The sequence below is a fragment of the Dromiciops gliroides genome, chromosome 1 (assembly GCF_019393635.1).
Source record: "Dromiciops gliroides isolate mDroGli1 chromosome 1, mDroGli1.pri, whole genome shotgun sequence".
In the NCBI taxonomy this organism is placed as follows: Eukaryota; Metazoa; Chordata; class Mammalia; order Microbiotheria; family Microbiotheriidae; genus Dromiciops; species Dromiciops gliroides.
The window spans coordinates 574,672,982-574,961,339 of NC_057861.1; the positions used below are offsets into that span (position 1 = coordinate 574,672,982).

Here is a 288,358-nt window from a genome sequence, read left to right on the forward strand (position 1 = left end):
GGCTGACATATCTCTTATACATGGAAGTACAATGAGAGGCAATTGTCAGGATGCATGCTCAGTAGCTTTCAGATAGCCACTGGGGCAGCTATTCCTATTTACTTTCTAGCATATTTATTAAGAATGGAATTATTTAAAGTATTGTCAGAGCTAAAACTGAATATAATAATTATTAACTGACAAAATTAGTTCTGAAAAAGCCAGAACAATTATATCTATACAGTTTATATATATATATGTGTGTGTGTGTGTGCTTATATGTAACTATATACATGTAACTATATGTAGTTTATATATATACACACACATAGTTATAGCTAGCTATATATCTAGATCTGTGACATTATTCCAATATTATGAGCTACTATATATTTATGTATCTATGTATGCAGTTATAAATGTTTAAATGACATAGCCATATACCATATATGATTATATATATGATAGATATATATGTAACTATATGATATTGCTATATATATGCTATCATATAACTAAATATATGTTGTTATAAATACATATAATAGATATTTATAGGTATATCTATATCTCAAATAGTTATATACCTGACATATATGTGTTTTATATCAATACCTATACATATCATATAGGTATGGTATATATGATGTAGGTGTGTTATATATATAACACACACACACATATATATATATATAACTATGTATGATACATGGTTATGTAGTTACATCTAGATATAACTACATATCTATAGATATATAGTAGTTCAGAATATTGGGGCAGGGTTCCACATTTAGGGGGATCCCTGTATCAGTGGTTTTCTTGGGGTCCCATCTTACTCCGTCCATACATGACTAGTTGTACATTTTGTCTTGTGTTTTTGTGCTGAGATGAACAGTGATTCTAGGGCTTATATGTATTTCTGTCTCAAATTTCCATGGCCTGTGGGAGTAACCTGGATCATGGGTCAGGTTTCTCAGGTCACAGTAAAAACTAGCCTGTATGACATGGAAAGACTTCTCTGCTGAAAAGTATATGACTGAAGTTTTCCCTGATTTTACCATAAGAGGGAGTGCTAAGATGGGAAGACAGTCTGTAGCAGTTTTCTGAAGATATATTAATACTTCCAGAGTACTATAATATCCATCATGGAATGAGATTAACCAATATCTTATTGTTTGATTTTCCCCTGCCCAAAGCTCTCAAATCTATTTGATGACTTTTCCCAATAATTATAACATCTTGTATTTTATGACAAATAAGATTTGCTTCAAGGGGAATTTATTTTACAGCCAATTTGGTTCTCCCACCCAATACAGCATGGGATATTTGTATTTATTTGATGTGAGTGGGGACTTGTAAAAAATGCCATATGGATCTTTGTATGAAGTGATACTGGTGTTTTTGATGCTTCCAAAATAAAATAACCTCTACCAGAAATCTAAAAAATAGTTACTATCATTTATCTAGTATTTCAAGTCTCCAGTAGATTGTGCCAAGTGTTATTTTCATTTTACAGATGAAGAAACCAAGGCACATAGAGGTTAAGTGAATTAAGTCATATATAGTCATATATGTAACCTGCCTTTTGCAATGCCCATAGCAGGCAGTAACTCAAGAGATTAAGGTGTTTGTGGGGATGGGGAGGGGATGGACAAGGACTAACAGGTTGAATGGAATGCTTACCTAGGTTCCCAAATTCTGGAGTCTGCCCTTAAAGGGCTACTGGGGAGAAAAAGGGAGGAAAGCACCACAAGGAGGAGGATGTCATCCTTATGTGTAGTATAGGAGATGTCATGTTATACTTGCTGTGAAATGAAGCAGGTTTCCCTACAGGGATGTTCACAGAGAATCAGTGAAGGGGGTATAACTGACCCATGTGTTGCTGTTCTGAAGACAGCCAGGAGGAAAGACAGTAATGAGATGGCTCTTCCTCTGCTATCCTCTGTTTGTTTTTCCACTCTAGGGAAAAGGCTGTTGCCTTAGGATTGGTCAACGTTTTTTTACCTCCCCATTGTCCTGTTTTGACTATTTGAAAAGAGTGTCTGGGATTTGGGGAGTGTCACTCTGTTCTTGAATGTTTAACATAATATAGTATTCTAACTTCTGATTACTTTGTCATTTTGGGGTGGGGGAGGGGGGAGAATGGGACCTCCGAGCTCTTTATCCAAAGCCTGACCTTTTTTCCTACCTAAAGCTAATCTCACAATGAACACTCAAAGTGAATGGCAAAGAAAATATTTCTCCAAATTGATAGCAAAATAGAAATCAAAGACAGTATACGTAGGAGAATTTATACCAGGTGATACAGAGTAAAGGAACTCTCTCATTGGGAGTAGGGTAACTCACCTCAACCGAGAGACAGTCCTTGATCTCATATCAGGGGAAGTTCCTTAAAGTTTCTAGAGAAGCAAACTAGGGATAGGGGGATGGTGAAGTCTGCTAGCTCCTCTCATGTCATCCCAGAATCTTTTCCTTTAACAACTTGAAATGGTTGTAGGCACCTCAAACTCAACATCTCTAAAATGGAAATCATCAGGTTTTCTTTGTAAGCACACCCTCCCCCAAACCATTTATTGATTGAAACATCACAATCCTTCTATCACTCCGATTTACAACCTTAGAATCAGATGTTGTAGATTGAGAACTGGAAGGAACCCTAAGAAACCCTGGAATCCAAACTCCTCTGCTCTCCCAGTTTATGAATTCAAAAATCCTGAGGAACAAAGAAGTTAAATGACTTGCTGCATGTCAATTGTTTGAGGCAGGCAGTTGAACTCCAGTCGTCATGACTCAATCCAGTGCCCTATCCACCACACCATGTTACTTTTCCCCTTCTTTTACTTGCATATGGATCATTTTCCTTGTGCTGATTTTACCTTTACAACATCTTTATATCTACCCCCTTCTCACCACTTACATAGCCACCATCAATAGTTCAGGTCCTCATTATCTCCTCAAATAAAGATTTAATTGATATAATTTTCTCATATTATCAGAGCCATTTAGATAACAAATGATAATTTTAAGGAAAAAAAGGGAAGAAGGTTGTGTGTGGGGGGCAGCCAAACCAATCCAGTCCAGCAAAAAAGTCAGAAAATACATATATTGTCCCACACCCATTAATCTTCAACCTTTTCAAAGGAGTAGAGTTGGGGGTATCTTCTCATATCTCCTCTGGGGCCATGCTTATTCTTTATAATTTTGCAAGATTCACTTTTGATGTTTTTGGCAGTTATTCTACTTACATTATATATTGTGTATATTATTTTCGTGGCTCTGCTTACTGTATACCAGGATCATGTAAATCTTTTCTTTCTATCATCATATTCATTTCTTATAGCAATATTTCTATTACATTCATATATCACAATTAGTTTAGCCATTCTTCCATCAATGAACATCTACTTTGTTTCCAATCCTTTGCTATTTTCTAATAGATGTGGTCAAAAGACATAAACAAATAATTCTGAAAAGAGAATCTGCAAATTATTAATAATCATATGAATGTTTCAATCACTAATAATAAGAGAAATGCAAATTTAAAATCCTAAAGTTTCACTTCACACTTAGAAAACTGAGAAAGATGAAAAAAGATGGGAATAGTTCATATTAAGGGGTTGTGGGAAGATAGGGAACACAAGTGCATTGTTGATGGAGATGGAATCAGCACAACCATTTTGGAAAGCAATTTAGAATTATGCAAATAAAGTGACTAAAATGTCCATATTCTTTGACCCTGAATTCCATTACTGGGTTGTGCTGATTCACATCTATTAGAAAATAGTTTTTTGTTTTTACACATATTACAATAAATGTATATATATCCATATGTCCATATATTTTACTTGTCTATATATCTTGGATGCCAAACCTTTATCTGAGAAATTTGATATAAAGGTTTTTTCCCATAAGGCCACTTCCTTTCTTATCCTAGATGCATTAATTTTCTTTTTTGAAAAGCTTTTTAGTTTCATGTAATCAAAGTCACCTATTTTTATCTCTTATAATTGTGTCGTGTTCCTTGTTTGGTTAAGGAATAGGCTTCCTATACATAGCTGCAAAAGGTATATTATCTGCTTGGTTTCTAATTTTTAAAAAGTATCATTTTTAATATTAAGGACTATGTTATTGTTTAGTTTTGTTTTCAGTCATGACCCAATTCGGGTTTTTTCTTGGCAAAGATAATGAAGTAGATTGTCATTTCCTTCTTCAGCTCATTTTACAGATGAGGAACCTGAGGGCAAGGGCAGGGTTTAAGTGACTTGCCCAGGATTGCACAGCTAGGATCTATTTAAAAATTATGTGTGGAATATGGTATAAAATGTTTGATTTAAGCCTGCCATATGCCAGACTACTTTCCAATGTTACCAGCCAATTTTTATCAATAAGGAGTTTTTTCCCCTCTAATTTATTTTCTGCTTTGTTGAACACTGGGTTATTGAATCCCATTTTTTGTCTAGTATGTTTCATTGATCTATTTCTCTATCTTCAGCCAATATCAAATGGTTTTTATTATTGCTGCATTATATTTCAAGATTTGGAGGTATGATTTCCCCCTCCATTTCTACCCTTTCCCCAAATATTTATCTTAATATGCTAAATCTTTTGTTTTTCCCAATGAATTTTATTACAAACTTTATTGTAAACTTTAATATTTTGACATAAAGGATAATATCATAAGCAAATTAAGAGAGCATGAAATGACTATACATGTATAACATATTGAATTGCTTGTATTCATAAAGGGGCTTGGGGAGGGTAGGAGGAAGAGAATTTGGAACACAAAGTTTTAAAAATGGATGTTGAAAATTGTTTTAACACGTAATTGGGGAAAAAAATAAAATTCTAAATAAAAAAGAGTGCATGGAATAGTTTATCTTGCTATATTTATGGACAGGAAGAATTTAGAAACCAAAGAAGATATAGAGAGTAAAAGAAAATATAAAATAGATAATTTTGATTACATAAAACTAAAAAGCTTTTGTACAAATAAAACCAATGCAACCAAAATTATAAGGAAAGCAGAAAACTGGGAATTTTTGAAAAGAGTATCTCTGATAAAGAGCCCATTTCTCACATATATAGAGAACTGAGTCAAATTTATAAAAATACAAGTCATTCCACAATGGGTAAAATGGTCAAAGGATATGAACAGGCAGTTTTCAGACAAAGAAATCAAAGCTATCTATAGTCATATGAAAAAAAATGCTCTAAATCACTAATGATCAGAGAATTGCAAATTAAAAGAATTCTGAGGTATCACCTCACACCTATCAGAATGGCAAATATAACAACAACAACAAAAGGATGATATTGGATGTTGGAGGAGGTGTGGGAAAACTGGGACACTAATCCACTGTTGGTGGAGTTGTGAACTGATCCAACTATTCTGGAGAACAATTTGAAACTACCACCTCACACCTATTAATGTGACAAAAATGGCCCTAATGTGACAAAAAAAGAAAATAATAAATGTTGGAGAAGCTGTGGAAAAATTGGAACATTAATGTATTGTTGGTGGACTTGTGAACTGATTCAACCATTCTGGAGAGCAATTTGGAACTATTCCCAAAGGGCAATAAAGTTGTGCATACATTTTGATCTAGCAAACCACTGCTAGGTTTATATCCCAAAGACATCCCCCAAAAGAGAAAAAGACCCACTATACAAAAAATATTTATAGCAACTCCATGGTGGCTAAGAATTGGAAATTAAAGGAATGCCCATCAAGTAGGGAATGGCTAAATAAGCTATGGCATATGATTGTGATGTAATATTATGGTGTTATAAGAAATGAAAACAGGACAGACAATTTCAGAAAGGACTAGAAATACTTATATGAACTAATGTATGGTAAAGTGAGCAGAACCAGGAGAACATTGTGCACAGTGAGAGCAATATTGTTTGATGAAGAGCTGTGACTAGTCATTCACTATTCTCAGCAATACAATAATCCAGGACAATCACAAAGGACTGATGATGAAGCATACTATTCACTTCCAAAGGAAGAACTGATGTTGATTGAACAGACTGAAGCATGCCATTTTTCACTTTCTTTCATTTTTTCTTTTATTCAAGTTTTCTTATACAAAATGACTAATATGGTAATGTTTTAAATAATTGCACATGTATAACCTATATCTGATTGCTTACCACTTGAAGGAGGGGAGGAGGGAGGGAAGGAAGGAGAGATTTTGAAACTCAAAACTTTAAATAAAAATATTTATTATCAGAAAAAATAAAACTATTTTTGGTAGTGTTTTAATTTTTATTACATTGATGCAACCCAGTCACGAGCACTTGAATATTACTTCATCTATTTAAGTTCTTTGTTTTGGTAAGAAGCACTTTGTAATTGAGTCTATCAAAATTTTTCATGTGCTTTGGTAGATTAATTTCCAAATATTTCATGAATTTTCTAGTTATTTTGAATGGGATTTCCCTTTTTATTATTGTCTCTTGGATTTTGTTATTATTATTTAGAAAAGTTGCTGGGTTTACTTTGTAGCCTGAAACTTTGCTGAAGCTATTAATAGGTCATGATTAGTATCTTTGCTTATTCTCTAGGATTTTCTTTTTTTTTTTTCTTTTTTCTTTTTGGTAGGCCAGTGGGGGTTAAGTGACTTGCCCAGTGTCACACAGCTAGTAAGTGTCAAGTGTCCGAGGCTGTATTTGAACTCAGGTCCTCCTGAATCCAGGGCTGGTGCTTTATCCACTGTGCCACCTAGCTGCCCCTAGGATTTTCTAAATGAATCATGATGTGATCAGCAAATAGGGATAGTTATAACTTGTTTGCCTATCTTTACACCTTAAATATCTTCCTTTTTTCTTATTACAATTTCTATAATTTCTAGAACTGTATGAAATAAGTGTGGGGAAAGTGGTCATACTTGCTTTACTTCTGCATTTAATGGAAAAGTTTCTAGTACATTCTCCTAGTGTATGATGCTTGCTTTTGGATTTAGATGGAGACTTTTTTTTTTTTGGTGAGGCAGTTGGGGTTAAGTGACTTGCCCAGGTTCACACAGCTAATAAGTGTTAAGTGTCTGAGGCTGAATTTGAACTCAGGTCCTCCTGAACCCAGGGCCAGTGCTCTATCCACTGCACCACCTAGCTGTCCTAGATGGATACTTTTTATGACATTACAATTCTAATTGGTCTTTCTGCTTCCAGTTTGTTTCCTTTCTAATCTACAACTGCCTAAATAGTCTTCCAAAAACACAGGTCTGATAAGGTCACTTCCCTGTTCAAAAATCTTTATTTGCTCCTTTTTTTTTTTTTTTAAGTGAGGCAATTGGGGTTAAGTGACTTGTCCAGGGTCACACAGCTAGTAAGTGTTAAGTGTCTGAGGCCGGATTTGAACTCAGGTACTCCTGACTCCAGGGCTGGTGCTCTATCCACTGCGCCACCTAGCTGCCCCTGCTCCTTTTTTTTATATGATAAAATACAAACTTCCTAGCCTGACACAATTTAATTCAACCCTACTTTTCCAAACTTATTTTGTGTACTGTACCTGCTCCCTTGTCTCCAGTTCTGATTCTAGCCAAATATACCAACTAGCTGTTCTTTCATGACAATACATTTTCCTTCTCTATGCCTTCTCATAGTCTGTCCTATATACTTACATACAGCCTCTCTACACCCATACCTCTTAGAATTTTTAGCTTTAAAAGAAAAAAACAAAACAAAACTCCCAGGCCAACGCTCTTTCCACACAATACTTTGTGTACTAGTAAGCACATTTATTTACATAAGGAAACCAAAAGGAGATCATTTAAAATTTCTTTTATTAGATATTTGTCTTTCAAAACAGCATGATAGAGTATATAGATGCATAAACTATCTCAGAAGTTCAATAGCCAGTAGTTCTATTTAATTATCTGAAGCCAGCTATCTCAAGACTTGAATATCAAAACATTTGACCCAAACAAAATTATTTAATACATTTATAAAAAGTGGTGGGAGTGTGTACATAAATAGTTTCAGACTTGCATTATAAAAATGTGTGATCTCTATCCACATGCTCACTGAAGACAGGTGACTTCTCTAAAGTACAATTTGAAGGAAAAAAATAAGACAGATAGCACTGTAGCATAATATAGCATTAACTGACCGGTGCTGGAACATTTATGGAGGACTATTTGTCATACATAAGAATGACAAATAGATTCATTATAGTAATTGCTGGGCCAACAAGGAGCAAAATTTATTTTTATAGAACACAAGGTACAATGAGAAAAATACTTTTCTCTAAATAAACTTGTCACCATGAAAAAATGTATTCAATTTGCAGGATATTACTAATATTCAATATGATTTACTTTAATCATTTATTATTCTTGAAATCCAAACCTAACTCCCCTAAGACCAGTGTTTCACCCAATACAAACATTCACTGAATGCAGATTTAAGTGAGCACACGTTGTCTTGGGTTATATCCCAAGGTCATAACCATACCAGGTCATTTGGAGTCCTGGCCCCACCTGGGGGACACCCAGGGCCTACCTGGAAGTCCCCACTCCCTTATGTCTTGCCAAGTTGCATATTTTAATGTGCTAATTACTATTTCTGAGGGCTCATCAGCACACAATTATTACACACAGCCCTGTTGTACCTCTTTTCTTACCTTGATCTGTGAACTTTACAAATGACTTACAATTTATAAAAATATTAAGATACAAGATCTGTGCAAAATAGAAAAGCCTGTACATATAGTAACAGTTGTCACATACCATCCCCTCCCCAAATAAAAATAAAATAAAATAAGAAAGGTCTAAAAAGCCCTGAGTCAGTAATCTTGCAAAAGTGAGGAAGGGAGGCATTCCAAATTCTTTCTACACACTAGTGAAATATTTTAAACTGTTCAGTATTCAATTGCTTTTTTTTTCAAGATGGGAAAGAGGTTGTGCAGTTTTTCAGTTATTTAGTTGGTATGGCATGTCATCCAATTTCAAAAATGTTTCTTAATACTCAATTTCATTCAGATCTTCAGAAAATCCTGATGACTGCTGAGTCATATCTTCTATTTCTGTGAAAGAAAAACAAGTAGAAGTGAATGGTAATTATTTTTTCTATTGACAAAAAGAAACATCTAATAAGCCAGCCTGAGATCACTTTATAAAATAGATTTCAATCAAGCTTGTGTAATTAGGAAAAATAAATAAATTTTACCTGTACAGGGTCCTGCCTGAAACTTAATATCATCAATAGCAATATCACTTCTTATGGAGGCACCTCGAATAGCTTCAAAAACAATCTGAAAAACAATTCACATCAGATTGAAGAGTACTGTGGTTTTTTATAGAGAGAAAATTCACTAGGATTTGATGGAATATATTTAATATGGCCTGCTAATGTTCAATAGAACACAGGATGGATAGCATGCATGTTCCATTGATATCCATATGATGTCAAGAGATCTAGTGGCAGGCAAGCAGGAGCTTAATTGGATCCCTGATGGTAGATTTATGGGAGAACATGGTCTAGAGTGACATAGGATGGGCAGGTATGGATGGGTTGTCCTTTGTCCTGGAGTGAGTATGTATATCAAAGAGATAACAGATTCAAAGGAATATTAAAGAAGATACATACACATGTAAATGGACAGACCAAATAGAATTAAGTTAATTGATCAACTAGGAATGAGTACATCTGTCATGCTGACATCAGAACTGGAGACACCAGAAGAAAGGGGAATCAGTTTCACTACTCTAAAGATTCTAAAACCAAAATTAATCTGATTCCCAGGCTCTAAAAACAGAAGTTGTAAAAGACTGATTTATTTTACCACTAATAGGGCTTCTAAGTCAATGGCTACTGAGCCAATTAATACCTCAGGGAGGCTGATGGTTAGCAAATCCTTCACAGAAAAGACATGTGGTCCACACAGTAATGAGCAACTGTCTCCCATTTGGATTTGTTTATAATTTGAATTAAGTATTTTAAATGAACATAAATTGGGCAATTAATAAGCCTTTGAAGATGACTTGAAATTAATAAGTCAAAGAAGTTTTAATGACAGATCCAGTGTAGAATTACCAAGGGAAAACCAAACCAAATCATAACAAAACCCGTGAAAACAGTCTACTGATCTAGAATAACAGGGAAGGGGAAAGGTCGGGGGAGGTTTTTGTAAACCAAGAAGATAGGATAGTAATGGGAGAAGAGAGAAGGTAAAGGTTTTCCTTGGAAAACAATGAAGAGGATTTTTGATCTGTCAAGTTGTGGTGGCAAAAGTAAATAGCTAAATTGTAAGGCAAAGTTACAGCTCTGTGATTGGGCCAGGAGGATCAAATATCTGTGGTCATGGTAATGTAAAATGGATAATATATAAGGAAATGAAAAATTCTATGAGCTGAGAATTTATTTACTGTCTCCATTGAATAACATTAAAAGAGAAGAGAACGAAGGTCATTAGGAAGGAAATAAGCACAGCTTTGTCAGAGAATGACTTTTGAGTTCCTAATCCACTATGGGCCTCTTTAGTGCCAAAATCAATCTTTGGTTATAAAGTTTGGAATTTAGGGAGATGTGTTACTAAAGTTTTAGTTCTTGTGATAATTAGCTAAAATGGATGCATGGTCAGATAATTAAGAGTCTCCCAGGAGATACTTCCCTGAAATGCCATTCAAAGTGGCAGCAGAGGCCAATGATCTTCTAGTTATATCTATGTCATATTATCATCCTATGGCCAATGTGAACCCCTGAATTCCAGGGCAGCATCTTAAAGTCTCAGGTCTGCTATAGTACTATGAATCCTAACCAAATAAGATTTTAGAAGGTATTCATCCTGGAGAAAGTGACCTGTGTAGGGAATATGGTGGTTTTGTAACTGTACATTTGTTCTGACACATTTCAGGGGATCTTAGGTAACCTGTCTGAACTCCTTAGATTAGTTAGGCAGACCCAAAGCAAGCTCCCTTAGGAACTTCCTGTTTATCCAGGATAGGCCCTGGTTAGAAAAAGATTCCCCATTTCAGCCTGATACCCACCCCAGTCTAAACCAGTATCCCAGAGTAGGACTGGAATCATACCAGTGTAACTCGATACTCTTTGGCCATGAGCTGCCCCACTATCCTATATCCATATGATGTGTCAATTGATCAACAAATATTTACTGAGTACCAATTATAAGCAAGGCTATCATGTACTATGGATGACTCCCACTGGGCTAATATTCAGAAAAAGTGAATGTACTCTCTAAGTAATTACTTAGGCCTGTGTCTCTTGACACATATGAATGTTTATTATTCATTTTGTGTTTGTCAAATATTAGAGTAACCTATTTTGCAACTGTAAATAAACATTGATTCACAACCCAAATCTTGAAGCACTAGGCTGTTTTACCAAAATTGTATACAAGTTTGTCTCTTTTAGGGTAATGGAACATTTGTTAATCTTCTAATTGTTTTGCATTTTAAAACAATTGAACCACATGTATTTTAGCTATTTAATATACCATTTTGGCTTATTGACATTTACTCCCCTTTCCCTAACTTAGGTGATCTAGAAAACCACATAAAAATATGCAGAAATGTAAATGTATTCCTTAGAAATAATTTTAAAGTTTAAAACTCATAACTAAGCTTTTTATCATAAAGATTTATTCTAAAAGTATATCTAACTTAGGTGATCAGGAAAAGTAAAGAAAAATATGCTGAAATACCTATGTTTAGAAAAATGATACAATTGAGACAGTGCAATGGCATATGCAGAAGGTTATACAATCTTCAAATGCTAGTTTTACATCTGGTACTGCCAATATGCCCTGAGGTTGATAGAAGCAGAATTTCAAACAATTGTCTTATTGGCGATATAGCCTAGATGTTTTATAATGGCATTAACTCATATTTGACTCACCTAGAAAGGTTGCTCCCAAGACACCAGGAAATGTATTAAGCATAGGCAAAACACACAAGAGGCCAGGAAAAGAAAAATGCAGACAACTCTCAACTACCTTTTTCATTCCCACAGTCCAGCATATCAGGAGAGACACACAGAATGACAGAAATCTTTAGAGGGTCTCAGACAGTAAAGCCATACCCTTCCCCACGTCCAGACTGTTGTCTGGATCTCAATCTCTCTTCGCAAATAATCAAATTCACCAAAAAAGATTTGTAGTGTCAGGGCATTCTAATTATCCATCAGCACCAGACACCATTATTTTTTCTTTTTAAACCTCTGAACTACATACTAGTATCAATAATGGCAGGCAATGCAATTCAACTATGTTGAGGTTAGCTGCTTCCCTTTTTTTTCCCCCCAGGGCAATGAGGGTTAAGTGACTTACCCAGGGTCACACAGCTAGTAAGTGTCAAGTGTCTGAGGCCATATTTGAAATCAGGTCCTCCTGAATCCAGGGCCAGTGCTTTATCCACTGCACCACCTAGCTGCCTTTGTTGTCTTTGTTATTTTACTTGCATTCTCATTATAATTCCAAATCTCATTCAAGAAGAATTGAATGACTGCCACTGAACAGCTCTACCAACAGGGTATTAGTGTGTCTATCTTTCCATACCCTTAGGAGTTGGTACTAAGCAACTACGGAAAGCCAATAGGCTTGTCAATTGATAGGCTGGTTCAGCAACAGTAGGGCAAAGGTAGAGAAATCTGGTCTTTATTCATAAGTCGAGTTTGATACTTTTCAGTGAAAGGGTTTTAATGTATTAACAACTGTATGAAGGAAGCCTACAAAGCATTTGTAATAACAAAATCAAATTAAAACTACTCTGAGTTTGCCTGAAAATTGCCAAAGATGACGCCAAAAATTGTTTGAGGAATTGTAGGTAGATTTGTTGTTGTTTAATTGTTTTTTAGTCATGTCCAACTGGGGTTTTCTTGGCAAAAATCCTGCCAATCCTGGTTTGCCATTTCCTTCTCCAGACATGTGAGGAAACTGAGGCAAACAGGGGTAAGTGACTTGCCCAGGAGCACACAGCTAGTAAGTATCTGGGGCCAGATTTGAACTCAGGAAGATGAATCTTCCTGATTCCAGATCCAGCACTCTATCAGGTCCACCACAGAGCTGCCCTAACTGCAGGAATATATGTACATATTATTAGTGAAGATGTCCAACCATTTCTGGAAAATAATTTAGAATTATGTGAGAAAGGTAAATAAACTATTCATACCCCTTGACCCAGAGATCTCACCACTGGCCATATGCCCCAAGGAGATAAAAGCAAAGGGGAAAAAAAAGACCAAAAAGAAAAAAGTCCCACATATACCTAAACATTAGTACATCATTTTGGAGGGTAGCAAAGAGATGGAAATAAAATAAGTGCCCATTGATAGGGGCATGGCAGAACAAATTGTGATGTATAAATGTGATGAGATATTACTTGCAACAAAAAATAACAAATATATAAAATTCAGAAGACACGAGAAGTGCAAAAATGGACACAGTGTGACTTAAGCAGGATAATATGCACAATAACTATAACAATATAAATGAAGAATCACTAAAAGAAAGCCAAAGTCTGAGTAAATATTAAGAAAATTAATGATATCTGAGACCTTTCAATTAAATATTCACCTGCCCCTCAGTAGAGAAGCAAAGGACGACAAGAGCAGAATACTGCTCAGAAATTGTCAGATGTGGTCACTGTACTGTTGAACAAACAGGAAATCAACCTTCTTTTTAGAAGGAAAAAGCAAAAAGACCACCTGAGAGATATGAAGTTGTAATTCCCTCAATTTGAGTCTCAGCTTATTTCATTTACCTGGTGCTGCCTTTCACAGCTGTATTCGACCAATGCTCTTAGCCAGGTAATACTCTGCTCCCCTCTTCTTCTCCATAAGAGGGACTCTTCTTTATAACCCTCCTTTTTCAAGTAAACATTTAAGAGTCCAGTTCCTGCTCCATACATGTGATAGAAAAACGTGATGCAGTGCTTTCCAATGACTCCTCTTAGAGATGTTGACACCAGTTGTGCCTTTTGCCCATAAACCATATTAGATGCCTCAATGTACATGTAGTAACCTAAAGAGAGATACAAAAACAAATACGGTCACAATAAATTATATTATGTCCTTCCTCTGCACCATATATTCATATGCAACAAGCTGAGAGAAATGAATGCCTTGACTACAGTATTGAAAAAAGATAGCACATATATGCTGTTTAGGGCTAAAATTCTAGCTAAACTGTCTAAAATATCTAATGAGTGGTCGCCAATAAATTATAACCTTTAGCAAGAGTTAGGTTTTTAAGCATTTATTAAGGAGAATAAGAATTTGGTAAAAAGAGAGAGAAAGGCCTAGATTCCTATCTATTAAAGGGAGAGCACATTTCTAGCTCTGCTCTCCACCAGAGTCCAAAGGAAAAAAAGAGCGAGAGCGAGCGCCAGTCTCTTTCTTCCTCCTCCCACTAGTCCGTGTCACTTCCTGACGCCAAAGAAAAGACTCCTGGTCTTGCCCTCAAAGACCTTCGCTTCATGGGTGGAACTCTTCTACAGTAAGTCTCCAGCAGGTGGCGTCATTCCGATCGTTACAATGCAAAAACATATAAAAAACAGCTCAGAACCCCCTTACCTCAAAAAAAAAATCTACTGGGAAATCTTATTCTCATACTTGAAGCTCAATTGCTTATAATCCAGTTTAATTTGCAGGAGGGTAATTAGTACACCAGGATATCACCCATACATGTGGCAACTAAAACATCAGCTTTGTTCTTCTGATAATTTTTTTTCCTTCAGGTACAAATATGTATGCTATTAAATTTTCTTCTTTGCATTTGCAAAGAGGAAGAATTAGGACACAGGACCTTGCATGTCTTCAATATTGATTTAGGTAAAGAGGCAGTCAGACAGGGGAGACTGTAGGTCTTTGTTTAGGAAAAGGTTCTGAATAATATAGATCATAGAATCATATATTTAATTCTGTTTTTAGAGATCATCTAATCCAACCACCTCATTTATAGCTGAGGAAACTGAAACACAGAGGAGTAAAATAATTTGTCCAAAGTTGCAAGGTTGATAAATGGCAAATTGTGGCTTCAAACCAAGTTCCTAATGGCTTTTCAAACATAGCTAGTTTCCCAAGCCCACCTCCCACTACATGATGGATAGAGCCTTCAAATGACAAAAGAGCTCCTTAGAAGAAATGCCCTCCCTGTAGGGAAGGTAAATGAAAAGTCAGTTAGGACATTCATTTCTTGGCATTGTTTCTGAAAAAATGATGTCCTTTGGTTTTTGAGAAAAAACAATGATCCATCATCAGTGTGATGCAATGGAAAGAGTACTTCATTCAGGGCCAAAAGATGTGGGTTCAAATCTTAGTTCTGCCAATTACTACCTGTGTAGCTTAGAGCAATTACTTGACCTTTCTAGGTCTGTTTTCTTATCTCTAAAATAAGGAGATTGGACTAGATAATCTAAATTCCAGCTCTAAATCCATGATCCTTTGACTTAATGTTACACCCAGAATTTTTTTCCCCAGTGATAGTGTATAATCATGGAGTTTCATATAATCAGTGTAGTTTCATGCTAAGCCATCTCTCTCCTGGTATTTACTGCTTGTGATCAATGGTTGAGATGGGTGAGATAGTTGTCAGGCTATTAGGACCCTTGCCTTAGTCATGGTTTAGTTGTTGAGGGTGGGGTACTTAGGCCTAGAAGAAGAAGACTGTTATGAAGAGAGTCTTGGGGAATTATCCACCCAACCCCCAGAACACTATAGTTCCATGGTTTAGCCCCAAATGTAGTCAGAAATTCTAGCACTGCATCCTACATGAGCAGGAATAACAATAATAATAATGATAGCCAGCATTTATATAGTGCTTTCTGTATATTATCTCATTTGATCCTTTCTTCAACTCTGGGAGGTAGGTGCTATTGTTATCCCTGTCTTACAGATGAGGAGTTTGGGGATTAGAGAGGTCACACAGTACAATAAGTATCTGAGGGGGGCGGCTAGGTGGCGCAGTGGATAAAGCACCGGCCCTGGATTCAGGAGTTCCTGAGTTCAAATCCGGCCTCAGACACTTGACACTTACTAGCTGTGTGACCTTGGGCAAGTCACTTAACCCCCACTGCCCTGCAAAAAAAAAAAAAAAGTATCTGAGGCAGGACTGGAACTCCAGGTTCAATACTCTAGTTATTATGCCACCTAATTGCCCAAGTGCTTCTGGGTAAAGGCTCCTGCTGTTTCCCTGAGATCAGTGTCTGCCTGAATATAGCTGGCATTTTAAAGCCTTAGGAGGTGCCATCTCAGGGGACAGGATTGATTAGAGAGAAGACATGAATTGTCCAAGGCAACAATTGTCCCCAAATTCCTTCTGGAGCAATAATGTCCCCCTGGTTATTCCTTGGGCTTTCTCAATCCATGGACCCTAGAACCTGACTTACTAGTTACTCTAGCCCTGATATGTGGCTGACGACCAACTTCAATCAGCCATCTTCACTGATCTTACCTTGGTTCCTATTTACGATGAATCCTCATGCCTACCTTGGATCCCATGCCTTTACCTTTAGGTCTATACCAGAAATCCTGACCTTTTCAGTTCTTTACCTGTCTGAACATGCCTTGTACCTAACTGCCTCTCCACTTCTATCTCAGCTGATCTATTTATGCTTTTGGTCAAGTTTCCACATATCTCACTCTGCTATGCCTGAAAGAGGGAATGAAAGAAGTGAAAATACTTAGCCCAACTTTATTGTCATTAATACTTTGTTTTGTCAACTGTTCTGGGTTGCTTGTGAAATAATTCCTGGTTATGAAATCCTGAATAAAAATCCGCATACACTGATTGAACAAATGGTATCTATGTACTTGTGAATCCAAAAATTTATCCTATTTTTTGTTTTTGCACCTGTGAGTCTTGGGTATTAGGCTTAAGATGTAGTCTAATGTTAGGGTTTTCAGTTTGTAATGAATACAGTGGAATCCAAAATAATTCTCTTAAGTTGTGCCGGCATTTATGACTAAGTTAATTTTGGAATTGTGTGGTCAGTAAATCCTATGTAAGGATATAGGTGACCTTTGCAGGGAATTGATGCTACTCTTAAATTAATAATTTTCCTTAGATTTCTTCTGAGAAATATGAACTATTTTTTCTAGTCTGAACACATCTGGATTTTCCATAAAGCAACACCAAAATAGATCAGAATTTTACCAAAAATAATTTTAAGGAAAATTATGAATTACCCAGAATATACTCCATGTGGTACAGTGGAAAAGAGTGTTGAACAGTGCTTAACACAGTGACTGGCACATAGTAGGTGCTAAAAAAATTGACTGATTGGAGTTATGGGACTTGGGGGCAAATCCCAGCTCTGCCACTTTACTTTATGTATTACTTTGGTCTAGTTAATATATCTGAATCTCATTTACCAGATCTGTAAAGTTAGGAGGTTGGACTAGATGACTTTGTACGTTCAAAATCTGTGATATTATTAACTTATCAATGAGAGTAGAATGTGGAAATGATTCTTGGTCCCTACAATACTGTTGATGGCAACCCATCCATGCTTACTTATCTTGTGTGATTTTTGTTCATTTGTGCTTCTGAATTTACCATGGGTTCCACTCAGTGTGCTAGGACATTTCTTGATTTCTGCTGGTATCACAGGGTTAACAATGAAATATATGGACCAGACCATTCACTGCTTTGCCCTCCTTGCCTGTTTTTTTTTTCACATATATTTCTTAGGTGACATCTGGAAGCAGAAAGGACACCTACATTGAAAGCAGAACATCTGGTCCAAATCCTGCCTCAGTTATCTATTAGCTATATGGCCCAGGGCAAGTGACTTAACCCTTCTTTACCTCTGTTTCTCACTTGTATTGAAAGAGTTGGATCTATTGGCCTGTCGAGTCTCTTCCACCTCTAAATCTATGATCCTACCATCCTTTACTCCTCTTTATACACAGTCCAAATCTTTGGGGGATAAATGTTACATATCTAGAAATATAATATTTATATATTGTCTCTCCTGTAAAAAGCTAAGGGCTTTGCCGGCATCCATAGCAGTCACCTATATTTTGGAAAACAGACAAAAGTCTTACGTGTTTAATAAAACTTTAATAATGCTGCCACATTAAAGCAGCAAACACTGTGTCTGTCTCAGCAAACAAAAACTGTGGAGCTGGGCCAAGAAATCTGATTGCTGTGATTCACAGTGGAGCGCATATGATCCAGCACACACAGGTTTGAAGAATGGATTATTAACTGGTGAAAACAAATTACTTTTCCTCTGAGGGTGATTGTTTAACACTCAAGTCTGGAACTGTAACAGGTCCATTTGAGATGAGGAAATTATTCCAGGGTCCCATCTGTCCTTTGTGTAGCAATTGTAAAGCACATTGAAGTGCAAAGCATGCTAGGAATTCTGAACTGTGTGGCAGCTGCTCCTGTGTCCTCCTGGCTTCCTTCTGCCCGAGTTGGGGACATAGCCTGTGTGCCTTATGTGACTTTGTTCCCTGTGAGCAATAAAGAGCTTTCCACAGTCACTCTCTGGTGATACAGTGAATCAGTGAAACTTTGGGTTTACTGTTCATGCACCGTAGGAGGAATAACTGCAGAATAATACTCAGAAAATGCTCTTAACTCCGTTTTAAAATGTTCATTGATTCCCATTAGCTAAAAGTCATCCCAATTATGTATCTGTGGTTAAGCAGCATTTGACAAGAACTACCAGGGTAGTTCATGGTGATACCTAGAAAAACTTAGAGGTAATATGAGAAAATGATAGATTTCTAACATAGGAGCTCAAAATATATTAATGGTATTTCATTTAGTGTAGGAGTTTAATTTAGAATCTTAGAGAGTTGCCTGAGGCTCAGCAAGAACCAGTCATGTTCAGTTCAGAGGTTTGGACCATACCCAGCTGGTATCAGAGGTAGGATTTGAACCCAGATCTTCCTGACAGGTCCAAAATTTCTATCTTTTATACCATATTGTCTCTCCTTATGATTAGAGAATAGTGTTAGGATTATACTTATGGGATTAAATTTTTTTTTTTATTCCTTGATCATGTATGAGGGAGAAGACACAACAGTAGGTTGAAAGCAAATGCAGATCAAAATAACCAGAAGGACCTTCCCTTCTATGATATTACAGAATATCTAATAATATAAGGATGAGGCAGAATGATTCTCTGGAATGAGCACAAAACTCAACATCACAAGACATGTATTTAAATCCTGGATCTGCCATATACTACCCGTGTGACCTCAGGCAAGTCACTCAAGAAAGTCACTCTGGGCCTCAATTTTATCAAATGAAAATAAGGAGGTTGTACTAGATGACCTCTGAGATGCCAATATTTATAAAAGGTCAAATCTTGTTAAAAAACAAAATCACACATACCCCGAATCTTTGAAGCTGTTCACTACTGAAATTCAACTAAAAGATTAATCTTTGTTTTTTAAAGAATAAGACTCTTGGCTCAACTTTATAATTTTAAAATAGATTTTATATTAAGCAGGCTTTACTAACACTCTAACATATTAGCAATGGCTCCATTACAATGATTTTCTGATTATAAATATAGAAAGATTGATAGGTAAAGCATTGCCACATTTACTATGTCAGGTGCTATACCAAATGCTGCAAGTACAAATGCAAGCAAGCAAGTCAATTCCTGCCCTCAAGGTGCTTATATTCTAATGGGAGAAGGCAACACATAAAGGGGTGGTGGCAGAAATAGATGAGGGCATGGTGTCAAGATGGCCTGGTACAGGACAAGTTGAGGTGAAAATTCACCAATCAGAACTCAGTTTCCAATGTGTAGAGTCCAGGTTTCTTGCAGGAGAGAGGTGAAGATGATGGCCGAAAGCATCATTGTGGAAAGCATGGTGTGGAGATAGGAAGTGACAATTATTGAGAATTTAAAACACCTCTGACTTTATATGTTATTATTTTGGAGGATAATTTAACTGCTTAAGATCATGAAGACTTCTGAGTCACTGGAAGCACTACTAAATAAAGCTGTGGTTATCTCATATAGAAACTGTTAAAGAAAAGATATACAGCTACCTTCTTGAGATGGAGTGAGGATAGCTTTACCCAGAAGGAAGGGAAACAGATGATTTTTCAAGGTTCATTCATCAATAAATTACCAGGGCTAAAAGATACAACAATTTTGATTCATCAACATTTAAGATACTTTCTCAGGAAGACAGATGACTTTTTTTTGCTATGAAGCATCTCCATAAACATCAAGGACACTACAACAAATAATGGATGATTACAGAGCACTCTGAAAATATGGCAATATATACATGCTAATAGGACAGCACGAGTAATAAAATCTCAAGAACTGAGCTGAGAATGTTCTTCATTGCCTCATTAAACAAGGAGCATCTAGACTGGGAACTTCCTAATTCTGCCAGGGAATGGCTAATAAAGTGGACTGGAAGAGCACATGTAAGAGGAAATTCTGCTGAACTTGCTCACCTGGATATACATTTCAATTGATCTGTAATGATATGATTTGATATGAGTCAAGGCATTTACCATTTAAAAAAAAAAGATACCAGAGAGTAGATTGTTGGTGGTGATAAATCTGGTGATAGTGATGAGGGTGTTCCTTCTTGATGCTTTAGTACCAATCATTCACTGTATTCCTTTGGGTTCCCTTTAAATCATTTATCATAGACCCAAGCCTAGTTTTCCCCTATTGTGTATATGTGACATAAAAGAAAGGACTCTAGGAAAGTGATCCCGAATGAAGTCTGATAGGCATACTCTTTCTTCCATAGATGAAGCAGGTCCTATACTTACCACATGTGGTAATGTTTTTTGTTTTTTTTTCCAGATAGCAAAGTAACAAACTGACACATTTATATTATGAATAGCTGACATATATGTAGTACCTTAAATTATTAAAACTTTTTAAGTATGAAAATTGAAATATTCAAGTTTATGAAGTATGATGAGGTAAATACTACAGGCAAATAATATGGGTCATATTATACACATTTTGTGTGTGTGGGAGGGCAATGGGGGTTAAGTGACTTGCCCAGGGTCACACAGCTAGTAAGTGTCAAGTGTCTAAGGCGGGATTTGAACTCAGGTACTCCTGAATCCAAGGCCCAGTACTTTATCCACTGCGCCACCTAGCTGCCCCATTGCACCACCTAGCTGCCCCCACATTTTACAGATGATAAAGTATGACACAAACCTGGCCTCAGAATCAAGAAGATTTGGGTTCAAGTACACACATGTACTGTTGTTGTTCAATCATTCAGTCATGTCCTTCTTGTTATAACTCTTTGGACCATAGCACTCCAACATTCTCCAACACTGGGTTTTCTGGCCAAGGATACTGGAATGGTTTGCCATTTCTTTCTCCAGTGGATTAAGGCAAACAGAGGGTTAAGCGACTTGCTCAGGGTCACACAGCTAGTGTCTGAGGCCAGATTTGAACTCAGGTCTTCTTGACTCATCACTGAGCCACCAAGCTGCCTCCATATACACATAAACATGCATATACATACATATATATCCATATGCATATATACACAATATATATTTATATATACACACATACATACATACATACATATAGATAACTTTTATATATTGTCATTATTCAGTTGTTTCAGTCATATCCAACTCTTTGTGACCCCACTGGGGATTTTCTTGGCAAAGATACTGGAGTGGTTTGCCATTTCCTTTTTCAGCTCATTTTGCAATAGAAAAAACTGAGGCAAATAGGGTTAAGTGACTTGCTCAGGGTCACACAGCTAGGTAAGTGTCTGAGGCTGGATTTGAACTCAGGTCTTTCTGACTCCAGGCCCAGTGCTCTATCTATTGCCCCACCTAGCTGCCTACATATACACACAGGCACATACACAAATGTATATGCATATGCATATATGTTAATGTTTCATTCATTCTGCACTCAGATTCACTCACTTCTGTCTGGAGGTATATAGTATGTTGGTCATTACATTAATGAGAGTACCTAAGTCTTTCAGATCTGTATGTGTTTATACATGGATAATGGCCATTTGTGTTCTACCCCATTACCTTCCAAGAGCATTCTTGTGCTACACTCAAGGGATAACACTATACAATTCAGAAGGGAAGCAGGGAGGAGCAGTGTCTTATTTGCTACTTTTATAGATCATCATTATAAATGATGCTCATAATAATGATCCTGACTCAAGGAAAGATAGTGAATTTTACAAGCCACTCCCCGCCCCCATACTACATTCTTTAATTTTTGCAATAGGAAAAATCATATTTGCACTGATAAGCTCTCAGGGTTGTTGCGATAAAAGAGCATTGCAGACAAAACACTAGTCTATTATTTATTTAGGATGGCAAAGAATTTAATAGTCCATTTTCGAGAGATTAGAATTCAACATTCAGGCACTTAAAAGGTTAACCTTTTGTTATTTGGAAAACTGAGCTGTCTTGACTTGTGTATGAATTAGATTTAATTGAGGCAGAGTTGCACAAAGTTGTCAGGCTCACTCTCTCTTCCTGAGTCATCAAAGTCTAGTGGCAAGACAAAAAGTCAAGATGACTGGTGATGATCTGGGATGCTGTGGATGACCTTCGTGTCTTTGATGCCTGACGAAGATCTAAACACTCCAGTGCCTGGTTTAGCTGCCTCCATGGCTGTTGGAACAAATTGTTCTAATCCACCCATTCTGCTGAGGAAAGTATTCATATGCTTGGGGTAGACATCTCCTTAACTCACTGACAAGTTAGGGCCCTGTCAGTGCCCCTCAACCTGGTTTAGTGCATCTGGTGAGATGGTTTACTGGAGTGTGGTTAGTGCACATGCTACAGCTTCTTGGAGTCATAGGTAAGAGTTGTCTGAATCAGGTGGACAACAAAGGTGGATGAACAGACCTGAAAAGGGTTTACAAAATCTCATACCAGAGGCACTAGTCTTCCTGAACACTCCATATATTCCCTGATACATGCCAGGGCTCTGAAAAGTGGGTGGACACAGTCTGGCACAAGGGAGGTAGGAAAACATTCCACATAAGAATTTAGAGGTGAGAACAGAAGAGTGACATGTAAACTGGTAAACACTTTGCTTGGCAAGCTCAGAGAATATGATCTTCGGTAAAGCAAGACATGAGGATAATTATATAAGTTGGGTCCAATTGAAGGAGAGTATTGAAACTCAAAATCAGGAGTTTCTGGAGTGAGAAGTGGAACATAAGAATTACTCTGATTTTACCCATAGGGAAACTTGGCTTAAAGTAGATTAGCTCAAGTTCATAGCTGCAGAGCCCAGATTTTCTGATATCAAAACACTGGCTTTTTCTTTAAGACCATGGTGTTTTTCAAGCACAGATAGATAAATATAATCTGTGCATAGTATATAGTTACATATAGACAAAAAGATACATTTGTATAAACTCTGTGCAAAAGTAATTTATTGGACATTGTTGGGGGAGCTGTGAACTGATCCAACCATTCTGGAGATGAATTTAGAACTATGGCCAAAGGGCCTATGGGGCTTTGACCCAGTGGTACCACTGCTAGGTTTCTATCCCAAAGAGACCATAGAAAAGGGAAAAGGACCCACATGTACAAAAATATTTATAGCAGCTCTTTTTGTGGTGGCAAAGAATTGGAAATCAAGGGAATACCATTAATAGGGGAATGGCTAAACAAGTTGTGGTATATGAATGTAATGGAATACGATTGTGCTGTAAGAAACGATGAGCAGGAGGAGTTCAGAGAAACCTGGAAGGACTTACATGAACTAATGCTGACTGAGAGGTGCAGAACCAGGAGAACATTGTACACAGTAACAGCAACACTGTGTGATGAACAATAGGGATAGACTTGGCTCTTCTTAGCAGTGCAAAGATCCAAAACAGTTTCAAAGAACCAGTGATAGAAAATGTTCTCAACATCCAGAAAAAAGAACTGTGAATTATGAAAGCAGATTGAATCATACTGTTTCTATTTTTGGACTGTTTTTTTCCTTCTTGTTTGAGGTTTTCCCCTTGTGCTCTGATTCTTCTTTCACAAGATGACTAATGTAGAAATATATTTAATGTGATTGTACATATACCACCTATATCAAATTGCTTTCCATCTTGGGGAGGAGGGAGGGAAGGGAGGGTAGGAGAAAAATTTGGAACTAAAAATCCTGTGAAAAAAATGTTGAAAACTATTCTTACATGTAACTGGAAAATAATAAAATACTTTAGAATAATTCATTGGAAAATTTTGAGGTTGATACTGGATTTTATGGACTGGTAGACATTTTGATCTGTCTTACTTAGGAGTCAAATAAATTTTGGGATTTAGCAAAGGTAGTCACAGATCAGGTCCCTCGTCCCTGCACTTCTGTATTCTCTTATCAAATGAAGGTTTTGGAGTAAACCACATGGGAAAGATTTGGTCATTTCCAAAAAACTGTTTTAAAAGGTTGTATTGGTACTCATAATCTCAAGCGTCTTCTGAACATTTTAGTCACCATGTGGGTAGATATAAAACAGATCAAACTTGGACACAAAGACATATCTGAGCTATGGTCTTGGCCATTCATAGCATAGTGAATTGCATTTCTTATTTTTGTCTCAACATCAGTAGCACCACACAGCAGATTTTGTTTCTGGTAAATTTAGACTAAGTCTAAACTTCTTTACAGTTGGAGCTGTCTGAAAGTAGAATAAGCTGCATTAGGGGATAGGGAGTGCCTGTCCCTGGAGGTTTTCAACAAAGACTGGATAACCACTTGTCAGCTATGTTGTTTAGGTATGGGTTAGCCTTCAGATATACTTTCCAGCTCTTAAATTCTATGCTTGTGTGAGACCAAGTCTATTTGGATGACAGCTGAGGAAGTCTCTGGATATCAGAAATAGGATACAAAGGAATAAGAAAGGCCCATGGAAAAGAAACCTGGTAAGTAGTTTGCTGTAGTCCTGGCCTTCGGCAGAATTCAGATGGAGGGGGGGGGCATGTTGTGGGAGTAGAAAGGAAAGAACCTGACAAGAATTTGGGAAGAATGGCAGCACTTTCTAATAGGCTAAATGTGGGAGGGGGAGGCAAAAAATGACAAATCCGGGGAACCAAGATGACTGTGGTGCCATTAATTATGTTGGGGAAGTTGTTGAGGTTTTGGAGGATGGTATTGTTGTTGTTCAGTTGTGTCCAACTTCATGATCCCATTTTGGGTTGTGATGTTTAAAAAGTTTAAGAGACATAGTTTCTGGGTAATTTAATAATTTTATTAATAAGGCCAGCAGGTTATTATTAAAAGGATGGTCATTTAGTTTTTATGGGGTTCAGTAATACTAAGGCCCATTGACAAGGAAAGAAGAAAAGGTCATATATTTATTTGTACTTATTCTCTTTATATTTATCCTGTCTTGTATGTCCTTTTCTCCCTCATTAGAATGTAAGTTTCTTTTTCACGTTCAGAAAAAGAACTATGGAGTCTGAATGCAGATTGAAACTTAATATTTTCATTTTTTTTGTTTTTTGTTTTCTCGTGGTTTTCCTCTTTTGTTCTGATTCTTCTTTCATAACATGACTAATGTGGAAATACATTTAACATGATTGTATATATATATAAAATCTGTATCAGATTTTTTGCTGTCCTGGGCAGGGAAGGGAAGGAGGGAGAAAAATTTGAAACTCACAATCTTACAAAAATGAACATTGAAAATTATCTTTACATGTAATTGGGGGAAAAATAAAATACTATTAAGTGGGGAAAAAAGAATGTAAGCTTCTTGCAAGGAGGGATAGTTTTATTCAATTTATTTAGAACAACAGTTCCACTGTAGGTAACAAATTCTTGCCAGTTGTTTGATCTCAGACTTATTAATATGTATATGCTTTTTATTTGATACTTCTCTAGAGTACTACTTCATTAGAGTACTACTACATAGGTAACCAGGCAGAGGACAGAAGACTTGGGCTATAAGTCCAGTCCTCTCTAAAATGGAATAATTCTTCTTGAATTATTGCCAAATGCCCCTCCTTACCTGCAAGGGGCACTTAAAATGAAATTTAAGAGGGAGAATTTTTGGGTTCTGCACTTAAGTGAAAAAAAGTCAAATGAATAAGCACAGGATAAGGCAGATGTGGTTAGAGGGCAGCTCATGTGGAAGAAACTTAGGGGTTCTGGTTGACTGCAAGTTCAACATGAGTCAAAACTGGAATGTGGCTGCCAAAAAAAAAATTAAAGCAACTCTAGGCTATATTGACAGACACAGAGTGTATAGAAGGGAGGGGACCACACTGGGGCATTGTGTTCTTTTCTGGATACTGCATTTTAGGAGGGACCTTAAAAAATTGGAGAATGTCTAGAGGAAAGTGACCAGGATGTTGAGGGGACTTGAGGACTGGTTAAAGGAAATGGAGATGTTTACCCTGGACAACAGGAGATCAAGTTAACAAAAGGAATGGGGAGAGCAAAACTCAACTGGAAGTGTTGCCTCCTCTACCTCTAACTTTGGTGAGAGGGAGGAAGTATCTAGGTGGCACCATTGTTGGAGAACAGTGCCTGTGCCTGACATCAGACCAAGTGACCTTTGTTGACATTTCTCAGGAAGGGAATGGGAAATCAGGAGGATAAATCTCCAAGTAAGCCCACAAAAAACCACACCATGGTTTGGTCATGGTGGTTTAATGTTCTTTTTTGCTTGGTGTGGCAAGTTTCACAGCATCGTAGATGTAGAGTCAGAGACCAGGTCATCTAAGCCGATCCTCTCACTTTACAGATGAAGAAAACAAAGGTTCAAAGAAGTTGTGACTTGCCTAAGGTCACATAGGTTGTAAATGGTAGAACCTGGATTTGAACACAGGTTCTCTGATTTCAAATCCAGCATGCTTTCCACCACTCCACACAAGAGCTCCTATAATACATTTGTGTGCCTGCACTACTCTGGGGCTTAGACACAGATACTTCAAGCAGGGATATGTGAGGATGTATATCAGAGATTCAGCCTAGTGCTGCTTATCTGATCCCAAACTCAACCTCTCAATCCTTAAAGGAGTGTCCAGCAGTGAGCATGAGCATAAGACAATTAGAGAAGACTTTTTTTTCCTCCAGAGTTGTGATTTCATCAGTATAGGGAACTTTCAGCATGGAAGCTATTTTAGCCAATGCAGATTAACAATCTCTAATTTATAGTTTTAGAGAAAAGGTTCTTAACATTTTCTGCACCACGGACTTCTTTGGCTCTCTGGTGAAGCCAATGGAACTCTTCTTAGAAGAATTATTTTAAATGCACAAGATAAAATACATAGGATTGAAAAGGAAGCCATTTATATGGAAATATAATTATCAACATATATATATATATATAAACTTCATATATATATATACAGATATTTATATATAAACTTGGTTGTATGTATGTATATAAATATATATATGTATATATACATACATATACATACACACACACACATATATATAACAAGTTCAAGGATGAAAGGCTAAGAACTCCTACTGTGGAGAGTTGTCTAGTGGCACTGAAAGATTAAGTCGTTTGTTTATGGTGCCATAGCTAGTGTGAGACAGAGAAAGAACTTGAACCCAGGTCTTCTTGGTTCCAAGGCTAGCTCTCTATCTATTCTGCATAAAAACTATTTTTAAAAAGTTATAACATAGAAGAGAGATTAGAATGGGAGAAACCAATGTCAATGAATGGAATTAGATAGAAGGTGACGGTTCAATATAGTAAAGTCCAATTGATGATTGAGAGCTGCTTGTGGATGGAATAGGGGCCTTGTCATCATTCTGGAAGATTATATAACGTCAGAAAGTACTATGTGAGTAGAAACAGAGTCTTAGTGACTACTTGTTATGTTGATGATATAGAAGGGATTTGTGCATTGTACAGAAGTTTAGAATAGATAACCTCTAAGATATCCCCTAATTTTAGGTTCTATGAAAATAAGATTATAACAAAAAAGCAGAGTTCTTAGAACTATATTATAAGAATCTAAGTTGGGACAGCTAGGTGGTGTAGTGGCTAGAGCACCGGCCCTGGATTCAGGAGGACCTCAGTTCAAATCCGGCCTCAGACCCTTGACACTTACTAGTTGTGTGAACCTGGGCAAGTCACTTAACCCCAATTGCCTCACAAAAAAACAAAAACAAACAAAACAAAACAAAAAAAGAATCTAAGTTATTGTGATTTCTCTACTAGATTTTCCCCTTTCCAGTTCTATGGAACATAGTAATATATTGTGTATATCTATAAAAAGATGAAAACTCTCCTACTCTTTTCCCTAATTTTCCATTTGAACTTTGGCTTATGGGTAAATACTGTAGATTTGTAATTAGACATCTTGAACTGAATTTCTACTAGACATTGTAAACTCAATATGTTCAAAGCAGAATTCATTATCTTTTCCCCTTAACCTTCCCTTTCCCAAACTTCCTGTTACTGTCCAGCATAATACCAGTCCTTCAGGCTTGCAACCTAAGTGTCATCCTGGCCTCCTCACTCTCTCTCACGCCCTCTATTCCATCTGTCACCTTTGAAACATCTCTCAAAGATGGCCCTTCTCTCCTTTGACACTGTCACCACTCTGGTACAGGACCTTATCACCTCATGCCTGGATTATTACAATAGCTTGCTGGTGGGTCTTCCTGCTTCCAGTCTCTTTCCACTTCAATCCATTCTCCATTCAGTCACTAACCCTAAACACTAACAGGGTCTGATCAGGTCAACATCCATCAACCCTTCATTCAATAAACTCAAGTACCTCCCTATCACCTCCAAAATCAAATACAAAATGCTCTGTTTGGCATTAAGAGCCCTTTATAACTTACCCCCTCCTACCTGTCCAGTCTTCTTATACCTCACTTTCTACCACTTGCTCTTGTGGCTGTTCTGCAAACAAGATTCTGCATCTTTGGCTCCCAGCATTTTTGGCTATCCCCTATCCCTGGAATGCTCTCCCTCTTCAGCTCAACCCACTGACTTCTTGGCTTCTTTAAAGTTCCAACTAAAACTTTTGCTTTTACTGGAAACCCTCTTGAATCTTTATTCTAATGTCTTCCCTTTGTTAATTCTTTCCTATTTATCCTGGTTTGCTTTGTATTTATTTGTTTGTATGTTGATACCCTTATTAGATTGTAAGCTCCTTGAGGGCAAGGACTGTCTTTTGTCTCTTTTTGTATCTCCAGTGCTTAGCAAAGTGCCTAGCCCATGGTAGGACTAATAAATAAATAAATAAATGGTTATTGATTGATTGATAGTAATAACAGTAAATATTTATGTAACACTTTAAGGTTTGCAAAGTGCTTTACATATCTTCTCTCAACTTATCCTCACAGCAATCCTGAAAGTAGGTGCTATCATTATTACCATTTTACAGGGGGAAGGAAACTTGAAGATAAGAGAGATAAGTAACTTGCTCAGAGTCATATAGCTAATAAGTGACTCAGGCAGAATTTGAATTCAGGTCTTCCTGATTCCATATCCAGTGCTCTGGCTACCACACCACCAATTTCCCATATTGATTGACCAATTCATCAAGATGCTGGCTATACCACTACTAAACACATTTGGAAAGTGAGGCAGAGAGGGGCTGCAACTCAAAGTCTCTGATTTATGTTGAGAACCTATATGAGATAATATTATTTAATGTACTTCCTCCAACATGGTTGGTTCAGCATGTAACGATTGGAATGATGCCACCTGCTGGATACTTACTGTAGAAGAGTTCTGCCCATGAAGCGAAGGTCTTTGAGGGCAAGACCAGGAGCCTTTTCTTTGGCGGGAGGAAGTGACGCGGACTAGTGGGAGGAGGAAGGAAGAGACTGGCGCTGACTCTGGGGCTCTTTCCTCTGGACTCCGGTGGAGAGCGGAGCTAGAAATGTGCTCTCCTTTTAATAGATAGGAATCTAGGCCTTTCTCTCTCTCTTTACCAAATTCTTATTCTCCTTAATAAATGCTTAAAAACCTAACTCTTGCTAAAGCTTATAATTTATTGGTGACCACTCATTAGATATTTTAGACAGACTAGCTAGAATTTTAGCCCTTAACAAGCAGAGAATCTTTCTTAAATTAAGCAAGTGAATTAGTAGCTGATATCATAAATTTGACTTCTCTCTCTATTGAGACTACTAATAAAAGGTGCCAGATGTGGTGATAACTCTTTTTTAATGTAGAGGACATCTGGCCTCAAAGATGAGAAGCCAAGAATATGAATGTGGACTTGTTATCATTATTGCCTTGTTCCCTTTCTGGTTGACTGGCCTAAGAAAATGTAAAGTGTATTTCATAGAATCATGGGAGGCTAGAATTGAAAGGGACCTTTAAGATCACTTAGGCTAACCTCCTCCCTCTTAAAATGGGGACACCATGGTCTAGAACACAAATCTTCTGTTCCCCGAGCCACTCACTTCAGCTGTGGGGAGCCTTTCCATATAAGAAATCAGCAAATGTTACAAATCAAGGCTTGATTTCTTGTTTTGTTGGTTATCTAGGTTGAAGTGATGGAGAGAATGGTAATAATGGAGATTTTTTTTTGAAAGTTAATTGTTAACCATTTACCAACACATCCCTGGGGAAAGAATTCTGGGTGTGGAGTCACAGGCCCTGAGTTTAATTCATAGCTCTGCTACTTAAGCAACCTATGTGACTTGGAGTAAGTCTCTTAATCTTTCTTGGATTCAGTTTCCTCATTTGAAAAATGAGGGAGTCCAATTAGATGGCCTAAATGGTTTCTTATGTGTATTTGCAATTAAGTCTCTCCACAAATTAGGGAATGATAGTACCCAATGCTCACTCTTCTCCCCAATGGGAATCCCAGGAAACTCAGGAGAGGGAGAAAGTGGAAGAAAGAGCCTGTGACAATAGTATGATGTGCCAGGTAAGACTTTGGTCTTTTATATTTTTAAGATTTTGTTAGTCTTATATTTCAATTTTGTAAACTTGGAGCTTTAAATTAGAAGAAAAGCAGCATGGTATAATGGAAGACACTGGTAGTGGTGTCAGGAGCTCTGGTTCAGATCCTGGTTCTTGCAGCTATGAGCTAACCCTAAGCAGATAATTTAACCACTTTGAGTCCCAATTTCCTCATCTCTAAAATGGGGATACTAATTTATAAGTATTACCTGGGGTTTAATTTCTCTCCAGCTTCCATAAAATGGAGATAACAATATTTGTACTACAAGCTTCCTTATAGAATAATTGCAAAGAAAGTACTTTTTAAGCCTTATAGTGATATGTGAATGTGAGCTGTCATTATTAGTATATACAAATTCTTTGAGGAGACATTTATTGATTTTTGGTTTAATTGTTGAATTCTCTTACATCCTCCTCCATATCTGTGGCATTAATACTATTCAAGAAATTGGAGGCGTACAAATGGTGGTGGGATGTTATGTGGGAACTCATCAGTGGAGAATGTGCTTAATAAAAGCAAGGGCCTTTTCTGAAATTTTGATTGGGTTCCCAAATTAACATAGATTCACAAACAAAGAAAACTTCATTGAAATTGACAATACCATTGTCCTCTGCTAAATATATTGCTTGGAATACAAAAATACCATTCACTTGAATTTTCCATTTCCAAGCAAACAATTCAATGCTTGCTTGTGGTACTGAAGGGTGAGAGTGTGCAAATGGACAAATACTATTTGATTCAAATATAGGCAGTAGGAACTGTCCTAGGTTATATATTTGTCAATAGAAGAAAGCTAGTACTTAGTCCAATCAGGCAAGGGAGCAGTAGGGTGACTGTTACTTTGCACAGTAAGAAAACACCAAAAAAAAATGACAATCACCCCCCACCCCCACCCCATGCCTCAATGCTTTGGACATTTTGTTTATGGGTAGCTAGAAGCAGTGTAGTAAATTGCTCATTTTTGATGGTGGAACATGTTTTTTTTTTTTTTTGGAGGGCAGGAGGGAGGTACACAGTGGGTACTAAGTTTAAAGTCATTTTCTTCAGTTGGCATTTCCATTACAATTTTCCATATCCTGGAGTGGAAGTGATCTTGGGTCCACTGGACATGTTTTAAATGCATAAAATAAAATACAGAGTATTACAAAGGCAATCAATTATATTGAAATAGTTATCAAAAGTTTAAAAACTGGAACACTGGCCCAGGGACAGACTGTGAAGCACTGTGTTACAATGGAGAAAGAGCCCTGGCTCTGGAGGTAGAGGACTTGGGTTCCAACCCTGACTCTGACGTTTACTATCTGTGTATCCATCACCCTCAGTCTTCTCATCTGTAAAATAAACAGGTTGGACTGTATGTCCTCTTTGGATCCTATTTACTTGGTGCTCTGAGGATAAACCTGGCTGAGTTTAGATCTATCATCAGAAGCTGGTTGCTCAGATCATGAGTTTTCCTGATTATATGAAGGTTATCTATTATGGTATGCAATCTGCATTAGTGGAGGGGAGTACCCACATTGACGAAAGCACAGATCATTCAAACACTGAAGTACTTAGTTGAGACACAATTCAGGGTGTTTTAAGAACGGTTTGTTGTTTAAAGTTTAATAGGTGAAATAAAAATAGCAAGGGAAAAGAAAAGGGTAGATTTTGGAAACAACTTGCGGAAAAACTGGGATTTTCCATGTTTTGCATCATTCAAAGGTTTCATCTAATGGGTTTTTCTATCCTGAGGCAGTATACCTAGGACTATAATGCTAGCTCCTGGCTATCCAGGGCCCTATCCTGTGATAACACAGGAAGTAAAAGTCATAGCTTTAGGGTTGGAAGGGACCCTGGAAGTCATCAAATCATATTCTTTTATTTTACAGATGAGGAAACTGAGTTCCAACAACATGATGGCCCTATGATATCACTATTAGAACTAAGATAGACCTGGGTCCTCCAGAAGGCTATGCTTGAATTGCTCCTTGAAGGAAGCCAATGACTTTAAAAGGCTAAGGAAAATAACTAGAGCATTCCAGGCAATGGGGACACTAATTTTAAAGTCATTGGATACAAGATGGCATGTCATATGTAATAAATAACAAGGTCATCATACATATAGTGTCAGAGCTGAGATCCAAGCTCAGGTCCTCTGACTCAAGATTAACACCCTAACCATTGCACCATGTTCTTTCCCAAACCTATTCTTGCTTAGTAGTGTCTCGTGTTCTGGAGCTTTCCTTTCTCTTCCTCCTAATCAATATTATTTGATTTTTTTTGTTTGATTATTTTAGAGTCCTATTGAATAACTGGCTAGCTTAATTTGGATAAAGTAATCCCAGTTAAGAGATAGTGTGGCACAGAGGATGTGGTGCCAGATTTGAAATCAAGTCCATGTGGATTCAAATTCTATCTCTGCCACTTACCAGGACAAGTAATTTCATCACTAAGTGCCTCAGGGAACTCCTTAGAATTTATCTACTAAATTATAGAGGGGTTGCAATTTGCATTGGTGGAAGATCTAATACCAGGAGTTTTCCACATTGACAACTTTCAATCACAGTTATGGCATTCACCAATCAGAAACTTCAACCAGGCAACTTTCCATTCACTAAGAGGTGAGAAACATTCCATTTCTCAAGCAGCTTTTTAGATACTAGTTAGTTGGTGTTCGAAATTTAGGTACTCTGGTTCCTTTACCAATTGATGCACTTTGCAGCAAGTTTTGCAGTAGGAGAAATGCTCAAAACAGACATCCAAAGGAGTTTTTACCATTGAACATTACATTCTAACCAATATTTCAAAATATAAATCTTAAGATGTGATTTAAAAAGAAATTAAGAGTAGTTTGACGGCCATATAATTAATACAAAAGCAATATGTTTCTAATAAAACATGAATTCTGGCTAATACTGATTAAATGAGATCTTATATAAGAATAGCTAACACTTACACAGCACTTTAGAGGTTTACAAAGCAGTATAACATTTGATTCTCACAATAATCCGGTGAGGTAGGCCTAGAAGTTATTATTATTCCCATTTTATAGATGAGGACAGTGAGGCTCAGAGACTTTAAATAACTTGCTCAGGGTCCCACAACTCATAAATGTCTGAGCAGGGATTCATAAACCACATTGTGCTATGCTAAACTATACTATTCACGCATTATAAAGTGCTGTATATGAAATAATGTAAATACAATATTGCATAATTTCGGTTGTTAAGGTTAATCTGAGGAGGAAGGCAGAGAGACTATGTGGAGAGGACATTATTGTTTATGTATCTGCTCTGAGCTGCTGATGTTTTGAAAGTGTTGATTTGTTCTTTGGCTATTGTTATGTTTTGTTGGTTATTGATATGTTAGTGAAACTGGGCTCTGGGAGTATTTGTGATGGAGGATGGAACAGTCTCTAAATAAATGAGGTAGAACCTAAGCTTCTAATTATAGTTGCTGGGTGTATTTGGATTGGGGGCAGCTAGGTTGTGCAGTAGGCACTACTAGGCCTACTATCACTGATCACTAGAACTAGAGTCAGGAAGATCTGAGTTCAAATCCAGCTTCAGACACTTACTAGCTGTGGGACCCTGGGCTTTATTGGCACTTAAATCCCATTTGCCTCGGATCCTCCTCACACTGGAGAAGGAAATGGCAAACCACTCCCGTATCTTTGCCAAGAAAACCATATGGTCAAAATCCATGGGCTCATACAGAGCTGGATGTGACCGAACGATTGCACAACAACAGCCTATTTAGATTAGATGTTGAATACTGGAGAATCAATGTAAGCCTGGCTAAGACTTTTAAGATATCCTATATAAAAATACACTGGGCTGCTCTGGGAGGTACTGAGAGCTGAGACTGGATGACCATCCATTAGGTATGCGGTGTAACGATTGGAATGACGCCACCTGCTGGAGACTTACTGTAGAAGAGTTCTGCCCATGAAGCGAAGGTCTTTGAGGGCAAGACCAGGAGTCTTTTCTTTGGCATCAGGAAGTGACGTGGACTAGTGGGAGGAGGAAGGAAGAGACTGACGCTCGGTCGGGGGCTCTCTTTTCCTCTGGACTCTGGTGGAGAGCGGAGCTAGAAATGTGCTCTCTCTTTAATAGATAGGAATCTAGGCTTTTCTCTCTCTTTACCAAATTCTTATTCTCCTTAATAAATGCTTAAAAGTCTAACTCTTGCTAAAGCTTATAATTTATTGGCAACCACTCATTGGATATTTTAGACAGACTAGCTAGAATTTTAGCCCTTAACAGCGGTACATAGTTAAGAGTTAGAATAGATGGCTTCTGAAATCCCTTCCAACTCTAAGACTGTGATTTCCTTCCTTCCTTACCCTCATGAAGACTACCTCTCTCAACTTCTCTTCATTGTTTCTAGTTTTGCCTCCTAGGGTCAGAGAAGAGCAAGTTTGATCCTCCTTTCACTTGAAAATTTTTCAAATTCATAATGACAGCTCTTTCTACTTGCTGTACTCCCAGCCTTGCAAGACTTCTTGTCTGCAGGCTAAACTTATCTGCAAATGGCAACTCAAGACTCTTCACACTCCTCCTCATCCTCTTATAGATCAGTCCATTGGGCCATGTAAAGAAAGCTGGAACTTCTGTGCTGACTCAGGTGAGGTTTCAAGGCCAGGTAGCATCATGCAACCCCTGCCTGTAAGGCTGGTCAGAGAGGATGCAGGCCCTGGGTCTGTCTCAGTCCTTATAAAATGACACCAGCATTTCAGGGATTGTGATGACAAGTCCTGGCAGCTACACACACACACACACACACACACACACACACACACACACACACACACACATCTGACTGGGACAGGTCTGACTCCTTAGGCATCTCCTTATGGGAAACAGAGAAATGCCAGCAGGCTCTGTCTGGATGTGAACATACTCAAGGGCAAGTAAGAAGGGCTCATGAATGTATACACATATGGGTCCCTGTCACCAGATGCTGTAGTGATTGCTAGTAAAATGTGGGAAAGGGAAAGTTTCCTTCCTAGGCTTCTATTTAAAAAAATAACTTTAAAAAATTGCTTTGAATAGACTATTTTTGCAGTCCCATAGTTACAGTTATTATTATTTTAACATTCTGAACTCTTTCCAGACAATTTCAGCATAACTGAAGATGTGATAGAAATGTAACATGCCTGTTTCTTTAAGAGTTCCTGTTTCCAGCTCCACCTTTTTGTTCTATGTAAAACTGAGGCAAGTCCTCTAGGGACTCTCCCTTGCCTCTATTCTGTTTACTCCTCAGTGGAGGTTGATTCCCCACTTTGCAGAGGAAAATACAAAGAAATAAAATCTAGGCAAGTTAATAGAATAACCCAAGGCAAAGAATATGGAAAAGAAAGATTTAGGGTAGAAAGCTCCCCTTCCCTTTATGACCAGTGAGAAGGAAGTTCGCTTAGACATCATAGGAAAAGGCAAGTGCTGTTTTAAGCCTGTTCAGTAAATCACTTAACATAGTATGTTGAATCTCATATATAATGAACAGATTTGTGTTGAATTCCATATATAATTAAACTATGTATGTTGAGTCCCATTAAAAATTAACAGATATATGTTGAATCATATAGAATTAACAGGTATATGTTGAGTTTCATGTAGAATTGACAGATTGAGAGCCATATAGAATTTGTACACAAGTGGATTTGCATGTATTAAATGCACAGTATATAAGTGACCGATGATGAAGTCTAAGTGTTGCTTGGGCAGTTCAGAGAACACAATTTAGGAAGATTTTCTTTAAAGAACACCACATGGCCTCCCTCTGCTTAGAAAATTCAACATGAAGTTTAACTCACCTACCCCAGTAGTGTGATCCCCTTTTGGACCTGTATAGGATGTGGGTGTTTCTCCTCTCCTTCGATGCCAGCTGCTCCGGTTTCTTCTTTCTTGAGTAAATGTACATTCATCTTGCTCAAAAGTACATTCCCCTGGTGGGGGTGGAAGCATCTCTGCAAGGAAACAGCAGGGTTGGTGACTGCTTCAGCCAATTTCCATAAATATGCATTCAAATGCCTATGGTATGAGATCTATTTATAAGTGTAGCAAAATGATATTTCATGCACATGGTTGGGGAGCTATTAGATTTTCTTACCCATTTATACTACTGCCTAGAAAGCAATGTCTTCCTTATATATGTGGTGGAATGCATATATAACTATATCTATTTTTTTAATATACTCATATACACATATATGCATAACATTCACATACCTTCATTTCTATTTCAAAGCACAGATATGACTCAAGAATATTTGACTGGTAAGCTATGCTTACCAAACTATAACAGCACAGTGCCTGGCACATAGTACATGTTATATAAATGTTAGTTGTTGTTGTTGTTACCCACAGGCACTTTTAAGATGATGGCAAAACTTAGTAACAAGTGTACACTATAGCTTGAACTCATCCTGATTATTTTCTTTGATAGGGGATAGGGGATCAAATGTGTAGAATACAGATTGGAAGAGGGTCAGGTAGGGTCCAAAGGGGACAGTAGTACTTGAGGAGTTGGAGTAGATTAAGTGTTTCTCATGATTTGTTCTGGCCCACTTTCCATAGTTAGCTGGATTCTATCTATCCCTTATGTACTTGTCTGGGAATAGCAGCTATCAACGACAGTAACAGGAAAAGCAGCAGCAGCAGCAGCAGCAGCATCTACAGAGCACTTTATAGTTTGCAAAGCACTTGATGAATATTATCTAATTTTATTCTCACAGCAACCCTAGGAAGCAGGTGCTATTATCCACATTTTACAGCTGAGACAAAGGAGGCAAGCACAAATTAAGTGACTTGTCTAGGGTCACACAACTGGGAAGTGTCTGGGATTAAATATGAACTCAGGCCTTCACTTCATAGCTAGGAGATAACTAGGAGAAGAATGCACTGAAAAACATGTTGAGGTTGAGGTTAGGAGAAGGGAGATGGATTGTAAATACAGTTCTGCTTGCTGAAACACAAAGACTATATGCTTTTTCCTCTAACTTCTTAGGATCTCTTTCCTCTTTTTGCTTGTTCCATTTATCTGTAGTCTTCCTTCCTTTCTTTCTTTCTTTCTTTCTTTCTTTCTTTCTTTCTTTCTTTCTTTCTTTCTTTCTTTCTTTCTTTCTTTCTTTCTTTCTTTCTTTCTTTCTTTCTTTCTTTCACTTTCCTTTTTTTTTGGTGGGCAATGAGGGTTAAGTGATTTGCCCAGGGTCACACAGTAAGTGTCAAGTGTCTGGGTTGGATTTGAACTCAGGTTCTCCTGAATCCAGGGCTGGTGCTTTATCCACTGCGCTACCTACCTGCCCCTCCTTCCTCTTTTTGACCATAGTTATGCTTTCCCATAACCAGATTTTGAGTGTTTTATCCAAAACACATTTAGAATCTCTTCAAAATGCTTTGTAAATTTGGCATTCCTATTTGTTTTCCCAAGGTGCACTTTGTCATGAATTGTATTTGGCTGATATAGGCCTTAGTTATATGCATACTATTTTCATCCTCAATAGAAATTCTAATATTCAGTCTGCTAAAATTACCTTTATTTGACCACTCCTAGGAATACTTACATAATAGTTTCAATATCAATTAAATAATTTTGAAAACTGAAATGTTATTATCATAATCCTACGTGACCTTGGACAATAATACTGGGCCTAGCTTCCTCAGTAGTAAAAAAAGGGATTGTACACTTTCCTGCTCTAATTCTCTGACTAAAATCCCCTCAATAGATGTGTGTTATAGATATATAGGTATATTAGCAAATAACACATATATACTTAATTTTAAGTATAAAAGAACTCTGACTCCAAATCCAATGCTTTTTATACTATAGGCGAGGCTCAAGCACCTGGTCTTAATTTTTGTATTTGTACCTTGTGTAACATGGTGCCAGTATATTTTAGTCAGTCAACAAGCATTTATTAAGTGCTTACTATGTTCTAGGCACTGTGCTAAGTGCTGGGGACACAAAGAAAGGCAAATATGATTATTAATTGGGTGAAAGTGGCAAAAAAGGCATTATGACTGGATATGACATAACAGACATCCACAGTATTGAACAAAACAAGTGAAATCTTAAAATACCCAAAGGAAGGGCACCACTAGCATGCTGGGTGGACTCTCAAGGAAGGATTTATGGAAGGGCACAAAGGTGGTCTGTAAAGTGGAAAGGGCACTGAATTTGTAGTCAGAAAGCCTGAGTTTGGATACTATTGTTTATTACCTGTGTGATACTGGGCATGAGATTTAACCTCTCTGGATCCCAGTTTCTTTCTCTGTAGAATGAGCAGATTGGACTAGAAGGTGTCTTGGATTCCTTCTAGCTTCAAATCTATGGTGCTACTTTATGATCCTGTGGGGGCAGGTAGGTTGCAACAGTGGATAGAGCACTGGACTTGGAATCAAGAAGTACAAATCCTGCCTCAGACTCTTATTAGCTGTATGATCCTGGGCAAGCCACTTAACCCTGTTTGCCTCAGTTTCCTCATCTGTAAAATGAGCTGGAGAAGGAAATGACAAACCACTACAGTATTGTTGGCAAGAAAACTCCAAATTAGGTCACGAAGGATCACACACAACTGAAACAACTGAACGATATGATCCTCTGACATGGCCAAGAATTGTATGGGCTGAAAAGCCAAAGATGAATTATTATCTGAACCAGTGAAGGGAACATCCACACCAAATATCAGAGGTCCAACAAAGCATTTTGAATCACTACTATATGTTTCCTTTTATGTTTTAGAAATATGTAGTTGTGATTAAAAATATTTGAATAGTGATATGACCCTGGCTGTATGATTGGAAAAGGCCGGTCGCATGGCAAGAATAGGGAATGATGGTCTATGTACTACACTGGGACCCACAACATATGAGAAAACCTGTAAGAAGGCCTCCAGTGGTGGCATCTAAGTGGAGGATCTATGGAAGAATATGGACAAGAAACTTCTAGCATAAGAAGGCATGAAGGGGCTATAGTCTATAATCAGAGACAGTATTTTCATTGGTGAGATTATGGATCAATCAAAGTGTAACTGTTTTAATAATTTAGTGAATATAACAGTTTAAATGTCTCCTGTCATACAAGTTGGGAAATAGCACCAGCATAGAAATAGTATAATGAGTTTCTGAAAATAAATTAGGTTTCCCAGTCCTATTTGTAATATGGCTAAGACACAAGAAGAGAAATGAAAAGTAGAAGGAGCAGAACAAAGCTGTCTAGAGAATAGAAATGACTGTAAGTCTTACCAGTAGACTGGCAGTTTCCCAGATGTACTGTTATATCGTCCAGAGCTACAAGGCCACAGTCCCAAAAGCTTTTACACCAGCTCATGAAAACAACCTGTAATTTACAAGCACAAGTATCTGTGAATTCTGTTGTCTAAGATGAAGAAATCTGAATAGCTGAGGGTTTTATTACAGTATTAGGAGTGTTTAATGAGTCTGTGATGAACTCTTGACTGTTTTAAATGGCATAGTAATGAGTGGATGTCATTTATCTTTGACCCTGGAAAACATAAGGATTTTTTTCACCTTTCAAACATATTTGCCTTCATAATTAGGCTTTGATTAGGTCTAATAGTTAAACTAGTTTTATCTCCTGTCACACACTGTAGATAAGTCCTAATTAGTGCAAATATGAATCCCAAGAAGTGGTCATATTATTTGATTATAACTTTGATTAGTGCACTATGATTATAACTTTGAATAGTGCAAATGACCACTTCATAGGACTCATAATTAATTTGCATTAGTAGGGACACAACTGTATATGACACTGTGGGGAGTCAGGCAAGAGATGGAGTAGATGGTAGGGAAAAGGTAACTGATAATTTAAAATGTATCACAGAAAATCCACAAAGTAGCCAAGCAAAAGTGAATTTTTCTGTGGGAATTTTTTCCAAGGATTTTTAGACAAATACTATTGATTTTTGAAAAGCATATTCTCATACATGCTTTATTCATCCTGTGCACACCCTCTTCTGGGCTTGCTATCAGGGGACATTATCTGCTTCAAAGATAAAAATCTGTGTCTAGAGATAGAAGCTCTTGATTTAAAGCCCAAATGCACTTATAATTTTGTCAGGATACACATTTTTATTGTAACAGGTGAATACAAGCTTATCTGTGTCACAATTTATTGAATTCATTGTACTGGATGGAGAAGTGCCTTGGATTACCTTCTATTAGGCTGTTTTTAAAGTCAATTTTTCACATGTAGGATGATGGAAGAGCACTCTCCAAGAATGAACATGAAGTGACAGTACATGTTCAACCCTATAAGTCATTCTCTGAATAAAAATCAAACAAAGAGAAAGGAAGAAACAGCAGAATATAAAACCTGATCCCATTACTACTTTTAATCTTAAGCATAGCTTGCATTTTTTGGTGGGTCCTTTCACACATCAATCATTAGGTTCTTTGGGATCTTGATACTTAAAAAACAAAATTCAGTGCTTGAAAAATTAGATAAATATTTGCAACCAAGAGTCAGCTTGTAATTACTAAAAAGAAATACAAAATTCTTAGACCAAGAGCTAAGGGAATCAAGGGTTTCACCCAAGAGTTGCTTTTTCTCCTTAAGACTATGATTAAATTTTCTGCATCCAATAATTTTAGATTATAAGGACAATTTGGGATTCTAATCATACATGATCTTACTTCAATATCTCAAAAAATATCATTCACTGGTTTGGGGACCACCCTTTCCTCACCCCTACACTCCACAGAAGCTGATTGTATCCCTCGAATTCCATGGAATAATAGTTTCACAAACCACTGTGCCCATTAAAGACATTATCAATTGGTATTCACAATTCTGGTCATGCACTTCTCTGATTTTAGCTAATCTGATTCTGAGATGACAGAACAGGCATTCAGTCAACAAGCATTTAACAAAAGGCTACTATGTATCAGACACTGTGCTAAGCATTGGGGATTCAAAAATAAGCACAAAATAATCCTTGCCTTCAAGGAGTTCACAGTCTAATGGTAGATACAACAAGAAAATAAATATATACAAAGAAGCTATACACAGGATAAAAGGCAAATAATCAACAGAGAGAAGACACTAGTACTGAGAGGTTGGGAAAGGCTTCCTAGAGAAGGTGGAATTTTAGTTGGGACTTGAAGGAAGCCAGGGATGTCAAGGGGTCAAGGTGAGGAGGGAATGACCAGAGCAAAGAGATGGAATGTCTTGTTCTTGAGAGAACAGGGAGACGGATGTCACCAAATTGAAAAGAACGAGATGGAAAGGTGGTGGTGGCGGTGGAGGATTGGTTACGAAGGACTTTGAATGCCAAACAGAGGATTTTGTATTTGATACTAGAAGTGGTAGGAAGCCACTGGAATTTATTTGAGTAGGAGTGTGTGTGTATGTGGGCATGTGTGGATGAGTGTTTGTGACATGGTCAGATCTGCAGAAAACTTCACCAGAACCAGTCTCAAAGCCCTTTTCTTTTCTCTTTCTTTCTTTCTTTCTTTCTTTCTTTCTTTCTTTCTTTCTTTCTTTCTTTCTTTCTTTCTTTTTTTTGGTGAGGCAATTGAGATTAAGTGACTTGCCCAGGGTCACATAAAGTGTCTGAGGCTGGATTTGAACTCAGGTCCTCCTGAATCCAGGGCCGGTGCTCTATCCACTGTACCATCTAGCTGCCCCTCTTTTTCTTTTTCTCTTTCTTTCTTTCTTTGTGGGGCAATGAGCATTAAGTGATTTGCCTAGGGTTACATAGCTAGTAAGTGTCAAGTGTCTAAGGCTGGATTTGAACTCAGGTCCTCCTGAATCCAGGGCCGGTGCTCTATCTACTGTGCTACCTAGCTGCCCCCCTCAAAGCCCTTTTCTTTTGATGGAACCAGTTCCCCTTTACATTTTGTTGGCATGATCTTCAAGAACATAGGGTTAGTTCCATTCCATGATGAGGTAGCATAAGAACACAATCAGATGATGATATCTAAACATTTATGTAGAACTGTAAGATTTTCAAAGCACTTTACTTATTTTTACTTACAATATCTTATTTGATTCCCATAATAACTATATGAGTTAGGTACTACTGTTTTACAGAGGAGAAAACTGAGCCTCTTCTGGAAGGAATCTCTAATTTAATTTCTAACCACAGTTGTTCTTATTTTAACCAGGATATATATGGGACACATATTAGCCATGTGATATTGGAGAAGTTACTTAATTTCTTTGTGCCTCAGTTTCCTCATCTATAAAATAGGACCTACTTTACAGGGATATTGTAAATGATCAAATGAGATAACATGTACAGTGCTTTGTAAAGTCATTTAAATGCTCAGTATTATTATTACTATTGTAATTATTTTGCTCATGCCCTTGAAAAGTGAAGGGGAAAGTGATAGGAAGAAATGTTCTACCATCTGCCAATTCTCACACTTGTCTGATACATAGTGCAAATTCAATATTGGACTTCACAATTAGTGATTATTGATGAAGCCCCCTTTCCTTTAGTCTTAAAGCTTTCTTAGTCTCTTAGCTCAAGTACTTCTGAATTATATTACCCAGAAACAAACTCTTTGTTTTGAGATTCCTCAATTTGTTTTTTTTGTTTTTTTAGTAATAAACATTTTTATTTATAGTATTGAATTCCAATTTTTATCTCTCCTTCCCTCCCTCCTTTGCCCCCTCCCCGAGGCATCAAGCAATCAAATATGGGGTTTATATATATATATATATATATATATATATATATATATATATATATATATGTACAATTATGTTAGTGATTTTGTACAAGAAAACTTGAATAAAAGAAAAAATGAAAGTGAAAAATAGCATGCTTCAGTCTGTGTTCTATCAATATCAGTTTTTTCTCTGGAGGTAGATAGCATGTTTCATCAATAATCCTTCAATTCCTCAATTTGTAACATGTGCATTTATAAAATAAATAAAAAACCACGCCACACACACATATACACAGAGCAACCCTGTGTTCCAAGGAATCTGGTGGTAGAAAAGTAATGATATATCCAATACATGGTAGATATAAACAGCAACGAGATAAATAGATGTTCTACCAGTCACCACCTTCTGGGTCTTTCCTCATTTTATGTAGCAGTTGCCAATGAACCTTCAGGTTGGCTAAACTAAATACAAGGAAATGGCAGGATGTCACTAGCACACCACCTGGCCAATAGGTGTGACTTATATGCTTAGCAAACATATAATTAATAAGTCTATTAATGGTTCTGTATAAAATATAATCAACACCCTAATTAAATCACAGATCACTTTTAAACGATGGCTTCAGCATTCAATTCAAGAGCAGTCTGCTGGTATTGCATTGTTTTTGGCACTGAATGCCATTGAAAGAAATACATAGACAAGATTAGCTTGTTTAATTAATAAAACTCCACCCCTGATTCCCTCTTTGCAATATGGTGCTATTGATGCCAGTCATCTACCTATATCTTTGGAGGGTCTCCATTTTGTATTACATAGTATGCTGGAGGTCGCAGACCAGTTGGAATGACTGGTCCTGGCTGAGGTCAGATGAAAGGAAAAGATTCCTCCCTATTCTGGGAAGATATCACTATGGCCAAGATGGATTAATCCATGGACTAAATTCTTATTCATTGTATTTTTGATAAATAAAATTTTTACTTCTATTTAAGTCATTTTTCAAAATTTGATTCTGGTCCCAAGGGTCTGGAATGCTTTCTTTGGATAACCTAAATATACATGTATTATACATGTATTGGGAAAGTAATATACATTCCCAAGAAGTAAACATACCTCAATTTCACAAAAGACTGAAAAGTTTTATGCTAATTGAATTCTTATAAATTGGTTGAGTATAAATTTATCATGAGAGCCTGCGATTTTAAAAGGCCCTGCATTCAGAAGACTACTTTTGCAAAAGGAATAATAATTTTATAAAAAATAATAAACATTTTTATTTAAACTTTTGAATTCCAAATTTTATAGGAATAATCATTTAATATAGTTTATATGTAAGTTCAAAACTTCCATTCATTGCTTTTTTTCTTTCAATAAGATGCATGTATAATCTGTAAGCATAATACAGATTTTTTGGGAAATTCTGTATTTGAATGAAATGCAAATTTAAAACTTATGAATATGAATTTCAAATAAATAAATGAACATTAATCAAATTCCAAAATTAAAATGGTAGCAATATCGAATATGAATATAGTAAGAATATTAAATGCAAAGATATCTAAACACAGTGGGATTACCTGATCATGTCTACAACTCATATTAGAACTCACTGTAAAATTCATGGATTATTTTCATTAGGACAACTAATAACAACATTTAAAATAATAATACCTCTTGTAGTATACACTAAAATAGATACAACCAAAATTAAATTATCTGTGGATAGTACAGAGATTTGAAGAAATACATGAGAGATTACTGATTGAGTTGGTAGCACAGGGCCTAGCACATAGTGTGTATGTATTGTGAGGGTGCATGTGTGTGTGTGTGTGTGTGTGTATAATCTATCACAAATGCTATGTAAGTATTAGCCATTGTTATTATTATTATTATTAGAGATCCATCCTTCAAAGCAAGTCACAACCATCTTTTAGATAAGTTTTAGAGAATTGCCTTAGACTTTGAGAGGGCAGGGTTTGAACACAATTTTTCTGGATTTCAAGTCTAGCAATCTGTCTTCTACACCAAGCCATCTCTCTGAAGAGTTGATTAGGATCATAGATGTTAGAGCCAGAAGGAGCATTAGAAATCACCTAGACAAATTCTCTCAATTTAAAAAATTTTTTTATTTTTTAGTGAGGCAATTGGGGTTAAGTGACTTGCCCAGGGTCACACAGCTAGTAAGTGTTAAGTGTCTGAGGCCAGATTTGAACTCAGGTACTCCCGACTCCAGGGCCAGTGCTTTATCCACTGAGCCACCTAGCTGCCCCCAAATTCTCTCGCTTTTGATGAGGAAATTGAAGACAAGTTAAGTGGTTTGCCCAAGGTCATATAGGTAGCAAGTAACAGACTTAGGACCAGAACCCATTGTTGGGGGAGAGATGGGATAGGGAAAGGCCTTTTTAAAGTAATCTATGAATTTCAATGCCTTCCTCTTCCCAAAGCCATTTACCAAGACAATGGTCAAATATTAAAACTGATTAGTTTGAATGGCTCTGCCTCTTTCTTTTACCTATGTTACTTAATGTGGTTGGAAGATCTAATGGGGAAAAAACATGCAAAAGATTTGGAACCAGAGGTGAAAATAAACTTAAATAATTTACAAACTGAAGACATCCCCGTGACACTTATTTATTTTTTATTTTTTGCCAAGCTTCACGCCTTAGTTGACTGCAAAACCCAGTTTTGTATTTTTCTAATCTACTCTCTGAGGGAGGTAGTGTGGTTTAGTGAACAGAGTGCTGGGTTTTGCGTCAGGAAAACCTGCACTGAAATCTCATCTTTGATTCTTTCCAGTATCTTCTTTGATATTCAGGAAACTAAGATTTACCTGCTTATCAACTAAAATAAATTCCCTGAAGAAAAATAGGAAGGAACCACATAAGTTGTAAACAAGGTATTAACAAATTGAGAGGCAACTACTTAGTATAATGGATAGAGCACAGGACTTAGAAGCAGAGAGACTTAAGTTTAAACCCTGCTTCAGACACTGAGCATTGTGTGACATTGGACAAGTCACTTTCAGCTTCAGTTTCTTCATCTGTAAAATGGTGATAATAATAGTATCTTCTTCACAGAAGTGTTATGAGGAACAAATGAAACAACATATGTAAGGTGCTTTGTAAACCTTCAAGCACTATGTGAGCTATCAAAGGGCAATCAAATCTTGCTTAGTATTGTTAATTTTGCACTTTTAGAAAGAGGATGATTTACTCTCTGGAAATAATGTTTTGGTAGCATATTACACAAAAGAATAGACCACATGTTTTAAGAACAAATTATTTCCAGAGAAATGTGTGTGTATATGAGGGTGTGTATAAGAGATGTGTTAAGATGAAATTTCAGGATTTCAGTTGCATCTACCAAGGGACCCAGACTGTGATTTTACTGATACCAGTCAAACCTAATTTTTCCTGAGAGAATCTGGTTGGGCAGAGGTGTCAAGAGCTGATTTTCACCTACCTACAATCACTTCTCCCTTTTCTATATGCTTAAATTCAGTAATACCAAACCTTAAAAACAAACAACGAAACCCAAATACCTGACTTCATCATGGGTTAGGAGGAAGAGGCCTGTATTTGAAGTGAGGACCTCTGTTTAAAACTTAGCTAAGCTAATTATTGCTTGTGATCTTCAACAAGTTACTTGACCTCCCTGGTTCTCAATTTTCTTACTGTAAAATGAGGAAGTAGGACTAAACCAGGGGTTTTTAACCAGAGGACTGTAAACTTATTTAAAAATATATATATGGGGGCAGCTAGGTGGCGCAGTGAATAAAGCACCAGCCCTTGATTCAGGAAGACCTGAGTTCAAATCCAATCTCAGACACTTGATACTTACTAGCTGTGTGACCCTGGGGAAGTCACTTAACCCTCATCACCCTGAACAAAACAAAAAAAAAACCCTAAAAAAAAAATTAAATATATATAAATGTTTATTATTTACATATATTGATAATGATTTAAAAATAGGGGGCAGCTAGGTGGCACAGTGGATAAAGCACTGGCCCTGGATTCAGGAGTACCTGAGTTCAAATCTGGCTTCAGACACTTGACACTTACTAGCTGTGTGACCCTGGGCAAGTCACTTAACCCTTATTGCCCCACAAAAAAAAAAAGAAAAAGAAATGGTTTCCTTTGGAATCCTATGTGCTTTATTTTATACATCTAAAAACAATACTATGAGAAGGGTTCCATAGATTTCATTAGGCTTCCAAAGGAACCCATGATTCAAAAAAAAAGTTTACTGATTACTTTTGGATAAGATGATATCTAGGGTCCCTTCCAACTCAAAGTCCTATAATCCAATGATAAGATCCTGTAAAACCTCTGAGCCATTGAAGACCTTCCCAACACACCAGCAGAAAGGGTCTTTCTTGGTACAATTCCAAATTTCCAGGCAGCTAGAAATGATATAACCACAAATCCATTGTTTAGCAGCTACCAAGGGAGTAGTTCTTGAGCCAAACACTAAGCCTCAACTGGATGTTTGAATACTTTTCAAAGTGAGCTTAAGGATTCCTTAAACACTGTTGATAAATAGTTTGCTTTCTGGCTGGGTTATGAATACTTCACAACCAGTGTCTCCACTTAGGTTTCACTGTCCAGGCTGAGCAGCTGTTTTTTTACCATCCAGGCATCAGTGTTAAGAGAAGGTTTTCAGAAAAGGCCATCAGTCTTCAGATAGGAACATTCCAACCCATGAGCCAATAATATCAGAAAGTACAGATGTCCACAAAACAAACAATGTTAAGTACCCACATCCCTTGCCAATTTACCAAACAGTTTGATTCTGAGTTAATTTTTAGTTCTCTTCCCAATGAAGTTACACATCTTTTGCAAACACATGCTCAGGAAAGAACTTGGCTTCATTGACTAAGGACTTCAGAGAATACTTCTTTAGGAAATTACTCTAATACATCCAGTAAAAAAGCTCAGTGTCCTGTAATTAAGATACTATTGACACAAATAGTTGCGGTCTATACCATCCATCTTGAGAACATTCACTTAACTATTTAACCATAAGGTAAATGAAGATAAAATGATACCATAAAAGAAAACAGAATATAAGAACCCAGTTTTTATAGCTATGGAGCTTGTGTTTTCATCAAACTAATGCTAAGCAGGAGTAAAGATACAAATGTAGAGAAGGGAAAGCTCAAATTTTTCCAACTTCTCAATGGCAAGTATGTATTTTTAGAAATAGTGGATAAATTGTAATAATATACCTTTTAATTTTTTTTGGGGGGGGGTGGAGCAATGAGGGTTAAATGACTTGCCCAAGGTCACACAGCTAGTAAGTGTCAAGTGTCTGAGGTCGGATTTGAACTCAGGACCTCCTGAATCCAGGGCCTGTGTTTTATCCACTGCGCCACCTAGCTGGCCCCAAAAATATACCTTTTACAAATGGATATTTGGTTTCTGGACACCACAGAAGGCAATTTGAGGATTTGTTTTAAAAATAGATCTTTAGTTGACCAATGCTTAATTTGGTTCCACCTTTCCTTTCTTCATAGATGCATCTGGTTTAGTTCAACATTTGGCTTTGAAAAGCAACAAAGATTGATCAGCTTCTAGCATTTCCTTGTGTGAAAGTCTCTCTGCACTAGTACTCTTCCAAGTTTTGGGTTAGAGGGGTCTTGATGATATTCTACAGGTCTGCAGCTGAATTTTTCCATTGCTAGTGGTGGTTCCCTATTTCCAAGTAAAGTATATGTTTTAGCATATGAACCAAATCTCTTGACTCATTTGGAAGGCTGATGTTCCAAGGAATAGCATGATCCAGCAAGTTTAGAGACAAAGCTATAGAATCAAGAGAGCTGGGAGGGATTTTAGGAATAATCTAGCTGCAATCACATTTCAGAAAATGTAGTTGAAGAATTTAGGTTCTTGTATTATTCATTCAATAACTACTTTTTAAATATTTTATGTGCCAGGTACTTTGCTAGGCACTGGGGATGCAGGAGAAAAAATTAAATAATCCCTGTGCTCAAAGAGTTTAAATTCTACATGTATTAAATTCATTCATTAGATTCAACATGTATACATATATAAATACAAATTATATAGAAAATCAATAAAAAGTCATTTGGGGGAGGGGAGGGCACTAACATCTGGAGTGAATAGAAAATAGGTTATGTAGAAGGTAAGACTTTAGTTTGTTGTTGTTGTTGTTTGTCCGTCCTTCGTTTCTTTCTTTTTTTTTTTTTTTTGGTGAGGCAATTGGGGTTAAGTGACTTGCCCAGGGTCACACAGCTAGTAAGTGTTAAGTGTCTGAGGCCGGATTTGAACTCAGGTCCTCCTGAATCCAGGGCCGGTGCTCTATCCACTGTGCCACCTAGCTGCCCCTGTCCTTCATTTCTTGAAGAGGACCATGACACTGGGGTGAGGTCATAACTTGCAGTGAATTGGATTTAAGTGAGGGAAGACTGTGTAAGGTCAACAACTTCACTCTCTCCTCTGGGACCTTCTGGGTCCAGTGGCAGGATGACTGGAGATGGTCCTGGATGTTTAAGGCAATTGGGGTTAAGTGACTCGCCCAGGGTAACACAGCTAAGTATTTGAACTTAGGTCCTCCTGACTTCACAGCCAGTGCTCTATCCACTGAGCCACCCAGCTGCCCCAACACTGAGCTACCTAGCTGCTCAACAAAGCTAAGCTTTGAAGGAAGCCAGGAATTTGAAGCCATGTACCTTCACTTTTCTCTGTCACTCTTGTTAACCCCTTGCAATCTGGCTTCCAAACATATCATTCCACCCAAACGCCTCTATCCAAAGTTATCAATGATCTCTTAGTTGCCAATTCAATGGCCTTTTCTCAATCAGATCACTACTCTCTCCTTATTTTCCTTTCTTATCTGACCATTCCTCACTCTCCTTTCCTGGATTCTCATCTGGATCATGCCCTCTAATGGTAGTTGTCCCACAGAGTTCTGTCCTGGGCCCTTTTCTATTACTGTCTCTCTAGTACTTCACTTTGTGATCTCATCAGTTCCCACAGATTTAATTAGTATCTCTATGCTGATGATTGTCAAATCTAACAATCCTAACCCAACCTCTCCAGTGATCTTCAATCTTTCATCTCTAACTGCCTTTCAGATATTTTCAACTGTATAATCAGAAATTTTAAACTCTGTATAAAACCCTCCCCACTTCCTACCTTCCCTGCTACTGTCTAGGGCAACACCATCTTCCCAATCCCTCAGTCTTGCAACCTAAGAGTCATTCTAATCTCCTCACTCTCTTTCACCACCCCCTTCTGCCCTCCCTCTGCCCCTGCATTTAACCTATAGCCAAGGCCTGTTGATTTTACCTTTGCAACATCTCTACAATATGTCCCTTTCTCTCTCTTCTAATACTATCACAATGCTGATACAGACCTTCATCACTTCATGTCTGGACTATTGCAATAGCCTGCTGGTGGGTCTGTCTGCTTCCAGTCTCTCCCCTCCCATCAATCCTCTATCCAGCCACTAAAATGATTTTTCTAAAGTACAGGTCCCATCATGTTATCTTCCTGCTCAACAAACTTCTGTGGTTCTCTATTGCCTTCTGAATCAAATACAAAAATTTCCGTTTGCCATTCAAAGCCCTTTATAACCTAGCCCCTTCCTATTTTTCCAGTCTTTTTACACTTTACTCCCCCAACCTGGTACTATTTGATCCAGTGATGCTGGTCTCCTGATTGTTTATACAAACTCCATCTATTGTGGGTCTTTTAACTTGTTATTAAAGGCATCTCCAAGATGATCTTCCTTGATTGTCTTTTCCTCCAGTGCCTGGTCATATGATTCAGAATGAAATTGTCATCAGATGAAGTCTTCCATGATATCCCAAACTGGTGACAATTTTTACCCTCTCAGACATCACATAACACTTAATTTTGTTCTTCTCTAAGACAAACATGCTATATTATTGTGTATTGGTGTTATCTATGTCATATCCTCTAGCTACACCATTAGTATATGAGGGAATTGATCATAATAAGAGTTAGAAAGGAGCACTGAGGCCCTCTAATTCAACTCCCTCGTTTTGCAGTTGAGGAAACTGAGGCTAAAGAGGTTGAGTGATTTGCCCATGGTCACGCAATAATTAGAAGTATTCTTTTAAAGCCATCCTGGAGAAAAGGGAGTAAGTTTTATAAACAGTTATAAGAAAGAAAGTAATCTCCCTCTACCTACCTCAGTGTTTTGCACACAGTAGATGATTAAAAAATATTTCTTGAATTGTATCAAACAATGGAGCCCTGAAGGCAAGGTAGAGCAGGCAACCGTTTATGCTACCCATGCCTAATTCTAAATCTTGTTCTTTCCCTAGGAAAATTATAGTTGGATTAGAAAAAGAGGCTGGGGAAAGAAGTCTGACAACTGAGATGTAGCCCAGGGGATAAATACTAGAAGAGGGTGTGGTTCAGGGCCATGGCAACACTGATACAGAGGAGTGAGGAAGAGGCATGGTTGGCATGCTGCCACCGCAAAAGAATGCCGTCTTAGGAAGGAAGTTGTATAAGACAAACCATAATTTCACCAATACTTGTTACTCCCCTAACTTATGCTTGGTTTTAAACTGTTGCTTTGGACTCCAATTTTCCAATGGTGCTGGTATTCTTGATACATTTCTTTCATTTCACTGTTTAAACCATGTACTCCCTTTTCTCCAGGATGGGTGACCATGGACAAGTTTCTTAACTTCTTTTTTTTTTTTGGCTGGGCAATGAAGCAACGACTTGCCCAAGGTCACACAGCTAGTAAGTGTCAAGTGTCTGAGGCCGGATTTGAACTCAAATCCTCCTGAATCCAGGGCCTTTATCCACTGTGCCACCTAACTGTCCTGTTACTTAACTTCTTTAGTCTGACTTTCTTCAACTGTAAAATGAGAGAGTTGGATCAGAGGGCTTCAGTGCTCCTTTCCTGCTCTTATTCTATCATCCTATGCTTCATACCAACCAAGTTCTTACAATATGCCTGGTAGCTGTTACTCTCTGATCAGGAACTCTGAGAACCATGTTTTAGGGGAGTCAAATTTCACACACACTGACTGTCCTGATTGGCGAAAGCCTATATTATATCTAGCTGGCTCTAGGCCTGATCACGTGCCCATCTTCTTGCCACATACCCTGTTGTCATGCATGTATTACCCACCTTCTACTTCTTGTTCTAGAAATGGTAATTAAATCAATATAGCTATTGTTTCTGGAAAGGGAATGTTAAGCAATTGCCCCTATGTGACTTCTCAGCTTAAAGCACCCTTTCTTAGCCACAATTTTTCTATAAGTGTTGTCTTCCCCTATTAGAATATAAGCTTTAGGAAAATCACTTTATAATCTGGACATTGATTGATAAGGACCTGACCTAGGGTGAGGGTAGTCTTCAGTTCTTGGGAAGCTAGGTGATGCAGTGAATAGAACACTGACCCTGGAGTCAGGAGGACCTGAGTTCAAATCCAGCCTCAGACACGACACTTACTAGCTATGTGACCCTGGGCAAGTCACATAACCCAACTGCTTCAAACATATAGGGTCATTTCCAGTTGTCCTGGACCCAGATGGCTCCAGAGGAGAGAGTGAAACTGGTGGCTTTCCACAGCCCTATCTCACTTAAATCCAAATTCATTAAAAGTTATAACATCTGTCACAGTCAGTCCTCTTTGAGAACAAAGGACAAACAACAACAACAATCTTCAGTGCTTACCATACTGCTTTCACATACTAAGCACTTAACAATGCTTATCTTAAATGAACTTAAATGCTTTTCTTTCTCTTATTCATTCATTTATTCACATATTTATAATGTATAGCTTGTAGGTATGCATATTTATATATACAACTACATATATGCATACATACAATATATTATTTATGCATGTTAAATTATAAGGTGTAAAAAGCATATATATGTATATATGATATAAAAAGCATATATATTATATATATGTATACATATATATAGGAAGCATGGAACATGCTAGCATAACAAACTCTCAGCACACCTGGATGCATTCACCCTTAAATACTCTATCAAGCTTCACCAGAGACTTCTTTTACATTAGGAGAAACTTTATTTCAACCATAATTTTGTCCATAAATAGGAACACACCATTTTCTCTGTCATACTTTCTCTGAAACTTACGAATTGATTTTTTTTAGTCATTTTCAAACATGTCCATCTCTTTCTGACCACATTTGGGGTTTTCTTAGCAAAGATACTGGAATGGTTTACTATTTCATTTTCCTGCTCATTTTACAGATATAGAAACTGAGGAAAACAGGCTGAAGTGACTTGCCCAGGGTCACACGATTGGTAAGTATCTGAGGCCATGTTTGAACTCAGGAAGATGAGCCTTCCTGACCTCAGGCCCTGTACTCTATGCCACATAGCTGGCAAATGGATATCCAGGGATAAATACACTTTCCTTGTTTACCTCTGCTTTTTGAATTACCTGTATATGAGTAACTACAGACCCTACTTGCAATGGACTGCTGTAGTCTAGAGCGATATAGTCATGGTCCATCAGACCTTTCTTAAAGCCTTGTTTCTTCTTCCTTACTCCAGACAGTTCCCTCTAGGATAACTTGAAAAGGTCATAACTGAGAGAGGAAGAGTGGACATTTCCTTTACTGATATTAAAAAAAGCTTAGAAAAGGGAATAGTCACGCTCAAACTTGGACATATGGTCACCACACACAGCAAGAGATGTATCATTCAGTAGGAATCTGTCTGGTTTTTCCCATTAGATTGCAGTCACCTGTCAGTTGTACTTTCTTCTGAAAAATCAGGCCCCTCTATCAGGGACTTGTCTCTCCCCTTTTGGGGTTTTCCAAGAGGTAAAATTATTTAAATTCGAACCATCTCATAACTACTTGCTACATTATTAAAAGTCTGTGTGCAAAATAATGATACTGCAATATATTAGGAGAAACTGATCAGAAAAGAAGTATGTGATCAGGATGTCATTGTTGTTTGTCCTTTGTTCTTGAAAAGAACCAGTGACATCAGGAGGGTGATGCCTTGACTTGCAAGTGAATTGGATTTAAGTGAGGCTGAGCTGCAAAAAGTCATCAGTCTCACTCTCTCCTCCAGAGTCATCCAAGTCCAATGGCAAGACACAAGTCAAGATGATTAATGAAAGCCCAGGATGCAGTGGAAGACCTTGGCCTCTTTGAGCCAATATCTTTCCCAGGTCTCAGTTTGTCTGAGGCAACACCCATTTAGTGATAGAAGTCTGGGTAAGAATTAAGACAGAAGATGGCCTAGTTTGCCTTCCCAAAAGAAACATTGTTTGTCCTTCATTATCAAAGAGGACCAATGGGTGATGCTTTGACTTGCAAGTGAATTGAATTTAAGTGAGGCATGGCTGTGCTGGTCTCCTGACTGCGCTGCTCAGACAGACGCTGACTGGAGTTTGACTCGGCCCGGCTCGCGGTTAGCAGCAGCACGAGCTTGACACGGTCTCTCTCTCTCCCCAAAGGTGGCCTTGGGTTTTGGTGAGTTTTATACGGAATATAGACTAAGCTTAGACTTAAGACTATTTGTTTTGTATTTCTACTTTCCTATCCCTCTAATCAACAGCACCTGGTAACTACCATACACTAAAAGCTCTAACTAGAAAACCAGAAGCTTCTTCCATTTACTAGTCTGGGAGATAAATTAAGGGAAAGGTTAAAGAGGCGAGATTTATGATCTAATATCCAATTTTAAATCTCACTCTCTCCTCCAGAGTCATCAGAGTCCCAATCAAATATTATAGGACAAGATGAAAGGATAGTTTCAGAGAGACCTGGGAAACCATATGAACTGGTACAGAGTGAAGTAAACAGAACCAGGAGAACAATTAATGCATGAGCAACAACATTGTCAAGACAAGAAATGTTGAAAGAATAAGAACTCTGATCAATACAATTAGTAACTATGATATTAGAAGAATCTATCATATAAAGGTAAATTCTATATGATCAATCTGAAGGGTTTTATAAACAGAGGAAACAATATTATTTTAGCTCAGTTATAAGCCCATTAACAGAAAGTTTATCATATGATAAGGAGACATCAGTCTTAGCTTTCTAATGATGACAAAGAAATGTCCAATAAACAAAACTGTGTAAGCAAGAGAAACAGAAAGAAAAATTAAAAAGTCAAACATGGAACTGGGAAATAGCAATAGATATGCCACATTGATGTGGAATGGGTTTCATGATAGTTGAGTAGAGCTACAAATAGGACAGGTTGACTAGAAATTTATACCAAGGTGTTAAAATTTAGAGGGGCATATTTCATTCCCCAGAGTTTCCCTGGGGCACTGTCCCCCATACTTTTTGGTCCCCTTCTGGGCCTGAGCCTTATCCCTCTGCAACAACTATTACTAATCTACACTTGGACCTGATCTGCCACACTTTGTTATATCTCTCTCCTGAGGGACTACATCTTCTGGTGACAGAAAGTAAAAGAGGACTGTATTTGAAGCCAGATATGGATTTGAATTCTACTTCTGCCACTTACTAGCTGTGTAATCTTGGCAAGTCACAATCTCTCTGGATTAGACTAGATCTCTAAGTTTTCTTTCAGATCTTGATTCTATGTAATAACTTTCCCAAACCCATGAGAGCTTTTCATAATATTAAGTCTTAGAGACAACAGCTGTGACTGACTTTGTGACTGTCCTGGTGGTATAGCAAACATCTTTCTCACATTAATGGGGCAGACAGGGCTTTCTTGGTGATGAGGGAAATTAATATTATGCTATTATATTAATAACTGCTTATTAACTTATAATCCATCCTTTTCCCTCCTATTTTTGTTAAGACCCTACTCCTGAAAAAGCAGTCTCTGAAGTGTATAACTGAGTAATGTGATCACTCCTAGCCCCAAAGCATCTGCTCTTGGTCTGGGTCTCACCCCCAATGGGATCCTGGATTTTGTTTACTTCCCCAGGGAATGTGAGCATGGTCCTTGTTCCTTTTATTAAAGTTTGGGGTGAGCCGATCTACAAAGGGGAGAACAAGCTAGTGAAAACCTCCTTGAGATAGCTTGTGTTTTCTGGTTAAGATTGCTGAAACTCCTATTCCTTGGGAGTCAGAGAGGGTGTGATGGGCCACAACTGAAGGCCAGCTCACTACCTTCTCCCTGCTCCCTCCCATCCCCATCCAAAAGATGGGGAAGAGCTGAGAATTCTTAGCCTACCTCCTTATTAAAATATCTACCAATTGGCATTGTCAGGGAAGATCCCAATGATGTTGTCAGGTCAATTAGAAGGAAGACATACATAACTAGATAAAAGACACTGTTGGCCCTCTCTCTGGATCTTTGGTGCAAATGGAGACTAGCCTTTGACTCATCCTTTATTAATTGATCGCATGCCCTTTTAATAAATAATATTGTGCTTGGAGAAATGGCCTCAATTTCCATCTCAACATTACAAAACTGTCCTATCCCTTAAAAGGGGGAGAAAACCCAAATAGAAGATGGTGGTAAGAACACTGCATTTTGAATCAAAGGAACTGAATTCACCTGACATTTGCCACCCACGTGACTCTAGACAAGTCACTTAATTACTCTGAGCCTCAGTTCCTCATTTAGGACATGAGGAAATTAGAATAGATGGTCTCAAAAGTCCTTCTTAACCCTATACTACAAAACATACAATAGATGTAGTATGGAGCTCTAGGATGTAGAAAAGTTAATGTTGCCTCTAACCTCTAAGAGGAGCTGAAAAGCAGGTGGGTTAGAGAAATGTTGGTTTGGGGAAGGTCATTTTTGTTTGATTCTCTTGTATGTGACTTGACAAGCTGGGGAAAAATCGGGAAAATATAGGGCAAACTTGGGCATAATTTCATCTCTTATTTTGCATCTAGACTGGCCATATCCTTAGGTTATCTTTGGGGACAGATAGGGGAAGTGAGTAGTAGGTACATCAGATTTGCCCCTAAACATTCTCTCCTAATGTGCTAAGTGTGTTCTGAGTGGATGATGGGGGGGGGGGGGGCGGGTAGGGGAGGATGAGAATGAATTCAGGGATATGGACACCTCATAGCTTTCTCTGGTTCTCTTTTTGTGTCTGCTTCCCTGGTAACTCAGAACCTGGCATTGGGCATCCAGTGCTTCCTTGCATATATGGCTGTTTGTCTGAACACTTGGATTGGTCCTGAAGATTATAATCTTAATTGACAGGTGCTACTCTTAATGTCCTTTCCCTATTTGCATCATGGTAGAAATTCTCTCCCAAAAGTCCATGTGCTTGCAAATTTTGCTCTTCAAAATGCTCATATATTTCAAAGTGTGTGTATTTTAATTCCCTATACCTGTAGAGTTCAGGTTCTAGCTGTCAACTGCAAATACTAGGACCTGGGTATTGATAACAATGAGTCTAATTCATTCAGTATTCTGAAAGTATACAGAATATGATAAAAGATAGCATGACTAAATAGATAGAAAGCTGGCCTTAGAGTCAGTAACACCTTTTACCTCTGAAGGTTTCAGGCAACTTTTTAAGATTATAAATTGCAAAGCATGTGCCAATTTGTATTGGAACAGGGGGTTTCCTCATAAGGGAGTTCCTTATACCAATGAAATCATATGTCTGGACCAAGAATAAAATAAAATAAATAGGTTCATATAGAACAAGGGTAATAATAATAGGAATATTGCTCAGGTGAATTAATATGCTTTTCATAATCCGGGAGATTTGAATTTATATGTAAGGTTGAGGTTGGTCTTGCAATAGCAGCAACAATTAAAATAAATATTTATGAAATCAATATGACAGGAATTTCAAGTCATGCTAATCAGTGATTTAGTTCTATTCTCACATAAAGCCAGTTGCAAAATCCAGTGGAATTGCCATCTTGGGAAGGAAAAAGTCAATAAATGTTGAATATGTAAATAAAAGAAAATGACTGGAGATTGACTAAGCTGTTTTTCCTTTTGGTCTTGATCCTTAATTTCTTTGAGGTGGGAATGATGCAGATCAGCAATTGTCTTAGAGGTGCCAGGGGTACAGAGAGTGACTTGTCCTTTGAACCCAGATCTTCCTCATTCCAAAGCCAGAATTCTATCTGCTAAGCTATGGAAGCAAATTAAAAACCTTCTTTCTGGTTCCTCTAGAAATGGAAAGAAATGATATTTTTCCCCCTCTAAAAGCCCTTTCTAGACTTCCAGGAAAAGTCCCTTGAAATGGTTGTCAGGAGGCTGAAAACTAAAATACCTTTCTCAGGAAAATGTATAAGGGTCATACTAAACAATTTAACAAAGAATAAATGTTATTTACTCTATTGCTTTCCTTCCCCCAACCTTCCCCCACCGCCCCTCCCAAGTGATTTGATTCATCTAAAGGAAGTCTATTCTATATTTTCCCACCTGAAATTATTGGTAAGCTAGCACTCACTCTTCTCCATTAAGAAAGGATTAAAAGAAGGGAGGATGTGCCTTTGTATACCTCCACAGTAAGGAGAACAATACAAGAGGAATGCTGTAGTTCAATTCTGGAATGTTAACCAAGACTCTTTTTTTTTTTTTGGCAGGGCAATGGGGGTTAAGTGACTTGCCCAGGGTCACACAGCTAGTAAGTGTCAAGTGTCTGAGGTCGGATTTGAACTCAGGTACTCCTGAATCCAGGGCCAGTGCTTTATCCACTGCACCACCCAGCTGCCCCTCCAAGACTCTTTTAAAGAAATCTTTCCCTGGTTCAAGATTCCTATAAATGTAACCAGAGTGAACAGTATGTATGTTAGTGTGTCTGTATATGTGTCTATCTACACACATGTATGTATGTTTGTATACATACATACCTATGCTGTCTCTTATTCATACCTATTATAGTTTAGACAGTCTCCTGATGGATTTGGACTTGAAAAGATACTATGAGTGAAGAATAAACACTTGAAATACTATGTTAAAATATACTACTTAAGAACTATTATATATTATATTATCTCGTATCATATCACATCATATAATATTCTATTATGTATTTTAAATCATTAATTTATATATTAATTATAATTATGTAAAATAGAATTACAATTACATCAATATATTTTATATATTACATATTTGTATGTAATGTTTTATAAATAATTTTTTTCATGTTCATTCTTCAGCATTATAGGGTTGTATCATGTATTGAATGATGCCTTAATACTTTGATGGATCTGTAATCTTGCCAATGTGGATACTGCCTTTAGTAGTACAGAGCATAAGTCATCTATATGTTCTTATCCACAAGAATCTTATGTAATTCTTGTCAATTGTCCAGGCTGTGTTCCCTGAGAGCCCAGGGAGAATTTCATCTAGTATCATGTCTGCAAGACTGAGGGGTCAAAAAGAGAACAGATGAATGAATGAATGAAAAAGAAATTTATGATTTAACTAAAGAAGACTGCTTCAGCTAGCAGAAGCATCACCTTCATAGGATACAGATTTTAGAGTTCAGAGTCAATCAATAGCATTTGGTAATGGGAGAAGTATTCAAGCCATGGAGTCATAAAAGTTACTAAAGGTCAAGTTTGTTCCTGTGGGAAACACATTTCTTGGTGGTTAGTCTCATCAGAATATCCTGTCTTGGCAATAAATCTCAAAGATGGTGGAGGCTTCCTTCAAGACAGAAACAGTTGGAATTATCCTGTTGTTGCCAGTAGGGAAAGAATAAAGCACATCTAGGTCTCTGTTTACACAACCCCATACGTGGTATGTAAAGTACTTTGCAAATCTTTAAGGATTATATAATGTTAGCTATTATTTGTGGTTATTAATAAAAAACAAGAGAAAAAAACGGGGAGATTGATAACATTAAAGGAATTTGCCATTCTCTCAGATGATGGCTAAATCAGAGTCCAAATGGAAGAAAGATTTTTAATAGTAAGGTCCTACAGATGACTGATGCCATCAAGCTAGAAACAAGTGAAGTCTCCTAAATGAGATCCATAATCCCTCCAAAGAGTTCAGTCTAAAGGGTATTGATTAATGCCTTGATTAATTAATGACTTCGTTATCACTACTTTGCATTCAGAGGGCTTTACAGGATTACAGAGTATTAGAGCTATTTGAATCTTAGCCCCTCCACTTTGCAGATGAGAAAAGAGGCACAGAGACCGGAAGTGATTTCCCCAAGGTCACAGGATGAATGAATGTTAGAACCAGGCCTCCAACTCAGGCTTCTGATTGTAAGCCCAGTGCCCTTAATTTCCTGGAACAATAATCTAGCAATATACCTCTTCATTCTTAGAGATTCATGACATGACAGGAAAGTCATTTCCTGGTACAGTTCTTGCCCACATCCTTGTTGCCAGTTGTTTGATTTCCTCTGAATAAGAGATGTCTTGTTTACCAAGCAGGCAGCTGCTGATAAATCTTTCCAGAAACTTTATAGATTTATATTTAAAGTTTTGAGCAAATTTCCTTTGAACATATTGCTCCTAGAATATTAATCTGATAGATTTTCAGCATGGATTCACCCTGACATCATTAAGTGTTTAAATTTTTTAAACGCATCATTGAGGTTTTAAGACAGACCTATGAACTCCAGGTTCAGATTTTTATTGTTTTCCCTAAAAAGAGAAACGTTGATTATTTCTAAAAACAAATAAAGAAATGGAGTTTTTTACTTTATTAAATTTCTGTGCAAGGTATTCAAACACATCTCAGACATTATGTTCTCAAGAGTCTATTTTCATAATCAGAATTTTCAAGGGTTCCTATTTAAATTCTACTGTGGTACAAATTGCTTATATGCTCTGATTGCAACATTCTAAGAATGAAGGTACATTTAACTTCACTCATACCCCTCTTTGCTTCATCAAAGGTGCTGCCACCTTGGTATAGTACAGAATAAATTGTTGGCAGGCAAGTTTGACATATAGCCTCTCCTAGGGAAGGGGAAGTGTAGTGTCTGTTCGCAAATGTCCTATTCAATGTGAGCAACTTTCCTTTCTTACTTGGTGACCTCATCAACTCCTGTGGGAGCTATGGGTTCAATAATAATTCCATGTCTATATATCCAGCCTAGGTCTCTTTCCTGAATGATAGTTTTGCATTGCATTATTTAGAATTAAATGTCCCATGAATAGACATCTCAAACTAAACATGTCTGAAATTGAACTCTTTTTTTATAATGAATTTTTTCTTTTTTTACAGTGACATTTTAGCAAATGTCAATCACAAACATTTCAATATGCCAAGAAGAGAAAGGCGGATTGTACATAAAACAATGAACTTTGGTCATATACAGTATGTTTTTTAAAATGCATGTTAAATTTAACCTAGTACTAAAAAATTGTTCTGCCTTTCTTTATTCCCTGCTAAAAGTCTTTCTGACCTCTTCCATGTATTTTTAAAATTTTTCATTGAAGCTCTATTTAAAAATTTTCTTCCTTTTAAGAAATTTCTATCACTACTTGACAACTTTTCTCCTTCTCTCAATATCTTTTCCCCCAAACTCTCCTCTTCCAACCTTTCCTATTTCTGTTGAAGACACCTTCTAGTTGCCTAGGTTTGATACCTCAGTGTCATCCTTGACTTCACATTCACTCATCCTACATATCCCCTCAGTTGCCAGATTTCACTCCCCTACTCTGTCAACTCCAGAGGTTTGACATTGCCTCTGGGATCAAATATAAACTCCTCCATCTGGCACTTAAAGAACTTTACAACTTAGCTCCAACCAACTTTTCCAGCCTCATTACACATTGTATAGTCCAGTCATATTCTCATTCTATAGCCCAGTCAGTCCGCTTTTCTTTTCTTTTCTTTTTTTGTGGGGCAATGAGGGTTAAGTGATTTGCCCAGGGTCACACGGCTAGCAAGTGTCAAGTGTCTGAGACTGGACTTAAATTTAGGTCTTCCTGAATCCAGGGCCGGTGCTTTATCCACTGCGCCACCTAGCTGCCCCAGTCCACTTTTCTTAATTAATCTCATAGCTGACACTGCTTTTCCCACCTCTGTGACTTTGTACTAGTTGTCTCTCAATGACTGGCATGCACTTCTTCCTAACATACTTCTCTTAGAATTGCTAGTTTCTTTTAAGACTCAGCTCAAGTTTCACTTCCTACATGAACGCTTTTCTAATTTCCCTAGCTATTAGTGTTCTCTCCTTAAAACACTGTATGTTATTTGTAGATAGTCATTTGCATGTTGTTTCTCTCATTAGACTATGAACTCATTGAAAGCAGTTTCTTCTTCTTCTTCCTCTTCTTTTTCTTCTTCTTCTTCTCCTCTTCCTCCTCCTCCTCCTCCTTCTTCTTTTTCTACTTCTCCTTTATTTGTATCTCCAGTGCTTAGCACATTGCCTGATGGATAATAGGCACTTAAATGCTTGTTGACTTACTGACATATAGATGTTGTTTTTCCTAGTAAGTGCTGAATTGATTCTTATGTGCTTTTTACAGTATCTGTGCTAACAATAGAATTATTAACTTTGATAGAGTAATCACAGTGTATTAAAGACTTTAAAAATACTTAGCTTTTTAATTATATTTCTTTTGGATTTTTTCCAAAGACAATTAGTCCAGTACACTAGAAACCCTTCTGTAGTTTTTTTGATACTTTATGGATACCAGTACAATGCTCAAGGTTGTCCATCTGTTTATCCTTGACTCTCCCACTCCTTCCATCTACTAGTTCTTATAGAAACCTGTTGCCCCTCCCCCCCAGATGCCACAGCCTCTTTGGCTACTCCTTTCAATACTATAGCTTCACTCACTTCCCTCAATTCACTCACTGAGGCAGGGAAGTTGGATTACTCCTTGCTCCCCGTTGTCACTTCCAGGTTCTCTCTCTACCTCCATCATTCAGTAACTTCACCTCCTTTGAAGTTCTTTCTATTCATATCCAAACAAAATCCTGGCAGTTGCTGTCTTGTTGGTCAGTCATTTTTCAATTGTGTCTGACTCTTAGTGACCCCATTTAGGATTTTCTTGGCAAAGATACTGGAGTGGTTTGCCATATGTCACACAGCTAATAACTGTCTGAGGCCAGATTTGAACTTGGGAAGATTCCTGACTCCAGACTGTTGTCTACAGACTCTTAGGTCACTCCCTTTAATACAGGGCTCACAATTATTCTCTATTCTCCAACTTCTGCCCTCATATTAGGGGACTTCAGCATACATATTGACTCTCCTTCAAATATTCTAACCACCCAGTTCCTCAATCAATTCACTTTCCATGACCTACTCCTCCATACCCTCGATCTTGCCGATACCCATAAATTTACTACCTCCATGTTGAGGAATTCACAAACTCCTTTATTTGATCATAATCTATTGGTTTTTCACCTCTCCCTCTGTCTTCCCTTACCAAGCCCTACTCTTCATCCATACCATGACCTCCAATTTCAACTGACTGACCTTTCTACTGTATCATGGTACCACTCCACACTTTCCCCAGGAGGAAATTTAGAGAGTGAAAACATTTAAAAGAGGGACTTTAAAAGATTATACCATTTTCAAATTTGGTACAGTTTGATGTCGATAGTCCATGCACTGCTTCATCAGTATAGAAACAACTAAGCTTAGCACCTAGTTAGCAAGAATATTTAGTTAAAATAGGAAATTCCCAGATGGCTTGCATTGTTAATAACATCCATCTGGCAGCTACTATAGTAACTAATTCCCCCTCTAGTTAATCTGAATTTGTCTTAATTATTCATTATATTATTTTCATATCATGAATTGCAAGTAGGTTTGAGGATGCTTTTACTGTTATTTTTCTCAACTTCCAAAATTGCTAGTTATAGTTCTGGAGAAGATAACAATCGCCCTATCTACCTCCATGTGTTGTTGTGGGGAAAGCCCTGTGTAAACCTTAAAATACTACATAAATGTGAGTTATTATTATTTAAACTTATGTTCTTTCTGTCTGGGCTAGAACTGCTTTTCTCAAAGCCACTCAAATCTCTTTTGAGCAGCTTCCCTGGATTTGGCCTGTAGAATCCCCTGGACTGTTTATCTTTTCTCTTCTTTGGGCACACAATTATCTGGTCATTTCCCCTAATGTTTCTGCTTTCAAACTACTGTATATTTTCTAAACCCAGAATTTCTCTAAAAGCTCCAAGTTTCTTCATTCTTGTACTATTTGTATGCATTCTCCCAATTTGCTGTTGTTCAGTCTTTTTAGTCACATACAACTCTTGGTGATCCCACTCAGGATTTTCTTGGCAAAGATAATAGAGTAATTTGCCATTTCCTTCTGCTCATTTCATATATTTGGAAATTGAGGTAAAGAAGGTTAAGTGACTTGCCCAGGGTCACACAGCTAGCAAGTGCCTGAGGCTGGATTTGAACTCAGGAAGATGTCTTTCTTACTCCAGGCCTCACATTCTATCCACAGTGCCACCTAGCTGCCCCACTAGTATATCGTATAATCTTTATCCTGTCAGGGCTTGATGGCTTTTATGTGCACTATTTTGTGTCAAGGAAGATGAGCCATCAAGAGCCAATCACTTGTCTTGGGTTCGCAAGACAGTTTTGAGCATAGACTCATGGAACAGGAAATAGCCCCTTCACTCATTAATGATCACAATCACCTTTCAATGGGCAGCTCCACCTCCTCCACTTTCTTCTTGGTGATTGATGGTCATCATATAGTCTAGTTTATTGGTTTTAACAGTCCTCATTAGTATAGTCCAAGATGCTGTAGCATTCCATCACATGGCAGGCCCCAATCTTGAGAACAACCATGCAGAGGATGTCATATCCTGCATGACCTTGTTTCTGAATAGGTGCTGATTATAGAACATTGAGTTCCATAGAGGAGGGTCTGTGCCTCATCCTTTAGCATTTCCGTGGGAATCCCAAAGTGGTAATAGGATGCCATTTTCTCACTATGAAGCTTCTTGTGGCTCTCCACTTGTGTGTAGGATACCTTAATGACCCTGTTCATGACCCTGGCTGCAATTTCCAGCTTCTTTGCTCTTTCCTATTCACCTCCCAGTGGTCGATGTTGATTAGGATACTTACGGTAAGAAAAGCCTAGGTTTATAGCCTGCCTCAGATAGTAACTAGTTATGTGGCCCTGGGTAAGATAGGTAGATGGAGTACTTATTAAGTAGCTATTACATGTTAGGAAGTGTGCTAACTACCATAGATATAAGTACAAGTAAGCAAAAGAGTTCTTGCACTTAAGGAAGTTGCATTCTAGTGGGGAAAGAAAATCTTTTCCCCTATCCCCTTATAATGATCACAACTCATATATACAGTGTGTGGCACTTAAAGCTCTATAAAGAACTTCTCACAATAGCCTTGTGATGGAGGTGATGTAGGAAGCAAAAAGGGGTTAATAGAAAAAACCTAAGACCCAAGCTCTAATACAGATATTAGCTCTAAAAGGGAGTCAGATCCCAGTTAATGGATAACTTATGTTAAGTTCTTATACCCATAGTGATCAACATCCATAATGGACCAGAACAGGTCAGGTCAAAATAACAATAAAGGAAAAAGACAACCTATAGAAATTCTAATGAAAAATGATTATGTTTTGAAACTAGCCATGGGAATCAGAAAGAGACATGCGCAGAAAAGGCCAAATTTGTCCCCAGATTCACCTTATGAAGTGTAAACCCCCAAAACACACCTCCACTGAAAAAGGTACCCGCCTCGGGGGTTGGCTTTGGACCCCAGGAACTCCAAATTTGGATAAGCCCTCCCCTGAAACACCCCTAGGTGGAGAATATTATAATGAGGACAGGCCCTTCCCTGTACCTCCAATATTTAAGGTACACTGCCACTTTAAGTGTTCACCTGCCATTTCAAGTCTTGTGAATTCTGGAAGAAACCAAAGAGTACTGTTAAAGTTTTAAAGTTATTTTTAAGTTGATGTATATATGTTAAAATTGTGTTAAATTTGTAATTGTGTTAAAATTATTGGAAACAAAGCAATTGATGGTTTTAACAAAAATAGTTATAGTTGTTGTTTCCTCTAAGACACAGAGGAAAGCATTGGAAGCTGGTAAATCATTAAACAGAAAAAGACCTTCTAGACTTTTTTAAAATTTGTAAACATGCCAGAAAAGAGCTTGTTACAAGGAATGGTTTTGCTGAGGATTTATAAGGTTGCTAATTGTATAGAAGTAATTTCTAATGATTGATCTTTACACCAGGATAAAGTTTAAACCTGAGAAGAAGGGAGGAAAAACCAAGCAACATGTGTGTGTCCAGGTAAATCTTTTTTGTTCATTGCAATTTCATGAAAGTAGAGGTTTGCTATTTAAGATAAAATATTTTTTGGACTGTAGTTTATATTGTGTTGAGTTTTGAATTCAGGTATAATTGTTTGGATGGTTAAGCCAGTAATACAAATACTGGAGAGAAAATCAATGCCACAAGAGGGAATGTGTTGCTTACAGGTGGAAGTATCTGGGAAAAAGCCGAGGACAATTTTTGGACTCAATCCGAGGTAGGCTCCTTCTGCCTCATTTTGTTCCTGCTGAATAGGAAATGTTTCCCCACCTGGCTATCCCTGAATCTGGCTAGTACTGTATGACTGGTGGTCACTTGTAATTTTTACCTGAAATCCAACAGAGCTAAGGATGTTTAATCCTGGCCTTATAATCATGTCCCTGATTTTTCTTTTATAGAATATTTCTATAATCAGAGCAAGTAGTCAGTAGAAGAAATGAGCACAATGCAAGTATGTAAGATCTTACTGTTTTCAGTTTAAATGTATGGTTACTTGATAAGTCAAACAACAAGGTATATTAATATTCAGATTCGTCATCTGCCTGCTAATGCTTATGTGGTATTATAATAAGGTTAAATTAACTGGATATTTTTCTGTTTTAGAACCAGGAAACATAGTTATGCATTTTAGGTTTTATCATAAATGATTTATTTTGTATTAGGGTACCTGTTGCCTCTTAGTCTGTTTGTAAATCATTTGTGTTTTGTGTTGTGGTTCTTGCATTTATTTGTAACACTAGTTCCTACATCTCCCTCAATTCATAAACCCCCTGTGGACCCCTACTTCACCCCCGTTCAGCAGTAAGCAGTAACAGAAGACATGATCTTCGTCCTTTTTCCTGGGGTATATGAAAAGGGAGAAATGATGTAGGAGGCAAAAAAGGGTTAATAGAAAAATCTAAGACCCAAGTTCTAGTACAGATATTAGCTCTAAAAAGGAGTCAGATCTCAGTTAGTAGGCCTCCACCAGTCGCAGACGACCATGGATCAGCACCTTGAAGAGCCACAGGCCACAATGTGGCTGTGCAGTACAATAAGGGAGCCACAGCTCCTGAGTGACTTATAACCGGTAACTGCCGCATCCCGTGTTGTATCTACCCCATGAGGAGTAGCTGGATCTCAGTTAATGGATAACTTATGTTAGGTTCTCATACTCATAGTGATCAACATCCATAACGGACCAGAATGGGTCGGGTCAAAATAACAATAAAAGAAAAAGACAACCTATAGAAATTCTAATGAAAAATGATTATGTTTTGAAACTAGCCATGGGAATCAGAAAGAGACATGTGCAGAAAAGGCCACATTTGTCCCCAGATTCACCTTGTGGGGTGTAAACCCCCAAAACACACCTCTATTTAAAAATGTACCCGCCTCGGGGTTGGTTTAGGACCCCAGGAACTCCAAATTAGGATAAACCCTCTCCTGAAACACTCCTGGGTGGAGAATATTATAATGAGTAGGACAGGCCCTCCCTTGTACCTCCCTGAAGTGGTGATTATTATAATGAGACTGATAATCAATTTATCTATACTATAAATATAACTGTCTTTTCTTTCACTATTCGAGAGATACCTTTCCAACAGTATTGCAATAAAACTTAGGAAACTGAGTCATTGAGTCTTGTAATTCTTTTGGGACGACTCACAATCAATTGGACCCCAAATTCCAGCCCACATCAGTATCAGAGGACTTGAGTTCAAATCTTAATTGTCACGCTATCCCACTCAGACTCTCCAGTCTTCAGGTTGTTGTTTTTTTGTCTGTAAGATACAGGGGTTGAATTTAATGACCTCTAAGGTCCCTTCCTGAAGTAAAGCCTCCTGAGAGAAATCATTTTTCTATTATGTGAATAACCAATTACTAAATTAGGATCCAGGCTTTTCTCCTGTGTTTCTTTATTGAGATCCAGCTCATGTAGAAAGTTAGCCTCTGAAGAAGGACATGTCTGATTTAGATTACCCCTAACCTTTTGGCCAGACACCATCCAACTAGGAGACCTTGCTTATGTTTAGAGTATAAACAGAATCCAGTCTGGGTGAGTTCATGCCCCAGAGAACTGCCCTGTCCTTGTACCCCTGGAGAACTACAAAATTTACGGAGAACTGATTCCCCACCCAGTCCCCTCTTTCCCAGACAAATGAATTGCCTGGGGCTACCTGTCTTTGTCATTTCCAGACTCTGGATGGATTTATGGACCTTTCCCCCAAGCAACTTGTCCCCTCCCAATGCTCCCCACCTTACTCCGTTATGTAAAAAGGGTCCACTTACATTAAGTAGTTTCTATTCAGAGTCTTAACTTAGGGGGCAGTTCCATTATTTCTTTTGTCGAAGGTTCATTTACATTAATTAGCTATATGTCGCTCTGGAGCAATCTTTTGGTTCCCTTTCTGGTCTGTTACCCCATTAAAAACCCTGTCCTCTGTTCCCATCTTTGGGTAGTCCTAGCTTCTGAGCTTTGCGATACCACGAGCTATAGTTCCTCTGCCCCGATTAAAGACCTTATTTTTCCTATATTGATTGTTTCCTTAATCTCCAGGTTAACACTCTCCATTGGAATTTATAGTGACCCTTCTCAAGAAGGAGAAAACCAACTAGAGTGGTCTGGATGGAGATGGATTCCCTTGTCAAGATTGCTGGAGGTGGCTGAATCTCATGATCAAGCCATGTTCTCTGCAGAGGAGCTGAAGACTTCTAGCCCACAGCCTCATTGAATGTCCACCAATCAGGACTGATTTTCACTTGTCAGGAGTATTCCCTTTCAAAAAATATTTAAGGGTTTCAGGCTTTCCATGTTTTTTGTCTTTGTTTGCCAAGAGAAACCACTGACCATCAATTTATTGATTATTAGCTAGCTTAATTAATAAATTGATTATTAATTATCCACAAACTCTGTCTCTAGGGCTTTTCCATTCATAACACTACATTTTAGAGATGAGTAAATGATTTTTTTTTTTAGTGAGGCAATTGGGATTAAGTGACTTGCCCAGGGTCACACAGCTAGTAAGTGTGTGTTAAGTGTCTGAGGTCGGATTTGAATTCAGGTACTCCTGACTCCAGGGCTGGTGCTCTATCCACTGCGCCACCTAGCTGCCCCAGAGTAAATGATTTTTGAGAAGCAAATTTCCTAAGAATTTCTTAGCTAGTAAATAAGGTAAGGCAGGATTTGGACCCGTCTCCTGATTCCTAGGTTCAATACTCATTTTGTTATATCAATAATTTAGCCCACTCTCCTCCTCAGCAAGGAGAATGAAACACTGGATAATGCTTAGCTGCATTCCTACTTATGTGCCTTTTAGGGTTTTTTTCTTCTTCTAAAAAAGGAACATATAATGGACAGACTATTAAATTCCTTTCATTGTTTCAAATTAACATAACACTTAAAAATGCAATGTTATAGAAAAGACTGGCTTCAGACAGGTTGCATTGAAAGACTAAATCTGAGTGTCCTAGGGTGACTCACACACATCAAAGCACAGTTTTCAACAAAGGAATTGAATGCTTGAAGGATAATGTTTACCCTCCATTGTTACAGATTTTTTTTAATAATCACTCTTCAGTCTGCCAACAATTGACTTTTAAGAGAGATATTTTGGAGTGAATTATTCTCTCTTCTCCCCCACTCTAGCCTAGGAAATAACTTTTGGTTATTTGTTCTGCATTTAGCCTAACCTCCCTTTAACCAACCCCCCCCCCCCCAAAAAAAAAACAACTGGTCTGGAAAAAAAAAGTCTTCTCATTCTTGATTTGTGGCCTTTCAAGTGTTATCTTTAAATATGGGCATCACCTGAAAAGATTCCTAAACATCTGAAAAACTTCCTTTGCAGGCTATTTGGGAGAATGATTAGCAGACATTTAGAATGGAATCTCTGGGAGTGTGTATCATTAGCTTTAAAAAAAAGGGCTGTTTTCTGCATGAATTTTAGTTATTGAATTATGGAGACACAAGAAAGTACACTTTGTAGCCAATGTCAGGGTTATCCACTTATGAGGAGAAAAGTCTGAAAAATAACATATTTTAAAATTTCATTAGGGATAGTGGCCATGCACAGAGTTTTCTCAAGCTCCCTTTAAAATTTAGTCCTACCTCTGCTCCACACCCCCCCCCCCCCCCATTTTGGACTTAGTCTTTCTGTCTTTGATGATTGGTCCTGATCTGGGGTCCAAATGACTAAGAATTAATTTCTATTCTCTACATGGTGGTAGAGTGGGAAAAGCATTGGATTTGGAGTTATGGGGCCTGAGTTCAAGTATAGGTTGTGGGGAACTTTGGGCAAGTCACTTAACTTTTCTAGGACTTAGTTTCTTCATCTGTAACATGAGAGACTTGGGCTAGATGATCTTTAAAGTCACTTACAGTTTTAGATATAGGACCCTATGAAACTCTTGAGATCCTACATCTAAAGCTTGGCTCTCTACTAGCTAGTCGAAGTATGACAAAGGTTAAAGCTAGTTTGTACAGCATTTGCTTAGTTTATGCATATTAACTGCCAACACCCCAAAGGCAGAGACTGCCACCATTTTCAAACATGTGATGTATGTAATGGGAGGGGAAACATGTTAAGGGGAAATATGTAGAGACATTCCGGGGAGATTGTACACCTCTTAGTCCTCAACCAATGAGGCAAAGAGGGGAGGGGCCTCTGCAATAGGATTAGGGATTAAAAAGAGTAGTTAGCTGTGGCAAATTGAGCCACTCTTCTATTGTATGTGCCCATTCTTGCAAGAATGTAATAAAACCTTCATATATTCACCAAAAAAGGGAAACTCCAATATTTTCATTTCAAGAGTTCATTACAAGAGTAAGCTATTACTTATCTACAGTAAGATGGTGAGGGGACTGTTATCAAAAGATATAGTTAGTCTTATGACATTTTATGTTTGATATATTGAGTTAATTTTTGTTTGGTTTTAGACCTGTGATTTTATCCCTGTGGGTAGCATCAGGTAAGGAAACTCCCTGGGTCACTGCATATCAGCAACTGCTCTATAATTTATTTATTTATTTTGGGCAGGGCAATGAAGGTTATGTGACTTGCCTAGAGTCACAGAACTAGTAAGTGTCAAGTGTCTGAGGCCAGATTTGAACTCAGGTCCTTCTGAATCCAGGGCCAGTGCTCTATCCACTGAGCCACCTAGCTGCCCCCAGCTCTATAATTTATAGTCAGAGAGTTGCCTGGACAAAGAGAAGTTGTGACTTGCTAGGTTGTATCCTAGATAGGACAAGGATAGGGAACAGGTCTGTGCTTTCACTGGTTTAGGGAACTCCCTGGATGAAGAAATCCCCTCTACCAATGTGTCATGGGGTGCAGAGCACCCCAGAAGTTCTCTGGGGCACATCAAGGAACCTTCTCCTTAAGAAACTAAACCAGAGGACAGATAACACCTAGAGAGATAAGTGGAACCAAATGGGACTTCATTCTGGTCTCCCTTACCCTGGGGAGACAAATTTGGGTGTGGCTTCAGCCTTTGTGTCCTGAAGAGAGATCTGTAGCCACCCCTCACCCAATTTCTCTAGTCACTACCAGTGGGGGATGGTCCTCCACTCCTCACCCAATTCCCCCAGCTACCACCAGTGGGGGATGGTCTTCCCTCACTAAAGGAACTTCCCACAGTCAAATGGTAACCCCTCCCCCCATCAGTCTTCTATAAAAGTACCTGCCATTCTCCTGTTCAAGGAGATTGGTACCTCTGAGCCTCATGCTTTGTGCTTATCTCCCCATGAGAACTTCTCATGGTTTCCCTCCCCCCACCCTTCCCTTCCCTTGCTCCTAAATGAACTACCACCTTATTCTAACTACTTTTGTGTGCAAGAGGGTATAATTCTTTAAAGAAGAATTCCTAAGAACCCCAACCCATACCCCGTTTTCCCCCATTACAAATGCCCATCCATACTTTCTCTGTGAAACAGGCTGAGAAAGTTGTCCACAACACTGAGAGATTAAAAAAGTGTCAAGGTCAGGGCTTGAACCTGGGTTTTCTAAGGTCTGCAGCTTGTTCTACATCAATACCCCATGCCATAGCTCTGCATCCAGATGCCCCAAATCCCATATTGATAACTGCTAAGAAAGTGAGCTGCTAATATCCAAAAGGTAAGCCTGGGGAAGGGGATTTGCTTTCTCAAATCACCGGAGGACATCGCTTCCCCAAACCTGCCTACTTTGGGGAAAGTCAAGATTCATTAAACCCTGACCTCCCTCTATAAGGTTTATTGTCCTCTGCCCTCTTGTCACTTCTGTCATTTCTGAAAATTGTCTTGGTCCCTTGAGATAAATTAGCAAGGCCTTTTCTGAGCCTTTGTACACTGGAAAGCGCCGGGAAGCGTAAGAGCTATAAAAGCATCTGCCTATGCCAAACTCAGAAGAATAAAGCTTTCAGATAAATTCTGCTTGTCACTGGAGTTTAACAGAGCAGCAGCTTGTAACTCGTTGAAGCTAACACTAAACATAACAACTTAAGTTTATACAGGATCATGGGATCATAGATTTAGAGTGGTAAGGGACCTTAGAGAGTTTTGGCTCATCACTGGCTTGACAACAATGCCATGAGGTAGGAAGGACATCCATTATTCAGTCATTTTTCAGTTGTGTCAGACTCTCCATGACCCGATTTGGGGTTTTCTTGACAACCATCCTGGAGTGGTTTGCCATTTCCTTCTCCAGCTCATTTTGCAGATGAGGAAACTGAGGCAATCAGGGTTAAGTGACTTGCTCAGGTTCATACAGCTAGTAAGTAAGTCTCTGAGGCCAGATTTTAACTCAGGAAGATGAGTCTTCCTGACTCCAGGCCTGCTTCTTTGTGCCACCTAGCTGCCCCACACCCTAATTGCAATTCCCCTTTTTAACAAGTGAAAGAACTAAGATTCAGAGAAATTCATGTAACTAACACAGAGTTAGGGTTGAATTTGGGATTTGAACTCAGATTTCTCCTGACTCCAGGTCCAGTGCTCTATAACTTGGATACACTAGGTACAATAAGAGCAGTTTCACACTTACTTTAAGGTTTATAAAATGCTGTCCTCACATCAACCCTGTGAGGTGGGCAATGTAAGAATTATTATTCTACTTTACAGATAAGAAGATTGAGGTTTTTATAGAACTTAAGTGACTTAGAATCATACAATTAGAAAATAGTAGTGTTAGGGTCAATAATAATAATAGCTAGCATTTACATAGTGCTTACAAATATCTCATTTGATCTTCATAACATCTTACAGATGAGGAAACTGAGGCAGAGTTTAAGTGACTTGCTCAAGGTCACATATTCCTTAGCTGCCTCAGAAGACCGATATCTTAAGTCTTCTGAATCCAAGTCCAGAGCTCTTTCCACTAAACCATGATAGATACCTATAGACAGCAATAGTCAACAATTATTTTCTACATGCTTATTTTTGTTTTTTTAGACTACTCTCCAAGGGAAAAGAATATTTTGGGAATGATTTACTTTGACTTCCAAATGGAGAAAAACCACATGGAGGAACTATATAATCACTTAGATTTGAATGCCACGGCTCTGTCAAATCCTGAACTCTGGGGCTTCAAAGGGGATTGCACATATGTAAAGTATTCTAAGATCATAGATCTTGAGCTGTAAGGGACTTCAGAGGACATCTGTTTTCATGCCCTCATTGGATAAATGAGACTGGTCACAAAGGTAATGAGCCTCAGAGGTGGGAGAGGAACCTGGCTTCTCTGACTTCAGAACCAGTACTCTTGCTTCTATTTGATACTGCTTCCAATAGGCAGGTGGACCATAGATGCGTTTGGGGCTTCCTGATCCAATTCCTTCAATGCTGGGGTCAAGTTATGTCACTTAGGAGCACAAAGAATAGTTTCCTCCTCCAACCACCCTGGCCACAGGCTGCCACTACCACACCCATAAGACATTTAGATGTGGGTGTCTAGGGAAAGGAAACATAAATATCTCTGGAAACTCCAGTCTCAACATCTGGTATACCTGCCACACCCGTGACCCAGTCTCCCTGGTCATGGCACCTAAAAATCAACCCAATAACAAATATAATACATTATAACGATGTATAACCTGTCTGTTTTTTCAGCAGAAAGTCATATGTTGAGACTCATTCTAATTCTCTGCCTCTCTATAAATTCCTTGGGTTGGCCATAAGTGACAAACTTTTGACTATTAATGCTCAAGAAGGTCGTGAGTACTCTCTCATGTCAGTGTCACTTCAGTGATCTCAGAATTCTGGGAATCTCCTGATAGGATGATTACAGTGAGGTCTTCTTGAAACTGCCTACAGACATCCCCAAATGACAAAGAGTTGGAAGGGACTTTAGAGGCCATCTAGGTAGTTAAACTTCACTTGAACAAGAATTCATCCTATAATATACATGACAAATGATTACTCAACTGTTACTTAAATATCTCTAGTGAGGGGAAATCCACTAACTCATATTCCCTACTGCTCCCAAACTTGTTCTCATGTAAAGTAGAAATATAGCTGCTTCAACAAGCCTTTACAGGTAGTAATTGTCTTGTACTTTTTTGTATTCCCCACAGTCTTGAGGTATACTTGTAGAGTTTCTCTTTCTTTTCTGTGTTTTTTTGTTTTCGTGGGGCAATGAGGGTTAAGTGACTTGCCCAGGGTCACACAGATAATAAGTGTCAAGTGTCTGAGGTCGTATTTGAACTCAGGTCCTCTTGAATCCAGGCCCAGTGCTTTAACCATTGTGCCATGTAGCTGCCCCTATCTTTCTTTCTAATTGCAATGAAGATCAGCTAGAGAGTCTCATGAGTGGTCACTGGATTTAAATCTTAGATGACCAGCAGCAAGTTTCCTTTAGGCTATGCATTCTACCCTTCCTCCATTCCCATCTCTGTATTAATTAGAGGCCTCATGAGTTGACTTTCTATGACACAATGTGTTGACCTTCTTTTAACCTTCTTCAACTTTCTTTTTATGGGGAACTTTGGCTTTTAGATGGAAGCTCAGTTGTTGTATCTGGTCCTTGTACATATACTCCCAGTCTTTGAGTTGTTCTGGATGAAGCAAGCAAACAAACAACCAAACAACTCGTAAACTCCTTGGGTGGTTTTGGGCCAGAGGCAGAGGCCCTAGAGATGAAAAATAAAGGCAAGAACATGTTGTTCACCAATGTAGGTTATCAGCCTCATTAGAAGGAAAACTGACCAATCCTGAATTATGAAGTTTCATTTAATTGTTCGGTTGTTTTTCAGTTATGTTCAATTCTTCATGACCCCATTTGGGTTTTTATTTTTTTTTTTTAAGCAAAGATACTGAAGTAGTTTGTCATTTTTCCAGCTCATTTTACTGATAAGGAAAGTGAGGCAAATAGGGTTAAGTGACATGCACAGGGTCACACAGTAAATGTCTGAGACAGGAATTGAAATCATGAAGATGAGTCTTCCTGTACTCTAACCACTGCACCACACAGAGGTGGCATTTCACCACTCTTTTAATGTGTGCTACCACACCAGGGATTTCATTGGCATAGAGAGCTCTCCATAAGGAAACTCCCTTTACCAATGGAGATCAATAGCTGCTTTGCAATTTATGATTGACTAGGGCCCTGAGAATCAATTTGCTTAGAGATGCACAGACAGATTGTGTCAGAAATAGGCCTGAACTCCCACATTGGCCTGCTATCCACCAAACCACAATGCACTAGAATCTCACTGCCCAGTATAGATCAATACTTCAACAGGAGGGGTGGGGGGAAAGACAATTGGTTTGACAGTACCTTAGAAGGCATGGGCTTCTTGAAGGTGATTTCAGCTTGAAGCCAGACTCCCCGTGGGGACTCCAAGACAGACCAGATTTTCTCTTGGACTACATGGTTCTCTTCGAAGATATAGACAGATAAGGTGTCACTCATTTTAAAAAATCCATATATGGCATAATAAAAACGTAGACAATACTGCAAGTTTCCTGGCAGGGAGGGACCATAGAGACGTCCAATGTAGCCTGGCTGGGATGTAAACTTTGTGTTCGCCAGTAAGTAAGAACCTGAAAATAGCAGAGATTAGTTAGTGCTTGAATCACAGATCTGCTATTAAAACATTAAGCAACAATGAGAAAAAATGCACTTCTATTAATCTCATAGATTTTGTTGGTATAATTTCCAAGGCTAGGACTTTCAGTGATAGGATATGTGTTTTACAGAGCTATATTTAAAATAGGAGCATACAGGAACACTCCACAATAAGTTCTATAAGACATTACTGATATGAAGCTGCTCATGGAAAGTGTCCAGCCATCATAATAGATTAAAATAGTGGTTTTTCCCCCCCGATTCACAAAAAAAAGGCTAAATCCATCTTGGGACAGCCTGGCAACCTGGCTGCTGTTCAGTGCTCTTGGTCCGCTGGACAATGACTCTGAGTTTAGGTTATAGAGCAGATTATTTATTCCTGTCTTTGTAATGGCCAGTTGGTACTGAAGAGATAAGAGTTGGAAGGGCTCTTGTGCTTTGGGCCTGAGAAAGCAGGATGAGTGGCAGTTCCCATAGCCAGTGGTTGTATGTGCCTCTTCCATCACCTCTTATCATTCACACATGTTTTAAAGCAGAACTTCTGTCTGGGAAGGTTTAAATTAAGTGGGATCTCCTGGGCTCGGAGAGCTGCTCCTCCCATTCTCCCACATTTTGTCCACCAAGTATGAAGATCAAATTCCTTTGGGGAAAGTGTAGAAATGACAATAACATGAGTGGTAACTATAGTGTAGATCAGGGGTTCTTAACCTATAGTCTGTGAATTTTTCTTTTTTAAATAATATTTTGATTATTGTATTTCAATACAATTGGGTTCTTTCCAATGCTGTACATTTTATTTTATGCACTTAAAATAGTATTTCAATAAAGGGTCCCAAAGGCTTCACATGACTGCCAAAGGGTTCCATGTCATGAAAAGGTTAAAAACCCCAAGTAGTGGAAAGAACACATGAAAGAGGAGTTAGGGGATGTAGGCTTGACTCCCAGTTTTGTCACTTCATCAAGGCACTTGGCTTCTCTGTGCCTTAGTTTCCTTAGCTATAAAATGGGGATAACCATAACAGTTTGGCATCATGGAATGTCAGAGCACCTGTCCTGGAGTCAGGAAGGCCTGATTTCGAATTTACCTTCAGACACTTACTAGTTTTGTGAGCCTGGGTAGGCTCACCTGTTTGTCTCAATTTCCTTATCTCTAAAATGGGGGTGATCATAGCACCTACTTTCCAGGTTTATTCTGAGGATCAAATAAGGTACTAATTGTAAAGCTCTTAGCACAGTGCTATATAAATACTAGTTTATTATAATAATAATAATAATAACATTATTATTATATCACACTTTAAAATTTTCAAAGCACTTTATGCTTCTTGTGTTATGCTCTTTGATCCTCACAACAACCCTTTGAGGGAGGTGCTATTATTATATTAACATCATATATACTATATAATAATAATTCTATAATACAAATATAATTATTTTCTCTTTTTTAAAAATTTCAATAAATATTTTTATTTAAAGTTTTGACTTCCAAAATCTTTTCCTCCCTCCCTCCCTCCCTCTTCTCTCCCCTCCCTGAAATGGTAAGCAATAAGATATAGGTTATCCATGTGCAATTATATAAAACATTACAATATAAATATAATTCTATAATCTAATATGTAAAGATATGATATTATTATATTGCATTACATATTATAGTGTGTCATGTAATATTACTATATGACATATCTTCGATCCTCATAAAAATCCTTTGAAGTAGGTGTTATTATTATCCCCACTTAACAGATGAAGAAACTGAGAGAAGTCAGGTGACTTGACCAAGATCACACAATTAGTAAGTGCATGAAGAAGAGATTAGAATTCAGCTCTTCCTGACTCCAGGTTCAACACTCTATCCTTCATGCCACCTAGCTGTCTATTTACTTAAATACACACACACATATAAAACAAACATGTTAAAATTGTTTTAACATACAATTGGGAGGACAAATATATATAATGGAACTGGGGGAATAATTTTTTAAAGTTTTAAGTTCCAAATTCTGTCCCTCCCTTCCTCCCTCTGCTCCCTGATATGGTAAGCAATCTGATATAGGTTATACATGTGCAACCATATATCCCTATTTTCTTTTACCACCTCCTTCAATGGACTGGTTGTGAGGAAAACCCTTTAGAAATGTGAGTAGTTGTTTCTGTTGTTCCAGAAGACACGGGCATGAAAGAAATATAGTAATTCTTCTCCCCTTTGTCCATCTCTGCCCTTTGCTCTACTTGCTATCCTCTCACCACTTAGGTCTCCAGTCTGTACCATACTGATTTGTACTTGCTCTCATACTGTTCTTTCAACATGTCCTTCAGTTGTTTTCATGTCTGTGTGCTGTGTATAAACTGTGAGCACTTAAGAGAGTAGAGGCAATATTGTCTTTATTTATTATCTCCTTTTCCCATTCTCTTTCATTGTAGTTTATTTCACAAAGTAGCCTCTCAGAAATGCTGACTGACCAGCTGTGGAATTCTTGCTGCTTGAGATGAGAATGGATCATTTTCTTTGCACCCAGAGTACTTAAGGGTTAGGTAAGAATCCAGCTCTGCTGCATACTGCTCGTGTGACCTTGAGAAGTTCACCTAATTTCTCTGGGCCTCAGTTTCTTCATCTGTACAATGAGAAGGTTGGACTCGATGATGACTAAAGTCCTAACTCTAGTGCTGTGATCCTCACACATTATTAGTCTTGGAAAATAACTTTCCCACTTGAAGTGAGTCTCCTAAAGTTTGGCCATCCCCAGGGTGACTATCATTAGAAATAATGCAGCTTGAGTTCCAACTTAGCCTCATGTTTGATGATTTTAAACAGTGAATCATCTGTTCCTTCTTCAGAGATAGTTTGCAAAATGCTTTTTAAAAAAGCTTCAGTCAAAGGACTAAAGTAAAAGAGACACCCCCCCCCCAGCTAATCCCCCCTCCCCCCACATAACATCGAATAATCAAACATCGAATATACCAAATCCTGTAGTGTGGTCTCCTCCTCGGTACATATTGGGTTTCACTTTCACTCTGCCCCAGCCAGGACCATCTTTATCTTGATAGAAATTGCATAGATTTTCCTCAAAATCACAGCTTGCTTCTGAAGCATCAAAAGAGACCCCTGCAAGAAGTAAATCACTGGTTAAAGTATCACTATGCATAAACATCTGAATGGAATACACAAGTCCATCAAACCACAGGAAGCAGACCACAGTAAGTGATGTACTAGCAAAGAGCACTGGACTTTGAGGTTAGAATACCCCTTTCTTTTTTAAATTAAATTTTTTTTCGATTATCAAGCATTTATTTTTCTTCTTTCCTTCTTTCCCAATCCCCAACTTGAAAAAAAGGAAAAGAAAAGCCTTGTAAAGAATAAGCAGAGTCAAACAAAACATATTCCCAAATTGGCCATGTCCAAAAATGTGTCTCATTCTGCTTATTAGTCTGTCACCTCTCTGTGACGAACTAGGCAGAAATCTTTATCACTGAACCTCTGGAACAGTGATTGGTCACTGCTTTGGTCAGAGTTCTGAAGTCTTTCAAAATTGTTCATTTTGGGGGCAGCTAGATGGCGCAGTGGATAGAGCATCGGCCCTGGAGTCAGGAGTACCTGAGTTCAAATCCAGCCTCAGACACTTAATACTTACTAGCTGTGTGACCCTGGGCAAGTCCCTTAACCCCAATTGTCTCACAAAAAAAAAAAAAGAAAGAAAAGAAAGAAAACTGTTCATTTTGACACTGTGGATACTATTAGTATAAGTTGTTCTTCCTCATTTTACTCTGCATCAGTCCACCCAAGTCTTTCTAAGTTATCTCATTTGGTCCTCACAACACCAGCAGGGGCATCCTATTATTATCCCCATTTTACATTTGAGGAAATTAATGAATCAACAACATTTTTAGGCACTTACTATGGACCAGGTATTGTGTTAAGTGCTAGGAATATACAAAGAAGCAAAAAATAGTTTCTGCCCCCAAAGAACTTACAATCTAATGGAAATGGAGACATACAGAGTTTAAGTGACTCGTCCAGGTTCAAAGAGCTAATAAGTGTCTAAGGTCAGATTGGAATTCATGTTTTCTTGGCTCCATTCAATGTATCACATAACTGCTTGAAGGGACCTTAGAGGACTCAGTCCAGTGGAGTCATTTTACTGACAAAGAAGTTGAGGCATAGAGTGGTCAAGCAATTTGTATAGTTGGTAAGTGTCTGCAGCATGATTTGAAAATGTTTGTACTATGGGATAATTCTCCGAGTCCTTGGGAAGTTCAAATAAGAGAATTCACTTATCTTCCCTAACTGCTGGGGAATTACAATTACTTTGTATATATTTAGTATATACTTACATAATACATGTGTCTCAGTGGTGTGTAAAAAGTTAGAGAGCTGGCCTTAAAGCCAGGAAGACCTAGATTCAAGTCTGACCCTGACACATCCCAGCCATGAAATTTTGAGCAAATCACTAAGTGGCTAGGCAACTCTCCAAAAGCAGAAATTGTGGGGGAGGCATCAACTTTCCTACATAGGAGGTTTTTTTGTTTGGTTGTTTGTTTGTTTTTTTGCGGGGCAATGGGGGTTAAGTGACTTGCCCAGGATCACACAGCTAGTAAGTGTCAAGTGTCTGAGGCCGGATTTGAACTCAGGTCCTCCTGACTCCAGGGCTGGTGCTTTATCCACTGTGCCACCTAGCTGCCCCTCCATAGGAGTTTCCTCACTGTGAGTTCAGTATACCAAAGAAATCACAGATACAGCTCATCCCTCGTCTCTTCTGTACATACACATTCTCTCCCCGATAGCTGGTAAGCCATTCACGGACTGAGGGCTGATATTTTTGTCTTCTTTCCCTGATGTTTAGCAAAGTGCCTGGCACATAGAAGGTACTGAATAGTTGCTTGTTGAGTGAATGAATGCATGACACATTTTGCATGTTGTCAGGTATTACAAAATTGTTAGATTTAATTTTTATTGCTTCATCTTCATCAGTTTTTTGTATCAGGGTAGACTGTGGAAATCAGATGGGCAAAAATATTTTACACATGTGGCCCTCTGAGAAGTTAGCATCAAGCCATCTTTTTAGCATGAAAAGCAAATCTGTTTTGTATTCCCTCCCCATTCTTCTGTTTTCCCTGTTAAAGTAGATAAGATCCAGACTCCAAAAGACAATTTCCCATCAGGATATGATACATCAAGACCATTGGCATTTATTTTCATGTTCCTTCACAATTCAAAAAGATACTCAAAACAAAAATGTAAAAAAGTCTAAGCAGATATTTCACAAAGATTATTTCCCAGAGGCAGCTCTCTGAGACTCTAAGTTACTGAAGAGTTTCTGACCTGAACTGGGAAAGGTCATTTCCTCTTTGGGAGTATGTTATACCAATGAACTCCTGCATCTGAACACTAACCCTCACACCCCCCCCCCATCCAATATAATTCCAGAATAGAGACAGCAATGAGTAGAGGTACAGTAGAGAATACAGTATTGAACTTGGAGTCAGGAAGACTAGGTTCCAATGCTGTCTGACATTTTTCTGGCTTTGCGACCATGGAAAGGCTTCTTAAGCTCTGTGTGCCTTGGGTAATTTACCAGGATTCATGTACAAAGTTATAGATGGGTTATAATCTGGGTTATAATTACAGATGGGTTATAATTTGGTTTAGGGAATTCTCACCCTAGAAGGTCCCCATGCTCATGGAACTATAGATCCTTTGTGATTCTTGGTTGTGTATTCCTGAAATGACATTCCTTCTTGGATAGTCACTGTTCTCCTGATACTTACAGATAGCTATCTATGATATTTTGGGATATCTTTAGCTTTGCTCCATTGACATTAATAGAGTGTGTTTATCTGACTGATGAACATTATTGCTCTCTATGGTACTGTTTTCTGTGATTCTGCTGCTGCTGCTGTTTAGCTTTTATGAATTCAGACAGAGTTTGCCCAGGTCTCAAAACAGTATCTCAGGCTAGATTACCTTTTGAGAATTGGTACGATTTCTGCTTTCTAGGTCTAGTCCTGAAAACTCTATTAATAAATTATCTGAAAAGCTTCAACATTCATGGTGACCTGGTCAGATTTGGGATGAGGGCCTCATGATCACGAGACCTTCAGGGTGACCTAATATAATCTTGGCCGATACTCCAATATCTACTGGATACATTCCTGGGCATTCTGAAACTAAAATTTTCTGATTGAGGAGAGGGAAGTCTCCTTTGAAAAGTGCTAATTAATTGAATGGTGAAGGTACTAAGGGGGGTCCTGAGATGGGAGATTAGATACAACTGGGAAATGTTTAGACATATCAATTATTCCACATAGCCTATCTGAAAGTGATTCTTTTCTTATTTAATCTTATAGCACATTATAATATTCTCATGTATTTATCTTTTTAGCAACAATATTCTTCCAGTGATGTTATATGGATTGGAATCATAGACTATCAGAGTCTCTGAAGAATTGAAGTTGAGGGTCACTCATGGGGCAATGGAAAGGTACATGGGGAGGCTGCTATATATTTTCAATAAGGAACTTTTCAGGTCTCTGTTATTGGGATCTTTCATATAGAGCTGGGAAGGACCTTAGAAATCATAGAAATGTAGTCTTATTGTCCCTCTTCTCCCAACCCGACCATAAACTCCTTGAGGGAAGGATCAATGTACAAATTAGGCACTTAAACCATTTGTAATTTTTAAAATTGATTGCACACACAAGGGAATATCATAATATACATTTACTAAACAGAAAAAAAAGAAGTGAGGAAAATTTCTGAAACAGTGTGTCAAATATAAGTGCAGTAGAAGACATCCTGAAAGAAAAACCTGAAGCTATTATTGTGGCTTAAACTAAAAGAGCAAATATACAATAGGCAGAGAGAAAAGAAGGAAACTGAAACTATTGAATACTCTGAAATCATTGATGTATCAAAATACTTGACTATCATGGAAATGCATATGGATGCCAAACAAAACCTTTATTCTTTTTTTTTTTTAAGTGAGGCAATTGGGGTTAAGTGACTTGCCCAGGGTCACACAGCTAGTAAGTGTTAAGTATCTGAGGCCGGATTTGAACTCAGGTACTCCTGACTCCAGGGCCGGTGCTTTATCCACTGCACCACCTAGCTGCCCCAAAAATCTTTATTCTTGATCACCAAAAAAGGCTCTCTTATTATGAGGGTATACAAGGCCATGTCTAAACAATGAAAGGATTCAAGGTTAGTTACTCCTGTTACTTGGCAATGAAAACTCAGATCACAACTCAAAGCATATAGCTCAATGTCTAGTTCAAGCATTAGGAGGTTCTTCCCCAAAGCAAGAACTGAGAAAAGTTCAGGTGTATCTCATCATTCACTCAGGACCTATTTCCCACCCCCAATCCCCAAATAAATCAATACTGTGGTAGAATTGCAATGTGTTTATCAAATGGCTAAGAGGGATTTCACAGAATAAAAAGACAGACTAGTGTTTCTGTTTATCTCCATGTAAAGAAGTGATTTCAACTTGGTAGGCATTTGAAAACACATGTTCTGAAGTTGGAATCATATTCTTTAGTCAGAAAAATAGATTTCCATTCCTAAAGGATTATCCCTTAAAAAAGAAAGAATTTGTCTGGGACACTGAAAAAAATCTCAGAAAGGAAAATCTAAAAATAAAACATGAGAAGCTAAGTCTGATAACATCACAGTATTCTTGATTCCAAGGCCTGCTTAGCATTTTTATAAGAATTATCTTATCTATGTTTTGTATCAATTTCGCATTGACTCATTTATGTATGTGTTATTTTCCCCAATAGAATATTAGCCCTTCGAGGGCAGGATGTACCTGAACTTGTTTCAGTTTTCTTTCTTTCTGATTTTTGTCTTTGCATTCCCAAGGCTCAGCATAGTGCCTGACACATAGTAAGCTTGTAATAAAGATCTGTTGACTGATTAATTGATAAAAATCAAGAAAGCAATCTTGCTGGGAAGGCAAATCCAATTTGTGTTATTTATGTTATGTTTCTTGTAATTTAACAAGAGGTGAGCAATATGGGTGAGAGGAGGGAGGGAAGGGGAAGGGAATAAACATTTATCAAGAGCCTACTTTTTGCCAGGTAGTGTGCTAAGTGCTTTATAATTATTATTTCACTCTATCCTCACAGTAAGTCTGGGTGGTGGGTGCTGTTATTGTTGTTCAGTCATGTTTGACTCTTCATGACCCCATGCACCCTAGCACACCAGGCCTTTTTATCCTCCAGGGTTTCCTATTATCATCCCCATCTTATAATTAAGGAAACTGAGGCAGCTGCAGGTTAAGCTACTTGTCCAACATCACACAGTTTGTAAGGCCACATTTGAATTCAGGTCTTCATGACTCTAGTCTCAATGTTCCATCCATCACACCCCCCTAGCTATGGAAAAGTCGGATGATTCAGACCAAGGACCTTAGTTATATACTATGTGTGAGTTATGTAATTTCTTTCTAGGTCTCTGTTATTGAGATCTTTGATATAGAGCTGGGAAGGACCTTAGAAAGCATATAATTCAAACCCTTTATGTTACAGAGGACTACAGGTGAGGAAACTGAGGCCCAGGGAAGTTTAAATGACTTGTCAATAATCATACAATGGTAGCAGAGCTGGGATTCTTGGGTTGGACTAGGTGATTTTTAAGGGCTCTTCCCACAGTAAATCTAGGATTGTATGAATGTCATAATTAGACTGTAGGATGTGGTGGTGACATATTAGAGAAGTAAAGAAGAAAAATAAGCAGTGGAAGCCTCTGAAAATGGCTCAGAAAGATAAAATTAACACTCCTTTGTGCAAAGTAGAATTCTATCTAGCAAGCCAAACAAGATCATAAAATGAGAAGGTTTTTAAGGACTGTGAGGATCAGAGGAGGGGGAACAAATTAATTGCTTTTCCCAGCTGGGGTCTTAGATAGGTTAGGTATTGCTATTGAAGTTCTAATTAAGGTGGGATCCATGTCTGAGCCACAATAAGTAAGAAACTCAGAAAATTTGGGGATGTTTCTCATCTTTTACTCTACCCCATGTAGCTGAACCCAGCATCAGCCCCATAGATTTAAAAGGCAGCTTTGTGCTCAGATCCCAAGGCCAAAGATTTGGGGCACAGTTTGAGGTTTTTTTTCTCTAGGCATCAAAGATGCAAGATAAGGCCAAAATATTGGACATTTTATGATGAAACAGAAGGCCCTAAAATAGATGTGAAACATAAATATGAAGTATAAAGTAAGAGGGCTCGGTTTGTAAGACTTTGAGTCAAGCCAAACATCTGCTAAATGAAAGCCATAAAGCAAATTCCAGCTGACACTGATTCAACAATTTAGGTCTCTCTTCTTTTTTTCTTTTCAGTTTCCCTCTGACAGGACTCTTGATAGACCCCAGTATGCATGGAAAGACACTGAACACTAATATAAGCATTTGGTGAACCTTCTTCCCTGGCTTCCATTTTCTGCATCTCTACTCTCCCTTAGAGAGTAAGCTCCTTGAAGGCAGCTCACATTTGAATATGTATCCATAGCACTTAGCAATATATACCTGGCATACTGTAGGCACTTGTTATATTTCCTTCCTTCCTCCCCTCCTCCCTCCTTCCTTCCTTCCTTCCTTCCTTCCTTCCTTCCTTCCTTCCTTCCTTCCTTCCTTCCTTCCTTCCTTCCTTCCTTCCTTCCTTCCTTCCTTCCTTCCCTCCCTCCCTCCCTCCCTCCTTCCTTCCTTCCTTCCTTCCTTCCTTCCTTCCTTCCTTCCTTCCTTCCTTCCTTCCTTCCTTCCTTCCTTCCTATATATATTGCAAACATGCTTATTTGTAGATGCAATTATAGAATAAATATAATTATTCTAGGCAAAGTTGGAACACCTAAAATTGATTAGCTCCCTTGGCAAAAATCCCAAACTTCTGTTCTTCCCTACTCTTAATCTTAACTAAAAATGTGACAATAAAGGATTTGCACTTTTTTCAGATAGCTTGGTAGATATGCATATGAATCTCACTTCTCAAAAATCTCTCTGATTTGGTAAAAATAAAAAATTAAGAATTTCATAGTAAACAACCCAGGTGCAAGGTATTATTAACAAACAGAGCAATGCTTGAGGAATTCTGTATAAAAGAGTAAGGAACTCCAACCAAGTGAAATATTGTTCTATTTGGATGCTTCTTTGATTTGAAATATCGATCTATTTGGAGATTATTTGGATGTCTCAGTTTTGTTCTAGTTAAGTAGTTTTGCACAGAATGTGATTCTGGTTCTAATTGTTTCACTAGGATTTGCTTCAATACTTGGAAGGATTTGTGATTCTATTTATGATATTCAATGGTGCAGACTGCAGCCCATCCAAGCCCTCTAATCTCATCTATATTTTTCTGTTAATACTCTGGGGTAGGCGTGGGGAGAGCATGTCCCACCCAATATCAAAGACAAAATGTTGGTCTTCTCTTTTATGTTTGATATTTATAAAAATCACATTGTGAGGGGTGGCTAGGTAGCTCAGTAGATAAGGTACCAACCCTAGATTGACACTTACTAGCTGTGTGACCCTGCGCAAGTCACTTAACCTCAATTGTCTCACCAAAAAAAATAGATTTTTAGGGGGCAGCTAGGTGGCACAGTGGATAAGGCACCAGCCCTGGATTCAGGAGGACCTGAGTTCAAATCCAGCCTCAGACACTTGACACTTACTAGCTGTGTGACCCTGGGCAAGTCACTTAACCCTCATTGTCCTACCTCCTCCCTCCCCCCCAAAAAACACACTGTGACCCATATCTTTCGCTTGGGGGGGCTAAACTGCATGCAAATGTTATAGCATTTATATTCATCTTTAAGGTTAGCAAAGTATTTTTCCATATATTATTTCATCTGATACAATATCCCTGTGAAGTGGCTATTTTTATTATCCCCATTTTACAGATGAGGGAAGTGAGACTTAGAAAGGTTTTTGGTCATACTGCTAGTAAGTATCTGAGGCAGGATGTGAATTCAGTCCTTCCTAACTTCAAGCGCTTAAATCTCTTTGCATTGTGTATCTATATCCATCATCTTTTGTTCTCACTGTCTGACCATCCCACTTTCTCTTCCAGGCATGCAGTTTTTTCATGTTATTCTTTGTGGCTCTTTTCTTGTGCCATATTTTATTGGTAGCATGCCACAAGCTACTTCCATTTACCATATACCCCCTTCTCTGTTGCCCTTTCAGGGACCCACAGCTTTAATTCTGCAGAGACCATTATATTGGGTGACTTTCAGTCATACAGAATGAATGCCAAAAGAAAACATGGTTAAAAAGTTGGGCCTTAATTTCAGGGAGAAGCTTGGGGTCATCAGTAAAAACTGAATGCTTCAGTTCTATTTTCAATAGATGAATACAGGTCCTTCTGGTCTAGGGTGGTTTTAGTTCACATCCTTTATAAAAATAATTACCTTTCTGAGGTTACATCCCCTATAGACAACACCAGAACAATGATCAAAACTGGCAACAATCATATCCCAAATGAAAGTCTTACCCCAGAGGTAAAATTTAGATATCTGGTTTGATTCTCTATGGGCCAGATAGACAGGTAGCCCTTTAGGAAGCTATAAAGAAGCAGATGTAGTGGATGACTGGACTGGGTCCCTACAATTTCTAATGCTCTCTCAAATAATTGAAACTCCTTGACAACTGAGGTCTGGACAATTTTCTGCCCCTTTACCCAAATCTCTTTATCTTTCCAGTCTTAAAATGCTCAGAATTAAATGTACTGTTTTTATCTAGTAACCCTGAAGAAAAAATATTTTTTACCTTTTTGAGAGTTATAGTTTTCATGAAAGTTGTCGGGTTGTACAAGATAAAGACATATAACTTTAGTATTCATTTTGTGAGAGAAAGTATGAAATTAAGTGCTTGCAGTTCTCTGCCAAAAACCAGCATAAAGAAATTGTGGCATATGCTGTGGCCATTATCATAGGGACACTGGGAATGTCTGGATCAGTGACATTGAAACAGTAAATTCAGTATGTAAAGCAGATGTAAATTAAGCATTTACATAGTCATTAATGAAGCTGGAATGCCTTTGCCATCATTAGTTAATTGACTCAATATCCCCTTGAAGGGAGTTAAGATAGTCAGCATTCTTTTATTATAAGTACTTAATAAACATGGAAACTTAGAACATTTTTTTTCCCCCTCCCCAGGGCAAGGAGGGTTAAGTGACTTGCCCAGGATCAAGTGTTTGAGGCCAAATTTGAACTCAGGTCCTCCTGAATCCAGGTCTGGTGCTTTATCCACTGCGCCATCTAGCTGCCCCCAAAGCTTAAAACTTCTTAAAGAAAATGAACTGGATTTGGAATGAAAGGAACTGGGTTCAAATATTGACTCCATGAAAACTTGGGCAAATCACTAAACCTCTCTGGGCCTCAGTTTCCTCTTTTGTAAAATGAGGTAGTTAGATTAGATGTGCTTCCCAGCTCTAAACCTGTAATCCCTATGTCCTACAGTAAGTAGTCCATGGTGATAGGTAAGCCATATTCACATTTAACAGAAATAGAAACCAGAAAAATGGAGATCTGGTTATGCAATGAAAAAAAAAAAGATGAAGGGGCTTTAGAGAAACCAGTTAGAGTCTAATCCAATATAACAAACATTTATTATGCATCTTCTATGAACAAGACACTTTGCTAGATATTGAAGATACAAATATTAATTGAAAACTAGTCTTTGTGGTTGAGGAATTTATATTCTATCAAAGGAATTAAAATGTGATCTAATGAATATGAAAATGGATGAATGGGAAAATTATTATTTTTAAAAAAAATTTTTATGAGGCAATGAGGGTTAAGTGACTTGCCCAGGGTCTAGTAAGTGTCAAGTGTCTGAGGCTGGATTTGAACTCAGGTCTTCCTGAATCCAAGGCCAGTGCTTTATCCCCTGTGCCACCTAGCTGTCCCCAGAATAGATAAATAATTAAATGCCTACTCTTTGCAAACCTCTGTGCTAATTATCTTGTACCTGATACTTAGGAGGAGAAAACATGGAGAAGTTGGGGAGCCAAGCCTTAAAAATACTTAGGGATCTCAAGAGTCAGAGGGGAAGAGGAAATGCATTCCCACACAAGGGACAGCCTGTGCAAGGCAGGAAGGCAGGAGAGGGAATGGAGAGTTCAGGGAAGAGAAAATAGTCCTGTTCTTCTGAAGCACAAAGGGTGTGAAAGGAGGAAGAATGTGAAAAATCCTGGAAAGAGAGGCTGGATCCAGATTGTAAAGGGCTTTAAAAAGTCAAGCAAAAGGTGGCAGCTAGGTGGCATAGTAGATAAAGCAACAGCCCTGGATTCAGTAGTACCTGAGTTCAAATCCGGCCTCAGACACTTGACACTTACTAGCTGTGTGACCCTGGGCAAGTCACTTAACCTCCACTGCCCCGCAAAAAAAAAAAAAAAAAGGTCAAGCAGAAGAGTTTGCATTTTAGCTGGGGGTCCAGGAGTTAATAGTCTGCTATTGACCAGCTGGTGAAACGAATATGACAGTCTGATCCCAAGAAGTTAGGAGAGTTCATCCTTGTCTGAGCAAAATTCCCCACGTTAATTTTTCAGTTATTACACCTTCTTCCTCACTGCTTCGGCTATATTCACACACAGCCTTTACCCACCTCCTGCTCTCTCACATACACACTCCATCCTGTTGAGCAAGGTCCAGGATTCACCTCGATCAAACCCAGATAAGGCTCTTCCATCCCGGGCAGGAACCAATATAATTGTGGGGCTAAATTAAAATGCATCACATAAGGAGAATACTGTCCAGGAGAAAACTAGAGGGGAGGAAATAGAAAACGAGATTCCTTACCTGTCTGGTTTTGGCAGTGAACTGGAGAGAAAGAAATATCATCCAGGGCAATGTATCCTCCCTTGGGACCATTAAAAGCAACTTCAAAGATAACCTGCAAAGGAAAATGACATTCTATCAACTGTTTAAATATTCTGTGGGTTGACTTAAGTTCTTTATTCACAAGATTTATGATGGTCTGGTTAAGGCCAAGGGATGATGCAAATTCAGTTTCTACTTACTGATTCATATTCTGTAAGACAAAATATCTGGCAACGTCCTTTATAACCCATGGCCAGTTTTAGGGATTATGAGAAATAAGCCACCAGGCTTCAATTTCCTAGTGAATTCCCTTTTCTCTTCTTGGATCTCAGCTATGACATGCAAGTAACTTGCTGTCAGAGTGGCAGAATGGAAATTTTTTTTTTTTCATTAAGAAGTGAAAGGAATAATAGCTCTTGTTCAGAGAGAGATCAGACTGGCCTCTGCCTCCTGCTCTCCACAGGGAACTCCATTTCACTTTAGTGGGTTCTTTTTCTGCCTTACATGTGGAATTCTATAACAAGTCGAGAAGCAGAAATCAATGACAGATGAACAAGAATCAATAAAAGTTCTACCTCAGCAGGCAGGGTGGTACAGTGGAGAGATCACTGACTCAGTCATTGAGTGACTCAATCACTGAGTCGGTGAACTGGGGTTGAAATTCTATCTCTGTTACTTTACTACTTGTGTGGCTAGAGCAAGTCTCTTAACTTCCCTGACCCTCAGTTTCCTTACCTGAAATGAAAGGGTTGGACTATGATCCTTTTAGGGTGGAGAGGTGGGGCACATTATCATATGTGAGCAAAGTATTCAGTATTTTTTCCTTTATTATTCTTTGTTTTGCTTTGTTATTATTTTTTATCTTTGTTTCGATATCAAAGAGCGAAGGATTCCCCACTTCCGGAAAAAATTGTGATGTAATGACAAAAGGCAATAATGAAATGCATTATTTATTTATTTAGTGGGGCAATGGGGCTTAAGTGACTTGCCCAAGGTCACACAGCTAGTAAGTGTCAAGTGTCTGAGGCGGGATTTGAACTCAGGAACTCCTGAATCCAGGGGCGGTGCTTTATCCACTGCGCCACCTAGCCGCTCCGAAATGTATTTTTTAAAAAGAATCAATCACCAATATGAAATTATTAAGCACCTACATATAGCAGGCACTAAGCTAGGCACTGGGGATGTAAAGACAAAATGAAACAGACACCTTTCATCAAAGGAACTTATAGTCTATCAAAAAAATTAATAATTGAAAAAAATAATAGAGTAACAGAGGCAAAATCTTTCATTCCAGTAGCTTGCAACCTACCCAGGCATGGTAAATTGGCGAGAATACCCTTAGATTTGAATTTCCTTAAGGGAAGGCATTGGTTTTATTTCTGTCCTGTTTGCAGTGACTAGCACAATGCTTGGTGCGTAGTTGGTGCTGAATAAATACTTGTCAAATGAATGAACACTGTTAAGTCTGTGTAAAGCATCCATTATGATCTGTATTCCTAAACCCAAAGAATCTCATAAATGTGATTTTAGCCACAAAGATATTAAGTGTGAATCATTCAGAGGATCAATACAAATCCTTCACCAGAGCTGGAAAACTCATGGATGCCCTATTTTAAGTCTGTCAATAATGAAAGGTAGCATATCATAGGGGAGAGAGCACTAGCCAGAAGATATGGGTTCTTAGACTATCCCTTATGCTGTCTCACTGCACAATTTTGGGCAAATCACTTCCCCTCTCTGGGTTTCAGTATGTAAAATCAGAATATTTGTACCAGAAAATAATAATAGCTAGCATTTATAAAGCATGGTAAGTTTTACAAAGTGCTTCACAAATATTATTTTATCCTCAGAACAGCTTTGCAAGGTAGGTGCTGTTATTATAATCCTCATCTTCTGGATGAACAAACTGAGGTAGATAGGTGAAGTGACCTACTCAGGGTTACACAGGTTACAAGTGTCTGCAGCTAGATTTAAATTCAGGCCCTCATGACTCCAAGCCCAGTGTTCTATCCGTTCTACCAGCTAGCTAGATAGTTTCTAAGGTCCCTAACCCACATAACATTCTATGATCATTTCAATATACAATGGACAGTGCATGAATTTGATCTCTTAGAGATGGTGACAATGGTAATACAAAAAGAGTAAAGTCATGTCTGAGCTCCCGCATATTGAGGGGAAATCTTGGAGAGAACTGAGAGATCTGACCATGGGGAATGGGGAAAATTAAATTTACAAGACAATCAAGGAATCTGTGACTGGGAAAAGTACATGAATCATTAAGTAAGATTTTACTCAGCATGTAAAATGAAAAAAAGTATGTGTGTATACACATTACTATTTCCCTAGTGCCTAGCTTCTTTTTGTTTGTTTGTTTTATTTTGTTTTTGCAGGGCAATGAGGGTTAAGTGACTTGCCCAGGATCACAAAGCTAGTAAGTGCCAAGTGTCTGAGGCAGAATTTGAACTCAGGTACTCCTGAATCCAGGGCCGGTGCTTTATTCACCGCACCACCTAGCTGCCCCTGTGCCTAGCTTCTTAAACTGTGGGTTGTGACCCATATGTGGTTGCATAACTGAATGTGGAGGTTGTGAAAAATTTGGCAACAGTAAAAGGTTATATATACCTATTTTATATACCTACATACCCAGAGTTGCATAAAAATTTCTTGGGCGAAAAGGGGTTGTGAGTGGAAAAAATTTAAGAAGCTCTGCCCTTGAGTATTCAGGCCATGGCTGACTCAATGTTGCCATTTTTATTTAGAGAGAGGGAGAAAGAATTCTTGAGATTTTTTTTTTTTATGATTTGGGGGGAAAGCTGCATAAATAAATGTCACTGATTTCTGCAGTATATGGGACTTTTCCTAGGATATTTGCAAGTATGAATAATATCAGAGAAAATATTCAAACTCATTCCCTCATAATCATACACATGTGAGACACATGGAGCTATATTCAAACAGACTAAAGCCTAGAATTGAAACTTTTCAGCATTGATGCTGGCATTGAAAAATGTTTTTAAGAGCTCCATTAAAAACACATTTTAACCCTGGGAGTTTAAGTGAGGATGATGGGAGTTTGCAGAATAGGTCCATATCATTAAAACTATGAGTCATTTGACTTTTGTAGAAGGCACATAATTTTCTTTCCTCTTTAGGCTCTGAGATCATAGGAACTTTTCCATTGGGCTTCAAGAACAAAATAATGTCTCGTGTGATAAATGGCTAGGAAATAACACATCCTCTGAAGTAGACACAGTATTACTCGAGGTGGGGCATGTTATGGAAGAACTGGATCAGGAACCAAGGATAGCATTCTTTAAGTCTATACACCATATACTATAGACTTTAGGTCTATACACTAGATAAGCAGGCAATGCTATCCAAAGGTACTGACAGCAAAATAGCTCTCTAGCCCTTTGCTCATGACAGGGGGAAATGCAGCTAGCACAAGAGCGAAAATGGAGGGAAATGAATGAATAATGATGACCAGTGTATGCCACTTAAGAAATTTTACTGTCAATAATCAAAGCATTGCAAACTGACTAAAGATCTTGGGTGTTATGGGATTTCCTAAAACAAAACTTTAGAAGGGGTAATTATTACAATTCCCCACTTCCTCAATGGCACAGTGGATAGAGTGCCAGGCCTGAAGTCAGGAAGACTCAGCTTCCTAAGTTCAGATCTGACCTCAGACACTTACTAGCTATGTGACCCTGGACAAGTCACTTAACCCTATTTGCCTCAGTTTCCTCAACCATAAAACGAGTTGGAGAAGAAAATGGCAAATCCCTCCAGTCTTTTTCAAGAAAACCCCAAATGGGGCCAAGAAGAGTCAAACACGAGGGAAACTTCTGAACAGCAACAAAAACCCTCCTCAATATAACCTGGGCATTCATCCACGGGCATCTCTGTAGGTAGAGAGGAATGTCACTCTCTGGGAGAAATACACTTCTAAAGCTGGCACAAAGTAGTCATTAATTGTTTGTAAGATAATGACAGTCAGATTTGTGCTTTAGGAATATAATAGGTTAAGTAATTTGGCAGATGGTTGGAGAATGGATTAGAGAGACTTCAGGTATGGAGACCAATCAGAAAGCAATTATTGTGCCACCCCTTCCAAAGAAGAGTCTTTCTCCCAAGTGAAATCTTGATAACTGAAAACAATGAACAAAAGAGTATCTCTCTTTCTTTAAGATGCAGCTCAAGTATCATCTTCTACATGAAGCTTTTGGCTAATCCTCCAACTGCTGGAGCCTTCCCTTCTAAACTACTGTGTATTTAACTACTTTGTATATATTTGTATGGATTTACTTTATGTTAATATGTGTGTGTGTTTGTGTGTGTGTTGTGTGTGTATCTTTATATATATATATATATGTACTTGTTGTAAGTATGAATTGTTTAATTCTTTGTGCTTGCAAACCCAGAACCTAGTACAATGCTTGGCATATAGTAGGTGCTTAATAAATAAATGCTTGTTGATTGATTAATTGAATGAGTTTCACTTAAAGAGCATTGAGTCTACCCTATTATCCACTACACTTATTTCAAGATCCGCATAAAAGAATCATTCAATAAATCTATGTGACATTTTACTCCTTGGTCTGACAAAAGAGACCATCTTGCTGCAAAGAAATGAATGATAAAATAGAAATATAAAGCTGTGCTTATTTCCATTTAATTTTGGTAGGCTTTGGGGGGGCATTCTGTGGGCATAGGAAAAACTAATCATACCTCTGTTGGGTATGGAGCACTGAAGTCAACCTCAGCTAGGTTCCATGTTTCACTCATAGAACTGTCGATTTTCCATATCTCTTCATAAAGTCCACTGGCATCCCGGGTGTAAAGGGTGAAAACATTGTCATTTCCTTGCTGGAGCTGGTAATAAAAAGACAGGCAGCCAGACATGGGAGTTGTTGTCCGTGGGGAGATGAGCTGGGCAACCTCTTGGAAGTGCTTGACATAAACAGAGTCCACATACATATAGTGACCTTAAAAAAAGGGTGGGAGGAAGCATAGAGAGAAGAGCTTTTAAAATTCATGACTAGATGAAGCTCCATAAACTAAATAATCCTAGAGGAGTCCTTATGAGTGGCCTCCTGCTTTTTGAGTGGAAGAATCAAATGAGCAGGATATAGAAGGTAGCAATATGGTTATAGGAGTGCGGCAGAATCTTGAAAGTTCGCAAATATAATACAATCCTCATTTGATTCAGCTAATCCACCTGTCCATTTTAATTTTTTCCCCAAGCACTGCCATCAACGGGCACTGCCATTTCATAGAAATTAATGAAAAATGGTTTCAAGAGAATGATTTTTAGTGACTGTTTTCAAATGTTTCTAGATCACAGTTTTAATAATGTCCACACATCCATTTTGCAGAAGGGCATAGGAAAAGTGAAAACTATATCTACTATCTTCCTTTAAAAAAAGAAATACAATAATCAACTTCCATTGGTGTCCTATTTGGAAGTTTTAATAAAGCATGGAAGTGGTTTTGGATTCTTTTTTTTTAAATAATAAAAGTATTTTACTATTTTCCAGTTACAGGTAAAGATAGTTTTCAACATTTGTTTTTATAAGATTTCTAGTTCCAAATTTTTCTTCCTCTTTCTCTCCCTTCTCCCCTCCCCAAGACAGCAAGCAATCTGATATAGGTTATATATGCACACTCATATTAAACATATTTCTGCATTAGTCATGTTGTGGTGTTAGATTCTTGAAGATAATGTCAGTGAAGCCTGAGTTCTGGCAGCTTCTACCAATGTGGAGGCCACAGGATGAAGGGGATAAGGTGTTAGGCCTCGATTTGGGAAGGGAGAGATTAAAATCTATCATTGCACAATTTTTTAGCGGAGTCACAATCATTATTGGGGGGGAGCAGGGCAATGAGGGTTAAGTGACTTGCCAATGGTCACACAGCTAGTAAGTGTCAAGTGTCTGAGGCTGGATTTGAACTCAGGTCCTCCTGAATCCAGGGCTGGTGTTTATTCACTGCACCACCTATCTGAGGGCAGATAATTCATCCGTTTCCTTTGCCATTTGTTTTGTCAACTATACAAATTCCACTTCCAAGAAACTCTGATGGGAAAATGAGGACTGGGTGGCAGTATAGGGGTCTTAATAGTTTTTACCTCTGATGTTGCTAACAGACTGTCTTGGAATTAGAAATATCTTGAAGATCCCAGGAGAGTGAAAGCAAATGTGGTGGCATTGGCAAAATGTCTTCGTAATTCCTCATACAGCCCAGTACACAGTTCCATATACACTGTGTACCCAATAAATAGTAACTGATTGACAGAGACTTAACTGACCATGTCATCACAGGAATGTATAATCTGATTGCCTGAGAATGTATTTACAGGGACCTGCATCCTTATAGTAACATTCTCTTTCATATTGTGACTCTTGGGGAAATGGTCTGGTATGACTGGGATACACTAGCATGGAAGGCAACACAAAGAGCAAAGTATAAGTGGATCCTTGACATTCATATACAATGCATGACTCCTAGCTGCACCCCTCCAACTCTTTACCCATTTCTAACTCCCAGTTTTAAAGTTGGTATCTTTTGTTTCTGGGCAGCTATGTACTGCAGTAGATAGTGCCAGGAATGGAGTCAGGAAGACTCATCTTCCTGAGTTCAAATCTAGCCTCAGAAACTTATTAGCTGTGTGACCCTAGGCAAATCACTTAATTCTCTCTTTGCCTCAGTTTCCTTATCTATAGAAGGGAGATGGCAAACCACTCCAGTATCATTGCCATGAAAACCCCAAATGGGGGTCAGGAAGAGTAGGACATGTTTGAAAAACAACTGAACAAAATCTTTTATGTTTATATCACTCTCATTTCTAAATTGATCTTTCCTTCCAACCTTCCCCAAAGGGCCATCTTCTATAACAAAGAATTAAAAAAAGAGGGGAAAAAGCAGTTTACCCAAAGTAAACATTGATTCTGACAGTTTTTTTTAATATTTGTCACTCATAAACCCCTTCTTCAGCAAAAAAGGGAGTGAAGACTAATTATACAGCATTCAAGGTTATAAAGCTGTTGTTGGTCTTTCCATTGTCACTGTTGTAGCTATAGCATATATTATGTTCCTGTTTTTTTTCTTTCTTCACTCAAAATCAGTTCATATAAGCCTTCCATGATTCTTTGCATTTTTCATGTTTATTATTTCTTTTGACAAAGTAATATTTCATTTCATCAATGTACCACAACTTGCTTAATCATTACCAATTGGGGTACCTCTACTTTGTTTCTAATGTGATAACTGCTTCCTAACTGCTCCTATATATTACTATTACAATGACTTTCCTTATTCACAGCTTCTGATCCATCACTGCCCTGCACAGAGGCATTCAACAGTTCTCTATAAGCTCCAGGGTAAAATCAAGGTTCCTCACCCTGGCGTTAATGACCCTTTATAATTTGTCACTGACTTACCTAACCAGTGTTATCTCATGTAAATATTTTTCACATGTCAGTCAGTCAATAAACATTTATTAAACATCTACCAGGTGTCAGTCACTGTGTTAAGAGTTGGGGGTACAGGGGCGGCTAGATGGCGCAGCGGATAAAGCACCGGCCCTGGATTCAGGAGTACCTGAGTTCAAATCAGGCCTCAGACACTTGACACTTACTAGCTGTGTGACCCTGGGCAAGTCACTTAACCCCCATTGCCCTGCCAAAAAAAAAAAAGAGTTGGGGGTACAAATGTGGAAAAAGGAAAGATGGTCTCTGGCCTCAAGGAGCTTACAATCTAATGAAGGAAGACCATACAAAGAATACGGATAAGCAGGAGGGGAGGTGTGTGGGAGGAGGAGAAGGTCCCTAACTTAGGAGAATGATGGAGAAGTCAATCAGAGGAGTCCTAAAGTAAGTTAAGTGCAGCCAGGTAAGAAATGAGGAGATATCTGAACTGAATTCTTTCCTTAAATGGAAGTCTGTTTTTTAGGACTCCACCCTCCAGTTAGAGAGGATGTGGGTACTAATGAGGTGGAATACCAAGACTAGTGAGATCTCACAGGAGATACTGAGGTTATCCCAATGAGTTTCCTGGGGCATGGTGGAGAAGTCAGTTGGAGAAGTCTCAGTGTGTCCTATTTTATAAAAGGAAGGATGGTGTAGTGGATGGAGTGCCAGCTTTGGAATCAATAACATGTGGATATGCAAGTTCATATGAGGAAGTCACTTAACCTTTCTTTATGCCCCAGGCCATTCTCCAAGACTAAGATACAGATAATTTGCTGTTCTATATAGGTAGAAGGAGTTTCCCAGCAACCAGTCTGACAAAATTAGAGGTGGGGACCAAAAAGTTATGACCAAATCAGACTATTAACTATTCCCTCCTTTTCCAGATGTACTTTTTTTTGTTTTGTTTTTTTGGTGAGGCAATTGGGGTTAAGTGACTTGCCCAGGGTCACACAGCTAGTAAGTGTTAAGTGTCTGAGGCCGGATTTGAACTCAGGTACTCCTGACTCCAGGGCCGGTGCTCTATCCACTGTGCCACCTAGCTGCCCCTTCCAGATGTACTTTTGCTCATATTATTTTATCCACCCAGAAAGCCCTGACCTCCATCCCAATCCTTAGCTGTTAAAAACTTATTCATCGGGGGCAACTAGGTGGCACAGTGGATAGAGTTCAAATCCGGCCTCAGACACTTGACACTTACTAGCTATGTGACCCTGGGCAAGTCACTTAACCCTCATTGCCCTGCAAAAACCAAAAAAAACCAAAAACCAACCAAACAAACAACTTTTCTATCCTTCAAGGCCAAGCTCAAATGCTTTTGAAACCTTTCTTTAATCTTCCCACCTAGAAGAGATTTCTCTCTTCTTTGAGCACCCATAGTACTTTGTACCTCTCTTAACATGCTTGCTACACTGCTCTTTACGTGGTGGCAAGGAATTGGAAGTTGAAGGGGTGCCCATCAACTGGGGAATGGCTGGACAAGTTGTGGTATATGAATACAATGGAATACTATTGTGCTGTAAGAAATGATGAGCAAGAAGAGTTCAGAGAAACCTGGAGGGTCTTACGTGAGCTGATGATGAGTGAGATGAGCAGAACCAGAAGAACATTGTACACATCATCAACATTGAGTGTTGACCTACTGTGATGGACTATATTCTTCTCACCAATGCAATGGTACAGAAGAGTTCCAGGGAACTCATGATAGAAGAGGATCTCCAAATCCAAGAAAAAAAAAGAAAGAAAGAACTGTGGAGTATAGATGCTGATTGAACCATATTTCTTTTGTTTTGGGTGCTGTTGGTTTTTTTTTTTCTTTCTATTTTGAGGTTTTGCATCACTGCTCTGATTCTTTCTCTTGTAACAGGATTAATGCAGAAATAGGATTAATGTTATTATGTGTATATATATATGTGTGTGTGTATATATATCTATATGTATATGTATAGAGATATATAGATATAACCTATATCAGATTACCTGCTGTCTAGGGGAGGGGTGAGGGAGGGGTGGGAGGGAGAAAAATCTGAAATTGTAAAGCATGTATAAACAAAAGTTGAGAACTATCTTTACATGTAATGGAAAAAATAAAATACCTCATACATTAAAAAAAACAAACATGCTTGCTACACTGTATTTTAGTTATTTTTGACATGCCTATAAGAGAATAAGCTATGTGAGGGCAGAAAATCAGGTTTTGTCTTTGAATCTCTCCTATCTTCTATCAAGGTGCTTCACACAGAGCAGACACAATCAATGTTTTTTGAATAAGTGAATTATATATACAGTTTCTATCTAGCTGCCCTCTTCACAGGATGATTGCTTACCTGCTGTATGGACAATATCTTAATCTTTGATTTTGCAGTTTTAGAGCCTCATTAGCAGTTCATGCACAAGATTCTTAGGACCAAGTCAGTCATGATCAAATTTCGGTACCCACAAAAAAAATCAAGCAAACATAATGTGACTTGCCCAAAGTGAGTCAGTGGAGCTGCTGGGAATGAGACCAGAACTGCTGACACCAAGTCTCATATTTAACCACCAGACTAGACTGAATTCTGTTACCCCTTTCTACTTGGGTCATTCATCTATTGCCAACCTGAGCTACATCTTATTGGCAAATTGTCAGTTGTTGCAAGTTTCTCACTGAGAAGGAAAAGGTAGTGAATGGTAGAATAACAAATCACTCAGCAGGAAAGAGAGAGAAGTTGGTTCAGAAATTACCTTTCAGGTATAGGCCAGGAAATGCCAGGCCTTCGGAGTTATATACAACTCTGGGGTCTAGAAGCTGCCAGGTACATGCTGAACTGCAAGCAATCCCAGGGGGCAGGGTGGTAGACACCATGTCTGTAGTTCCAGTGGAAAATCCTGATGAGTGGCCTGGCATCATGAAAATATGCCTGGCTGGCTGTAGGGAAGTCAGTCACCCTTCCTTTAGAGAAGACTACCTCAGGATCCATTTTGCTTAGAGAATTCCTTAATCCATCTGACTTAAGCAGGGTCTTTCTAGTTTATGTACATATGAATGGAATTGGGCAGAGTGCCATAGCCAATCCTGCCTCTAGGGGCTTCTTCAAGTTCATTGGTCAGAGTGGCTGACCTTAGATATCTGCAACTAAAAGAGAGGTATCTGGATTTTTTCTAAGAGAAAAAAAGGCAGTGAGTTTCCCCAAGAGGTCACAAATCAGGAACTTCTATGGCAGATTCATTAAGTCTGTCATGTCCACATCATCTCTGTTGGATGAGTGTTCTCTATCGCCAGAGAACACCAAAAGAGGCTAAGGTTTATGGTTGGAAACAACTGCTCAACTGGTTGAAAAACCAGGCCACACGGTCATGATTTCTGCCAAAACATGTTTGTTTCAGGGTTAATGCCTATATTCATGGTGTGTACACACTTGTTCCAGGGAGGACTCTTGTATAGTCACCCTGTTGATTGTCTAGACTCTTCATTTTGAATTAGAAAGCCCTGGCAGATGGTCATTTTTTTTTTTTTTGGATTAGGGAAAGAGATTTTTAGGGCAGTTCCTGAACTTTGATTTTCTAACAGTCTGACTAACCAACAATCCCTGCTGATTGCCCTTGGTTTGGCTACATCAGAACAGGATCTGGCATAGCTGCGAATCTGCACTGTTTCTGCTCAAGCTGAGCTGTTGTTTGTAGCTATGATGGAATGAAAAGATCTCTCCTGGGAAGAGGAAGCTTGGTTTCAAGGAATTTATGACAATTGGAACATAATGAATGTAGAAAGGATTCATCATCTCCTGTGAAGGCCCCTTTGTCTTCTTTGAAATTCAGATATCATAGTTACAGGGCTTGTGTGAGATTACTGTAAAACAGTGATTTGACACAGGAATCAAGGGATAGCATTAAGATGTAGAGTGGTAGAATTATGACTGTCTGATGCTAGATAGTACAGTGGATAGAGTACTGGACTTGGAGTTAGGAAGATGAGCATTTACTCGCTGTATGACTCCAATCAAGACCCTGTCTGCCTCAGTTTCCTCATTTGTAAAATGAGCTGGAGAAGGAAATGGCAAACCACTCCAGTATTTTTGCTGAGAACCACCCTCCCAAAGGGTCATGAAGAGTCAGAAACAACTGAAAAATGACTGAACAACAAAAGAAATATGATTGGGGAAGGGGTGTAAGATAAGCAAGTATGAAACTAACATGTTAAGAAGCAGTATCCTGAAGGGGAAAGAGAGTCAGCCTCAGGTTCAGGAAGACCCAGGTTCAAGTTCCGTGTCTGACACAGAGAGTTGCTATAAGACCATAGACAAGTGACTTAACCTCTCAATACTCAGGCAGCTTTTTAAGAACAAAAGTTAAAAGAGTAGGTGCCAATCTACACTGGTAGATGGGGTTTTCTTACTGGGAGTTCTCAAATAAATAGAACAATATATCTTTCAAAAACAAAATAATAGCTAAAATTTATGTTGCCCTTACTATGTGGCAGACATTGTGCTAAGCCCATGACAATTATTATCATTTGATCCTCACAACCTTGGGAAGTAGGTGCTATTATCATCCCCACTTTACAGATGGGGAAGCTATGGCAAACAGCATTTAAGTGAATTGTCCAAGTTAACATGGCTAGTAAGTAGCTGAGGCTAGATTTGAACTCAGATATTCCTGAGTCCAGGTAAATTACATAACCACTCAATCAATGTTTAGGGCCACAGAGCCAACAAATATCAGAGGCAACACTTGAACTCAGATCTTCCTGATTTCCAGTTTTATTTGTTTCTCAGTATGTCAGATTTTCTGTGGATAGAATGCTGGACCTGGACATAACAATAGAGCACTGGATATAACAATAAGTTAAGGTACAAACATTAAGCCTTTATTCTGTTTTATGTTTTCTAATGGTAATGTTCTGAGATGTGCCCAACTCTCTATCTATTTCTAGAAGTAGAATCAAATACAACCTTGAATTATTTTTCATTTCACTAATAATTCATTGCTCTTATTATTTTACAAATAATTCTCTCCCTTTTACTAAGGAAAGTTCAAGATAGTAGTAAATGCTTTGAGTAGGAAGTTTCACTTCCTAGAATATATATATATATATATATATATATATATATATATATATATATATATATATATATATATATATATATATATATATATACACCCACCCACAGAAACACACATATACATACATATACATTCATACACACATATCCATATATGTCATATCCATATATCACATATCCATATGTGTGTATGTATGTATATGTATATGTGTGTTTCTGTGGGTGGGTGTGTATGTATATGTGGAGAGAGAGAGAGAGAGAGAGAGAGAGAGAGAGAGAGAGAGAGAGAGAGAGAGAGTGAAAATGCTTAATGATTCAGATCTTCTTAGGAAAATAGAACAAAAACCTCATCCAATTCTACATAACAGGGATTTTCTGTTTTTATGATTCTGACTACATTGATCTATTAACCTATGCAACACAAGAATTTGGGGGTATACGTCAAGATTTTTTTTTTCTTTTTATACATTTTGGAATAATTTTTTTTTTTGGAGCAGGGCAATGAGGATTAAGTGACTTGCCCAGGGTCACACAGCTAGTAAGTGTCAAGTGTCTGAGGCTGGATTTGAACTCAGGTCCTCCTGAATCCAGGGCCAGTGCTCTATCCACTGTGCCACCTAGCTGTCCCCATGGAATAATTATAAGACAATAATTGTAGATGCTTTAATATATCTCTTTCAGAACTTTCATAATGGGAACCAGGATGTTATCATTCTGAACAGAAGGCTGAATTCTTATACATACTTTAAAGTTTAACCCAAATGTCATCTCTTCTTTGAGCCATTTCCTGAACTCCTTACCCCATACCTACTTACCAATTTGCTTAGAACATTTAAATGAACTTATCTATCATACGATATTTGGTATTATAGTTAACAGTATTTTTGCCTTGTTCAATTTAATTCAAGAACACTTATTAAATGCCTGCTGTTTACAAGGCACTAGAGATAAAGACAAAAATACAAGAGTCCCTACCCTAGAGGTACTTACATTATATTGACCATGGTCAGGATTTGATCCATACTTTGAAAAGTACCATGCTAACCCTCTAGCCCTTTATATCTTAAAGGTATTCATCAACACTGAAATTATTGCAATTATTTTGGGGTTTTGCTCACTCCACTTATGTTAGTGAGGTACAGTAGAAAGATCTCTGGACTGAACTAGGACAACTGGATTCAGTCCCTGGTTGTAACATGAGCTAGCTGTGTGATCTTCAACCAATCCCTTAACCTGTCTGGGTCTCAGCTTCCTTCTTTATGAAATGGGGGAGCATTGCCTAGTATTATGCTCTGAAATTCTGAATCCAAGTATAACAAGGACAGGGAAAATATTCATTTTCCATAGATGAGAAGTTGTCTTATTTGGAAGGTATTATGGACATCCCCAGTACACTCACAGTCTTATTGCTTTTATCCCTCTACTATATGGTAAACTCCATGAGGACATATTTATTTAAGTGTTCTACCTCCCCAAGAGGTTGGCTCAGTGCCAAGGGATTGGGAGGATTTTTAAAAAAAGGAGAAAAGAGGAAGGAGAGAAAAGGGACAAAAGAAAATGGAGAGTACTTGTAGACTCCTTGAAAATAGGAGTTGTTTCTTTTCTTTCTTTTTTTAAAATTTGTATTCCCAGTGCCTAGCCCAGTGCTTGGTACATTGTAAGTGCTTAATAAATGCTTGCTGACTGATTTGGCAAGCTTGATAAAGTATCAACCATTACTGATTTAGGCACTATTCAGAATCACCTAAGCTATAGAGCTTGTCATTGCTCTACGGGAATACATATTGTATGTCTCTGTTTTTTCTTTCATTGTTTGCTCTGGAGTTAGATTCATGAAAAACAGAGTTCAAATTTCACTTCATATATTTCCTAGTTGTGTGACCCTGGGGAAGTCACTTAACCTCTCTGCCTCAGCTTCCACATTTTAAAAATGGGGAAGTAATAGCACCACCTCATGGGATTATTGTGAGAATCAATGAGAATATGTTTGTTTGTCTCTGTGTGTGTGTGTGTGTGTGTGTGTGTGTGTGTGTCCTTTTGATATGTCCAATAGGGAGTTGGTAATGGGGGAATTGAAACTCAGTTAGTGGCCCGGGGCCACTACATATACATCTACACATACATACACACATATCTACCTATACATACCTATACCTATACCTACAATGTAATTATAAATACATAAAATATAATGATAAACACGCACATATATGTATATATGCTATGCATGTTTGTATGTAGCTAGCCTGTTAGAGCTTTAAATGAATGGCAAAATGTGTTTTATACATGTAAATACATGTGCAATATGGTATAACATAATACAGCATAAATATATGTATGTGCATACACATGTATATGTATGTGTGTGTATATATATGTATATACACACACACAAATATAAAACCCTTTACATCAATACAGTATAATAAAAAGAACCTTGCTCTAAGCTAGGACACCTAATTTCAGGTCCTAGCTGAAACACTAGCTAGCTGTATGACCTTGGATTAATCAATCCTTTAATCTCTTTGGGCCTGAAGTCACACACACACATTCATATGTTAGAGTGAACATATTAATAATATATAATATACAACAGATTAATATGCCTATATGTGATATTAATTATATTTTCTATGCCAAGACTAATCTATGTGACTATAAACTCATTTATGGGTATTAATATCAATAAGATACATATTAATTTGCTACAATAATATAGAATAATTAATTATTTAATATGTCAATATACAACCTATATATTAATCATCATCTATGCCAGGACTCATTTATGTGTATTATATGGTAGATACATTATCCGGGCATTATGTTGATTTATAGGGGCAGCTAGGTGGTACAATGAATGAAGTGCAGTGAATCAGGAAGACTCATCTTTCTGAGTTCAAATCTGGCCTCAGACACTTACTAGCAATGGGACCCTGGGCAGGTCACTTCACCCTGTTTGCCTCAGTTTCCTCATCTGTAAAATGAGCTGGAGAAAGAAATGACAAACCTCTCCAGTATCTCTGCCAAGTAAACCCCAAAAGGGGTCAAAAGCATCAGATGTGACCGAAATGACTGAACAACAACAACAACAACAAAAATAGATCTACAAGCCCCTTAACCTCCTTGGGCCTTAACTTTTTCATCTGCAAAACAAAGAGGTTGGATTGAATATTCCCTTCCAGAACTGAAACGCTCTGATTCTGTTCCTATAATACTGTACATCAAATCTTCTATGTATCCTCCTGCCTTACCTAACCACTTCTGCTCTCTCCTAGGCCCTGGGCTTTCCTCTTTATCTACTTTCTTGGTAACCTCATCAGCTCCCGTAGGTTTAATGATCACTTCTTTGTTAGGATATACATAATATACATACATACACTCATGTGTACATGGATGCATAGAGATGCAGATGTATATATAAAGTCTATATAGATGTGTATAACATATACAGAAAACCAGAATGCACAGAAGACTTTAGTGTAAACAGAAGCATAGCATTTCAGATCTGCAAGGGAACATGCAATCTAACCTCCTCATTTTATAGATGAGGACATTAAGATCCATGGAGATTAAGTGGCTGACTGGTCCAAGGTCATATAGCTTGCGAATGTTCCAGCCAGGATCTGAAACCAGGTGTTCTGGATTAAAATAAGATTATTCCTATTATATCACATTGATATAAAGGATGTTAGCAGAATTCCAAAATAACCACAGTGATTTCAGTGTTCATGAATGCCTTTAAGATAGGGAAGGAAGGAGTGTCGGTGTGGTACCTTTCAAAGAATGGATTATATCCTGGCCTTAGCTAAACCACAGTCAAATGAATAGCCCAAGAAACTACTTATCTCATGGAATCCACACTCTAGCCTTTTCCAACAGCCATTCCTGGCAACATGCAGCCTAAAGAAATGTTTATTCATCGAACTAGTCATGGGTACATCTTTAGATCAAGTCGAAAAGGCTGATTTCTTTCTTTTTTTTTTTTTTTTTTAGTGAGGCAATTGGGGTTAAGTGACTTGCCCAGAGTCACACAGCTAGAAAGTGTTAAGTGTCTGAGGCCGGACCTGAACTCAGGTACTCCTGACTCCAGGGCCAGTGCTCTATCCACTGCGCCACCTAGCTGCCCCGAAAAGGCTGATTTCTATTGCTCACCTTTACCTTATGCAACTGTGGCAAGTTCCCTTGTTCCCGAACATCTTAGCTTTTAGAATTTAAGAGTCATTTAAAATCCTCTTTACTATTAATAGTCTGATAGTGTGCTAGACTTGGAGTCAGGAGGACTTTACCTTAAATCTAGCCTCTGAAACTTATTAGTTGGTTAACCTTGGCAAGTCATGCCACCTCCCCACTTCTCAGTTTCTTCATATGCAAAATGAGGATAATAATAGCACTTACTTCACAGGACTTTTCTGAGGCTCAAATGAGATAGTGCCAGTAAAACACTACAAATTTAAAGCACTGTAGAATGTCTCAAAAGTCTTTAATAGCTTAAGACTGCACAAAGATTTGGGGGGTATCATGTGTAATAACTAATCTTTATATAAGGTTTTAAAATTTATAGAATGTAGGGGGCGGCTAGGTGGCACAGTGGATAAAGCACCGGCCCTGGATTCAGGAGTACCTAAGTTCAAATCTGGCCTCAGATACTTGACACTCACTAGCTGTGTGACCCTGGGCAAGTCACTTAACCCCCATTGCCCCCCCAAATTATAGAATATTTAATATCTATCTCTATGAAGGTTACTTTATAGATATATAAAGCACTCTGTGAATGTTAAAACAGATATTTATATCTATAAAACACTTTGCAAACCTTAAAACATTATCTATCTATTTAATATGCTTTGTAAATCTTAAAACATAAATACACACATACAGTTCTGCAAGGGTCAGGATATACATACACATGTATATATGTACATATATCTTTTAAGGCTATCAAAGTGCTTTTCAATCAATCTAGTCATATCTATAAATAATACTTTGTAGATATAGAGATATATCATATCCCTACATCTATATCTATAAAGCATTTTGTAAACCTTAAAACACACCCATATGTTTTTTTGTTTTTTTGTTTGTTTGCTTGTTTTGGTTTTTTGGTTTTTTTTAGTGAGGCAATTGGGGTTAAGTGATTTGCCCAGGGTCACACAGCTAGTAAGTGTTAAGTGTCTAAGGCCCGATTTGAACTCAGGCACTCTTGACTCCAGGGCCAGTGCTCTATCTACTGTGCCACCTAGCTGCCCCCACACCCATATATTTTAATGTTAGCAAGGTGCTTTTCTATCTATATATGTATTTATGTCTCATTTGATCCCCACACCAACCCAGTGAGATAATCATTATTATCATAATTTTACAGATAAAGAAAGTGAGGTTAAAGAGGCTTTCCTAGGGTCACACAGCTAGTAAATGTCTGAGTCAGGATTCAAACTCAGGCCTTTCCGACTGTGTCTCACACTCTAACTACTGTGTCACATAACTGCCTCTATATAAATGTCAGTTATTTATACCAGAAAAAAAAAAACCATCACTTGGTCTGCTATACCAAAGGAAAAAACTAAAACAAAACAAAATAAGAACCCAAGTTCATAAGAAAATGCAGTAGAATTTCTCATTAATTAGCTGAATTTCCAAAGATTAAAGACTTTCTTTTGATTTCAAGTAGTTCTTATCTACAGTCACCTAATCCATCCTAAACCTGAGCTGAATATTTTCCTTTGAGTTAATCTAACTTATATTTAAAAAAAAATAATTAGACAAACTTCATAGACAAAGCCTACTCTGCTCTGCATGGAGTATCAGGGCTTCATCCAATGTACATGTAGCATTCAGCTAACATCTGCATAAGCATGCTCCCAGCTGTGGCCACTGAAGGAGAAGGAATGCATGTGGACCTGGGATGGAGTATACATATTTTGTGCCAAGACAAGGCGAGTGTGTATAAAAACCTTAATCCCCTTCACTGACATGTATCATTTCACTAGGAACTAAGCTTTATAATCTATATTATTTATTACATTTGTAAAGAGGAAGTGAAAATATTTTTTGACATTTTCCAATTTCAGTTCCTGATTTGTATACAAACAGCTGTATCTAAGGAAATGTTTTCCCTAGCTCTATTCCTTTTGTCTAGCCTGATTCCCATCCAATCTTTTCCACCGGTGCACCTGATTAATCTTTCTAAAGCACTGGTCAAATGGTCTCACTGCCCTGCTGGAACATTTTTAATGGCTTCCTATTATCTACTCAGTCCAAACTCCTTAACAAGGCACTCAAAATTTTAGATGACTTGACTTCAAGATAAATTTCTAACCTTGTTTCCTACTCTTCTCTTATGCTAAATGGTGCTGTTATTTCTTGAATACATCTTGTACTTCCCCTCCCCCCCATACCTTTGCTCACGTCGGAATATCCTCCTTAAATGTTCCCCTTGGAATAATATTCTACTCATTCTTTTAAATACCACCCCTTTCATGAAGCCATCTTTGATACCTTTAGCTGAAAGTGAAAACTAGTACTTTCAGCCAGAGTACAAGTGGTGAAAAGTGCTACCTACTGCCTGACTTGAGATGCAGGAAGACATGTACATTTCTGGATAAAGTCAACAAGAGGATTTATTTTGATTAATGATGTATAATTGTTACAAGGATTTTGGTTTTCTTTCTTTTTCTATGAGAAAAGACCAAAAGGAAGGCCAGAAGGAATCACAGACAAGTAGTTACCATAAAAGTTACACATTTGAAAGTTGCAGGTTGAATTTCTATTTACATACACACATACACACATACACACACACACACACATATAGAGAGAGAATATAATCATTTTGTTGTTCAGTTATTTTTCAGTCTTGTCTGACTCTAAGTGTCATATGTGTATTTATATATGACATATATGTATACATGATGATGAACACATGACATGTATGCATGACTATATACGTATTTATAGTCACATATATAGAGACACACAGAAATGTAATCATTTTGTTGTTATTTAGTTGTTTTTCAGTCATGTACAACTCTTTGTGACCCCATTTGGGATTTTCTTGGCAAAGATACTGGAGTAGTTTGCCATTTCCTTCTCCAGCTCATTTTACAGATGAGGAAACTGAAGCAAACAGGGTTAAATTACTTGCCCAGGGTCACATGGCTAGTCTGAGGCCAGAGTTGAACTCAGAAAGATAAGCTGTACTCTAGGCCTGCTCTATCCACTGTGGCACCCAGCTAAGTATGTAATCATACTTAAAAAAGAAAAACAAGCCCTACATAATAGGAATCTGTAGTCTCATGCATAACTCTCTCTTATTCTCCAATGTATGTGGAAATTCAAATTTTATCTTGTGTTTAAGTTTAGAAAAAAGAAGAAAAATGAATTGGTTTTTTATATTAAGTGGTGAGAAGATCTAATTCTTTGCCATAGAACCTCCAACTAGTGATGTAAGGGTCAGGTTGAGGTCAGAAATTAGCCTCCCCTCTGTGGCTAGGGACCACCTGGGGAAGAAGGACTTCTTAACTGGAACTTTTCAAGCTACCTTTCCCATTTTTTCCTATGGACAACCAGTCTTTATTGCCACCAGGCCCTCTAAATGTTGATTTATTCTTCTAATCCCCCTTCCTTTTCCTATAGCACAGTCCCCTCCTTTTCACATTTAAGTTTTATTGTTAATGTGTTTTTATTCCACAGCTGTTTCTCTTGATTCACACTCTAATCTCACACTGACTGCCCTGGCAACAAAGAAAAACATTTCATCAGAACCAACAGAAACAGTGACCATGCCTGATATTTTATAGCACATTTCATAGTCCCTCCCCTCCCTACTGATATGATGGAAAGAGGTAAAACTCATGCTCTAATATTGTTTGGTATAATTTGAAGCCTTTTCTCCCCAACTGCTTGTGTCTTCCTTCCCAAACTACCTTGTATTTATCTACTTTGTATTTATTCTATTTATGTTTATGGTGTCCCTCTCTATCTGTGGTCATTTATCTTCTTTTTCTTCTTCCCCTCCCCCTATTAGAATTTAAACTTTTTGTGAGTAGGAATTATTGTGTTCTTTGTACATATATTCTCAGTGCCCAACATAGTGCCTATACACATAGTAGGGACTTAAATGCTTGTTAACTGATTGATCTTTGGGATTCAAGGCTTTATACTTGAAAGGAAAATGAGAGACACCGACAGAAATGGAGAGACAGAGACAGAGACACACAGAGATAGCAGATGAAAAGCACACTGAAAGTTTAACACTGAGACTTGGGTTAACCCCTTTTAGACTAGAGTGCTTACTAAAGTTGTCCCACAAACAATTTTAAAGTTGTCTCTACAAGTATTCTTCATTCCATTTTTCCTACTTCCATTTACACTTAGTGATTCAAAAAATGTTTGTAGCATTAATGAGCCAAATGCTGGATCTGAGGTAAAAGTTTACTTCACTCTGCACGAATGCTTCATGCACAAAATCCAATCCATTTTCAACAATTCAACAAGTATTTATTAAGCAAAACCTATGTGCAAGGTATGGTGGGAAGTTCTAGAATGCTAGAGGTATGGTGCTAAGTGCTAGAAGTTCTAGGCAAAAATGTCAATCCCTGCCCTCAAGAAGCTTATATTCTATGGGAAAGATGAGGTATACAAACAGGTAAGTATAATATGAATACCTAAGAAGCCAAATAGCTTTTTTTAAAAAAAGTTTATCCGTGACTTACCCAGTTCACTTTTGAGCGTGTGATCATGAGGAAGAATCGCATGTGAATTCCGTATATTTCCTCCCCCAACGAACCAGTTCACATTGGGATTCCAACGATTCAAAAAGCCACACAGATGATTTTCTTCAAAGTCACATTCTATAATGGGGCGGGGGGGAGCGGTGAGGAATGGAAAGAAACATATCAGCAAAGATCTAATCACATCCCCGCGCATCCATACTCAGAACCTAAAGGAGGGCCTGGCACCACATGTTCAGTTGTATGGATTGCTCAGTTCTTTATCCTGCTGAACTCATCATATCATAGCTATGATTTCCTAAAACTACAAATTCGTGAGGAAGAACTAAAATGGATGACTCCATCTGAAATTATCACCATAGCATAATAAAGAAAGAATTGCTCTCTGAATCAAGGAAGCCAGCTTCTGATTCAGGCTGGTTTGTGACTCCTGGAAGTCAAACCTCTCAGTTACCCCCAGCTAACCGCCTACAACTACAAGTTGAAAAATTGTTCCTAATGTGCATTGATGGAGACTACTCCCAACATCAGTAAAATCACATTACGGAGTCTGGACTCCCAAACCTCCTTCCCTTCCTTAACTTCCTAGACTGGAGTATTGCATAGAGGACAGAGTATTGGACTTGGAGTCAGTCCCAGCTCAGACACATACTAGCTGCGTGACCCTAGGCAAAGCATTTAGCCTCTCTTGCCTCGGTTTTATTATTTGTGAAAAAAAAAAATAATACTGAGGGAGCTGAATCGAATGGCCTCTAAGGTCCTTTCTAGCTCTAGATATATGAACCTTTGATCTATGGCTATAAGATATAGCCGGATAAGCGTAGGGAAATCCTGTACAGACAAAAATCACAGGTCCCTGAGATATTCATGAAATCACTTCATGTTTCTAATAGAAAGTATTTCATGTAATCTCAGAGGGAAGACATAGCTGTATGTGACCAGTTTATAGTGTAAAAAAAAAAAGGAGGGGGTTACTATTATATTTCTGAGGGCGTTACCAGATTTGGAGTCAGAGAACCAAGGTTCAAGTGTCACTTGAAGTGACACTAGTTGTGTCTAACTCTTCATGATCCCATTTGGGGTTTTCTTGGCAGAGATAATGGAGTGGTTTGCCATTTCCTATTCCAGCTCATTTTATAGATGAGGAAACAGAAGCAAACAGGGTGAAGTGACTTGACCAGGGTCATACAGCTAGTAAATGTCTGAAGTTGGATTTGAACTCAGGTCCTCCTGACTCTAGGCCCAGCACCCTATCCACTGTACTACCTAGCTGCCTCTGGGCCTCAGTTTCCTCAATTAGAAGGGTTTGGACTAACTGATCCCTGCATTCCCTTCCAGTTCTAAATCCAGTCTCAAGATTCCTTTGAAAGTTGAGACAGAAGTGTCATGAGAACCAGGGCATACATTTAAAAGAATTCTTGTCCCCTCCCACTGTCCCTGAGAGAGAGGCAAAGAAGAGGTGAAAAGGCCTTTGACTATCAAGGGAATTTTAACTAACTGTGGGAATGCTAGAAGAGATGGAGAAGATTAGAATGCCCCAAATCAAACATAGGGAAGTTTAAAACTCCTTAACTGTGAAGAAAAAGGACGATCGTATTTCTAATTATTTTCTCCCTTTTAAATTCAAAATGGCACCAGGAGTTCAACAATGAGAAATGGGACTTCAGAAATCTGGCTGAATCTCCTCCTGTGCTGACATTGTTGATCTTTGTGATGAGGAAGAAGGGCCAGTGGAGCACAAAGGAGATACAGAGGAGGCTGTACAATGTCTGTTTTCCTCTGCAGTTGGAACACAAGGCTGAGTGTGCAGCAAGCTAGAAATTCTCATTGTAACCTGTTGAAGCTAGGCTATAAGTGCCACATCAATTTTTCTTTCTTTCCACAATCTATTACTTGGATGAAAGTAGGCACATGTCTTCTTCTTTTTTTTTTTTTTTTAGTGAGGCAATTGGGGTTAAGTGACTCGCCCAGGGTCACACAGCTAGTAAGTGTTAAGTGTCTGAGGCTGGATTTGAACTCAGGTCCTCCTGACTCCAGGGCCGGTGCTCTATCCACTGTGCCACCTAGCTGCCCCCTTTTTTTTTTTTTACAAGTCTTCTTTATGGTGAACATATACAAAGAAAATAATATGTTGAGCTTAAGTTAGACATTTTGCAGAGATTTTCTAGAGGCCAGTTCATAGAATGGGAGAATGGAAAGGGAATTTGAGGCCTAATCTTCTCCACAATTTTACAAATAAGAACTGAGGCCCATAGTGGTGAAGCAACTTGATCAAGATCACACATCTGGTTAGTGCCAGAGATAAGACTAGAACCCAAATCTCTTAAATTCTAGTCTACAGTTTTCCCCTATGCAGCCCCAGGCTAGTTCATCTCAAGAGTAAACAGTGTCTACTAGTACATTTCTCCTGGCAACAGTAGATTTTTAGCAAACACTGCCTGAAACAGGGGAAATGAAAAACCACTTACCAATACAGTATCCAGTCATCATCTTAATTTCAAAGACTGCAATGCTGGCTGTAGTTCCTTGCCCTAGTATGCCTTCTATTAATATCTGTAAAGCACATGGAAAAGGAAGGGAATTTTATATCTAAATTCATGTTTCTATGATCACCCTTTCAACTTCTCAATAATTCAGACATTAACTCTTCATTAACTTAAGACAAAACAGTCCCATTAATCTCTATTTAGTTGCAGTTTGATATATCATATCATACCTATCAAGTGGTAAGGAAGGTAATGTGTTTGAGTATGAGAACAAGCTGTTGCTAATGTCACCTTCACTCTCATGTTAAAAAAAGAGACAGAGGTAGTATGTACTGATCAAGGTAATTTGTTATAAAACAATGACATCAAATAAATGATAATAATAATAATAGCTAACACATATAACACCAACTATTTATCAGTCACTATGCTAAGTGTTTTACAGATATTATATCATTTGATTCTCACAACAACCCTGCAAAGTAGGTGTTGTTGTTATCCCTGTTTTACAGTTGAGAAAACTTGAGGGAAATAGAGGTGAAGTGACTTGCCCAGGGTCACACACATAATATGTGTCTGAGGTAGTATTTGAACTGAAGTATTCCTGAATCCAGACCCAGTACTCTTTCTGCTACACCCAAAATAAACTGGTTATTCATAGGATCATAGATTTAGTTTTGGAAGGGACCTCAGAAGACATCTAATACAACTCTTTCACTTTACACATGAGGAAACTGAGACCCAGGGATGTTAGGAGACTTATCCAAGGTCACATAGATAGCAAATATTAGAGGCAGGATTTTAATCCAAGTCCTCTGACTCTAAAGGTACCCTCTGTACTACCCAATTTGCTAGCTACTAATGGCAACTGACCAATCTAGCCCAGGTCACAATTTAACCTGACTGGACAATGAAAGGAGACCTAGACCCACTATTGAAAGCTGTCATAAAACTGCTTTAGTAGGTAATTTTTGAAAAATTAAATAAATCTTTTGTTGATACTGTTTTTAAACACAGGTATAACTTCCCAATGATTTTCCAGCCATCAACCTTTAGCAATAAATTCTTCCCTTACAACAAAGAGTCTCCAATAAGAAAAAAAAATCAATGCATTGGCCATGTCTAATGATCTTTCATGCTTCACATATCTATAGTCTATGACACCATTGATAGAATGGAGATACTGATGTTATGTTCAGTCAATGTACAGCTTAAAGTTTTGATTTTTTAAAAAATGCTATTTTCTTTTACATTAGTGTGTGTGTATGTATATGTGTGTATGGTTATGTGTACACATAGTTGTTTTCAGTTATGGCTGAGTCTTCATGACCCATTTTGGGGTTTTATTTTTTGGCAAAAATACTGGAGTGGTTTGCCATTTCCTTCTTCAGCACATTTTACAAATGAGGAAACTAAGGCAAACAGGATGAAGTGACTTGTCCAAAGTCACACAGCTAGTAAATGAATGAGGCCAGATTTGAACTCAGAAAGATGAGTCTTCCTGACTCCAGGCCCAACACTGAACCACCTAGCTGTCCAAAAAGTGATTGTGCATGACACATTATTGTGATCACTGTATAAATTGTTCTGAGTTGGCTTACTTCATTCCACATTAGTTCATATACATCTTTCCAAGTTTTCCTGAATTCTTCATTTTGTTGTTTCTTTTATTGCATAATAATGTTCTGTTATTTTCATATGCCACAGTTGGTTTTGTCAGTACCCAGTGGATGGCTATTCATTTTGTTTCAGTTCCCTGTGATAGCAAACAGTTCTGCTACCAATATTTTTGTATTTATGAGACCTGTAATTCTGTCTTTGATTTCCTTGTGGTATCTCTGGGTCAATGGAGTGTGTGTGTGTGTGTGTGTGTGTGTGTGTGTGTGTGTATGTGTGTATATGGAAATTTAATGACTTTCCTTGTGTAATACCAGATTATTTTCCAGCTCCAACAACAGTCTATTACTGTGCTTGTCTTCCCATGGCCTTTCCTACATATATAATTTTTATCTTTTCTCATCTTTGATTATCTGATGGGCACTAGGCAAAAGCTCAGGGTTGTTTTGTTTTATATTTCTCTTATTATCCTTGATATGGAAATAGGCAATTGATTTGTGTCTTAGTGTTTTCTATTAGGTTTTTAGAGCCAGAAAGGTAGGTGGAGGAAAAGGAGGAAGGAGACAAACAAAGGATGCTTCCATGAAAACTCTCTGTGTCCTTAATCTAACCTTCTTGAACTATTTTTATTTCCAGTAAGTATATGCTTTTCCCAGGAGCTATATCAATCTGTTTGTTAGTACTAGGAAGAGGTCAGGCTACAGTAGGAAAAACTAGAAAGAATCATTTGGGCAGCATCTAAGAGTAAACAGCAAGAAAAACTTGAGGCAAATGAACATTTCAAGGGTATATGGTAACAGGCAGGGCTATATTGGTAAATGTTTAACAGCTGGCTTTCTGGGGGAAACGTGTATGCCAGGCATACTTTTAAGTTTAATTTGCATTGTTAACATTTTCTCCATCACTTTAACTCTAGACAATCACCAGAACAATAAATCAAACTCTCTTTGTCATTTCCAAGGTGTAAATGCTCACACTGAAAATACAATAATTGGTGGAGCTGGCTCCAGAATACCTCAGGCAATAGATAGAATTTTAGAAAGCCAGGGAAGTGGCATGAGGTAGACCTATTGGTAATTAATGGTGATAGGCTTATGGGTATCCAGATAGTCTAGTAGCAGACAAGAGGTCAGGCATGATAGTATCAGGGGGTTGGTCAATGAATGTCAGGGATCCAGCTACAGCGACTGAGGCCCAAGAAGAAGACTCCAGATTGGTTTTGAAGGGGCTGAGATATAAGATATGATGCAAGGTTAGGATTCAGGAATGAAAGAACAAGACAGGAGCTCAGGTATAGAACTGGAATATCAAAAGGAAGTTTTTTTGTTTTGTTTTGTTTTTGGTGAGGCAATTGGGGTGACTTTCCCAGGGTCACACAGCTAGTAAGTGTCAAGTGTCTGAGGCCGGATTTGAACTCAGGTCCTCCGGAATCCAGGGCCAGTGCTCTATCCACTGCGCCACCTAGCTGCCCCAAAAGGAAGTTTTAATAACAAGGAACAAAGGAGGCCATTGAACTGATCTACAGGTCAAAGTGGCACCAACAGTGAGGTTGACTGGAGTCAATATTGGGGCCCAATTGTCCCAAAGCATGGAAAAAGGCTAAGGAAGGGATTAAGTGAGCCCAGCTCTGGGGTTTAAAAGACTGGGGAGGGGAAAGAGGAATGTAACTCCCTTTTCAAACCTTTCCAGGGAGAAATTATATTTGAAATAAGTATTTGAAAGGGACATGTACTCAAAAATATGAACACATATTCTAGGTGTGGTTCTTCTCAAAATACTTGCATTTATCTTTTAAAAACCCTAATTATATGCTTCAGCCCATATTTGTAGCAAGTAATTAAATAAAAGACATATGCATTAGCAGAATAAAACCAAATTATAAGAAAATGAGAATGCTTCCTAAAGCCCATTTAGAAAGTCATTCCTGCTTGCAAAGTCCAATTTAAGACAATTTGCAAGCTTGTTAATATTTGAGAATCCTATTAAATAGGTGGAGAAGTGATCCAGCAAAATCTAATTTAGGGATAGGTGAACACAATATCATTTGTTATTATTAATCTTTCCTTATGATGTTTCAATTCTCTTCCCTCACCCCTAAACTAGTACAAATTCCCAATATAGCAAAACAGCCATTATGCCAGAGGTTTTAACCAAGATTCCAGGAGTGCATGAAACATGCAAAAAGAAATTTGCACTTTATCCTCATACTCTGCTTACCTTGAATTTCTTTGTACTATTTCGCAAATCTAGACTGGCTATGAGCCAGCTGTCAGAAGACTCCTTGGTTGACCACAGCAACCGATCAAAGTTTTCTCCTTCAAACCTGATGTAGAGATTTAGCCGGCTGGGGATGGATGGAAATGGTGAAGATGTGGTAATTTGATAAACTAGCCGAAGGCAGCTCCACTCCTCTGCCTGTAGGTCAGGACTTAGCAGGACTGCTTTCTCCCCCTGCTTGGCAAAGGTAGAATCCACATAAATATAATGACCTAGAAATTTAAAAAAAGAGTGGAAGGACCTGAATTAATATGTGTAATACGAGAAGAGGAAGTGTGACATGTTTAAATAGTAAAAACATTTATCTACTTTAATCCTTATAACAACCCAGGGAGGTAAGTGATATTACGATTCCCATTTTACAAAGAGGAAAACTGAGGCAGACAGAGGTTGAATGACTTGCCTGGGATCACATAGCTAGTAAGGATGTGAGTCAGGATTTGAACTCAGGTCTTCCTGATTACTAGGTAGCATCTAGGTGGTGTAGTGGATAGAGCACTGGGGTTGGAATTAGGAAGACTCATCTTAATGAGTTCAAATCTGGCCTCAGATACTTACTAGCTGTGTGACCCTGAGCAAGTCATGTAAACCTTTTTTCCCCTCAGTTCCTCATTTGTAAAATGAGCTACAGAAGGAAATAGCAAATCGCTCCAGGATCTGCGAAAAAAAACCTCAATGGGGTCATGAAGAGTCAAACACAATGACTGAAACAGATGAACAGCTTCCTGACTCCAAGTGTAATGAAAATGGCTGGCCTCCAAACAGACCTGTCCCAGACTCTTAGAGGGACCCTAGGGCTAGATTGGAACTGTCCCCCTGGACTTCTCCAGTTTGATTCCAGGATGGAGGAGAAAACAACCTTGGTTCTAAGGGTACAGGGCATCTAAGCTGGGTCTCTGACCAGCACTTGTGGGTAGCATGTGGGATGTCATTATGGCCTACAGAGATTGTGCATAATCTACAATAATATTCAAGGATCTGGGTGGGCATATAAACATTACACATCCCAGATTAGCAGTAGGAATCCAGTGACCTTAGCCTTCTCATCTTTTAATTTTCTGGTCACCCAGTGAAGAGGGATGCAGAAAGCTGGGAAACAATTTTTATGGCCAGTACTTCTGATAAAGGCCTCATTTCTAAAATATATAGGGAACTAAATCAAATTTATATGAATCCAAGTCATCCCCCAATTGAGAAATGGTCAAAGGATATGAACAGGCAGTTTTCTGATGAAGAAATAAAATCCATCTATTCCCATATGAAAAAATGCTCTAAATCACTATTGATTAGAGAGATGCAAATTAAAACAACTCTGAGGTACCACCTGACACCTATCAGATTGGCTAATATGACAAAAAAGGAAAATAAAGAATGTTGGAGGAGCTGTGGGAAAATTGGAACACTAATGCATTGTTGGTGGAGCTGTGAACTGATTCAGCCATTCTGGAGAGCAATCTGAAATTATGCCCAAAGGGCTATAAAGCTGTTCATACCCTTTGACCCAGCAATACCACTTTTGGGTCTTTTCCCCAAAGAGATCATAAAAAAGGGAAAAGGACCCACATGTACAAAAGTATTTATAGCTGCTCTTTTTGTGGTGGCAAAGAATTGGAAATTGAGGTGTTGCCCATCAATTGGGGAATGGCTGAACAAGTTGTGGTATATGAATGTAATGGAATTCTATTTTGCTGTAAGAAATGTTGAGCAGGGGGAGTTCAGAGAAACCTGGAATGACTTGCATGAAATGATGATGAGTGAGATGAGCAGAACCAGAAGAACATTGTACACAGTATCATCAACATTGTGTGTTGATCTACTGTGATGGACTATATTCTTCTCACCAATGCAATGGTACAGAAGAGTTACAGGGAACCCATGATGGAAGGAGATCTCCAAATCCAGAAAAAAAAAGAACTGTGGAGTAGAGATGCTGATTGAACCATACTATTTCTTTTGCTTTTGGTGCTGTTGTTTTTCTATTTTGAGGTTTTTCCTCATTGCTCTGATTCTTCTCTTATAACATGACTAATGCAGAAATATGTTTAATGTTATTATGTGTATATATATATATATATATATATATATATATATATATGTAAAACTATAAAACCTATATCAGATTACCTGCTGTCTAGGGGAGGGAGGAGGAAGGGGAGGGAGAAAAATCTGAAATTGGAAAGCCTGTATGAACAAATGTTGAGAACTATTTTTACATGTAACTGGAAAAAAATAAAATACTTTTATCAGAAAAAAAATGTGACAGACTCTGAGTTTATGGGTCACTAAGAATAATGTTTGTTGTTTACATTCATAACTGAAAGAAATGCTAAATTCTGTTAGAGGTTAGTATCCAAAACACGAGCATCCAAGAATCTGTATTCCCCAAAGCCTATCTGTAGACTCCTTTGGGGAGCCATGACCCTCAAGGCTGTATGCTGGTAAATGTTTAACACCCCACCCCCCAACACAGTTTTAAGGATAATCTACAGTATTATCATTTTCCTCCATTATTTTCTTAAGTCCAGGCAATAAACAAAACAATAAATCAAAGCCTGACTTGTAAGTTTGCTGATTTCCCGGGTGTCAGTGCTCACACTGAAAATTGAATAATCAGCTCCCTGAGCCTGTATGAACTACTCTGCAGTTCCCAGGTTAAGAAATTCTGAGAACAGGGGCAGCTAGGTGACACAGTGGATAGAGCACCAGCCCTGGAGTCAGGAGTACCTGAGTTCAAATCCAGCCTCAGACACTTAACACTTACTAGCTGTGTGACCCTGGGCAAGTCACTTAACCCCAGTCGCCTCACTAAAAAAAAAAAAAAAGAAAAGAAAAAAGAAAAGAAATTCTGAGAACTGTACTTACGACAGACGGATAGAGGGTTCAAAGAGCAGGGAACAGAAAGGAGAGATTCAGGTCAATCTGAAGGACCTTTTTTAGGAAAGGAGTCAAATTACAACATTTACTCCTTGAAGGTAGGGATTATTTTGGATTTTCTTTGTAATCTCATCACTTAGTATGTGCCTGACACGTTGTAAGCATTAATGCTTGGTGACTGAACGACAAAAAAAGGGTAGAATATTTCTGACTATATTGCAAGATTTAATAGTTATTAATTATGAAGTTGTTTAAACTCATGGATTCTGTCTGCTTGCAACTCTCCTTGCTTTCTAATGAAGTGTTAAAAACATTTTCCTCGCACATCAGTTCTCTTAAAATCTGGTTTTATTACACATTGGTGGCATTGTTCTCATAATGTCAAGTACTCTCAGCAGCATACAGTATGTAAAAATGTTATGTTATTTAAAGTACTTTGATAATGAATTACACCATGGGATTTTAGTTCTATTTACTTAAGAGCTATTATTACATCTGTATCATAAATTGCTGCCATTAAAATAATTTGAATACAATTCACTTGCATGCCTGAGATATTTTTTAAATCCATATTTTGCAACAGCACAGAAGTATTTATTAGAGATAATATATCTGCCCAACCAACCTGTACCTAACAGAAATACAGCTATTTTTAGCTGCACACTAGATCGATTGGCATCCCACTTAGTTAGACTAGGGAAGGATTGAATATTAGGAATATTAGGAATTTAGGAAATAGTACAATATTTTTAATAATCATAACCACTCATTGCTACCAAAAACTACCTTTTCAATCCCAGTGATGCTCTGTGGATGTGAGTTGTGGAATATCAGAATCTCAGAAGAATCATGAGTTCAGGTGACCCAAAAAGGGGTCAATGGAAAACTATCTGGGGGTTAGCAGAATGCCAGAACAATAACTTCCATGTGAGAAATGGCATAAAAACATCATCAGGCTCATTTATGACTGTATGGAGGAAGACAAGTTATGTAACAAGGGTGAGGGAGGCATGACCTATAGGCCTAAGGGTTTGCCTCAGTACTCATGAAATATTGAAATAGCTAGTATGTTAGCTAGTTCTGCTTTGGAGGGCTTAGGACAAAACACGGGTAAGAATAAGAAAGGATGAGAAGACTGTGACTGGGCTTGGTCTTCACCAGTACAGGAAAGACCCACATCTATAAGGTCAGTGATGTCAAACTCAAATAAAAATAGGGGCCACTAGACCATACATAAGGATCCCTGTGGGCTATATATTGATTTAGTTTTAAAATGTAATATTGTCTATGTTTTATTATATTTTAATTTATTCTGTTAAATATTTCCCAATTACATTTGAACCTGTTTGGGGCTGCATTTGGGGGTGCTGTGGGCTGTATGTGATCTGTGGGCCATGTGTTTGATACCTCTGGCTAAGCCCAGGGATTCACTGAAGATGGAACAGAATATGATAGTTCAGTGAACTCCCAAAAACCCAGTAGGATTTCTAGAACTTTAATAGTTTTACTCGCGTATAAAAGACAAAGCATATTTCACAGAATTATCAAAGATGAATTGTGGCATACTGGAAAGAACATGCTGGACTTGGAGTGAGGAAAACCTAACTGGAATCTTGCCTGCCTCAGACATTTACCCTAGGCAAGTCACTTAACCTCCATATACCTCAGTTTCCTTATCACCACAATGAGAATAATAATAGCAACTACCTTCCAGGACTGTTGTGAGGAAAAAATAAGATGATATTTTTGTATAGAATGCTGTAAATATTAAAGTGCTATATAAATATTAGTTATAAATATGATGATGATGATGCCTGATACGGTGAAAATAATCTCAGACCCAGGTTTATACATACACACATACTCATGCATACACACATGCATACATATATCACATATACACATATATATGCATACGTACATACACATATATAGTCATCTCTTAATTTCATATAAAAACCTTCCATTGCTGTCTTGTATTCAAATTAGTGATTCAGTTAACTGTATATCAAGCTGTTGGATTATCTGAAAGTTATGACAATGAATCATAATATTGATTTTTTACTGGGTCATCTAACAGTTGTGATTCTCCTGAGATTGTGATTTGTAAACTTCTCCCCCCTTAACCATGTACACTCCCACCCCTCTTCACTCCTGGAAAGTTAAAATAAATAGTGCTAAATAAGAAAAAGATGAAAAAAATAAGAAAAATATAATATAAATTTAAAAATAAGAAAAATATTTTAAAAACCCAAGAAGTCATATGGGGAAGGGGTACTCATATGATCATGACTAATAGGGAGAGAAGTCTGGGGAAGATTACAAAACATAGACTGTTAATGAAATACTGACAGGAGTTGGAAAAATTCATTTGTTGCTTAGGGATTTTGAACAAGTTAGAATGAAGAAAATGTCAACTTACATTTATATATCACTTTAATATGTACAAGGCCTTTCTTCACAGTAACCCTTGAGGTAGAGAGTGCAAATATTAGTATCTTCATTTTGCAGCTGAGGAAAGTTAAAGACCTAAAGATATTAAGTTATAGAGCTAATAAATGGCAGAAATGGGACTTAAAGTCAGTTGCCTTGGCTCTAAATCCAGAACTCTTTATGCTATGCTATGTTGTTTCCTAGAAACAGGAACCCTTCCCCAAACCTCCCCAAATAAACCAACTTGTAAGAAGTCAGGGCCCCTAAACAAAATTTCAAAATTGCCTTGTTGAAAATGTTGCAGAATATCAAGATCAAGAAATGAAAGGATCCACACATATATCATGAATACTTTCTTCAAGAATACCTTCAAAAGCTATTGACCACAAAGAGTACTGAACATCACAAAGAATGATGACATTTTAGGAGAGACCAGACCTATGATTTAATGGATATGCAGAACTGTCATATAAGACCATTCTCTCTACCAGTGCAGATTGGTACCTTTTCTGCAAATTATGGTCTTAGAAACTTACATAGAGCATCAGCATTGAAGTGACTTGCCCACATTCACAAAGTCAGTGTGACCCAAAGGGGAGATTTGAACCTCAGTCTTTGTAGCTCCAGTACCAGCTCTCTGTAAGCTGCAAGGTCAGATCCCTATCTACTACACCAGTAGTGTCAAACTCAAATAAAAAGAGATCCTTGCTGGCTGCTTATCGACTTAGAAAACCACAAATTATCATTATCTGTGTTATATTGTATTTTTGTTCACTTTGTTAAACATTTCCAATTGCATTTTAATATTGTTCAGGCCAGTAAGAAGTTTTCAAGTTTGACACTTCTATCCTATTACTACCACTGCTTCTTTATCTTAACAGAGAGAAAAAGACTGGTTTAAAATTGGATTCATAGACATTTTAATATCCATTGTCTGTGTGTGTGATGTCAGACCATCAACAAGTTAGAGCAAAGATAAAAATTAGCATCAAATTAGGATAAAGATATGTTAAGGGCTAAAATTCTAGCTAGTCTGTCTAAAATATCTAATGAGTGGTCGCCAATAAATTATAAGCTTTAGCAAGAGTTAGGCTTTTAAGCATTTATTAAGGAGAATAAGAATTTGGTAAAGAGAGAGAGAAAGGCCTACATTCATCTATCTATTAAAGGGAGAGCACATTTCTAGCTCTGCTCTCCACCAGAGTCCAAAAGGGAAGAGACCCAGTCAGAGCGCCAGGCTCCTCCCTTCTTCCTCCCACAAGCAGACGTCACTTCCTGATGCCAAAGAAAATACTCCTGGTCTTGCCCTCAAAGACCTTCACTTCATGGGGAGCTTTTCTACAGTAAGTCTCCAGCAGGTAGCGTCATTCCAATCGTTACAGTTAATAAGATATGATTCCAATCATATAAGTTACAAGGTACAATTGAAATAGCTCCAACCCCAGTTCAAACAAGCTATTGATGCTGAAAAGTGGGAAAAGGAAAGAGGAAAATAAAACAAAAAAGATAACACTATTTACTATGAATATTGATCTTATGAAAAATAATTGCCATAATGAGGATGTCAAAAGAAACTAGAAAATACTTGGCCAGTAATTCCGTTGTCTATTTGCCAAATGGAAAGAGATCGTAGGCAAAGACGACAACAATTTAGAAAGTGTGGAAGGGTTACAATCTCATTCATGGGAACAGATCAGTGAGATTAAAGAGTCAGTGAACTATCTGAAGTATTGTTTAAAAAAATAACAGACATCATATACCTCATTAATTAAGGTTTCTTTTTTTCTCTTACATAAGCATCAGTGTGGGGGATAAATGGCTAGACACCAAGACTTGTCAACTTGCTCTATATAAGTCTGCACAATGAAAGTCCAAATCACTGAATTGCTATATGCTTCCATTTTTTCTTCTTGTTTCAGGTGTCTCTAGAATACAGGACTTGGGGGTGGGCAGCCATATATACTTTGTATAGTACATAAAATGGAGAGAGCAGGCCACAGGCCCTTATTCTGGTGAATCTCCAGCATATATACATGGTGACTAATCACATTCAGAACTGCTGCTGAGTTTGGCAAGATTCCAACACTACCTGTTGAATATGGACCAAAATCTGAATGGAAGTACAACTAGCTTTCAGAATATGACTGCATAGACTTTTAGGAATTGTAATCCAAGATGAAAATGTAGATTCATCGAACTTGGAGGGGAAGGATCACAAACATCTACCTAGTAACAGCTCAGCTGCAGGAGCATAAGTTCCACCATGATGGAAGTTATTTTGAGTTGGGGTCTGTAGAAGCAGCAAGAACAGTTGGTTGAAGTTGATATAGGAAAAATTGAGCAAGAAGTTTAGATTTCATTCTGGTTGGGGGTGGAGTGAGCTTGGCATCATCAGCCAAGGCCTCTAGTCATTATAAAACAATCTTTGATGGGTGTGGCTGGAACAGACTGAATCTGTTCTTTGTCTTTCTTTGAGCAAAAGAGCAAAGAGTTAATTCTCTGAACCCCGCCCCTTTCCCAAATGCCTGCAGGTGGCAGGATTTTTCTACATGATTTTCTCTATTTCTTTAAACAGTTTTTAATTCCTGATTTTTGTCTTATGTAAACTATCATTAGTTGTAAATTCTCTGTGACTAACACCTGTTAATTAATACACATAGTGAGATTGCAATGGAGGAAGTCAGGTACCTTGGTATTCACAGAGATAAACAGGATGTACTCTTTTGTTTCAAACATTAGATTATTATTCCCTAATTGGAGAGTGAGCCAAATCTTATGGTTCTGATTTTTTTTAAATTAATAAAGTATTTTTTTCCGTTACATGTAAAGATAGTTCTCATCTTTTGTTTATACAAGCTTTACAATTTCAGATTTTTCTCCCTCCCTCCCCTCCCTTCCCCCTCCCTAGACAGCAGGTAATCTGATATATTTTATATATATATATATATATATATATATATATATATATATATACACACACACATACACACACACACATATATATACATATATACACATAATAACATTAATCCTATTTCTGCATTAGTCATGTTATAAGAGAAAAAATCAGAGCACTGATGAAAAACCTCAAAATAGAAAAAAACAACAGCACCAAAAACAAAAGAAATAGTATGGTTCATTCGGCATCTATACTTCCCAGTTCTTTTTTTTTTTTCTTGGATTTGGAGATCCTCTTCTATCATGAGTTCCCTGGAACTCTTCTGTACCATTGCATTGGTGAGAAGAATATAGTCCATCACAGTAGGTCAACACTCAATGTTGATGATACTGTGTACAATGTTCTTCTGGTTCTGCTCATCTCACTCATCATCAGCTCACGCAAGACCTTCCAGGTTTCTCTGAACTCCTCCTGCTCATCATTTCTTACAGCACAATAGTATTCCATTGTATTCATATACCACGACTTGTCCAGCCATTCCCCAATTGATGGGCACCCCCTCAATTTCCAATTCCTTGCCACCACGTAAAAGAGCAGGTATAAATATTTTTGTACATATAGGTGGTTCTGATTTTTAAAATAGCAACCAAATAACAGAGAGAGATGAACTACATGACTTGGTACCCTAGGCGATGAAATTACCAGTGAGCAAAGATTCAAGTGGTGTAGAGCCTACCTTCTTAAACTGTGGGTCATGACCCCATATGGGGTCACATAACTGAATGTGGGGGTCATGAAAAATTTGGCAACAGTCGAAGGTTTCGTATGCCTGGGGTCACATAAAAATTTCTCAGCCAAAAAGGGGTCAAGAATGGAAAAAGTTTAAGAAGCCCTGGTGTAGAGTAGCAGGTCTGTCAGTGAGGGGCAGCTAGGTGGAACAGTAGATAAAGTGTTGGGCCTGAAGTCAGGAAAACTCATCTTTCTGAGTTCAAATGTGGCCTCAGATACTTACTAGATGTGTGCAAGTCACTTAACCCTGTTTGCCTTAGATCCTCATCTGTAAAATGAGTTGGAGAAGAAAGGGCAAACTACTCCAGTACCTTTGCCTAAAAAAAACCCCAAACAGATGGGCCATTGGGAGTCCAGCTAAGAGAAAGGGCAGGACCGGCAGTGAGTACGGCTGCACACTGAGAGGCCAGGAGTCCGGCGGAGTCGGGGATAAGCTGCTGATTTATTGGGTACTTCTCGAATGCCGGCACCATGTCTATTATGTCCTATAACGGAGGGGCCGTTATGGCCATGAAGGGGAAGAACTGTGTGGCCATTGCAGCGGACAGGCGCTTTGGCATCCAGGCCCAGATGGTAACCACCGACTTCCAGAAGATCTTCCCCATGGGTGACTGCTTATATATCAGCCTGGCCGGGCTCACCACCGATGTACAGACCGGAGCTCAGCGCCTCAAATTCTGGCTGAATTTATATGAACTGAAGGAAAGAACATTGTACACTGTCTATCTAACATCTTGAACTACATTTCTTAAAGGCATCTTTTTTTTTTTTTTTTTTAGTGAGGCAATTGGGGTTAAGTGACTTGCCCAGGGTCACACAGATATTAAGTGTTAAGTGTCTGAGGCCGAATTTGAACTCAGGTACTCCTGACTCCAGGGCCAGTGCTCTATCCACTGTGCCATCTAGCTGCCCCCTTAAAGGCATCTTAAACTCTACATGTCCAAGATTTAACTCAGTATCTTCTTTAGTTATTATCATCAAGGGTACCACCATCCTGCAGTCCCCCAGGCTCATAATCTAGGGTGTCACCCTTGACTCCTCACTCTTTTTCACTCTCCATATCCAATCTATGGCCTGATATTCTATCTTTACAACATCTCTCTCACACACCCTCTTTTCTCCATTGTAGAGGCTTTCATCACTTCACATTTGGACCATTGCAGAAGCCTTTTCTAGTTCATCTCCTTGACTCAAATCTCTCCCCACTACAATCCATTCTCCATTCAGCTGTTAAAATGATCTTCCTAAAATGCAGTTCTGACCATATCAAGCCCACCCTTCCACCTCCACTGCATCCCTGCCCATTCAATAAACTTCAGTTGGTCCCTATTGCTTTGAGCATCAAAGATGAAAATATCCAGTTTGGTTTTTAAAGCCCTCTATAGCGTGGCCCTTTCCTACCTTTCTATTTTTATTTTATTTTATTTATTTTATTTAAGCGGGGCAATGAGCATTACATGATTTGCCCAGGGTCACACAGCTAGTAAGTGTCAAGTGTCTGAGGCCAGATTTGAACTCAGGTCTTCCTGAATCCAAGGACGGTGCTTTATCCACTGTGCCACCTAGCTGCCCCCTTCTTTCCTACCTTTCTAATCTTTTTAAACTTTATACCCTTCTGGTGCTCTACAATCCAGTGACACTGACCTCCTTTGTACTTTAAGGGAGACACCCCAACTCATCCATACTCCTTATGGTACTTTTTCACTGGTTGTCTGCTATGCCTGGAATTCTCTCTTCATCTGTCTCAACTTCTGTAAGAAGCCTTTCCAAATACCCTATGAGATCATCTCCATTTTATTCCGAATAGATCTTATTTCTAAATAGTCATTTGAATATTGTCTCTTCCATTAGACTAAGAATTCCTTGAGAGCAGAGACTGTTTTCTTTTTAAAAATCTCCAATGCTTATCGCAATGCTTGAAACATAATAGGTACTTAATAAATGCTCACTGACTTGATGCTGAGAGAGTTCATCTTCTGTTGGGGAGGAGAAATAATATAAATGCAAATAAATAAATATAAAACACACACAAATACCAAGCAATTTTTTTTGGTGGAGAGGATGATATTAGCAATTTGGGGAATCAGGATAGGCCTAACATAGGAGGTAGCACTTGAGTTAAGCCTTTTGGAAGTTAGGAATTTTCTTAGGAAAAGGTGAGGTGGGATTACATTCCTGGTATTGGGATGGTCTCTACAAATACATGGAGATAGGAGATGGAATGTGAACAAACGGGCCAGTTTGGTTCTAATATTGAATGAATGTAGAAGTCTAATTTTAAAATATTGGCTGATGCTATAATACTGGCTGAAGCTAGACTGTAAAAAAAGCTCAGTGCTAAACAGAGGGGCAAGTATTTGATTGTAGAGACAACTCGGAGCTGCAAAAGCTTCTTGAGTAGGTAAGTGACATGGTATGGACTTATAGTTTGGGAGTATCCATTCTACATTTACATGGAGAAACTGACAGAATAGACCAATTAGGGACTATTATAATAGTCTAAGACAAGGCAATGAAGGCTTGAACTAGGTTGATGCTTTCTGAATAGAAAGATGTGGGATAGATTGGAGAGAGATTGTGGAGACAGGATTGACAAGACTTGGCAATGACTTGGTTACAGGTGAATAGTCAACAAGTACTCTGAGATTTTGAACACATGTAACTGGAATGGTGGTACCCTGCACAGAAGCAGGGAAGTAGAGGAGGGGGTGGATAGAATTCTGTTTTGGTTGTGTTGAGTTTAAGATGCTTTAGGACATCCATTTGGAAATGTTCAGTAGGAAGTTGATGATCCCAGACTGGATATTATTTATGTGTGTTTCTTTAGTGTTCTGAGTAGTTTGGGCCACTCTGTCAGACACCCAGAAGGTGTATTTCATGTTTCTATTCCCTAGCAGAAGTGGCCTTGCTTATCTAAGGTTACAGAGATAATTGGTGCATTGAGCAACAATATGTGTCTGCAGGCACAGTTTCAAGCTGTGTACTGTATGTCTGATGTATCCTACTGAGGCCTTCTTTGGAATGTGCACCAGAAACCATAGCTTTTGACCCAAGTGGGCCTATGAATTATAACTACCTTTCATACTACCTTTCACAGACAAAGACAATGCTGCCCTATTATTAGCAAGATATGGAACACTTCACTGCTTTGGACTTCAGTTTCCATCCATAAACGTTGACCTAGATGATCTCCAAAGTCCTATTTACCTCTAACAGTCTGTGATTCTGGCCTTATGTTGTCTTTCCATGGGTCAGAACTGCTTTATGCCAGGTTATTAACACTATTGCCCAGTCTGTAGGCAGGGACTCTTTCATTTTTATCTTTGTATCCCCGTGCGGACACATTGTAGATTCTTATAAAGGCTTGTTGATTGATTGATTGACTTATTCATCACATACAACTGTAAGATGAGTGCCCAATGGCACCTGTTTTTCAATGATGGACACACATGCATTTTACAACTGTGGAATAAGGCTTCTCTCTACACTTAAATAGTCCATAAAAGGATCAACCCTATGACCTTAGCCTCATTAGCACCATGTTTTAACCAAATGAACTAATTGGCCCAGACAATAATGCATGCAAAGCATCTGGCAAACATTGAAAATATAAATAGGAACTCTATGGAAGCATTTTTCTGCCACAGAGTATCCCTACAGCAATACTACCTTGCAACTAGGTAGAGGTCAACAGTACACATTTCCCAGAAATCTTGTCTTCTCTTGTACACTAAAGTACTTTTCTCAGGAAACATAAAAAGATAGGGCCAGATTTCTTAACCTTCATGTAAAAAGCAATGAGTATAGAATCTCATAAATAGCTTCTAATGTTTATTAGAATTAGGAAGGGCTCCTGAGGATATAAAAGATGGAATGTTCAGACTTGTTAAAATTTAAAAAAAAACCTTTTCTTATTTTCAACTAATCTACTATATTACTTTTACTTAGAAATTTATAAAAAAATATACATTATGAATAAGCAAGTATAGTATAGAGGAGGGAGATAGAAAATTGGGCTTGGGCTTAGATAGGCCTGGGTTCAAATCCCTCTCTTGGTACTGACTTGACATATAGATCTTGATTTATCTATTAAAATAGGTCCCGGGGCAGCTAGATGGCGCAGTGGATAGAGCACTGGCCCTGGATTCAGGAGTACCTGAGTTCAAATCCAGCTTCAGACACTTGACACTTACTAGCTGTGTGACCCTGGGCAAGTCACTTAACCCCCATTGCCCCTCAAAACAAAAACAAAAAACAAACAAAACAACAACAACAACAAAAATAGGTCCTATAGAATCAAAGAAAGTTGAGATCTGGGGTGAGGTTAGGTAATTTACTGGGTCATAGATTTAGAGCTAGAATGGACTTTGGGAGCCATCTGTTTCAATAATCTCATTTTACAGATGAGGTGAATTTTTCCAAGGCAAGTACAGTCTTTGCTAGTCAGGAAGTTCCTGCTTTCTAAAGAGTTTTAAATAATGGCTAAAATGTTATGCAGTTGAGAGTGAGTGGATAGCAACTGCAGTTCTATGTTGGTCCTAAACTGATGAGAAATGGTATGGAATGAGTCTTCTTGAGTCAAAGTTCCTGTTCATTTTATAGGGGATGTCTGGAATACAGCTTTTGTTATGGAAATGCAATGCTGGTATTTAAAAGGTAACATAAAATTACCGATTACAAGGTCCCTGGATCCCAGATCCAAAAGATTACATAATTTTTACATGATTTCCCTTCTCCTCGACAATGTCCCCTGGTGCTACCAGTTAATGTGTTTATATCACTATGTGGCTCAGAAAATCCATTAGCCATTTGTTCTTACTGAACTACAGTTATCCATGAAAGGAAAAATATTTTCTAGTAATAAATAAGAATATAATTATTTTCTCCCAGTTTAATGTAAGTTCCTTGAGGGTAGGGGATGTCTTGATGTTTACTTCATATCCCCCCTCTCTCAGCAGAGACCCCAGTCTGACACTATTGAAAAATTTGAGGCTATGTCTCCTGAAGTTGCTCTTCTAATCAATTCTTCACCTAAATTCTTCTTAACATCATTCTCCAGTCTTTGCTTCTTTGGTCATTCTTCAGTCTTGGAGAAAGAAGTGGGCTTTTTCTTTGTGTACCTCCAGGTGTACCTTTGATTCCATCCCCTCCCAACTCCCTGTGGCTTTTTCTATTCAATCATCTCCTTTCTCTTTCTAATCTTCATTTATTTATTTATCCATTGGTTCCTTCCATATTGCCTACAAATGTACCTACATCTTCCTCATCCTTTAAAAACAAACAAACAAAACCCTGGTATTTGATTCTGCCATCTTCTTAAGCTATAATTCTTTGTTCCTATTACTTTTCACTGTCAAACTCCTAGAAAAAGTTGTTTTTACTCATTGATTCTACTTCTTCATATCCTACTCACTTCTCATCCCCTTAGCTTCCATGTTCACCACTTGACTGATAATTGCTCTTTTTGTGATTACCGGTGATCTCTTAATTGCTAAATATAGCAGCTTTTTCTTACTTGTCATTGACATGGGGTTAAATTAGGACATTAGGATAACTCAGAAGAAGTTTCTCCCTTCAGAAGCAAAAGCAAAGCCAGATAACAGGACAGACATATTTAGCTTGGCCAAGTAGATATCAGGACTGACACACCTAAGAAGTAAGGGGAGGGGGCAGCTAGGTGGCACAGTGGATAAAATACCGGCCCTGGATTCAGGAGGACCTGAGTTCAAATCTGGCCTCAGACACTTGACACTTACTAGCTGTGTGACTCTGGGCAAGTCACTTAACCCTCATTGTCCAGCAAAAAAAAAAGAAAGAAAGAAAGAAAGAAAGAAAGAAAGAAAGAAAGAAAGAAAGAAAGAAAGAAAGAAAGAAAGAAAGAAAGAAAGAAAGAAAGAAAGAAAGAAAAGAAAAGAAAAAGAAGTAAGGGGAGATAAAATTTTGTAGCAGGAAAGTCAATTAGGCATGGCTGAGCTAGGAGACAGAGATAAGTCCAGAGGTTAGGACTATCATTCCAAAAGAAAAATCCCCCTGACTCTCAAGAACTTTTCTCCACCCCACCCCCAAAAGGAACTTTCCATTGTCAGGTGGTCACCCCATCTATGTATAAAAGCTTTGGCTTTCCTTCTGTTTTGGGAGGAGAAAGTTTCTAAGCCATCTCCTCCCCTTGAGGCTAAATCTTCAACTTCCCTCTGGGTCACTTTCTCCAGTGCCCCAAAAAGGACCTTTTTAATTCTAATTGGACTGTGTGCAACAGTGTAATTCTTTACAGAGGAATACCTAAGGATCCCTACCTCATTTTCCCCATGACATCATCCTTTTTGACATCTCTCCCCTTCTATAGTCTTTTTTTTCTCTTTCTTTGTTTTTTTCAGCCTTCACTTGGCTCTACCATATCATCAAGCAATCTTCCTATAGCACTCTTTTCTATCATAGTCAAATTCCTAGAAAAATATATCTATCCTTATTGCTTGCACTTTCTTAATTTTCTTTGACTCCATTATTCAACTAAAATGACTCTCTTCAAGGTCATCAATGCCCTCTTTATTGTTAAATCCAATTACCTTCCACAGATCTCATTCTTCTTGACCTCTATTGTGACCCCTTTCCCCTCTCCCCCAACTATGGCTATACCCCAGTGCCTGGGTTCTTTACTCTTCTTTTTCTCTAAATTCTCTCAGTGATTTTATCTTCTCTCATGGATTCAGTTATCATCTCAATAAAGACCCAAGGCAGGAGGAAGCAAGAACTGCATTTTCACTAGCTGTCCTCCATCTTGGAATTCTCTTCCTCCTCTTTATCTCTGTTTCTTGGCCCTCCTAAATTCTATAAGACATGACATGACAAGACATGACAAGAGGTCTTTTTCTGATAATTCATAATGTCTGCCAGTGCCTTTCCTTTAAGATTATCTCCAATTTATACTGTCTATAATCTTGTTTGGAGGTTGCCTCCTCCCTTAGACTCTTTGACAGCAGGGACTTTTTGTTTTTTTTTGTATCCCAACACTTAACATAGTGTCATATAGTATATAGTAGAATCTCAATAGATGCTTATTGAGGCAGCTAGGTGTCATAGTCTACAAAGCACTGGCCCTGGATTCGGGAGGACCTGAGTTCAAATCCAGCCTCAGACACTTGATACTTACTAGCTGTGTGACCCAGGGCAAGTCACTTAATCCTCATTGCCCTGCAATAAACAACAAAACAAACAAACAAACAAAAAATAGATGCTTATTAAGTTATCTTGCAGATGACTTCAAAATATATGTATCCAACCCTTAGTTCTTTCCTTAGATCCAGTTCTACTTCTCCAACTATGTGCCAGATATCTCCATCTAGATGCCTAGAACAAATCTTTTCTCCCCTGAATCCACCTTTCTTTCTAATTTACATTATTTCTGACAAGGATGCCACATTTTTCTAGTCATCTAGGTTTATAACCTTAGAATCATCCTCAAATCTTCCCTTTCCTTCATAGCCACTCAATTGTCATATCTTATCAATTTTACCTTACACCATCTCTTACATCTGTCCCGTTCTCTCCACTTATACAGTCATTGACCCTAATTTTTGGGCCCCTATCACGTTTCCTCTTTACTACTGCAACATCTTTCTAACTGGACTTCCTACTCCCAGGGTCTCTCTGCTCTGCTCTATCCTTTATACTGCTGTCAAAATTATTTTTCTAAAGGGGAATTTAAGGGGATAAGCACTCATTTTGTTCTAGGTACTGTGCTAAGTGCCTTACAAATTCTATCCTATTTGATCTGTATAACAAGTCTGTAAGGTATGTGCTATTATTATCGTTTTCATTTTACATATGAAGACACTGAGGCAGATAGAGGTTGTGACTTGTGCATGTTCACCCACAGTAAGTGTCTGAGGCTAGCTCTACACTTAAGCTTTCCTGTGCAGATCTGGCCATGTCACAGCTTGTTTGAGAAGCTTTGGTGGTTTCTCATTACCTGAATGATACTTCAAACTCTCTGCTCTGGTATTTCACAAATTTCACAAACTTCTCCATTCTATTTTTATGGGCTGATTACAGATTATATCTTAGTCACTTCTTACCACCAGACTGTGATATGAGAAGCTCACTGCTGAGAGAATGCCAATATAGCAATAAGTCCTACCATTATAGTTGTAATGCATCTATTGAGTGTGGACTATAATGAGGTGACATTATGGGAAGAGTGGAAGGATAATCATCCATTTGTGAAGAGTAGCAAGTTTCAAAATGGGAAGAGAGAAAATATGATCCAAAGGCTAGGCTGGTCCACTACTAAAGTATCTATAGGTACACATATTTAAGAGATAAAGATGAGTGAGTTGGCTGAGATCAAAGCTGAAGGACTATCAAGGTTCAGGAAGCCAAAATGCAAGCACATTTTAGGAGTTAATCATTTGGGGGCAGCTAGGTGTCGCAGTGGATAGAGCACTGGCCCTGGAGTCAGGAGGACCTGAGTTCAAATCCGGCCTCAGACACTTGACATGTACTAGCTGTGTGACCCTGGTCAAGTCACTTGATCCCAATTGCCTCACCAAAAAAAAAGAAAAAGAAAGGAAAAAAAGAGTTAACCATTTGTCTCAAATAAAGCTGCTTCCTAGAAAAAATAAATACATATACACACATATACATACATACATACATATATACACACAATACATATGTATATGTAGAAATATGTATATATGTTTGTATATACATATGTATGTATGTCTGTGTGCATACATATACATATAATTGTGGAGGTATCTACACCCTGCCCTAGCTAACATTGGTGACCTCTGACATCTCATTCTGGCTTTTTTGGTTTTTTGTTGACTCAACAACCTTTATGGAGCCATGGGCCCATACAACATAACCCCCAAGGTCCTAGCAGAATTTTCTGCACACAGTAGCAGAAACAAACATTTGTTGAATGAATGAATGATAGTGAACAGCCAATCTTTCCCAAGGTACACAGAACTGACAATACTTGGTAATGCTTTCCTATATGGATTATTGAGTTCCTGGAGAATGTAAAAACAATTTTCAGTGTATTATAGTTCCTAATTAGAATGTGTTGGTCTGCTTTATTGATCTCAAAATAATTTTAAGGAATTGGAATTTGCAGAAGTCAGCAATAGGGTAAGAAGTGATGAGACCAACACTTTTCTGATGCCTGTAATCCCATTTTTCTTGTTCCCCATGACAATGAAAAAAATTGTTTTCATTCTCCATCACTTGGACACATGAAAAAAATGCTGTTATCTTAGTTCCTAAGGCAAAAAGGGTTTTAAAAGATTATAAAACTTTAAGACTGGCAGGAATAAAAGCTGTGAGGTGATCTCCAATGTACACTGTCTGCCAGGGTTGGAAACTCTAACCACAGATGTACATTCCACACTTTCTTAGGGTCTGTTTGGGGAACAGTCAGAGCCAGCAACAGTGGCATCTTGCAGAGCAGGCCAGGTTTACCTTAGCAACTGCCAACAGAAACCTAGTGATAAACCCCAGATGAAAGGTCACAATGGCTTCACAAAAGAAAGAAGATTAACTTACAACTTAACATTCAATGGAAGAAATACACTTCCACACTTCAATGAGGAACTTCTTGTTGGAAATAGTCTTCATCAATTCATTCATTCAACAAATCATTATTGATCACTTACAGTGTGAAAAACATTGTGCTAGGTACCAAGGGAGATGAAAAGTTTAGACCTCACAATCTAGAAAGGGATAAAAGGTCTTAACCACAGATAAGTGCTAGACATGACCTCGAGAAGGCCTGAGTTCAAATGTCATCAAACAACACTAGCTATATGACCACAAGCCATTTAACCCAGCTGAACCTCAGCTTTTTCATGATAATCATATCTATAGGTTCTACTTCACAAGGGTGCTCTGAAACTTAAAAGAGATGGTATAGGTAAAGCACTTTGCAAAATGAAAAGGATTACACAAGAGCTAGTGTCATTATGTTATACAGGATTACACAGTGATTACTACAGAGAATTGCAAAGCAACACAAGGTCCTAAGGTGAAAGTTGTTGTCAATAGGTCTTTAGATTAAGTTTGTCAACAGACTAAATAAGACTATGCCAAACTGGACAAAATACATCTTAGGGATATTTGAGGTACGTTTATTTGAGATACATTAAATCTTTGGGGCTACTAAGATGGCTGTTGGGAACTCAGTGGTGGACCTGGTAAGAACTGCTCTTTCTCCCAGGGTAGCTGCTCAGCATTCACAGGAGACTGCATGGTCTATTCTGACTTACCATTGGCTCTTACACTATTTTTGAAGACTTTGAAAAATGTGTTCTATCAGCTGCACTAATAGCACTGTTGACAGTGCGATGGAATATTTTTGCATAATAACATATTATGCAAGTCGATTTTGTCAAACAAAGAGAACTATATGGATGTCAGCTTCATTCAGAGCCGAATAAAACATAGAAACAGAAAAAGAAAAAGGACAAACTTGGTACAGGCTATGATTATAGATAATATGTGGTGCTTTTCTTTTTACTTTTCCATTTCAAATTCTTCATGATGTACCTACCTTTATAAGAAAAAGTAATATTTAATGATGAAAAAGGGACACGAGACCAGAGATAACCAAATTTCACTCATTATCCATAAGAAATTACTTTATACAGAGTAGATTCAGCAATAGAAGTACTGCTCAAATAGAGAACACCTCCAAACTTGTACTTTCCACAATATGAGGGGTTTTACCAACATGATCTCCAAGGTCACTTCTAGTTCTCACATATTCTGGGAATCTATGAAATGGGTTTCATTCTCTTTCTATTTTGTTTCAGCTTCACCTCCTTTTCTTTATACTTTATGTACTTTACTTTTAAACCAAGTCATAGGAACATAATATAAGCTAAAACAGAGGGAGAAGAAATGGAAACTGTCAGATTTTATATTCTTGAGCTCAAAGATGACTACAGATTGGTGACTGCAGCCATGAAATTAAAAGATGCTTGCTCCTTGTATGGAAAGCTAAGGCAAATCTGGACAGCATACTAAAAAGCAGAGACATCACCTTGCCAACAAAGGCCTGTATAGTCAAAGCTATGTTTTTTCAAGTAGCAATGTATGGCTGTAAGAACTGGACTATAAAGAAAGCAAAGTACTGTAGAATCAATGCTTTTGAATTATGATTCTAGAAGAGACTTTTGAGAGTTGCCTGGACAGTAAGGGGATCAAATCAGTCAATTCTTTACAAATTAATTCAAACTATTCACTAGAAGGTCAAATACTGAAGCTGAAGCTTAAATACTTTGGCTAAATAATGAGAAGACAGGACTTAGTGGAAAAGACTCTGATATTGGGAAAGATTGAAGGCAAAAGGAAAGGGGGACAGCAGAGGATGAAATGGATAAATAGTGTCATGAAGCCAACAAACACGAGCTTGGACAGATTTTGGGACAGAAAGGTCTGAAATAGAAAGATCTGTGGGATCACAAAGAGTTGGACACGACTGAACAACTGAACAATAACAACCCATATAGCCATTACATTAAGATTCACAAGATTCCCATTTAAACTTATTACATTTATAGTCTTTGTTGAGTTCAAGATCAAATACCCTTTTTATTCTTACTAGTAGTTCACTCTTGTGATTCAGATCAGTCCTAATAAGTGTTGAAGAAGTTGGCCTTGCCAGTTATTTTAGGCTGATAACATACTAATGTGAGGTTTCCTGCTCCTTTGTAGCACTGGGTCCACATAATTGGAACAATTAACAAGACCCAAGAGAATGAACCCTTGTGACTTGGTCCAAGTGCTTATACAGGATGTTCTGCCAGGTCAATCCAAAGTTCACAGATCCAAGGGACTGGGCAAGAGGTGGGAAAAGAGCTCATAGCAACAGAACAAACCTAGGAGTATCAACAGGAAGATCATACCAAAAAAGGGAAAAGGAAGGGTTAGGAAAGTGATGATTTGTCTCTAACATCTTCTCCAACCAATTCTTTAACAGTGGCAGTGAAGTATGTAGCCACATCCTTTCCTTACTCTATTACCTCATTACCACTATGGGTCTGGGCAACCAATGCCAAATAAATCAAGTATGCTGAGACACATGAAATGCAGGTATAAGAAAAAGAAATATTCCCTTCAAACAGTGAAAATTAGGTCATACCCATGAACTTCAAATTGAAAAGAAATCAAGATAGGGCTGACAAGAATCAGAGAATGGACTTGAAAAGATACTGAACGTGATTCTGGTCCCAGTTTTGCTGCCAAGTATGAATCTGTAGGTGGCATAGTACATAGAGTATTAGACTTGGGATAAAATCCTGCCTCAAACACTTACTATTTTAAGGACCCTGGAGAAATCACTTAATTTTTCTCAGTCTCAGTTTCTTCATTGGCAAAGTGGGGACAAAAACCTTAAAGTGCTATGATGGCTATTATTATTATTTGTAATGTTCTTCTTGGTTCCAAGATTCTCTCCCTAAATAAGGAACATAATAATAATAATAATAAGAAGAAGAAGAAGAAGAAGAAGATGAATAATAATAATAATAAGAAGAAGAAGAAGAAGAAGAAGAAGAAGAAGAAGAAGCTGACAACAGGCATAGTTGCTTTTATTTGGGGAGGAGGAAGGACAGGGTATTCCAGAAGATAGAAAAGCCTTAAAAGTCCATAGGAATTCATATCAGAGTAGAAGAGAAGGTATGATGGAAGAGTAGAAAAACAATGGATCTAGAGTCAGAGGATCAGCTAATTAGTACCTGTGTGAACTTAGGTAAGTTTCTTCCCTTCTCTGTTCCTTAATTTCTTCTTTGGTAGATTGAAGGGACTGGACAAGATGATGTGTGAGGTTTTCTTCAAGCTCTAAAACCTGTGTAATCTTAGAGGTCCCTGAATTCACTTTTTTTTTCAATTTACAGATGAGTAAACAGAGGGTCAGGGAAGGTCAGTGACTTGTCCAAAGTCACCCAATTTGTTAGTATAAGAGCTAAGACTCAAAAGTAGGTTTACAAGTTCAATGTTCTCTCTACCACACAATGCTGCCTCCAAGAAGTGAAGCTATAATAATGGAATGACAGTTCATGAGGCAGGGGGTCCAGCTGAAGTCATACTAGGTGGGAGGTTTTGCATTTGGCCTTTTCAAAAGGGAGAGGTGCATCATCACCACCACAAAAGCAGTACACCCTGCTCTCTCACTAAGTTTTAAATAGCTTTAGATGAACAATTATAAAGAATAAAGAGCAATATTGAATAAATGGATTAACACTTTGGTAGCCTAAGGCATTCCTCCCCTTTTTTTCTTATGAGGAGGAGGAGGAGGAGGAGGAGGAAGTCATCTTGGTAACCTAAAACAACATCCAGTGGTGAATATAATGAAGTAAAAAAACACCTTTTTTTTAACCCTATATGACCCTGTGCACTGCTTTGTCTCAGCACAGGTGACTACAGCCTGAGAGAGAACTGAGATAATAATACTAACCTCTCTTTCCTTTTTATTACTGGTGTGTGGAGTAGGATCAGGCTCCCAGCGCTAAATCACTGAACTATCTGCTTTAGGGAATCGATTAAACTTCCTTGATTTTCTTCTAATGAGAAGAGATTCTTTTTTTTTTTTTTTGCAGGCAATGGGGGTTAAGTGACTTGCCCACGGTCACACAGCTAGTAAGTGTCAAGTGTCTGAGGCCGGATTTGAACTCAGGTACTCCTGAATTCAGGGCCGGTGCTTTAACCACTGCGCCATCTAGCTGTCCCGAGATTCTTTATTAAACTCTGTATGGGTTAATTAACTGGTAATCCTTTCATCTAAGCAGAAGCACAAGGTTAAATTCTGCCCCTCTCCCAAATTTGTTAATTATAGAATAATAAATTCTTTAGTGGAGAGGAATCTAAGTATATTTAGTGCCCTGATACAATATAGAGTATTTATATCTGTATAGATCCATATATCTTTACCTATACATTTGCTTTTCACTTATGACTTCAACAGGTCAGGAACTCCCTATAATAAAACTCCATTTACCAATGCCTACTCTTCAATTTATGGTCTCAAAGAACTGCCTGAGGCACTTAGAGGAGAGTCAACAAGCATTTATTAAGCACTTCTTATATGCCAGATACTGTACTAAGTACTTGGGACATAAAGGCAAAAAACCCAAACCAAAACAAAACAAAAAATCCAGTCTCTGCCATTAAGGAACTCACAGTCTACGGGGGTAGATAACATACTAATAATTATGTACAAACAAGATATAGACAAAGTAAATTGGAGATATCCTCAGAGGGATGGCACAAGGGGGATGGGTAAAGGCTTCTTGTAGAAGAAGCAAGGGACTTGCTTAGCTGGGACTTGAAGAAAATTTCAGCTAAGATTTCAAAAAGCACCAATCAGGGAGGAGAGAATTTCAGACATGGGGTCAGCCAGTGAACATGCATGGAGTTAGGTGATGGTCTTGGGCTAAGAATAGCAGGATTTGAAGATGGCTTCTCTATTCTGAAGTCAGCTCTCTCTCCATTACCCCACAAATCCCATACCCCTCTGAACAATATTAAGAGCTCTATATTCAAGGATCACCTTCAGAAGCTAGAAGTTTTACTCATAGCAATGAAGAAGTCAGAGTAAAGGATGAAATCAGTTGGGGGGAATCAAAGGTCAAAAATATTTTTTTGTGGAGAGACACTATATAAACTACAAAAAACTCTAATAAGAAAGTGGAAACTGAAAAGTGCTTTCTACTCTGTAAGGGATCTATTAGCTCAGTTGATTAGAGGCCATGTTTAAGAGTTAAATCCCTGAGGGATTAGTTAACTTTGCACAGAAAAAATGAAAGCATAGCCTCAGATTGTACCCAAAGGACAGGCCAATTGTCTCATAAATGTATGTCATTGGTCACTAGGAGAAGGGGGGAGGGGGAGGGAAACATAGATGACGCCAAAAAACCCATAACCATGACTAGGAGCAAGTGAAAACATCTCATTAGCTCTGTGACCTTTGACAAATAAAATTTCCTCTCTGAGTCTCCATATCCTCATCTGTAAAATGGTGTGTGTGTATGTGTGGGGGGGGCAGTTGGGGGAGGGGTGTTTGGTATGATTTCTAAGGTCCCTTTCAGTTCTAAAATTCTATGATTTCTGTGATTCCTATGTCCTACTGAATAATGACTGCAGTATACATTTGTCAGGACATATGCTTTGAGTTGTAGAAGGCTGTACAATGGAATGCAAAGAACTATGATTTGGGTATCAGGACACCTGGCTTCTATTTCTAGCTCTGCTGCTAACTAGCTGTTTGATCTGGAGCAAATGGTTTGGGGGCAGGTTTCTGGCACAGGGGTTATTCAGAGGCAGGCAGAATATGATTTGGGGCAGATGAAAGGTACAGGAATTAGTTAATATCAGGATAAATGGTATAAGTTGGAGCTGGAATCTGTCTTTAAAAATAGTCATGGAAAAGACAGTAAGCTCTCGGAACTCAGAACATGATCACTCTAAAATATAGTCATGGTCTAGCAGAACACAGGTGAAGGGACATAGCTGGTATCAGGGATAGGTGAAGTCAGGAGGAAAAGTTTCAAGGCTGGTTCAAGTGAGTTGGTACAGAATCAGAAGGCCCTAGATAGAGTTTCTGGTAAAAGAATCCTGGACCGCTCCCTGACAGAGAAGTTACTTTGAAGTCTTTTCTCTTCAGACCTTAAACTCTTCTCTTGACAGAACCCTTCTAGGCAGTAAAATAATTAATGTGAACACCTGAACACGATGTCGGGAGTGTGACAATGAAAAGAATGATATTGGTATTAAAGGTAATATAGGAAGTGAGCCTGTCTCCCAGTTCCCTGTAAGGTCATTCTTCATAAGCCAGAAAGGAAGTAAAGATGTAGTCAATTAGACATTGGCTAAGTCTATGTTCCTATGATCTCCAAGGTTCCTTTCAATTCCAAATCAAAGGCTGCTTAAAGTGAGAAGAGCATCCTATTTGTTCTTCTCAAGTCCAAGGAAATCTGAAGGACTGTAGGCACAGATCAGATCAAACAAGCACTTATTTGTGTCTCTCAGATTATCAACGCAGTGGTTTACTTGGGAGAGTGTTGCTCCCTCCTAGAATAAAACACAAATTGATTTTCAATGAAAACTATTCCTCCTGGTTCACTATCCCTGGTTCTAGAGCTTGTCTGATAACAACATAAAGCCCAAGCCACACAAATCAATATGAAGTAGAGAAGACCACAAGGCAGCTGCCTCTGTGTTGTCCTCACTTCCCCTGATATTCCAGGGTTTTGGCATGTGATAAGGAGTATGAGAAAGAGGAAAATGCGGCTAAGGGTGGGAAGCGGCACAGAGCCAGGAGAGTGGAATGTCAATCCTAACTTAGATTTCTCTGGCTCCTTTCCCTCTGTGACATAATCCTAGCTTTATTTAAGGAAGGCTTCAGCAACAGCTGAGATTATCATCCATTTACACTATGTATACTATTGTATGTATACAATTGTTTGCATATCTCCCCTTCTTTGATAGGAGGGACCATGTTTTTTCCTTTCTTTGAATTCCCAGAGTTTAGCACAGTCTTTGGCATATAGAAAGTATTTAATAATTGCTTGTTGAGTAACTAAAAACTTTCCTTGATTATCTCTTATTGAATTAGGGGTGGCTAGGTGGCGCAAAAAAAAAAAAAATACTTCAGACCTCTAGAAATCATGGATCCTGCTTTCTCTACCATGAAGGAATGAGAGCCAGATAGGACAGAGAAGGGCACATTAGGCCAAGGTAGAGGCAGATGCTTAACGCTGGATTCTGGTAGAGGTAACTGAAATCTGAACCAGATTTCAAATTGAGTCCTTACACATTGAGGCTCAGAGGAACGATCTGCTACTTAGGGGTAGAGGAACTAAGGTTTCTTGATTCCTTGACTATCTTACCACATCAGTCTTGTTTCTTGGGCAATTTCACTGCATAATAAACTAGGCAAAAACTGTGTCTTTTTTATGATGGAATACTACATCACACATTTCCAAACTGAAAGGAATCGTAAATGATTTCTAGATATTCATTGGAAAGATTTTGTTGCAGAACTTTAAAATATTATGCTCTATCAAAATGAATGTTTTTAAAAGTAGTCAACAAACAATAAGCACAGTGGGATTTTGTATTCTCTATACCTCTCAATCAGTTTTGTGACTGTGAATATGTGGTTTTTTCCCTTGTCAAGTCTTCATCAATGATGCCTTTGAAACATGTGTAGGTTATTACTGCAAAGATTTTAAGGCCCTGGAAAAATAGATCTATGGATGAATAGTTATCGATATATTCTGGATTGGGTTTTTTTTTTTTTTGGTAATAAAATTGGTGATTTTCCCCAAGTATTTGCTATCCTTCTTTCAAATATCTTGAAGCCAAATTAGTCCCTCTATTCTCAAAATTCTGTGACCTCTAGGACAGCTCTTCATTGCTGTTCTAGTTCAGCTGTTCTCATCTTTGATTTCTTTGGTGCCATTTCTACTTTCTCAGGGAGCATATTGGGGTCTATTGTTGTGAGAATGTAGTGGGACCCCAAGAAACCTAAAGATCCCAACCCCCAAGGAATCCTTAAACTTTCCCAAGGGAAAAACAGCTCTGCCTCCCTCAGGAATGGGTGTTGCCAGTTGGACCATGGTACACTGATAAGCAATACCAAGGTCAGCAAGATGATATGCAAGATATGGATGGATGCTGCATATCCTACTGATACCCCATTATTCAAAGATCTCCTTCCAGTTATCTTGCCCTTTTCCAGTTTTACATTTTCTCTTGCTTTGTAATTTCCTCTCTTTTCTCTGTTTTGTAAACATACAAAAGACCAGGTCTTCTTTCACTCTAGCAGGATAGTCTCCATAGTGATTCTGTCCCCTGGCCATATATCCCTCTCTCATAATAAATCTCTTGATTTTGTAAGATTTATGATGAGCCTCCAATTCTTTGGGTGAGCACCCCCCCCCCCCCAATCCAGGTCGAAAGTCCCCTCTAAGACTATGGTTATAGAGCCCAAATGCTCCATTGTTATTTATGGAGAAAATGATTTGTTAAAGAAATCTTGACAGATCTTTTTTTTAATTTTTCATCTATTTGTTGTCCTTCCTTCAGTTTTATCCTTAAATGCTATTAGAATTTCATACAATATCAATGATTTTTAGGACCTCTCCAACATTGAACGGTGTTTTATAGAACAGTTTTTTCATTTTCAACATCACTAAGAAACAGTTACCATAAAGAGACTATTTTCAAAAGGCATTGTGCTGATTATCATAGCGAGAAAGTCAGAAAGACTTGTGTGTGCTTAATTTGCAATGTGCCACAGAAGGATACTATATATAGTAGAAATAGCACTGGACCATAATACTAAAAACTTGGGTTCTCATAGCTCTAAAGCTCTGTGACCTTAGGCGAGCTATTTCCTATCTCTTGGTTTCAAAGTTCTCATCCATAAAATGAGGAAGATGGACTAAGTAAGGTTCCTTCCAGGTACTAAGTTATGAGATTAATAAACTTATTGAACTGATGCAGAAGTAAAGAAATCTCTGTTTTCAACAGAAGCAAGCCATTTAGTTGACAATCCAAGAGGCTCTGCTTCCTGGTGGGCTCTTGACAGAATTCTCTGATGCACAGCTTCAGGGAGATGAAATACAACAAAGGAATTTGGAATTTTCTTCAACTATGGGGGCAGGGGAGGTATGGCAGTAGTTTTCCTATTGCTATGTGCTTCACCCTATGGAAAGAGATCAGGAGATTGGTTGAAGGGAAGAAAAAAGAGCTGACAAGAGTCCTGCAAGCAGATTCCCCAGTGCAAGGTCAATTAAGGCCAAGGGGAAGCAAAGCAGAGGCATTAGCTGAGAGACCAGCAGATCCTTTCCTGCTTCTACACCATATGCTCTGACAGAATGAAAATTTGAATCACTGTCTTATTTTCCTGGGAAAATAACAGCAGACCTTTGAAGACAGCTAATTTGGAATGCAATGTCTGATGTATGAGGTAACTGTTCTGAGTATAGAGATAAAATGGAAAATCCTACAGGCCATTCTGGTCTTTCTCCTCCACATACGCCCACCCAGGGCCTACCCTTCTGCCATCGCCAAACGTTAAGGTTGTTGTTTTTTTTTTCCTTTTTCTAAGCTGTTCTGGTTCATGGGCATAAGGCAATTACTGCAATCTATTGTAACCCCTTATACTTTACTTTCATTCATTCATTCAACAAACATTAAGTGCCTACTGTATATAGAGTACTGTGCTAGACACTGGGAGAAGTACAAAGTTTATATAAAATATGATCCCTGCCCTCACAGATCTTATATTCTAGTAGTCTGAATGTTCTTAAGCAGCTAAAGCAGTACTTCACACTTGTACTGCGTTGCAAAATGTTTTATTCACAATAACTCTGTGAAATAGCTAATATAAGTGATATTATTCCCAATTTACTGAGGAGGGATTTGAGTCTTAGAGAGGATGACCCGGCCAGTAAATGCTGATGATACAATTAAGATAATGAAATAATTCCTACTTGTAAGGTGCTTACTTCATAAAGTGATAATTCACATGATTATGAATAGTCAGTGAGGAGCCTAGAAACGGTAAACAGGGTGGAGGAGGTGGCATTAATGCTATCAAATGCTAGCTGAAATTGTCACCAGTGATCCAATTTCAGGTAAGTAGTCAAATAACAATACCCCAATTTTCATAGGGTTTGGTGATAATAAATTAGTTATACCACAAAATAATGATGTGATTATATTCTACAGGATATTCCTGCGTAGTAACTGCTGGAATACTCATCTCTTTTCCTTCCCTCTTCCATTTGAATAAATAGGAAGAAGAGGGGGCGGCTAGGTGGCGCAGTGGATAAAGCACCGGCCCTGGATTCAGGAGTACCTGAGTTCAAATCCGGCCTCAGACACTTGACACTTACTAGCTGTGTGACTCTGGGCAAGTCACTTAACCCCCATTGCCCCACAAAAAACAAAAACAAAAACAAATAAATAGGAAGAAGAAAGTCTATCCACTATTAGGGTTTGTAACTTGGAGGAATGAAGAAGATAGAAGAGACAGAAGGGCCCATAGAGAGAAAAGCAACAGTAACTGAGGGGAGAAAAGAGAGACTGGAAAATATTTACCCTATTTTATATACTGAAGATGGCATATGAAATGAGACTCATACTTGCAGTGGCTGATAAAGTGGTATGGCAGTGTTTTGGGACTGGGACTACAATGAAGACCAGATGGAAATTGGGGAGATAATGAAAAACATCACTACTTCTACCATGACATCCCCATCATGGGGGTGCAGCAGCAGAGCAAGACAAGAGTTGCTAGATTGGCCTTCGGAAGGAGCTTCAAGAAGTCCTCATATTCAAGGTTGTCACATCAACCTTTGGTGGTTGCTCATTTAAGGGTTTCTATTATGTTTTCTTCCTGCTTTTATTAAATATTTTCTTTTGTAACGTTGGGAATTATGTTTACAAGTCAGAATCTGGTCCCAGTAGGGCAGAAAGTGTTATGTAGATGTTTTTTCTAGGTTTCCAGGGTAAGGGCTAGAAGAAGGGTGGGAAAATTCCTTTAAGTGTAAGACTCAAGGTTCCTGATTGCTTTCTAAAGATAAGCAAAAGAATGCAATTTCCCCTTCCCCTCAATCCACCAATCATCATGAAATGTGAAACAAAAAAGTCTCTTTCCCATCCACTGATGTGTCTATTCATTAAGAGTGAGTTTATGGTAATTTCTGGTAGGTCATAGGATCATACACTTGGAGCTATAAGGGACCATAGTGTCCATTTAGCACAGAGGTTCTTAACTTTGTGTCATGGAGCTTTTTGGCAATTTGGTTAAGCCTATGGACCCCTTCTCAGAATCATGTTTTTAAATGCATAAAATAAAATATATAAGATTACATAGGAAACAAGTTATATTGAAATAAAGATATAATTTTTCCCCATCCAAATTTGGAGACTCCTGTAAAATCTGTAGGTTAAGAAATCTTGATCTAGGGAAACTTCATTTTTTTTTTTAACAAGTAGGGAAATGGAGGCTCAGAGTGATAAAGGACTCTATGGTCCTACATTTAGAACTATATCTAGGGCTGGATGGGATTTCAGAGGTCATCTAGTTCAGAGATATAAAACATGCAGCCCACAAAACTCTGAATTGCTACCTGAACCAGATTAAAATCAAACTGGGAAATATTTTTAAAAATTAAAATAGAATAAAACACAGGTAATATTAATACATGGTTTTAAAAAGTCAATATACAGGGAACCTTATGCATGTTTTAGTGACCCCTGTGTCTTTTTGTTTGACACCTCTGATGTAGTCTATCCCTTAATTTTAAAGATGAGTAAACTGAGGCCAGGGAGGTTAACAATTTACATGCTCAAGTGGCAGAGACAGAAGTCAAATTCAGGTCCTCTGATTCAAATCTAGCATTCTTTCCACAGTACCACACCACCTTCCACTGCTTCATAGTCCAGGCCAAATATCATTAAGATATCTCTCTTTTTCTCTCATTAAAATATAAGCTCCATGTGGGCAGGGAGAATTTTTCATTTTGTTTTTGCATCTATATCACCTAGCATGTTGTTTTGCAAACTATGGGGGGTCAAAAAATGCTTATTGCAGCACGTGACACTAGCTGTGTGACCCTGGGGAGGTCACTTAACCCTCATTACCTGGCCAAAAAAAAAAAAGTTAAAAAAACATGCTTATTGGATTGAATTTGATAGCTCCCTCTCTCTCTCTCTCTCTCTCTCTCTCTCTCTCTCTCTCCGTCACTGGACCCAATGACATTACTTCGTTCTTTCATCTCCTCACATTTCCAAATAAAACATTATACCTGTATTGCCCTTGCCTCTGTTTCATCTTGTCAAGGTTTGGCCCACTCATTAAGAATTCATCCCCATTCAGTCTCCAAAAGTTCAGTGATAATGTATGTTCAGCCTCATGCTGAACTGATTCCAATTCTAATTCATTCTTCACTATCCTTCACAAATTCTCTCCCTTGCTTGCACACCAGGCAAGAATATATTAGATTTGTGAATCTGGTTCCATTATACAAGTGCTCCCATAATGGAGGCCAGACTTGGAATGAAAACCTTCCTGACCATTCAGAAGCTAGGCAATATTTTCCATTCCTCGATACTCAGTTTGTACTTGGCCCCAAGACACGACACAGTGAGTGCTCTTGGCCTCCAAGTTACACACATTGGCAGGGGTGCATGGATGCCTAGGCAACAGACCATGTAAACAAACAATAATCCTAAAGGAACACAAAACTGAATACGACAGCCCTTGAAACCAAATGGCAACTGTGGTTCCAGTCCAAAGAGTTTCCTCTTTTTTTTTCTCCTCAAGAAAAGGGCCTTAGGGGAATAATTTTATTTTCTTTAAAGCTATATTCACTGTAAAGATCATCATGTTTAGAAGGGGAAAAATTCATGTAGACATGCAAAAACTTTCTTGAATCTCCCTTGAGAGTTAACAGACCTGGACAGAGAAAGAGGCCTCTGTCCTAGAAGTGTAAAAATTTTAAATATATACAAAGTAAATCTAAGTCACGTTTAGCAACATAACTGGCAGTTACATAACACTTAACCACCAACTGCCAAGTTTTATTTAGCTTTAATCTGAGGCAGCTGCACAGATTCCCTCTGTACTAGATGCAGGTGTAGTATATACTTGTTTTTAAGAAGGAGGTAGAAAGCATGGAGATGTTGAATTCAAAGGCAAAGGAGTAGGACCCAGGATTTCCAAAACGCAGAAAATAGTCTGGTACAACAAGATGAGTGATGGTTTCAGAGTCAGGGATACCTGACTTTGAATTATGGGATCATGGATTTAGGGACCTTGGAGGTCAGGGAGTATAATCCTTTCATTTTAGATAGGGAAACTGAGGCATGGGAGTTAATGAATTTCCTCAGCACTACCCAGCCAGTACGTATCTAAGGCAGGATTTAAATCTAGGTCTTCTTGACTCCATGCCCCATACTTTCTCCCCAGCATCGCCTAGCTACCTCTATATATCTGGCATCTGCTAAATGTATGACCATCAATATGTAACCTAGCTTAGCCTCAGTTTCCTAATCTGTAAAATGGTGATACTAATAGCACCTAACTCACAGGTTGTGAAGACCAAGTAAAGTAATGGATGTAAAAAGATCAGAGATGGAGCAGGGAATGAGGAAACTACTACCGATGCAGACCTGTTAACAACTCTTCAGTCTACAGTTTTAGGGAGTTGTCCAGAGCACTGAGAGGTTAAATGATTTACCTGGGGTCACACAACAGGCTGGTGTCAGAGGTGGGACTTTCACCCAAATCTTGCTGGCCCTGAGTCCATCTCTACCCATTCTACTCCTTTTGCCTTTTACAATAGTGTTATTATTCACCATGTTGTTTCTCTCCCCATTAGAGGCAGCAGAGCAGAATGTAAAGTCTATTTGGAGACATGGGTTGGAAGGACAGGCTCCACCATCAACTACACAACTGCCTTGCCCTTTCCAGGCCCCAGGTTTCCTATGTATAAAAACAACAATAATACTTTTCCTACTCATTTCCCAGAGTTGACATGAGGGTGAGATGACATCATGTGCAAATGTCAGCTATTATTAGAGGTCAGTTCTATCAGGACACATGAAAGCAAACAAATAGTAATTTCTCCTTTAGAAAAAGTCAAGACCATCCACTGCATGAGTCATCTCAGAGCAGCAGTTCAAATGTTTTCAAATAAAACACTGATGCTGACTAGTGACCAAAGCCCCTCCACTTTGATTCATCATCTTGGACAGGCCACCCACACTGTCAAATCAAGGAACATGTGCCCTCACCAAACAAAACCAAACAAAAAAAACCCCAACTCAAACCAAAAACAATAGGATAGCAAATTCTAGGACTGTATATGCTCAGCATTCTGCTGGGTGGCTGCCTTACTAGGGGAGCCCCGTGGTTAATGTCATTCTTTTAGCAGCTTGTAATGTGTTGTGAATTTGTTCCATTAATAAACATCCAGGCTAACTCAGGCATTTCAGTGTTATAAAATGCTCTTGGATCCATGTGTTATGCACAGAAGGCAACTGTAACAAAGGAATAGGACGCTTCAGGCATTCTGTCACTAGTACAGGTAGGGATGTCCCTACCCTTTGCTTTAGGGGGCAACCATGGTACAAGATGTAACCCACAAATATTCATCCAAAGTCAGTAGAATAGTATAGTGGAAAGATTACTTGTTCTGTAGTCCAAGGACCTGGATTTAAATTCCACCTCATACTTATTCTCTGCTGACCTTAGGTATATGACTTAATTTTCCTGGGCTTGAGTTTTCTCATTTCTAAAATGGTTGGATTAGATGGCCTCTTATGCTCCTTCCAGCTATGTTCCCAAGGTCCTATACAACCCAGGTATGTGTAAGTACCAGTCAATATGCACTGACTACAAAAGCACCCCAACAACATGCTTGAACAATAGTTTCCCAACTTTTTGATTATATGCCAGTATCAGCAAATAATCTTTTTGAGTGTATAACCTCTTTTGTTGTTGTTGTTGTTGTTGTTGTTGAGTTCTTCTGTTGTGTTTGCCTTTTTGTGACCCAATGGATGTCTGTCTGTCCATGGGATTTTCTTGGGCAAAGATACTGGAGGAGCTTGCCATTTCCTTCTCCAGTGGATCACCAATCCATAGGTAAATTGCGGTTAAGTGACTTGCCCAAGGTCACAAAGTTAGCACATTTCTAAAGCTGGATTTCAACTTGTCTTCCTGACTCTGAGCCCAGTACACTATGCTCCCTAGCTGCCCCATATAGCCTATATCTATGTATATTTATAAACTATATAATATACTTTGATAGTAATGTATATTTATACAATTTTTAAATGTTTAAATAATATTTTATTTTAGGAGAAATAGAGAGACACTGGAGTTTAGTGAGTAGGGTATGACATGATCAGATCAGAACTTTAGGAAAAATACTTTGGCATGTGTATAGAAGATAAATGAAATGGGGAGAGATTGGAGGCAGGGAAACCAATTAGAAGGCTATTGTCCAGGTGAAAAGTGATGGGGACATGAACTTAGGTTCTGACTATGAGTAGAGAGATGGGGAAAGAGATATTGTGATGGTAGAAACAAGATTTAGCAACTAATTGAATATGTGGTAGGAGTAAGAATAAGGAGTCAAGAATGATGCTGGGGGTTAGGCCAGCTAGGTGGTGCAGTGGATAAAGCACCAGCCCTGGATTCAGGAGGACCCGAGTTCAAATCTGACCTCAGACACTTGACACTTACCAGCTGTGTGACCCTGGGCAAGTCACTTAACCCTCTTTGCTCTGCAAAAAACAAACAAAAAAACCACAGCCTAAAAGAATGATTGCTGGGGTTGTGAATCTGGAAAGATGGTAGGGCCTTCAAAAGAAATAGGGAACTGGGGCAGCTAGGTGGCGCAGTGGATAGAGCACTGGCCCTGGAGTCAGGAATACCTGAGTTCAGGTCCGGCCTCAGACACTTAACACTTACTAGCTGTGTGACTCTGGGCAAGTCACTTAACCCCAATTGCCTCACTAAAAAAAAAAAAAAAAAGAAAAAGAAAAAAGAAATAGGGAACTTAGGGAAAAGGATAAATTGGCAGGAAAAGGTAATGAGTTCTGTTTTGGATATGTTGTTTGTGATGCCTACAGACATCAATATATCCAATAGGCCATGGAGAAGTGGCATTTAGGAGAGATTAGGACTGGACCTATAGACTTGGGATTAATCTGCATAGAGTTGATAATTAAATCCATGGGAGTTGATGAGGTCACCAAATGAGAGCATGTAGAAAGAGGGCCCAGGATAGAATCTTGAGGAATAACTCACAGTTAGAGGGTGTGATAAGGATGATGACCCAGATAAAGAGACTAAGAAGGAATGTTCAAATAGGTAGGAGGAGGACCAAAGCGGGCAGCTCTGGGAGAAGGGAGTGTTCAGGAGAAGAGGATGATAAACAAGGTTAAATGTAGCAGGAAAAGTCATCAAGGATGAGTGAGGAAAGGCCATTAGATTTGGAATTAAGAGATCATTGGTAAGTTAAAAGATAAAAGTTTCATTTGAGTGAGGAATCAAGGATAATGGGGAAGGTGTGAACCTGGAAGAGTAGAAGGATGATGATGCCATGAACAGATATAGGGAAGTTCAGAATAGGAATGAGTTCTGGGGTAGGGGAAAGGTCACATGATGAGATCTCATGTGCTGATTTTGACCCATCCATGCCTGCTCATCTTGTTGCACAAAAGGGGGGAGGTGGTAGGGCTTTTACCTATTGGCCCTTGCTCCATAGACTTGAGCCTGCATTCTCCAGCCATGACCTGATCTGGTAGGCAAGGTATACTGGGGGTGGTTTTTTCCCAAACGGCACTGAAGCAGCTGCTAGAGTGGAGGCCCCTATCACAATAAGGTTATAACCATCTTGAGTGGTTGGTGCCAAGTGCTGATGGGGAGAAGATGGGAACTTGGCCAGCAATGGAATGCTAGCAACCGAGCAAAGTGCTGGTGGTGGGAGCTATTAGCTTATGATGTGGTGTTGGAGACAAGCCCTATGTTTGGCTGTCAAGAAGAGTCTTTGTTCTCTCCTGTGTAAAATGAGAGGGTTTGTCTAACTATTCTATAAGGTCCTTCCTAGCTCTGAATTGTAAGACACCATCCTCCCAATCCTAAATTTGTTGAAGGGAAAAGAATTCAGGCCTTAGGATTCCTCAGTCACTCCCTAAACCCTTGTGTGTCCTCTGCCTTCCTTCATCCTTTCCTTCCTTATCACTCCTTCCAAAGTTAACCACCCAGAATACATTAATTCCAGGCAAAGACACTAGGCAATAAAATTTCATTGAATTTAGAGTTGAGCAATTCCATAGCCTCCATTTTTCCCCCTCTTTTTTTTTTATGCTAAAGAAAGAACCTTGGCTCTGCCATTTAGCATTTTCTGTATTGCAACTCATGAAGAGGCCTGGGGTTTCACAATTTCACAGAAAAAGTAGTCATCTTTTTTGTTTTCTTCCCCTCCACATCCTGCTCTCCTAAGTCTTTGAGCCATGACATCTAGTTTAATGGATAGTCCAAAGTGGTTATTTTTAGAAAACAATCTGTTTCTGAAACCTTTTCATGTTTCCACTCAAGAGAGTAAACATTCTCTTGGGCACTAAAAAAGCATTTTGCAAATACACTGTTCAAATTCAAAAGGAGAGGTATAATAAGAGTTGGAAAGGAAGCATCAATTATCTAAATGAACTGAAATGGAGTCTCTTGTTGCCAAGCCACCAAGTTCCAGCAGTCAGTCGAGGTGGTAGAATAGACTTTGAGAGTTGGGGATGGGGAAGGAAGACATCTGATATAAATTCAGGCTCATTCTGCACCCCTAAATGAGAAATGCTGATTCTGAAATAAAATCGACCAAATCTATTTTTGTTTCTAAAGCAAGACACTTAATTGCAAATATTCAGGGCTCTGGAGGCACAAGATGTACAAGTACCAGAAGTAAAAATGAGCTTTGCTCTAAGTCAATGAAACCATTTAACTCTGTGTTGACAGGTGCCTTATTTTGGAAAGAACTTCTTTCTCATACTATCTACCTGCTATAAGTCTGGTTCTTTCCTCTTAAAATAGGGTTCTCCAACTCTTTGTTGGGAGGAGGATAACTAAACTAAAGCAACAGCTGCAACTGGGCCAGAGTTTGAATGGAGAAGAATCTGAGTCTCAGCTCTAATATTACTTAGGAGCTGTATGATAGTGGATCATAATAACAGCTAATATTTTAATAACACTTTAGATTTGCCAAGTCCCTTACATATCTCATTTAGTCCTCACAACAACCCTGACAGACATTTTAAAGCTTCCTGTGCCTCAGTTTCCTCATGTGTAAAATGCGAAAAAGAACAAGTACATTACCTTACCAGGTTATTACATAGAAAGTACTTGGAAAACAGTGGATCACTATATGCCTCTAGATAGATATATATATGTGTTATATATGTGCATGTGTGTCTATATGTATACATGTATATATATACATATACACACAAAATTCTCTCATCTGTTTTGAAAAGAATTTATTATATATAAATGTATTGTACATTATAATGTGTCTCTTTAGTATTTCAAAAGTTAGTATCATGGTATTGTATTCTATATGCTTTCTTGAAGGTTACCTTGTATCCACTCTCTCTCTCTATGTGTGTGTATATGTATATATAGACACACTCATACAGGGTGGATATATATGTATATAAGTGTGTGTATACACATATATAAGTATATGTATTGTGTAATTTAAGATTCTAATTGTGGATTCTAATCTGTTCTCCCAGTTTTGGGGGAAACTGACTAAAATCACTGATAAAACGAGTTTAGGTTTTTAAGGGTTTATTGGAAAATAGAAAGAAAAAGATTGAGAACAGAATTCCAACAGCCTGGCATTCCTATCTTTCCTCACATTTCCTGTGAAGTTCTCTGCCGCCACCACCATCAAGTCAGGAACCCAAAAAACGCAAGAGCTCCCCGCCCAGGCTCCCTCTCCTCCTTCCTGTCTCCTCCCAGAAAATAGGAGGCTCCTCAAGTTGATTGGCTGGTAGCCTTGATAGACAGCACCCATGAGCAAACGTCATTTCCTGACGCCAAGGAAAAGCCACAATGCCTCTGAGGCATTTTCCTCATGGTGGAGCTTTCCCACAGCAAGTCTCCAGTAGGTGGCATCATTCCAATCATTACAGTATATATGTATATGGTGGATACAAGGTAACCTTCAATAAGGAATATAGAATACAATACTATGATACTTATCTTTGAAATTCTAAAAAGACACATTATTATTTTTAAAATTTTTATTTTTGTGGGGCAATGAGGGTTAAGTGACTTGCCCAGAGTCACACAGCTAGTAAGTGTCAAATGTCTAAGGTCTGGTTTGAACTCAGGTCCTCCCGAATCCAGGGCCAGTGCTTTATCCACTGAACCATCTAGCTGCCCCTAAAGAGACACATTATTATATACAATAAATTTATATGTAATAAATTCTTTTAAAAACAGATGAGGAAATGTGTGTGTGTGTAGGGGGTGTTCAGGGAGCACTAGTGCCTCCGGTGTGAGGGCTTTCCAAGCTCTTTTCAGGGCTGCTCATCCACTTTTGGTGTCTATCTTTTTTTTTTTTTAATTAATAAAGTATTTTATTTTTTTCCCATTACATGTAAAGATAGTTCTCAACTTTTGTTTATACAAGCTTTACAATTTCAGATTTTTCTCCCTCCTTCCCCTCCCTCCCCCCTCCCCTAGACAGCAGGTAATCTGATATAGGTTATATATATGTGTATGTGTGTATATACATATATATACACACACATAATAACATTAAACATATTTCTGCATTAGTCATAAGAGAAAAATCAGAGCAATGACGAAAAACCTCAAAATAGAAAAACATCAGCACCCAAAACAAAAGAAATAGTATGGTTCATTCAGCATCTACTCCACAGTTCTTTTTTTTTTTTTCCTGGATTTGGAGATCCAGGAAAAATCATGAGTTCCCTGGAACCCTTCTGTACCATTGCATTGGTGAGAAGAATATAGTCCATCACAGTAGATCAACACACAATGTTGATGATACTGTGTACAATGTTCTTCTGGTTCTGCTCATCTCACTCATCATCAGCCCACGCAAGACCCTCCAGGTTTCTCTGAACTCCTCCTGCTCATCATTTCTTACAGCACAATAGTATTCCATTGTATTCATATACTACAACTTGTCCAGCCATTCCCCAATTGATGGGCATCCCCTCAGCTTCCAATTCCTTGCTACCACATAAAGAGCAGCTATAAATATTTTTGTACATGTGGGTCCCTTTCCCCTTTCCATGATTTCCTTGGGCAAAAGACCCAAAAGTGGTATTGCTGGGTCAAAGGGTATGCACAGCTTTATCGCCCTTTGGGCATAATTCCAAATTGCTCTCCAGAATGGTTGGATCAGTTCACAGCTCCACCAACAATGCATTAGTGTCCCAATTTTTCCATAGCTTCTCCAACATTTATTATTTTCCTTTTTTTGTAATTTTAGCCAATCTGATAGGTGTCAGGTGGTACCTCAGAGTTGTTTTAATTTGCATCTCTCTAATCTTTAGAGATTTAGAGTATTTTTTCATATGGGAATATCCTTTCATATCCTTTGACCATTTCTCAATTGGGGAATGACTTGGATTCTTATAAATTTGATTTAGTTCCCTATATATTTTAGAAATGAGGCCTTTATCAGAAGTACTGGTCACAAAAATTGTTTCCCAGCTTTCTGCCTCCCTTCTAATTTTGTTTGCATTGTTTCTGTTTGTACAAAAATTTTTTTAATTTAATGTAATCAAAATCATCCATTTTGCATTTTATAATATTATCTATCTCTTGGTTGGTCATAAACTGTTTTCCTTTCCAAAGATCTGATAGGTATACTATTCCTTTCTCTCCTAATTTACCTATAGTTATCACCTCTTATGTCTAAATCATGTATCCATTTTGACCTTATTTTAGTATAAGGTGTCAGATGTTGGCCTATGCCTAATTTCTGCCATACTATCTTCTAGTTTTCCCAGCAGTTTTTGTCAAATACTGAGTTCCTATCCCAGAAGCTGGGGTCTTTGGATTTATCAAACACTACATTACTAGTGTCATTTACTACTGTGTTTCTTGTGCCTAGCCTATTCCATTGATCCTCTACTCTATTTCTTAGCCAGTACCAGATAGTTTTGATGTCTGCTGCTTTATAGTAAAGCTCCAGGTTTGGTACAGCTAACCCACCTTCCTGTGAATTTTTTTTTCATTATTTCCCTGGATATTCTTGATTTTTTGTTTTTCCAGATGAATTTTGTTATTATTTTTTCTAGCTCTATAAAATAATTTTTAGGTAGTCTGATTGGTATGGCACTGAATAAGTAAATTAATTTAGGTAGTATTGTCATTTTTACTATATTAGCTCTGCCTATCCATGAGCAATTGATATCTTTCCAATTATTTAGATCTGATTTGATTTGTGTGAAGAGTGTTTGGTAGTTGTGTTCCTTGAGTTCCTGGGTTTGTCTTGGCAAGTAGACTCCCAAGTATTTTATATTATCTACTGTTACTTTAAATGGAATTTCTCTTTCTATCTCTTGCTGCTGGACTCTGTTGGTCATGTATAGAAATGCTGATGATTTATGTGGATTTATTTTATATCCTGCTACTTTGCTAAAGTTGTTAATTGTTTCAAGTAATTTTTGAGTTGATTCTCTAGGATTCTTTAAGTATACCATCATATCATCTGCAAAGAGTGATGGTTTTGTTTCCTCCTTGCCTATTCTAATTCCTTTAATTCCTTTTTCTTCTCCTATTGCTAAAGCTAACATTTCTAGTACAATATTAAATAATAGGGGTGATAATGGACATTCCTGTTTCACCCTTGATCTTATTGGGAAGGCCTCTAATTTATCTCCATTGCATATAATACTTGCTGATGGTTTTAGGTAGATACTGTTTATTATTTTAAGGAAAGCTCTTTGGTGTCTATCTTGATGCACCTGTGACTCAAAAAAGCTGTAACATGCACAGCAGTTAACTAAGCCTCAGACTTGTTGATGAGTTAGGGGCATGTCTAGCTCAAGCATGTGAAGACTTCCCCTGGTGGAAGGGACAGATGAGAACGATTTGTTCCAGTGGCTGTGAAGGTGGCTGAAGCAGGAGCTGTGGAATACCTAGAGTCTGGTCAGACATCTAAGGCAAAAAGATCACTGCAACCTGGGCCACTGTCAGTCATTCTAACTTTTGTCCTGTCACTGGACTCTAATGACTCAGGAAAATAGAGCGAGACTGATGATGTTGTGCAATTCTGTCTCACTTAATCCAATTCATGTGTAAGTTAAGACTTTACCCCATGATGTTATTGGTCCTCTTCGAAAATGAAGGACAAACAACATATATTGTATATGTGCCTCTTTATGGATGTGTTCCGTTCTTTCCATTAGAAGGAATCTCCTTAAGGCCCAAGACTTTTTTCTCTTTTCCTTTTTATCCCTGGTGCTTAGTATAGTAATTGCTTCACAATAAGCACTCAATAAATTCTTATTGATTGATTTCAATGAATGAATTCTGTGACTATGTTAGCCTGGGGAATCCCTGGCAAGGAAGCTTCTAATTTGTATTGGAGATCTAAGCTATCTATGATTTAGAAGATAAGTCCTAGGAAGTTGCTGGAGGCATACATAGATTATTTTACATGATAATTGACATTCATATACAGAGTGTCCCCAAAGTGTTCATGAAATGAGCTTAAAATTTAAAAACTTTTAAGCTGGGGCAGCTAGATGGCGCAGTGGATAGAGCACCGGCCCTGGATTCAGGAGTACCTGAATTCAAATCCGACCTCAGATACTTAACACTTACTAGCTGTGTGACCTTGGGCAAGTCACTTAACCCCAATTGCCCTGGGAAAAAAAAAAGCTTTTAAGCTATTAAACCTTAAAACTGCACTAAGATTTTTGGGATACTCTGTATTTCTTTCAGGTTTGTGAAGTGCTTTACATATTCATTTGAGCCTTAAGGCAACCTTATGAGGTAAGCACTAGTTATTTTAATCCCATTTTGTAGATTAATATGTAAAACCTCAGAGAGGTGAAATTACTTGTCCATAGTCACAAAACTAAATGTCATAGGAAGAGATTGGAACTCAGGCTTCTGTTCCATTGCCTCTGAGCAATAATAATAATTGATGCCACATTATGGCTTGAAGCCATATTGACCCTGTAGATCTGGCAAGGCTAGGCTGGTCGAGTGTAAGTTCTGCCAGGTCCTCCAAGGTGGAAAGGTATCATATATGGGCTGAGTGTTGGGAGAGGTGCATTACCAAAAGATTCACACCTCTTCTCCCTCCTTTGCCCCTCTGCTTGATAAATGTTTTTAGCCACTATACCTGGTAAAGATTCTCTGCTAAGGATAGAGTAGATTGTAGTATACAGTGGTAGAAGAAGTACCCACATGAGTAAAATCATTGATATTTTTTTTTAATATTGAAGAGATAGTTGTTATATACAATAAATTCTCCTTTAACAGAATGGAGAATTGTGTTTTGACTACATTGCACATTAACAATGTGCTAATAGTGGTAATGAACCAGAATGGTATTTTGACTATCTTCATAGAATCTAGAACTGGAAGGTTGCCCAAAGTATATCCTTAGTTAGTGGCAGAGCTGGGATGCAAACCCAGATGTTCCAAATCTATCACATTTTCCATTTTATGAACCAAATTACAAACAAAATAATATAGTACTTACCATAAACTGTACTAAACCCACTTTAATCTTTTTCAAATGATTCAGAAGGTACTCTGGAATCTCCTAGGACCTTAGGGTTAGTATTATGAATATCTATTCTCATGCAGTATTGTAGAAGGTGTAAATTAGGATGAATCATACTGTTACATACCCTTGGAATTATTATTGAAGTTGTTTTAAATTTTGGATAAATTTCTAATTGACTTTCTCTTTATGATCTGATTCTTGTGAAAGAATATAAGGAAAAATGAGTTATCTGAAATTTCTTGATTATCTAGCTTCTTATAAATAGGAGCTTATTCTAATATTCTACTTCTATTATGCCCATTGTTGCCATAAATATCTATAAGGATTTCTATGCTGAGAAACTGAGTCAATATAGTATAAAGAACATTGTACCTGGAGTAAAAAGACTGAGGTCACATTCCAATTCTGTCATTTATTAATTTTGTGTATACAGAAGATACTTTAATAGGCAGTGGGAATACAAATGACAAAATGAAACTGATTTTTCATCAAGGTCTTTGATTTTTCTCAGATATACAACCCATATACAGACAAATAATTTTTTTTTTCATTTGAGGAGGAAAAAAGCATTAACAACAATGGGCACGAGGAAAAGCTTCCTAAAGGCCTGAGCTAAGAATTGAAGCATGTGGAAGGTGTGTTACAACCTGTTCAAAAGCATGGAGATGAGAATTTCAAATTCAGGGAATAGCTAGTAAGCAGGTTAGTCAGAATAGTAGCGTATGGATGAGAGTAATAAGAAATAAGTCTAGGGAAGTAGACTGTGAATATTATAGGAGGAAAGGAGGTTGTAGAACCCTCTTATTCCACATCCTTCTTGCTGTTCCCTGCATACAACACTCCATCTCTTGATTCTGTGTCCTTTTGCTGGATGCCTCCCATAGTTACAATGTTCTCCGTCCTCATCTCTCCCTTTTGGTTTTCCTAGTTTCCATTAATATTCTACTCAAATCCTACCCTCTGAAAGAAGTCCTTCTCAGTGTTGACCTACCTTGCTCCACTGCTTAGGCCTTCCCTCTGAGATTAGCTCCAATTTGCCCATATAGTTTATACACACATAGTTGATTACACGTTATCTCCCCCATTAGAATGTGAGCTCCTTGAGAGCAGGAATTGTGTTTATTTATTTTTTTTTTTTAAGTTTACATATAAGGTATTTTATTTTTTCCGTTACATGTAAAGATAGTTCTCGACTTTTGTCCATACAAGCTTTACAATTTCAGATTTTTCTCCCTCCCTCCCCTCCCTCCCCCCCTCCCCTAGACAGCAGGTAATCTGATATAGGTTATATCTATATCTCTATATAGATATAGATATATACAATTTGTGTTTATTTTAAATTTGTGTATTGCCATTACTTAGCACAGAGTCTGGCATTTAGGAAGTACTTAATAATGCTTGTTGATTTGATTTGATTAGTAGAAGGCTTTAAGAGCCAGATTGAGAAGACTGTAATTATTCTAGAGACCACTAAAGAGGCAAGTCCCTCATCCTTTTGGAGTGTTCAGATTCCTCATCCATGAAATGAGGATAATAACGACATCACAGGGTTATTTTGAAGCTCAAGTACTTTGCAACCTAACATATTGCAATATTTCTAGGACCCATAATTTCATTTGTGTCAATATACTACAATCTATCCTCCTAGACTTATTTCAGAAACTATGTTTTAGCAGATGGTTTAATAAATTGGCCAACTCTCAGGAGAAGAGCCTTTCTGGATTTAGCTAAGCTGATCCTCCGGCAATGACACATATAGTCTGTCACCGAGCCCTCACTTGTGGTCTTTCCAGCTTGGTAGGACCTACAGAAAGAAGCCCAAGTAATCATCAAGAATCTAGGTTTATAGTCGTGTGTCACAACTAAAGCATCTGAGGAAGATCTGAGTGGAGGTTTATAGCTAGAAAGCATTCTGTACACATAAGCTATTATTAGTATTATTACTAAGTCCCATAAAGAAGCCAAATCATTTTCTCTGTGGTGATTTCAAAGAGATTCTCCAAGACCCTAGGGCTATCTCTGTGTAGAACTTGCTTCTCATGCCAAGAATACTGCCTTCCTTTTCAATTCTCCTGTAAGGCTAAAGACAAACTTCCTCTCTCTTTTCAACATTACTAATGTGCAAGAAAGCAGAAAGAAAAGATCGTCTCTGCTTCTTCACTCCAAGCATGTGGCCTCTGCCTTCTTATAAACAATTTCAGTGAAAGAGATATGATTAACAATCATAGCTCATACTTATATAGCACTTCAAGGTTTACAAAGTACTTCTCTCACATATCCCTGTGAGGTAATAAGTACTCTTATTTTACAAATTGGGAAACTGAGGCTCCGGGAAGTTAAGCGACTTATCTAAGATCAAACAGCTTCAGCAAGACCTGGAAACCCCAACTTATAAGACAGAGGACCTAAGTTTAAGTCCATTATTCTTTCCACTGCATCTAGGTGGATAATACTCATCTTAAAATGTCCAGTGCTCAAAATTATCCCAGTGCTACTTAATACACTGTTCGGCAGAGCCATGAATTGGTTTTACCATTCTGGAAAGCAATTTAGAACTATGTCCTCAAATTTCATAAAAACATACCTTTTGACCTAGCAATACCACTATTAGGCTTATACCCTAAAGAGAAAAGGGTCAATATATACAAAAATATTAACATTTTGTCCATCATTTTCTAAAGTTTAGATAATCAATAAACAATAAATCAAACCCTAATTTGCAGTGGTTTTTGATTTCCAAGGTGAAAATACACTGACATTTTAACAATTGACTCTCCCTATTCCACACTGTGGTGTGAACCCTTTGGGCAATCTACTTAAGCCTACAGACCCCTCAGAATAATTTTTTTTAAGTGTACAAAACAAAACATACAAGATTACAAAAGAAATTGATTCCATTGAAATGATCTACAAAAATATATGTTTTTGAGAGTTTGCAGATGCCAGGTAAAGAAGACCTGATCTAAGTCCTCATTGCGATTCTTCATTTGTCCATTTCTTTTCTTTGACTTGGAGGTTAAGCGACTTTCTAAGGTTATTAAGTGCTACAGCTGAGATCTGAACTTAGTCTTGAAATTCCTCCCAGCCCAGTGCTCTTTCCATGACATCATACTGCAAGAAAACATGGGGTGCAGGAAAGAGCCAATTCCTCTCCCCAATTACCAGAAAATTATAGGTCTGCTAATAATGAATAATTGTTAGATGACAGTCATAATACATGATGGGACTTCACATCTTCCCACTCTTTTCTTTTACAGTCCAAAATATACCACTAATTAAAAAGAACATGCTATATTTAAACAGACCCTGAACTTTTGTGAGCCCAATTTTTTTTAATATTATGGGATTTTGAACCTGGTCTATTCCTAAAATAATCCAAATGGAGACTTTTTTGTCTAGAGCTTAAAAAAATCCAACATTATTTCTTTATATAATGCAATCTTCCACACTACAGAATTTTTATGCAATCCCTGCCTTGCAATATATTCTCTCAAACTGCATAAATTCACTTTGTAATATATGCCAGCAGTTGCTTATGTACTCCTGGGAACTTTTGTGTGTGTGTGTGTAAATCAAAGGCCCAAATAAAATTAATTTTGAGGCCTACCTTCTGTCTCTTTGTTTATTTATACACAACAAATCTTCTCTCAGCCTGTTACTCAACTGAATTGATTTGCTGATGCTTCCCTATCTGTGTTTTCTGTGACTTAAGTGTTTCTCCAATATTGTTAGCTTGCTTTTTATCTTGCAGAGTACAAATCAGTTTTTTCCACACTCGGCAGCTGCCCAGATGGAACTTAAACCTCTGCCGAAGATGTAAACTGCCCCCTAAGCTTTTGGGTATCATCTCTTTTCTACTGAGAGTAGCATCAGATTGATTTAATCAAATCTAGTCACTCCTCCATACAGCATGGTAGTTTTAAGGTTTCTTGACTGTTTCCGAATGACTGAAAATAATTATTCTTTAGGTCCCCAAATAATAGTGCCATCCTAGTCAGTGAGTCAATCAACATTTATTATTTGTCCAGGCACTATGTTAAGCACTAGGGATACAAAGAGAGGCAAAAGCTAGTTCCTCAAGGAGCTCACAGCCTAATGGAGAAGACATGTGAACAGCTATGTATACACAAGTTCTATACAGAATGAACAGCAAACAGTCAACAGAAGAAAGAACTGGAATTAAGGGGTATCAGGAAAGGCTTTGTGTAGAAGGAAGCCAGGAGGCAGAAACAAAAGAAAGTCTTGAAGGCAAAGAGGACAGCCAGTGAAAATGCCTCAAGGTGGGATTTGGAATGTCTGGTTTGAGCCGTAAGGATGGGAATATCACAGGATCTCAGAATAGGTGGGTGGGGCAGGGAAGGCTGAGCTTTGTTTACAACAGGGCTGTGAAGTAGTTGGTGGTTGTTAGTCATTTCAATCCTATCTGACTCTTTGTGACCCCACTTGGGATTTTCTTGATAAAGATACTGGAGTGGTTTGCCATTTCCTCCTCCAGCTCATTTTACAGATGAGGAAACTGAGGTGTAAAGGGGGAAATGGCATTACAGAGGCAAACAGGGTTTAAATGCCTTGCCCAGGGTCACATAGTTAGTGTCTGAGGCCAGATTTGAACTTAGGAAGATGAGTCTTCCTGATTCCAGGCCCAGTAATCTATCTGTCATGGGGTGGAGAGCACCCCAGAATTTCTCTGGGGCACACCGAGGAATCTTGTCCTTGAGAAACTAAGCCAGAGGACAGATATGCCAAGAGAGATAAGTGGAACCAAATCCGACTAAGCTAGCTTCGACCTCCACACTTCATTCTCCCCTTACCCCTGGGGAGATAAATTTGGGTGTGGCTTCGGCCTTTGTGTCCTGAAGAGTGGCCACCCCTCACCCAATCCCTCCAGTCACTGCCAGTGGGGGATGGTCCTCCCTCACTAAAGGAACTTTCCACAGGCAGATGGTCCTCTATAAGAGTACCTGCCATTCTCCTGCTCGAAGAGATTAGTACCTATGAGCCATGTGCTTTGTGCCTATCTCCCCATGAGAAGTCCAAGGATTTCTGTCATGGTTTCCCTTCCCCCACCCTTCCCTTCCCTTGCCCCTAAACTACCACCTTATTCTAACTACTTCTCTGTGCTAGAGGGTATAATTCTTTAAAGAGACATTCCAAAGAACCCCAACCCCTAACCCAACCCGTACCCCATATCCCCCATTACATATCCATGGTGCCACCTAGCTGCCCTTTACAAATAAGGGAACTGAGGATCAGAGAGGTTAAAGAATTTGCCCAGGGTCACATAGCTAGCAAGAACTACAACCAGTTCTAAAGTAGAGGTCATTTGATTCTAAAATTGGTGCTTTTTTTCACAGTGCTACATTGTAATTGGTGGAGGGGAATGGGGTTTCATTACTGAAAATAAATAGGAAAGTCATTTTTGTGATTTTTCTTAGGAGATAATGAATTAACTCTAAAGTTCTCTATTGGTGGAGGTCTTCAAGTAGAATCTGGATGACCGTCTTGGGAAATATTACTATTAGTGACACGTGGCCCACTACATTCCTGAGTATGGCCCAGATCCATATTAAAATGTAATTGGGAAATATTTAATAAAAATAAATAAAAATACAATAAGACACAGGCAGCATTACATCTTAAAATCATGTCAATATATAGCCCACAGAAATTCTTATTTATTAATTTCTGGCCCCTATTTCTATTTGTTTGACACCAGTGTTTTAGAATATACTCTTCCTAAAAAATAAACAAAACTACAGGCCATCTAAAGTCCTTTTAAGCTCTGAAAAGCTATAATTTTCTGGGAAAATCCATGTGTCATTTAATTACTTGTAGTATCTCAAGCTAAAAGTGGCAAGACCTGGTTTAAAAAGTTTTGTGTCAAAAATAATTAGTTATCAGGCTTAGAATTTCTTGGTGTATTTTATGGGGTTTTAAAAACTCTGTGGATTCCAATCTCTAATAGATATCTGCCCCTTTTAAAATACAAAAGATATGTATGGGGTTGGCACATACCACCTGGCTATTAAAAGAATATTAAGGGGTGGCTAGGTGGTACAGTGGATAAAGCACCGGCCCTGGATTCAGGAGTACCTGAGTTCAAATCCAGCCTCAGACACTTGACACTTACTAGCTGTGTGACCCTGGGCAAGTCACTTAACCCCCATTGCCCAGAAAAAAAAAAAGACTATTAAACTGAAGCTTGTGCTGAGAGGGGAAAACTGTGCTTTGGATCTTGCTTACCTGGTTTTTCTAAGCTGTCATCTAAACTTTCCTACTTCTGCTACTAACTCCTTTGGCATGAAAACTGGTTCTGATATCTAGGTCCCTCCCCACTGGAGATGTCTGACTATTAGGTGTGGCCTGTATGCTAACTCTTGCAGCCTGGCATTAACTGCTTGGCTGTGTGCTAAAAATGTTGAGCCAGTCCATTAGTTTCCTGTTATACCCCAAACACCCAATTTTATGATTAAACTTTCAACAATGAGTATGAATTGAAGGACATATGGGGCATGTTACATGGGTTACAACTGTCTCTTATTATATGTATTACTTTAAGCATTACATTTATGACATCTGGTTTATCCATGATATCATATAAAAGGGACAGGACTGGGAACTGGAACTCTTGTGTCCAGATTCCAAATCCATTGCTCTCACCACCAAATTGTAGCTACTTCAAGGCACTGACCATGATGATAGCTAGAGGCTTTTAGTGAAGGACCACGTTGTGGCAGTGGTGATTTGGCAGAACAGTATGTAAGAAATGGAATGAATGTTTTTATTTTCTTCAACATAGTTATTGTTTGTTTTAGATCCCATCATTTTGGATCCTGGAGTTTGTACATTTTTTTTTCAATAAGTCAATAAGCCCCTTGAGCATGGAACAATGTTTTCTGTTTGAGGGTGACACACTTCAGTAAAGGTCAAAGTCACTTGGAAGCAGCAAATGCTTTCCACCTACCCCTCCCACTTCCACTCATGTACTAATTATATTATCTTGTGTTTCAAGTTGTCCACCACCCCCACCCCAAGCCACAACCAAAGACCCCTGAAAGTCTACCAGATGTTACATCCAAATGTAGGGAAGATGGATCGGTGCAAAGAAACAGGACAAATGTGCATGTTTTGAGCCTCCTTGATTCCTTTCTTCTAAATTAATTGCCACCTATGGGCCTCATTTTTCTCATTTCTGAAAGGAAGGGTTTGGATTAAATGATCTTATAGCTGTAGATGAAATGATCCTATTACATTTTCTGAGAAATTGTGTTGCCTGTAATATGTAAATCAGAGTTTTGTCGACATTTTCCACACTAAACAAAATTCCAAATGAATGTTTTCCAAATAGTTTGTCATTAAGGCTATGCTACTAAAATCATATCAATAAAAAGATCTAGTAACATACTTGGATCTTGAAAAAGATCATTTTTATCAATCCCTTCTCCACCTTGAGAAATCCACTAGAACCATGATTCATATTTGATTATCTTTTACTGCACAAATGATGATCATTTCAACGTTGGTTTTATGATAATTATTTCATAATATTTATGAAAAAATATGCAAAGAATGACATTAAACAACTTCATTAATTCAAATATTTTTCATTACTGAGAAGCCTATACTTGAGATTTACAATGCCTCTTGGGGTAGGTAATGGAACAGTCGAGGTTAGAAAGAGATGAATAAAACAATGTCCTGATGAAAGAAAGGGAATACTGTGTATATTGGCCAAAGTGCTATGGTTTTCTCACAAAAAGCAGGGGGGGTGCTCTCGAGGGTGAGCATTTATACCTCAAATATTGGTAAATGTTACAAATCAAAGCTTTATCTACTTGTTCTACTATTGATTTCTAGACTTAAGAAAGTGATGAACTTTTCTTTCCGAATTGATATTAATTTATAAATAGCCCCCTAACTCCTCAGAAATCTTAGTTTGCTTACTCCTAAGGATAGGTTTCTCACTCTGGATCACACTCACAGTGGAAAAGATTCCTGCTGGCCTTTCATGCCTTCTTCAAACATTTGACTAACTTAGGGCTTGGGAACTTTTATGGGGCACTTCTTTGAAGGAAAACTTTCAGGCTTCTTTTCAGCTTCACTTAAGTAGGGGGAGATATATGTGCTCTGATTTAAAAACTTATCAGCCTTATACTTCTGAACAAATCATCTGATGTCTGTGCAGATCACAATTTGTCTGGGAACCCATCATGTGTAAAATGTTTGAAGTGACACGCTGCAGTTATTCTACCCACCAGAATATTCTGGCTCCTTGGGCTCCAGTTACAGCCCATTAGCCAAGAAAGCATGTTGAGAAGTGAGCTGCCTAAGGAAGTTGTGCTATGACAGAAAAAAAGCCCCATTAAAAATGCCTGGAGCGACAATAAATAGAATTCCTTTTGGGGCACGGCTCTTTAATTTGACTTGCAAGCAACAATTGTGGTAACAGAGACAACTGTACCAATGAGAAAAAGAAACCTCTGGTGTGCATGGAAATGAGGTACAAAAGAATGAAAAAAGGACATCTGCAAAAGTATGATAAGTTAATGTCCAAGGGACATTGAGACAATAAAGAAAAAAACAGTGCTGTTATGCTTTGGCTCATCCTACTCTGAGCATGCCCCATTCAGAAAGCAGTCCCCATGTGAAAGAAGATTGATTGCCATGTACCTTGTAAAGGGGAGCATGGGTTTGACAAAATATTTATAGCAACTTATATATTTCACAAATTTACTAAGATAAATTGTCTCTGTGCCTGACAGATTCCTCCTCCACTTTTCCCAACCCACCAAAACTGTGCTGTCCTCATTTCCCTTCATACCCAATCCTGATCCCATCAATGGTCAGCTACTTCAATAACCCCCTATGTTTCACCCTTGAATCCCTTACTCCCTTCATTTCCCCCCATTCCTCCTATTCAAATTCCCAGCTATGGGTAACTCAGACCATCTGTTTCTTCCATGCCTCCTCTCAAATGGATAGATATTGCTAGAAGAAATCAATGGAGCTGTGCTGACTATGTCTCCAACAAATTCACACTATCTAACCTCGAATGGTTCCTCAGTGCTCCATGAAAACTCGTTGCTTCATCTCTTATTGCCTCTCTGTTGTGGGGAATATGCCATTCCCCAAAGCAGCTGTTCTAAACCCTTGTTTTTCTCAACCTCTCAGCTTCAATGCCCTTCACTCAACAGATGACTTCACCTCCTATTTTCCAGAGAAGGCTAAAGCCATCCTCCTCCTCTAAACCTCTCTCTATCTATATCCAGCCTCTTTTCCTTCTCTTTGATCTCAGATAAAAGATAACCTTTCTTGCCAATACTAACTAGTGTGGTCCAGTAGAAAGAGGATTGAAACTTTGGCTCTGAACATTTCTGTGTGACCTTGGCCAAGTCATTGAGACTTCCCTGGGTCTTAGCTTTTTAATCTGATAAAATGAGGGGGTTAGAGGTCCCTTCTAGCTCTAAAATTAGCATCTTATGCCTTTGATCATGTCTCTTTTATGACTGCTGCTATATCAATCATTCCATCTCATAGATCTTCAGTTTCTATAGGCTCTTTTGTCTCAGCTTACAAATACTACTATTTGGAATAACAAAAGGCACAATTTCTCTTTGTGTCTCTGTCTCTGCATTACATTATAGATGGCAATAAGATGAAGCATCTTGATGAGGGCTGGAGTCCTGTACAATACCATCATCTTCTAAAAATTTCAATATTCAAATGATGGCCCTTCTCAGGATGTTTCTCAACATCCTCAATTCTCATGACTTCCATCTTCATCATACTTTTAGCTACCTGCCGGGGTAGTTATGCTTTATATATCTTTTTTTTTTTTTTTTTTGCACGGGGCAATGAGGGTTAAGTGACTTGCCCAGGGTCACACAGCTAGTTAAGTGTCAAGTGTCCGAGGCCAGATTTGAACTCAGGTACTCTTGAATCCAGGGCCAGTGCTTTATCCACTGCACCACATAGCTGCCCTTTATACTTCACTATCACTCAAAACTTCCACTCCAAGAGCCAGACCTCTAAAATTCCTTTCTGACCTCCATCTCCTATCCTTCTAATATTCAGTCATGCCTTATTCTTCGTGACCCCATTTGAAGTTTTCTTAGCAAAGATACTGGAGTGGTTTGCCATTTTCTTCTGCAGCTCATTTTACAGATGAGGAAACTGAGGCAAACAGGGTTAAGTGACTTGCCTAGAGTTATACCACTAGTAAGTGTCTGAGTCTGGATTTGAACTCAGGAAGAGGAGCGTTCCTGAGTCCAGGCCTGGCACCATTTAGCTGCTTTCCTGTCTTTCCACCTCTTTCATAATCTCATTCCTTCTGACCTTCCCCTTTATCATCCCTAGAAACCTTCCACCCCTCTAATCTCTTTCTGCTCTGGCTATGCATCATCCTTCCCTGTATGGGTTTCATTTACATTCCTTCATAGTCTTTCTCCTTGGAAAGGCATTTGAGAAATGCAGTTTTCTCCACTTTTGAATAACTCAGCCCTTTGACCTCATTCTGTTCCTATAAATCTAATCCCTAATACTGAGTTATTCCCACCATCCATTTTCTCTGCTTTTCTTCCCCAAACCTGGTAACAAAGTCAACAAATTGTATGAATGAATGAGCATTGATTAAATATTAACTCTAGGTTTTTAAATTTTAAAATATTAATTCAAAATTTTAAAAATTAAAATGTTAAACACTGCCTTTACTGCTGCAAATCAATCCTTTTAGTTATCCTGTTCACTCTGTATTGCATTTCTCACAGCAATTCTTATTTATTTATTTATAGTTTTTAGAAATTCTTAATCTTCTCATTTTTAATCTAATCTTTACAAACAAATTCTCCTCCTTGACTGTGATATCTCTTCAAGTTAGTCTCCCTTTTCTCTACTCCCCCTCACCACCAAAATTCTGGACAGAATAGTTTATCCTCAGTACTACTTCCTCACCAGCCACTCACTAAATTCCCTGCAACACCTTCCTTTCCCATCACTCAACTGAAAGCATTCTTTCCAATGATTTCCTAATTGCAAGATACGATGGCTTTTTCTAAGTTCTCCTTGAACTCCCTGCAGCATTTGACCCTGTTAATCTCGCATACTTCTTTTGATATACTTTTCTCCCTTGGCATAAGTGATATCACACTCTCCTGGTTCTCTTTCCCCTTTTCCAACCATTCCTCCTTTGTCTCCTATGCTGTTTTCTTCCTTTTTGTGCTGCCTACATCCAAGCATTCCACAAGTCTCTGTTCTCTCTTTTCTCTATGTTCTTCTCTCTCCCTCATTGAATGAACTCATTCACCTCCAGGACTTTAACATTGCATCTCTGTGAATTCAACCTCAACCTCCACCTCCAACTTCTCTGGAGTTTCAACTCCACAATTTCAACTGTCTATTGAACATCTTAACTTAGATGTGTTGCTGATGCCTCAAGTTCAACATTTTAGAAACAGAGCTCGCTGGCTTCCTTCTAGACCGTTCTTTCCCCTCAATTTCCTTATTTCTATTGATGATACTCTCATTCTTCAGACTCCAAATTTTGTAATTATCTTTGACTTTTTGCTACACCCATATGGATAGAGTGCTGGACTTGGAATTAGAAAGACCTGGGTTCAAGTCTACCTCAGAAACTTAATAGCGTCATGACTGTGGGCAAGTTGCCTAACCTCTTTGGGCCTCAGTTTCCTCATCTGTAAATGAAAGGGTTGGACTCTAAGGACTCTTCTACCTCGTAACATATGATCCTATAATCTAATCTATTTCTGAACCCATTGGTGAGTTAGGGTGATGTCTACTCAAGCATATGGAGACCGCCCCCAGCAGAATGGGCATATTTGATTGCAACTACCACAAAAGTGGCTGAAGCCACTTAGAGCTTGGTCAGGCATCAAAGATACCAAGATCATCCGCTGCATATGAGGCCATCATCAGTCATCCTGACTTTTGTCTTGCCACTGGATTTTGATGACTTAGGGAAAGAGTGAGACTGATGATTTTGTGTAACTCTGCCTCACTTAAATCCAATGAATGTTATAAGTCATTTCAATTTCCACTTCTACCACTCTAATGTATATCCTCATTTCCTGTCATTTGTATTTATACTATTTATACTATTATAAAATCTTCTATAAGTAGTTGGTTCCCCTTTCTTCAGTCTTTCTCTTTCTCCCTCCACAAAACCATCAAAATAAATTTCCTTAATCAATTATCTGTGGCTCCCCATTGCCTATAGGATAAAATCCAAACTCCTTGTTTTTGCACTTGAGGCCTTCTACAATCTGACACCAACCTACTTTTCCAGCCTTATTTCGTAGTGTTCCCTTTTACTCAACCAAACTGGAGTATTTTCCATTCCCCAATCTCATCCTGCTTTCTCCCATCTCTCTGTAGTTGTGCTCACCCTTCTCTACATTAGAACAGGTTACTTTCTCATCTTCATTTTCTTTAAAGCCCAGGTTAAATGCCACATGCTCCATGACACCTCCTGCTAGAAGTGATTCTGACCTCCTTGAATTTCCCAGGTCTGTCCATTTGTTTTCTCCTATGCACTTATCACATTGTCCTTTGTATTCTAGTTATTTATCTACTTGACTTAGTCCTGATAGTAGAAAATAAGCAGGATCTCTCATTTTAATCTTTGTATACCCACAGGAACTTGGAATGGTGCCCTGTACATAGTAAGTACTTAATAAATGACTGTTGAATTTGTTGAAATGAATGTACTCACTGGAAATTCCTTAAACATGATGAGGAGGGAAAATCTGTGGGATAATTCCCATCATGGCTACCCAACCTAAGAATCCAATTCATTGAGTGCTTCTCTCTGTTTCTGTCTCTCTGTCTTTCCTTATTCTTACAAAAATAACTTATGAGGTCTGGCAGTAATTGTGGTAAAACTCTGAGAAAAAACAGTTGCAAGAATTGTTTAATAATCATACATGGTCCATTAGGGGACAATGTGTATGAAGCACAGCATTCTAGGTATGTAGCTCAATTCTCATTCTCCTCTAGGTTTTCTGCTTATAAAATTTTACCTGACTTCAGACAGAGAGAGCCCCAGATACACGTTAAAGGTAAGAAAGTGTTTTTAATTAGGGCCAAAGGACTTTCTCAGATACCCAGGTTGGTTTATGATCGATCAAAGGTAATGATCTTTTTTTTTTCCATTTAAGTCTTCCAAGATACAAAAATGCTCCAGGGAGAAACATGCTTCTTTTTCTATCCTGATAACTCCCTAAATGAATGTCATTTAAAATAGAATTCAACTGTATTTTAAATCATCACCTGAAATATTTACTTATAGCTGACACAGTAGCCTTCAAAAATCAGGTTATTTTTCTCCAGTGATTTTAAATTCTCCTGCAAGAATGCATTTGTTTTAAACCTTGACATTTCATGTTCCAAAAATAGAAATCCCATAAGTATGGATATGAATTAGACTTTTAATCAAAAACCACTTTTCAATAGCAAAAAAGCTTGCAGTAATAATGTTTTATTCCAGATGTTCCCTCCAAAATTAGAAAGTTGATGCATATGTTTTCTGGATAACTAGTTTGTAATAGCTGTTATTAACTTCTTGAATCACTTACCAATTTCCTCAGAGATTTTGACTGTGGTAGGTTTTTTTTTTCCATTTAATATTCCCTTTATAGTTCACTATAATGGGACAGATGCAAATGTTAACTAAGCATTTGTTTAAAGGGATTGGGATTGGACCTGTGATTTCACTGGTCTGAAGGACTCTTGGTGAGGAACTTTTGCTAACAATATAACCTTCCCTGAAATGAAGAGTGTTAGAAAATTGCCTAGAGCAAGGATCAAGTTGACTTGCCCAAGGTCACATAGCCTGTATTAGGGAAGAGGTGGGACTTACACCTAGGTTTTCCTGGCTCTGAAGCTGGCTCTCTAACTGCTATAGCACAATGCCTCTCATCTGTTTAAAAGTTTTATTAATTTGAACAATGAACACCGGCAAACTTGTATCACCTGAATACAGTTTCATGTCCTACAAGTGTGATTTAATAAAGGAGTGTTGGACTGTGAAAGTTTAATCCCAGATTCCAGTCTCAGATCTTCCATTAAATAATTATGTCGGGGCAGCTAGGTGGAGCAGTGGATAAAGCACCGGCCCTGGAGTCAGGAGGACCTGAGTTCAAATCCTGACTCAGACACTTGACACTTACTAGCTGTGTGACCCTGGGCAAGTCACTTAACCCCAGTTGCCTTACAAAAAAAACAAAAACAAAAACAAAATCATTATGTCACTTTAGGCAACTCACTTCACTTCTCTGAGATTTGGTTTCCTAAATTGTAAAACAAGGAGATTGGAAGAGATGATTTCTAAGGGCTTTTCCAGAGATAAAATTATATAACCTATGATTTAGATGTTTTATGATACACTGAAATATTTGCTATCTTGCATGTCCAAGAAATGGACCATGCAGATTAGTAAACATTTCCTTAGGTCTCCCTTATCTTTAAAAAAGAAACACAAACATTTAATGCCAAGATACCTTCAGTGTATAATCTTAAGTCTCTCTTTCCTTTCACTGCCAGTTTCCCTGGGGATTGTGGGTGGTGGTGGTAGTGGAAAGCTCTTTATACTTGTTTCCTTAACTTCACCTCCTTTTATTTACTTCTCAATCTTTGGAATCTGCTCTTTGATCTTGTTGTTTGTTGTTATTTGGTTGTTTCAGTCCTATTCTATTCTTTGAGATCTCATTTGAGGTTTTCTGGGCAAAGATAGTGGAGTGGTTTGCATTTACTTCTCCAAATGCTTTTACAGATAAGGAAACTGAGGCAAACAGGGTTAAGTGACTTGCCCAGGGTCACACAGCTAGGAAGTATCTGAGACTGGATTTGAACTCAGGAAGATGAATCTTCCTGACTGCAGGTCCAGAACTCTATCCACCATACCATCTAGGTGCCCCCAACTTAGACTACTCTCTAAAAAATTATCAATGAACTAATTGCCAAATCTAATGTCATTTTCTTATTCCTTAGTCTTGTTGACTACCCTGTTCTCCTGTATATTATCTCCTGGATTTTCCATGACATACTTCTCTCTTGCCTTTCCTTCTATCTGCCTACTTACTCCTTCTTTGTCTCTTTTAATGGATCTTCATCCTTGTGGTTGTATACCTATCCTCTATCCCAGACCCTCTTTCCTTCTATCTTAACAGCCTCTAGGGTTTTTGTGAGGATCAAATGAAATAATATATGTCAAATGCCTTCTAAATTTTAAAGCATATATAATTATTTCATATATAATATATAAATTGTATAATTAAGGCATATATAATTGTTAGTTTTTAGTATGATAACATTAATATCTAGCATTTGTATAGTACCTGCTATGTGCTAGCCACAGTGTTAAGTGCTTTACAAATATTATCTCATTTGATAATTTTGATTAATTCCAAAGGGCATATGAAGGAAAACACTATCTGCATCCAGAGAAAGGACTGATAAGTTGAACTATGTATGGAATGGCTTTGCATTTATATACATTATATACATCTCTAGGGTGGGGTGAGGGGAGGGAAGAAAAAAAGAAAAAAAAGTGAAGTTTGCATAACCTTATATATTTAAAAGGAATGGCAAGTTGTACATAATAGATTTGCCATTCATTTGCAATCATCTTTAAAAAATTTATGCTATAGAAATCCTTGTTTTATTCCAGAAATTAAAAACAAAATTAAAAAATTAAAAACCAAATAATTCTGGGAGTCAGGGGCTATTATAGATGAGGAAACTGAGGAAAACAGAGATTAAGTGATTTGCTCAAAGTCACACAGTGTCTGAAGCAGGATTTGCACTCAGATCTTCCTCACTTCAAGCCCAGTACTCTCTCTAATTTCCAGTTGCCTTGTTATCATTATTATTAGTGACCTCATCAATGAATGTGCTGGTGTCAGTTTACAGGCTTCAGAGAGTTGGTTGTTAAATTTTTAGAGTGAGCATTTTCACCTTGGAAATCTATAAACCCTATAAAATTAAGGTTTGATATAATGTTTGGTTGATTGCCTAGACTTGTGAATGTGAGGGAGAAAAATGTTAATAATGCAGATCAAACTTAAAAGTGTGTCATATGTACATTGTTTTTGTCCAGAGGGCTGGTTGTTAAATATTTACCAACTTATCTCTGAACCCAACCATGGCTTTAGGTATTGTTATATAGGTGACTCCTAGATCTATGTATCCAGTCCTAGTGTCTCTCCAGAAATCTAGTTCCATAATACCAACCTCATATTTTATAAATCTAATTGGATGGTATATAAAATTCAGAAAGTTCAAAACTGTACTCATTGTCTTCAACAGCAGTGTACCCTCCTTCCTCCCCCACTCCCTTACTTTCCTCTTTCTATTGGAAGTATCACCCTCCTTCCAGTTAGCCAGGTCTGCAACTTTGAAGTCATCCTCAACTCTTCACTTTCATTCACATTCCATATCCAAGTCAATCACTAAATCTTGTCGATTCTATCTCCACAACATCTATTGAATCTCTATCCTTCTCTATACTCATATAGTCATTGCCATAGTTCAGGATCTTATCACCTCTAGCTTAGACTATTGCAACAGCTTCCTATTTAGTTTCTCTTCTTCTATTCTCCCCCTTTTCCAATTCATTCTCCATAAGGGAAAAGCTCAACTATGAAATCCCAGAATCGTAGGGGAAGATTCCATGTTTAAGTGGGAAGAAGATATGGATGCTACTTGGAAAGCAGGTGGAATGGTTTGGAAACAAATGAATAATACATGTATAGGAAGTAAGAATAAGAGACTTGAATGGTACATTGGTACTTCTGAGATAATAGAAAAACAAGAAGGCAGATGCAACTTTGACAAGTAGATCTTATGAGGACATTTCATAGAAGAAATACAGACACAAAAACATTATACAGGATGAAAAACCAAGGATATAGATATCACTGCTTTATTAATCCTGATTAAATCACTAATCAATAGGAAAACCAGAAATGCTAATTTTGTTAAAGCTTTCTGGTAAAGGAGATGCTTTTTCTCTCTGTATGATGAGAAGAGGTAAGAAATTCAAGAAAGAATAGTTGAAAAAGAAAACTATAACTAGAATTTAAAATAAATAAATAAATTAGATGTTAAAATTCTGATTGATAATATTTGATAAACAAATCCAAAGTTTACTTCTAATCCTCTGAAGCTCTAGGAGGATTCTTCCTTAATTTCCACAGTGCCCCCCCCCAATAAACATGCTGTTAATCTCACATTTGTCTCAGCAGTGCCTTAAATTCAATTCAGTATTTAAATGAGGAAAGGCTATTAACTAGCCTGACAGTAGAAGATGAATTGTATCATCTTAGACCTACTGGGAACAGAGAAGACACCCAATGATGGCATGTTGATTTGTTGATTCCCTGAATCATATACATTAAGAATAATTTAAAGATAAAACATTTTAAAAACTCCACATTTAAGAAAATCCCCAGCCCTGTCTGCATTGGCAATGAGAAAATAAGTTACACGCTTATTCAATGATCTTTGTTGCATAAATTAATTATCTGCATGGATCATTCAGGTAAAAAGATATAAAAGCCCTCCTCTTCCAGTTTTATTTCTGAAAATATCTGGATCAGTTGCCTCAACTTTCCATGTTGTATCAATGGTGTAGCTATATCCTTAAAATTATTCCAATGGTCCCTAAGGTAATTATGCAACTTACGTAAGTAATAAGCATCTGCTGTGGAACAGTGAAGTGACATTGACCTCAGTAGGTGCCCAGTAACCATGAATTGGTAATGAGAAATTATAAAGAAAGAATATGTCCAAAAAAGAAAGAATATGTCCTCCTACTCCTATAGTAATAGAGAGCTGATGTTCAATGAAGATCCAGCTTCATTCCTGTCTTTCCCATTACCTTCACTAGAATAAATACTGAATAAATAATGAACACAGATATTGTTCATTGATTCTCAGCATGTCCCAAAATAACTTTGGGGACCTCAAGAGGACAGCATTCTGTGGTAAAATATGAAAGTTTTTAACAGTCGGTTAGGATAACTGAAAGACGCCAGTTTTTCAAGGACCACCCTTTTGGGGAGGAGATGAACAGTCCGCCTGCTGCGCATGTCAGACTGCCTGCCGGGTTTTTGGACTTCCGGGGTGGAGAGAACGAGAGTAGGCCCTTTTGCCTGCTTGGCGGGACTCCTGATGGCGCGGCACAGACTCTCTCTCTCCAAAGGTGGCCTTTTCGGTTTGGTGAGTTTTTATAAGGAATATAGACTAAGCTTAGACTTAAGACGATTTGTATTGTGTTTCTACTTTCCTATCCTTCTAATCAACATCACCTTGTGACTATCATAACTATAAATAAAAAGGTCTATCTAGAAAACCAAAAGCTTCTTCCATTTACTAGTTTGGGAGATAAATTAAGGGAAAGGTTAAGTAGGGGAGATTTATGATCTAATATCCAATTTTAAATCTCACAATTCCTATGTTAAATTATGCATAATCATCTACCCAAGACAGCTTGTTCTCTAGCCTGCTCTGCTCTCCTCACCCTACCCTACTTCGAATAGTATACTTCCAGACCAGAACTTGAGACCGTGCCACTCTTTGAGTGAGTTAATACATTCAGGTTTGGAACTCAATTTGGGGTCTAAGCTATCTTTAGAGTGAGTATTAATTCAGCCAACCCACTATACCTAGAGGGTTCCAGACCATAATTCATATTCATTTAGCTTAGACATCTTGCCATTTGTGTCCTGTTGGCTATGCCACCCTGATCTCCCTCCCCACTCCTGCAAGATGCTTTTCACATCTTGTTCTGGGGTGGGAGTGGGGAAATCAAATCAATACTAGCATTGAGCTAAGACAATTAACTGCTATTGGATCCATGCACCATTCTTTTTTTTTTTAATTTATTTTTTAATTTTTTAAGTGAGGCAATTGGGGTTAAGTGACTTGCCCAGGGTCACACAGCTAGTAAGTGTAAAGTGTCTGAGGCTGGATTTGAACTCAAGTACTCCTGACTCCAGGGCCGGTGCTCCATCCACTGCGCCACCTAGCTGCCCCTCCATGCACCATTCTTGTCACAAAAATCTCCTTTCATTGCCACTTATGTGCCTCAGTTTCCTTATCTGTAAAATGAGGGTGTTGGACTAGATGTTTTCAAAGGTCCCTTCAAGCTTTATTTAGATCAATGAATCTATGATCCTCTGTGTTGTCCTGACTCTTAAAATGTTAGCTCTTGGAGGTCGGGGACTTTTGCATCTGTATTCCCAACCCATGGCACAATGACTAGCACATAGTAGGTGTTTAACAAATGCTTTTTATTTTTATTTTTTAGTGAGGCAGTTGGGGTTAAGTGACTTGCCCAGGGTCACACAGCTAGTAAGTGTTAAGTGTCTGAGGCCGGATTTGAACTCAGGTACTCCTGACTCCAGGGCTGGTGCTCTATCTACTGCTCCACCTAGCTGCCCCAACAAATGCTTTTAAATTAATTTACTCATTTATTAATTAATTCAGCACCGCCTTATCACAGGAATATATATTATTTCTCTTATGGATGTCATTCTCTATTCTGGATCCGATTCTCAGCAATAAGAACAAATTGGTTGCTTAGGTGGGAATGATAGATGAATTGTGTCACTTCATTTTAAAATCTGTGATAAATTAGAGGAAAAGCAAGAATAGTCTGATCCAAATTTTAGGAGAGATTATTACAAAAAATTCAGAGAAAAGAAAAGTAAGAATCCATGGACTAAAGTTCTACAGGGAAAGTTGTGAACAAGGAGAGATGGGAGGCTTTCAAAAATCAAATTCTGAAGACACAAAGAGACAATTCTTAATAAGATGGGAAAGAGATAGAGATAGATGTATAGGAAACTTAACAACCAATTGATATTTTAAAAAGACATACAGAATATGAAAGCAAAGGTGAGCAATAGATATAGGTACAAAAATTCAAGAAAACGTCCTTGAAAAATAATGTTAGGATAATGACTAAAGCTCAGAATAGGTTTAAGCTGGTGAGAAAACCTAAGGATAACACAAAAGGGTGAATTTTGGTTTTAAAGCTATATTGTGGAAAAGAAAGAAGATGACTGGAAGTCTATGAAATAAAAGAGAACAACTTGTAGATCAAGATTGTGGAGGGGTTCATTTTCAGGTGTTGGTTGAACTAGATTAGGAGTGGGAGGGAAGGACTGAAGCCTTGAACTTTTGCAGTTTACTTAACTCAAGAATTTGGTTTGAGATTTTATGGTGAAGTCTGATTTCATGTGAAATCAGACTTCACCATAAAATCTCATAAATTACACATGTATATTTGTAGAGATACATATTTGTATCTAGGTATAACTCTCTATACAGATATATAGCTATCTCTGTATAGTCATATATATTTATTTAAAAAAGGAGCTCTCTCTATTCACCCATCTATCAAAGCCTATTCCAATGCCTCATTATACCACAGAAGTGATTGATCTTCAGTTTGGGGGAGCTAAGACAATTTATGCAGATTCTTTGATTTTGGAATGCCTTTTGTCTGAGGAACAACCTAGTTAAGTAGAGAGAAGCTCCTCACTGTTAGATCTCCCACTCAGTGAGGCCCTTTAGGCACTCCTATTTGTAGATGATCTTGTGCTGAGAACATCAAGCCCCTCAAAAATTATAGTACCTCCTCAAGATCCATGATTTTTTAAAAGAGGTCAACCTAACAATGTATATAGGAAAATAAAACCAACTACATTGATAAAAAATGCCTGTGGTCCAGATTATGACATCAAGATGAATGAGTAGTCCATTGAATTAGAATATAGGTGTGCATATATGGGATAAGCACTACAAACAGACAATGAGTTCTGCCCAGAATTGACTAAAAGGAAGAGGGCAGGCTAGGGTGCTTCTAAGCATATGCACAATGTGTTCGATGATGCATTCTAGCACAAAAACCCATTGTTTTTTACACAATCATTTCTTTGTTATGCCTTATGATTGCAAATTTTGGAACACCACATCTCTTAAAAACTTAAGTTCTGAGTAATCCAAAGAGCAATAGATAGATACTCATGATGGCCACAAGTAGACTGCTAGATGTTCACAATGATGATATACATTCAAGATGAAGCCTAAGGGATTTCATAAATATTATATCCCTTACATAATGACTGGGAAAGGAGATGGACTGAGAATAAGGGTAAGGGCTAGAAGAAAGACTGAGTGTTCCATGGAAACCCATGTGATGTAAAAAGACCTAGAGGAAGGTCTCTAACAAGTTGGGTAATTCTTTTGGGCATGATATATGAGAGAACATAAACAAAAATTGCATAGAGTGAGAAGGTTGGGATCTGTACCAGTTGAGGGAATAACCACATTGGTGAGATCAAAGATTCATTTTAGCATTAACTGAATCCACAGTGAAGCCAATGCAATAGACTAAAAAGCAGTAATGAGGAAGAAGGGTGGCTAGTGTCTATATCGCCCTTTCAATGTTATCCTGGGCAGAGATAGGCAATAGTTTCTCTAGTGTTGCTGTTCCCTACAGAGAGTGCATTCTAACGGACTTTGTGCTGTCCTCCCCCATCTTCAAGCTCTCCTATGACTCTTGTCTCACTCTCTGACATTGTTTACTCTATGAACATCAGCTTGACTGATGTAGCATTGTTTGTTCTCTTAGATGAAGACTTAGACTGTAATTCTCTATCCTTTCCTTTAGTCATTGGCCTCATCCCTATAAGAAAAGCAAGTGTCTGATACGTATGATGTGGACTTTTCCTACCATTTTTGAGGGTTCAACAGCTATCATTTTTCTTCTCTCAATATTTTTGGATAACTGGGATGATTTTCAAGTGAGAGTAAGTATGGTAAGTATATATGGGGTGGGAGGAGGGAAGCATTGGCTTTGTGGCCAGAGAAAGTCCAAATCACTTAGCCTATCTGGGCCTCAATTTCCTCATCTATAAAGTGAAGGGGTCAGACCAGTGGCCTCTAAAGTCTCTTCAGGCACAGAATCTATGATCCAATGATCCAATATTCCTATGGCAGTGCCAACAGAATTCAGAACCTTTGAGGCAATATCGTCTGCAAATAGGTGTTGAAAACAATTAACAAGTTTAAATTTCCATGTACAACTAATTAGAAAATTTCTTAAAATTCAGCATGGCATTTTGTATTGCACTGTAAGCAATTTCACACAAGGTATGCTTTACACTGATTTAATTATATAGGGAGTAATTGCCACAGTCATTTGAACACCCTAAAATCACTTTGAAAATTCACCCATTTCAATCATTTTCATCTGTAATAGTTTATTTTAAAGGCATTTTAAAACAGAAGCTTTCCAAATCCTTTATACTTTACCCCTTTAAATGCATAATGGCTTCTATATAAAGTCTACAATCTTACGTCCATTCCTCATGACAATTTGTGGTAACTACAAAGAAAATAATCCTGCCTCTTTTCTGGGAGAGCTGTGCTTTGAAAACTCCCTTACTATAAAAATGATTCACCCCTAGTAGTCTGAGTTTGGCTAAACATGTGATAACGATCACTTTCTGAGTGACTTATCCCCTGTCTAGAACAATCCATTTTGGGAGAGTCTTCTAAAGGAATGTGCCAACCACTGGCTGACATTTCCCTCATCCCCTGCAGACCTTTGTTCTGTTCATATATACAGGTGACCCTCACTAGAGCTTATTGGACACCATGCAGGAGCTGGCAAGCCATTATATGACTTGGATGTGAGCCTTCTGAAGGAAATGCAAATTCACATCTGTCAAAGTATTTTTTTTCACCCCCAGTTTGATATAGAGCCAATGTAGTATATTGGAAAGAATGATGGGCTTCAGAGCTGGGAGACCTGAGTTCAATTTGTGGCTCTCACACTTCCTAATGGGCAAGTCAACTTTCTATTCCCTTATCTACAAAATGGGAATCATAGTAATTGCATTATTTAGCCTATAGGTGTTCTAAGAAAAAAAATTTATAAACCTTAAAGAACTTCCAATAATCAGTCTTCAACTTAGTCTGAGTGACTAATGGTTTATGCCAGATAAGTAGTGAAAAATGCTACATATCTTTTACAAATAAATCAAGCTGCTATTTCCATGTAGGGTCAAGTAATTTTTCCCTCAATATTCTTTATATTTTAGTAGGAGATAAAGCATTAAATCAAAGGATTCAATCCTTGGGGGTGGAATTTCAGGAATCAACAGGCAGAGTAAGGGAGATTTTCTTTTTGTCACAGGATTTTTCCAGTGAACCTGAAGTCATAACATGTATACAACTACAATTATTATTTTTTTCCTCAGAGCAATGAGGGTTAAGTGACTTGCCCAGGGTCACACAGCTAGTAAGTGTCAAGTGTCTGAGGCCAGATTTGAACTCAAGTACTCCTGAATCCAGGGCCGGTGCTTTATCCACTGCACCACCTAGCTACCCTACAACTATAATTATTAAGACTAATTCTATTTGATGTACTACCAGCCAACTCAATCTATATGGGCTAAAGGGTTATAGCATGTAATTAAAATCTACCAATAATTCTAAGATCATCACTTTAGCCAAGAGGTTAACCTCTTCTTCCACCAAACTTGTTAGTAGAGCCAAGAACAAAGAAAGAAAAAAGACTGATTTGAGTTAGTTTTTCTTGTCTTGTTCCACTTTTTGGTAGAGTTACTCTTGAATGATAAAACAGACACAGACAGGATGAGGCAGAGGAAATTGAAAATATAAGAGATAATATAAGATTCCTTCTATTCACAACTAATTCTCTGAACCTTCCCAAAAGAAGATACATGTGTCAGAGGTAGAGTAACTAGAGCTGAATTGACTGAATAGAAAAGAAAGAAGTCAAACAAGTTAACAGCCTTATGAATTGACACTGGAAACATTAAACTTTAAAGGTATTCACTCATTATCCCTCTTCCACTACCTTCCATACTCTGGCAGGGCATATAAATTGATTCACAGGCTTTCATCTGAGACCCTTATAGGGATTCCCATCCTGATGCAAAAGCTCTTCTTGTTTATCACTTTGCTTTTATGTCTCCTGCCCTACTGCAAAAAGCAACCTACACTGACTGTATCCTAAAATGTGAGTAGGTGAGGGATATGCAGGGGAGTTCAAGAGGGGGAATTAATTTTTTTTCATGGAGCCCTGAGTTTACAATCTGCCCAAACCCCTCACCCCACCCCTCCAACTTTGATTTAGTCTAGCCAGACAAGGAAAAGATGAGAGTCAGTGATGAAACTGGGGAAACTGTGTGATGATCTACACTGGGCTTGAAGGAAAAGAGACTCAAATAAAGCTGGGTTTGTTCCTTTCTCTCCCAAAACAACTTAAGGGCAATAATAAGAGGCCCATGAAAAGTTAATTTCTGAGTATGGAAGGAGGTTGAGACACCTTTGTGGGTTGGCCCCAGGGGAATATGTAATACCAAAGAAGTTGGAAAGTGGGTGACAGGAGAATGTAAGATAAAATACTAAAGCCACATAAGATTTTAAGAAAAAATAATTCAATTAAAAACACTGAATGCAAATATAACAGGGAAATACTAAAATTAGAATGATAAGTATTAAAACATCAAAACATTACAAACATATCTTAAGTATTATATGATAAAGGAAATTGAATCAAATGCCTGATTAAACAAAGAACTCTATAGAGTCCTAAAAACACAGAGAATCGCAATTTCAAATATCTAAGCATAAAGGAACAGTACAGAAGAGAATGTCAGAACTTATGGCCTGCATAGAAGACATGATTATCAGAGTAAAAAAAAAAACAACTTGAATCCATAGTGACAATTCTCTCCAACAAACAAAAGAGAGAAATATTGAAAAAAATACCCAGATATAGTTATGTGAAGGAAAATCTGGAAAAAGAAAAGCATGTGGCAATAATACTTAAAGAATATATGAATTCTATTTAAATTGTTTTTTATTTTGAAGATTATTATTGAAAAATACAGTTCTCAGAAGAACATGACATTGAAAAAGTTGAATGTCAAAATGTACAAAATAATACATGAAAATAGCCCAGGACGTATGAATACAGAAAACACAATACCAATCTTAAGAATTCCCAGATTGCCTCCAGGGGAAAAAATCCCTATGTTTTATGCTCCAAGACAAATGTAGTTAAATTTAACAATTTCAGTGATAGAAAGTCAAATGTTTACAAGTGACCAGGAATAGAATTTTCAAGTACAAAGGAAAGTAAATTTTAATAATAAAAAATCTATTCTGAACTCACTAGAAAACGAAGAAGGAAATGTAATAATGTCTTCCAAAAAGTAAAGAAGTTCAAGATGCTACACAAAAGGAAATACCCTAGCAATCTGAACCTACTCATCAATGAAAATAAATAGACATTCAATAAAACACAAACATTTGAGGCATTCTTGCAAAGAAAAAACAAACAAACCCAAACCTAGATGTGAACAGAATATTTGACTTGCAAACACTCTTCAAAATAGAAACACAATAAGGTAAATAAGTACATTAACAAGGAAAGAAAGAGTAAGTAATGAAGTAGATAACCCAATTTCTAGAGATGATTTAAAAACAAAGCCCAGAAAGACGGACCTAGATAGTTTTAAAAATAGAGGGACTATTAGGAGGTTTTTTAAAAGTACACAACTGGAATTTGAAGAAATAGTCTAAGTGCCAGTGGAAGAAAAGACCTCAAATACCAGGGACTAAACCCCATAATGATCCTATTGGTGAATAAATGCATTGTGTTAGACAAAACTGAAGAATGAATGGATACATAAATGGGGGAAAGGGAGGTGGAGAAAAGAGAGGGATGATATATCCCAATCAAACCTATGTGTGAACAACAAAGAGAAAATAACTAAAGGAGAATGAGAAAGGAGGAAGGGAGAAATCGAAAATAAATTTCCTGTATTTAATACAGTGCCTAGAACATAAGAAGCACTTAATAAATGCTTATTGACTGAATGAAAGTGGGCATTTTTAACCCCAATGAGGATGAAATCCTACTGAATAGCACTCTCATGGAAGAAGAGGCTTCTGTAGTAGGAAATGTGGCCCTCATAATGGGCTTACTCTCAAGTTAGTTGGTACACAGGTAGAACACTTCCTCTGAAGACATGTTGTTCCTCCATGGATAATATCCTACTTCAGGAAAAGATAATTTAAAGTTCCTGGGGCAATAGATACCCCAAAGGGCTGGAGGAGGGGCATGACATGGTTCCATAGGTGAGATTGCCAGGAAAATGGCAAAGAGAATGATTGTGTGGAGGTCGGGGGTAAAATTGGATCACATGATTTGGAAACCCAAATAATTTTTCCCAGGGGGTAATGTTTCTAGCCTCATTATTTCTGTCAGGAATTGATTCTAAGAGTGAGGCACTATAGAAAAAAAGGGATGACAGGACAGATGCAGAAAGACAATAATAAAGAAATTGGTTTGAAGGTGAAATTACAACTAAACTAGAAAAAATATACCATAGTATATTATATATTGCAGTTATACATCAATAAAACTGAGAATATAAAACAATTAAAAGAAGCCCTTCAAAAATATAAAACACTCTAACAGAAAAACAAAAAGGTATCTTAAATAAACCAGTCTCAGAGGGAGACCAAAGAACTACCAAAGGAGAAAACTACTTATATCAACAGATTGACAGAATTCTCTTAGACTTTTAAACATTAATAACTAATACACAAATTATTCTAAAATATTGAGAAAGTATGCCATAAAAGTGCTTTTATGAGATGACTATAGTCCAAATATTTAAACAAGGAAAAGGATAAATCATGGGCTGTTTTTCATGCCTGGTCTGCTGTCCCTCCTCATCTCTGCCTCCCTGGCTTCCTTGACTTCCTTTAAGTCCCAGCTAAAATTTTACCTTCTACAAGAAGCCTTTCCTGATTTCTCTCTTTTTTTTTTTTGTGGGGCAATGGGGGTTAAGTGACTTGCCCAGGCCAGTAAGTGTCAAGTGTCTGAGGTCGGATTTGAACTCAGGAACTCCTGAATCTAGGGCCGGTGCTTTATCCACTGCGCCACCTAGCCGCCCCCTCCTGATTTCTCTTAATTCTTGTGGCTTCCCTCTATTGATTATTTCCAACTTATCTAACGTAGTCAATCTGTACATAGTTGCATCTCCCCATTAGACTTTGAGTTGTATGAGAGCAGGGTCTGTCTTTTACTTTTTTTATATCACACAACACAATGCCTGAGGGATGAATTCTTAACCAAACAAGGGATAGGGGCTATTACAACACATAAAATATCTAATTCTACTTCATGAAATTGAAAATCTTTTAAAAAATAAAACTAATGCACATAGAATAAGAAAGGAAGCAACTGAATGGAAAGAATCTTTTTATCAAATATTTCTGATAGCCGAGATATATTAACAAGAATATATATGACCAAAAGCCTTCCCCAATAGAAAAATAGCCAAAAGAGATGAACAAACAATTTTTATGAGAAGAATTTATGAAAAAAACACTCCATAGTACTAATAAGTTTTTAAAAAGCATAGATCCAAATAACCCTATGGTTTTACCTGACAACTTTCACAGAAAAATTGCTCAAGATGACAAAAGATGGGAATAGTCAATGTGACAGGAGTTATTGGAAAGACTGGCACATTAGTAAATTGTTGGTGTACTGTGAATCAATACAACCATTTTGGAAAGCAATTTGGAGTCATATGAATAAAGTTACTAAAATGCCCATCCCCTTTGACCCAGAGATTTTGCTCCTATGTTTATACCCCAAAGAGATCAATAACAAAAAGAAAGGCTCCATATACACCAAGATATTTATAGTGACATTTATTGCAGCAACCAAGAATTGGAGATAAAGTAGATGTCTATTGAATAAAGAACACCTAATCAAATTTTGATACATAAATGTCATGGAAATGTTACTGTACTATTAGAAAAAAATGAACGTGATGAATAGAGTCATGGAAAGCTTTATATAAATTGATGCAAAGTGAAACAAAAGGTTCAGAAAAATCATATACACAAGGATGACAACAGTGTGAATGGAAATAATAATAATAAATAAATGAAACTTCATGTTGAGAAATTATAATGTACAAGCTTAGTTCCAAAGAGACATGGGAAGCCATGTTGCCCCACTCATTTGCAAAGGTGGGGGCTCATATGTGTGGGAAATTGTATATAATTCCAAGATTTTTTCCAAATATGTTGCATGTTTAGTTTTGTTAATATTTTTCCTCTCTTTTGAATAAGATTCTTTGATATAACAGATGATTCTGTTTGGGAGAAATGAATGGGAAGGATATGGGTGGGAGTTATATAATGTTTAAAATAAGATATCAATAAAATATATTTTTAAATAGAAGGATTTTCAAAGCTTACTTAACAGAACAACCTGTATTTTCTTCCAGTTCTGAAACCATGGGCCATAAAATAGGAAATCGCAGCATGGTAACATTTTTACAAAGAAACTCAGTGTGAAACCATTAAATTATTTTGCATTTTTGACATTTTGACTTGGGGTTTTGAAAGCCATATCATCTCTCGTCATTTTGCTAATATGCAGATAAATGCAGCATAAGATGGAAAATTTGAAGCAAAAGATAAGATTCCTGAAGGCCACAGGACTAAGGAAGAGCACTGGACCCGAGCAGCCAGGATAGCATGGTATTACGTGTACAGTAAAAGAGCAAATTAATGAACCAGGGGGAAAAGCAGAACACCTGGATCCCAAATCAGTAAACCTTAGCTTTGTAATTATTGTGACATAACAGCAGGATACCCAGACTTTAATTAGCCAGCAGCACACCTGTCAGGGGTCCAAACCCCAGCTGATCTGCACTTCTCCTGAAATAGAGAAGGTCCCCTTAAGAGAAGTTATGAAATGAAAAGGAAATGAGCCCTCATGAGGAATGAGAACGAACTTAGGTGCCCTTTGTGAAGCCCCAAAAGATATCATCTCACCATCTGAAGCAGACAAATTCTAGGACTTGTCAGGGTGACTTAGAGTAAAAATGATTTCCTGACTCCACTAGTTACTAATCTCAGAATAAAAGAGAAGTCCCTTTAAAAACCAAAGTTTTAAACAGAGGAAAGAGTCAACCTAAAAGACTTGGAACTTTAAGGAGAAAAGTCCTCAGTCGGCCTCTAGACCATTTAGAGCAACTTCTCTCCCATGGAGCTATCCAGGGTTCTGGCCTGCTCGAATATGAAGCTCTCAGGCTTAGTAGACCAGAAAGAACCCTCTTTTTCTCTGACCAGTCTACTGCTTCTCACTGCATTACACTTTGTCCTCTTGGCTACTGACCGTCTAACTCAGCTTATGTTTCATTAAACTTTAAATATCAGCTAGCTGATAAAGCCTCTGCTTCCTACCTGACCCAAATGAGCCATGTTTCCAGCCTGACTCCTAACTACAGAACTATAGAGGAAAAACAACTAAACAAAAAACCTCTACTTCAAAATACATTTATAAAGACACTTTAATTCAGCATAGTATAAATGGAAAGCTCACTAGATTGGTCTCAGCAGGCAGTTTCAGCTCTGCCTATTTATTACTAGTTCTGTGACTTTGGGCGAATCATTTGATTTCTCTTGATCTCAATTTCCTTACCTGCAAAACGGGTGTGGGGTGGGGGCTGTGTTGATTTATAACATCCCTCTATTTTTAAAAAAAAATTGTGATGGTTGACTATTATTACTAAGATATTAGGAATTTTAAGCAAGAATTTCCAGAAGCAAGAGGTTTCTTGGTAGCATATCAATCACAGACCAGGTACTCACAATCATTAATAGGTCATGGAATCCCCCCTCCATTTTGATGATATTCATCATAGTTAACATATCTTGAGATTTCAAGCACTGGTTGGGAAAATGAGTCTTTGCCCCTTGTGAAAGATTTATATAAAGTTGGAACCTTCTAATTCACTCCTTTTCTGCCAGGCCCTAAAACTATTTAGCATACTGCCTTAAGGAATGCCTTGCTTAAGCATTATATATAATGGCGATAAAGCAGAAGCATTCACAATAAGATCAGGGGTGAAATAAGGATGCCCATTATCCCTACTATTATTTGATATTGTACTAGAAATGTTAGCTTTAGCAATAAGAAAAGAAAAAGAAATTGAAGGAATTATAATAGGCAAGGAGGAAACAAAATTATCACTATTTGCAGATGATATGTTGGTATACTTAGAGAACCCTAGAGAATCAACTAAAAAACTACTTGAAATAATTAATAACTTTAGCAAAGTTGCAAGATATAAAATAAACCCACATAAATTGTCAGAATTCCTGTATATGGCCAACAGCCGCAAGAGATAGAAATAGAAATTCCATTTAAAATAAATGTAGGGGAAGCTAGGTGGTGCAGTAGATAAAGCACCGGCCCTGGATTCAGGAATACCTGAGTTCAAATCCGACCTCAGACACTTAACACTTATTAGCTGTGTGACCCTGGGCAAGTCACTTAACCCCAATTGCCTCACTAAAAATAAAAAAATAAATGTAGACAATATAAAATATTTGGGAGTCTTCTTGCCAAGACAAACCCAGGAACTATATGGACACAATTACAAAACACTTTTCACTCAAATAAAATTAGATATAAACAATTGGAAAATATCAATTGTTCATGGGCAGGCTGACTAATTTAATAGAAATGACAATTCTACCTAGATTAATTTACTTAGTGTCATAACAAACTACCAAAAATATTTTATAGAGCTATAAAAAATAAGAACAAAATTCATCTGGGAATATCAAGGGAATTAATGAAAAAAAAATGCAAAGGAAGGTGGCCTATCTGTACCAGATATAAAACTATATTATAAAGCAGCAATCATCAAAACTATTTGGTGCTGGCTAAGAAATAGAGTGGTGGATCAGTGCAGGTTATGCACACAAGACGCATTAGTAAATGACTATAGTTAATCTATTGTTTGATAAACCCAAAGGCACCAACTTCTGGGATAAGAACTCACTATTTGACAAAAACTGCTGGGAAAACTGGAAAATAGTATGGCAGAAACTAGGCATAGACCAACACCTTATACTGTATACCAAAATAAGGTAAAAATGGACACATGATTTAGACAGAAAGGGTGATACCATAGGCAAATTAGGAGAGGAAGGAATAGTTTACATGTTAGATCTATGGAGAGGGGAAGAATTTATGAACAAACAAGAGATAGAGAACGTTATGAAATGTAAAATGGATCAATTTGATTACATTAAATTTGATTACATTATAATCTTTTAAAGTTTTGCACAAACAAAACCAATGTAACCAAGATTAAAAGGAAAGCTGAGAAACCATTTTTACAGCCAGTGTTTCTGATAAAGGCTTCATATATAAAATATATAGAGAATGAATCAAATTTACAAGAATACAAGTCATTCCCCAATTGAGATATGGTCAAAGGATATGAACAGGTAGTTTTCAGATGAAATTAAAGCTATCAATACTCATATGAAAAAATTCTCTCCATCACTATTGATCAGAGAAATGCAAATTAAAACAGTTCTGCGGTACCACCTTACACATATCATATTGGCTAATATGACAAAAAAGGAAAATGATAAATGTTGGAGAAGATGTGGGAAAATTGGAACACTAATGCATTGTTGGTGGAGTTGTGAACTAATTCAACCATTCTGGAGAGCAATTAGGAACTATACCCAAAGGGCTATAAAACTGTACATACCCTTTGACTCAGAAATATCATTTTTGGGTTTGTATCCCAAAAAGATCATAAAAAAGGGAAAAGGACCTACATGTACAAAAATATTTATAGCAGCTATTTTTGTGGTGGCAAAGAATTGGAAACTGAGAGGCTACCCATAAATTAGGGAATGGCTGGACAAATTGTGGTATATGAATGTGAAGGAATACTATTGTTCTGTAAGAAATGATCAACAGGTGGATTTCAGAAAAACTTGGAAAGACTTACATAAACTGATGCTGAGTGAAGTGAGCAGAACCAGGAGAACACTGTACACAGTAACAGCAACATTTTGTGATGATCAATTCTGAAGGACTTGGCTCTTCTCAGAAATGTGATGATCCATGGCAATTCCAAAAGCCTTATGATGGAAAATGCTCTCCACATCCAGAAAAAGAACAATGGAGTCTGAATGCAGATCAAAGTATACTATTTTCATTTTATTTATTGTTGTTATTTTTCTTTCTTGTGGTTTTTCTTTTTTGTTCTGATTCTTCTTTTATACTATGACCAATATGGAAATATGTATAACATGATTGTATATGTATAATCTATATCTGATTGCTTGCTGTCTTAGGGAGAAGAGAGAGAAGGGAGGGAGGAAGAAAAATTTGAAACTCAAAATCTTACAAAAATGCATGTTGAAAACAATCTTTACATGTAATTGGAAAATAAAATAAAATGCTACTTAAAAAAAGGAATGCCTGCTAAAACTCTACTTGTTTTTAGCAAAGAACTGGAAACAGAGTGCCCATCCATTGGGAGAATAGCTAAAACACATTATGGTGTATAAATATAATGGAATATTATAAGATATGATAAAAGGAATAGTTTCAGAGGAAAATGGGAAAACATGAACTGATGCAGAGTGAAATGAAAAGAACTTTTATACAAAAATAACAACACTGTGAAGAGAAACAACTTTGAAAGATTTACGAACTCTGACAACAGCAATGACCTATCAACATTTCCAGAGGATCAATGATGAAACACGTTCTTTATGCCTGCGAAAGAGGAGATGGCCTCAAAATGCAGAATACATTTTTGGATTCAGCAAATATGAGAATTTGTTTTTCTTTCTTTTTTCCCAGTTGAGGGTTAGGAGAAGGTAGAAGTGGATAATGATAGGGTTGCAAAGAATAAAATTCATTGAAACATTTTTTAATCATGAAAGAGAACAGATTGAAGGAAATACAAACAGGAACGCTTTGAAAATTGCATGTTAAATTTATTACCTACATTAAAGGTAAATAATCCATATATAATAGCTATTTGTTTTATGAATAGCTCTCTTTCTGTTCTATTTTCTATGTAATAGTGTTTATTTTATTTAGTGTTAAAGCCAGATACTGGTCCTTTGTACTTTTGTACTATCTTTGCCCATCTATTTGTATTTTGAATGATTTTGAACTCAACTTTAATATTCTGCATTCTCTTAGTTTACTTATAAACTTAAAAGCGTCATGTTCTTTTAAAAATAGACCTGCTTAATAACAGAGCATTTTCTATTTTACAAGGCATCAGAAACTACATAGAGGCTAGAATGTCTTTGCTTTTAATAGTTGGCTGGAAATCACCTATATTTAATTGGTTATATTTGTGTCACCCTCCAAAGAAAGTCCTACTCAATGTCTCCATCATGGAACTGACTGTGTTTTCAGAAGCTATGCCTAGGGAGTAAAAGCTTGGGCAGTTCCTACCAACCTGAAAGAGTTTTAAGTACAGGCCCAGCAATGGTTTCCATATCTGGAGTTTGAAAACAAGACAAACTGACTACAGAGAGATTGTCTTTAGAAGGCTGGTCACCAAATGACTAATTTTCAGCCATAGTGACTAATAAGCATCACCGGCTAAGGCATAGAAGCGATACTGTCTACCAGTGGGTGGAGGGAGTATCTGCAATAATGAAATCATAGATCCTTTTTAGAATGGACTTATAATTCCATTGATATAGGAAATCCCTGATGAAGAAAAGTCTTTTACCAATGCAGATCAGTAAGTAACCTACTTTGTAGTCTTAGGAAAGCTGCCCAGGGTACTTAGAGGTTAAATGACTTGGGACATACCCCTGGTATATGGAAATAATAGAAAGAGTACTTGACTTCAAGTCCAGAGACCTAGGTTCAAGTCCTGGCCCTGACATTTACTGTGGGGCTATGATCTAGTTGTTTAACCTCCTTGTGCTCACTTTCCTAATCTGTAAAATGGGAATAATATTACTTTTGATATGTATTTCATAGAGCTGATTTAAGGAAGTACTTGGTAAACCCTCAAGTGCCATAGATAGATGAGTTGTTATTATAAGTCATTTGACAATCAGTTCCCAGTCCCTGGCTATCTGCTTGTCCTTGTCAGCCACCTTTCAGGGATCAGAGACCATGCTCAAGAGGTGTTGACACTTTCTTTCCTTAACTCATTGTCCTGGAGCCCTCCTGTCCTGATTAGTGACTGACTCACCTAGACCCTGCCCCCAGACCTGCTTCACTTTACTTCCTATTCTCTGGTTATCTTCCAGACAGCTTTCCCGTAACTCTTCCCTTTCAACTCTGGGATCATAATCCAATCATCTTCAATCCTGAAGATGTGTGTCAATGCCCTACGTACCCACCCTTCAACTCTGTAACTTTCCAGACCAAAATGCACCTCCTTGGCCACCAGTGCCTTTTCAATGTTGTTTCCAGATATTAGAATGTACATTTCTTGAAAGCAAGGACTGTTTTTGCATTTGCATTTGTAGCTTCAGAACAGTACAGTGCTTAGCATACAGTAAGAACTTAATAAATATTTTCATTCATTCAACTCTCTAATGAGATAAAGTATCTGTGTTGTAAGATGTCTGCAGGAGATCTAACTTTCAAAATCAATAGCATTTCTTCTGTTTAATCATTCTATTTGTTGACATCTTTAAGTCATTCATGTGGCAAACTGACAAGAGTACAGTACTTGAGGTCATGAAGACCAGGGTTCCTATCCTGTTTCAGACACACACATATGATCCTATACAAGTCATCTAACTTTTTTGAGCCTCAGTTTCCTCATCTTTAAAACAAGGGAGTTGGGTTTCTAAAATCCCTTCCAGCTCTAAACCTATGAATGTGTGGCTCTCAGGGTTATTCTAAGACTCCATTGGGATAATATAAATGAAGGCACATTGTGATTATAAAGCACTATATCAATATAAGCTACTATTTATTAATGTTATTATTAGTCTCTTTTATATTTAACTTATGGCTTAGTGGTGATGGCCTATTCGGGTTTTCAAACCATAACAACTAATCATTTCCCTTTTTCCAGGGCAGGTTTAAACTCACCATTATGGATTGGAAGAATATAGGAAGGGGAATAAAGGGTTTGAAGTATTAATACTTACAAAGAAAAAATTCTTTTTAAAAAGTGATCTATCCGAGATTAAAATCTCTCCCCCCTACTCCCCCCTCTCAATCTTCAGATGGAGAAATTTGCATGTGCTATTGGAAAAGAATCATTCAGTGCATATACTAGCTGCTTCTATACAACAGTTAAGCAAAAGATGTGTGCTACAGCTCTGCAGACATTATTTATAATTTTGATCCTCAAACAAAGCTGCCATAGCTTGATATTACACTGCATAAATCAAGATTTGTCATTAAATGAAAACACCCTCCCCATGTTGTTGGAACAAGTCTTAATGTTGAACATTTTGAACCTCAGTAAGCAACTTGTGTTTTGGTTAAATCAAAGCCTGTTCAAGTCAACAAATTTGACTTCCTTGTTTATCATCTGGTTTCCATGTCACTCCATTTCTTTCTTAACCACATACTGCAGCTGTCTCTAAAAAATAGGACTTCCAGAGGATAAGCAAATTCCACTTACCTAATTCTATTGCCTGCCTCTTGTAAAGGCAGGGATGCTCCCTTAAAATTCCCTTTTTGAAATGATTTTTAGCAAGGATTTCACAATGCAAGTGTAGATCATGAATCCAACCAAACTGATTAATTGTGTATCCCTTGAATGCACCAAATGTCTTTACTTACACTGTTCCCAATATCTAGAACATTCTTCCTTACCATCTTTGCTTATTGACTTCCTGGCCAGTTTTTATAACCCAACTCAAATGCCATCTCCTCCAAGAAGTCTTCTGTGATCCCACTCAATGGTCATGACCTTTTCTCTTAGAACTTAAACTCCTAATTCAGGTTACCTTCTGTGGAAGACCATAAAGAAGTGGTAGATGCCACTGAATGAATATGAAAGCCATTATTCCTTAGTGGTTCTTTGAAATGTATATTTCAATCAGAGAATGCATCTGAATATTGCTTGCCATTATTATTTTTTATTTAGTGAGGCAATTGGAGTTAGATGACTTGCCCAGGGTCACACAGCTAGTAAGTGTTAAGTGTCTGAGGCCATATTTGAACTCAGGTGCTCCTGAATCCATGGCCTGAATCCACTGCGCCACCTAGCTGCCCCTCACTATTTTCAATAAAAATGTCAAAAAAAATGATTAAAACAAATAAAAATAGATATGACCAATATTTAAATTGTTGTCTTCCCCATTCTAATGTAAGATCCTTGAGGGAAGGGACTATTTTAGCTTTTCTTTGTATCCTCAGTATTTAACACAGTCCCTGGTACATAGTAAACAGTTAAGAAATGATTGACTTGACAATATTTCATTTAACCATTGCAATGAACAATCTTGGGATGTTGATGTTAGTATCTCCATTGTACAGGTGATTTTATGCTTAATGCAACTTCTGAATCTGAGATGCAAGAAACACAAAGGTCATTCTTAGCTGAGAACACTGAATGAAAATAAGAGTTGAATAATTCTGGGGGGCAGAACCAAGATGGCAGAGGAAAGGCAGTAACTTCTTGGACCTCCCCACATGACCATGAAAAAAACCTCCAAATAATGCCATAAGACAATTCCTGGAGCAGCAGAACCCACAAAACAACAGCATGAAATCATTTTCCAGCCAAAGATGGCTTAGAAGGTTGGTGGGAAAGGTCTGTTGTACCAGGGTGGGAGTGTAGCCCAGCCCTGTGGCCATGCTATGCAGATCCAGCCCCAGGCAAACCTCACCAGAGAAACAGATCCCCAGAGCCTCTGAATCAGCTGAAGTAGTGGCTTCTTCTGGAACTAAGCTCACAGTTTGGTGAGAGGGCTGAGCAGCTGGCCAGGGGGAGATTACAGGGGTCTCTGATGGTGCTGATGTGGAACTTGGTTGTTTTGCCCATGTTGGGAATAAGGAAGCAGTCTTTTGTGGTGGTCCAGGTGGGGGAGGGGTGCAAGCTTGCCTAGAGCTACCAGGTTAATGACCAAGTAGGCCTGGGGTTATTTATAGATCGGAGCACAGGCCAGGCGAGTGCTTTTCTTTAAATCATACCACCTGGGACCCCCTGGACCTTGGGACAGTGAGTCCTGGAAGCAGTTCCCCACTTTAAGAAGGAGTTAAAAGTCAAGACATAGGCCAGCAAAATGAACAGACAGAAAAGGATGCAGACCATAGAAAGTTTCTTTGGTGACAAGGAAGATCAAAATGCACCCTCAGAAGCAGATAACAAAGTCAAAGCTCCTATATCCAAAGCTTCCAAGAAAAATATGGATTAGCCTCAGGCCATAGAAGTGCTCAAAAAGGACTTTGAAGATAAAGTACAAGAGGTAGAGGGAAAAGTAAGAGAGGTAGAGGAAAAAATGGAAAGAGAAATGAGAGTGATGCAGGAAAGTCATGAAAAAAAGTCAACATCCTGAAAAGCCAAATGGAAAAGCTCTCTAAAGAAAATAATTGCTTAAGAATTAGGATTGAACAAATGGAAGCTAATGACTTTATGAGAAATCAAGACACAATAAAGCAAATCCAAATGAATAAAAAAATGGAAGGCAATGTGAAATATCTCCTTGGAAAAACAGCTGACCTGGAAAAATAGATCCAGGAGAGATAACTTGAAAATTATTGGACTACCTGAAAACCATGATCAAGGAAAGAGCTTAGACATCATCTTCCAAGAGATTGTTAGGGAAAATTGCCCTGATATTCTAGAAGCAGAAGGTAAAATAGAAATGGAAAGAAGCCACCAATCACCTCCTGAAAGAGATCCCAAAAGCAAAACTTCCAGGAATATTATAGCCAAATTCCAGAGCTCCCAAGTCAAGGAGAAAATATTGCAAGCAGTCAGAAAGAAACAATTCAAGTACTGTGGAGCCACAGTCAGGATAACAGAAGATCTGGCAGCTTCTACATTAAAGGATAAGAGGGCATGGAATATGATATTCTGGAGGGCAAAGGAATTGGGATTACAACAAAAAATCACCTACCCAGCAAAACCTATATAATATTTCAGGAGGAAAAATGGGACTGCAATGAAAAAAGGGGACTTTCAGGCATTCGTGAAGAAAATACCTGAACTGAATAGAAAATTTGACTTCCAAAGACAAGACCATAGAGAAGCATAAAAAGGTAAATAGGAAAAAAATCATGAGGGAGGTTAAAAGGTTAAACTGTTTACATTCCTACATGGGAAGATGATACTTATAATTCATAAGAACTTTCAGTATTAGGGCATCTGAAAGGAATACATTTAGACATAGGGCACAGGTGGGACCTGATTATGAAGGAATGATATATGTAAAGCATTTATTTTTTATTTATCTTTTTTTTTGCAGGGTAGTCAGGGTGGGGTGGCATGCCTAGGGTTGAGCAGCTGGTGAGTGGCTTGTGTCTAAGGCTGGATTTGGGCTCAGGGACTCCTGGGTCCAGGGAGGGTGCTTTGTCCACTGTGTTACCTAGCTGCCCCATGATGACATCTTTAAAATAAAACTAAGGCATGAGACAATTGCACTGGGAGAAAGGGAAAAGGAGAGGTGGAATGGAGCAAAGTATCTCACATAAAAAAAGCAAGAAAATGCTAATGGAGTGGGGGGGAAGATGGCGGGGAGAGTGGGGACATAAATGAGCCTTACTCTCATCAGAATTGGCTCAAAGAAGGAATAACATACACACTCAAGTGGGTATAGTAATATATCTTGCCCTTCGGGGAAGTGGGAGGGGAAGGGCATAAGGGGGGTGGGGTGAAGGAAGGGAGGGCAGATGCGGGAGGGGCAATCAGAAGCAAAACACTTTTGAGGAGAGAGAGGGTAAAAGCAGATAGAAAATAGAATAAATATGGGGAGCAAATAGGATGGAGGGAAACAGTAATCATAACAGGAGAAAAATTTGAAGCAGAGGCAAGAGCAATGTAAGATGAGGATGATGATAAGGAGGATGGTGGTGGTGGTGGTAGTAGTACTTACTTTGCTGGGTTATTTTGAAGAAAATTCTTTGTCAGGTATAAGGTGCTATATAAATGTAAGCTATTATTGTTGCATTAATCAACCTCTTGGGTGTTTTGCAAGGAAATCTCCCTTTAAAGTACTATATAAATATAGTCTACTATATAAATATAGTCTACTATAAAAAAACAGATGAACAGGATGCTATCAAAAAACCTGGAAAGACTTATATCAGCTGATGCAAAGTGAAATGTACTATACACAAAATACTAGCAATATTGTAAGAGGATCTGCTGCAAATGACTTACTTATTTTCAGCAATGCAATGATCCAAGACAACTCTGAAGGACTTATGAAAAATGCAATCCATCTACAGAGAAAGAACTGATGATATCTGAATAAAGATGGAAGTATATTTTTTGTTGTTATTAGTTCCTTTTTCTAAAGTTTTTTTTTTGTCTGCTATGTTTTGCATGACTACACATGTATAACTTATATTGAATTGCTTGATTTCTTAAGGGGGGATAGGAAGGAAGGAAGAGAATTTGGAACGCAAAGTTTTAAAAATCAATGCTACAATTTGGTTTTATATGTAAGGTGAGGAAGATTCTAAATAAAGAAATAAAGAAATGATTGACTTACTGACTGATATTAAGTGATGTGTTCCAGAAAGGAAGAGTTTTGGTAAATGATTCCTTGTGGTCATAATAAAGCATGGCCCTGCATATTTACACAAGAGAAAAAATTGTTCTGGGGTGTGTTCATTTTGGAATTCTTAAAAGGTAGCTATTGCCTGATTTGTTATGCCTTACTTAAAGACTATAACAAGGCAGGAAGCAGTTATGTTCTGAAAGATTCCAACTCATTCTACCAAATTTTAAAGGCAAGGGAGATACATACAAGCAGCTGTGAGAAACATCTGGGTGTTCACTTAGGAAGAAAACATCTATAGGAAACGATAAAATACCTCCTGTTTGGTCCTAGAACATAGAGATTTTGTTTTTACATTTCTGCTTAATTTTTGGTTGCTTCAGCACTCTCAATGTAATTTTGGTCTCTGATTTGTTTGACAGCTTATGAATTCAAATAAATTTTTTTTTCTGTTGACCCTAGGGAAAATTTATTTGGAGACAGACTGAGTTTCCTACGGCAATAAAGCAGTGTTCACCAATATATCTAGTTTATTGGTAAAAGCTGCCTACTTTACATTTGGACTACAGGATTTTTGTTTATTAATTATTATTATAAATTAACAATGCAAGATTAATTTCATTTATACAGTCTCTTTTTTGTCCAAATCGTGGGATAGTGCTAAACACAAACAATATAGAAAAACAATTCTCTTAAGGGCAAAGTTAAACTGCTGGTTTTATCTAATGTTTAGTTTGTAATAAATTTCAGAGAAGTCCTCAGATGTAGAATTTAGGATCATGGACTTTGAGTTACCTCCTAATCTTACAGAGGAAGAAACTAAGACTCAGAGAGATTAAATTACTTGCCTCAGGTTGCGCAGTAAGTAAAACAACCCTAAGTCAAATCCAGGGCCTTTAACTCTAAGTGTAATTCCCAATGTACCACATCACCTCTTCCCTTACCTCTTCCCTTTTCCCATGACCCCTATCATATATAAAATTCATTAAGTCCCTGCCATATGCCCAACACTGTGTAGTAAAGAAGAACAAAGACATGGTCTTCAGACATTCTCTTTATTGACATTTTCCTGTACTCCTTTTATAAAAGGAGGAGGGAAAAAAAGAAGAGAAAATAACAAAAAATCCAATTAAAGTGAGAACATTGAAAATTAGGAACTTCTGTTGTTCAGACAACCAAGGACATCTTTTTTTCATGGTATTCAGTTTCTGCCAAGAAAATTACCCCCACCTGTGTGTACTGCCGCTAAGTATGATGGGGAAGATGGACTCTCTGGAAGCCTATCATAGTCATATCCTTAACAATTACAGCTGAATCAACATCTTGTTCCAGGATGGACTTGTGGAATTAAAGGCCAGGAACTACAATTCCTACATTTGTTAATAATCCTTAAATCATCTTTACATCCCTCCTGCTGCCTCACATAGAGCTTTGCAAGGAGTAGAGACTCAATAAACATTGAATTAACTGGGGTCATTAACCATTGCTTTAACTCAAATAGGCTAAACTTTGGGCAAGTGTTCTTGGAGGTATAAGAACATGATTTCCAAACAATGGAACAAGTTGCCTCAATATCTACTTATAGAAGATGGGCTAGTCTACATAGACATACAAATTAAATTTTTATTTGCATGGTGTTTTTTCCATTGGACTGTGAGGTCCTTGAAAGCACAAAAATATCTTTTGCCTTTTCTTGTATCCCCAGTGCTTAGCACAGTATCAAGCACTTAAATGTAATAAACATTTAGTCAATAAGACTAAAATACATTCAGGTTTTTTGTTCATTGTTTTTACAGAAATAGGTGGGAGAAAATTACTAGATATTTAATTTAGTGATGTGCAGGTAGGTCCTGATTAGTACAAATAATGAATCTTATAAAGTGGTCACATTGTTCAAATTTGCATATGTATTTATATGTAAATGCATATATTGGGCTGGAACCAATTACCATATTTCACATAATTATAACTTTGAATAACATGAATTTGAATACACATAACTACTTTGTGGGACTCATAAATTCACACTAAAGGGGATCTACCTGTAGTAGAAAAAGACCTGGTATATGATTCAGGCCTAGGTTCAAATCTTGGCCCTACCACTTAGCTACTTGTGTAATTTTGGATAAGTGACTCTACCTTCTCAGATTTCTTTTTCTTCATCCATAAAATGAAGGAGTTGAAATAGAACAATTCAAAGGTTCTTTCTAGCTTCAAGATCTCTAATTTGTCAATTGACCTTTCTTTTGTGTGGAAATTTTAGATCATGTTGGGATGAGTTTAATTTAAATATTTTCTTTCTCACTTTATTTGGGGGAGGAGGGAGGAAGGCATGGACCTGCAAGGTCACTGATATAGGGAACTCCCAGTAAAAAAACTCCATTCAACAATATAAATCTTATATGTATTCAATATCAGCAATTTATAGTCTTGGCGAGTTGCCTAGTCCTGGAGCACTGAGAAGTTAATTAAAAGGAATTAAATTTCTTTTAATAAGAAAGAAGTATGGGGCGGCTAGGTGGCACAGTGGATAGAGCACTGGCCCTGGATTCAGGAGTACCTGAGTTCAAATCTGGCCTCAGACACTTGACACTTACTAGCTGTGTGACCCTGGGCAAGTCACTTAACCCCCATTGCCCTGCAAAAAAAAAAAAAAGTATAGAAAGAAGTGTTTTCTGTTTTGTTTTTGTTTTTGCTTTTGTTTTTTTAGAAAAGAAGGAAGAACAAACCCTTATTAGGTATTAGATAATCTGATTTTGGGCCTCTACTGTCTTAAGGGGGAATGAAAATTCAATTTAACAACAATAATAACAATTTATGCTGATATAGCACTTTCCTTACATTATGATTTGAGAAAAGTGCTATATAAATGAGGTAGCTGGTATAGTATTATAGTTCCCCTTTTAATAAAGCAAACAATAATAATAGCTAGCATTGGTTTTCAAAGCATTTTACAAGCATCAGCACATTTTATCCTCACAACAACCCTGGGTATAGGTGCTATTAATATTCCAATTTTACAGAAGAGGAAACTGAGGCAGCTAAAGATGACTTGCCTAGGGTCACAAATATATAAAAGAAGAGAAAATAACAAAAAATCCAATTAAAGTAAAAACATTGAAAATTAGGTCAAATTTGAACTCGGGTCTCCATACCTCTAAATTCAGTTCTCTATGTGCTGTACAATCTAGGTGCCTTTTACAGAAGAAGAAATTGAAGGTCAGAAACCAAAATCACATTGCTAGCAGAGTCTGGCCTTAAATCTAAGTCTTCTGACTGACTCGAAATGCATTTCTCTTTCCATACTACCACCTTCCAAGTAACAGGGTCCCACTATGAAGGAGGGGTTGAGAAAAAACAACACAACAGTGGAGACCTAGACAGGATGCTATTAATTATTCCTCCTATCAGCAGCAGAGGAGGCTTCTGGCTCTGCTTGATGGCTCTTCTGTGCTGGGCAGCGTTTCAGAATATAGTTTCATTAAGTTGTTCATCTTCTCTTTAGGCCAGGGACAGCATTATGCACTTGGCAAAAGAAGGAAATGATGCTGTGTTTTTGAGTTATAAGGTTCTTGCTCTCCCTGATGTGACACTCATAACAGAAGAGGGAGAGTTTATAACACTGGCAACATTAGGCCAAAAGTGTGCTTGAAAAGTTTCGGCTTTAACATCAGTACTTCTGCCAAATTACACATTTAAATAAAACACTTAATACTTACATAGTACTTCTCTGATGAGTTGGAATCTGTGCCTAAATAATGTTCTTATAAAATTTAATGGTACCTTCCAATGGGCTGTCTTTCAATGCATTATAAGTATCTGTTCCAATGTAGAAGGAAGAGGGGGCAGATAGGTAGCACAATCAGAAGACTCATCTTCCTGATTTCAAATCTAGCCCCAAACACTAATTGTGTGACCAGGGGGAAGTCACTTAACGCTGTTTACCTCAGTTCCCTCATCCATAAAATGAGCTGGAGAAGAAAATGGCAAAAGTACTCTGATACCCTTGCCAAAAAAAACCCCAAACAAACCCTAAATGGGGTCACAAAGAGTCAGACACAACTGAACAAGAAGAAGAATGAAGAAGAGCTTAGGGGGCGGCTAGGTGGTGCAGTGGATAAAGCACCGGCCCTGGATTCAGGAGTACCTGAGTTCAAGTCCAGCCTCAGACACTTGACGCTTACCAGCTGTGTGACCCTGGTCAAGTCACTTAACCCCCATTGCCCCGCAAAAAAAAAAAAATAGGAAGAGCTTAGAGTTATTGTTGTTGTTGTTTTACAATAATGGTGATAAAATTTTCTCACATCTACCCAGAGTTTTCTCATGTGAACTTCCCTTGGTAGTCAACTAATAAATAACGATGTCTCTATTATCTGCCTAGAACTGTGACTAACAGTACCCATTTATTACCTTGGTGGTCACAAAACAAATGGATTTCAAGTAGTATTTTTTTCAACAAATGCTAATTTATTTTTTACCTGACAGTCTAAATTCAGTAAAATATTTGTTTTCATAGCATCCAACATGTCATGTCAAATTTAACCAGTTTCTATGCAGTGACTGGTGGGGTGATCTATTTAATTTGGCTATCGTCAACGTAATTCATTTGGGCAGTTCTCTTAAGGCATATCAATGATCAAAATTGTTTCACTACAGTTTTCCCTGCATTCTCAATCAGTTTCTTCTTCACATCTTTTAATAGAGATTTATGTGGTTATAACTATCTGAAAGTTAGGGCGATTGAGCTAGCTAAGGAGCAGAAAGGCAGTGACTGTTACCAACTGTGTTAATGAGAGCACCAGCCACTACCTCATTATAAAGCTGCCTATAGGCAACAGATGAAGTCAAAGAGAGCCCAGACAGGTGGGTTGGTATGCAGGCTGGTCCTATTACATACCAACTATTATATTGCAAGGGCAGAGCTGTATGTATTGCATGTATTGTATATATTGAAACCAAGAGAGTAAGGTAAAATTTTATTCATAGAACAGTTCGACTCTAAATTTCTATCTCTGTGGCTCTCTCTGGGAGTCATGTCCTTCTTTGTACTTAATAAATACTTGTTTACTGAATGACTGACTGACCTTATTATAACTATTTATTTTATATTTGGAAGTTCCACAGCTCAAACAAAGACCCCTGAAATATAGCTACAAACAGCAAAAGGAATAATATACTGTTCTATGAAGCAAAGGTCAGCCCTATTCCCTGACAACTCTATAAAAGGGTTGCAACTGACCACTATTTATGTGGCCGTTTCTATCTCACTAGTGTCCTATCTGCTGCATACCTAGCATAAGCCTGCAATAGTAGGAAAAACAAGAACTTTAACATTTTTAAAAGGACATACAGGCTGTTGGAATTTGTTCAGTGGGCTCAGTGTGATTGTGAAGACCCTATAGGCATGAGAAACTCACTTGGGCTCCCATGCTTTTATCTCATTTGGAACTTGGAACCAGGCAAGGAATTTTTATGTTGTCTCAGTGCCCAGTGCCATATTTAGAGGACAAGTCTGATTGAGTATCTCCAAAAAGTAGAACTAATTTGTTGGGAGGGGCTCAGTATTTTGGAAAAAACTTTGCCTTGCTGTGTCCTAATGTAGCCCTGTTAGGAGGAGCATGGATGTCTGCATACTCATCCCAGAACTAAAGTGGGAACAATTCCATGCAGCAGATCACTCTGAAACATGGAGAGTTTTAGTGCTTTATCATGAACCAGAGAGCAATGGAACAGCATTTTTGAAGTGGTTCCCAATCCACCCAGGGTGCTTAGGGCATTGCCAAGATGCTCAGTGGGTGCTCTGTAAATATTTGCTGATGCCACTGCTTTGGTCTTTGACCTTGATTTGAAGCTCAAAGGTGAGATACAAGAATAAAAACCAAGGCTTTTACTTTGTATTTGTTGTCTCAAAATATTCTCATAAGATATCAGTCATAAGAATAACTCATAATAATCAAGGAAATGCCCATCAATTGGGGAATGGCTAAACAAACTGTGGTATATGATTGTGATGGAATATTATTGTGCTATAAGAAATGACAAACAGGATGATTTCAAAAAGGCCTTTAAAGACAAATATGAACTGATGTATAGGGAAGTGAGCAGAACCAGGAGAATGTTGTGTACAGTAACAGCAATATTGATTGATGAATAACTGCAAATCACTTAACTATTCTCAGCAATACAATAATCCAAGACAATCCCAGAGGACTAATGATAAAGCATACTATCCACCTCCAAAGAAACAACTGATATTGATGGAACATAGACTTAAGTATGCTATTTTCACTTTTTAAATTTTTTTCTTTTATTCAATTTTTTATACAAAATGACTAATCTGGTAATGTTTACATAATTGCATATGTATAACCTATATCTGATTGCTTACAGCCTCAGGGAGTGGGGAGGAGAGGGAGGGAAGGAAGGATAGAATTTGAAACTCAAAACTCTAAATAAAACTGTTTATTATTATTTAAAAAACAGATATGCTACTACTGCTTTCTGTGTCATATGGGCTGAGATGAAAGGGACAAAAAGAAAAAGATAAAGCATTTCATCTGATAGGTAATCAAAATGTGATCTAAATTACCTTGATTTTAGGAACTCTGTCATTGTTTCTTTGTGTCCCCAGGGCTTAGCATGGTACCTGGTACACAGTAGGTGCTTAATAAATGCTTGCTTGTTTGATTGATTTTCATTGCCCTCCATACTTTTCTGTTTTCAGTTTCTGTTCTACTTGCTTCCAATACAACCTAGATATTGGAGGGATTTTGATATCTGTATCTATTGTGGTTTTTTGTTTGTTTTGTGTAGGGCAATAAGGGTTAAGTGACTTGCCCAGGGTCACACGGTAAGTGTGAAGTGTCTGAGGTCGGATTTGAACTCAGGTCCTCCTGAATCCAAGGCCGGTGCTTTATCCATTGCGCCACCTAGCTGCCCCTCCTATTGTGATTTTTTTTTTTTAGAAGAATAAATATCTAATGGTTAGGGGGGGGGGGGAAAAGAATAACACATAATTACATAGCAAACTCAACTTTTGAAAGGCACTTTCTGCCCAGTAGCTCTGTGAAATATTTTTTACATGCATTATCATTCTTGCTTTACAGATGAGAATCATGAGGTTTTGAAATGAATGAACTTGCCTGTAAATGTAAATGTGGCCCCACATTTACTGTCAGAACTGGGACTCAAATCCTGATATCTTGGATGCCCATATTTCTCTCATCCTCAAAAAATCCTCACTTGATCTGTCCATCCCCATTAACTATCATCCTATACCTCTCCTCCCTTTTATAGCTAAGCTCCTAAAGAAAGACATTTATAATAGGTAATTTCATTCTTAGCCACCTTCCCTTTCCCAACTCGTTTCTTAACTCTTTGCATTCTGTCTGATAACCTCATCATCCAATGAAAACTGCTTTCTCCAAAGTTACTTAATGCTTTCTTAGATGAGGAATTGGACAGCCTTCCCGCAACCTCATCCTTCTTGACTTCTTTGCATCCTTTTACATTTTTGATCACTCTGTTCTCCTTAATAGGCTTTTCTCTCTAGGTTTTCATGACATTGCTCTCTTCTGGTCCTCCTCCTCCCCCTTCTCTGTCCCATTTGCTGGATCTTCATCCATATTACACCTGCTTACCATGGGGGTCCCCCAAGGCTCTTTTTTGTGCCTTCTCTTCTCCTTTCATACTGTTACAATTGGTGATCTTATCGATTCTCATGGTTTCAGCTATCACCTTTATGCTGATGACTTGGAGGAGAAAATGGCAAACTACTCCAATATCTTTGCCCAGAAAACCCCAAAAGGGGTCATGAAGAGTTGGACACAACTGAAAATAACTGAACAACAAAAGTGCAGATGACTTTCAGTCTTTTTGCTCAGCCCTAACCTCTCTCCCAATCTCCTGTCTCACAACTCCAAAAACAATAACAAAATTTATTTGGAAGAACAAAAAGTTAAGAATATCAAAGGAACTAAAGGAAAAAATGTAAAAGAAGGAGGTTTAATAGTACTAGACCTTAACTACATTATAAGCCTATAATTATCAAAACTATCTGGCGCTGGCTAAGAAATAGAAAGGTAGATCAGTGGAACAGAAGGGACATACAATTTACAGCAGCAAATAAATATAGCAAACTTGTATTTGTTAAGTGTGAAGACAAGTTTTTGGAATAAGAATTTATTATTTGGTAAAAAATTATTGGGAATACTCAAAATTAGTCTGGCAGAAATTAGGCATAGTTACACTATTTACCAATATAAGATCAAAATGAATACATGACCTAGATATAAAAAGAGATATTACAAGAAAATGAGAAGAACATGGAATATATTACCTTTTAGACATCTTGAACTGGATATCCTATAGGCACCTTAAACTCACTGTGTATAAAACTGAACTCATGATCATTCCCCCTACCTGAACCCTCCCTTCTTCTTAACTTCTCTATTACTCTCAAGAGTACTACCATTTTCCTAGCCATGCAGGCTTGCAACCCAGGTATCATCTTTGACTTCTCACTCTTGTCACCCACCCCATATTTAATCAATGATCAAGCCTTGTCATTTCCACTTTTACAACATCTCTTCTCATACCTGCATTTCTCTGACACCACCCTGGTGCAGCCCTTCCTTACCACATGCTTATACTGTTGCAGTAGCCTGTTGTTTAGTCTCCCTGACTCAGTTCTTTCTTCATTCCAGTCTATTCTCCACTCAGATGTCAAATAACAACTGAAACATATGCTTGACCATATCATTTCCCTATTCAGTAAACTCTGGTGGTTCCCTAATACCTCTAGTATCAAATATAAAACCTTTTGTTTGGCTTTCCAAGTCCTTCATAACTTGGCCCTTTCCTACCTTTCCAGTCTTCTTTATTTATTTGTTTATTTATTTATTTTTTGGCAGGGCAATGAGGGTTAAGTGACTTGCCCAGAGTCACACAGCTAGTAAGTGTCAAGTGTCTGAGACCAGATTTGAACTCATGTCCTCCTGAATCCAGGGTTGGTGCTTTATCCACTGTGCCACCTAGCTTCCCCCCCTTCCTGTCTTCTTACACCATACTTTCCTCCAAATACTCTTCAATCCAATGACATTGACCTCTGATATTCCTTGCACATGACACTCCCTGACTCCCACTTCTAAGCATTTTTTCTAGCTGTCTCAAATGCCTGGAATGCTCTCTCTTCTTCTCTTCAAATTGTAGCTAATGTTCCACCCTCTTCAAGAAACTTTTTCCACTTTGGAATCTTAGTGCCTTTTCTCCAAGATTACCTCCCCTCCTCAATTTATCCTCCATTAGACTGAACTCCTTGAGAGTTTTTTGCCTTTCTTTTTATTCCCAGCACTTAGCACAGTTTCTGGCACATAGTGGGTGCTTAATAAATGCTAGTTACTGATGCTCAATGTTCCTTCTTTTCTTTTTTGTGTGTGGAGACAATTGGGGTTAAGTCATTTGTCCATGGCCACACAACTAGTAAGTATCTGAGTCCAGATTTGAACTCAGGTCCTCCTTACTCCAGGACCATTGCTCTATCCACTGCACCACCTAGCTGCCCTTTCAGTGCTCTTTCAGCACAGCACATTGTCATGCTGTTGTCATCCATCATTCCTACTTTATAGCTAAGGATACAGGACTAATCAAATGGCTTTGCAAGGTTCCAGTTTAGATACAATTTAGATTTCCAGATTCCTTAGTCTTTAGGCTACTGGTCTACTTTAGGCTACTGAGGACAAAAACATTTGCCTGGGGATAAGGAGACCAGGATTCAACTATGCCAGCATTCTTGTTTTGGTTTGTCTTCCCCCTTTAGAAAGTAAAGGAGTTTGAGACCAGGAGCTGCTTTTCTTTTTGCTTGTATTTGTATTGACAGTGTTTAGCCCATAATTTAAAACATGTTTTATTTATCTAGTAACCACTAATTAGCTTGCAACTTCGGGTGAGTTGCTTAACCTTCCAGAGACTCAGTTTTCTTTTCTGTAAATTGAGAGGCAGCACTATATCAGAATGTGAGTCAGAGGACCTATGCTTATATCCCCTGTTTTGCTACATACTACCTTTTTAACCCAGGAAAGTCACAGCTTCCCAGCATCTCTGTTTGATCATCTATAATAGAATGGCCTCTCAGATCTCTCTCAAGTCCCTTGTAGCCCTAACATTCTATAAAAGGCTTCTTAGGACAGGTAAAATTCTGAATAAAAATACTTTAAATCTAGTGTATCCTTTCTGGGTCACTACCATCAGTTGGTCTTGAGAAAGGATCATTTTTTAAATGAGTAGTAAAGAACAAAAACCACCTTTTTTAAAACATTTAAATTCCTAGATTTCCATTAGTATTTCATGCAGATCTATTCTGATATTTTGCGAAGTGGAAGCTCATTTAGGAAAGTAAACAAATTTGCTTTGTGACTAAGGGGCTACAATTTTTTTTTTATGAATGATATTTTAAACTGTAGTAATACCTTCCTTGAATTACTTTGTGGCAGGCCATTGCGGAGGCCATTTTAGTTGCCACCAGTTGGACTTTTGAAATAATGAAAATTCCAAGTGACATTTTGCAGAATGCAGAAATTTTTAGTGGCAACCAAGTGGTCCATGCCAGCTGTTACATATAGAAACTCTCTTTCCTTTTTTCTCAAATGTATCCAATACCACAATGAACTGTCAAGAAGACTCTTAAAGTCTTACTCAGAAATGACAGAACTTGACACCTAGCTGGTGAACCTGAATATATTCTTTGACTGGAAATTAAAAAAACAACAACAACCCAAAACAACTTGGTGTTTGTATTGAAAATCTACTTTCCTGTGGCACTCCTTTTGTAGTACACATATAATTAGCAAGAACAGTCATGCAAATTAGTCCTGGCCTACAAGTCCAGCATTTATGACAAATCATGCCTGGAGCCTGTATGGTATGTCTTGATACCACTAATGCTTACTTCTATTGGAGGTATCATCATCTCTGATACTGCTGAGCTCATTCTGCATAGTATCTAATGCATAGTATTTAATATAGATTTAAAATATCTTTTTTGTGAAGAAAGTTCTCTAAGACCAGTAAAAAAAAGAAATCATAGGACCAAAGAAAATTTTTCCTTCTCATTTTGAAGCTAAGCTAAAAGACACATGGGAGGAATTCGTCCCTGTAGCTTTTCCCTTTGCTTTGAGGATAAGTTCAAAAGGGCATTGCTTTTACTGTTGATTCTTTCTTTTCTCAGGTAGTGGAGACTTATTTGTGGAAGTAGGAAAAAAAAAAACACTTCAAAAATTATTTCATGAGGTTCATCCTAATTCTCCATTCTAAGATTTCTCAGGGCAGCTAGGTGGCACAGTGGATAGAGCACTGACCCTGGAATCAAGTGGACCTGAGTTCAAATGTGACCTCAGATACTTACTAGCTGTGTGACCCTGGGAAAGACACTTAACCCTTAACACTTAAGCCTCAAAAAAAGATTTATGTGATTATGTTGTATGATACATGAGAGAGGGCTGGATTTGAAGTCAGAGGATCTTGGTTCAAATCCTGCCTCATTTAAGCAAATCACTGAACCTTCTGGGGGTCTCATTTTCCTCATGTGGAAAGTAAGAAAATCAGAATACATGTCTTCTGAGGTCCCCTCTAGATTTTATATTTATGCTTCTAGGATCAGATGACCTTTTTGCAAATCCCTACTCAGCTACTTACTACATGTTATCTTAGATAAGTCATTTAACTTCTCCTGGCTTTAGTTGCCTCATCTGTATGATGATGAGGTTGGACTAGATGTCCTCTGAGGTCTCTTCCAGCTCTAAATCTCTGATCACATGAAGAGGATGTTCTTTCAAAAGCAATAGTGCTGAATTTATCCTGCTCTTCCTTTCTGCATGAGATAGGAAGGTACAGTCAATGCCTCAAAAAGAATATCTCCCCATTGTCTGCCTCTAATCAATTTTAAAGGAAAGTATACAAATAGGAGTAGTTAAAAAATAACTATTAAGTAGGAGGTGCTGGACTAGATACTCTTAATTGTAAATGCTGGAGAGTGAAAAAGGCAGCTGCCCAGGGAGGCTAAACCATATGAAAAGTGTCTTCATTTTAAAAAGCTTGGCCCCAAATAACACTGATTTTGGCACAGAAGCAAAAGCCTCTCAAATAAGGAATGGAAATTTCTCCCCAGCATCTAGTTCCATTATATATCATTTAGTTAAACAGCAGAGTGGCATGCTGTTTAGAAATTAATAGAATGAAGGAGTCGATGAAGACACAGATCCATTAGGACAGCCTGCCTACCTAAGACACATTTTCTCATGTACTCACTAAATATCACATAGTAGGGATAGGTGAACCAAAAGGTTGGAAATACTCTTCGAGGCTTCCAAATTATTTTTTAGGTCAAGCTGCAACCTTCTCCCAATAGGCTCTTGAAGGTGAATATGAGGCTAAAGGGCAAGGCAGTTCCATTGTGAAAATGATTTCAGGGAGTTAATTTCAACCTTTGCCATGGAGACAATCATAAAATGACATTCCCTAAATCCTGCCATCTACCTCATCAGTGCCCTTCATAGCAATTGTCAGGAATATTAGCGTGTATGCCTGGGAGTCAATAGTAGAATTTTCAAATCCTGGGGGCTCCCAAATAGATTTGGCAAAAAAGTTTCCCTCTTAGGAAGTCACAAACCTTTCTTTGTACTAGCTTCAATTTCGTACAGAGATGGTGGTTCTGCCACCTATAACACATTTTTTTCAGAGCTCACAACTTCAGAGACAATAGAGTAAAAAAGCTCCCAGATTCCTTGATAGCATCCCCATATCCACCATGGTCAGTCTTACAGATAGAGTTCATTTTGGGATTGTCAGAATGCTCAAGTCTGCCTTCTACTTCTTCCCCCTCCCATTTGTTTATGATGAAAAAGGGAGGGAGATTTTTAAAAATGAAGGGGATGTAAAAAGAAAAGATACCATAGACTTTTTAACAAGAAGGACGATTCTCACTTGTTTGTTTCCATTTTTAAAAAGACAAGGAGAAAGAGTAGTTTTAGGGGAACATAAGTATTCAGCTCAACATCATCCATCATCTACAACTATAATAGAATGACAATTAACACCTTTCTAGAGGTAACAAGACAGAGTAGACGAAGAATTGGATTTGGAGTCAGAGAGTATTGACTGAAATCCTGATTCTTTTATTTACTAGCATGTAACCTTGATCATGTTATATCACCTCTTGGACCTATACGGATGAATTTCCTCAAATTCATTTGTAATAATTGGGTTGAACCAGATAAACTCTAAGGTCTTTTCCAGCTCTCAATCCTGTAATCCTGTAGATAGGGAGGCAACCATGCACTGTCCCTGGGAATCACCATTGGAGAGAGAATCCTGGGTTACACAAACCAAAGCAATTCTTCCGCATTTTCTGAATCATCAAAGACTGAACTATCTTTAGTCTATTTTTAAGTACATGTTGTGTTCTAACCTTCTGGAAACTAATCCTCCATGTACCATAACTCTAACAAAGTTATTTAACCAGCACACCTCATTCCCCATCATCTTGGATACTAGAGAGTTTTATGGTATTTTTATTTACCAAATTATGCTCTTTAGTACTTTTCCTTTGGGGAAAAGAAGAAAAAAGTGTGAGTGTGTGTGTGTGTGTGTGTGTGTGTGTGTGTGTGTGTGTGTGTATGACCATTCACCATAATGCAGTTTCCTATGACTGTGTTTTCTGGTTGGTTGTTTTTAATTTGGAAGGTACAAAGAACACAAATCAAATTGTTTTGGCTGTCTCAATTTGATTGCAAACTTGGCATTCAGCCTTCTCTATAAACCCATGAACCAAGTTAGTGTGTAAAAAAACTTGTTCCAAGGGTAGAGGAAATTGTGGCATAGTGGCAAAAAATATGGATTGGAAGTCAACAGAGACCTGGGTTCCAATCCCACTTCCAGTACTTAATAGTTGGGTGACAGGTGAGTAAAGTTGTCTCATCTCTCTGATGTCTCAGCTTCTTCAGTTCTTCATCTGTAAAATGGGCATTCTTATACTCTCTCTCTCTTTTTTTTTTTGAGGCAATTGGGATTAAGTGACTTACCCAGGGTCACACAGCTAGTAGGTGTTAAGTGTCTGAGGCTGGATTTGAACTCAGGTACTCCTGACTCCAGGGCAGTGCTCTATCCACTGCGCCATCTAGCTGCCCCTCATTCTTATACTCTTAAACGGGCAACTAGGAGGCACAGTAGATAGAGGACTGGGCCTGGAGTCAGGAAGATTTATCTTCCTGAGTTCAAATCTGGCCTCAGACAATTACTAGCTGTGTGAGCCTGGGTAAGTCATTTAACCTTATTTGCCTCAGTTTCCCTATCTGCAAAATGAATTGGAGAAGGAAATGACAAACTACTCCAGTATCTTTGCTGAGAAAACCCCAAATGGGGTCACAAAGAATTGGACACAACTGAAACAACTGAAGAGCAACAACAATCTACCTCAAAAGGGACTATAAGGATAAAATGAGATAATGTTTGTGAAATACTTTATAACTTTAAAACGTTATCCAAATGACAGCTATTATTCATTACCTACCTTCACAAAGCCAGTATTAACAGAAGCAGCAGCTTTGAATATTACACTGGGGGTTTTTTTGGAGATAAATCTCTCAATAACTATTTCAAGGCCTGAAATCATCTTGTAAAAAACAAAACAAAACAAAACATCTTGACCAAGCAAAGTCCCTTTCCACATTGCTTTGCTAGTATTTAGGTGGAAGGGGACCAGAGAGTCCCAGCAGCAATGACAGGCATATAACCCATGGACTACCTGGCTGTCCAGTGATATGTCAGTGGCAAAGTGGTGGCAAGGCAACCTTACAAACTGATTCATTAGGGCACTGTGCTTGCTACAATTGTCAGTCTCAATAGAACCTGTTTAATAATTTGAAGACACATGATATAAGAGGCCCAGAATCCACATCTTTTCCCAAAGGAAGTAGGAAACACAAAGGTTTTTCTAGATCCTAGACATCCCCTATAGGATCTAACTTTTGAGTCGTGGTGGTCCTTCCCCAATTCTCACACATTCCTGCTGATAATCCTAAAGCAGCCAGGTGACTTAGTGGATGGAGTGCTGGTCCTGGAGTCAGGAAGACCGAGTTCAAATCTGGCCCCAGACACTCCCTAGGAGTATGACCCAGGGACAAGTCAATTAACCTCTGTTTGCCTTAATCCACTGTTGAAGGAAATGGTGAACCACTCCAATATCTTTGCCAAGAAAACCCCATGGACAGCATTAGCGAGTTATGGTCCAAGAGGCCATGAAGAGTCAGACACAACTGGACAACAAGAAGCATGGGTAGTTAATTACAGAGTGTCATTTTTGGAGTATCAAGGAAGTTCTTCACCTCAAAACATCTCTTCCCAAAGGAAGGAGGGAGGGTGAGAAGGAAGGAAGGAAGAACTGGAAGATAAGGCAGTATTGGAAAATAAGTACCAGAAGAAAGGTACAAACTAAATGCTATAGGAAGAAATGCAGAGGACAGAGAAATTACTACAAAGTGAGGGAATAGGAGAGAGAGCTTCAAAGAGACCAAAAAAAAAAAAAAAACCACAGAGAATATTCTAGGGAACAGTATGTAGAGCAGAGTTTATAAAAAGGAAAGTATGAAATCGAAAAGACATGTTTTTATTTAAGTATTTTGTCCTAATATAGTGAGGAGAATCATGAATTGAGAGCCTAGAAATCTAAATTCTAGCCCACCTTAGCTGGGGAGGAGATCTAGGGGGCAAGGAAGAGAGCTAAGGAATTGAATAACAATAAGTACTAAGGGTGTGAGGAGGCAAGGCCCAGGGAGATAAGGAGATCAGGTACCTGGAGTCAATAACTCAGGTTAAGTAACTGGGGAAACAGAAACACAGGTCAAAGAGTGAGGCCACAAGGGGTTGGGATCTTTCTAAGGAGTCTGGATATTGTTGCATAAGGCAACAATAGTGAGAGTTAATCTTGATGTTGAACCAATTACATTCTGAGGCAAGAATTCTTTAAATGAAGGGATTTTGAGCTTTTCATTATGTTGTGTATCACTTTGGAAGTCAGGTGAAAACTATGGACTCCTAAGAATATTTTTTAATGCATAAAATAAAATGAATAAGATTACAAAGGAAACCAAATTGTGTCAAAATACAATCATATATATATTTTTTAAATCCCTGGACACCAGATTAAGAACCTTGGCTTTAGACATTTCCTGCCCTAGGCCAAAGAACTGGTCTCAGTTGGCCTAAGCCTGTGAGTCATGGTGGAGGAGGGTAGATTCATAGATTAAAGGGTAGATTGGTAGAAGATGGAAGGTGGAACAAGTCAAGCTAAACAAATTCCTGTTAGAAGATAAAGGAAACAAAAAAAATCCACACAAGAAAGGGACCATGAGAGAAGATGTGACTAAAATATTAGAATTCCAAAAGCCACATGTGCAATTCAGGTTAATTCTTTTTCTTTTTCTTTTCTTTTCTTTTTTTTGGTGTGAGTCAATTGGGGTTAAATGACTTGCCCAGGGTCACACAGCTAGTAAGTGTTAAGTGTCTGAGGCCAGATTTGAACTCAGATCCTCCTGAATCCAGGGCCAGTGCTCTATCCACTGTGCCACCTAGCTGTCCCTCACATTAATTCTTTACAGCTATTGATAACTGTGTATCTCCAAAAAGTTTGGCCTAAACTTCCAGAGTTTTCTGGTAGTTTCCTACCCCTGGAAGGAGGTGGCGTGAGCATGGTATTGGGAGAAATGGGGTTGGGGGAAACAGCAGATCATCATGGCATAATAACTTTTGGATGGCAACCTGGTTCCAGAAGAGGGAGTGGGCTTCCAAGATATGAAGATAGGAAAGTCAAACCTCCTGCTATCCCCTTCACCATTTATACCCTAGGGTAAATTACCATTGCCCCACCCTAGTTACAACTCCATAGTCATATGTTGTAGAGACATAATAATTGATATATTTGTCTATGTGTAAGTATATGCATATGTGGGTATTGCTTTAAGGTTTGTAAAATGTTTCTTTATGACAACCCTATGAAACAGGTAATACAAGGGTCTGTATTCTGGAAGCTGATGGTTCTCTACATTCTCTACGACTCAGGGCACTGTCCTGGTTTTTTCAGTGCCTAATTCCTAACTTCATTAATGAGCTCACAAATAGAAAGAGTAGGGAATTTTGAACCAGAAGAACTGATTTCAAAGATGAGCTCAGCTACCTACCATACATATGAGCATAGGCAACTGATTTAACCTTGATGGGCTTCAGTTTCTTTATCTGTAAAATGAGAGGGTTGAAATAGAGGATCTTCGAAGGTGTCTTCTAGCCCCTAAATCTGCAATCCTCTGGTTTTACAGGTAAAAAACCAAGGCTTTCTGAGACTGGGTGACTTGCCCATGCAGTCTGTTAAGAATTCTCTCATTTCTATTCCTGACGCTTCAGTAGTGGCAGGATGTGCTCAGGTCAGACAATCTGTGTGGACACTTCCTATAATCCTCCCTTGAATTTCTGCGCCCCAAATCTACTTCAGTACCTCATCTTCAAAATTGTTATTTTGTGCTACTGATAGCCTAGAGGTTTTTTTTTTAAAGCCATATTCACGATCTATGAAGTAAGTCTATGTTACAGGTCACGAATGGGTTTCTGTAGTAACTAAAGCCCCTTGGAGAGGGTCCAGCTTGACCCCAGGCTAGATGTAATTCTGTGCTGTGGCTCAGGAGGAGGGGAGGAGGGCTACTAGAATGGTGTCATGGCAAAGCATTAATAATAGCAGTGGCAGTGGAACAAAATGCTATGTGGTATGCAGAAATAACTTGGCTGGATTCCTCAGAACACCTGCTTCTCTGAAATACACACACAACTGTAGATTTCAGTTAGACACTGACTTTTAAACATCGAGACAGTTGAGCTCCTGCCTGAAATGCTTATAAGAGCAAAATAAATGACAGCTTCAACTCCATGCCAAGAATGAAAGCAGGTCACAATAGTCACCATCTACTGGAATAGCAATTGTTCTAAGGCATTTCTAGGAGACATTCCTAGGCCAATCTAGGGAACTGGGCACAACAGAAATGAGGAAAAGGGCCCTGAACCTTAGGGAATACAGGAAGATGGTCAGCCCCCAGAATAAGGCCCCTTGTGGTAGATATGGTGAGCCAAGTTTCTAGCTACAGCTCAGCCTAAAGAAAACACCAGTCAGGATTTATCATTGTTGATAATTATTTGTATGTGACTAACTGCAGAAGTGAAACTGTAATGTCCGAGACAGAGAAAACATCCTAGAGAGAGAAAATGCAAGATAGGAAAAGAAAGGGAAAAGAGATGTCCCACAATCCCATTTGTGTACTTACAATGTGCTCTTAGCATATTTTAAATTTTCTACTTCTTTGTTATCCTATATTCAATAGCCTGCATTCCCATGCTGTATTTAAAGGCATTGAATCACTATTATTCTCTTTGAGTCAGACAAGCCATTCTTTTATAAGAAGCTTTGCCACAATCCCATCTCTGGTGAGCAAACTCTTTCTTGTATTAAGCATTTTCTCAAAACCTGACTCCTTATGAACTAAAAATCCTTTAATCATAATGAAGATTTTAAACTTTCCTCGCCTCTCTTTACCTGACCTCTTTTTTCAATTTCTCCCTCCCTCTTGATGTAATTCAAAGTCCAAATTCTAATTGTGAAACTCTATGCCCATTTTGTCTCTGTTTCTCTCCTCAAGTCCATAGTGCAGAGACAATGGGAAGATATCTTAAATCACAGGTGGTAAAGCCCAGTCTACAATTACAATAGGGCCAAAAACAATTCTGAGCATCTGCAAAATACTTAGAATTGTGAGCTTCACACATTATACTTGCTCTATTGCCTTTAGGAACCTTCTGGAAGCTAGCTGGTAGAGAAGAGAAGCTGGTGCTTTTTGAAAGCAAAGTACTACTGTCCTTCGTTGTTGTTGTTCAGTCATTTCTGACTCTTTGTGACCCCATTTGGGATTTTCTTGGCAAAGATACTGGAGTAGTTTACCATTTCCTTCTCCAGCTCCTTTTACAGGTGAGGAAACTGAGGCAAAGAGGTACAAGTGACTTGCCGAGGGTCACACAGCTAGTAAGTTTCTAAGGCTGGATTTGAACTCATAAAGTTCAGTGCTCTATCCACTGCACCACCTAGCTTGCCTACCACTATTCTTAAGGCTTCCTAAATCTCAGTGGCATCTTTTGAATTAATTAATGAATGAGAGATTTTATGACTTTAGTGAAAAGAGTATGGGGACTATAGTGTCAGCAGAATAGTACACTGATAGTACTGGCTCTAGAATCAATGGACCTGGGTTCACATTGCACTTTTGTCAAGAGTCACTTAGCTCCCTTAGCTTCAGCTTCTTTATCTGTAAAAAGACCAGATAACTTCTCAGGTGTCTTCCAGCTTTAGACCTATTAGCCTATGACCCAGGTTCAAGTTTCAGTTCTGACAACTTATTGACCTACAGAATTTGAGTCACCTACAGAATTTGGATTCCTCATCTAAAGAGTAAGGATAACTCTTCTATTATTTATCTGGCAAGGTTGCTGGGAAGAAATTTATTTGCAAAATCTCAAAGCATTAAATAAATGGGGGTTGTTCTTATTAATAAGGAAATTACGATTTTAAGTTTAACCAAAGGGCACAAGAAAAAAAATGCATCTCATAACTGGCCCTGAGCAAAATTGTGAAAAGGGCAAAATGTATTTTAAGTGTCCTTCCAACAGATGCATTCCTTTCCCCTTTGGTGGCGCCTTCCCCCCACTTCCCAGGTGTTCTTTGTTTCCCACAACTTGACCCTGCCTTTCTCCTGTTAAAATTTAGCTAAGCAGGATGGCCCATTCCTATCAGAAATTAATCTGATATGTGGTATTAATGCTTCATATTAGGGTGGGAGTATTTTTACAGGGGATTCTGGGAGATAGAAAACCTTAGCCCAAAGGAATGAATGCAATTTCAGGCTGTAAAGAGGTATTTTTGGATGGGGTCCTCTCCTCCTCCTCCTCTAAAAATCACACTTAAATAACTATACCCTTCTCTAATTCCTTCAGCTGTGCTTTTGTGGTAACGTCCTCTGTGACACCTGTAGAATGGCATTTCACACATCCCTACCCCAGCTACCAAAGGGCAAAAGGTATCTCAAGTAAACTTTTTAATACCCAACAAATTGAAGTGGGTGAAATCGATTTCAAGAGGATTTTGTCACAAAACAGCAGAGAAGCTTACAGTATGCATGCTGAATTTCAGCCTAAGATACTTTTATTGTGACCAAGTTCCCTAGAAATAGAATTTATAATGGAAAGAGTGAAAGAGCCTTAACTGTCCCCTGGAGCAGCAGGCACACACCTACCTAACTTTCTCACTTGAGTAAACATCTCTATCCAAGTTTTAAAACTTTTCGAAAACTAGATTTGTAACGGCATAACTTCCGTAGCTGTAGCTCTGGCAGGCAGCAAGTAAAATGAGTAACTTCTTCCCAGCCAAGTTAGAAAGCAGTGTGGCTGGTCTGTTTGTCGTTGGAAAGATGGGAGAAAGAACAGTCTGTCCATTATAATATTAAACTTTGCTAAACTTCTGTATATGCATCTTGCTGCCTCCTTTTAAGGTATCCCTCCCTACTGTGCAACTGCCACTCTTATTGCTCCTGTGCCAGCTCAGCAGAAGCCTTCCTGTCAGCCTTGGACAGGAAGCAGGGTTTCCAAAAGTCATAGCTTATTGAAGCGTTGTGGTGATCCCATAAGACTTGTGGGTTGTAATTTGAATCAGAGGTTAACTGTGGAGCTAAATTACCATCCTACCAAAGTGCTGAGTGTTGCCTTTCTATCTTTGACTGGGAGATGGCATATTATTTTAAATTTAATTCTTCTTTAATTTGTTATCACATCACCTCCTATTCCAAATATACCTCTCTCCCCTCCTTTACCCACTGAATGATGCCCTGTTATAAAGAATTAAAAAGAAAGAGGAAAAAAGCAATTAAATGAAAATAACCAGCACATCAGTCAAGCCTGGCAGTATATGCAATGTACCACATCCATGGTCCCCCACCTCTTCAAAGAAGGGAAGGAGGTACATTTTCATGAAGGTGACTTTTAAGAAAAGGGTTTGGAGCTTTTTCTTCCTTTGTTGTTGTTTGGGTTTTTTTTGTTTGTTTGTTTGTTTTTTTTTTGGTGAGGCAGTTAGGGTTAAGTGACTTGTCCAGGGCCACACAGCTAATAAGTGTTGTGTCTGAGGCCGGATTTGAACTCAGGTCCTCCTGAATTCAGGGCCGGTGCTCTATCCACTTCGCCACCTAGCTGCCCCTTTTTCTTCCTTTGTGAAACTGACAACATGTGTAGGGGGAATACAATTATTATCCTGAAGGCAAATGTAAGATGATATGTAACTGCATTGGAGAATGTTGAGTCCACAAAATGCCATTTTGAAAATCCAAGCTAGCATTGCTGAGTCGACGATTGATTAGCCTATCTGGTTAGCTGAGAAAGTACCACAATTTTGGGTCATAGAACTCTAGAGCTAGAAGGGACCTTAGATGATCTAGTTCCATACTTTCATTTTACAGGAGAAGGAATTGAAGTCAGAAAGATAGTAATGGCGTAGCTAGGATTTCAGGTCTCTTAGTCAGATTTAAGTAGCCAAAACTACAGCTGGGGCAGATTCAATAGTGTGTTGGGCATTGGGGGGTGGGGGGTTCAGAGAACAGTGCCCACTTTGGTTGTAATCACATTAGGAGGGAAAGCTCATCCCAGTACTATATAATAAAAGGAAGATTGGCTCTAGAGTCAGAAAACCTTTGTTCAAATCCAGCTTGTGTGATCTTAGGCAAGTCATATAGTTTCCTTGGGTTTTAGTTTCTTCATTTGTAAAACACAGTTAATAGCACAGTTGTGAAGCTCAAATAAGATCATGTATATGAATGCTTTTGTTGAATGACCTCTGAGGTCTCTTCTTGACTCCACAACTATGACTCTATGATCCCTAGAGAATCCTGTGGATTAGTTGTTTCCTATGTTTCTAGAGGACTGAGAGATAAGGTACAAGAACAGCGGTCACCACAAGATCACCACAGATAGGAAATATGCCCTTGCCCCATGTCAGTGCCCTGGTACAAAAGCCTGTTGATTCTGTCCTAGGATGGTTCCATTTATGATTCCAAATTCATTGCTGTTACCAGGACAGGTCATTTCTGATACTCATTTTCTCAGTTTTACCAGTCACAGTGTTAGTGGGAGGTATACAAGATGTAATGAGGTTAAAGTGACCTCAAAATCAAACAACCAGTTAAGGGTCAATGAGTCAGTCCTAAAATATTCATTTCCTGTGCCCACTGAGCCTACCCTTTGATTACCATAAAATAGGAAGGTGGGAATAGAAAAGGCCACCAAAACCATGGTATTTTCTCAGCTAACCAGATAAGCTAATCAATTGTCAACTCAGCAATGCTAGCTTGGATTTTCAAAATGGCATTTTGTGGACTCAACATTCTCCAATGGAGTCACATTCTGATAAGTTTTGAATCTGGGAACAAAGAAATAGGGACATAAGTTAATTTGTCCTATACTGTATTCCTAGCCTTAATGGGCCAAAGAGAAGGGGATGGGAAGAGGAGTGAAGAGAGAAGAAAATGAGGGAAAGAAATCTCAACTGAAGTCACTAGATCTTAGACTTATACTCTTAGGAGCATTTAGTTCAATCCCCTTATTTTAAAAGTAAGGAATTTGTGGGCAGCTAGGTGGCACAGTGGATAAAGCACAGGCCCTGGATTCAGGAGGACCTGAGTTCAAGTCTGACCTCAAACACTTGACAACTACCAGCTGTGTGACCTTGGGCAAGTCACTTAACCCTCATTGTCCTGAGGAAAAAAAAAAGGTAAGGAATTTGAGGCCCAGAGTGTTATGCTGTTTGCTAAAGATCACAGGGACATTAGAGTATCAAATATAGAATTTGAACTTGGGGTCTCAGATTCCAAATCTAGTTCCCTTTCCACTGTGGAAAATAAAGCCCAAGAAGGTCGAAGAGTCTAGCCCAAGGTGACACAGCTAATTAGAGGTAGAGTCGGATGAGAGTCCATCCCTATCCTTCCACTTTATCTCACTTTTCACTAACTTATGCTACCTCACTCTATCAGACAGAAGATAGAACTTTGTGTTATAATGGACGTTTGTATCTAATGTAACAGCTTCCTCCAGTTTTTAAAGATGAAGAAATTCAGATTCAGAGTTCAGTAACTTGCTCCAGGTCACACAACAAGTAGGCTGGTTGAAATTTGAACTCAGGTCTTCCAATTCTCACTCCAGCACTTTTAACAGTAAAACAGAACGTGATTTTAGGATTGTTTGCAGCTTTTAAAACGTTTTTTTTTTTTTTTTAAGGAAAGGGAAAGCAAACTGATGATTTCATCTTTTTACTGTCATTTCGGTTCTTCATGCCCTGTTTAAGGAATCAGGTACCTTGGATTTCTCCTCCTCTGTGGAGAAGAAATCAACCTAACATTAGATTAAAAAGCCAGTCCGGAAAAGTGAAAACCAGAAAGGCGACGCCATCCTTACCTTCCTCATTTAAAATCCATGGCAAAAATGTAAATATTGAGTCAAAGCCACAAGTGCTGTCTTCAAAGGCACAAGAGCCAGCAGGGCGCTCCACAGCTCTGGCAAACAGCAGTGCTGCCGGTACAAAGAAAGTTTCAGTACACACTCTCCCGGATCATTCACCCAAACTTTAAGCCGGGGTAGGTGAAGGGAAGGCATGGGGGACAGAGGGGTGCATTGGTGCCTTGAGAGTACCCTTCCCACCGTGTATCCTCCCCGCCCCCCACCCCCACCCCCCCAAATACTGGCCAAGACGGGAACGGAGGGCAAGTTGCACGGGAAGAGGACAGGACATCGCGCGCTCAGGTTTTCTGTGTTGCCAGCCCAGCGGAGTTTGGCTCTCCAGGGAGAGCGTGGGTTCCACCATGCACAGCTGCAGGCAACACTTCCCAGCCCGCCGGGAGGCAGCGGGAGTAGCCTCCAGAGGGGCAAAGGTTAGAGTGCGCTCGCTCCTAGTCCTGACCCTTACCTTGCACCACCAGGAGGACACCCCACAGGAGCATAGTCGCCCTTCAGGGAGCAGTTGGAAAGATGCAGCTCTCAGACTTCAAGCTGACAGCCCACTGCAGCGGGATGGGTTTGAGTGGAAGGGGGAGAGGGAGGGCTGGGACTCAGGGGTGGCGGGACAGGGGGGAAGAAGAGGGGAACGCGACTGTGCAGCCCGGGGCTGCAGAGACGGCAGAGGGAATTTCTAGAGGAACACGACTTTGGATCTCAGCTCGGTGTGGCTCAGCTTGAAGCTGGAGGTAACGGAAGGCGGGTCACGGGCGGCGATGGCTGCCCCAACAGCTACAGAGCCGCAGTCCAGAGCAGAGGTCACCCTGCTGCACAGCTGGTCCTCAGCGGAGCTGCGGAGGGAGGAGGCAGCTGGAGGCTTCCTGGCCAAAGCTGGCTAAGGAGAAATCGGGAGAGAAAGGGCAGGTCAGGGGGAAGGCCCTTGGCTCTGGCGTTTGACTCTGACAGGGTGATCCAGGAGGCAACACTAAAAGGAGAAGGAATAGTGACTTGAGAGGGGCTGGGTATGACAACTCCCCGCCCAGCCAAGCCTACTTCTGTGGGAACCAGATTATTTCTGGGGACCTTTGCGTCAGCCTGCCCACATCTGGCATACCGAATCATCTAGCTTTGCCCCTTATTTTTAACCTCTTCTCCCCAGAATAGAACAGGGTGGAATCTCTTTAAGAGATACTCTGGGATGTTTTGGATACTGATAATGCAGTAATTAGCTTTACATAAAAGTGCTTATATGACTTCACCAACATTCCTATTATACATTTTATCCAGCATCTCTCAACCCCCACAGAGCTAAAATCCTGTAACTCGGCTAAGGAGATAGTACTGTTTACTAAAGTTGTTTTTGTGGCCAGTCCTTCCCCCCCTTTAATTTGCTCTTGGTTCAGTGGGTGTGGTAAATAAGGTTTTTTCATTATAAGCATCCAAAATCTTTTCTTTGGAAAGTTTGGAAAAAAAATTTACACCTTCCTATATTATTCTGCCCCTCCTCAACCTTTGCCCCAAGCTCCAAAGTAAAACAACAACAAAACACCCCCAAACCAAAAACAGCACTTCAGGGGCATGGGTAAGGAGGAAGGAGCTAACAGGTATATGATGTCTGCTCTTTGACCTTAATAGAAATATCTGCGATAGAAATCTTAGGGAAAAGAAAGCAAGGGTTACTGTTTAAACATTTTAAAAGTAATAATAACCCATGAAGTGCTTTAAGGTTTACCAAGGTGGTCCTCACATTTTGTGTGTTAGGTAGTCCAAGTATTCTAACTTTGATACCCCTATGGGTTCATAATCTCATTAATGTGGCTACTCTCCATTTTTGCAAATTGCACCCCCATCCATACCTGTCTGTCCTCCTGGGCTTTTGTCCATGTTATTCCATAAGTTCAACACAGGGGATCAACCCAAAGTCCTGAAGTCCTTCCTCAAATCCCATTAAGATTTGTTGGATAACTTAAAAAAGATGTAAAAGTTTATTTTTAAAAATCTTTCATTATGATCAAATTAATTTATACCAGGTGTGCAAGGATGGTTAGGGAAACAACATAATCAAGCATATTAACAAACTATTCAAAACCACATGTTTCTTCCTTCCTTCCTTCTTTCTTTCTTTCCTTCCTTCCTTCCTTCCTTCCTGCAGGGCAATAAGAATCAAGTGACTTGCCCAGGGTCACACAGACAGTAAGTGTCAAGTGTCTGAGGCCGGATTTGGACTCAGGTCCTCATGAATACAGGGCTAGTGCTTTATCCACTGTGCTATCCAGCTGCCCCACCACATGATTATTTCAACAGATGCAGAAAAAATCTTTTAAAAAGTATAATACTCATTTATGCTAAAACAACTATAAAGGCATAGATTAAGGGTTCTTAACCTTTTTTTCTGTCATGGGCACCTTTGGCAGTCTGGTGAAGCCCATGAACCCTTTTTGCAGTCTGATAAAACCTATGGAACCTTAGGAAGGCATAGTTTCTCAAAATAATGTTTTTAAACAAATAAAAACAAAAATACATAGGATTACAAAGGAAACCAATTATACTGAAATAAAGATGTAATATTTTCTCATCCAAGTTCTTGGACCATCCAGAAATAATCCGTGGACCCCAGATTGAGAACATCTGATAGAGGGATTTTTTTAATATGATAAAAAAAAAAGCATCTACCTAAAACCAAACACAAACATCATATGCAATGGGGAAATACCTGAAGTTTTCCCAGTAAGGACAAAAATCAAGTAAAGATGTCCTCTTTCTCCACTATTATTTGACATAGTTCTAGGAATAATAGCAATACTAATAAGACAAGAGAAAGAAATAAAAGAAGAAACAAAAGAATCTGAATTTGTTGATGGCATGATGGTTTCCTTAGAAAATCTGAGAGGGGGTCAGCTAGGTGGCGCAGTGGATAAAGCACTGGCCTTGGATTCAGGAGAACCTGAGTTCAAATCCAGTCTCAGACACTTGACCCTAGCTGTGTGACCCTGGGCAAGTCACTTAACCCTCTTTGCCCCGCAAAAAGAAAGAAAGAAAATCATAGAGATTCAGCAAAGATACTAATTGAGACTTATTTTAGCTTCAGCAAAGTTTACGGCTACAAAATAAACGCACAAAATTCAACAAAATTTCTAAATAATAACAAAATTCTAGAAACAATTATAAAAAAGAGAATACTAATTCAAAATAACTATCAAATTAATAAAATGATTGGAAGTCAATCTACCAAAATCTACCTAGTAATTGTGTAGATTCAATTAAAATGTTTCCTAAAAAGAATTTTTTTAAAAAACTGAAATTATTAGAGGAATATTCAACACTCATGGCTGAGTTGTACCAATATAATAAAAATGACAACACTACCAAAGTTAATTTGCATTTTTAATGTTATACCAATCTACCAAAGGGATATTTTCTAAAATTTTATAAAATAGTAACAAAATTCATTTGGAGGAACATATCTAAAATAGCAGGGGAAATAATGAAAAAAAGAGCACGAATAAAGTGATTTTTAGACCTCAACCTATATTATAGGGCAGCAACAATCAAAATCGTTTTCTGTTGGTTTTAAAGTAGAAAAGTTGGACAATGGAATAGAATAGACACAGGAAAATCAAAGCTTGGGAAAGTTTCTCATTACTTTGGAAATAATTCTCTATTTGTTAAGAAATATTAGGAAAACTGGGAAGCAATCTGGAAGAAATAAACCTGAGACCAATGTTTTACAACAGATTCCAAAATAAATTCAAATATATACATGATTTAAATATTAAAGTTCATATCATCCCCCCCCCCAAATTAGAAGGGAAGAAGCAGATCATTTGCTCTTCTCTATAAGGTAAGGGATGAATTCTTAATTGAATAAGGGATAAAGGTGGTTATAGAAGATAAAAAAGATATTGAATTCAGAAGTTAAAAAGTTTCTACACAAATGAAAAATAAATATATCTAGTATAAGAAGAGAAGCTGTCAAATAAGAAAAAGTTGTTATCAAATTTCTTAGATGAGGGTTTAGCATCCAAGATATATAGACAACTAACAGAAATGTATAAGACCAAAAGCCTCAGTAGATTTTCAGGCTACAAAACTTGGGCTGTCAAGCAAGAGTGAAATACATTGGAAAGGGGAACAACTGGATTCAGGGAGATCAATTAGGAGACTATTGCATTAATCCAGGTGAGAGGTGATAAGGGCCTGAACTAGGATAATGTGGTTACTGTCTCTTTGAGTAGAGAGAAAGGAACTAATGTGAGGTGTTGTGGAGGTAGAATTGGCAAGACTTTACAAATAATTAGATGAGAAAAGGAGAATAGCACTTGAAATTGACTCCCAGTTTATAAACTTGGGTGATTAGAAAAATGGTAGTGCCTTCTACCAAAATAAATGACCAGCTAGATAGAATTTCTTACCTTTCTCAGTAGTCTCAACTTTCTCTCCATTATCAATTGCACTAAATCATATTTTGGAATCAAAAGCTCTTTTTTAAAAATTCAGTTTTATTCTATTTTCAGTTCCAAAATCTCTCCCTTCCTCTTCTTCCTCCCTTACATACTGAGAAGGCAAGAAAAACAAAACCTACTACAAATATGTATAATCATACAAAACAAATTCCCACCATTAGCCATATCCAAAAAAGAAAGAAAAAATAAAAAAGATGCTTCAGTTTGTACTCTGAGTTCACCAGTTCTCTAATCTGAAAGTAGAGAGCATGTTTTATCATGAGTTCTTTACAGTGGTGGTTGGTCATGTTGTTGATCAGTTACTAAGTCTTTCAAAGTTCATTTAAAATTTCTTTCAGGGGCAGCTAGGTGGCGCAATGGACAGAGCACTGGCCATGAAGTCAGGAGGACCTGAGTTCAAATCTGGCTTCAGACACTTGACACTAGCTGTGTGACCGTTGGCAAGTCACTTAACCCCAATTGCCTCACACACACACAAACCCAAAAAGTTCTTTCAAGTCATTTCCCCCTAACTTTTGGATTTGCTTGGTATCTGTCCTTTGGTGGCATAACCGTTTCTTAGGCAAAATGATCTTGAGGCTAGACAATGGTTCAAATAAAATATTGAAAATTTAGTGAATGAAAAGTTCAGTATGAGTTAGTGTGATGTGACAGCCAATGATAATGCAATTTTATGATGCATTAATAGAATCATAGTATGTGAAGTTATGTGATTAATGATCTTGCTATACTCGATGATTGTGTCCAGTCCTAAGCATAATAATCTGAGGACATTTTTAGGATTAAAGTTTTGGGGGGTATGTTGTCTTGACACTTTCCAATAAAGACCAAAATAATCCCTATTCCCCAGTATATTTCCTAAAATGTTAAGCAAAACTGTCCAAGAGTGTAATTGTGATTAATTGGACCTGGCACTTTCTACTTTTGTAATTTGCTACTTTCAATTGAAATGAAAGTAATGTGCTTTAAAAGCACATAAAGTTAAACTTTGACAGTTTGATAGAAATATTGATACCATATCATTTGACCCAAGCTTTCTTGTCACAGTGTTGTTTTTATTTAAATCATTGTAATTGTTGTGTATAGTGTTTTTTGGATTTGCTTTCATTACTCCACCTCATTACATTTCAGTCTTCCCATGTTTCAATGAATTCTCCTTATTTAGCATGTTATACATGCAGCAATATTCCATTACACTAATTTGTATGCCATAGATTTGTCCAACCATTCCTTAGTCATTGGACAAATGTCTTTGAATTATAGATCTGCTATGAATATGTCTGATCATGTGGTTTTTTTTTTTTGTTTTGCTGACAATAACCTCCTTGGGGAATGGTCCTCTTTTGTTAAAGAGAAATAGACAAACTTTTTTTTTTTAAGGATATGACAAGCTGGAGTATGTGCAAAGCAGATCAGCCCACATTAGCGAGATATTCATACCATGCTATAAAAGGATCAGTTGAAGAAACTGAGGATGTTTAAAACTGGAGAAGAGAAGGTTTAATGGATGACTGTATTCAAGGGTTATTTTGTAGAAGAGAGAATAAGATTGTTCTGCTTGTTTCCAGAGGACAGAACTAAGAGCTATGGACAGAGGTTATAGAGAGACCAGAGAAAAACTTCCCAGCGTTAATGGTTCTCCAAAGGTAGAACAGGATGCCTCATGAATAACTGAATGTAGCATTACTAGAAATCTTCAAGCAGAAGCTGGTGGACCACTTGTCAGTATTCTTGCAATTCCACATCTCTGACTTCCACTTACCCTGTTTCTATAGGAGTCCTTACATCCTATATTCTCTCTGTACATATATAAAACACATGCATATATGTATATATACACACACGTGTGTGTGTGTGTGTGATCAAAACCCATGGTTGACTTAACAATCACTTATTTTGTGATTAGAATTTTGTTTCCTAATATAAATGAGTGATAAGTGCTGGATCAATGTTCCAGCTCAAACATTTACATGCCTAGGATAAGCAGTTATTCATTTAGCCACTCTGAACCTATTTCCTCATATGTTAAATAGAAATAGTAACATTTGTAGTACCTATTTCATACAGTTGATATAAGTAAAACAGAGCCATAACTAAGGGGAAGCAGCTGGGGCTTTACCCAAGGACACTGAAATGTAGAGGTTAGAAAAATTTAATATATGCATTCTTTGGGTTGGGTGAAAGCTAAGAATTATCCCTCCCACTCAACTGAATTTGTCTTAATTTTCTCTTGTATGGTTTTCAAATCATGAATTACAGTTTATTTGAGGGCACATTTCACTGTTATTTGTTGTTTGTCCTTTATTCTCAAAAAGGACCAGTGACATCAAGAGGATGTTGTCTTGACTTGCAAGTGAGTTGGATTTAAGTGAGACAGAACTATGCAAAGTTACCAGCCTCATTCTTTTTTTTTTTTTTTTATTGAGGCAATTGGGGTTAAGTGACTTGCCCAGGGTCACACAGCTAGTAAGTATTAAGTGTCTGAGGCCGGATTTGAACTCAGGTCCTCCTGACTCCAGGGCCGGTACTCTATCCACTGCGCCACCTAGCTGCCCCACCAGCCTCATTCTTTATTTCAGGGTCATCTGATTGGAGATGACCCCAGATATAGTGGGAGAACTTGGTATTTTTAATCCAAGGTCTTTCCCAGGTCTGTTTGTCTGAGGCAACACCCATTCAGTGATTTAAGGCTAGGTAAAACAAAACAAACAAACAAAAAACAGAAACAATTGCTCTTTATACTCACACTGAGTCATCAGAACCCAAAATCACCAAATGAGGCTTGGACTAGGCCCTATTGCTGGCCAATCAGTGAAAGCCAGAGTGATTTGGGTTTAAGGCATGGTCAAGTAGCTCCATTTGAATTCTAAGGCACTTTATCAAAGCCTAGTTTTCTAGGAAAAAATAAATGAAACTACATGGCACAAAAGAGTTAATTGTTCTAGTTTTTCTTTTTAAATGATAGAATAAATAAGTAGGGAAGAGAAAAAACCATAGCCCATAAACCCCAAGATATCTTGCAAGATTTTAGCGATCAAAATTTATATTCATTTTAGTAGAGCACCCATAGGTAAAGGTATGCTTCTTCATGTCGATAGAGGGAGAGGAAGGAGAAGAAAGAATGTATACAACAGGAATGGGACTTTTTGCCCAAGGCATGTTTTTCACTGCTGGCCTCAAGGACCAAAATTGCTAGTTATGATTCCATAGGAAGGTGCTTTATAAATGATAACATTCTATATAAAAATGAGCTATTGTTATCTCTTTCAATTCAATTCCATGAACATTTTAAAAGTGTCCACTACATCTAAAAGCAAAGCTTTCAAAAGGAGGATGAGTATACACGGTACCATAATAAGAAAGATGCAGCGAGTCCAAGTAGAGAACTGACTCCTTTCATTACTTCATAACTGGTAATTGTGTAATCAAAGGCCTTTTATCTGTAGCTGAGTTTTTGCTCCTAAAGCAAAGGTTCCCCAAATTGGAATTTTTTGAAGAGTTAAAGCTCGTGTTGGGAATGGGGACTGAATTTCAATAGTTCAAAGTTCACCATTTTTTTCTGTTTGGATTACTACCTGTGTGCCCTTCTGTTTATTGAAGAAGGCCATATATGACCCTTACTCTGTTCAAATCTGTTGACACTTCAAAGGTGCTAAGTTGTATGACTGACTATGATGTGTTCATTGTAGTTCATACTCCTTTTAAAAGGGTTCATTTCTTTTTCTGAGACAAATACCCACTTACTCTGTTAGCCTACACATATCAGTACTCATAATACATAGTTAGTTTAAGTTGGAGAAAAGGACCACAGTTCTGTTGTTGTTTTTTCTCCTGTATTTCTAGACAAACCATGTTGTAAGTAGAGTATGTTACTTAGAGGAATACTGAATAACAATTATGACAGAAAACTGAAAATCAAATGTTTCCTCATCTATCTTTGACCTTGAGCAAATCACTTAAGCTTTCTGTGCTTCCTCCTCCTCATTCTACAATGAAAATAACATCATCCCCACTGAGGTGGTCTGCAGCTTAGGAAATTGCCTTTTGTCAAGGAAATCCATGGTGCTCTGGAAACACAATGTAAAGACTATGTCCTTTTCTGACCTTCTTAGGAGAGCAAGAATAATAGCATGTTCAAAGACATTTGTATCTGTGTGCTAAATGTTCTTTATATCAACAGATACAATTTTTAAATCCAGTGATTACATATTCCATTTAAGGCTTCCATAAGTTTCCACATATTGGGTCTCACTTGACCTGAAAGGCCAATACTCCTGTTTCTTAGTGTTTTCACAACTGTTTTTGTGATTAGCTAGAGTATGATGCCAGCTCTGCATGTGTGTGTGTGTGTGTGTGTGTGTGTGTGACAGAGAGAGAGAGAGAGAGAGAGAGAGAGAGAGAGAGAGAGAGAGAGAGGGAGAGAAAGAAGGGAAAAATGTTTAAAAGGCACATAAAAAGGCAGAAGTTTAAATGTGCAATATGGCCATCTGCGATTTTGTTGTTGTTTATAATCATTGCCGTTTTGATATAAACAAATTACAAAAGTGAATATAGGTATTCTATAGTGTGGTCTCTTGAATTCTTTTTTTGAATTCATTCACATTGGAAGGCTCTATTTCGAGCAGGTGACTGGCTACTTGTTCCCCTCTGAGTTCTAGGGGTAACCCAAAAAGATTGGATTGTGGTTTCTCTAGTTCTCTAGTTCAAGTCCCCATTAAGGTGCCTTCCCAGTGATTATCTGTTGATGTCAATTAGTCAGACAGACTTAATTTGCTCTTTGAAATGAGTATTTATTAAAGTGGCAAAGATTGACATATATATCACTACTAAACTATACTGACCAAAGCCAGAAAAACAACTTACATAACAAAATGGAGGCTTAAAATGAAATGGAATTATCCATCCTAAAATAACATACTTATTCCTGCTACACCACTGGAATACTAGAATCTGCACTGCCATGACTGAATCTCCTCAACAATCCTAATATACCTCATTGTATAGCATCATTTCATTTTATCCAGTTACTGGAAGCATTCTACTCCTCAACTTGATTGTCTAGATTGTTTGTATTCATTTCAATGTTCATTTCAATCAGTTGATATCAGGGCATGACATCTTCTTAACTGGTTCATTTTGGGTAAGTGTGAGTGATTTTTTGACTGAATTAATCAACTTCCACTCTTAGATTTCTTCAAAGTAAATTGTGTTCACAGCACAAGTGAACAAGTTGTAATGATCTGTAGTCAGAGGACATGCATTCAAATCTCACTTCTTTCACTTACCATCTCTGTGAACTTGGGCAATCCACTTAACTTTTCTGGGTCCCAATATTCTCATCTATATAATGATGGTCTCTTGGATCCCTTACAGTTCTAAATCTATGTTCCTATGCTCTTCTGAATATTTTTTCTGATGGGGGTGAGTTTGAACTTGTGACTTTACTAGTATAAGGAATTCCCAGTGGGGAAAATCCCTTCACCATAGCTGACTGTCAACTGTTTTGTGATTTATTGTCTTAGTTGCTTGGAGCACTAAGATTAATTGGAATGCCTTGGGGTCATACAATTAATATTTGACAGAAGTGGGACTCAAACCTGGGTCAACTGTCTATTCAGTTAGGCCACAATAAATTTGTCAGGTCATTTGGCACTTAATCTCTGGTTCAATTAGCTTATAGTATATTAATTAAATAAGGGGATGTTCACTTTACTTATCTCTGCTTCTTAGACCCCTAATTCTATTCAAAGCTTAGCTCAAGTGATTTTTCTGGCCCTCCCAAATGTTAGTGTTCTTCACTTCCCCCTCAAGTTATTTTGTACATCTATTGTAATTACTTATCTATGTATATGCTGTTAGATTTTGATATACAGTAAGCACTTAATAAATGTTTTCTTATTCATTCATTCGTTCATTCATTCATGAACATATTCTATAGAATGTAAGTGTCCTGAGGGGTATGGGATTCTCAGGGAGGACTAGCACCTCTCTTGTGAGGGCTTGCCAAGCCTTTTTCAGGGCTGTTCACCCACTGTTGTTGTCTACCTGGCACTCAACTCTCACTTGTGACTCAAGAAGCTGTCGCATGCAAAGGGACCACACGGGTAACCAACAAGGCCTCAAACCTGTTGATGAGTTAGGAGGATATCTACCCCAAGCACGTGAAGAATCCTAGGTGGAATAGGCAGATAATAACAGTTTGTTCCAAAAGCCATGAAGGTGGTTGAAGGAGGCGTTGTAGAGTTCTTAAAGCCTGGTTAGACATCAAATATGCCAAAGTAATCACTGCATCCCAGGCTATCACTGGTTCATCTTGACTTTTGTCTTGCCACTAGATTTCAATGACTTTGGAAGAGAGAGTGAGGTTGATGACTTTGTATAACTCTGACTCATTTAAATCCAATTTATGCTCAAATCAAGACATTGCCCTGTCATGTCATTGGTCCCCTTCCAAAAGGAAGTATGAACAACAAGTGTCTAGAGGACAGGGACTGTTTACATTTCTGTTTTTGTAATCCCAGCACTCATTATAGTGCCTGGTAAGAGCAAACACATAAATGTTGATTGAATTGAGAATAAGCAAGAAGGTAATTGGTTTTCTACAGAAAGTGATCTGGATTTTTTTTTTAAAAAGAAGCATTAATAGATGTTTCATTACTGACAAGCTGAGGTAGAGAATTACTCTAATTGATGCTAGTGTTTGAACAGTTATGAAGACCAATGGCAAATGGAATAGTTAATTGTTTTCAGTTTTTAAAACTTCCCCTAAAGGTATTCTTTGAAAACTGAGGTAAACATCTTAAAACTAACTGACGTTTATATGGCTGTAAGATATATAGGCTGTGTCCACATGGGTTGTTTAAATGCATAGATATAGCTCGTGGTGGTGGTGGCATAGATAGGTATGATTTGAAGCCTCACCCTTCTCTGTGGGGAGGAGAACCTGGGGCTATGCCTGCATACTGTCTAGGTTAGGAGGAGCAAGCAGGTCACAGGATTGCCTCTTAGGCTGGGCATTCTTCTCTAGTCTCCAAGAGGGGTATGAGGCAACCACTACTCAAATATCTCTAAGCTAAGGATGTTATATTTTGGAGTACAAAAGCTTAATGCCATTTATCCTGATTACTCTTAAGGGTGGGGAGTATCTTTTAGCTTACACCCATCAACTTGGTCCCTTCCCACCAAATACTAGTTGTATAACTTTTTTTTTTTTTAGTGAGGCAATTAGGGTTAAGTGACTTGCCCAGGGTCACACAGCTAGTAAGTGTTAAGTGTCTGAGGCCGGATTTGAACTCAGGTACTCCTGACTCCAGGGCTGGTGCTCTATCCACTGCGCCATCTAGCTGCTCCTTGTATAACTTTTACAAACCCACAAAAGGCCATCTCAAATCTCAAATAGTAAGTAAACATATTTATCCAAGCAAAATAATAAACTAAATTTGGGGACATTATATGGACTAAAATAGTTCAAAAATTCATAAGTGAATGAACTCAGGGGTGGAGCCAAGATGACTGTAACTTTTAGAGCTCTCCATGATCCATCCACATACCTCCAAATAATGCCATAAGACAATTCCTGGAGCAGCAGAACCCACAAAGAACAGAGTGAGATAATTTTCCAACCAAAGATGGCTTAAAAGGGCATTAGGGAAGATCTATTGTACCGGAGTAAGAGGGGAGCTCAGCTGCACCATGCAAATCCAGCCCTAGGAAGGCCATGCCTCCAGAGCCTCAGAATCATTAGCTTCAGCAGCTACTTCTGTAACTCAGATCATGGACCAGTGAGGGGGTCCAGAGGTTGGCCAGGGGGGAAATAGCAGGGGTCTCTGCTGGAGCTGAGGTAGAACGCTGTTGTGTTGCCTGTGTTCAGAATCAGGAAGCAGACTTGAGTGGCAGTGGCCCAGTGGGGAAGGGGCATAGGCATGCCAAGCTTGCAACCCCAGTGAACCATATTTCTGCTTCTGGGTTAAAGAGCAAGCAGACCCATGGTTACTTACAGGCCAAGAAAGCTGAGAATGAGCCTCTCTTTAAATCATACCATCTGGGACCTCCTGAAGTTTGGGACAGTGCATCCTGGAAGCAGTGCCCCACTTTAAGGAGTTAAGAGCCAGGAGACAGGACGGGATAATGAGCAGGCAGAAAAAGATGTGGATTGTCAAAAGCTTCTTTGATGACAAGGTAGGTCAAAATACACCCTCAGAAAAAGATAACAAAATCAAGGCTCCTACATCCAGAGCTTCCAAGAAAAATATTAATTAGTCTCAAGCCATAGAAGTGCTCAAAAAGGACTTTGAAGATAAAGTAAGAGAGATAGAGGGAAAAAATGGAAAGAGAAATGAGAGTGAAGCAGGAGGGTCATGAAGAAAAAAAGTCAATAGCCTGAAAATCCAAATTGGCCAAATGGACAAGGAGGTACAAAAACTCTCTGAAGAAAATAATTGCTTAAAAATTAATATTGAGGGGGCAACTAGATGGCACAGTGGATAGAGCACTGGCCCTGGAGTCAGGAAGACCTGAGTTCAAATCCAGCCTCAAACACTTAACACTTACTGGCTGTGTGACCCTGGGCAAGTCACTTAACCTTAATTGCCTCACCAAAAAAAAAAATTAATATTGAACAAATTAAAGTTAATGACTCTATGAGAAATCAAGACACAATAAAGCAAATCCAAATGAATAAAAAATAGAGGGCAATGTGAAATATCTCCTGGGAAAAACTGCTGACCTGGAAAATAGATCCAGGACAGATAATTTGAAAATTATTGGACTACCTGAAAACCATGATCAAGGAAAGAGCTTAGACATCATCTTCCGGGAAATTGTCAGGGAAAATTGCCCTGATATTCTAGAAGCAGAAGGTAAAATAGAAATGGAAAGAATCCACCAATCACCTCCTGAAAGAGATCCCAAAATAAAAACTTCCAGGAATATTATAGCAAAATTCCAGAGCTCCCAGGTCAAGGAGAAAGTATTGCAAGCAGCTAGAAAGAAACAATTCAAGTACAATAATAACACAAGATCTGGCAGCTTCTACATTAAAGGACCGGAGAACATGGAATAAGATATTCTGGAGGTCAAAGGGATTACAACCAAGAATCACCTACCCAGCAAAACTGAGTATAATCTTTCAGTGGGGAAAATGGGACTTCAGTGAAAAAGAGGACTTTCAGGTATTCATGAAGAAAATACCTGAACTGAATGAAAAATTTGACTTTCTAATACAAGATCCTAGAGAGAAGCCAAAAAAAAAAAAAGGTAAACAGTAAGAAACCCACATAAGGGATGTTTAAAGGTTAAACTTTTTACATTCCTACATGGGAAGATGATACTTCTAACTCATAAGAACTTTCTCAGTATTAGGGCAACTGAAAGGAATATATTTAGACAGAGGTCACAGGTATGAATTGAATATGAAGGGTTGATATCTGTAAAGCATTTACTTTTTGTTTTTCCCTTTTTTTGTGGGGTAGTCAGAGTGGGGTGGCTTATGTCTGGGGATGGATTTGGGCTCAGGGCCTCCTGAGTCCAGGGCTGATGCTTTGTCCACTGTGTCACCTAGCTGTGTCACCATGATGACATCTTTAAAATAAATTAAGGGTAGAGAGGAAATGCACTGGAAGAAAGGGAAAGGGAGAGGTGGAATGGGGTAAAGGAGCTTACATAAAAGAAACAAGGAAAAGCTTATGAAGTAGAGGAGAAGATGGGGAAGGAGTGGGGGAGTGAGTGAGCCTTACTCTCATCAGAATTGGCTCAAAGAGGGAATAATATACACACTCAAGTGGGTATAGTGATATATCTTGCCCTATGGGAAAGTGGGAGGGGAAGGAGATAAGGGGGGAGAGGTGAAGGAAGGGAGGGCAGATTGGGGGAGGGGGCAGTAAGAAGCAAAACACTTTTAAGGAGGGATAGGGTGAAAGAGATTAGAAAATAGAGTAAATATCAAGAGGAGGAATAGGATAGAGGGTAATACAGTTAGCAATAGTAACTGTGAAAGAAATGATCAAGATGCTATCAGAAGGACTTATGAAAAATGCAATCCACCTACAGAGAAAGAACTGATGGTATCTGAATTGAGACTGAAGTATAATTTTTTTGTTAGTTCCTTTTTCTAAAGTTATTTTGTCATAACCTGACTAATGTGGAGATGTTTTGCATGATGGCACATGTATAACTTATATTGAATTGCTTGATTTCTTTGGGGAGGATGGAGAGGTAGGGAGGAAGAGAATTGGGAACACAAAGTTTTAAAAAATCAATGTGAAAATTTGTTTTTACATGTAACTTGGGGAAAATTCTAAATAAATAAATTTATTATTAATAATAAAAAAGAGTGAATGAGCTCTTTATCTGGAGTGAGATGAGATCTCAGCTCAAATTAGGAGAGAAAGAATAGTCACAAAAAGGATCCATATGTTCAAAAATATTTATAGGTCTTTCTAAAGTAGCCAAAAACTAGAAATTCAGGGGATGCCTTCTAGTTGGGGAATGGCCAAACAAAGTATGGTATCTGATTTTAATGGAATGCTCTTGCATCATATGAAATGACAAAATGAACAGTTTAAGAGGAACCTGGGAGTACCTCTATGATCTGATGAGGAGGGAAATACGCAGATGTGGGAGAATGATTTATATAATGATAATATTAGAGAAAAACAACTTTGAAAGACTTTAGAACTATGATTGATGTGACCATAAACTAGAGAACTGAAGATGAATCATGATATCCACATCCTGCTGAAGAGGTAATGGATTTAAAATCCAGAATGAAATTTGGCCCATGATGGAGTTTTAATGGACTATACATGTTTGTAATGCAGGTTTTTTTTTTAATTGTTCAGAGTAGGGCTTAGTAGGAGAGAGAGATGAGCATTTTTTTAGTTATGAAAAAAAAGCACTCTCCTCCAGAGTCCATTAGTCCATTGTTGCAGTCTCTAGAATTTAAGCAAGTCCAAAGACATGATAGGGTTGGAGTCCCATGTATGTCTGCTATTCACAGATTTTTCTCCTTCGCCTCCCTAGAGAACCCTCTGCCTGTATTTCCAAAAGAATCTCTGAAACAAATTCAGTAAATCCCTTATACACATGCAACAGCATCAAGTTTAGCCTTCTCTCTACCAATCATAAATCATATCTGCCTCTACATAGACAGCAAGAGGTAAAATCCTCCAGGTTTGTTGGTAAACCAGGTCACATAACATCTTATTGCTTGCAAAACACTTTGCTTACATTATTTCATTTGATCCTCATACTAACACTGTGAGGTAAGTACTATTATTATTCCAAATTTATGAATTACAAAACTGAGGTTTAGAGAGATTAAGTCTGAGGAGGGATTCAAACCTAGGTGTTTGTAACTGCAAGCCCTACATGCTAGCCATGAAGCTAAGCTGCTTCTCACCAAAAATAAAACCCAGCACCTAGACAACAAACCTCTTAGGTTTTTTAAAGGTATTTTTCTTTATTGTATCAACCAAGATGTTTACTTCTGACTGTCCCAAAATCTAATTCTGTCACATGACCCTTTATTATGTTACCGTGTTGAAGTAATCATTTTGCACTATTTGTGAACTAAAATAAATTTAGCCTTCACAGTAAAAAAAAAAAATAGTTCTATTTCTTCAGGGAAATTACATATATGTGTATGTATGTATAATATAATTTATACACATATATTAATATAATACAATACTATTATATTATATGAGATGACAAAACTAACAGTTTAAGAAGAAACTGGGAAGATCTTGATACAGAATGAAGTGAGCAGAACTAGAAGACAAACTTATACAACGACAACAAATTGACAAACTAATAATAATTTATGCAACAACAACCATGTGACAAATTCAAAACCATTTTTCTGAATAATATACAAGGAATCTCTAGATTGAAGGTAGTGGAACATCAGTGACCAAAAGAAAATGCCTAAGATTTTTCTAAAAGCAAAGTGTTAAGTTCTAAGTTCCTTTATCTCAACAAACTCAATTCTTTTTCAATAATATCACTCTTAGAAGGAGGGGGTAAAAGTAAAATACTTTTTTGTTGTTTCCCAGACTGTCACTGTTTACTATCATTAATAGGGTTAATCTTTTTGATCAAAGGTTCCTGACTTATTAATCCTGATTCCCTTGAGGGACTAAGTCCCTTCTTGATGCTCTCTTAGGCAGACTTTCCAATTCTGGTCTAAATTATGCACTGTAGAATTAAGGCACTACCTTATATGTAGGCCAATCAATGGTCTCTCAAATAAAACAAGTAAGTGGTTTAAAGAAGATTATGGATTCTGTTTTCCCTAACATCCAAATAACTCCCCTGTGGTAAGTCAGTCAATCAAAAGATATTTATTAAGCACCTACTGTTTTTCTGGCACTGTACTAAATAGTGAAGTATACAAAGAAAGGCAAAAGACAGTCTGCTTTCAAGGAATTTACAGTCTAGTGGGGGAGAGAACATGCAAACAACTATGTTGTTAGTAAACAACATATAAACAAGATATAAAGGATACTTTGTAGATAACCAACAGAGATAAGGTGCTAGCATCAAGAAAGATTAAGAAAGCCTTCTTATAGAAGGTGGAATTTTAACGGGCATTTGAAAGAAGCCAGGGAAGTCAGGAGGCAAAAAAAGAAATGGTAGAGAATTCTAGACTCGAGGGACAGTGAAAATGAGTTAGAGCTTTAGGGAAATAGAGAAACTCTTTGGAGTAACTGAGGAAACTACTTATTACTGCTATTGTTTAGTTCTCTGTCCTGTTATTAAATTATGCTTTTCTACTGATGCTAAATGGCATCATAAGCATCCCAAAGGCATTATGGGATGGTGAACTGAGCACTGTATTTGGGGTTACCTCAGTTCCAATCCTGTCTCTAATACTTAGTTGTGTGATCATGGGCAAGTTCCCTTAATTTCTCTGAAGAAAATGAAGATTGTAATACCCATAGCGACTTGGAGTCACAGACCTTAGGTGAAATCTTGTGTCTGGCACTTATTAGCTTTGTAACCAGGAGTAAGTCTTTGGGCTTGTTTCTTTATCTGTAAAATGAGGGGATTGGAAGTGATGATCTCTAAGGTATTTTTCAGTTCTAGTCTATGAACCTAGTCAGAGGACCTGGGTTAGAATTCTGACTGGAATACTTACTTATTGTGCAGTTTTGGCCAAGTCTCAATCTCTCTGAGGGGCTCAGTTCCTTCTTGATAAAATGAGGAAACAGGACTAAAGGGTCACTACTAGCTTTAAACCTATGCTCCCACCTACCTCTGAATTTTTGTGAGACTCAAATCAGTGAATATATTCAAAACACTCTGCAAACTTCAAATCACTCTAATGCATGTCAGCATTTTTAATTTTCACAAAATGGACCTTTTAAAAAAACTGGAGGAGACAGTTGGGAAGAATTCAGGAAAAATTAAGGTGGTGTCCAAAGTTCATGAGGCAGACTATGCATCATAGGCTCTGAACATCTGTCCCTGATCCAGGCATTAGAAAAAAAAAGAACATGCAGAAATTTTTGAATCCACAAAAAAAGGGGCAGAAATGTAGCCAGGAGGTTTATTAACAGGGATATGGACCAAATCATAAAGTCATGGAATTTCAGAGCTGGAAGAGATTTTCATAGAATTCATTGAGTACAATTCTTCCCTTTTACAGATGAGGAAACTGAGGCCCAGAGAAACTAAGAAACTTGCCTGTGACCATACAGCTAATGGATAAGCAAATCGTGACATATGAATATAATGGAATGTTATTGTGCTATACACAATGAGGAAATAGATAACTTCAGAGAAGCTGGGAAGATCTTTATGAACTTATTCAGAGCAAAGTGAGTAGAACTAGGAGAACAATATTTACACTGACAACCTTATAAAGAAAAATAACTTTATAAGACTTTAGAATTCTGACCAATGCAACATGTCATAAGTCCAAAAGAATGAAGATGAAACACTCCACTCACCTTCTGATGATGAGGTGATGAATTTAGCATGCAAAAGGAGATATACTCTTTCAGATATAGCTAATGTAGGAATTTGTTATGTCAGACTACATATTTGAAAGATTGGTTATTTTTAGGTTATTTGATGATTTAATATGCTCAGAGAAGAGAGGATTGAGGGAGGGACAGATCAATAAAAACATTTGTTAAAAAATAAATTGTACAAAAAGAGCGAAGCTCAGGCAGTGAAGGGGCTTGTACAAGATCACTCAATGTGACAGAGGTGAAATTTTAACCCAGATCTCATAACTTCCAATTTTGTGCTTGTTTCATACTTTTGTTTCCTTTTTACCTTGAGTACCTATATTTTATTGATGTGGTCTCCTTTCTTACCTAGATTTGATAAAAATAGATAGCTTTTTTATAACTGGTGGGGGAGGGATAATTTTGGGGGTAAATGTGTGAGTCCCTCATCCCCATCCCCAACAGGATGGTCATTAGTTCTATTGCCATATATATATAGGAAGGACCAGTTTGAATAGATGGCAATCTTTTTTTCAATACTAACTGATTTTTTAAAAGCAACAACCATTTATTTTATTTTTTCCACTTACATGTAAGGAAAGTTTTCAGCATTCATTTTCATAAGATTTAGAATTCCAAATTTTTCTCCCTCCCTTTCCTCCCCCCTCCACAAGATCGCAACCAGGTTATATATGTACACTCCACAAGTGTTCTTTTTATCAGTTCTTTCTTTGGGGGTGGATAGTAAGCTGTCACTATGCACAATGTCCTCCCAGCTCTGCTCATTTCACTATACATCAGTTCATGAGTCTTTCCAGGTTTTTCTGGGATCATCATGTTTGTCATTTCCTATAGGACAAGACCATTCCACCACAATCATAAAGCACAGCTTCTTCCATCCTTCCTCAATTGATGGACATTCCCTTGATTCTCAATTCTTAGCCACCACAAAGAGTTGCTATAAATATTTTTTGTACAATTTCCCTCCTTTTCTCTTTTTCATGATTACTATTGTTAACTGTTTCCCTTCCATTCTATTCCCTTCCCCATGATATTTATTCTATTATCCACCTTCTTTCATCCTATCCCTCTTCAAAAGGGCTTGATGGCAATATTTTTGTTATGAGTTGAGGGATAGTAGGAAAGCTCCCCCGTCAAAAAATATGTCTCTTGCTTAGGTGTCATGATTTCAGAAATTCCATGTTAGACATGAATTCATGTGGATTAAGCAATGACCCATCCAGATAACCCTCATTTAAACTCCAAATACTAATGGGAAAGGAAACTATTCAATCAGAAACCCTTTAGTATGAATTCATTTTTCAGATCCATTTTTTCCTTTCAGGAAGCATTGGCCCTGGGCAACAAAAGGAAAAGGGTGCTAAAGGTTAGTAGAAAGAGTCAGAAAAGATAAGTTGGAGGATGGGGAACTTCCATAGATAAATGTGTATAGGGATAATCGTACATAAGTTTAAAGGCTCAGAGACGAAGGCAGCCATATTTCCTCTTGCTAACAAATATATCTATCTTGTAATCAATCCTTGCTCCTTACTCTCTCTCTCCCCACACCTATTTCCACTTCTACAACTTTTTTTTTTAATTAAGAAGATTTTCCCCACAGTAGATGCTTTGCTGTTCAGGATAATAACCTAGTAATCAGAGTCTTAACTAAGAACCCATACACTAAGTGATAATAAATGAAATGATTGGATAATTTTAGGATATCTATACTTTCATTCCTAAAACTCAAATGGTCAAGAGGATCTATGGTCATAAATTTAAAAGTTCCTTCTCATAATTTATATCCCAAGTTTTCCACAGTGGTTTTACCTAATTTGTTGGAGGCCTTCCTTATTTTCTCCTGGCATGATGAACATAGCAATGGAGCAATCTAGCTGTCCCTTTGTTATCTCTTGCTCTTACCCATATTCACTTCTGTTCATGTGTTTCTTTGATTCTTGTTCATCCTTGTTGCATCCTGCTCATACTCACTATGTGCCTCTCTGTTGCTCCTCTGAAAATTCATTTAATTCTTTGAAAATTACCTTAAGCTACTGTGGTGTTGTAAGAAATGATAAAGGGGATGGTTTCAGAAAAGCCTGGGAAGACATATAAACTGATGCAAAGAGAAGTGAATAGAACCAGGTGAACAATATATACAGTAATAGCAACCTAGTAAAGCATATAGGTAGCACAGTGAATAGAGTGATGGGACTGGAATCAAGAAGACTCATCTTCATGAGTTCAAATCTGGCTTCAAATATTTATTAGCTGTGTGACCCTGGGCAAGTCATTTCCCTCTGTTCGCCTCAGTTCCTCATCTAAAAAAATAAGTTGGAGAAGGAAATGGCAAACCACCCAAGTTCTTTGCCAAGAAAACCCCAAATGGGGCCACAAAGAGTTGGGCATGACTGAAAATGTCACAACAAAAAAGATAGTCAACTGTGAAAGACTTAACAATTCTGATCAATACAATGATCCACCACAAATCCAAAAGAATCATGATGAAAAATGTTATTCATCTACAGATAGAGAACTGATGAACTCATTGCAAATTGAAACGTTTTTCCTTTCTTTTTCTTCCCCTCCCTTAGAACATGGTTAATGAAGAAATGTGTTTTGCCTTGATGCGAATCATATTTCTAATCTTCTTAATAGGTAGGGGAGGGAGAAAATTTGTAATTGAAAATAAATAATTTTTAAAGAAAAATTTTAAAAAGAAAGAAAATTACTATATTCTATGTCTTACTGACACCCAGAAACATTTGTAGAATACTGGCAATAAAGATGAGACATTGTTTCTTTTTCATAGAAATTTAGGCAATTTTATTTGTGTATCATGTGGGATCAACAACAAGCTTATTCCTTAATTCAGGGAGTGAAATTATGTTATATATATATATCTATCAATCTGTGACTATGTTTGGGAGGTAGCTATCAAGATAACAACTATATACAATATTATATGTAAACTATATTCAAGAGTCAGTGGAATGGTCCATGATAGGGGTGAAAAGGCAAAATAAATGGGGTTCGGCTACAAGACCTTGAAGCTCACTTCCAACTCTAGATTTATGATCCTTTATGATTCAATGATTTTCTATAGTAGATTCTTCAGCATCATGAACAAATCAATCAGGGAATATTTACTATATTCCAGGCACTGTATAAGGTATGAGGGATAGAAAGGCAAGAGTTAAACAGTCTCTGTCCCTAAGGAACTTTATATCTGATAGGATATTATTATCACTTATGTCATACGATAAATGTTGTGAGCATGCTACATCACATTAAGGGCTAAGAATTCTGCAAGAGAAATGACATGAAGAATATTGTCACACAGATTTGGGAGGGGAAAAGAAGGTAAGATACTCACACTGTCAGGAGTACTAGCAGAAAGCCCCTTAGAAAATGTGATGGATCTCCTGTGGAACATTTTCTGGAGGACTTGACAAGCATTTCACAGGGTGGAAGGGCATGGATAGGTTGCAATCTGCAACATGGGAGGGGTAACTCACATCAATGAGATCTATCAATGGACAACTCTCCCCCCCTCTCCCCCCACCAAACAAACAAAAAAGACCCTAGGCTTCCTAATAATTTTTTGAAGTTTAAGTAAATTAGCTCAGTCTTGCACATATCCACTTGCACAGGAACAGCAAACATTTATGACAAATTACTAAAGAATATTGACTTTATTTTTACCATCTGTGCACTCCCAGGAAAGCATTTCCATACCATTGGTGAGCCTGTTCAGCTCACTGTAAGTTCCAATTGAGACTTTAGCAAAACTTACTTAGGTACTGTGGTAAAAAGTGAAAGCTTTTAACTAAGATCTAAGAGTAGGTTAGTGATAACTGAAGGACGCCAGTTTTTGAAGGACCGCCCAATCGGGGAGGAGACCGTGACAAACAGCCATGAGCCTGCTAAGCACTCCACTTCCGGGGTGCAAGCTTAAAGGCAAGGAGAGAACGGAAGTGGTGCCCTTTTTTCTCTCGCTCGCTTGCTTGCTCTGCACACACACGCTGACTCAGCTCTGACAGCGTGGTCCTTGGTGATTGGCCTGGTCCTCCATAATAGCATGTGCTTGATGTGGTTCTCAGCCTCAGAGGTGGCCTTGGGATTTGGTGAGTTCTATACGGAATATAGACTAAGTTTAGATCTAAGACTATTTTTTTTTGTATTTCTACTTTCCTATTTCTCTAATCAGCATCACTTTGTTTGTTGGCTATTTAATTCCCAAACAATAAAAGCTAAGTAATCCATTTCTAACTAAAGCTCAGAGGTTTCTTTCTCTTACTGGTCTGGGAGATATATAAGGGAAAGGTTAAAGGGGAGTTTAATGCTCTTATATCCAATTTTAAATCTCACAGTAGATATTCATCTAAAGGATGCTAGGCTTGAGGGACCAATAGAGGGAGATAATCTCATGGGGTACATGCATAAGAATATTACTGGTGGCAATGGTTTAGAGAAAGGATCTTTTGTCATTTTGCTTGGGAACTCAGAATTTAATCTTCTACTACAGCGTTACCAAAATTTTTCCTCTGGGATCACAGTAATGAGGAAAAATGCAATTTGTGGAGTTACTATCTGTGTCTCTACCTTGATAACAGACTTAAATATCACTAACTTCTACATTAGCCCTTCCTTCTACATCCGCACATTTAATGCTCAGTAAATCTATATTTTGCAAACCTCCTTTTAAATCTCTTTAGCAATAGGCCCTATTTTAAAAAGTCTAAAATCACAGAGGTATTCCATAATTAAAGGGTAATAGGAGTCTTCAAGGACACTCAATGGTATATATTGTGTAGAAGATCCATATATCAAGGCGCTCTTTCCTCTTTCCTCTCCCTCTCCTCCCTCTCTTCCTTTTCCTTTCTCCTTCTCCCTCTTCTCTACCTTTCTCTTTCTCTGTATTTCCTCTTCTCTTCCTTTCTCTCCCCTCTCTCTTTGTTCTTTTCCTTTTCTTTTTGAATATGTATGCATATATCTGTAGACATATACATATGTCTATGTACAGATAGATATGCACATGTGTGTATGTTAAAAGAATATAAAGAAGGCTTCTATAACTAAGTATGGGTGGATTCCCATTGTGGGTGGGTATGTTTATGTGTATACATACATATATAATACCACAAGTATATACATATATGTATATTAATATAAATGTCATGTGATGATATATGTATATAATTATAGATATGCAATACATATATATACACACATATATACATGCACATATACGTACACACACATATATATACATATATATATGAGAGAGTGTGGGTAGTAGCAATAGAGTCTTGGACCCAGAGATAGAAAAAAAAATTGGCTCAAATCCTACCAAATACACATACTAAATTTGTAATCCTGAGTAAGTGATTCAAACTGCCAGCATAGCAGGTAGCTCCCTAAGGCTATAAATTATAGAACAGTTATCAATCTTCATTGCTAGAGGGATTTTTCCCACCAGTAGTTCCTTATACCAATGACACACATCTAGGAAACACCCTCTCCCCCAAAGCACGTGCCATTAACATATAGAATACATATAATGATATCACATATGTTGATAATACTCCCATCCCCTTCCAAGAATAGTTTCTAGCTCCTCCGTAAAAAGGTCCTATGTAATTTAACACATAATTATAAATATATAATCATAATGATCATTATTAATCTCATATGTTCATCAACTACTAATTGGTTGGATCTTATTCTGACTGTAGGTAGACAATGACTCCTGAGCTTTTGTACTTCCTAGCCTTGGGTCCAACATAAAAAGTCTATGATCTGAGAGACACCCTACAATTTAAGCCTAGTTATCCACATCATGTAAATGATTAGAATAGCCCTTCTAGGGCAAGGCCCTCTATGACACACAAGCTGTAGTTAAGGAAATGATATAGTGGTGGACTGAAAGATTGCTTGAAAAACTCCCAGAGAACTTACTCGTTGCCAGAGGACTCTGGCAGAAAGGCTAGGTTTCCCTGACATCAAAATGATGTTTTCCTGGGCAACAAAATAATATCTTAAAGGAAACACTGTCCTCTTAAAGTAAGTTTTTGGTAAAACTGCTGTTTAGGTAGAACAGCCTATCTGGGACAAGTTGGGGGTATCTTTAAGGAGAGGTGGATGTTCTGAGACCATAGAAATTCTAAAATTGATTACTTTCCAGTAGCTCCTAATAATAAAATGCCAGACAGGGTGGACCTCATCCAAAATTGCTTCCTATGTGTGACCACATGCCACACTCAGCATCCTCTATGAAGACAATACTTCCTATCCCCTTCCAAGATGTCCTGTGCTCTTCTGAAGGAAATGTGCTACCTTAGTAGGAGGTTTATTCCACCTGGGATTTGTCCTAAATACAGCTATAACTGAACTCGAGTTTTGAAATGCATCTCAGTTAAGGGGAGAAACAGGGGAGGGGAAAAACACACCCACAACTTCATGAGGTCTTAAGAAAATTGTCACTTTGGGAATTTAAAAAATTGGTCAATTCAGTGTCTTCCATTACTAATGGAATCAGCATGAAATTCCAAGTGCTGGTTAGGTCAAAGAAATGCTACCATGACGTGTTACAGCTGACAGGAGTAAGGAGGGAACAAATAAAAAAGCTGGAGAGATATCGTTATTCTTTCTTTGGCAGGAGATGGTACTTAAAATACACTTTTACTCTATAGGCTTTCCCCCTCATCATCAAAGTTCAGATTACGATCAGTGGTCCAATTCTGATGTTTTTTTTCTGAATATGTGATTCCATCAGTATAGGGGGCTCCCACTAAAGAATTTCCCCTAACAATAAAGATTTTAACTTTCTTCTGCAAATTATACGTTTGGAGAGTTGACTAGGGCACTGAGTGGTTAAGTTATTTACCCAGGGTTACATAGCCATTAGTTTTCCAAGGAAGGACTCGAACTCAGGTGTTTCTGATTCCAAGAACAGCTCTTGACCCTCCAGAACATAAGCTTGATGTTTCATTTATTGTATCTCCAATGCTTAGCATAATGCCTAGCATATGGTAGGTGATAAATAAGTACTTATTAATTGATTTGTTGATATGTCATCATGCCTCGTGAAGTTTGGTATCAAAAATAAAAAGAACTCAGTTGTTGTCTGGGTAGAAAATATGTTTATGCCAGAGATAATGGTGAGCGTATCCTTACTCATCTCTATATTTGTGGGCTCTATGGTTACCTTGGTCAACTCTTCCCACATCCTGGTAAACTGAAACACAGAATACAGAACTTGACCTTTGATCATGCACTGTTCTCCCTCATGTGACAAGATCGCTTCTAATTTATCCAAGTGAAATGAATTTCTGCTGCTACTCAATATGTATGAAGGAATGTCCCATACAGGAAGGAACAAATGTTCATAGTTGACCTTGTCTCTTTCCCTCTCTTGGGTTCCAATCCCCTCTTTGTCCCATCTTTCTTAGACTTGGAGATGGCTTGATCTTCCTACCACCAATGCACTCTGCTACTAGGGATATAACTTTCCTATCCTACCTGACCTTATCCTGGGGGAAGACTAAGGGAGGGACCTGGTGGGTGGATGGGAGACTGGTTGTTCTCCATGGTTGCTGTCAGTTTGGGGGGAATTGAAGAAATGTATTAGTCTGTCAATAGTATAAAAGAATCCAAGGCAAGAGACTTGTCATATATAAAAACATGGGTCAAAAGGCATCAAAGATCAACTGATAATATCCTTAGGAGATATATCCTTAATATTTTAAATGATTGCCTTTTAAAAAATGGGTGGAAATAAAACAATAGATCCTGTAAAAGTGTCTATCAGTTTTAGTGGATTATAGTACTATTAATATTAATAATAATGATGATAATTATTATTAAGTATAGCTACCATCATTATTAATAATTATAAGTTATATTGCCATTATTATTAACAGTTATGATCATTATTTAGCATAATAGTGACTATCATTATTATTTATTATAGTAATGAATTTAGACTCAGAGGAAGGACCTAGTTTCAAATGCCAGATCAGCCTGTGTAACTTTAGTCTTCATTTCTCTGGGTCCCAGTTTGCTCGCCTGTAACACTATGTGGGGTTGGACTAAATGACCCCCAAGTTCCCTTTCATTACTAAATCTATTATTTTGATAATTATAAAGCTCAGTATGAACTAAGAGTATGCATATAACATCTGAAGAAGCCCAAAAGGTCTTAGACTGCATTAGAAGTTGACAAGCAGCATTTCTTAAGCATCTACCACCTTCCAGGTCTTGTATTAAATGCTGGGGATACAAATAAAGACAAAAAGAGTCTCTGTCCCCAAGGACACCAGAACAAGAGAGACGATAGTCCCGCAGTACTCTGTCCTGGTTAAATCACATCTGGAGTGCTTTGTGTTCAGTATAAGTAAAGGCAATGTGGTATAGTGAAAGAGGGGAGGGAAGGGGAGGGAGAAAGAGACAGACAGACAGACAGACATAAAGAGAGAGAGAGAAAGAGAGAGAGAGAGAGAGAGAGAGAGAGAGAGAGAGAGAGAGAGAGATGGTCCTGAAATTGGAAAGACCTGGGTTCAAGTCCCAACTCTAACCCATATTGGCTATGAGCAATTTGTTTAATCTCTAAATGCTCCCCACAATGTGTAAAGTTGCAAAGCAGATGCTTATCTACACTGATAGAAAGAGTTTCTCTCTACTGATTAAATTATAGGTCTGGCAACATAAAAATATATTGCTATCATGTTCCTCCCCCCCCCCCCCACATGCACATGGCACCTTCTCTATGCTTTCCTTACATAAGAGAGACAATGTAGCCGAGAGGTTGAAGTATAGGTCTTGAAGTCAGGAAGACTTGATTTCAAATTCTACCACTTATTCTTATTGAGTGATGATAGACGAATCATTTAATCTACTTGTTTTCTCATCTGTAAGATAGGGATAATATTAATTGGAGGACCTGTTTTAGATGGTTTATTGTAAGGCTCAATTGAAAAGATACATTTAAATCAGTTTATAAACTTTATGTTGCTATATAAATATTGTTTATTGTTATATTTTTATTTTTATTATTGCTATGCACTTATGGCATTCTATCTTGTATTATAATTATTCCTTATATCACCATATCTCCATAAAGGTCAAGACAATGTCTTATTTACCTTTTTGTGTACCTTGAATGCTATATTCTGCAAACCAATAAGCAAGTATTTTATAGACTGCCTACCATTCTAGTGAAAAGAGATACAAAAACAAAAGTGAGAGAGTTCCTGCCCTCAGGGAAAGGTACATATTCACACAAAAGTAGCACAAAATATAAACAAAATTATTGTGACATTATTTGGGGGCAGTAACAATTGCTGAAGAACTCAGGAAAAGCCACCTGAAGGAGGTGGTCCTTGAACTGAGACTTGAAAGAAGCAAGAGACTCCCCAAGAGATTTAGATGAGGAGGGAAAGAAGAAATGCAGTGCCACAGGTGACAACATGTACAAAGGTGCCAGGGGAAGGAGACAGCATCCTGTATAGAGAACAGCATGTTGGCTACTTCAGCTAGAATTTAGGGTGTGAAAGAAAGTAATACATCATCAGCCTATGAAAATAGGTTGCTTTCAGGAATGTAAATATCTATTGTATTTTATTTTCTAGGCAACAAGTAACGACTGAAGCCTCTTGATCAAGAAACTGACATCGTCAAACCTTCATTTTGGCACCTGTGGAGAGGATGGATTGGAGAAGGAAGAGATTGGATGCAAGGAGAACAATTAGAGACAATTGCAATAGTTTGGACAAGATGTTAAGAAGAAAGAATCCATAAGGCACTTGTTTGGATACAGGGGGTTAGGGAATGAGTCAAAGATGACACTATGGAAGCACAACAACACCCCATGCCCCTGCCTGTCACCTTATGCTCCCATTGTCTATTTCCTCTGCATATTACAAATCAGGTTTGAGTAATACTTTAGTCTGAAGCCCTTAGACCCATCTAAATAAGAAAATTCTATCAGTTTTTCTTTAACTGTGAATTGAAAACCAATGTTCTTCACTGAACTGTTTTTACTTTATTCTTATAGAATGCCTAAGTGATTTCTCACCCACCTCCCAAGTCCCTTGCTGTTGTTCAGTCCAAGAAGGAGTGATTAAGGTAATGATCAGACTAAAACCACTTCAGTTAATGGAAATCTCACTTGAGTTTACCTTTGACTAGATGGGAATGAGAATCCTTAGAGAAAGTGGGGAAAAAACCCAAAACCAAGACCAAAAAAACCTCAAACAAAAGAAAGTGGGAAAAGAGGCTTTGAAAGATTTAGAAAAATTGTTCTCTTGGCAATTTTTAAAATTGAAGCTATCAACAATCATATAAAAATGCTTCCAATAATTAACCACTAGAGAAATGCAAATTAAAGCAACTCTGAGGTTCTACTTCACACAAATCAGATTTGTCAAAATGGCAAAAAAGGTTAAAATGGCAAATGTTGGAGAGACTGCAGGAAAATAGGCACACTAATGAATTGTTGGTGGAGCTGTGAATTCGTTCAGCCATTATGGAAAACAATTTGGAATAATGCTCCAAAGTCATTAAACTGTCTATATACCCTCTGTCCCAGCAATACCAATACTAGGTCTATGCCCTAAAAAGATAAAAGAGGCAATGGACCTATATTTATAACAATATAGCAGCAGTTTTTGTAGTAAGAACAAAAAGTCTGGAAATTGAGTAAGGGCCCACCTATTGGAAAATGGCTAAACAAAAAATGGTATAAGAATTCCTTGGAATATTATTATGCCATAAGAAATGGTGAAAAGGACCATTTCAGAAGAAACTGGGTAGCTTTCTATGAACTGATTCAGAGTGAAGTGAATAGAACTAGTAGTAGAATTTATTCAATGACAGTGTTATAAAGAAAACCACTTTGAAAAACTTTAGAATGATCAATACAATGATTAATAATAACTTCTTATATTCCACAATTCCAGAGTATCAAAGATGAAACATATTGCCCACCTCCTGCCAGAGAAGTGATGGACTCAAAATGATGAACAAAACAACCATTTTTGGATGTGGCCAATGTGGGAGTTTGTTTTCTTGGACTATTCAAATCTGTTATGAGGTTCTTTTTCTTTTTATTGCTAAATTGAGTTAATGGATGCTTATAAAGCTTTTTAAAATTAAAAAAGAAAAAAGGATGATTCTCCAAAGATTTGCCAAAAATTTGACTATTGTTTTGTTCAATGAAACAAAATGTTAGTTGACCTTTCGCCTAAAGTTCTGTAAAGTTGTGTTTTATCTTACTGCAGAATTTTACTTTATTTGAGAATGCCACAAATCATAATTTTTTTTTTGTCAGAGAGGTATTTTCCAAGACAGGATGGATTTCTGTCCCTTTAGATTCTTTCTCCAAGCAGAAAGGCTTAGAATATGTTTAATTTGATTAATAAAATTGTTTCTGGAAGTCTTGTGTTCACAATGCAGAATGTAGGGTTTTCTTCTACCCTACCTAAGTTGTGGATCTGGGTGATTGGAAAAATGTTGGTGCCATTGGTGGATGCTTCACAAAAATTTGTCGATCAAAATTCCTTTCCTTTACTCCCTTATCATGTTGTACCATAGAGAGCTACATTCTGTTTCCTGCCCAGAGAGAAGCTGGAAAGCTGCTGATGTGGGCAGCCTCTGGTGCAGGTGCATGTCATCCAGGCAAAAACATCTGGATGCTTTTTATGGTGGCTTTAAATGGAAATTTTGCCCATTCTATTGGCATGCTTATGAAACAGGTTTGGAGAAGTGCAGCTAGGATTAGATCTGTTCTTGATTAAACCTAACAAAGTACATATGTTTGGCATGTCAACTGAGTCCATTATGGGGCTCTCTGCACCAGAGCCTGTCATTTGTTGAAAGGATTTTGATTTTCCTCATATCAACTTAGTCCTCATGATACCTCTCAGCAAGAGGGTCTCCAGAACTTGATGGTTTTGAAGGGCTAGGAGAAGAGATTTAGGGAGGGAAAGAGTTCTCAGGTAAAAGATAAGAAAATAGACCTCCAGTTCCTTCAGAGCATTTGTAATGTATTTGCCTCTGAGTCAGAAGCATCAGAAGCCTATGCTGAAAGTGAACATATTTCCTTAATATTTGAAGACAGTAGAGGCAGCCTTAGGGGAAACGATGAAGTAGGCAGTGTTTGTCTTTGGAGCCCTTGTGCCTGTTTTTTCCCCTTTCTCCTGGCATCCCCTCTCGTTTCTCATGCTGCCTTCAGTCTGGCTACTCCCCAATCTCCTATACCACAAGCTTCCTCTCCTCCTAGTGCCCAAAGATCCAAAATTACCTTTCCTTCCTCTGCCACACCCTTTAAGTGACTGATCTTTTCTAAGTACCAGGAGGAAATATCCAATTAAATTCCTTTCAGGCAATATATATATATATATATATATATATATTTTTTTTTTAAAGAAGAGGGTTTGAACAAATACCCAATTGATAGGATGACAGGCAATAAAAAAAAAGATAGAATTTCAAGCAGTGTCTGTGTTTTAAGGGGGGAAAGGAAGGGAGACCATTTAAAGAATTTCACTTCTAGGTTTCTAGGAAGATCTTCATTCATTCTTGGATACTGCAGGCTTTGCTCCTGACTCTCTGACTTTTTTCTCTATCATGCTCCAGTAGCTTTCCCATGCTAAAAGATCCCCTGGGGTCCCTTAGCTCCTTCTTCTTATTGGCTTGTTCCTCCTGGGACCTCCTTTTTAAGGAAGGGATCCCTAGACCAGCCATGTTCACTTAATTCTACTCCAGGCTTCACTCCTGACTCTCTGGACTTCTTTTCCCACCATGCCCCAACAGAGATACTTTTCTCTTTGCCTTTCTCAGTGTCCTTTCATGTGTTGTTTTCTTCCATTAGAAAGTAAACTCCTTGAGTGCAGAAATTGTCTTCTCTTTTTTGTTGCTTTTTGTGTTGCCAACACTTACAATGGTACCTGGAACACAGCAAGTACTAGGGATAGATACTGTTAGAAGGGGCACGTAGATGGCACAGTGGATAGAAGGCCAGTCCCGGAAGACCTTAGGTCAAATCCAACTGTATGACCCTGGGAAAGTCACTTAACCACTACCTGCATCAGTTTACTCAACCATAAAATGTTAGCAACTACCTTACAAGATTCTTGTGAGAATAAGATATATATGTAAAGTGCTTCACACAGTTCTTGGTGCTATCTAAATGTAAGCTAGTAGTAGAAGTAGCAGTAGCAGTGGCAGCAGTGTCAGTAGTGGTAGTGGTGGTGGTGGTGGTGGTAGTAGTAGTAGTAGTAGTAGTAGTAGTAGTAGTAGTAGTAGTAGTAGCAGCAGCAGCAGTAGTAAGCACTTAAATGTTTCTTGTTACTCACCTTTAAACTAAAGATCTAGATCCTTTTTTTAAAAAGTGTTAGTGATGCCTTTTTTAAAAAATCTCACATTTGTTTCTAATTATATCTTCTCTTCCCTACCAAGTAAATCATCCCTTGTGACAAAAATAGTTCAGCAAAACCAGCCAACACATCAATCCTATCTTATAGTATATTCTAGTCTAATGTCTACCACTTGCTAGCTGTGTGAACTTAGGTCACTTAATCTGATCCCATTTCTTCATTTGCAAAATGGGGATAATAGTACTTAACATTATGAAATATTAACATTATGAAATGTGAAAATTTTTTGTAATAATCAAGTCAATCAATTAATCAACCAGCATTTATTAAACCCCTATTATACGCCAGCCACTATGCTAGGCACTGAGTATATAAATTCAGAGGTGAAATAGCCCCTGTCCTCAGGGAGCTTGCATTCTATTAGAGCAGATAATTTGTACAAAAGAGTCTTTATAAATAGCAGCTGCCTCCAGTGCAGATGACCCTGGATTCTCAAAGGTTATGCCAGAGAACATAAGCTCTGCCAGGTCTTGTCAAGATAGAAAGCCTTGAAGTGTTCATTCCTCTCTCAACTCTGTTTCTTTTTGGCCTGGAAATTCCCTCTTCTCCCAGCCCCCTTCTCTGTCTGGTGAATGCCTCCCTTGAACCTCCATTTTGAAGAAGGATTCAGGCTAGCCATCCTAGTTCCTCTCTTAGGGGGAGATTCTCCTGGCTCTGCTACCCACCCCACCTCTGATCCTTTTAGCTTCCTTTTACTTCTTTTCTACTCCATTAGAATGTAAAGTCCCCAGGACTTCAGGGGTGGAGCCAAGATGGCAGAGGAAAGGCAGTGAGCTCTCAAACTCATGACATGATTGCTCCACAAAACATCCGAATAATGCCATAGGAAAATGCCTGGAGAAGCAAAACCCACAGAAGAATGTGCTGAAATCATCTTCTAACCAAGAACGGCTTGGAAGGTCAGAAGGAGGGAGCTGCTGTGCTGGTACAGGAGTCGAGCCCAACCCCACAGTCACTCTGACACAGATCCAGTTCCAGGAAGGCCTCACCAGAGAAGTAGACCCCCAGAGCCTCTGAATCAGCTGAAGTGCCAGTGTCATCTGGAACTAAGCTCACAGTCTAGTGAGAGGGCTGAGCCCTGGGCAGGGGGGAGACTACAGGGGTCTATCCTGGTGCTGAGGCAGAACTTGGATTTTTCACCCCTGCTGAGAACCAAGAGGTAGGCTTGAGTAGCAGTGGCCCAAGTAGGGGAGGGGCACAGGCTCATCAGAGCTAACAACCACAACTCACAAAGCTGGTTGATTAGCAAGTTGGTCTGGGGTCATCTATGGACCAGGAAACAGGCCAGGCAAGTGAAGAACCTGATCCTCCTTAAATCATACCACCTGGGACTTCTTAAGCTTGGGATACTGCAGCCTGGAAACAGTGCCCCACTTTAAGGAGCTGAAAGTCAAGTAGAAGAAAGGCAAGATGAGCAGACAGAGAAAGGGGAGGACCATAGAAAGTTTATTCAGTAACAAGGAAGACTGAGGTGCACCCTCAGAGGAAGATGTCAACATCAGGACCCCTATATCTAAAGCTTCCAAGAAAAATATGAATTGGTCTCAGGCCATAGAGGCACTCAAAAAGGACTTTGAAGGGAAAGTTAGAGAGGTAGAGGAAAAAATGGAAAGATAAATGAGGGTGATACAGGAAAGACATGAGAAAAAAGTCAACAGCTCGAAAAGACAAATGGAAGAGCTCTCTGATGAAAATAATTGTCTAAGAATTAGGATTGAACAAATGGAAGCCAGTGACTTTATGAGAAACCAAGACTCAATAAAGCAAATGCAAATGAATAAAAAAAAAATAGAGGGTAATGTGAAATATCTCCTGGGAAAAACTGCTGACCTGGAAAATAGGTCCAGGAGAGATAATCTGAAAATTATTGGTCTATCTGAAAACCATGATTAAGGAAAGAGCTTAGACATCATCTTCCAAGATATTCTCAGGGAAAATTGCCCTGAAAATCTAGAAGAAGAAGCTAAAATAGAAATTGAAAGAATCCACTGATCACCTCCAGAAAGAGATCCCCAAAGGAAAACTCCTAGGAATATTATAGCCAAATTCCAGAGCTCTCAGGTCAAGGAGAAAATATTGCAAGCTGCCAAAAAGAAAGAATTCAAGTGCTGTGGAGCCCCAGTCAGGATAGCACAAGATCTAGCAGCTTCAACATTAAAGGACCAGAGGGCATGGAATATGATATTCCAGAAGGTAAAAGAATTGGGATTACAACCAAGAATCACCTACCCAACAAAACTCAGCATAATCTTTCAGAGGAAAAATGGGACTTTAATGAAAAAGAGGACTTTCAGATATTTGTGATGAAAAGACCTGAACTGAATGGCAAATTTGACTTTCAAATACAAGACCCTAGAGAACCATAAAAAATTGGAGTTGGGGGACATACCTGGGCTTGTACAGTGGGTGACTGTCTTGTGTCTGAGGCCGGGTTTTGGCTGGGATCCCCCTGGGTCCAGGGTGGATGTTTTGTCCACTGTGTCACCTAGCTGCCCCATGATTACATCTTTAGGATTAAATTGAGGGGTGAGGGGAATACACTGGGGGAGAGGGAAGGGCAGAGGTAAAATTCTACACGAAAGAAACAAGAAAAGGCTTATGGAGTGGGGGAAGAGATGGGAGAGGAGCAGGGCAGTAAATGAATTTTACACTCATCAGAAAAGGCTCAAAGACCTTAAACTCAATCTGAGTTGCCTCAAGGAGGGACTCATACACACACCCGACTGGGTGGAGTAATCTTTTTAATCTGGGCAGTGAATGAGCCTAACTCTCATCAGAATTGGCTCAAGGAGGGAATAATGTACACACTCAATTGGGTGGAGTAATCTCTCTAACCCTCCAGGAAAATAGGAGGGGAAGGAGATAAATCAAGGGAGGCAAAAGAAGGAAGGGCAGAGTGGGGGAGGGGACAGACAGAAGCAAATCCCTTTTGAAGAGGGATAGAATGAAAGAAGATAGATAATAGAATAAATATCATGTGGAAGGGAATAGGATGGAAGGGAAACAGTTAACAATAGTAATCATGCAAAAGAGAAAAGGGGGAAAATTGTACAAAGAATATTTATAGCAACTCTTTGTGGAGGCTAAGAATTGAGAATCAAGGGAATGTCCATCAATTGAGGAATGATGGAATGATGTGTTATATGATTGTAGTGGAATGGTCTTGTGCTACAGGAAATGACAAACAGGATGATCCCCCCAAAATCTGGAAAGACTAATGAACATCGATGTATAGTGAAACGAGCAGAGCTGGGAGGACATTGTGCATAGTGACAGCAGTATTGTTCAATGAGCAATTGTGAATGATTTAACTACTCTCAGCAATGCAATGATCCAAGACAATCCCAAGGGACTAATGAGGAAGCTTACTATCCACTCCCATAGAAAGAACTGATAAAAAGAACATTTGTGGATTGTACATATATAACCTGGCCAAGAAAACCCCAAATGGGGTCACAAAGAGCTGGACACAACTGAAAACGACTAAATGACAATAGTACTTCCTTTGTATATGCCTTATGCCATTTACCACATTTGCCCCAAGAATATTGGCATATGTATTTTATTTGTAGATATTATTTATACCTTTCCATGTGAAGGTAATGCAATGTGCTGGATAGACTCCTGAATTTAGTCTCAAGAAGACCTGGGTTCAAATCTTATTTCTGATACTTACTATCTCTGTGACCAGAAGCAAAATCATTTAACCTCAAGCAACTCTCTAAGACTGGGGGAATCTATGAACCTACCCTGCCCCACTATTTCAATATAAATGTTTTCCTTTGTAATCCTAAGTATTTTAGTTTATTCCTTTAACAACATTATCCTGAGAATGAGTCCATAGACTTTACCAGAAGGCCAAAAGGTTAAGAACCCCTGCTCTAAGACTTATTTATTAAGTTATGAGAGGTTAGGGCACTTGAAGAACACAAAGAAAGATAAGAAGAAGTCAAGGTCAGCTCTCTAACCACTATACTATCCTACTTCTCTTAGATTTTAAGCTCCTTAAAGGAAAGGACTGTTTTTCATTTTTGTTAATTCAATGCCATTCAAGGAGCTGAACTTCTCCATCATCCCCGCCCTGCCTGCCATGTACCTTCCCACTCACCTCACTTTTCACCTTCCTTTTGTGCATTGTCTTCCCCGAAGAGATTCCAAAAAATATTTCATACATAGAACACAAAAAGAGGATTCTATAAGAAAATTTGAATCTCTATTTAATATTGCTTGCTTTTAAAAAGTCATAATGTAAATTCTGCATTACTTTCAAAACTATCTTCTTCTGAACTTTCTGTCCTCTTCTATACATTTTTTAAAACATTGCAAAAATATTGCACTGCCTCTCTTTGTGTATGTATGATGTCTATTGTTCTCTTTTTTTGCCTTTGAAGACATTACTATTCCAAAATGGCATTTGCTTCTTTTTACCCATTAGAATGTTAGCATTCAATTGCTCAAATACATTTGCCTTTCAAAGTTCCTACTCAGTGCTGGTATTTTCATAAGAATTACTTGAAAATCTTCTATTCCATTAGTGGGCCCTTTTTCTTCCACTGTAGGATAATTTTTTTTTTGGTGGGGAAATGGGGGTTAAGTGACTTGCCCAGGGTCACATAGCTGTAAGTGTCAAGTGTCTGAGGCTGGATTTGAGCTCAGGTCCTCCTGAATCTAGGGCTTTATCTACTGTACCACCTAGCTGCCCCCTCCACTGTAGGATAATACTTACTTAGCTTTGTAGGGTGCTATTCCTGGTTGTAATCCTATCTTTTTTTCTTGGTGGAATATTGTATTCTAAAATATTCTCTTGTGTGAGTCTGTTTTCATTTCCTTGGTACTTAAACTGCATCTGGAGGCTTGTGCTACACACACACACACACATACACATCGACATGGGAGATCTTGACATTCCTGGTACTTTTTCTTTTGGAATTTCTTTCAGGAAGTGATCAGTGAATTCTTTCTGTATTTATTTTGCTTTTTTGTTCCAATAGATCTTTGCCACCGTGGGGAGACCACCAGACTTGGAATCAGAAAAATATGAGTTCTAATCCTATCTTAGATACTTACTAGCTGTATGACTCTGAGTAAATCACTTACCCTATGTTAGCCTCAGTCACCTCCTCTGTAAAACAGTGATAATAACTGAACTGACCTCTCAGAGTTGTTGTGGCAAATGATATAACATTTATAAAATGTTTTGTGAACCTTAAATCACTATATAAACATTATGTAATAAAATATACTGTATAGGATTTTTAAAGAACATATTTTAGGGACTATAATGATTCCTTAATTATCCCTCCTTTTCCTATTTTCTAGGTGATTTGTTTTGATATTAGATTTTTTTCAGTCTTTTAATTTTTGTTCTAATATTTCTGTCTCTCTCATGGAGTTATTGATTTGCATTTAGCCCATTTTAATTTTGAGTGGGAGTCCATTACTTGGGTAAGATTTCCCATTTTCTTTTCTAAGCTATTTGGTTTTCTTCCAGTTCCTTCTTCCAGTGTTTATATTTAATTTTTAATTTCTTCTGGGTGGTCATTATAATTCTTGTGGAAAAATCCATTTTCCCTTTTCCCCTCAGTTCTCAATTATTAGAGTTACTCCTTCTTTTGAGGGTATCTTTAGATATGTAATAATTTTTCATAATCAGTCTATAGGTTTTTAAAAAATTTATTTATCTCTCTATCTGGACCTTGGGTATCCCTGTCTGAGCCCTGTAGTACCACACTGGTTGATGGTTGCTATATGCTTCCAATCCCTGGGGTTTCCAGGGTCCCTAGAATTGGACTTTGTGACCACCCTAAGGTTTTCTCAGGGGGTGCCCTCTATCCTTGCTGCCTCTGGACATTGAGCCTTACAGATTTTTGTAAGCTGAGCTGGTGCTAGCTTTACTGGTATACCCCTTTCCCATTGCCCTCAGGCTTCTGGTCAACTTTCTATGCAGTTCTGAGATGGAAGAAGTTGCTTACTGTAGTTCCTCATTGGAGTTCTTATTAATTATGCAATCTGGCACAAACTCCATGGTTTTGTCAGAGTATGTGAGATTTGGGTGAACTGCCTTGTGTTTAGGCAGCCAGCCACTTTAGCCTGCAGTGCTGAGGAATGGATTTTAGTTAATTTTTTTATTGAATTTGGCTTTGTGATTCTGGGCAAATCACCTAAACTCTTGGTTCACTAGACAAATCTCTTATACTAGTATACTGCAAAGAAGGTGCTAATCTAAATTAGTAGAGGGTTTTTGTTGTTGTTGTTGTTGTTTTTTAACCAGGAGTTTCTTATAGTAATGAAATCATAGATCTGTTCTCTCCCTCCCACTCCCAGCCTAGAAAAAAGGAAAGCTTTCTTAAGACAAGTTGGTTTCCCATTTACATGTACAAACCACAGTATTTAAAAGTTGAAATCTCATGATTAGATGTACTGAATATTCATGATTACTGACACTAATCTGGCCAGGCAGAACAAGCCTATTCATTTACCCAGCTTTGAAACTACTGTTAACTCCTGGAGTCTGGGGTTTCTGTGTTGCTGGTTATTTTTGTGTAATTCACAAAACCTGAATGCTTCAGTGGACATCAGCTATACCAGAAACCTTAACATTTCATCAGCCTTTAAAAGAAAAGTGTAGATTCTTTTCTGTCCAGAACATTGTAGCTCAGAGAACAAGGAATGCAACTAGCCCAACCTGTACTATAGGAAGCACACTATGGAGACTACGTATGTATTCAGACAGGGTAGCTGAGAAGGAAAGCCTTAAAGAGGGTGTGACTTGGGATTGGTCCAAGGGAAACAATGAAATTGACAAGGGCATTAGTATGAGACACCAGGTATATTTCCTGCTTCTATTAAACTCCTCTGGAGCCAAATAAATCTCTTCAATGAAAAAATTAAGAAAGTTACTTATAAAGGGATGTGGAAAGGTATTTTTAATCTGGAAATATAGACATAACTATGCAAGGTGTTCCCCACATATAAATTAGTTATATTGTAAAAAACATTTATAAGTTAGTTATCTGGAACTGGGAACACATTTTCCTATAGATGTAAATCTATCCTTGATGGTTATTGAGGTTCCCAGGACAACTCACAAAAGACTAACCTGTGAGGCAGCATCATATAATACATAAAGAGCTAGCCTCCCCTGAGTCAAGGATGTATAACTGTGGACAATCCACTTAACCTTTTGGTGCCCATAGGCCAGTGGTTTCCAAAGTGGGAGCCATGGCCCCTTTAAGGGCTATATGATCAACTAGTCAAAAATTAGTTATATTCCCCCCATGATAAATAGTGACACCTCTCCTTCATCTATTGTCCCCCAATGTGCCCCAACTCTGCCTCTTCTCTTCATTGTACAAGTTCTTTTGAATTAATGGCCATTGCCAATTTCCAGCCTCCATATAGAACTTTGTATCATATTTCTCATCTATTATTTAGCACTATATGGAACTGGCCTGAGTTAGGAAGAACTGAGTTCAAGCCCTGCTTTTGACAGATACTATCTATGTAACTCTAGGCAAGTCCCCAGGCTACAAGTTCCAAAAAAGCTTCCATATGAATTGGTAAAGGCAATTTCTACACTGGGAATTTCCTATACCAATAAATTCATAGGTCTAAGACCTCTTCTCCCTCACCAGTTATGCTCCAGGGATTTGCATATGTGTCATATCTCCCAAATAAACCATAAGATCCATGAGGACAGTGATCATACTTAGGACCTCCTCATGTGCCTAATTTCCTTGCTTTAATGGAATTGACAATATAGAAGAGAGTACATAAAATATAGATGACACTCACTATTAGCAGTTAATTACATGACTTGGGAATCCATCACATAAATAAACAATAAAATCTATCTGTGAGCATTTCATATTTAAATTGCTCTATTAAAATGTTTCAAAGGCTGGTCACTTCATAAGAGCTAGGAACAACTGGTCAATAAATGACCTGCATGTTCCATTGTTATACTTGTGATGTCAAGATAATGTGAGAATGGCTCCTAGTGGAGAATTTATGTGAGGAAATGGACAAGAGTCTCCAGATTTGTCAGGTATAGATGGGTAGTGTTCTATATCCTTGTAGCAAATGCCTATATCAATGAAATGGCAGATCTGTTGGAGTACTAAAATGTTTATTCCTATTTAAAAGGGTGGGGGGGGAGGCATGTACTAATCCTTATTACAAAGATAATTAAAGACTTACAAGTAAGTAACAAAAGTAGAAAAAGTGCACCAGATAGCACATGGGATGATTACACTGAGTAGATTATCTGGGATCCAAAATTAAATAGACAATATTAGGTCTTACCTTTCAAAGGCTAAATACTAGAAAATTACTTTCTTCTATTTCTACTTTCAGGGGAAAATCAATCAAAAATTACTATATGAAAGTGTTTTATTTTTTTTTTCTTTGTTTTAAAGGAAGGGCTCAATTTGGAATGGGAGAAATTTTCACAAGTGATTTAGATGTAAAAGAAGGAACCCCTCCCCCCAAAAAAACCTTTGCTTTAAAAAACAATGAAATATATTGTAGTTTAGATTATCAGCTGATTTCACTTGTGTCTCAGTAGGATGAATTCTCTTCAAGTCTATAGTCTGATAACAAATGTCCAACATAGCAAGTCTGCAATTTTTAAGGGGTGAATGTGTGTCTGGTGATTAAACATGCTGAAATTATCATTAAAGCAATTATTTTATGTCGTTCTTGAGTAGCTTTTTTTATATAAATGATTTATAAGAAACTTGAAATATCAGTAACTTAGTTCATTTCATCATGAGTTATGTTCTGAATGAAATACCCATAAAAGCTTAACTGGACAGAGGGTCAGCCTTAGAGTAAAAAAGACCTGAATTCAAGTCCTATTTTGATACATACTGGCTATATGACTTATGGGCAAGACACTAAACATCTCTATCCCCAATACTACCAAGGCTATAAATTACAGATGACTTGCTAAATTTCGCCTCCATGCTCATTCTCTCTGTCCACCAGGCATCTAGTCTGTCTCACATTCCTGTGCTCATCTTCCTAAAAAGATCTGCTTTCTGGAATGATATAAAACATTTTTTTTATTCTAAAGGAAAAATCACAAATAAGTCTTAATGCTCCTTTTCCAGGAGCATTTGCATTTTTATCATTATTATCTACATTTACTATTTTTACTTAACTGAAGTCAGGGTTGAGTGTTATCAGGAGACATTGATCAACTGAGTCCCACCTCACTTAATTATACATTACATTATAGATTATAAAGGGCAGATAACAGAAACAATTAGGTGTAAATGTCTTAAAGGAAGTATAAAAGAAATTTTATCACTTTTTTAGGTGGTATAAAGAAGTTCTTCCATCAATTTTGGGGGGGGGGCAATGAGGGTTAGGTGACTTGCCCAGGGTCACACAGCTAGTAAGTGTCAAGTGTCTGAGGCCAGATTTGAACTCAGGTGCTCCTGAATCCAGGGCTGGTGCTTTATCCACTGTACCACCTAGCTGCCCTCATTATTCTTTCAATTTGATAAAATAGCCACTTAGTGTAGATAGAGAGCCTGGCTTAGGGTCAGGAAGGCCTTGGTCCAAGTCTTGTTTTTGACACATACTGGCTGTGTGACCTTGGACCACTCACTTAACCTTTTAGAGTCACAGGCAAATCTCTAAGACTATAGATTACAAAGCAGATGCCATCTACATTTGTAGAAAGTGTTTTCTCATTATAAGATCTCAGTGCCAACAAAATAACAAGTTTAGTTCACCCCCCCATTAAAAAAATAGGGCAGTTATTGACAAAAAATAATCACACTCCTGGTGGTTCTTTTCTTTGGTGGGGGGGGGGGGAGTGAGGCAATTGGGGTTAAGTGACTTGCCTAGGGTTCTGGTAGTTCTTAAAAAGCCAGCCAGTTCTACAGACACACTCTCTATCCATGGCAGTCAGGAAGAGGTCAACTATGAAAGAAGAATCTAACTCTTCAGAGGGAATCCTTGTTATTGGTATTCTGGTGAGAGGAGATAATGCTGTAAGGGGAGAGGCATCCCTGTCTATCCAATGTTGACTTGTGGTTCATGAATATGAGTTTTAATTCTTTCTCTCAGAGTTTATTCTTTTGTTTTTGGTGAGAGAGATTGGAAGCTATCATTTTGTGAGTTTCAAAAAGATAGGAGAGCTACCTGTAGTCCAGGAGTCCAACAGTAGAGTCCATGTTGGGTTTTGCATCCAGTTCAGCATTGATGACCCAAGGTATAAAAAGTGAAGAGGTAGCAGGCAGTGATAAAATATTAGGAACTAACACCCAGAGGGCAAGCTGTGTGCTGAGTTTGGCAAGACAACAATCCTGTGCGATCATCGTCTGGATGATCTAATTCTTTGGCAAAATCACATAAATCACCAGGTGTTCTCTGAAGTGGACAAGAGCAGGACAAACTCGGAAAGAGGTGCAATGAATCAAACTTGTCTCAGTCTTGCTGTTACCCCTCATTGTCAGGGCTACAGCTCACTGGGCAGCCACTAGTTTGAGTATTGAGATCTCCCCACAGTGCCTCGGGTTCCCGCACTAGAGGTAGGGCCCCAGCACATGTGTCTATAGCTCCTCCTTGCTAGCAAGTCTTTTTCCTCACTTCGAATATAAAAATTCTATTTAATTCCTGACTCACCTGTCTCTAGCCTGCTCTGTTCGGCTCTGGCCATTTACAGGTTAGAGGCCAGTTCTGTCCCGTTGGCCATGTAAGGTCACATTTGGACATGAAACTGATGGGACCAATGCTATATAGAAATTGTATAAAGTCTGGAGTCAACTCTGCCTGGAAACAAAAGTTGCATAAGGAGATTATGACTCTAAGGTATTGGGAAGAAATTTCTGTATTTCTCTTCTTAAAAGATCTTTGGTGTAAATAACCTTTTGTAAAAGCTAATTGATGCTGTGTTTAAATGCACCTCAGGCAGTAGTGACTGGTGCCTAATAGTGTGTGTGTGTGGTGAGAACACCAGAACTGGACTTGAGCCAATGGCATTAGAGAAGAGATTCACAATCTCCTTAGGGTTTTCCCTAGAATACTGAAAAGAAGATATATTTGGCTTTGCTATGGAAGAGTGAAACCAGAAACAATTACAAAGGTAGAGACATTTACTGCACATGGAGAGATTGGTGAGGGAATTTGAAGTCCTTGAAGACCACTTATGGAGGGTATATAGAAACTGAAAAGACTTCTCAGATAAATACTAGGCAAAGCAAAAAGAGGGGCCCTGATATACTGTGTATCAGGAAGCAGACTAAATGACATAGATTGTGTGCTACCTAATGCAAATTCCACAAGTAATAATACAGGAAGAATTTATAGAGAATTATAGTGAATACCTATAAACTGAGTTGCTGTGTGTCTGCCACTGTATTCAAAATATCTTTAAGCGAATACAAGAGTTCTGTTAACTCTGACATGGACATATTTAATCACAGGGTGATATTCTCAAATGTGTTATTTGGTATATTTAAGATAAGTTAAATCTGTTAGAATGCTAGACTATCCAGCTTTGGATAGTTAAATGTGTTATTTGGTATATTTAAGATAAGTTAAATCTGTTAGAATGCTAGACTATCCAGCTTTGGATAAGAAGGGCTGGAAAGCAACTCAAGGGAAAATCTTGTCCAAACTCCATATTGTATAGATACAGATTGTGATAGGGCAAAGCTAAACCTGATTGTCCTCACCTTCTTTCCCTCTCCCCATTCCCTCAGCCAACATGAAGTAGACCTAGAACTAAGCTGTCCCTGAGACCCGATTGGCTCTGACTCTCCTGATGTGGCTTCCTAGTCATCTAGGGATGTGAAAAAGTAGCAGCCACATGGAATCCGGACTTCTCAGACTTAGTGGTGCCTAAAATCATGGAAGTCTTCAAAACCTGATGACAATACTGATCAGATACTTTTCAAGATGGAAACAGAAAGGAAGGGGTCACTTCTAGCAAAGCTAAGTACCACTGTATCCTTGTATGAATTCTTGTGTTAGGGCAAAGTTAAATGTTGTTCAATACTCAATGACTTCCAACTTCCTCCTTTCATCTCAACACAAAAATGAATTAAGGGGGTGCTTGTATTAGAGCTGCACCTATGACAGAGACACAGTTGGAAGCTGAGGGCCAGAAAGGAGCCTACTTAAACTTATACAATACCTGATATATTGTGCTTTATACTTTGTAAAGCATTTTCATGTTTATTTCTATTGTGAAGAGTGTGAGATTTGGAGTTAGTGGTCCTCAGTTCAAATCTTGGTCCAGCCACTTGTACCTGTGTGATCTTGGGAAATTTGTGTCATTTCTTTGGGATTTTATTTTCTCAACTACAAAATATGGGGTTTGGACAAGGTGACCTCTAACCCTTCCAGTTTTAGATTAACAATCAAAATGAATGAACTGAAGTTTTCATGAAAGAAAGACAGGTTAGACAAAGGATAGAATTTAAATGGTGAAGTAGAACTTCCAAGCCAATATTTTCCATGAACTATTAAATCTGTTAGCAGCATTAACATAAAAAAGAGATTGGCAAAGTATTTTACACATATTTCATTTGATTGTTTTTCTTGAGAATAATTTAAATCGGATCTCTTTGTATTGCTTATGAGAAATTTGCAATATTTTTTGGCAACTCAGTTAGAAACCTTGGAAGACTAAAGGCCCAGGTTGTGTATTGTACATTAGTGTGTAAAAAATGTTCAGTGGATTATTTATAGGGAAAATAAGGAGAAAAAAGAGAAGAAAGGAAAATTTGGGATATGTTAGTTATTTTTAGATGAAGCAATTTATTAAATAATGAGACTTTTTGTCCTTATGACTACAATACTTTGCATAGTACATTGTAAATAGCTGGAATATATATATTTAAATGATAAATGCTAAATTGTCTGGTTTTGTTGTTTGCAGTTTGTCCATTTATTTGGTGCTACCTTATTAAATAATGGGAATTTTAGGTATGATTTTTTCTCATTCTGTATATTTTGTTGATGTTATTAATTTTCTAATAAGAAAAATGAATGAATGCTTAGAAAAGGATAGAATAATGGTTGTGCCTGAGTTTTTTTTAGAATCTCACTCTGAAGTCTTACAAAATGTCATTTCTAAATAAAAAACCTATTAGTAGTAAAGTTAATTGTGTAATCTTTGAGACAACAGAAAATAAATTGTGGGCAATTGAGAGAAAACTAATGTTGAACTGCAGCTTGTTCAGGATGTAAGGACATTCATAGCAATCCAGGTCTATTTCTAGTGGTTATCAGTGAAACCTGGAAAAACATGATGAACCACATTTGTGTGGTCCTAGCAAAGTTGTAAGGAATCTGGTTGTTTTTTCCACCCTCACTAAGAATGTGCTATCATTTTCTAGAGAACCATTACTTCTTTTACAACTATCTAGCTTCTTCTATAGGGGCAGCTAGGTGACACAGGCCTGCCAGGCCTGGAGTCAGGAAGACTCATCTTCATGAGTTCAAGTCCAGCCTCACTTACTAACTGTGCGACTTGGGTGAGTCACTTAATCCAGTTTGCCTCTTTTGAGCTGGAGAAGAAAATGGCAAACCACTCCAGTTATCTTTTACAAAGGTCATAAAGAGTTGGAGACAACAGAAACAACTGAACAATAACATAGCTTCTTCTATAATGTAGTTTAGAAGCTGGACATTTAACAGCTAAAAGCTGGTGTTACTTATTGTTAGATGCCTCATGAACTCACAATATGTTTGATTTAAGTAATTTCAAGATTCCATGATTTCATCAGTGTGAATTGGTCCCTCTAAGTATGAAAGTAGCACCCCCTCAATGCCTTAGGAGCTGGTCTTCTAGGATTGCTATGGCCAAAAGTATTCATCAAATCATAGTGAACCCTCGGGTGATTACCCTCTCCATACTTATCAAGGTGTTCAAAGTGTTTCACACCCTGTTTCCCCAACTTTTCATGTTCCTAACATTTTTTTAACCCACCCCCATCACCCCCTGCACTTGTGTTCCTCACCCAAGATGTTCCATCTCCTGACTGGCCATTTTCACTGACTGTTTCCCAATGATCTTCCTCCTTATTTCTACCTCCTGGTTTCCCTGATTTCTTTCAGGCCCCACCTAAAATCTCAACTTCTATAGGAAGCCTTCCTCCATCCTTCTTTATTCTAAGCTTTCCTTCTGTTAATTATTTCAACTTTATCCTGTATGTAGCTGGTTCGTTCATAGTTATTTGCATGCTTCCTTCTCTGTCATATTTCAAGAAATTATAAAGGAAAATGTACCAATATCATAGAATAAAAGGGTAAAATATAAACTGAAAGAATCTACCAATCACTACCTGAAAGAGCTCCCAGAATGAAAATTCCCAGGAATGTTATAGCTGAATTCCAGAGCTCCCAGGTCAAAGACAAAATACTGCAAGCAGCCAAAAAGAAACCATTCAAATGTCATGGAGATTCAGTTAGATTTACACACAAGATTTAGCAGCTTACACATTGAAAGGAGCAGAAGACTTGGGATATTCCAAGCCAATTCCAATATTCCAATTTCAAAATTCCAGAAAGTAAAAGAACAAGCATTAAGATCAAGAATAACCTACCCAGCAAAACTGGTCAGAGTCTTTCAAGGGAAAAAAATGGATGTATAATGAAAGAGAACCTTCAAGCATTCCTGATGAAAAAACTAGAGCTGAATCGAAAATATGACTTTCAAATACAAGACTCAAGAGAAGCATAAAAAAAGGTAAGCGTGAAAGAGAAATCACAAGAATTCAATAAGGTTAAACTGTTCAAATTTCTATATGGAAAGAAGATACAGGTAACTTCTATGAGTATTTTCATTATTAGGGCAGTTAGAAGGCTTCTATATAGAGGCCATGAGAGTACATTGATTATGTTGGGGTGATGTAGAAAAAAAGGGATGTGTGAGAAAGATGCCCTGGTAGAAGCAGGGGGGTGGGGAGGAAGAATCTGAAAAATTATCTCATATAAAAGAGGCACACAAGGAAGAGCTTTTACGTTGGAGTGGGGAATGGGGCAGTGGGCAATGCTTAAAGTTTACTCTCATCTAAATTGATTCAAAGAGGGGAAAAATACACACACATTCAGTTGGGTATAGAAGTCTATGTTATGCAACAGAAAAATAGGAGGAGAAGGGGATAAGAGAAAGTGAGATGGTGGCAGAGGCATAAAATTACATTTAATAAATGGCCAAGGAAGCATAGATTAAAAATTGTGGCATTTAAAATTATAAATTTTTTTTAATTATAAAAAAAGAAAAAATTATATATGGTCACCTTATTTCCATTCCAAGTTTAGGGAAAATTAGCTGGGGTTTCTAATATATTTGTTACTTATAAATTAGAAGCTTTAACACCAGTTTGGGGCATTAAACATTTATTAAAGCGTACCAAATATTAGTAAAGAGAGAACACTTGGCTCAGAAAGTTAAGAAAAGGCCTATCTAGCCTAGAGCTCATCCTGGCCTGCTTCTTCCTCCAAGTCCTCCACAAGTGCATCTGAGAGCCTAAGTGTGAGTGGAAGCTTCCTCTGGGTCGGAAGGAGAGGCAGCTCTTCCACACTGCTCCAAGCTAATTAGCTAGCATCATTCAAGTCTGTTGGTTTACTGGACTTTGAAGGTGATCCATGAGCAGAATATGCTGAGGTCAGAGTTCAGAGAACTCACCCCCTGAGGGCCAGGCTTTCAGGTAGGTGTGGTTCCAATCAAGTTGGTTCCAAGTGAGTCAATCAGCAAAATCAGTCTTAATATAATCCCTTCAAGGGGGCCTCTAGGCTTCCCAAAACCCATTATTTTCTTACAAAATGAAATGAAATGGAAACCAAATCATCTAATCCTAAAGAATGAGTGGGTCAAAAAATAAATTATAGAAAGAATCAACAATTTCATTAAAGAAGATGACAATGAGACAACACAACAAAATTTGTGGAATGCAGCCAAAGCATTACTTACAAATTTATAAATCTAATTTACAAAAAATTATAAATCTACATAAGTGCATCAATAAATGAGAGAAAGAACAGATCAATGAATTGGGCATAAAACTAAAAAAATAGAAAAAGGAATTTTAAATCCTTAATTAAACATCTAAATAGGCATCCTGAAAGTCAAAGGAGAAACTAACAAAATTAAAAGTAAAAAAATAATTGGACTAATAAATAAAACTAGGAGCTGATTTTATGAAAAAAGCAACAAACTAGATAAACTATTGGTTAATTTGATTTTTTAAAAAGAAAGAAGAAAATACAATTATCAGTATCAAAAATAGAAAGGGTGAATGAACTAACAATTAAGATGAAATCAAAGTAATTATTAGGAGTTGTCTTGCTCAGCAAGACATATGCTGTCATATGACAGCAAAACTGACAAGCCAAGTAAAATCTATGAATATTCACAAAAATATAAACTGCCCTAATTAACAAAAGAAGAAATAGAATACTTAAGTAACCTTATCTTAGAAAAAGAAATTGAGCAATTCATAAGTGAGTTATTTTAAAAACCAAAACAAAAACCCAAAACTTCCCAGGACCAGATGGGTTCACAAGTGAATTCTGCCAAACATTTAAGGAACATTTAATCCTAATACTATATAAACTTTTTGGAAAATATAGGCAAAGACGGAGTCCTATTGAAGTCCTTTTATGACACAAATACGGTTTGATACTTAAACCAGGGAGAGCAAAAACAGAGAAAGAATACAACAAACCAATTTCCTTAATGAATATGGATGCAAATTTTTAAAATAAAATACCAGGAAGAAGATTACAGCAATATATCACCAATATCATATATTATAACAAATCAAGATTTATACCAGGAATTCAGAGCTAGTTCAATATTTGGAAAACTATCAGCATAATTGACCATATCAGTAACAAAACCAACAAAAATCATACAATTATCTAAATAAATGCAGAAAAAAGTCTTCATAAAATACAACAACCATCCCTATTAAAAATACTATAAAGCATAGGACTCAATGCAATTTATCTTAAAATTATATATCTATCTAAGACAAAGATACAGTGTTGTACATAACAAGGATAATCTTGAAACTTTTCCAACAAGATCAACAGTGAAGCAAAGATGCCCAATATCACCACTATTATTCAGTATTGTACTGGAAATTCTAGCTATAGCAATGAGAAAAAGAAAAAGAAATCAAAGGGATAAGAATGGGCAATGACGAATCAAAACTATAACTCTTTGAAGATGATATGATGGTATACTTGATATGATGGAACTCTAAAGAATCAAATAAAAAACTAGTTAAAACAATTTACAACTTTAGCAAAGTTGCAGGATATAAAATGGACCCACATAAATGATTGTCATTTTCATCTTTTACCAACAAACTCCATCAGCAAGGGATAGAAAGAGAAATTTCATTTAAAATAACTGTAGATAATATAAAATCCTTGGAAGTTTCTACCTGCCAAGACAAATCCAGTGATTAAATAAACACAATGACAAAATACTTTTCACACAAATAAAAACAGATCTAAACAATTGGAGAAATACTAATGATTAGGCCAAACCAATATAATAAAAATAACAATTCTACCTAATTCAATTCACCTATTCAGTCCCATGCCTACCAAACTACTGCCAAAGGAATATTTCATAGAACCAGAAAAAATAATAACAAAATTCATCTGGAAGAACAAAAGATAAAGAATATCAAGGGAATCAATTTTTTTAAATGTGAAAAAAGACAGCCTAGGAGTATTAGATTTTAAAGTATATTACACAGTGATAATCATTAAAACAATCTGGTACTGGCTAAAAAATAGAATGGTAGATCAGTGGAATACATTAGTACACAACACAAATTAGTAAATGCCCATTGTAATCCAATGTTTGATAGACCCAAAGTTTCAAGTTTTGGAAGTAAGAATTCATCATTTGACAAAAATTGCTGGGAAAACTGGAAAGTAGTTAGGAAGAAATTAGGCATGGACCAACATTTCACACTGTGTACCAAGATAAGATCAAAATGAATAAATGATTTTGGCATAAAGGGGATAGCGTAAGTAAATTAGGAGATCATGGGAAATGTACCTGTCAGATCTATGTATAAAGGAAGAATTTATGACCAAACTAGAGATAGAGAGAATTCTGGGAAGTAAAACGGATAATTTTGATTATGTTAAATTAAAAAGGGTTTGTACAAACCAAACCAATGAAACCACGATTAGAAGTAAAGCAGGAAACTAGAGGGAAAATTTACAGCAAATTTCTCTGATAAAGGATTCACTTCTCAGATATGTAGGGAATTGAACCAAATTTAGAAAAATATGAGTCATTTCCCAGTTGATAAATGATCAAAGGATATGAACAAGCAGTTTTCAAAAGAATTCAAAGTTATCAATAGGCATATGAAAAATGCTCTAATTCACTATTAGTGTGAGAAATGCATATTAATACAACTCAAGATACCACCTCATACCTATCAGGTTGGCTAATATGATGGAAAAGGAAAATAACTAATGCGGGAGGAAATGTGGGAACATATGGGCTCTAATACGCTATTTTATTTTGTGGGTCAATGAGGGTTACGTGACTTGCCCAGGGTCACACAGCTAGCAAGTGACAAGTGTGTGAGGCTGGATTTGAACTCGGGTCCTCCTGAATCCAGGGCCGGTGGTTTATCTACCACGCCACCTAGCTGCCCCCTCTAATACACTATTGATGAAATTGTGAACTAGTTCACTCATTCTGGAGAATAATTTGGAACTATGTCCAAAGGGACATCAAACTGTGCATACCCTTTGACCCAGCAATACCACTGTATTATGCCTGTATCTCAAAGAGATCAAAGAAAAGGGGAAAAGATATATTTGTACAAAAGTATTATATCATCTCTTTTTGTGGTTTCAAGGAAGTGGAAATTGAGGAGATGCCCATCAATTAGGGGATGACTGAATAAGCTGTGGTATACAATTTTGATGGAATATTTTTTTGCTATAAGAAATGACAAGCAGGATAGTTTCAGAAAAACTTGGGAAGACTTATATGAACTGATGTAAAATGAAGAGAGAACATTTTATATAGTAATAGCAATATTGTAAGAATGATCAACTGTGAAAGACTTGTTTACTCTAATCCAGACAATGATCCAAGACAATTTCATAGGACCCATTATGAAAAATGCTATCCACATTCAGAAGAGAAAAAACTGATAAATGTTGAGTACAGATAGAAGCATACTTTTCTAAATGTTATTTTTCTTGGATTTTTTGTGTTTTCTTTTGCAACATGCCTAATATGGAATTATGGTTTGCATGACTTCTCATGTATAATCAATATCATATTACTTGCCTTCTCAAGAATTGGGGAAGGGGGAGAGAGAGAGAATTTGGAAATGTAAATTTTGAAAAATGAATGTTAATTTTTTATGTGTAATTGGGAAATATTTAAAAAGATTTATAAAAATATTTTCCTTACAACAACTTTATGAGAATCATTATCTCCATTTTAGAGATGAGGAAAAGGTAGTTTATATGAAGATTAGCAACTAGCTTGTGTTCAACCAGCCAGTACATTATTTTTTTTTTAAAGTGAGGCAATTGGGGTTAAGTGACTTGCCCAGGGTCACACAGCTAGTAAGTGTTAAGTGTCTGAGGCCGGATTTGAAGTCAGGTACTCCTGACTCCGGGGATGGTGCTCTATCCACTGCGCCACCTAGCTGCCCCCCAGCCAGTATGTTATTACAGTTGACACTAGAACTCAGAACTCCTGACTCTAAGGATAGCCTTCTTTATTATACTACAATAAGATGAGGGGCAGCAAGGTGGCACAGTGGATTAAAGCACTGGCCCCGGACTCAGGAGAACCTGAGTTCAAATCCGGCCTCAGACACTTGACACTTACTAGCTGTGTGACCCTGCGCAAGTCACTTAACCTTCATTGACCTGCCAAAAAAAATAACTAGAGATGATTTGAAATCATAGAATATAGGCTAGGTAGGGTTTTAGAGATGATTTCATACAATCATCTCATTTTACAAATTAGGAAACTGAGGTCAACAGAGGGCAAATAATTTGTTTAAAGTCATGACTAGTGACAGAATCAGGACTAAAACTCAGCTCCTTTGATTCCCAGTCCAGTGAATTTTCCAGTATACCATGTTGTTTCCTGAAATTATATGTAATTACACATTTTATCCCTCTGTCCTCTCTCTTCTGGATACTCTGAACAATTATTCCTGGGAGGCTGTTATTGCAGGTGAGAATTAGTTTTCAAACCCCTTTCCTAGGAAGATAAACTACCAAAAATTTCACGAAAGTTTTGAAATTAGGCCTGAGATACCCTGTAGCCAAACCCTAAGAACTACTTTCTTTTCCCATCCTCCAGGACATATAAATGGACACATTAGGAAAGAAAGTTTCTATTCTGATTCACGGGGATAAACAAATTTCATATAGAACACCTGAGGGAGAACCACTACAACCTAGCAAATCTTTTCTTATATAGCTCCTCTCTTTTGCAGATCTAGGCAGACATAATTATTCAGTTGATGGGCAATGTAGTTCTCTGCTTCATTTCATGTGTATAAATTGCTTGTTTTTGTGTTCCAAGTTTTTGTATTAATGAGATATGCAACTAATCAGTGATGTTTGCTTCATTGTGTATATAAATGTTCTATCTTGGCAGAAAATGAAATAATAACTTTATTTTAGTTCTGGCTCTTGTGCTAACTTGCTGTGTGACCTTGAGAAACTCAGATGATGTCTCTACTGGTAAAAGTGTTAAAAAGCACAGGACCAAGGATAGACTTCTGGGGAATTAGTCCCTTCCAAATTCATATTCATTCATTCCTACTCTTTAAGAGTTCAACCAGCTCTGGGCCCAATTCTTCCATCTTGTCCACAAAGACAGAAAGGAATGTTCTCTTGAAATCCATTTATACTATGTCTTAGAAATTTCCCTGATCTACAAACCTAATAATCCTATCAAAAAAAAAAAAAAAGGAAATGAGATTAGTCAGACAGGATTTGTTCTTTGTGATGACTTTGTCACTTAGCAACCACTGCTTACCTTTGTAAATTCTCAAAAAACATTCTGTAAATAATATCTTCTAAATTTTTTCCACCAAGAATTGAAATCAAACTCCACAGCCTGTAGTTCAAAGTGTCAGCCATCTTTCCTTTTTTGAACATTGAGACATCTACTCTCCTCCTGTCCTGTGGTACCTCTCCTGTCCTCCATAATTGTTCCAAAGTTCCATAAAAGAGGCCTGGCAATCCGTTACCACTTACTTGAGTTCTATGAAGGGTAGTTTGTCTAGACTTGGTAACTTGAATTCACTGAGAGAAGTTGTTATTTCTTGCCATTATTTTGAGCTTAAATATTAACTATTTCCCCCTATGTTTTGCAGTGTAAGTATAATTCTTGATTTAAAAAATGGAAGGAATATGAATTGAGTAATTCTATCTTCTCTCTGTCTTCTGTTATCAATGTTCCATGTATCACTAAGCAGTGGTTTTCCCCATGATGAACTTCCCATTTCTTTCAAAAGAGCTTCTTTTTGTGGTCCTTATCATGCTACTAGTCTCAGCTTATTCAGACATTTAGTGCTCCTGACACCACTCCCAATATTTCACCCAATAGTATGTCTTTTTAATCTATCAGTTCCATATACACTTACATTATTCTCTTTAGAGAACCCATTTTTTTTTCCTCATCCACAAATATTTGTTTGCATTTTCAGAATTTAATTTTTGAGCACTTCCTAAACTTCTTGTACTCATTTCCCCTTCATAATAGCCATGGGATCCTCTACACCTCTTTTCTCAAATTTCTTCCATATTTTCTAAAAATGTAGGTGATGCATGTATATAAATCTATATGTGTATGCATGTATATCTCTATGTGTATGTTACATATGTGTATATGCACATACACACACATATATATATCTATAAATATTTGCTTGACATTCTATCATGAATCCTACTTAAAGTTTAATCTACATTATTAACATTTTTCTATCACTTTCTTATGTCTAGATTGTAGCTTAAACTGTGGGTTGAAAACCTATATGAAGTCATATGGGGTCGCAAAAGAATTGGCAACAGTAAAAGGTTATGTATACCTATTTTATATACCTATATACCTGGGGTCATGTAAAAATTTCTTGGGCAAAAAAGGGTCACGAGTGGGAAAATTTTAAGAAGCCTTGATCTAGACGATAAACAATAAATCAAGCATCAATTTGTGGGTTCTCAATAAACGTTTATTGAATTGAATTGTCTTCTAACTCCTGATAGATTTCCTCTTTCTGCCCAGGTGCTATGTTGACAATGTCACTGTCTCTCCACTGTGCTTCCCTACTACATTTCATGTATTCCTCATATTATTCACTTCTTAATATTCAATGTTAATTCACTTTTTCTTTTATCTATTCCTTTTTTTAAAAAATGAAGGATAGTCTTCAATAACTATATTCCAGTCACAAGTCCTCCCTGGTTTTCTTCCTTTTTTAAGGGTTAACTTAGCAAGGATTTATTCACAGGAATACATGTAAGTAGAGAAAACAACAGAAAAGCTAAACAAATTAAATGAAGAGGATCCAAACCATCTGATTTCACTCTGTCACTTTTAACTCATCCCTCGTACATGTATCTAGGGCACAGAAGGCTACCAATAACTTAAATATTTCTTTTAAGATCATGCTTTGAACCAAAAAGAAAGCTTAGAAGGTATATGTTGAATGGGAATAAACACTGAAATATAGCAATCAGGTAATCAACTTCTACAATTGTCTTGATGTGCCAACTAACAATTATGCAGCCTTTACAGATCTTTTACCATGAAACTTAGTTTTAGAAGTTTTGATTAAATCACTAGTAGTATGTAACCATGGAGAAAGCATGTCACACTGACAGTACTGAGGCAAAGGTTTTGCACAGATATATCAGCTTTCCACATTGTGCAGGTTACACACAATACAATATCAATCTTATTCCTAACAGATCCTAAAAAGATATTTCAAGGCCTAGCTGTAAACTATAGTACTTTATATCCATGGTCTTAATAAAAAAGAAAATCCACAGAATCTTGAAGGAATTTTAAATGCAGGGCCATATTGAATTGGTAAACTGCAACACAAACTGGTGCCCTGTTTTTTTTTTAAGTCCCAACTAAAATCCTATCTCCACTACCCCACCCTCCATCTAAATTCCAGTGCCTTTCTTCTATTAATTATTTCCTATTTATTCTCTATATAGTTCACTTTGTATGCATGTGTTTGCATGCTATCTCCTCCATTAGATGGTAAGCTCCTTGAGGACAGCCCTTTTGTCTCCTTTTGTATCTTCAGTGTTTAGCACTTTAGTGCCTGGCACAAAGTAAGTGTTAATCAATATTAACTGATTGATTATTGATTGGTTGAAGTCTCCACCCATCAAATTTCAGCAATACCTAAAAGATCAATTTTATCTCCATCCATTTTTGTGTAGTAGGGGTCTGGTATGTGTGCTTCTCATGGCATCTTTCCAAGTGGAGACCCTGAGAAGACAACTTCTAGAAGAGTCATGAGGATATGGAATGGAAGTGCCTGTGGAGACTGTATCATGTGTGGACATTATGTAACTGGTTCTAGTCTGCTAACCACATGGTTCAGAAGAGTCTTTTTTTAAATTGGCTGCACAGCCAGAACTGGGGGTGTCTTCAAAAAGCCCAGAGCCAGCCTTGGTCTCCTCTCTTCAACTCAGATTCTCTTGGCTATCTTGCTTGTTGTTGGACTCCTTCACTTCTGCAAAATGAGGCCATGTGGCCCTGAGAAATGAGCTTCAGGCCTTGGCCTCTGCATTCATTTTGTTGTTGTTGTTCTAGGAGAAGGGATTAAAGCCTCTAATCTTGTGAGTTTTGAAAGGTCAGGAGGACATGCAAGAGTCACAAAATCCAGGTTTTATAGTCTTTGCAGCATAAATGCCTAGAGGAGCAAGGAGCAACAGCAATTACAGCAACAACTGAGCTGCAGTCATGCCTCATCTAGACTTGAACTTGATAGTATCAACTCTTTGTAGAAACTATACTAAGAATGTAGCCCCAAGGTGTTGGTGGGGAAGAATGTTTATACTTTTATTATTGCTGTGTCTTTGAAGTAAATATCCTTTTATAAAAATTAATTGATGTTAATTAGTTAAATGGAAACACAGTGCTATTTACTGGTGCCCATGTTGGGGGTGGAGGCAGGTAGGAGGAAAGAACACAGTTGATGGAAGCTCTAACCAACAGTAAGAGAGAAGAGACACCTCCCACCTCCACCCCCAGGCTACTCTAGAATCATGAAGGGGAAATGAAGCTGGCTAGGCTTTAAGAAAGTGAGCCAGGACAAACTAACTACACCTGGAATGTACTCTCCCCTCTATTCCGTCTCAGAGATTCCCTCTCTTTCTTTAACATACACCACCTGGTGCATTAAACCTTTCCATTCCCCACTAACATGCATAGATATACACACCTCCTAGTGCTCTGCCTCCCTAACTCCATTGTATTAAGATATGTTATTTTCATTCTGTATTTGGTCTGTATATATTTATTTAAGTACATGTTGGCTCCTCCAAGAGAACTGAAACTCTTTGAGAGGAGAAATCATTTCACTTTTTGTGTTTGAATTCCCAGGAACTTCCCCAGTGCCTGGCACTGAATAGAGACTTTCTTGATCAAATTTGTTTCTTCTTATTAAGATCTCTAGTTCACCTTGTATATTGCGCATACTTTGGGCACTTCTTATAAGTGCATGTTGAAATGGAGTATATAATAAATTATTGAATGAATGACATCTGAGGCCAAGAGTTTTATTGCTAGTTCTCTTTCTAGTTGTTATTATATATGAATCTCTGGTCTTCTTAATTGAAATTCTTTTTCCTTCAGCTAGATCCTGATTAGTGTGAATAATAAAGTCCTTGATGGGGGCAGCTAGGTGGTGCAGTGGATAAAGCACTGGCCTTGGCTTCAGGAGGACCTGAGTTCAAATCCAGATTCAGACACTTGACACTAGCTGTGTGACCCTGGGCAAGTCACTTAACCCTCATTGCCCTGCAAAAAAAACCCAAAACCAACAAACAAAACAAACAAACAAATAATAAAGTCCTTGAGGTGGTCACATGTATTCTCCTTTATGCTACTTTAAGTTATGATTATGACAAATATGATCATTGGTTCCAGCCCAATGAGAATAAGCAATGCAAATTTAAATAACTTCTGCACTAATTTGGACCTAGTTGTGCTGCTATAGTGTTTGCCTTGTTGTTGTTCATCCTTTGTTCTCATAGAGCACCAATGACACCATAAGGCAGAGCTGTGCAAAGTCATCATCCTCACTCTCTATTCCATGGTCATCTGAGTCCAGTTCAAGATAATGTTGATGTGATGGCCCAAGATGTAGTGGGTCAGTTGACTTCATAGCTATGTGTGGAAAATTTTCTCCTTCCTGGTCCATTTTCTGTTTAAACACTCAATCAGATTCATGAAATTCCAGGCAAATACATGTATATGTATTAGCTCTCATTCCATGAATTTTTTTGGGGGGGGTGGGCAATGAGGGTTAAGTGACTTGCCCAGGGTCACACAGCTAGTATATGTCAAGTGGCTGTATTTGAACTCATGTCCTCCTGAATGCAGGGCAGGTACTTTATCCACTGTGCCACCTAGCTGCCCCATTCCATGAATTTCTATCTCTAAGACTATATTTCTCCTATATTTTGAGCCGTAGTTCAAAAACATCCAAATCCCATTCTCTAAAAATGTCTTCTTAACTAGCTTCTCAAAATTTCCTTTCTCTTCTGAAACCCCTTCCTTCAATCAGGAACATTAATCAAAACTCTACTTGTGCCCTTAAAACCTTCAGTTTCTTTCTCATTGCTTTTTGTGTTCCTTCTGGAGTTTTGTTTTGTTTTTACTGTTTCTCTTCTTCCCACCACAAAGTAGATAGTTGTGGACTTGTGAATTTACCTCACCATGAGCCATCAGGAATTGGTGGCATTGATATATTTCTTTCATTTATTTCAAGTAACTCTTCCTTCTTTTTGATAACCAGAGGAGTCTAGAGGCAAACCACAGGCCTTTTTACATTATCATACAATAGGGAGACCAAATTGTAGTTTGTTTTACATAGGTGTTTACTTGGCACTAGCAGCAACAAGGAGACATCAGGCTCTCTGCAGCTCACTTCAGAATCGTCCTTTCTTTCCGTACTTGGTGGAATTGAAATTCTCAGTCCCATTCTTACCGGTAACTCTTATGGGAAACCACCATGGCAAAATTTGGTTTGGCTCTTGAGCCAGAGAAATCTTAAGTAGAAATTTAATTATCAACCACTTGACATTTTTTCCTATTTCTTCTCTTCTCTTCCAAATGGTACAATTCATACACCACTTCCCATCTTGTTTCTCTACCACAGCATCCTCTGACTTGACTGGCCCCTTAGCAAGACTTCATTTATTTAAAGTAGGCTTCTTGCCTTTTTCATAAGAGGATATCAGTTTTCTCAGCTGCTTTTGATTCATAGTTGTAAAATCCTGCCAAGCCCTAATGCAAACAGAAACTTACTTCAACTGTCACCTACAAGACAGTATGCCATTCATATCCCTGGGCTTCCTAGAGCTCATTCTGAACATCTCTCATCCTTAGCTATTAATCTGCCCCCATCTCCAAATTCACTAGTATATACCCAGGTTACATTCCCTTCTGCGTAAGTCAACACTCTCTTCCATCACCAACATCTCACCCTACTCCTTGTGCTAAAATGGGTTATGACTAATAATAACCATAGGCAGTGTTTTTCCTTAAGTGTTTTAATTGCTCTAAATAAAACCATCATTCTATCAGTCAGATTGATCTGACCTTAGAGACATCTTTGACTTATTCCTAGCCCTGTTCCTCCATACACAGTTTTCAAGTCCTGTTTTTTCTTTTGTTGTTGTTTTGACAATTTTTTTTTAACATCTAGCCTCTTCTTTTCACTACCATTGAACACCCTAGTTTGGAGCTTCTACACTTCTCAACTGGACTGGTAAGCCTCCAAATTTTTTAAATCCAACACCCCAATTGATAAATATTTTTAAACATACCCACATATATGTATTTTTTCCTTAAGATTGTATACTTGGGCAGCTAGGTGGCGCAGAGGATAGAGCACTGGCCCTGGAGTCAGGAGTACCTGAGTTCAAATCTGGCCTCAGACACTTAACACTTACTAGCTGTGTGACCCTGGGCAAGTCACTTAACTCCAATTGCCTCACTAAAAAAAAAAAAAAGATTGTATACTAATGAATAATTTATACTCCTTATCCTGTCTCCAACCTACTTGTACAGCCTTATATTTTGCTGCTTCCCTTCATATATCCAACATTCCAGCTAAACTGGTCTATTCTCTATTATCTGTTTTTGTCTTTCTCTCTTCTTTTTCTTTTCTTTTGCTCATACTGTTCCCTATGATTAGGATAGATAACTTCTTTTAAGGTCTTCACAGAAGCATACTTATTTCCTATAGGAAGGCAGGGGCTATTTAATTTTTCATTTTTGTATCCCTAACACCTATGTAAGGGGTTAAAATTCTAGCTTGTCTGTCTAAAATATCTAATGAGTGGTCGCCAATAAATTATAAACTTTAGCAAGAGTTAGACTTTTAAGCATTTATTAAGGAGAATAAGAATTTGGTAAAGAGAGAGAAAAAGGCCTAGATTCCTATCTATTAAAGGGAGAGCACATTTCTAGCTCCGCTCTCCACCAGAGTCCAGAGGAAAGAGAGCGAGCCTGAGCGCCAGTCTCTTCCTTCCTCCTCCCACTAGCCCGCGTCACTTCCTGACTCCTGGTCTTGCCCTCAAAGACCTTCCCTTCATGGGCAGAACTCCTCTACAGTAAGTATCCAGCAGGTGGCGTTATTCCAATCGTTACAGTCCCCCCTGTTGTTCCTCAAGAAACAAAATGTTTCCTTGACGGAACAGTAAAAAGAATATAATAACTATTGCTAACTAATAATATGTGAACAACAATATAGAAAAGGAAGAGAGGAAAGTTTTGTCCAGAGGGGCGATTTTTTTTTTGTCCTCATGAACCGACGCTTTGACATTAGTCTTGCAAAGGGAGGGCCTCTGCAGAGAGTACATGTTACAGATGGTGTATATTATAACAGAAAGAGAAAAAACACAACAAAAACAACAAATCAAAACTGTTCATTTAAAGTCTCTGAAAGTCTTTTCTCAGATGTCCTCTAGGTGTAGTCGTGGAATGGAAGTCTTTTCAGGGGTTGATGTGTGGATACTGGTAATCAGCCAGGAAATTTCCTACAAAATTGAGCTTAACACAACTTTAAAATAGCTTTGTCAATAATCAAATCCAACAATGAAAGTTCTCAAAAACATGTCTAAGGGAATTCAGAATCTTGGTTGTTACACATGAAACATATAATAAAAAAATTGAACCATTCTTTAAAATTATAATATTACTATAGTCCCCCCCTTATGGAGGGTAATTGAGAAGACAATTGCTGCGATATTAATTATTAAAAATAATTTTTATCTTTGTTTCATCACTTTTTGCATCATCTGCCTAATTATCCTCATGCCATTATGAGAAATTAGAAAATCTAATATAATTGGTAACAGGTGTCAAGGCCAAATTCAACACTGTTATTTATCATGACACCTGAGATAATTATGGGGGTTACCATAAAAGAACAGAGAAATGATGGGATATGAGCATTCCCACACTTGAGCAATATGTACTGTCCATGTAGTATGCCAGGTCTAAAATAGGTGGATGGAATATATGTCCATGCCACCGAACATATTGGAGGAAACTGAGTCAGACTTAATCAGATGCATGGGATTGAGATGTCCATGGCATCAGGCATATAGGAGGGAGCATAGAAGCCAGGTGTAGAAGTGAGATGGGTGGGATGAATACTTCCAGCCATCTGTACAATATTGTGGGGAAAAAGAGAATAAAATATTAAACCAAGAGAATCCAACCTCAACATTTGTCAAAAGCCGTTCCCTCGGCCATACCTTGACTTCATGCATGTCTCCCCTCATGTGACAGTTCAGTGTCTGCTCTTGCATGTATTCCTCTTGTGATTGGATGGCATCTTGGCCAACTGGCATCTGATAACTCAGAATAAAGGCAATTAGTGTCTTAAATGATAAGTTCCCATAATCCAAGTCTCATATGGATTTAAAAATTGAGGATAATAAATGATTGCAAAAAATGTGAATACATCTTGACTCAGAATATAATATATAATTATGCAACAATTTCAAATAATACCTTTTTTTTACTTAGTATACAATTACTTTTGTGAAAAATCTTAACATATTTAAATACAAGTTAAAGCACAACACAATCCTAAAGAAAACTTTTACAAACATTCCCCTCTTTTTTTTTTTAAAATATGCTTATCAAAAATAATACTTCTAGAATCAATTTACACTTGCCATGGCAACCAATTTGCCAAGGAAATGCTTTAAAGAGTTTGATCAAATAATCAGTTGAGGAAAAAAAAATAACAAAAACAAACAACTCAGAATATGGGAGCACAATACTCCTAGAATTAACATTGTATTATGAAATCAAAACCATGTTTAAAAATAGATAGATGAATGAATAGAAGAAAATACACGTGGAATAATAAAAGACAATGAAATTCAAACTAGGGAAATCTAAATGAATATGAATTTAATATCAATAAGAGTATTATAAAATATAAACTTGATCACATGACTATAAAAAGCTTTTACAAATATTCTCCTTGTTTTAGAAACTAAGTATAAGACACAATCTCAAAAGCATGAAAATCTCTATGAAAATAAACCCATACCATTAATTTCAAAATGTATATATAATAGCACAGAAATCCTATGTAACCTCTGAACTGATACTATTACTCTGAGTGAATTCAGAACACTTTTGATTCCGATATCTAAAATCCCCAATACTCATATCAATACCTTGCTGTTTACTTCTACATTTCTGTAAAATATATATACTTCCATGGCAAAAGAAGCGGAGTCTTGAACTATGGTGATGATTGTCATTCTCATTCAGCTTAAGGTTTTCTTCTTTAACCCCTCTATATTGTCTGTCAGTGTTTTCACCATACAAATGCTTTATAAGATTACTAATTAAAGACAAAAGCAGGTTAGCAAAATTATGAACAAATCGAGCATATCTGGAATTTAAAGGGTTTTCTAAGATTGTCTCAGAAGCACAGCCAGGCTGGGGAAGGGCTGAGCCTAAAGCTGCAAATGCAGGTAGAAAAAGTTGAGCATGCGCATCAGATCTCTGGACTTCCCAGGCAGGGGAAGCTATGGGCTTGGCCATAGGAGGAGTAGAGGGTGGGGTCTGGAGAGGAGGGGAGGGACCAGAGCAATTTGAATCAGACTTGATTTTGAACTCAGGCCTGGATTCCTCTTCCCCCACTTTGCCTCCAGGTGCTAGGGGATTAAAAGCTTCTAGAGGGTGGGTCATTGCCTCCAGGCATGCAAAATTAGAGCAACAATTAGTGTTAGAACTGGGAAAAGCTGCGGGAATCTCTACAGGTTTCTCTGAAAAAGCATGGTTGGGAGAGGGAGAGATATTTCTTTGTGGTAGTACATTGCTGGCTCTTCTAACAAAAATAAAAAGAAAAACAGAAAATCCACAAAAACAAAGCATTAACATGATCTTATCTCCCATTTGTCTGGTTAAATAGACTAAAATCAAAAATAGGATAATTAGGGAGTTTAAAAGGTCCATTTGAAAAAATTTAAAGGGAAAACACCAGGCAATTCAGCAGTACTTAAGATTTAAAGGGTTAGGGTAGGGAAAATTTCTTACCCAACCGGAAGATCAGAAGTGAGGTTCAGCTTTCCTCTTCGTGGTCAGCCATCTGTAAGGGGTTAAAATTCTAGCTTGTCTGTCTAAAATATCTAATGAGTGGTCGCCAATAAATTATAAACTTTAGCAAGAGTTAGACTTTTAAGCATTTATTAAGGAGAATAAGAATTTGGTAAAGAGAGAGAAAAAGGCCTAGATTCCTATCTATTAAAGGGAGAGCACATTTCTAGCTCCGCTCTCCACCAGAGTCCAGAGGAAAGAGAGCGAGCCTGAGCGCCAGTCTCTTCCTTCCTCCTCCCACTAGCCCGCGTCACTTCCTGACTCCTGGTCTTGCCCTCAAAGACCTTCCCTTCATGGGCAGAACTCCTCTACAGTAAGTATCCAGCAGGTGGCGTTATTCCAATCGTTACACCTATCACAATGCCTTGCACATAGAAAAGATACAACCATTCTGGAGAGCAATTTGGAATTATGTCCAAAGGGATATAGAACTGTGCATACCCTTTGATCCAGCAATACAAGTGCTAGGTTTATATCCCAAAGACATCCCCCGAAAGAGAAAAGACATACTTATACAAGAATATTTATAGCAGCTCTTTTTGTGGTAGCTAAGAATTGGAAATCAAAGGAATGCCTGTCAATTAGGGAATTGCTAAACAAGCTCTGGTATATGATGGCAATGGAATAGTGTGCTGTAAGAAATGATAGGCAGGATGATTTCAGAAAGGCCTGGAAAGACTTGTATGAACTGATGTATAGTGAAGTGAGTAGAAATAAGAGACAATTGTGCACAGAGACAGCAATACTGTTGGATGAAGAACTGTGAATGATTTGACTATTCTCAACAATACAATGATCCAAAACAATACCAAAGGACTACTGACGAAACATACTATCCACCTCCAAAGAAAGAACTGCTATTGATAGAACAGACTATTTTTCACTTTAATTTTTTTCTTTTATTCAAGTTTTATTGTACAAAATGACTAATATGGCAATGTTTTACATAAAAAGACAACATTTACAAATTTTTAAAAAACAATGCCTTGCACATAGTAGGTCAGTAATAAATATTGAATTGAATAAAATTGAATGGACTCAATATCTCAACAAATATATATGAAGTACCTATTATATGCAAAACTGTACATGCTGCTGAGAAAAATACAGATGCAAGCCTTTTAATTCTACATTACTGGAGGCAGTGGAAGAGGGAGGAACTAATCTTTTTCCCTGTTTATGAAGTCAGTTTCACCCATTAAGCTTCAGTGACAACCAAAGGCAGGCATGCCCACCAAGCTTCAATTGTCAAGATGATTCAGAAAGAGCTTAAGAGTGAGAGAGCTGCCATCTTGGGAATGGATATAGTGCACAAATTTAAGAAAAAGGGGCAAGGATGGTAAAGAGAATAGGAGGCAGTGGTGGTAGGGTACCTGTATGTTTTCTTCTGACCAATAGAAAACACTTAAGAACTTGTACCAGTTATACTTTTTGATATCCATATTCCCTATACTTTCTGGCATAAAAGAAAAAGTGAACAAAAAATCAGTAGCATTGGAAACTAGTACAGCTCCCAACAGTTTTCTTGGAGTGTTCCCAGAAAAATGATGCTAGGTCTAAAGGATAGCACAAGAGCAGCTGCATAATATATATAAATATATATGTTACAATGTTATTATGCATATATATAAAGTAATAAAGAATGAAATGAGCATAACCAGGAGAACAATTAATATGATAACATTGTAACATAACTTTGAAAGCCTAAGAATTCTTTTTAGTGAAATGACCACTCATGATTCCAGAGGACTGATGATAAAACATGCTACTCCAATACTGATAGAAAGGTGATGGACTTAGGTACATAATGAGTCATATATATTTTGAAAACAGTCAAGTAAAGAATTTGTTTTGTTTGACTATATATATTTGTTATGAGGATTTTGCTTTTTGTAATTTTCCCCCAATGGGATAGTGGGTGAAAGAAAGAGAAAACAGATTTATGTTGATTAAAAATAATAAAATTTAATAATAAAAAACAAACCAGGGTAAAGAGATAACCAGATCCCTTAGAGACATGTCATCCTCCAGGGGCTCTCTGGTGTTGAATGTAATACATACCTTCCAAGGTGAGCATAAGCCTGCAAAAATTTAGCTGTCATCAATAAGTAGGATCA

The 288,358-nt window shown here is 37.9% G+C and overlaps 1 protein-coding gene across 1 annotated transcript; it reads right to left on the bottom strand.

The window, feature by feature from the left end:
- Positions 1–7,787: 7,787 nt before the first annotated feature.
- MAMDC2 (MAM domain containing 2) lies at positions 7,788–224,525 on the bottom strand. The gene is made up of 14 exons (XM_043976357.1): positions 223,986–224,525; positions 223,478–223,591; positions 117,953–118,224; positions 114,101–114,185; positions 111,615–111,752; positions 95,121–95,377; positions 90,369–90,462; positions 79,539–79,682; positions 76,289–76,554; positions 40,012–40,105; positions 36,582–36,734; positions 13,701–13,960; positions 9,151–9,235; positions 7,788–9,007 (listed from the first exon to the last, which is right to left on the bottom strand). The coding sequence occupies exons 1-14, from the start codon at positions 224,017–224,019 to the stop codon at positions 8,943–8,945; spliced, it is 2,061 nt and encodes a 686-aa protein (XP_043832292.1). The 5' UTR covers positions 224,020–224,525; the 3' UTR covers positions 7,788–8,942.
- Between the last annotated feature and the right edge of the window lie 63,833 nt (positions 224,526–288,358).

Coding starts and splice junctions, on each gene's coding strand:
- MAMDC2 (XM_043976357.1), bottom strand. CDS start 224,019: ATGCTCCTGTGGGGTGTCCTCCTGGTGGTGCAAG. Junction 223,592..223,985: donor TGTCCTCCTGGTGGTGCAAG/GTAAGGGTCAGG, acceptor TTGTACCGGCAG/CACTGCTGTTTGCCAGAGCT. Junction 40,106..76,288: donor AGAAGCCCATGCCTTCTAAG/GTACTGTCAAAC, acceptor TGTAAATTACAG/GTTGTTTTCATGAGCTGGTG.